Below are 288,358 nucleotides of genomic sequence, written 5' to 3' on the forward strand. Positions count from 1 at the left end.
CCAACTACTAGCCAGTCTTGTGTCTTACAAAGTTCTTAAATTGAAAGTGAAATTGAAACTGATTCATTCAATTTTGACCTGGGGCACATATGCAGTATCTGTAGTGTTTCTGGTGTTTCTTAAATCTGTTTCTCCGTCAACCAAGATAAAACCAGCCTGAAATGTGTGTGGTGGGAGCTTGCTATCAATAGATTAGCAGACTCTGGTTTTAGCTTGGTTGAGCAGCAGATATCAGGTTGATAACAGAGCAAAGAAACAGTAGAAACACCTGGGAGCCAGGACTTTGGAGAGAAATATGAAAACACTACAGATATGAGCAGGGGCGTAACTATAGGGGGTGCAGCAGTCGCGACCGCAACCGGGCCCTGTGCTGCAGGGGGCCCATGCAGCCCCCTCTACATATGGCCGGCAGCAGCATAGGCAGCTAGGGGTACCAATGCACCATGCACACGGGTGGCTGAAGGTGGAGGGTGGCTAGCAGAGCTCCAGGCTCGACTATGGCACTGGCTGCTCTTTAGTTGTGCATTCCCCGCATGACCTGTGTCCTTGGCCGGCTCCTCAGAGTACCCCTCTCCTGCTCCATGCATTGCCACTCAGTCCGATGTCTGTTCTCCCCAGCCAGATTAAAAAAAAAAAATTAATAAAAAACTACTGATGCCAGTGGTGGAACTACAGGGCTCACAAAGGTCATACCTGTGGCCACGCCCTGGAGTTCCACCGCCAGCCTCAGAGGGAAGGGCCCTGGCTGGGGTCAGGGGGCCCTTCATGGTTTCTTGCATCGGGGCCCTGAAGGTTCTAGTTACGCCACTGGATATGAGCCCAGGTCAAATTTGATAAATCAGTTTTACCTTTTGTATGAAGCAATTGAGCAAGAAGAATATATTCTCTTTGCTATACCTTTATCGTGGTACATATCTTGAAGCATATTTGTATTGCAGTGTGAGTGTTAATTACAAATGTTATTGAATGTTTGTAATAAAAGTGGCTAAAATATATTTTTCTTACCTGTCTTGTTTATTTATGTATACAGTTTATAGCGAATTTTCCAAATGTGAGCACAAAATCATATTCCAACCTTAAAAGAAAAAAAAACAACAATTATGCAAAAGGAATAAACCACTTGGTTAGTTTGTTTTGTACAGGAATACTTGACATCTGGAATTGCATGCTGCCATCAAAGATGGGATGTGCATGTGTACTTGTGATGTAACAGCATCATGGCGCTGCCCATACACATGTACCTGCCATCCAGTATGGCTGCCAGTGTAATGAAGACTGTGCCGTTCTTAACCACTTCAGCCCCGAACCATTTCGCTGGTCAAAGACCAGACCACATTTTGTTATTCGGCACTGTGTCAATTTAACTGACAATTGCGTGGTCGTGCGACGTGGCTCTCAAACAAAATTGACGTCCTATTTTTCCCACAAATAGAGCTTTCTTTTGGTGGTATTTGATCACCTCTGCGGTTTTAATTTTTTGCGCTATAAACAAAAAATAGAGCGACAATTTTGAAAAAAACGCATTATATTTTAGTTTTTGTTATAATAAATATCCCCCAAAAATATATAAAAAAAACACTTTTTCCCTCAGTTTAGGCTGATACATATTCTTCTACGTATTTTTGGTTAAAAAAAAAAGAAAAAAGGGGGCGCATGCGCGGAGCTCACCATGGCGGACGTTCTCCACTAGAGCTCCGTACTCACCGCCGCTATACCGGACACTAAAGAGCACTTGTCAGCCAGCAATCGGTTCCCTCGCTAACAGAAAGCCGCGGGCATCGGCACGCCAACCCTCCGGGATGGTTTTAACGGGCCAACAGGGAAAAAATAAGTCTAAACCCATCAAAGAAGCCCTAGAGCGCGCCACCACCAAAATGGCGGCGAAGGCCCTCGCTGCCTCGCAGCAGCGCGCCCATCCACAACACCAGGGGAGCAGTGAGGAAGATGAAAGCGAAATAGACCCTCCGGCTTCCCCAACCTTGCAAGCCCCAGGTATGTCACAGACTGACTTTCTAGCGCACATGGAGCTAATGCTCAAAAAAGCTCTTAAAACCACATCTGACCAGATCACTGAGCGACTGACCCGGGAGATACGAGATCTAGGTCAGCGAACAGCCGACCTGGAAACGAGGGCGGACGATACCGAACTTACTTTACGTGAACTAGCCCAAGAAAAAGCAGCCCTCAGAGAAGAGAATGCTACCTTGCTCTCCCGCCTTGAAGACACTGAAAACCGTTCGCGTAGATCGAACCTTCGTTTAAGAGGGATCCCTGAAAGTATTGATGACCTCCAATCCTTTACCACTGCTCTCTTTCAAGAATTGGCTCCCTCCATCCCGATCGAACGGTTGGAATTCGATCGTGTCCATAGGGCACTTTCTCGTCGTCAAGCCGACGGCCCTCCACGAGACATAATTATAAAAGTTCATTTCTTCCGAACGAAGGAACAGCTTATAACAGCAGCCCGAAATAAGGATACGCTCCAGTTTCAAGGCCACGCATACCAACTGTTCACGGATCTAGCCCCGCTGACCATAGCAAAACGGCGTGCCATGAAGCCTCAATTACAAATCCTCCAACACCACCAGATCAAGTACGCCTGGCGTTTTCCGTTCGCACTTCATTTTTCATACCAAGGCCAGCAACATACCTGTTCTACACCAGATATTCTCCAGGGCCTTCTTGAGAGCCTTAATCTAGCACCACCGCCTCCGATCATTCCCACTGAAACTTCGTTACCTCGCACCCCAGCCCGAGCTTCTTTACATCCTTACGTGACCACCCCGAGGAGAAGCCAGCAAGATCTCCTGGGCCCTCCAACACTCCGACGAGGCACTCCGAAGCACCCCTCCGGTTTGGGCTTTTCTAGCCCTAAGGTATTCGTACCCCGCTGATCAATTTAGGCCCCATGCTCTTTTTTCCTTTTTTACTATGCCCTGGTTGCCACCAGATACTGGTCTTTCTGCCGGCATACTCCAACTTCTGCGTCGGTCCCTATCGGACACCGCTCAGGTGAATTTCTTGTTAAACCTTTATGTCTTCGAAAATATGGGCCTTGCCTCGAGATTTTACTACCTAAAGTCCCGAACTGCGAGAAGAATAGATGGAGACTTTTGTTCCTGTTGTTATTTTTGTTTTTTGTTTATCTTTACTTTTTGTCAACATATGGCTTTCCCCTATGCTGATAAATGATCAACATTTTATGTTACTTTATTGCCAGGTTGAAACTTTACATAACATCTCTTGTATTTGCTACCGACCCTGAGCGACCATGTTCGCTACCTAACACCTGTTACCCACCTTAGAGGTTGTTTATCAGGGTTAGACTTACAGCAGTTATTGATTATGCTATTAGTAATTGAATATGTATTCCCACCCCTCCTCCCCCCCTTGGTTTTTCCTTCCCCTCTCCTCCCCCCCTTCCCCCTTTCCTCCCCTATCCCCACCCTGATCCTCACCCCCCTTTCCTTCCCAATACCCGAACGATCATCCTCCTCCCCCTCCGTTCCCATTATGGCTCTATACCCTTCTCTAACTGATCCCTCTAAGACCCTAATGACCTACACCCGTGGTTCTATACAAGCAGACTTATCCTAGAACCGTGTTATATTTCTGATGTTTTGTTGCTACAGCGAATGTTTATATTTATCTGTCTGGTTTGCGGCGGTGAGCTGTCACTGCTCCCCCCCATGATGGTGCAACCTCCTGTTTACTGGTTGGTTGGTGGACTGGCTGTTGCACCCACTGATTGGGCGGTCCAGAATTACCTGGTCCGCACAATGCCCTCTTCTCTTTCTCGCAATCATCCTTTACTCTTTTCTTCCTTCCCGATCTCTTCGGCTGTTTCTCCTCTTCACTCTTCCTCTTTTCTCTGCTGTGGTGGATCGGTTCGCATGGACCCGAGGCCAGTACTTTATGCTTTCTTTTTTTTTTGGTCCCCATGGCCCCCTTGAGTATATTGTCCCTGAATGTGAAAGGGCTCAACTCTCCCAACAAACGTGTTAAGGCTTTCAGGACCTTTATTTCACTGAAAGCTAGTGTAGTGGCTTTGCAAGAAACACACTTTGCTGCTAAGTCCACCCCCAAATTCTTTCATACCAAATTTCCCCAAGTTTATACTGCCTCCGCCTCTTCTAAACACAGGGGAGTCCTTTTGGCATTTCATCATTCTCTTTTGTTTTCCCCAACTTCTGAAATCAGGGACCCTGAGGGCCGCTACTTGATTGTCACAGGCCACATGCAGGACATGGAGGTCACTTTCGTATCTTACTATGCCCCCAACACAAACCCCAATCCTTTTTTTTCACACTTGTTACGGGTAATCAAGGACCACAGTAAAGGAGCTTTGTTCCTTTGCGGCGACACCAACCTGGTCCTACATCCTCACCTGGACAAAACCCCTTACACATCAGAACATTTCTCTCCATCGCAGCAACTGCGCACTCCGCTTAGACAAGCAACCCTTGTTGACACATGGAGGGAATGTAATCCTCTTAAGCGGAATTATACGTTCTATTCAAATCCCCACAAATCCTTTTCTAGAATTGATCACATTTTTATTAAGGTATCTTCTACACCCACCCTCTTACACTCTCATATCCAGCCAATCACATGGTCAGACCACTGTGCAGTGATCACGACCTTAACCTCAATGCTCCCTCGTAGCACTGACAAAAATTGGTCCTTGAATGAATCCCTTCTGTCCAATCAGTCCTACTGTCTTGATATCCAAATAGCGTTAAATGACTATGTATCCAATAACAACACACCGGGTATATCCCCTACCCTGCTTTGGGAAGCCCACAAACCAGTCATACGAGGCACCTGCATCTCAGTATCTTCCCACCTCAATAGAGATAGGCGAATTAGATTGCAACAATTAGAGGAAGAGCTTCAACGTCACTTTCTCCTATTCCAAACCACCTCATCAGAAGCCAATAAGCTAGTCCTGGAAAAGACGAAGCTCGCTTTAGATTTACTACTAGCTGAGGATGCAGATAAAGCGATACGCAAATCGGCCCACATGACTTACACTAAGGCAAACAAACCTGACACATTCCTAGCCATGCGATTACGACAACCTGAAAGAGCTTTTAAGCCCATTAGACTGAGACTAACTCAAGATGGCCTAACCAGTAACCCTATCAAAATTTTATCTGAATTCAAAACACGTCTATCTAAGTTATATGAACCCGGAACCTCTTTCTCTAGTTCCCGTGCTGACTCACTTCTTCAAGCGGTATCTCTCGCTCATTTATCAGCCACTAACCGTGAATCAATTGATACCCCCATTTCTACGACGGAGGTTCTTGCTGCCATTAAATCCCTGAAACCCCATAAAAGACTCAGCCCAGATGGGCTCCCGGCGACCTATTACAAGAAATTTGCGCATACGCTCTCCCCCCTTCTTGCTAACTCATTCAACTCTCTTCTTCAGCAACAATCCCTTGGCAGGGATACCTTAACGGCGATTATTTCAATGATTCATAAGCCGAACACTGACAATACCTTATGGTCTAATTTTAGGCCGATATCGTTACTTAACATCGACGTTAAGATTTTAGCCAAAATCCTTGCACTCCGCCTGAATCCTCTGATTGGAAAGCTGATACATAAAGACCAGGTGGGGTTTATCCCCCGGAGACAAGCTAGTGATAACATTAGAAGGATCATTCTTCTTCAACATCTTGCTAAATCCCGGAAAATCCCCATGCATTTGCTCTCACTAGACATACGCAAAGCGTTCGATACGGTATCATGGCCGTATCTACAATATATCCTACGTTACTGGGGTTTTGGTCCTCACTTTCTCAGCTGGATAACGGCCCTATATACCCAACCTCGAGCTTATGTGCAGTATGCGGGTTTCCGGTCTGAATTTTTTCCTATTCAACAGGGGACGAGGCAAGGTTGCCCCCTTTCCCCAATATTATTTGCACTAGCTATAGAGCCCTTGGCGGCGCTAATTAGAGCTGACCCAAACATTAAGGGGTTAGAGGTAGCATCTACCACCCATAAAATTTGTATGTTTGCTGATGATGCCCTTCTATTTATCACAACTCCCCACACTACCCTACCCAATTTATGTAAATTATTGGATAATTTTGCGGGGATATCAGGATTAGAAGTCAACCAAACCAAATCTAAAGCCCTTGATGTATCCCTGCCTGAAGGAGAGCTTGATCGGCTACGTAATAACTTTCCTTTTCAATGGTCCTCAACTTCAATTCCCTATTTAGGTATACACCTGACAGCTAATCCCTCACACCTATTCCATCACAACTATCTACCCCTGCTGCGTAAGTTGACAAATCTTTTGGCCGCCTGGCAACCGCTATGTGTTTCGTGGCTAGGTCGGGTCGTGGCAGTCAAAATGACGGTGCTACCCAAATTGCTCTATTTATCCTTCCAATCCCAATTCCACCCTATTACCATCGCCTTGTACAAAGCAACATTTTCAAATACATTTGGGGGTCTATTAGACCCAGAGTCTCTAAGTCTGTACTCTATCGCCACAAAGCGCAGGGCGGACTGGGTGTACCAAATTTCCGCTATTATTACTATGCAGCCCAGCTAGCCCAGATCACTTTATATCATGCCAAAACTGAAATACCGATTTGGGTCAGTCTTGAGGCCATAGATGCTCACCCTATTACTATATCCAATCTTCTATGGCTACCCTCCACGCATAGAGGTAAACTTACTAACCCGATAACCCAGCATTCCGTTAAAATATGGGACATGAACCACAAACTTTTTCACCTAAAATCCCAACACTCACTGTTGCTCTCTATCTTTGGACATCCCCTATTTGGCCCAGCCTTCTCCGAGCCGGGCTTATTTGAGGCTTGGTCTCAGGCAGGCCTGGACCGAGTTTGTGATCTTACAAAGTATGGCATGATCAAACCTTTCCCTAACTTACAAGCGCAATACCGACTCCCCAATAAGGAATGCTTTCGCTATTTACAAATTTCCCACTTTGTCAACTCACTACCTAAATTTGATAATGCACAAGAATACATGACATCCTACGAAAAAATATGCGACTCAGACCCACATGCGCCGGGCATTATCTCTTTACTGTACTCTTGTTTCTTGATCATACATCACGGGACACAGGAGCTTCATTACATAGTGGGTTATATAGGCACCTCTGGTGATTGGACACTGGTTGACCCAATTAAAGAGAATTCCTCCCCTATATAACCCCTCCCATTAGGGAGGCACCTCAGTTTTTTCGCCAGTGTCTGGTCGATGGTCACGTAAAACTTAGCGCTATGCGGGTCCCGGCGAGGGCCGAAGGGCTACAACAAACCGGATCCATACCTCGGGCCGATAATTGACTCCCAAGATGGTATGATACCCGGGCCTCGTCTGCCGAAGACACGAGGTTTTGCCTGTAAGTCCTCTCCATTGGAAGACTGGACTCTGGGACTTGGGGTACTGTTTACTCAGGGCGCCCGTAAGTTTCTGGCAGAGTTTTTTACAAGGCCCAGGTAGGAGGATCTTTTCGTAAGAACCCCAGATACGCCTGAAGGTTGGCTAACAATACCCGCCGTGATGGGTGAAGGCTGGAATTGGTCTGAAATCAGCAATTCCTGCGGCGGGGAACAGGTATGGGAAGTCATCCTGTATATTTAATATATGAATGGATTTCTTCATTGTGAGTAGTTGTATGTCTTACCTGGTTTCCACCACTTGAGGGAGTAAGAGCAAGCCTGATGCATACTTACATGCCTTTCAAACAAACACGCTCAGTGAAATGCCTGGTTCTCCCAGCTACTCACGTCTCCTTGCAGTCCCTGCCACAATAAAGGTAAAAGAGGGGTCCCACGCAGATCAGGGGGTCCCATGTCACTCCTTTTGTGTTCTTCTCCCCCCCGGATCCCGTGGTCCTCGTGCACGCGCGCCGGGCGCGCTCCCGGCCTAATGGGGAAGGGGGGGGGTGTGGTTGCCAGCTGTGCACAATCAGGTGCTCTATGCTGCAGTGCAGGCGCCAAAACGGCCGTTTTAAAAGCCCAGAGCGTCAGGGGACTGTAAGGTGAGACACAGGAGCTGTGGGCTGTAAGCATCCGTGGGATTGGATCCAGGCGAACCTTAAGACACCTACTCGGCATCATATTGTGCAGTTAAGCTTATATTGATTTATTGTGAGACTTTAAGCACAACAAAGTGATTGCATTTTACACTAGTAACTCTGCTTTGTAGCTCAGTACTATGTCTCCTCGTAAGAGGGTTTCAGGGGCAGGTAACAAAAGCACTGGCAGGTCACCGCCTAGGTCCAGGGGTTCCAAAAGTGCATGCAGATTACCATCCCCCTCTGCAAGAGTGGAGCCTGCATCTCAAGACGAGTCAGTGCCCCTTTCAGGCTTTGCAGCCTCTCCTAATGTCGCAGCCCCGGTATATGTCACTGAGGACTCCCTTAGGGCTTCATTGGAGAGTTTTGAAGGGAGGATAATGAATTTTATTTCTGCTTCCCTAAAAGATAGCAGAAAAAGGGGTAGATCCCCTCCCTCTGCTGAAATCCCTCTCTCAGACAGTTGCTCTGAAAACGAGGAGAGATCCCTATCTTTGGAAAGGGATCATGAGCAGTCGGATCAGTCAGAGGATGAGGAGTTAGTCCCCTCCTCCCAGGCACTCAGAAAGCAGGTGCAGTATTACACTGAATTGGTGCGTACCACATTCAGAATGCCGGCTGCTGAAGTCGCTACATCCTCTGTCTCTTCCCTGGGAGTCAGGAAAGCCCCACAGACTGCTTGTTCCTTCCCAATTCATCCTTTAATGGCTGACTTGATGTATGAGGACTGGGGACATCCCGATAAACTGTTTACTCCTCCCAAGAGGTTTTCTATGTATTATCCCGTGGAGGAAAGTTTCACCAAGAAATGGGGGGCCCCATCTGTCGATGCGGCTATCTCTTGTGTGAATAAAAACCTAACTTGTCCTTTGGATAATGCGCAGGTATTTAAGGATCCAGCTGACAAAAGGCTGGAAACCTTGTTAAAAGCCTCCTTTTCCATGGCCGGCGCTGTGGTGCAACCTACAGTCGCAGCCGTGGGGTTGTGTCAGTTCCTTAAGGAACAGGTTAAACAGATGTTTGAACTCCTTCCCAATGAGGAAGTAGAGAAATATGCAGAGATGCCTCACATCTTATGTTTCATAATTGATGCGATTTTGGATTCTGTCCAACAAGCATCACGTTTATCCCTCATGTTGGTACACATGCGTAGGGCTCTATGGCTAAAAAATTGGGCTGCTGAGATGTCATGCAAAAAGCATTTGGCTGGGTTCCCGTTTAAAGGGGAACGGTTGTTTGGAGAGGAATTAGATAAATTCGTCCAAAATATTTCGGGAGGTAAATCTACACTCCTTCCAGTCAAGAAGAGTAAACGTCCTTCATTCAGGCGTACTCTTTCTCCCGAAGCATCAAGCTCTAAACAGTGGCGACGGCCTTCCCAGCCCTCCTCGGCTGGAAAGCCTCAGGGCCGAGCCCAGGGACAGAAAAAGACTTGGGGGTGGAAGCCTGCCAAGCAGACCTCCAAGACCTCCTTGTGAAGGGGCGCCCCCGCTCGGCCGAGTGGGGGGAAGGCTCCTGCAGTTTGCAGGCGCCTGGCGGGAAGAGATTCAGGACAGATGGGTGATCTCTTCAGTGTCTCTGGGCTACAGGCTAGAGTTTCAGGAGATTCCACCTTCTCGTTTTCTAAGGTCAAGGATCCCCAGGGATCCGATAAAGCAGAAACCGCTATTTCTGGCCTTAGATCAATTACTATCCCAGGGTGTGATAGTAGAAGTGAGCCCGAAAGATCAGGGTTCAGGTTTTTATTCGAATCTCTTCACCGTTCCAAAACCAAACGGATGTGTCAGATCTATCTTGGATCTGAGAGACTTAAACCGGTTTCTACACATCCAGACCTTCCGGATGCAGTCAATACGCACTGTGCTCTCCTCCCTGCAAGGAGGAGAATTCATGGCATCAATAGATATCAGAGACGCATATCTCCATGTGCCAATATTTCCCGCACACCAGAAGTTTCTGAGGTTCGCGGTAGGGCAGCGCCATTTTCAATTTGTGGCCCTGCCGTTCGGCCTAGCCATGGCCCCCCGAGTCTTCACGAAGATTCTAGACCCTCTCTTAGCAATCTTAAGAGTTCAGGGCATAGCCGTCATGGCTTACCTAGACGACTTGCTTCTCGTAGAGAGAACTGCAACATGCCTAAGTCGCAGCGTCACCAAAACGCTAGAACATCTGGGCCGCCTAGGTTGGATTATAAACCTAGAAAAGTCATCTTTACAACCGACCACCAGGTTGGATTACCTGGGTCTGATTATCGACACCGCTCAAGGCAGGGTGTTCCTTCCAAAGCCAAAGGCCTTGGCCATTGGAGATCTGGTGCGCCTGATTCTGGGCAGAAGATCTTCCTCCATTCGGTTGTGCATGAGACTGTTGGGAAAAATGGTCGCCTCTTTCGAGGCCGTTCCATTCGCCCAGTTCCACTCAAGGCCCCTGCAAAGATGCATCCTTGCGATTTGGAACAGGAAGCCCCAATCCCTGGATCTTCCTATGCGTTTATCCCCTCGGGCACGCAAAAGTCTTGTCTGGTGGTTACAGACCAAAAATTTGCTGAAGGGCAAAACCTTTCTTCCCCTCTCATGGAAGATTGTCACCACGGATGCCAGCCTGACAGGCTGGGGAGCCGTGTTGCAGGGAACATGCTCGCAGGGAAAATGGTCTGCGACCGAAAGTCTGCTGCCCATAAATATCTTGGAGATTCGGGCAGTTTACATGGCACTCAGAGAGTGGTCTCACAGACTGCGAGGTTTCCCAGTTCGGATTCAGTCCGACAATGCCACCGCAGTGGCTTACATCAATCACCAGGGCGGTACCAGAAGTCTGGTGGCCCAGAAGGAGGTGAATCGCATACTTGTCTGGGCAGAAGAGCATGTTCCGTGCCTCTCTGCAGTCTTCATCCCAGGAGTGGAGAATTGGCAGGCGGATTATCTAAGCCGCCAGCAGTTGTGCCCAGGAGAATGGGCTCTGCACCCCGATGTGTTTCAAGACATATGTTACAAGTGGGGCACTCCAGACGTGGATCTGTTTGCGTCCAGATTCAACAGAAAACTGGACAACTTTGTATCAAGGACAAGAGATGCACTTGCTCAGGGGTCAGATGCTCTGACAGTTCCCTGGGATCAGTACAATCTGATCTATGCCTTCCCCCCGAGCCCGCTGCTATCGAGGTTCCTGGGAAGGGTCAAGAGGGAGACGAAGCCGGTCCTTCTAGTGGCCTTGGCTTGGCCCAGGCGACCATGGTTCACAGAAATCATGAAGTTGGCAGTGGGCAGGCCATGGACCCTCCCTCTCCGGCCAGATCTGCTCTCACAGGGTCCAATTTACCATCCTGCTTTACGCAGTCTGAATTTGACGGTCTGGCTGCTGAGACCCACATTTTGAGAGGCCGTGGTCTTTCGGGGCCAGTCCTTTCCACTCTGGTCAATGCCAGAAAAACGGCCTCCAGGCGTATCTATTACAAGATCTGGAGGACATATGTTTCCTGGTGTGAACCCAGGAGATGGCATCCTAGAAGGTATGTCATTAGCAGAATCTTGGCCTTTCTCCAGTCAGGCCTTGAAATGAATTTGGCCATAAGCACCATCAAGGTGCAGATTTCGGCCCTATCGGTCTTTTTTCAAAGATCGCTTGCATCACATTCCCTAGTACGGGCTTTTATCCAGGGGGCTATGCGGATGAGACCGCCAGACAAACCTCCGGTATGCCCTTGGGATCTGAAGTTGGTTCTCTCGGCCTTAGAAGCCCAACCATTTGAACCTCTGCATCTGGCTTCTTTAACTCTCCTGACAAAGAAGCTGGTGTTCCTGGTAGCCATATCCACGGCTAGAAGGGTATCAGAATTGGCAGCTCTTTCCTGTAAAGAGCCCTATTTAATTATCCATAAGGACCGAGTGGTCATGCGTCCCAACAGGTCCTTTCTACCTAAGGTAGTTTCAGGTTTCCACCTGAATCAGGATGTAATCCTACCATCCTTTTTTCCAAATCCTCAGTCCACAGAGGAAGAATCCTTACACACTTTAGATGTGGTTAGAGCAATCAGTCTTTATCTTCAAGCAACTGCTCAGATAAGGAAAACTGACTGTTTATTTATTCTGCCAGAAGGCCCTAAAAGGGGTCAGGCAGCGTCAAAGTCCACTCTCTCAAGGTGGATCAGACAGGTTATTTCTCAGGCCTATGACTTAAAGGGGAAGATTCCTCCTTTTCAGGTGAAAGCGCACTCTACTAGGGCTGTAAGTGCTTCTTGGGCAGTGCATCACCAGGCCTCCCTGGCTCAGATCTGTAAGGCTGCGACTTGGTCATCAGTCCACACATTCACCAGATTCTATCAGGTGGATGTCAGAGGGCAAGAGGATATCGCCTTCGGGCGCAGTGTACTGCAAGCTGCAGTTTAGGTCCTCAGGTCCCTGGCGGTCTAGAATTATGATCTGTGTCTCCCTCCCCTCAACCTGAGCATTGCTATGGGACATCCCACTATGTAATGAAGCTCCTGTGCCCCGTGATGTATGATCAAGAAAATAGGATTTTTATATACAGCTTACCTGTAAAATCCTTTTCTTGAGAGTACATCACGGGACACAGAGCTCCCGCCCCTCTTGGGTTTTACGTGGTTTCTTATTACTTTGCTACAAAACTGAGGTGCCTCCCTAATGGGAGGGGTTATATAGGGGAGGAATTCTCTTTAATTGGGTCAACCAGTGTCCAATCACCAGAGGTGCCTATATAACCCACTATGTAATGAAGCTCCTGTGTCCCGTGATGTACTCTCAAGAAAAGGATTTTACAGGTAAGCTGTATATAAAAATCCTATTTTCACCTCCCCGCCTGCTCCCCTCCCACCCTATACCTCAAAATGGTCTGCAGACCTCAATATAGATTATAATGATGCTACGTGGACGAAAATCTGGGCCAATACTTGTAAGGCTTCCCAAAATGTCGTTGCCTCAGAGGCAAATTTTAAAGTCCTATTGCGGTGGTATTTGGTCCCCATTAGAATTGCTAAGTTCGTCCCTGGTTACCCCGCCTCATGCTTTACAGGCTGTGTTGAAGCGGGCACTCATATGCATATCTGGTGGACTTGTCCTATTGTGCAAAGTTTCTGGACAACGATATTCCAGATAGCGTCATTACTTTTGGGATACCCTATACCACCCGATCCATCTCTAGCCTTACTTAATCTTACACCCCACAACTGCACTCGGTACCAATTGTCCCTATTTCTCCAACTTACAACGGCAGCAAAGCAAACGATTGCTAGAGCCTGGAAGACACCTACACTCCCCGTAGCTGAATTTAAAAATAGGGTCACGCAAGCTATGATCCACTCCAAAATAGACGCGAAAATTCTAGATCGCATGCCCCGGTTCCGTAAGATCTGGCAGCCATGGATAACACACTTTTTACCCCCTGACCTAGATTCTGACCTTTTAGAGATCTAAACTACACCCCATTAAGGAGACCCTCACTACAAATGGCCTGGGTCCGTGCGGACCTGTCGACTCACAGCCTTACTATCCCTCTCTTCTTCTCTCTCTCTTCTATTCCTTCCTCTACCCCTTTTCTTATCTCCACTCGTACGTCTATCACTATTCTATTTCCCTATCTCCGAAAACCACTGCACTCGCAGTACTTGTACGCTCCGCTAACGTATAGATTTTGTCCCGGGGAGCCACCTTCTTACCTCCCCCGGTGATCCCGGAATATATGACACTTGATTGTCTAATCAGATAATTATTCTCATTTATGTTCTGGCTTGCACAATCCATAGTTTTTCTTTTTTACGAGGTTTTATAGGGACTATGTCCCACTGTTACTGCTTACCTGATGTATACCAAATCTCTTCGCATGCTTTATGTCTGTATCGTACTGTGTAATTATTTTGTTAATTGCTAATAAAAAAATTTTGAAAGAGAATACAAGCAATACAATGTAAAGAAAAATCACCAATATGTACAAATAAATTGTAGAATATTGAGAGCAAAATCATCAAAGCATTTTCAGCGATATTTGTCAATAACCTTATTAAAAAGGTTTTGCAGAATTTTAATGCAAAGTAAGCAAAAAAATTCACAAAAATAATAAAAAAATGAACAGAAAAAACCTGGGGGTCACGAAACAACGAGTAACGTGACCACAAAATACAAAAATGAGGCCACATCGATCCTCAGCCCACCTAGTGGAGCGAGTGTTTCCAACCCCAAACCAAAAAAGAAATAAAAGGGGGGGTGAATGTGGCTCAGAGGGTGGGGAGGGGGACAATCTAGCAGTGGCGGATGACCCAAGCTATATTTTAACATATAGTAAAATCATAGAGAAAATTGATGTCGCGCTATTCTTACTCTATTATAGGAGAGGGGCTATTACACCTTCTCCTCACCAATTACTAGGTGAATCTAGAAAGATGTAAAGGGCAAATACAATATATGATGTACAATATGCTCTTAGTGCTTCTATATGACCTAAAAAAAAATGATTGCAATTACCATAAAGTGCCAACGTGAATGTAAAGTGCAACTCTATAAGGCTATAAACACAACTACAAAGGTGCTAGCACCTAGTGTGTTGTGTGTGTATGGACTCCCAGGGGTATATTAGTGTTGGATATTATCACATTGAACTCAGATATTGGGAAAAAAAAAGCAAAAAAAAATAAAAATAAAATAAACATAAGTAAACACACTACAGAGAAAGCCTATGCAGATACCACTTTAGGTGATAAATGATGTGTGTTTTCAATCTATATTGAAGTAATACCAATTCCCCGTGAATAAAAGTGCCAAGTGTTCAAACAGTGCAGCTGATTCAATACACTGAACAGGCAAAACAGGAAACGCTACTTAGAATCATATATCAACTGGTATAAGTTAATGTTCTAAACAATAGTGATATGAAACAGTATTAAATATAATGAAATATGTCAATAAAGTGCCAAAAATCCATATAAAGTGCACAGTGCAATAGTGACAATATAGTGACAATATTTGTTTTATTTTTATTTTGCCTTTTTTTTTACAATATCTGAGTTCAATGTTATAATATCCAACACTAATATACCCCTGGGAGTCCATACACACACACAACACACTAGGTGCTAGCACCTTTGTAGTTGTGTTTATAGCCTTATAGAGTTGCATTTTACATTCACGTTGGCACTTTATGGTAATTGCAATCAATTTTTTAGGTCATATAGAAGCACTAAGAGCATATTGTACATCATATATTGTATTTGCCCTTTACATCATCCTAGATTCTCCTAGTAATTGGTGAGGAGAAGGTGTAATCGCCCCTCTCCTATAATAGAGTAAGAATAGCACGACATCAATTTTCTCTATGATTCTCTCTATTGGATACGGTTTGGTCCATATCAGTGTATGCAGCTATTCATAAAGATAGTTTTCTACTAGGAGCAGCGCAGGAATAACTATTTACTATTGTTCCCCCAAATTCAATTACCAGGTCCTTCAGGTCTGGTGTGGATATTAAGGGGAACCCCGTGTCAAATTTAAAAAAAAATGACGTGGGGTTCCCCCTAAATATCCATACCAGACCCTTTATCCGAGCACGCAACCTGGCAGGCCGCAGGAAAAGAGGGGGGGCAAGAGAGCGCCCCCCCACTCCTGAACCGTACCAGGCCACATGCCCTCAACATTGGGAGGATGCTTTGGGGTTCTCCCCAAAGTTGATGGGGACAAGGGCCTCATCCCCACAACCCTGGCCGATGGTTGTTGGGGTCTGTGGGTGGGGGCTTATCAGAATCTGGAAGTCCCCTTTAACAAGGGGACCCCCAGATTCCAGCCCCCACCCTGTTTGAAATGGTAAGGGGGTACAAGAGTACCCCCGTACCATTTCACAAAGAAAGTGTAAAAGAATGTTAAAAAAAGACACACACACCGTCCAATACAGTCCTTTATTAACCACTTGGGATCCGCTCTATTGCCAAATGACGGCATTAGCGCGGATCTACTTTTCCGGGACTACGTCTATTGACGTCGTCCCGGGTACGAGCGGCCTGCGCGCGCCCTGAGGGGCGCGCGCGGCGCTCTGTGATCGGCGAGTCCGTGAGACTCGCCTGATCACCGATCCGTGCAAGGGATCGATCCCGACCCCTTATCACGTGATCAGCTGTCAGCCAATGACAGCTGATCATGTGATAGAACGGAGCCGGTAATCGGCTATTATTCCTCCTCGCGCTGACAGCGCGAGGAGAGAAAAAAAAAGCCGATCACCGGCGGCCGTGATCGGGACATCAGTCCCGATCACCGGCGGCCGTGATCGGGACATCAGTCCCGATCACGGCCAGCAATACAGCTGACCACCTGCCCCCTGCCAGTGCCCACCTGCTCACCGCAGTGCCATCCTGAATAAAAGTAAGTGCCCCCCATCAGTGCCACCCAGCAGTGCCCATAGTTCCCACAGTGCCACCCACAGTGCCACCCACAGTGCCACCCACAGTGCCATCCAGCAGTGCCACCAACAGTGCCACCCACAGTGCCCACAATGTGCCTCAAAGGTGCTGCACCCCAGTGCCGCCTATCAGTGCCCAGCAGTGCCGCCCATCAGTGCCCAGCAGTGCCGCCCATCAGTGCCCAGCAGTGCCACCTATCAGAGCCACCTATCAGTGCCACCTATCAGTGCCCATCAGTCCCATCTATCAGTGGTACCTATCAGTGCCCATCTGTGCCACCCATCCGTGCCACTTATCCGTGCCACCCATCCATGCCATCTTATCTGTGCCCATCTTTGCCCATCAGTGCCACCTTATCTGTGCCCATCGGTGCCACCTTATCTGTGCCTATTAGTGCCGCCTTAACTATGCCTATCAGTGCCCACCAGTGCAGCCTATCAGTGCCCACCAATGCAGCCTATCAGTGCCCACCAATGCAGCCCATCAGTGCCCACCAATGCAGCCATCAGTGCCGCCTAATCAGCGCACTTCAATGAAGGAGAAAAATGACCCGTTTGCAAAATTTTATAACAAACTATTAAAACATGATTTTTTTTTTTTTGCATTTTTTTTGTTTGTTTAGCAAAAAATAAAACTCCGAGCTGTAACTAAATACCACCAAAAGAAAGCTCTATTTGTGGGAAAAAAATGATAAAAATTTCATTTGGGTACAGTGTTGTATGCCCGCGCAATTGTCATTCAAAGTGCATCAGCGCTGAAAGCTGAAAATTGGTCTGGGACTGAGGGGGGTTTAAGTGGCCAGTAAGCAAGTGGTTAAAAAGAAAAAAAAGATTCCAGTGGTGGTAATCCACTCTTGCTATCCAGTGACGGATGATCATCTCTCCGGGGTCCAGCGATGGCTGATCCGATCCAGCGACGGGTGATCCCTCCCTCCAGCGCAGTCCATCCATCCATCCACTGTCTCCACCTGAGACACTGCTGGAATCCCGGCAGCCTGACATTTCTTATATGAGGAGGGCGGGGCCACCCGTCACCTGACCCCACCCCCTCTGATGCAAGTGGGGAAGCCTGGCTTCCCCAATGACATGTGGGTGACCCCGCCCCCCTCTGATGTAACGGAAACCTGCGTGATCTCTTCACCCATCGCTGGATCAGATCATGAAGGGTCTGGTATGGATATTTAGGGGAACCCCACGTATTTTTGTTTTTAAATTTGACGTGGGGTTCCCCTTAACATCCATACCAGACCTGAAGGGCCTGGTAATTGAATTTGGGGGAACCCCACGCTTTTTTTTTAATCAATGACTGTTCTCTGTATTACGGGGAGCCGAAAATTCATTATAGCCGCGAGTGATTTAAAAACATTTTTTTTCCTGCAGAAATGACACTTTGTGCAGGGACAGTTCTAAGCATGGGAAACATGCGCCCCTTCACAGGCATACTATAGACACCCCCCAGGTATGAAATTTATAGGAATATTACACTTTTATTGTTTCACTTTAATCATTATTAAAATCACTGCTCCCGAAAAAACGGCCGTTTTTAAAACTTTTTTTTGCATTGATTCATGTCCCCTGGGGCAGGACCCGGGTCCCCAAACACTTTATGACAGTAACTTGCATATTACCCTTTAAAATTAGCACTTTAGATTTTGAACGTTCGAGTCTCATAGACTTTAATAGGGTTCTAAAGTTCACACTAAGTTTATCTCTGTTCACAGGTTCTGGTGGGAACCGAACAGGGGGGTGTTCAGCTCATCCTTACTCTCCAGACACCAGGGGGCAGGTGAGTTCCAATCTTCCAACTTCCAATCCCAAATCACATCTTCCCCTGAAGACCTCGGCTCTGGCCCCAGAAAAGTGGCGTCTCCCCGGCTTTCAGACAGCGGGTCGCTGATTATTTATAGAGGATTAAGAAGGAGAGGAGAAGCTGGTGAGCCTGAAATCAGAGTACAGGGAGAAGAGAGCCGTACATGATAAAGCATGGAGCAAGAAGAGACAGAGCCTTACACCAGAGGGCCAAGTTTTGGAGGACGCCATGAAGTGCCGGCAGAATCCGGTGAAAGCATTGAAGGAGAAAAGTGGAGCTTTCCGGGAGAAGTTCCAGAATGAGGAAAGGTTCCGGAGAATGAGGGATGACACCAGTGTGGAAAGGCATCGGTGTGGGCAGTACGGGTGGGGAGCGAGGAGGGGGTCCTGGATGATGCCCCTGTTATCCCATCCCCCTCAGGATCTGTCTCACCGGAGGAAATGGCGGCCTCCCCCTCCCCCCTCCCCAGCAAGCTGGAGGAACAACAAAGGAGGCACATCAAGATGGCGGAGGTCTGCTGAACATTATTCATGAAATGGAGTCTCCCTTGAGTGGAAGAACCTTTCAGTTCTCAGCGGATGAGGATGACGGCGAGGACTCTGCACCTAGACCTGGAAGAATAAAACTTTCTGACAAGTCATGTTTGGTAAAAAGTGTCAGTATGGAGTCCAGCATGGAGAGCAGCATGGCAGAAAATGGAAAAGGACGGCGGCACTCCAAAATAATGTCTTTATTGGATAAAGCTTAATCCATACATCAATCAGAGACAGGTCCCGATGATAACCAACGTGTTTCGCACCATTAAAGATCACAATCTGTCTTTTATACACAAAATAATATATGATGGTCACCTGACTGATTGTATCCAATCCAGATAGAGATCAGCTGTGGTCCTGCAGAAACCTTTCACACATGTGGGGGAGGAGCGATCAAGGAGGCGATCAACCGATATATTAGATCATTTCATCCCATAAAAGATAAAGGAGATAAATAATAAAGATATATTGGATGACCTTATAAATTCCGGGTTAGATTAATGGGCTGCAGCAGGTCGTCTTGGCACTCCATCCATATAATATATTTCTATATCACATACATAACATACCATATTCATGTGTTTGACAAATACCCAATAAAACCCATAAGTGAGGTATAAACATTAATACATGTGCAAAACATGTCATATAAATGCGTTAGAAGATTCTAGAAATGTGCGCATACATGTCGTTCTGTGTATGTGGCTGGATATCCATATGTGATGTTCAAGATGAAAGCAGAACAAAGCGAGACGCTTCACCCATGAAATAAGGTGATAATAGACACACACACGGATGTATACACACATGTACATAGCGATAATAGACACACGCACACGAATGTATACACACATGTACATGGCGATAATAGACACTACACACCCAATCACAACCTCCGATCAACTAACCAAAACCTCCTCCTCATCCCCAAGTCCCGTTACCAATCAGAGGGAGAAGGAAGATTCGCAGTCCAAGGACCACGGCTATGGAACGCTCTACACACCAACATCCACATGGAGGAAAACCATCGGCCTTCAGGAAAAACTCAACACCCGACTCTTCTAAGAAGAAGAACAACACGGGATGATCAAGTGCCTGGAGGAGATTCACTTCACATTTCCAGCTCTATACAAGTCATTCATTCAGATATCACACACCATACAAAACTCACACATATCACACACAATACAAAACACACAAATATTACACACAATACAAAACTCACAAATATCACACACAATACAAAACTCACACAATGACAAAAGTGCCATAAAATGTAGAATAATAAAGGGCTCCATCTATAGGGGGGTCATCTCACCTAAATGACATGGGATTGTACACCCCAATAACACCCATCATACCATAAGAACACACCTAAAATATAAAATAAACACACAACAAGGATTGTGGAAAGTTTCGGCCGCGGCCCCTTTATTGGGTATAAAACAATTTTAATGATGAGATGACCTTTGACCTGTTCACCATTAACAGACTGACATGCTCCGTCACTAAGACTCGAGCAGCAATATCTTATATCCACCAAATAACAGTTTACCATCCACTGTCCACCCACAAAGTGGGCGACATCACCCAAAAGCCAGGATACCAACCCGGCCCCACCCCCACCACCGCCGCCTAAACAATCGTTCTTTACAATCCAGCATTGGAAATGTCCTCCTTACCAATGACTGAGAAAATGGACCAAAAACACACCTCTCATATGTGACATGATAAAGAGGGACTCCCTTCTACACAGGAAGTAGCACAGAACATGTCCCTGGTTACAGGGACCTCAGGGATGGAATGTGCAGAAATGATCGGCTGATCACCACAAGAGCTTCTCTCTCACCTCCCCTCCCCCTCCATAATGGCCTTTCACCATAACAAATGCCGTAATCTGGATAGAAAGTTTAGTGCAGCACAACACTCCTGGCAGGAAAATAATACATTTTATATAGAGATGAACCCCTCAGACCAAAACCAGGGACACCCAAAGCTGCATGAGGGACAGAGGGACTTGGTCCCAAAGGAGGGACAACTGGGCACTATGCCAAACACCGGCAGACCTCCGATGTGACCCTCCACATCACAATAGAGAAAATGACGTCACTAATAATGAGAATATCAGCAGATCAGTCACTTCACATTGTATGGTAACCGGACCATCAACTCCCCCCCAGGCCTAGAGAACCCCTTATCTGTAGACAGAAGAGCTGACATTTTATTTAGAAGGTGGAAGATTTCTAATCACCTAAATAATTCCCTTCCAGGAGAACAACAAGGAGATCCCATAGAGATCACACTTGTAAATAGGGAAATGATCAGCCAGATATTCCAAATACCTTCCCCGTATTCCCTGCAAGAGGAATGGGATTTTACCAGGAGAATAAAATCCTCCACACCAGAAAACATATCAATGTCCCCTATTCATACTATTATTATTATTATTATTATTATTATTATTATTATTATTATTATTATTATTATTATTATTCATACTATTATTATTATTATTATTATTATTATTCATACTATTATTATTATTATATTATTCATACTATTATTATTATTATTATATTATTATTATTATTATTATTATTCATACTATTATTATTATTATTATTATTATTATTATTATTATTATTATTATATTATATCATTATTATAGTATTTATATTATTATTATTATTATTATTATAAAAAGGCGGGACATATGTAATAAATGTAAAAATTACACCACACGCTGGATGCAATTTGTCACCCAATAGCAATATAAACAGCTTCTAAAAACCTTCTCAGAACTCTTTACCAAAAGTGAGAATTGTGTGGAAAGTCATTGGGGGGTTATTTACTAAAGGCGAATCCACCACAAGTGCAAAGCGCCCCGAAACCCCCCGAAACCACACCCAGAAGTGCCGTCACTGCAGATCCGAGGGGGACATGCCAGGAGAATAAAAAACAGCATTTTATCTTGAACGTGACTGGATAATAAAATCAGCAGAGCTTCCCCTCACTTCAGATCCACCCCTCAGATTTACCCCCAGCGCCCCCCAACGTGGATCCGCCCCTTGCAAACAACCCCCATTGTGTCTCAAACTCCTCCTAAGAGTTGTGATGAGATTGTGGAAAGAAGCACTTTGATAAATGTCATATAAAGAGAGAAGAGTTGTGCCGAGTCCTGCGAGGAGAAGCGACCAGTGACATGGACAATGCCGGTTGTGTTCAGCGAGGGAATGGAATAGAATATCGGACAGAACTACAAGACAAACACTGGATGTGAGGGCGCGATTAAAAAAAAAATGCATTAATATATAAATGTGAGTGGCAGTGAAGGGGTTAAGCACTAGGAGGCGCTGTAGGGTAAGGTGACCAGATTTTTAAAATGAAATCCGGGGACATATTTTTTTTTTTACTAGTAATGGCGGCAATCAGCAACTCGTAGCGGGACTGCGATATTGCGGTGGACAAATCGGACACAAATGCCGCGTACACGCGACCGGTTTTCTCGTCGGAATAAACTCTGAAGGTTTTTCCGAAGGAGTTCTGATGGACTTCCGCTGAAACTGTCTTGCCTACACACGATCACACCAAAGTCTGACCGTCTAGAACGCAGTGATGTACAACACGTATGACGGGACTAGAAAAAGAAAGTTCAATAGCCAGTAGCCAATAGCTTCAGAACATGCATCGTTTTTGGTCCATCAGAATAGCATACAGACTAGTGATGGACGGACTTCCGACGGGACGTTTCGCGAACGCGGACCGCGAACGAGGCCGACCGTTCGCGAAACCGAACGTTCGCCGCGGGCCCCATTGACTTCAATGGGAGGCGAACTTCGCAAACCTTTAGGTCAAATTTGCAGCCACAAGATAATTGTTAGCTGGGCAAACATAGTCCCACCACATGGCCAATGACATAACACATGTATGAGGTGAATTTGGGATCGATAACTACAAGTATTCTTTTTTTATATGGGAAATTGTTCTGACAATTCAGGACTGTGGAGTGCATGAAGGCAATGGAGGAGAGGGAAGGTCAGGGACCAGGGTAGGCAAAGAAGAGGGTGCAGGAGATGATCACCAGCAGCGTGACATACAGCAATGACACCTGCACCGTGATAGAGTCATCTGACAACAGCACCGTGATAGAGAGCACTGACATCAGCACCGTGATAGAGGGCACTGACATCAGCAGCGTGACATAAAGCATTAACACCAGCACCGTGATATACAGCACTGACAGCAGCACCGTGATAGAGAGCACTGACATCAGAAGCGTGACATACAGCAATGACACCTGCACCGTGATAGAGTCATCTGACAACAGCACCGCGATAGAGGGCACTGACATCAGCAGCGTGACATAAAGCACTCACACCAGCACCGTGATAGAGTCATCTGACATCAGCACCGTGATAGAGGGCACTGACATCAGCAGCGTGACATAAAGCATTAACACCAGCACCGTGATATACAGCACTGACAGCAGCACCGTGATAGAGAGCACTGACATCAGAAGCGTGACATACAGCAATGACACCTGCACCGTGATAGAGTCATCTGACAACAGCACCGCGATAGAGGGCACTGACATCAGCAGCGTGACATAAAGCACTCACACCAGCACCGTGATAGAGTCATCTGACAACAGCACCGCGATAGAGGGCACTGACATCAGCAGCGTGACATAAAGCACTCACACCTGCACCGTGATAGAGTCATCTGACAACAGCACCGCAATAGAGGGCACTGACATCAGCAGCGTGACATAAAGCATTAACACCAGCACTGTGACATACAGCATTGACAGCAACACCGTGATAGAGAGAACTGACATCAGCACCGTGATATACAGCACTGACAGCAGCACCGTGATAGAGAGCACTGACATCAGAAGTGTGACATACAGCACTGACATCAGCACCGTGATATACAGCACTGACAGCAGCACTGTGACAGAGAACACTGACATCAGCAGCATGACATTAAGCACTCACACCAGCACTGTAATATACAGCACTGACAGTAGCACCGTAAGCAGCCCCAGGAGGAAGTCAGCACAGCACAGGGATGGTGTGATCCCCTCATAATAAGAACCCCCAGGAGAAACTCAGCACAGTACAGGGATGGTGTGATCCCCTCATAATAAGAACCCCCAGGACGAAGTCAGCACAGCACAGGGATGGTGTGATCCCCTCATAATAAGCAGGCCCAGGAGTAAGTCAGCACAGCACAGGGATGGTGTGATCCCCTCATAATAAGAACCCTCAGGAGGAAGTCAGCACATCACAGGGATGGTGTGATCCCCTCATAATAAGCAGGCCCAGGAGTAAGTCAGCACAGCACAGGGATGGTGTGATCCCCTCATAATAAGCAGGCCCAGGAGAAACTCAGCACAGCACAGGCATGGTGTGATCCCCTCATAATAAGAACCCCCAGGAGGAAGTCAGCACAGCACAGGGATGGTGTGATCCCCTCATAATAAGAACCCCCAGGAGTAAGTCAGCACAGCACAGGGATGGTGTGATCCCCTCATAATAAGCAGGCCCAGGAGAAACTCAGCACAGGCATGGTGTGATCCCCTCATAATAAGAACCCCCAGGAGGAAGTCAGCACAGCACAGGGATGGTGTGATCCCCTCATAAGCAGCCCCAGTAGAAAAATGACACCGCTCAACCTCTTCAAAGAGGAGGGTAGGGGCATATAGTACGGTGTGCTTTTTTGGGACAAGGAAGTGAGCCAAATGAAGAAAGAAGGTCTGTGTGCTTGATTAAAAAAATTGTTTATAGACATATACATGGTCTACTGGTCACATGTGTTGAATTCCTTCGAGATCCATGCCTCATTCATTTTTAGAAATGTGAGGTAGTTAACACTGTCGTGAGCTAGGCGAGTACGCTTATCGGTCACGATCCCCCCTGCTGTGCTGAACGTCCTTTCGGACAGGACACTGGATGAGGGGCAAGCCAACAGTTCGATTGCAAATTGGGCAAGCTCTGGCCAGAGGTCAAGCCTGCCCACCTAGTAGTCCAGGGGTTCATCACTCCTCAGAGCGTCCACATCGGCCGTTAACCCAATGTAGTCAGACACCTGATGGTCTAGGCGTTCCCTGATGCTGGATCCGGATGACACCTGTCGATGGGTCGGCTGAAAGAATGACCTCATATCCGAAGTCACCAACACATCTTCAAACCGGCCTCTTCTTGCAGGCGCTGTTGGATTGGTACCCGCAACTCCTTCTCTGGGAGTGGGAATTGCTCCTCTGCCAGCGCACGCAAAAGCAGAATGCAGCATTTCTCGAAGCAAGGCCTGCAAGTGCTGCATTCTGACAGCCCTCTGTGACGACGGTAACATTTCCGCCATTTTGTGTTTGTACCGGGGGTCTAAGTACGTTGCCACCCAGTACTGGTCCTTGACCCTTATGCTTTTTATACGGGGGTCCCTATTAAAACACTGGAGCATGAAGGCCCCCATTTGCACTAAAGTGGAAGCGGTGTGGTGGCCTGGCTTCTGCTCATCATCCAGGATAATGTCGTCCTCTTCATTCTCCTCTCCCCATCCACGCACAACAACAGGGATCCTAGAAATGTTTAAAGCATGCTCTACTTGCTCCTCCTCATCCACCCCGGCACCATCCTCCTCTGACTCCTCATCAGACTCCTGTTGTTGACTTGTCTCAGATAGAGTAGCCCCCCCTGGGAATTCATCCAGCATTGCGACTTCCTCATCTTCCCGCTCCTGCTCCTCCACAGCTTGATCAATGACACGACGCAATGCACGCTCCATAAAGAAGGCATAAGGTACCATGTCACTGATGGCGCCATGGCTGCGACTGACCAGTTTAGTGATCTCCTCAAATGGCCGCAGAAGTCTGCATGCATCGCGCATGAGCAGCCACTGGCGCGGTGAAAAAAAACCCAGCTCCCCAGAACTGTTTCTTTCGCAGAGTTCATACAGGTAGATGTTAACTGCACGTTTCTGCTGGAGCAGCCTATCAAGCATATAGAAGGTTGAGTTCCATCGCGTCGGGCAATTGCAAATAAGACGTCTGACCGGCAGATGGTGTCGCCGCTGAATGTCAGCAAGGCGAGCCATGGCCGTGTAAGATCTTCTGAAATGGGCCGAGATTTACCTTGCATGCCGCAAGATGTCCTGGACCCCAGGGTATTTGACAAGGAATCGCTGCACGACCAAGTTTAAGACGTGTGCCATGCATGGCACTTGTGTGATTTTGCCCTGTTTCAACGCGCTAAGCAGATTGGCACCGTTGTCACACACCACTTTACCAACTTTCAAATTGAGCGGTGTTAACCACTGATCTGCCTGTGAACGCAAAGCTGAAAGGAGTGCCGGGCCAGTGTGGCTCTTGGCTTCCAGGCACAACAGACGCAGCACGGCATGGCAACGTTTCACCTGGCATGTGGAATAGGTTCTGGGGAGCTTGGGCGGTGCAGCGGAAGAGACGCTAGCAGCGGAAAAGGAGGAGGCAGCTGAGGAGGAGAGGGAGGAGGATGGAGTAGGAGGAGAAGAAGAGTCAGGCCTGCATGCAATCCGTGGCGGTAAAACCAAATCTACGTGGGTGCCACGGGTTACATGCTTGACGGCCGTCAGAAGGTTCACCCAGTGGGCAGTAAAAGTGATATACCTTCCCTGCCCGTGTTTGCTAGACCACGTGTCTGTGGTCAGATGTATCTTGGCACCGACACTGTGTACCAGAGATACATTCACTTGCCACTGAACATGGCCATATAGCTCTGGGATGCCCTTCTCTGAGAAATACTTCCTTCCTGGGACCTTCCATTGTGGAGTTCCAATGGCCACAAATTTGCGAAAGGCCTCCGAGTCCACCAGTTTATATGGCAGTAGTTGGCGGGCTATGAGTTCTGACAAGCCAGCCGTCAATCGTTGGGCAAGAGGGTTATCCGGCTTCATCATTTTTTTACGCTCGAACATTAGGCCCACAGAAGCCTGCCTTTTTGCAGGAAAATGTGAGCTTGGCGTGATGGAAGGTGGAGTGGAGGACAATTGTGAGGAGAGAGGAGAAGGAGAAGTAGAAGGCGAGGCTGGACGGTGAGAGCCTGCAGTGTGGCTTTGTGTGTTACGTTGCTCCCACTCGGCTCGGTGATGGCTGCCCATGTGCCTTCTTAAGGCGGTCGTCCCTAGGTGAGTGTTGGGCTTACCGCGACTAATGCGTTGACTGCAAAGATTGCAGATGGCAACGCTATTGTCAGCAGCGGACACGTTAAAAAAAGCCCACACTGCGGAGCCATGTGCCGGTGTCCTGGGAGTGCCAGATGTGACCGTACATGGTCGATGACTCGCTCCTGATACATTTGCAGTCAGCTTTGTCCCTCCTGTGCAATGTAAGTTAGTCCTGCTTCTCCTCCCTATCTGCTGGTCCATATCTCCGTCTGAACTCCCCTCCTCTTCCTCTCTTGTGGGCACCCACGTGACATCACTAGACACGTCATCATCAACGTCACCTTCCCCACCGCTATAAGTAGAGATCTCGGAGTAGGCAGCAACACCGGGGACCAACCTCCTCCTTGGGCTGATCTGGGTACTGTCGTCAGACTGCTGAGTAGCGGTTGTTGCTACCTCCTCTTCCTGATCCAATACCAAGAGTGGCTGCGCATCAGAAATGTCCTCTTGATATGGATTGGAAAATAATTCCTGTGACTCAAGCGGAAGGTATGTGGTGGTGGGGGTGTTGTTGGTGGTAGTGTCTTTGGGGGTGCACATAGCAGAGAGTGAAGAAGAGGGTGCAGATCGAGACGATGAGGAGGGTGCAGAAGAGTAAGGCTGACTGAGCCACTCAACCAAGTCTGGTGCGTCCTTTAAAGTAATTGAATGCACCTTCTGCAACTTCCCACTTTGGCTCAAGGCTGGTGCTCCTGCCCTACCCCTACCACCCCTGCGGAAGGGCCTGCCTCTTCCTCTGCCTGTCATTTTTTAAATCACCCTGTGACAAAACTCTTAGTCCCTATACCGATGAAGGACTGCTGCAGTATAGGGCAGCGGTCAGCAGTGGTGCACCTCAACCCTATCTATTGTGGACCGATACCGGTCCTTACAGAACAGCAGACTGTACCTCACTCAACCCTATGTACTGTAGCACCCTACACCAAGTTACCAGTCCTTTTAAGGACCTTTGTGGACCAAGTAGGTTGTGTGTGACTGATTAGCAGACTGTACGTCAGTCCCTATACTGCTGAAGGACTTCTGCAGTATAGGGCAGCGGTCAGCAGTGGTGCACCTCAACCCTATGTATTGTGGACCGATAGCGGTCCTTACAGAACAGCAGACTGTACCTCACTCAACCCTATGTACTGTAACACCCTACACCAAGTTACCAGTCCTTATAAGGACCTTTGTGGACCAAGTAGGTTGTGTGTGACTGATTAGCAGACTGTATGTCAGTCCCTATACTGCTGAAGGACTGCTGCAGTATAGGGCAGCGGTCAGCAGTGGTGCACCTCAACCCTATCTATTGTGGACCGATACCGGTCCTTACAGAACAGCAGACTGTACCTCACTCAACCCTATGTACTGTAGCACCCTGGACCTTACCAGTCCTTATAAGGACCTTTGTGGACCAAGTAGGTTGTGTGTGACTGATTAGCAGACTGTACGTCAGTCCCTATGCTGTTGAAGGACTGCTGCAGTATAGGGCAGCGGTTAGCAGTGGTGCACCTCAACCCTATGTATTGTGGACCGATAGCGGTCCTTACAGAATGGCAGACTGTACCTCACTCAACCCTATGTACTGTAGCACCCTACACAGACCAAGTTACCAGTCCTGATAAAGAGCTTTGTGGAACAAGTGAGTTGTGAATGATTAGCAGACTGCAGCAGAAGGGCAGCAGTCAAGTATAATATTCTTTCTATATTTGGAAGAAAGAATATTATACGTGTACAAGCCTATTACCATACCACTGATACCAGTCCTGAAAAGAACCTTTGTGGAACTAATAGTAACAGCTACTGTTTAAACTGACCCTCACTGCCTGACACACTGCTTCCTTCCTGTCCCTATACAAACTGGCAAAACAGAGGAGACTGGAACAATAACTGGTTACTCGAATAGCACTTTTGTGGACCTGATAGTAACAGCTAATAATGATGATGATGACTAATCTGGCTGTCCCTAAAATAGCAGCACACAGCGCTCTGTCCCTTTATCTAAACTGACAAAAGACACTCAGGCTGCTGCAACAATCAGTAGCACAGCAAACCTATATACACCTAACACCTATAGCAGTCCTGAAAAGAACTTTTGTGTACCAAATAGCTAGCGTTTTATCTCTCCCTGCTCCAAACAGCAACCTTTCCCTATAGTGACAGAAGAAAGAATGTAAAATGGCCGCCGGATCGGGTATATTTATAAGTTAGGGGGAATGTCCAAGTGTCCATGTGCTGTCATGTCTCAATTGGCTGTCCTGTACCCCATGAAGATTGTGTCATCAGGTCAAAGTTCCTTTACACAGTAAAAACACGGAAGTCTGCCGGGCGAACGACGCCAATAGTCCTCCGAACTGGCGGACCGCGAACAGCCGAAATTCGCCGCGAAACGACCGCCGGGCGAACTGTTCGGCCATCCCTAGTGGAGAGTGGATAGACCCCTTAACTCATTTAGGAGCCACGATGGTTAAAGTTGATTGTGGTCATATTGATTACTGGTGACAGGGGCAGTCAATGTCAGGAGGTTTTATTTTTTATTTTTAAACCCTTCACCCTATGGAGCCGTGGTAGTTGGAGCTGTGAGAAACTGGGTGTAGCAGGGTGTAGCAAGATGGCCACCAGGATCCAATATAGGCCGGAGCCAGGGTCTTGCCTGGAGAGGGCTGCCAGAGACTATTGACAAAAATCAAATAAGTGATGTTGCGCTCCCTTAAAATAGATAAAAACTCTAAAGTGCCTAATGCTTACTATTGGTTGCATACAAAATTGCATACATAATTGCATATACCAATACTAAAGACCCAACTATCGTGACAAAACGTAGTCCATAAATAAAGTGTCAAGTGCTAAAAATACAGTATTTACACAATATAAGAGTGTCCAGTGCTTGAGTGAAAATATGTCATGCAAGCGAACTTGTTCCTCAAAAAACAATTAATGCTGCAAACTGTATTGGTAATGACATATATGTGGATCACACAGTGCAATTAAAATATATAAAATAAAATAAGAAAACACACAGTCTCTTAAAACAGCATATATAAAGTGCCACGTGCTTCGTACAGTGCTTCTCCTGGTACAAGGTGCCAGACAAAACAGTGTGTACACACTCCTGTGCCTCTTCAGTGTTCCACACACATCAAGTGAAATGGCTCCTTACCTTACTGCTGTAAGGCAAACAGCAGAAAACAGGGATCTCAGGCTATCCAGGTGGTGTACCCCTACTCCCGGGTTATGGATATTGTCCCCACATCAGTTATTAAAATGACAGGATCTCCTCTGCCGCCAGATCCAGCAACATCTCCCCTTAGGCACTTTAGATTTATGCGATTTTTAGAGATGAGTTTACATTACTGTGCAGTCATATGCAACTTTGTATGTAATTAATAGTAAGCATTAGGCACTTTTGATTTATGTGATTTTTATCAAGCACTGGACACTCTTATATTGTGTAAATACTGTATTTTTAGCACTTGACACTTTATTTATGGACTACGTTTTGTCATGATAGTTGGGTCTATAGTATTGGTATATGCAATTTTGTATGCAATTTTGTATGCAACCAATAGTAAGCATTAGGCACTTTAGAGTTTTTATCTATTTTAAGGGAGCGCAACATCACTTATTTGATTTTTGTCATACGTTTTTCAGTGGTAGGGTTTATACCTCTGTCGGTGTTCTGCTGCAACCCACCCCTAGTATTTAGTGAGATTTGTATATGATAGCGCGGGGATATCCCAATTCTATCTGCCAGAGACTATTGTTGCCTGGTGCAGTGGGATAAGGGTATCAGTTCTCATAAACCCCCAGAGGTGTCCCAGTAAGGTGTCCTCCTGATGCTGTGGAGGGGGGAATTGGACGGGAGTAGGCAGAGGAGAGTTCAAATAGCCCCACAGGGGACTCACCAGGCCAGAGGGATGCAGAGCAGGGGATCCCAGAAGACTCTGGTGTGCAGAGGTGCAGCGGGTGCAGCGATTCGGTGGCTGAGTACGCCCCCTCCGGGCCGCCTGGATCTGCCATCGGAGCGGCCCTCGGGTAGCACCACAGGAAAGGCCGGGGATTATGGAGGCCTAGTAGGCCGCAAGATGGCGCCCGGCGAGGCGGCCTACAGCAGCCGGAACAGACCGAATCCTTTCATCCACGGACCTGTGGAGGAGCACCCGAGGAGCAGAATGGTGTAGTTTGTGGGAACCTAGGGCGATCTGGAATGGCGGATGGCACCAGATTGTCGGAGGTCCGGCAGAGCTCTGCAAGAAAGCATCCGTCCTTGGTTCCGGCCGGCCACGCCCCCCATATGTTAAAAGTTTAAACTCTATCATTAGGCATATCTTGTACCATTCTTATTTCATTTAATGGATTCAGGTCAACAGATTTTCCCTCCCTTCTAAATGACCACAAGGTGGCAGTACATGTAGAGTACACTTAGTGGAGGTGTGCTGATTATGTTAATGGGTCACTTCTGATGAATGACCACAAGGTGGCAGTACATGTAGAGTACACTCACTGGAGGTGTGCAGATTATGTTATTATGGAGCACTTCTGATAAATGACCACATGTAGAGTACGCTGAGTGGAGATGTGTGGATTATGTATTATTATGGTGCACTTCTGATAAATGACCACAAGGTGGCAGTACATGTAGAGAACACTGAGGGGAGGTGTGTGGATTATGTATTATTACGGGCACTTCTGATAAATGACCACAAGGTGGCAGTACATGTAGAGTACACTGAGGGGAGGTGTGTGGATTATGTATTATTTTGGTGCACTTCTGATAAATGACCACAAGGTGGAGGTACATGTAGAGTACACAGAGTGGCGGTGTGTGGATTATGTTATTATGGTGTACTTCTAATGAATGACCACAAGGTGGCAGTACATGTAGTGTATGCTGAGTGAAGGTGTGCAGATTATGTATTATTATGGGACACTTCTGATAAATGACCCACAAGGTGGCAGTACATGCAGAGTATAGTGACTGGAGTTGTGTGGATTATGTATTATTATGGGGCACTTCTGATAAATGACTACAAGGTGGCAGTACATGTAGGGTATACTGAGTGGAGGTGTGCGGATTGTGTGTTATTATGGTGCACTTTTGATAAATGGCCACAAGGTGGCAGTACATGCAGAGTACACTGAGTGGAGGTGTGTGGATTATGTGTTATTATCGAATACTTCTGATAAATGACCACAAGGTGGCAGTACATGTAGAGTACATTGAGAGGAGGTGTGCTGATTATGTTATTATGGAGCACTTCTGATAAATGACCACAAGGTGGCAGTACATGTAGAGTACAGTGAGTGGAGGTGTGCTGATTATGTTATTATTGAGCATTTCTGATAAATGACCACAAGGTGGCAGTACATGTAGAGTACACTGAGAGGAGGTGTGCTGATTATGTTATTATGGAGCACTTCTAATAAATGACCACAAGGTGGCAGTACATGTAGAGTACACTGAGTGGAGGTGTGCTGATTATGTTATTATTGAGCATTTCTGATAAATGACCACAAGGTGGCAGTACATGTAGAGTACACTGAGTGGAGGAGTGTGGATTATGTGTTATTATGGAGCACGTCTGATAAATGACCACAAGGTGGCAGTACATGTAGAGTACACTGAGGGGAGATGTGGATTATGTATTATTATGGTGCACTTCTGATAAATGACCACAAGGTGGCAGTACATGTAGACTACACTGAGGGGAGGTGTGTGGATTATGTATTATTATGGTGCACTTCTGATGAATGACCACAAGGAGGCAGTACATGTGGAGTACACTGAGTGGAGGTGTGTGGATTATGCTATTATGCTGCACTTCTGATAAATGACCACAGGGTGGCAGTACATGCCCAGTACACTGAGTGGAGGAGTGTATATTATGTTATTATGGCGCACATCTGATAAATGACCACAAGGTGGCAGTAAATGTAGAGTACACTGAGTGGAGGAGTGTATATTATGTTATTATGGCGCACATCTGATAAATGACCACAAGGTGGCAGTACATGTAGAGTACACTGAGGTGAGGTGTGCGGATTAAGTGTTACTATGGTGCACTTCTGCTAAATGACTACAAGGTGGCAGTACAAGTACTCTGCATGTACTGCCATCTTGTGGTCATTCATCAGAAGTGCACCATAATAACATAATCCACACTCCTGCACTCAGTGTACTCTACATGTACTGCCACCTTGTGGTCATTTATCAGAATTGCTCCATAATTACACATAATCCACACTCCTCCACTCAGCGTACTCTACATGTACTGCCACCTTGTGGCCATTTACCAGAAGTTCTCCATAATGCCACATAATCAGCACACCTCCACCCAGCATACCCTACATGTACTGCCACCTTGTGGCCATTTATCAGAAGTGCCCCATAATAATACATATTCCACACTCCTCCACTCAGCGTACTCTAAATGTCCTGCCACCTTGTGGTCATTTATTAGAATTGCACTATAATATCATAATCCAAACACCTCCACAGCAAATTCTACCTGTACTGCCACCGTGTGGTCATTTATCAGAAGTGCCCCATAATAACACATAATCCACACACCTCCACTCAGCGTACTTACTCTACATGTACTGCCACCTTGTGGCCATTTATCAGAAGTTCTCCATAATACCACATAATTGGCACACTTCCACCCAGCTTACACTATATGTACTGCCACCTTGTGGCCATTTATCAGAAGTGCCCCATAATAATACATAATCCACACACCTCCACTCAGTGTACTGTGCATGTACTGCCACCTTGTGGTCATTTATTAGAAGTGCACCATAATAACATAATCCATACACCTCCACTCAGCGTACTCTACATGTACTGCCACCTTGTGGCCATTTATCAGAAGTTCTCCATAATACCACATAATTGGCACACCTCCACCCAGCTTACCAATATTTACTGCCACCTTGTGGCCATTTATCAGTAGTGCCCCATAATAATACATAATCCTCACACCTCCACTCTGCGTACTCTACATGTACTGCCACCTTGTGGTCATTTATCAGACGTGCCCCATAATAACACTTAATCCACACACCTCCACTCAGCGTACTCTACATGTACTGCCACCTTGTGGTCATTTATCAGAAGTGCCCCATAATAATACATAATCCTCACACCTCCACTCAGCGTACTCTAAATGTACTGCCACCTTGTGGTCATTTATTAGAATTGCACTATAATAACATAATCCAAACACCTCCACAGCAAATTCTACATGTACTGCCACCTGGTGGTCATTTATCAGAAGTGCCCCATAATAACACATAATCCACACACCTCCACTCAGCGTACTTACTCTACATGTACTGCCACCTTGTGGCCATTTATCAGAAGTTCTCCATAATACCACATAATTGGCACACCTCCACTCAGTGTACTGTGCATGTACTGCCACCTTGTGGTCATTTATCAGAAGTGCTCCATAATAACATAATCCATACAGCTCCACTCAGTGTACTCTATATGTACCTCCACATTGTGGTCATTTATTAGAATTGCACCATAATAACATAATCCACACACCTCCACTCAGCGTACTCTACATGTACTGCCACCTTGTGGCCATTTATCAGAAGTTCTCCATAATACCACATAATTGGCACACCTCCACCCAGCTTACCAATATTTACTGCCACCTTGTGGCCATTTATCAGTAGTGCCCCATAATAATACATAATCCTCACACCTCCACTCTGCGTACTCTACATGTACTGCCACCTTGTGGCCATTTATCAGTAGTGCCCCATAATAATACATAATCCACACAACTCCACTCAGCATACTCTACACATACTGCCAACTTGTGGTCATTTATCAGAAGTGCCCCATAATACCAGATAATTCACACACCTCCACTCAGTGTACTCTACATGTACTGCCACCTTGTGGTCATTTATCAGAAGTGCACCATAATAACACTTAATCTGCACACCTCCACTCAGTGCACTCTGCATGTACTGCCACCTTGTGGTCATTTATTAGAATTGCACCATAATAAAATAATCCACACACCTCCACTCAGTGTACTGTGCTTGTACTGCCACCTTGTGGTCATTTATCAGAAGTGCCCCATAATAACCCTTAATTCGCACACCTCCACTCGGCGTACTATACATGTACTGCCACCTTGTGGTCATTTGTCAGAAGAGCCCTATAATACCACATAATCCACACACTTCCACTCAGCGTACTCTACACTTACTGCCACCTTGTGGTCATTTATCAGAAGTGCACCATAATACCAGATAATTCACACATCTCCTCTCAGCGTACTCTACATGTACTGCCACCTTGTGGTCATTTATTTGAATTGCACCATAATAACATAATCCACACACCTACACTCAGCGTACTCTACATGTACTGCCACCTTGTGGCCATTTATCAGTAGTGCCTTAAAATAATACATAATCCGCACACCTTCCCTCAGCGTATTCTACATGTACTGCCACCTTGTGGTCATTTATCAGAAGTGCCCCATATTAACATAATCCACACACCTCCCCTCAGCGTACTCTACATGTACTGCCACCTTGTGCTCATTTATCAGAAGTGCCCCATAATAACATAATCCACACACCTCTACTCAGTGTACTGTGCATGTACTGCCACCTTGTGGTCATTTATTAGAATAGCCCCATAATAACATAATCCGCACACCTCCACTCAGTGTACTCTGCATGTACTGCCACCTTGTGGTCATTTATCAGAAGAGCCCTATAATACCACATAATCCACACACTTCCACTCAGCGTACTCTACACTTACTGCCACCTTGTGGTAATTTATCAGAAGTGCACCATAATACCAGATAATTCACACATCTCCTCTCAGCGTACTCTACATGTACTGCCACCTTGTGGTCATTTATTTGAATTGCACCATAATAACATAATCCACACACCTACACTCAGCGTACTCTACATGTACTGCCACCTTGTGGTCATTTATCAGAAGTGCCCCATAATAACACTTAATTCGCACACCTCCACTTAGCGTACTCTAAATGTACTGCCACCTTGTGGTCATTTATCAGAAGTGCCCCATACTAATACATAATCCGCACAGCTCCACTCGGCGTACTCTACATGTACTGCCACCTTGTGGTCATTTATCAGAAGTGCCCCAATATACCAGATAATCCGCACACCTCCACTCAATGTACTGTACATGTACTGCCACCTTGTGGTCATTTATTAGAATTCCACCATAATAACATAATCCACACCCCTCCATGCAGCGTACTTACTCTACATGAACTGCCACCTTGTGGCCATTTACCAGAAGTTCTCCATAATACCACATAATTGGCACACCTCCACCCAGCATACCCTACATGTACTGCCACCTTGTGCCATTTATCAGAAGTGCCCCATAATAAGACATAATCCTCACATCTCCACTCAGCGTACTCTACATGTACTGCCACCTTGTGGTCATTTCTCAGAAGCGCCCCATAATAACATAATCCACACTCCTCCACTCAGTGTTCTCTACATGTACTGCCACCTTGTGGTCATTTATCAGAAGTCCTCCATAATAACATAATCCACACTCCTCCACTCAGTGTACTCTACATGTACTGCCACCTTGTGGTCATTTATCAGAAGTGCCCCATAATAATACATAATCCTCACACCTCCACTCAGCGTACTCCACATGTACTGCCACCTTGTGGTCATTTATCAGAAGTGCCCCATACTAATACATAATCCGCACAGCTCCACTCGGCGTACTCTACATGTACTGCCACCTTGTGGTCATTTATCAGAAGTCCTCCATAATAACATAATCCACACTTCTGCACTCAGTGTACTCTACATGTACTACCACCTTGTGGTCATTTATCAGAAGTGCCCCATAATAACACTTAATTCTCACACCTCCACTTAGCGTACTCTAAATGTACTGCCACCTTGTGGTCATTTATCAGAAGTGCCCCATACTAATACATAATCCGCACAGCTCCACTCGGCGTACTCTACATGTACTGCCACCTTGTGGTCATTTATCAGAAGTGCCCCAATATACCAGATAATCCGCACACCTCCACTCAATGTACTGTACATGTACTGCCACCTTGTGGTCATTTATTAGAATTCCACCATAATAACATAATCGACACCCCTCCATGCAGCGTACTTACTCTACATGAACTGCCACCTTGTGGCCATTTACCAGAAGTTCTCCATAATACCACATAATTGGCACACCTCCACCAAGCATACCCTACATGTACTGCCACCTTGTGCCATTTATCAGAAGTGCCCCATAATAATACATAATCCTCACATCTCCACTCAGCGTACTCTACATGTACTGCCACCTTGTGGTCATTTCTCAGAAGCGCCCCATAATAACATAATCCACACTTCTCCACTCAGTGTACTCTACATGTACTACCACCTTGTGGTCATTTATCAGAAGTGCCCCATAATACCACATAATCCACACACCTCCACTCAGCGTACTCTACATGTACTGCCACCTTGTGGTCATTTATTAGAATTGCACCATAAAAACATAATCCACACACCTCCACCCAGCATACCCTACATATACTGCCACCTTGTGGTTATTTATCAGAAGTGCTCCATAATAATATAATCCATACACCTCCACTCTGCGTACCCTGCATGTACTGCCACCTTGTGGCCATTTATCAGAAGTGCCCCATAATACCACATAATTGGCACACCTCCACCCAGCTTACCAATATTTACTGCCACCTTGTGGCCATTTATCAGTAGTGCACCATAAAAACATAATCCACACACCTCCACCCAGCATACCCTACATATACTGCCACCTTGTGGTCATTTATCAGAAGTGCTCCATAATAATATAATCCATACACCTCCACTCTGCGTACCCTGCGTGTACTGCCACCTTGTGGCCATTTATCAAAAGTGCCCCATAATACCACATAATTGGCACACCTCCACCCAGCTTACCAATATTTACTGCCACCTTGTGGCCATTTATCAGTAGTGCCCCATAATAATACATAATCCTCACACCTCCACTCTGCGTACTCTACATGTACTGTCATCTTGTGGTAATTTATCAGAAGCGCCCCATAATAACATAATCTACACTTCTCCACTCAGTGTACTCTACATGTACTGCCACCTTGTGGTCATTTATCAGAAGTGCTCCATAATAACATAATCCATTCACCTCCACTCAGTGTACTCTACATGTACTGCCACCTTGTGGTCATTTATCAGAAGTGCCCTAAAATACCACATAATCCACACACCTCCACTCAGCGTACTCTACATGTACTGCCACCTTGTGGCCATTTATCAGAAGTGCTCCATAATAACACATAATCCACATACCTCTACTAAGTGTACTCTACATGTACTGCCACCTTGTGGTCATTTATCAGAAGTGCCCCATAATACCACATAATCCACACAACTCCACTCAGCATACTCTACACATACTGCCAACTTGTGGTCATTTATCAGAAGTGCCCCATAATACCAGATAATTCACACACCTCCACTCAGCGTACTCTACATGTACTGCCACCTTGTGGTCATTTATTAGAATTGCACCATAATAACATAATCCACACACCTCCACTCAGTGTACTGTGCATGTACTGCCACCTTGAGGTCATTTATCAGAAGTGCCCCATAATAACCCTTAATTTGCACACCTCGACTCGGCGTACTATACATGTACTGCCACCTTGTGGTCATTTATCAGAAGAGCCCTATAATACCACATAATCCACACACTTCCACTCAGCGTACTCTACACTTACTGCCACCTTGTGGTCATTTATCAGAAGTGCACCATAATACCAGATAATTCACACATCTCCTCTCAGCGTACTCTACATGTACTGCCACCTTGTGGTCATTTATTTGAATTGCACCATAATAACATAATCCACACACCTACACTCAGCGTACTCTACATGTACTGCCACCTTGTGGTCATTTATCAGAAGTGCCCCATAATAACACTTAATTCGCACACCTCCACTTAGCGTACTCTAAATGTACTGCCACCTTGTGGTCATTTATCAGAAGTCCTCTTTAATAACATAATCCACACACCTCCATTCAGCGTAATCTACATGTACTGCCACCTTGTGGCCATTTATCAGAAGTGCCTTAAAATAATACATAATCCGCACACCTTCCCTCAGCGTACTCTACATGTACTGCCACCTTGTGGTCATTTATCAGAAGTGCCCCATATTAACATAATCCACACACCTCCCCTCAGCGTACTCTACATGTACTGCCACCTTGTGCTCATTTATCAGAAGTGCCCCATAATAACATAATCCACACACCTCCACTCAGTGTACTGTGCATGTACTGCCACCTTGTGGTCATTTATTAGAATAGCCCCATAATAACATAATCCGCACACCTCCACTCAGTGTACTCTGCATGTACTGCCACCTTGTGGTCATTTATTAGAATTTCTCCTTAATAACATAATCCACACACCTCCACTCAGCGTACTCTACATTTACTGCCAACTTGTGGTCATTTATCAGAAGTGCCCCATAATACCACATAATTGGCACACCTCCACCCAGCTTACCAATATTTACTGCCACCTTGTGGCCATTTATCAGTAGTGCCCCATAATAATACATAATCCTCACACCTCCACTCTGCGTACTCTACATGTACTGCCACCTTGTGGCCATTTATCAGTAGTGCCCCATAATAATACATAATCCACACAACTCCACTCAGCATACTCTACACATACTGCCAACTTGTGGTCATTTATCAGAAGTGCCCCATAATACCAGATAATTCACACACCTCCACTCAGTGTACTCTACATGTACTGCCACCTTGTGGTCATTTATCAGAAGTGCACCATAATAACACTTAATCTGCACACCTCCACTCAGTGCACTCTGCATGTACTGCCACCTTGTGGTCATTTATTAGAATTGCACCATAATAAAATAATCCACACACCTCCACTCAGTGTACTGTGCTTGTACTGCCACCTTGTGGTCATTTATCAGAAGTGCCCCATAATAACCCTTAATTCGCACACCTCCACTCGGCGTACTATACATGTACTGCCACCTTGTGGTCATTTGTCAGAAGAGCCCTATAATACCACATAATCCACACACTTCCACTCAGCGTACTCTACACTTACTGCCACCTTGTGGTCATTTATCAGAAGTGCACCATAATACCAGATAATTCACACATCTCCTCTCAGCGTACTCTACATGTACTGCCACCTTGTGGTCATTTATTTGAATTGCACCATAATAACATAATCCACACACCTACACTCAGCGTACTCTACATGTACTGCCACCTTGTGGCCATTTATCAGTAGTGCCTTAAAATAATACATAATCCGCACACCTTCCCTCAGCGTATTCTACATGTACTGCCACCTTGTGGTCATTTATCAGAAGTGCCCCATATTAACATAATCCACACACCTCCCCTCAGCGTACTCTACATGTACTGCCACCTTGTGCTCATTTATCAGAAGTGCCCCATAATAACATAATCCACACACCTCCACTCAGTGTACTGTGCATGTACTGCCACCTTGTGGTCATTTATTAGAATAGCCCCATAATAACATAATCCGCACACCTCCACTCAGTGTACTCTGCATGTACTGCCACCTTGTGGCCATTTATCAGAAGTGCCCCATAATACCACATAATCCACACACCTCCACTCAGTGTACTCTACATTTACTGCCAACTTGTTGTCATTTATCAGAAGTGCCCCATAATAACACTTAATACACACATCTCCACTTAGCGTACGCTAAGGGCCGGTTCACACAGCGAGGCGCGGCGAGGCGTCTCCGACTTACCTCGCCGCGACCTGCGGGGAGCTCAGCGGCGACTTGCAGAGGACTTCTGTATAGAAGTCAATGCAAGTCGCCCCCGAAGTCGCCCCGAAGTAGTACAGGAACCTTTTTTCTGAGTCGGAGCGACTCGAGTCGCTCCTCTCAGAACGGTTCCATTGTAAAGAACGGGGGCGACTTGCGGGAGTGAGGCGAGGCGAGCCGTGTCGCCTCGCCTCGCCTCGCTGTGTGAACCGGCCCTTAATGTACTGCCACCTTATGGTCATTTATTAGAATTGCACTATAATAACATAATCCACACACCTCCACGCAGCAAATTCTACATGTACTGCCACCTTGTTGTCATTTATCAGAAGCGCCCCATAATAACATAATCCATACACCTCCACTCAGCGTACTCTACATGTACTGCCACCTTGTGGTCATTTATCAAAAGTGCCCCATAATAACACTTAATCCACACACCTCCACTTAGTGTACTCTACATGTACTGCCACCTTGTGGTCATTTATTAGAATTGCACTATAATAACATAATCCAAACACCTCCACAGCAAATTCTACCTGTACTGCCACCGTGTTGTCATTTATCAGAAGTGCCCCATAATAACACATAATCCACACACCTCCACTCAGCGTACTTACTGTACATGTACTGCCACCTTGTGGCCATTTATCAGTTCTCCATAATACCACATAATTGGCACACTTCCACACAGCTTACCCTATATGTACTGCCACCTTGTGGCCATTTATCAGAAGTGCCCCATAGTAATAGATAATCCTCACACCTCCACTCCGCGTACTCTACATGTACTGCCACCTTGTGGTCATTTATCAGAAGCGCCCCATAATAACATAATCCACACTCCTCCACTCAGTGTACTCTACATGTACTGCCACCTTGTAGTCATTTATCAGAAGTGCTCCATAATAACATAATCCATACACCTCCACTCAGCGTACTGTACATGTACTGCCACCTTGTGGTCATTTATCAAAAGTGCCCCATAATAACACTTAATCCACACACCTCCACTTAGCGTACTCTACATGTACTGCCACCTTGTGGTAATTTATCAGAAGTGCCCCATAATAACATAATCCACACTCCTCCCCTCAGCGTACGCTACATGTACTGCCACCTTGTGCTCATTTTTCAGAAGTGCCCCATAATAACATAATCCACACACCTCCACTCAGTGTACTGTGCATGTACTGCCACCTTGTGGTCATTTATTAGAATAGCCCCATAATAACATAATCCGCACACCTCCACTTCGTGTACTCTGCATGTACTGCCACCTTGTGGTCATTTATCAGAAAATGCCCAATAATAACACTTAATCCGCACACCTCCATTCAGCGTTCTCTACATGTACTGCCACCTTGTGGTCATTTATCAGAAGTGCCCCATAATACCACATAATCCACACAACTCCACTCAGCATACTCTACACTTACTGCCACCTTGTGGTCATTTATCAGAAGTGCACCATAATACCAGATAATTCACACACCTCCACTCAGCGTACTCTACATGTACTGCCACCTTGTGGACATTTATTTGAATTGCACCATAATAACATAATCCACATACCTACACTCAGCGTACTCTACATGTACTGCCATCTTGTGGTCATTTATCAGAAGTGCCCCATAATAACACATAATCCACACACCTCCACTTAGCGTACTCTACATGTACTGCCACCTTGTGGTCATTTATCAGAAGTGCCCTAAAATACCACATAATCCACACACCTCCACTCAGCGTACTCTACATGTACTGCCACCTTGTGGTCATTTATCAGAAGTGCCCAATAATAACACTTAATCCACACACCTCCACTCAGCGTACTCTACATGTACTGCCACCTTGTGGTCATTTATCAGAAGTGCCCCATAATACCACATAATCCACACAACTCCACTAAGCATACTCTACACTTACAGCCAACTTGTGGTCATTTATCAGAAGTGCCCCATAATACCAGATAATTCACACACCTCCACTCAGCGTACTCTACATGTACTGCCACCTTGTGGTCATTTATTTGAATTGCACCATAATAACATAATCCAAACACCTACAATCAGCGTACTCTGCATGTACTGCCACCTTGTGGCCATTTATCAGAATTGCCCCATAATAACACTTAATCCACACACATCCACTTAGCATACTCTAAATGTCCTGCCACCTTGTGGTCATTTATTAGAATTGCACTATAATAACATAATCCACACACCTCCACAGCAAATTCTACATGTACTGCCACCTTGTGGTCATTTATCAGAAGTGCCCCATAATAACACATAATCCACACACCTCCACTCAGCGTACTTACTCTACATGTACTGCCACCTTGTGGCCATTTATCAGAAGTGCTCCATAATAACACATAATCCACACACCTCTACTAAGTGTACTCTACATGTACTGCCACCTTGTGGTCATTTATCAGAAGTGTCCCATAATACCACATAATCCACACAACTCCACTCAGCATACTCTACACATACTGCCAACTTGTGGTCATTTATCAGAAGTGCCCCATAATACCAGATAATTCACACACCTCCACTCAGCGTACTCTACATGTACTGCCACCTTGTGGTCATTTATTTTAATTGCACCATAATAACATAATCCACACACCTACAGTCTGCGTACTCTACATGTACTGCCACCTTGTGGTCATTTATCAGAAGTGCCCCATAATAACACTTAATCTGCACACCTCCACTCAGTGCACTCTGTATGTACTGCCACCTTGTGGTCATTTATTAGAATTGCACCATAATAACATAATCCACACACCTCCACTCAGTGTACTGTGCATGTACTGCCACCTTGTGGTCATTTATCAGAAGTGCCCCATAATAACCCTTAATTCGCACACCTCCACTCGGCGTACTATACATGTACTACCACCTTGTGGTCATTTATCAGAAGAGCCCTATAATACCACATAATCCACACACTTCCACTCAGCGTACTCTACACTTACTGCCACCTTGTGGTAATTTATCAGAAGTGCACCATAATACCAGATAATTCACACATCTCCTCTCAGCGTACTCTACATGTACTGCCACCTTGTGGTCATTTATTTGAATTGCACCATAATAACATAATCCACACACCTACACTCAGCGTACTCTACATGTACTGCCACCTTGTGGTCATTTATCAGAAGTGCCCCATAATAACACTTAATTCGCACACCTCCACTTAGCGTACTCTAAATGTACTGCCACCTTGTGGTCATTTATCAGAAGTGCCCCATACTAATACATAATCCGCACAGCTCCACTCGGCGTACTCTACATGTACTGCCACCTTGTGGTCATTAATCAGAAGTGCCCCAATATACCAGATAATCCGCACACCTCCACTCAATGTACTGTACATGTACTGCCACCTTGTGGTCATTTATTAGAATTCCACCATAATAACATAATCCACACCCCTCCATGCAGCGTACTTACTCTACATGAACTGCCACCTTGTGGCCATTTACCAGAAGTTCTCCATAATACCACATAATTGGCACACCTCCACCCAGCATACCCTACATGTACTGCCACCTTGTGCCATTTATCAGAAGTGCCCCATAATAAGACATAATCCTCACATCTCCACTCAGCGTACTCTACATGTACTGCCACCTTGTGGTCATTTCTCAGAAGCGCCCCATAATAACATAATCCACACTCCTCCACTCAGTGTTCTCTACATGTACTGCCACCTTGTGGTCATTTATCAGAAGTCCTCCATAATAACATAATCCACACTCCTCCACTCAGTGTACTCTACATGTACTGCCACCTTGTGGTCATTTATCAGAAGTGCCCCATAATAACATAATCCACACTTCTGCACTCAGTGTACTCTACATGTACTACCACCTTGTGGTCATTTATCAGAAGTGCCCCATAATAACACTTAATTCTCACACCTCCACTTAGCGTACTCTAAATGTACTGCCACCTTGTGGTCATTTATCAGAAGTGCCCCATACTAATACATAATCCGCACAGCTCCACTCGGCGTACTCTACATGTACTGCCACCTTGTGGTCATTTATCAGAAGTGCCCCAATATACCAGATAATCCGCACACCTCCACTCAATGTACTGTACATGTACTGCCACCTTGTGGTCATTTATTAGAATTCCACCATAATAACATAATCGACACCCCTCCATGCAGCGTACTTACTCTACATGAACTGCCACCTTGTGGCCATTTACCAGAAGTTCTCCATAATACCACATAATTGGCACACCTCCACCAAGCATACCCTACATGTACTGCCACCTTGTGCCATTTATCAGAAGTGCCCCATAATAATACATAATCCTCACATCTCCACTCAGCGTACTCTACATGTACTGCCACCTTGTGGTCATTTCTCAGAAGCGCCCCATAATAACATAATCCACACTCCTCCACTCAGTGTTCTCTACATGTACTGCCACCTTGTGGTCATTTATCAGAAGTCCTCCATAATAACATAATCCACACTTCTCCACTCAGTGTACTCTACATGTACTACCACCTTGTGGTCATTTATCAGAAGTGCCCCATAATACCACATAATCCACACACCTCCACTCAGCGTACTCTACATGTACTGCCACCTTGTGGTCATTTATTAGAATTGCACCATAAAAACATAATCCACACACCTCCACCCAGCATACCCTACATATACTGCCACCTTGTGGTCATTTATCAGAAGTGCTCCATAATAATATAATCCATACACCTCCACTCTGCGTACCCTGCATGTACTGCCACCTTGTGGCCATTTATCAGAAGTGCCCCATAATACCACATAATTGGCACACCTCCACCCAGCTTACCAATATTTACTGCCACCTTGTGGCCATTTATCAGTAGTGCACCATAAAAACATAATCCACACACCTCCACCCAGCATACCCTACATATACTGCCACCTTGTGGTCATTTATCAGAAGTGCTCCATAATAATATAATCCATACACCTCCACTCTGCGTACCCTGCGTGTACTGCCACCTTGTGGCCATTTATCAAAAGTGCCCCATAATACCACATAATTGGCACACCTCCACCCAGCTTACCAATATTTACTGCCACCTTGTGGCCATTTATCAGTAGTGCCCCATAATAATACATAATCCTCACACCTCCACTCTGCGTACTCTACATGTACTGTCATCTTGTGGTAATTTATCAGAAGCGCCCCATAATAACATAATCTACACTTCTCCACTCAGTGTACTCTACATGTACTGCCACCTTGTGGTCATTTATCAGAAGTGCTCCATAATAACATAATCCATTCACCTCCACTCAGTGTACTCTACATGTACTGCCACCTTGTGGTCATTTATCAGAAGTGCCCTAAAATACCACATAATCCACACACCTCCACTCAGCGTACTCTACATGTACTGCCACCTTGTGGCCATTTATCAGAAGTGCTCCATAATAACACATAATCCACATACCTCTACTAAGTGTACTCTACATGTACTGCCACCTTGTGGTCATTTATCAGAAGTGCCCCATAATACCACAAAATCCACACAACTCCACTCAGCATACTCTACACATACTGCCAACTTGTGGTCATTTATCAGAAGTGCCCCATAATACCAGATAATTCACACACCTCCACTCAGCGTACTCTACATGTACTGCCACCTTGTGGTCATTTATTAGAATTGCACCATAATAACATAATCCACACACCTCCACTCAGTGTACTGTGCATGTACTGCCACCTTGAGGTCATTTATCAGAAGTGCCCCATAATAACCCTTAATTTGCACACCTCGACTCGGCGTACTATACATGTACTGCCACCTTGTGGTCATTTATCAGAAGAGCCCTATAATACCACATAATCCACACACTTCCACTCAGCGTACTCTACACTTACTGCCACCTTGTGGTCATTTATCAGAAGTGCACCATAATACCAGATAATTCACACATCTCCTCTCAGCGTACTCTACATGTACTGCCACCTTGTGGTCATTTATTTGAATTGCACCATAATAACATAATCCACACACCTACACTCAGCGTACTCTACATGTACTGCCACCTTGTGGTCATTTATCAGAAGTGCCCCATAATAACACTTAATTCGCACACCTCCACTTAGCGTACTCTAAATGTACTGCCACCTTGTGGTCATTTATCAGAAGTCCTCTTTAATAACATAATCCACACACCTCCATTCAGCGTAATCTACATGTACTGCCACCTTGTGGCCATTTATCAGAAGTGCCTTAAAATAATACATAATCCGCACACCTTCCCTCAGCGTACTCTACATGTACTGCCACCTTGTGGTCATTTATCAGAAGTGCCCCATATTAACATAATCCACACACCTCCCCTCAGCGTACTCTACATGTACTGCCACCTTGTGCTCATTTATCAGAAGTGCCCCATAATAACATAATCCACACACCTCCACTCAGTGTACTGTGCATGTACTGCCACCTTGTGGTCATTTATTAGAATAGCCCCATAATAACATAATCCGCACACCTCCACTCAGTGTACTCTGCATGTACTGCCACCTTGTGGTCATTTATTAGAATTTCTCCTTAATAACATAATCCACACACCTCCACTCAGTGTACTCTACATTTACTGCCAACTTGTGGTCATTTATCAGAAGTGCCCCATAATACCAGATAATTCACACACCTCCACTCAGCGTACTCTACATGTACTGCCACCTTGTGGTCATTTGTTTGAATTGCACCATAATAACATTATCCACACACCTACAATCAACGTACTCTGCATGTACTGCCACCTTGTGGTCATTTATCAGAAGTACCCCATAATAACACTTAATCCACACACCTCCACTTAGCGTACGCTAAATGTACTGCCACCTTATGGTCATTTATTAGAATTGCACTATAATAACATAATCCACACACCTCCACGCAGCAAATTCTACATGTACTGCCACCTTGTGGTCATTTATCAGAAGTGCCCCATAATAACACATAATCCACACACCTCCACTCAGCGTACTTACTCTACATGTACTGCCACCTTGTGGCCATTTATCAGAAGTTCTCCATAATACCACATAATTGGCACACTTCCACACAGCTTACCCTATATGTACTGCCACCTTGTGGCCATTTATCAGAAGTGCCCCATAGTAATACATAATCCTCACACCTCCACTCAGCGTACTCTACATGTACTGTGACCTTGTAGTCATTTATCAGAAGTCCCCCATAATAACATAATCCATACACCTCCACTCAGCGTACTGAGTCAATGCGCCCCCCCCCAAACAAAAAGAGAGCACCAGCTGACGCTGAGTCCACCCTATGAGAAAGGAGCCTTATTGTTAAGCACAAAGTGTTTTTATTTTTTTTTTTATTTTTACTAGTGTAGTGAATTCTGTTGACATCTTAACCTCAAATTATTGGAAGCTGTTGCTTTGTACTCAGACCAGGTTCCTAGGCTGACTATGTGCCACAGGTCCCAATATGAGTAACTCACTATGAGGTAAGTGACGTGCACCTGTCCTCCCACTGAACAGGACTGCTGTCACCTGTCGAAGTCACCCACTTCCACTTCAAACTGGCCACTATCTCTTGAAGGTTCAAGTGTGCATGTATTCAGATGTACTGCCATCTTGTGGTCATTTATCAGAAGTGCCCCATAATACCACATAATCCACACACCTCTACTAAGTGTACTCTACATTTACTTCCACCTTGTGGTCATTTATCAGAAGTGAACCAGAATAACACTAAATCCGCACTCCTCCACTCAGTGTACGCTACATGTACTGCCACCTTGTGGTCATTTATCAGAAGTGCCCCATAATAACACTTAATCCGCACTCCTCCACTCAGTGTACTCTACATGTACTGCCACCTTGTGGTCATTTATCAGAAGTGCTCCATAATAACACATAATCCACACACCTCCACTCAGTGTACTCTACATGTACTGCCACCTTGTGGTCATTTATCAGAAGTGCCCCATAATAACACTTAATCCGCACACCTCCACTCAGCGTACTCTACATGTACTGCCACCTTGTGGTCATTTATCAGAAGTGCCCCATAATACCACATAAGCCACACACTTCCACTCAGCATACTCTACACTTACTGCCACCTTGTGGTCATTTATCAGAAGTGCACCATAATACCAGATAATTCACACACCTCCACTCAGCGTACTCTACATGTACTGCCACCTTGTGGACATTTATTTGAATTGCACCATAATAACATAATCCACATACCTACACTCAGCATACTCTACATGTACTGCCACCTTGTGGTCATTTATCAGAAGTGCCCCATAATAACACCTAATCCACACACCTTCACTTAGCGTACTCTAAATGTACTGCCACCTTGTAGTCATTTATCAGAAGTGCTCCATAATAACATAATCCACACACCTACACTCACCGTACTCTACGTGTACTGCCACCTTGTGGTCATTTATCAGCAGTGCCCCATAATAACACTTAATCCACACACCTCCACTTAGCGTACTCTAAATGTACTGCCACCTTGTGGTAATTTATCAGAAGTGCCCCATAATAACATAATCCACACTCCTCCCCTCAGCATACGCTACATGTACTGCCACCTTGTGGTCATTTATCAGAAGTGCCCCATAATAACACTTAATCCACACACCTCCACTTAGCGTAATTTACATGTACTGCCACCTTGTGCTCATTTATCAGAAGTGCCCCTTAATAACATAATCCACACACCTCCACTCAGTGTACTGTGCATGTACTGCCACCTTGTGGTCATTTATCAGAAGTGCCCAATAATAACACTTAATCCGCACACCTCCATTCAGCGTTCTCTACATGTACTGCCACCTTGTGGTCATTTATCAGAAGTGCCCCATAATAACACATAATCCACACACCTCCACTTAGCGTACTCTTAATGTACTGCCACCTTGTGGTCATTTATCACAAGTGCCCTAAAATACCACATAATCCACACACCTCCACTCAGCGTACTCTACATGTACTGCCACCTTCTGGTCATTTATCACAAGTGCCCAATAATAACACTTAATCCACACACCTCCACTCAGCGTACTCTACATGTACTGCCACCTTGTGGTCATTTATCAGAAGTGCCCCATAATACCACATAATCCACACAACTCCACTAAGCATACTCTACACTTACAGCCAACTTGTGGTCATTTATCAGAAGTGCCCCATAATACCAGATAATTCACACACCTCCACTCAGCGTACTCTACATGTACTGCCACCTTGTGGTCATTTATTTGAATTGCACCATAATAACATAATCCACACACCTACAATCAGCGTACTCTGCATGTACTGCCACCTTGTGGCCATTTATCAGAAGTGCCCCATAATAACACTTAATCCACACACATCCACTTAGCATACTCTAAATGTACTGCCACCTTGTGGTCATTTATTAGAATTGCACTATAATAACATAATCCACACACCTCCACAGCAAATTCTACATGTACTGCCACCTTGTGGTCATTTATCAGAAGTGCCCCATAATAACACATAATCCACACACCTCCACTCAGCGTACTTACTCTACATGTACTGCCACCTTGTGGCCATTTATCAGAAGTGCTCCATAATAACACATAATCCACACACCTCTAATAAGTGTACTCTACATGTACTGCCACCTTGAGGTCATTTATCAGAAGTGCCCCATAATACCACATAATCCACACAACTCCACTCAGCATACTCTACACATACTGCCAACTTGTGGTCATTTATCAGAAGTGCCCCATAATACCAGATAATTCACACACCTCAACTCAGCGTACTCTACATGTACTGCCACCTTGTGGTCATTTATTTTAATTGCACCATAATAACATAATCCACACACCTACAGTCTGCGTACTCTACATGTACTGCCACCTTGTGGTCATTTATCAGAAGTGCCCCATAATAACACTTAATCTGCACACCTCCACTCAGTGCACTCTGCATGTACTGCCACCTTGTGGTCATTTATTAGAATTGCACCATAATAACATAATCCACACACCTCCACTCAGTGTACTGTGCATGTACTGCCACCTTGTGGTCATTTTATCAGAAGTGCCCCATAATAACCCTTAATTCGCACACCTCGACTCGGCGTACTATACATGTACTGCCACCTTGTGGTCATTTATCAGAAGAGCCCTATAATACCACATAATCCACACACTTCCACTCAGCGTACTCTTCACTTACTGCCACCTTGTGGTCATTTATCAGAAGTGCACCATAATACCAGATAATTCACACATCTCCTCTCAGCGTACTCTACATGTACTGCCACCTTGTGGTCATTTATTTGAATTGCACCATAATAACATAATCCACACACCTACACTCAGCGTACTCTACATGTACTGCCACCTTGTGGTCATTTATCAGAAGTGCCCCATAATAACACTTAATTCGCACACCTCCACTTAGCGTACTCTAAATGTACTGCCACCTTGTGGTCATTTATCAGAAGTGCCCCATAGTAATACATAATCCTCACACCTCCACTCAGCGTACTCTACATGTACTGCCACCTTGTGGTCATTTATCAGAAGCGCCCCATAATAACATAATCCACACTCCTCCACTCAGTGTACTCTACATGTACTGCCACCTTGTAGTCATTTAACAGAAGTGCTCCATAATAACATAATCCATACACCTCCACTCAGCGTACTCTACATGTACTGCCATCTTGTGGTCATTTATCAGAAGTGCCCCATAATACCAGATAATTCACATACCTCCACTCAGCGTACTCTACATGTACTGCCACCTTGTGGTCATTTGTTTGAATTGCACCATAATAACATTATCTACACACCTACAATCAGCGTACTCTGCATGTACTGCCACCTTGTGGTCATTTATCAGAAGTACCCCATAATAACACTTAATCCACACACCTCCACTTAGCGTACTCTAAATATACTGCCACCTTATGGTCATTTATTAGAATTGCACTATAATAACATAATCCACACACCTCCACGCAGCAAATTCTACATGTACTGCCACCTTGTGGTCATTTTTCAGAAGCGCCCCATGATAACATAATCCACACTCCTCCACTCAGTGTACTCTACATGTACTGCCACCTTGTAGTCATTTATCAGAAGTCCCCCATAACAACATAATCCATACACCTCCACTCAGCGTACTGAGTCAATGCGCCCCCCCAAACAAAAAGAGAGCACCAGCTGACGCTGAGTCCACCCTATGGGAAAGGAGCCTTATTGTTAAGCACAAAGTGTTTTTTTTATTTTTATTTTTACTAGTGTACTGAATTCTGTTGACATCTTAACCTCAAATTATTGGAAGCTGTCGCTTTGTACTCAGACCAGGTTCCTAGGCTGACTATGTGCCACAGGTCCCAATATGAGTAACTCACTATGAGGTAAGTGACGTGCACCTGTCCTCCCACTGAACAGGACTGCTGTCACATGTCAAAGTCACCCACTTCCACTTCAAACTGGCCACTATCTCTTGAAGGTTCAAGTGTGCATGTATTCAGATGTACTGCCATCTTGTGGTCATTTATCAGAAGTGCCCCATAATACCACATAATCCACACACCTCTACTAAGTGTACTCTACATGTACTGCCACCTTGTGGTCATTTATCAGAAGTGCCCCAGAATAACACTTAATCCGCACTCCTCCACTCAGTGTACGCTACATGTACTGCCACCTTGTGGTCATTTATCAGAAGTGCCCCATAATAACACTTAATCCGCACTCCTCCACTCAGTGTACTCTACATGTACTGCCACCTTGTGGTCATTTATCAGAAGTGCTCCATAATAACAATCCATACAACTCCACTCAGTGTACTCTACATGTACTGCCACCTTGTGGTCATTTATCAGAAGTGCCCCATAATACCACATAATCCACACACCTCCACTCAGCGTACTCTACATGTACTGCCACCTTGTGGTCATTTATCAGAAGTGATCCATAATAACACTTAATCCGCACACCTCCACTCAGCGTACTCTACATGTACTGACACCGTGTGGTCATTTATCAGAAGTGCCCCATAATAACGCTTAATCCGCACACCTCCACTCAGCGTACTCTACATGTATTGCCACCTTGTGGTCATTTATCAGAAGTGCCCCATAATACCACATAAGCCACACACTTCCACTCAGCATACTCTACACTTACTGCCACCTTGTGGTCATTTATCAGAAGTGCACCATAATACCAGATAATTCACACACATCCACTCAGCGTACTCTACATGTACTGCCACCTTGTGGACATTTATTTGAATTGCACCATAATAACATAATCCACATACCTACACTCAGCGTACTCTACATGTACTGCCACCTTGTGGTCATTTATCAGAAGTACCCCATAATAACACTTAATCCACAAACCTCCACTTAGCGTACACTAAATGTACTGCCACCTTGTGGTCATTTATCACAAGTGCTCCATAATAACATAATCCACATACCTACACTCAGCGTACTCTACATGTACTGCCACCTTGTGGTCATTTATCAGAAGTGCCCCATAATAATACATAATACTCACACCTCCACTCAGTGTACTCTACATGTACTGCCACCTTGTGGCCATTTATCAGAAGTGCCCCATAATAATACATAATCCTCACACCTCCACTCAGCGTACTCTACATGTACTGCCACCTTGTGGTCATTTATCAGAAGCGCCCCATAATAACATAATCCACACTCCTCCACTCAGTGTACTCTACATGTACTGCCACTTTGTGGTCATTTATCAGAAGTGCTCCATAATAACACATAATCCACACACCTCTACTAAGTGTACTCTACATGTACTGCCACCTTGTGGTCATTTATCAGAAGTGCTCCATAATACCACATAATCCACACACCTCCACTCAGCGTACTCTACATGTACTGCCACCTTGTGCTCATTTATCAGAAGTGATCCATAATAACACTTAATCTGCACACTTCCACTCAGTGTACTCTACATGTACTGCCACCTTGTGGTCATTTATCAGAAGTGCCCCATAATAACACTTAATCCACACTCCTCCACTCAGTGTACTCTACATGTACTGCCACCTTGTGGTCATTTATCAGAAGTGCTCCATAATAACACATAATCCACACACCTCTACTAACTGTACTCTACATGTACTGCCATCTTGTGGTCATTTATCACAAGTGCCCCATAATACCACATAATCCACACACCTCCACTCAGCGTACTCTACATGTACTGCCACCTTGTGGTCATTTATCAGAAGTGATCCATAATAACACTTAATCCGCACACCTCCACTCAGTGTACTCTACATGTACTGCCACCTTGTGGTCATTTATCAGAGGTGCCCCATAATAACACTTAATCCGCACACCTCCACTCAGAGTACTCTACATGTACTGCCACCTTGTGGTCATTTATCAGAAGTGCCCCATAATAACACTTAATCCGCACACCTCCACTCAGCGTACTCTACATGTACTGCCACCTTGTGGTCATTTATCAGAAGTGCCCCATAATACCACATAAGCCACACACTTCCACTCAGCATACTCTACACTTACTGCCACCTTGTGGTCATTTATCAGAAGTGCACCATAATACCAGATAATCCACACACCTCCACGCAGCAAATTCTACATGTACTGCCACCTTGTGGTCATTTTTCAGAAGTGCCCCATAATAACACATAATCCACACACCTCCACTCAGCGTACTTACTCTACATGTACTGCCTCCTTGTGGCCATTTATCAGAAGTTCTCCATAATACCACATAATTGGCACACTTCCACACAGCTTACCCTATATGTACTGCCACCTTGTGGCCATTTATCAGAAGTGCCCCATAGTAATACATAATCCTCACACCTCCACTCAGCGTACTCTACATGTACTGCCACCTTGTGGTCATTTATCAGAAGTGCCCCATGATAACATAATCCACACTCCTCCACTCAGTGTACTCTACATGTACTGCGACCTTGTAGTCATTTATCAGAAGTCCCCCATAACAACATAATCCATACACCTCCACTCAGCGTACTGAGTCAATGCGCCCCCCCAAACAAAAAGAGAGCACCAGCTGACGCTGAGTCCACCCTATGGGAAAGGAGCCTTATTGTTAAGCACAAAGTGTTTTTTTTATTTTTATTTTTACTAGTGTACTGAATTCTGTTGACATCTTAACCTCAAATTATTGGAAGCTGTCGCTTTGTACTCAGACCAGGTTCCTAGGCTGACTATGTGCCACAGGTCCCAATATGAGTAACTCACTATGAGGTAAGTGACGTGCACCTGTCCTCCCACTGAACAGGACTGCTGTCACATGTCAAAGTCACCCACTTCCACTTCAAACTGGCCACTATCTCTTGAAGGTTCAAGTGTGCATGTATTCAGATGTACTGCCATCTTGTGGTCATTTATCAGAAGTGCCCCATAATACCACATAATTCACACACCTCTACTAAGTGTACTCTACATGTACTGCCACCTTGTGGTCATTTATCAGAAGTGCCCCAGAATAACACTTAATCCGCACTCCTCCACTCAGTGTACGCTACATGTACTGCCACCTTGTGGTCATTTATCAGAAGTGCCCCATAATAACACTTAATCCGCACTCCTCCACTCAGTGTACTCTACATGTACTGCCACCTTGTGGTCATTTATCAGAAGTGCTCCATAATAACAATCCATACAACTCCACTCAGTGTACTCTACATGTACTGTCACCTTGTGGTCATTTATCAGAAGTGCTCCATAATAACACATAATCCACACACCTCCACTCAGTGTACTCTACATGTACTGCCACCTTGTGGTCATTTATCAGAAGTGCCCCATAATACCACATAATCCACACACCTCCACTCAGCGTACTCTACATGTACTGACACCGTGTGGTCATTTTTCAGAAGTGCCCCATAATAACACTTAATCCGCACACCTCCACTCAGCGTACTCTACATGTACTGCCACCTTGTGGTCATTTATCAGAAGTGATCCATAATAACACTTAATCCGCACACCTCCACTCAGCGTACTCTACATGTACTGACACCGTGTGGTCATTTATCAGAAGTGCCCCATAATAACACTTAATCCGCACACCTCCACTCAGCGTACTCTACATGTACTGCCACCTTGTGGTCATTTATCAGAAGTGCCCCATAATACCACATAAGCCACACACTTCCACTCAGCATACTCTACACTTACTGCCACCTTGTGGTCATTTATCAGAAGTGCACCATAATACCAGATAATTCACACACATCCACTCAGCGTACTCTACATGTACTGCCACCTTGTGGACATTTATTTGAATTGCACCATAATAACATAATCCACATACCTACACTCAGCGTACTCTACATGTACTGCCACCTTGTGGTCATTTATCAGAAGTACCCCATAATAACACTTAATCCACACACCTCCACTTAGCGTACTCTAAATGTACTGCCACCTTGTGGTCATTTATCACAAGTGCTCCATAATAACATAATCCACATACCTTCACTCAGCGTACTCTACATGTACTGCCACCTTGTGGTCATTTATCAGAAGTGCCCCATAATAATACATAATACTCACACCTCCACTCAGTGTACTCTACATGTACTGCCACCTTGTGGCCATTTATCAGAAGTGCCCCATAATAATACATAATCCTCACACCTCCACTCAGCGTACTCTACATGTACTGCCACCTTGTGGTCATTTATCAGAACCGCCCCATAATAACATAATCCACACTCCTCCACTCAGTGTACTCTACATGTACTGCCACTTTGTGGTCATTTATCAGAAGTGCTCCATAATAACACATAATCCACACACCTCTACTAAGTGTACTCTACATGTACTGCCACCTTGTGGTCATTTATCAGAAGTGCTCCATAATACCACATAATCCACACACCTCCACTCAGCGTACTCTACATGTACTGCCACCTTGTGCTCATTTATCAGAAGTGATCCATAATAACACTTAATCTGCACACCTCCACTCAGTGTACTCTACATGTACTGCCACCTTGTGGTCATTTATCAGAAGTGCCCCATAATAACACTTAATCCACACTCCTCCACTCAGTGTACTCTACATGTACTGCCACCTTGTGGTCATTTATCAGAAGTGCTCCATAATAACACATAATCCACACACCTCTACTAACTGTACTCTACATGTACTGCCATCTTGTGGTCATTTATCACAAGTGCCCCATAATACCACATAATCCACACACCTCCACTCAGCGTACTCTACATGTACTGCCACCTTGTGGTCATTTATCAGAAGTGATCCATAATAACACTTAATCCGCACACCTCCACTCAGTGTACTCTACATGTACTGCCACCTTGTGGTCATTTATCAGAGGTGCCCCATAATAACACTTAATCCGCACACCTCCACTCAGAGTACTCTACATGTACTGCCACCTTGTGGTCATTTATCAGAAGTGCCCCATAATACCACATAAGCCACACACTTCCACTCAGCATACACTACACTTACTGCCACCTTGTGGTCATTTATCAGAAGTGCACCATAATACCAGATAATTCACACACCTCCACTCAGCGTACTCTACATGTACTGCCACCTTGTTGACATTTATTTGAATTGCACCATAATAACATAATCCACATACCTACACTCAGCGTACTCTACATGTACTGCCACCTTGTGGTCATTTATCAGAAGTGCCCCATAATAACACTTAATCCGCACACCTCCACTTAGCGTACTCTAAATGTACTGCCACCTTGTGGTCATTTATCAGAAGTGCTCCATTATAACATAATCCATACACCTCCACTCAGCGTACTCTACATGTACTGCCACCTTGTGGCCATTTATCAGAAGTGCCCCATAATAATACATAATCCGCACACCTCCATTCAGCGTACTCTACATGTACTGCTACCTTGTAGTCATTTATCAGAAGCGCCCCATAATAACATAATCCACACTCCTCCACTCAGCGTACTCTACATGTACTGCCACCTTGTGGCCATTTATCAGAAGTGCTCCATAATAACACGTAATCCACACAACTCCACTCAGTGTACTGTACAGGTACTGCCACCTTGTGGTCATTTATCAGAAGCGCCCCATAATAACATAATCCACACTCCTCCACTCAGTGTATTCTACATGTACTGCCACCTTGTGGTCATTTATCAGAAGTGGCCCATAATAACACATAATCCACACACCTCTACCAAGTGTACTCTACATGTACTGCCATCTTGTGGTCATTTATCAGAAGTGCCCCATAATACCACATAATCCACACACCTCCACTCAGCGTACTCTACATGTACTGCCACCTTGTGGTCATTTATCAGAAGTGATCCATAATAACATAATCCACACACCTCCACTCAGTGTACTCTACATGTACTGCCACCTTGTGGTCATTTCTCAGAAGTGCCCCATAATAACACTTGTTCCGCACACCTCCACTCAGCGTACTCTACATGTACTGCCACCTTGTGGCCATTTATCAGAAGTGCTCCATTAACATAATCCACACACCTCCACTCAGTGTACTCTACATGTACTGCCACCTTGTGGTCATTTATTAAAATTGCACCATAATAACATAATCCGCACACCTCCACTCAGCGTACTCTACATGTACTGCCACCTTGTGGTCATTTATCAGAAGCGCCCCTTCATAACATAATCCACACTCCTCCACTCAGTGTACTTAACATGTACTGCCACCTTGTGGTCATTTATCAGAAGTGCTCCATAATAACATTATCCATACACCTCCACTCAGCGTACTCTACATGTACTGCCACCTTGTGGTCATTTATCAGAAGTGCCACATAATACCACATAATCCACACACCTCCACTCAGTGTACTTTACATGAACTGCCAACTTGTGGTCATTTATCACACGTGCTCCATAATAACACATAATCCACGCACCTATACTCAGTTTACTCTACATGTACTGCCACCTTGTGGTCATTTATCAGAAGTGCCCCATAATAACACTGAATCCACACACCTCGACTCAGCGTACTCTACACCTACTGCCACCTTGTGGTCATTTATCAGAAGTGCCCCATAATACCAGATAATCCACACACCTCCACTCAGCGTACTCTACATGTACTGCCACCTTGTGGTCATTTATCAGAAGTAGGGATGAGCCGAACACCCCCCGGTTCGGTTCGCACCAGAACTTTTGAACGGACCCCAAATTCGAACGAACGTTAGAACCCCATTGAAGTCTATGGGACTCGAACGTTCGAAATGAAAAGTGCTAATTTTAACGGCTAATATGCAAGATACTGTCCTAAAAAAGTTTTGGGGACCTGGCTCCTGCCCCAGGGGACATGGGTCAATGCAAAAAAAGTTTTAAAAACGGCCGTTTTGGCGGAAGCACTGATTTTAATGACGATTAAAGTGGAAAAAAAGTGAAATATTCCTTTAAATATGGTGCCTGGGCGTTGTCTGTAGTATGCCTGTGAAGTGCCACGTGTTTCCCGTGTTTAGAACAGTCCCTGCACAAAATGACATTAAACGGAAATAACACCATTTAAAACTGCTTGCGGTTTTAATGTTATATCTGGTTCCTGCAATATGGTTGAAAATCATTGAGAAAAATGGCATGGGTAGCCCTCCCTGCCCATTACCAGCCCCTTTAGGTCTTGTACGCATATTAAGGGGAACCCCGTACCCATATTAAAAAAAGGAAATGCGTGTGGCCCCCAGGCCCTATATACTCAGAACAGCAGTATACAGGCGGTGCAAACAAGACAGGGACTGTGTAGGTTTGTTGTGTTAAGTTGAATCTGTTTGTAATTTTCAACTGGTACATTTTTAAAGTGTAGCTCCAGTCAAAAAAACTATTTTTAAGCTTTTTGGAAAACATAGGGAAGGGTTATCACCCCTGTATAATTTGGTTTGGCGTCCATCTTTTTTCATCTCACTTGCTGTTATCTCCTGCCGTTTGCAAGTAGGAGATGTTTGTAAATTGGATGTTTGAAAGTAGGGGCCTGCCCTATATGCTCTGCAGAAATGGCGGAACAAGGTGTTGGTTTTGCCACAACATTGTAAGCCCTCAAAGTGACTCTGGAGCGCCCTGCTGTGAATGATTATATCAAGAATTGTAATTACATGCCATTGTTGAACAGTGGTAGAAAAATTGACATTTGGTGGTTGTGGTGCTGGTGCCACAACACTATAAGTCCTCACCGTTACTCTGGGTGGGCACAGGAAGGGGCCCTCCTGTGAAATATTATATCAAGAATTGTAATTACATGTCCCTGTTAAACAGGGGCAGAAAAATTTGGCATTAGGCACTGCTGCTGGTGCCACCACACTGCAACCTCTGCCATATACTCTAGTTTTATTGCAGGAATTAGCCCTGCCGCAAAGCATTGCATCAAAAATTGTAATTAAACGCCCCTGTTAAACAGGGGCAGAAAAATTGGGCCTTAGGCACTGGTGCTGGAGCCACCACACTGCAACCTCTCCCATATACTCTTGTTTGATTGCAGGAATTAGCCCTGCTGCAAAGCATTGCATCAAAAATTGTACTTAAACGCCCCTGTTAAATAGGGGCAGAAAAATTGGGCTGATGGCATCACCCAGAACCAGAAATGTTCTTCCAACATATCAGCGGAGGAGGAAGAGGATAGACAATCAACATAACAGGACAGTCACTCAGCATCAGCATAGGCAGTCTTGAAGGGATGTGATATTTACCAAAAAATTATTCTGTTACATCCGCTTCAAGTGCTTGGTAGCTGTGGGTGACAATCAACATAACAGGACAGTCACTCAGCATCAGCATAGGCAGTTTTGAAGGGATGTGATATTTCCAAAAAAATTATTCTGTTACATCCGCTTCAAGTGCTTAGTAGCTGTGGGTGATCCAAAACTGATTCATCTTGATGAAGGTCAGTCGATCAACTGATTCGGTGGACAGACGCACCCTGTGATCGGTAACAAAGCCACCAGCAGCACTGAAGGTGCGTTCCGAAAGAACGCTGGATGCAGGACAGGCCAGTAGCTCAATTGCATACTGTGCAAGCTCTGGCCAGTGATCCATCCTCAAGACCCAGTAAGCCAGAGGATTTTCGGTGGGAAAGGTGTCCAAGTCTGACCTTGCCCCTAGGTATTCCTGCACCATGTAAATCAGATGCTGGCGATGGGTGCTGGAACCGATCATACCTTGGGGCTGCGGACTAAAAAAATTGTCTGAAAGCATCAGTCAGACGGCCACCTTCTCCACCGCTCCTTCTGACCGATGCCTCAGCAACACGTTGTCCAGGACCAGGAGTTTGTAACCTCCCAGTCTCTGGGAACGCGTTGCACAGATCTTTCTGCAAGGCCTCCCGGAGATGTCTCATCCTCTGCTCCCTCTGCGATGGCAAGATAAGGCAACCTTACCCTTGTACCGTGGATCAAGGAGAGTGGCCAGCCAGTAATGGTCCCTCTCCTTGATCCGAAGAATACGAGGATCCTTCCGCAGGCTTTGCAGGATCAGGGAGGCCATGCAGCGTAGGTTAGCTGAGGCATTCGGTCCGGAGTCCTCTGGGTCACTAAGGACAACATGATCCGCAGCTACCTCCTCCCAGCCACGTACAAGTCCACGTGTTTCTTGGGACTGTAAATCATCCCTACAAGACTGCTGCTGCTGATGCTGAGTGCCAGCCTCCACCTCCATGCTGACACAATCATCCTCCTTCTCCTCTTTCTCCTCCTCATCCTCCTCCTGTGTGATGGGTGGCACAGCAGGAACACTGTCTGGATAAAGGGGGCCTTGAGAGGCAAGGAAGTCCTCCTCTTCCTGACTCTGTTCTGCCTCAAGTGCCCTGTCCATTATTCCAGGCAGCGTATGCTCCAAGAGGTGGACAAGAGGTACAGTGTCACTGATGCATGCACTGTCACTGCTCACCATCCTTGTGGCCTCCTCAAATGGTGACAGGACAGTGCATGCATCCCTGATCATGCCCCACTGGCGTGGTGAGAAAAAACTGAGCTCCCCTGACCCTGTCCTGGTGCCGTAGTCGCACAGGTACTCATTGATGGCCCTCTGCTGCGTGTGCAGCCGCTGCAGCATGGCCAACATTGAGTTCCACCTGGTGGGCATGTCACATATAAGGCGGTTCTTGGGCAGGTTCAACTCCTTTTGGAGCTCAGTCAGCCGAGCACAGGCATTAAATGATCGGTGGAAATGCACACAGACTTTCCTGGCCTGCTTCAGGACATCCTGTAAGCCGGGGTACCTGCCCAAGAACCGCTGCACCACCAGGTTAAGGACGTGAGCTACACGGGACACATGGGTCAGTTGTCCCTGTCGGAGGGCGGAGAGGAGGTTGTTTGCCATTGTCCCAAACCACCATTCCTGGCTTAAGCTGGCGTGGCGTCAACCACCTCTCGGCCTGCCCCTGCAGAGCTGACAAAACATCCGCCCCAGTGTGGCTCCTGTCCCCCAAACAAACCAGCGCAAGCACGGCATGGCATCGTTTTGCCTCCGTACTTGCGTAGCCCCTGGAACGCCTACGAATCACCGTTGGTTCTGAGGACAGAGCACTGGAAGAGGCCATAGAGGAAGAAGAAGAGGAGGGGGTGGAGGAGAGAGATGTGTCACAACCAATAGTAGCATTTTGGAGGCGTGGTGGCGGAACAACCTCCAACACTACTGCACCTTGTCCTGCATCCTTCCCAGCTGCCAGAAGAGTGACCCAATGGGCCGTGAAAGACAGGTAACGTCTCTGTCCATGCCTGCTGGACCATGAGTCAGCGGTAATGTGCACCTTACCGCTGACCGCCCTGTCCAGCGAGGCAAGGACATTGCCTTCCACATGCCGGTAGAGAGCCGGAATCGCCTTCCATGAAAAAAAGTGGCGTTTGGGGATCTGCCACTGAGGAACTGCACATTGTACAAACTCACGGAAGGGGGCCGAGTCTACCAACTGAAAAGGCAGCAGTTGAAGTGCTAGCAATTTAACCAAGCTAGCATTCAACCGCTGGGCATGTGGATGGCTGGGAGTGAACTTCTTTCGCCGGTCCAGCAGCTGGGGCAGGGACATTTGCCTGCTATAATCGGACGTGGGTGTACCGCTAGCAGAGTTCCCAGAAGCACTTGGCTGTGACACACCTAATTCTACACCTTCATTCCTCTCAGAGCAGGTTTCAGAGAGGACTGAAGGTCTAGTGGGGTTGGAGATGCCAGCTGATGAGGAGCAAGGAGAGGTCCGCTTTGTTCTTTGGTGTGGGTCTTTGAGGTACACTTGCCAACGAGCTGCATGGCAAGTCAACATATGTCTGGTCAAGCATGTGGTGCCCAAGCGGCTGATGTTTTGGCCATGCGAGATACGCTTGAGACATATGTTACAAATAGCAGCGGTGCGATCTGATGCACTCATCTCAAAAAAGGCCCACACCAAAGAACTTTTAGAATAACGCGCAGAGGCAGCGCCCTGAATAACGCGCAGAGGCAGGGAGCTCTGTGGTGTAATTCAGTCGGTGTGCTGCCCCTAAGGTGGCCCCCGGAGGGCATCCTGCCTCGTTGGACATGTGCCTCCTCCTCCTCTCTCCTTCCAGGCACCCACGTGGAGTCAGTGCCCTCATCATCCCCTCCCTCTTCATCGCTGTAGCAAACCTGGCAGTATGCTGCAGCTTGTGGAACATGACTGCCAGATTGCTGTCCTTCTTGAGCATCCCCTCTCTCTGCGCTCACTCTACTGCCTTCCTCTAGCTGAGTGTCATCATCAGAGCCCACAAAACACTGGGCATCCTCCTGGAGCATGTACCCAACACTGTGCTCAAAGAGTTCAGGAGACTCCTCAGGAGGACGTGGTGGGTCTAGGGAAGGAGTCACCGATGATGACATTGAGAGGAGGGAAGACGATGCGTTGGCAGCTGCTTTGCTAGTACCCTGAGACTGGGTGAGAGAGGATGAGGAGGATGAAGAGGGCTTGGTCATCCACTCTACCAAGTCGTTGGCATGTTGCGGTTCAACATGTCCAGCTGCCGAAAAGAAGGACAAACGTGTCCCATGGCCACGTGCTGATGACAATGCACCGCGTCCACGACCAGCACTGTTGTCTCTAGACACAGAGCCTGCTTGCCCTCTTTTATCGGCTCGCGCCTGTCTGCCTCTCCTTGCTGGCTTTCCAGACATGGTAATGGCCTGAAGGGAGTAAAACAGCAGTGTAATGGAGTCACACAACACCCACTAAGCCCTGCAGATGGCTCTATTAGGGAACAGCAATAAACGGTAGATACAGGTGTATATTGTGCTGGAGTCACACAACACCCACTAACTCCAGCAGATGCCTTTTTTATAGAACACCAGAGATAAAGGGGTATATACAGATGTATACTGTGCTGTGCTGGAGGCACACACAACTTCCAATAACTCCTGCAGATGGCAAGTGGGCTCAAATAGAGAAGAGCTACAGTGGTGTGAAAAAGTGTTTGCCCCCTTCCTCATTTCCTGTTCCTTTGCATGTTTGTCACACTTAAGTGTTTCGGAACATCAAACCAATTTAAACAATAGTCAAGGACAACACAAGTAAACACAAAATGCAATTTGTAAATGAAGGTGTTTATTATTAAAGGTGAAAAAAAATCCAAACTATCATGGCCCTGTGTGAAAAAGTGATTGCCCCCCTTGTTAAAACATACTATAACTGTGGTTGTCCACACCTGAGTTCAATTTCTCTAGCCACACCCAGGCCTGATTATTGCCACACCTGTTCACAATCAAGGCATCACTTAAATAGGAGCTGCTTGACACAGTAAGGTCCACCAGAAGATCCTTAAAAGCTACACATCATGCCGAGACCCAAAGAAATTCAGGAACAATTGAGAAAGAAAGTAATTGAGATCTATCAGTCTGGAAAGGGTTATAAAGCCATTTCCAAAGCTTTGGGAATCCAGCGAACCACAGTGAGAGCCATTATCCACAAATGGCGAAGACATGGAACAGTGGTGAACCTTCCCAGGAGTGGCCGGCCACCCAAAATTACCCCAAGAGCGCAGCGACGTCTCATCCAAGAGGTCACAAAAGACCCCACAACAACGTCCAAGGAACTGCAGGCCTCACTTGCCTCAGTTAAGGTCAGCGTTCATGCCTCCACCATCAGGAAAAGACTGGGCAAAAATGGCCTGCATGGCAGAGTTCCAAGGAGAAAACCACTGCTGAGCAAAAAGAACATCAAAGCTCGTCTCAATTTCTCCACAACACATCTTGATGATCCCCAAGACTTTTGGGACAACATTCTGTGGACCGATGAGACAAAAGTGGAACTCTTTGGAAGGTGTGTGTCCAAGTATATCTGGCGTAGAAGGAACACTGCATTTCATAAAAAGAACATTATACCAACAGTAAAATATGGTGGTGGTAGTGTGATGGTCTGGGGCTGTTTTGCTGCTTCAGGACCTGGAAGACTTGCCGTGATAAAAGGAACTATGAATTCTGCTGTCTACCAAGAGATCCTGAAGGAGAATGTCCGACCATCTGTTCGTGTACTCAAGCTGAAACGAACTTGGATTCTGCAGCAGGACAATGATCCTAAACACACCAGCAAGTCCACCACCGAATGGCTGAAGAAAAACAAAATGAAGACTTTGGAGTGGCCTAGCCAAAGTCCTGACCTGAATCCTATTGAGATGTTGTGGTATGACCTTAAAAAGGCCGTTCATGCTCGAAAACCCTCTAATGTAACTGAATTAGGACAATTCTGCAAAGATGAGTGGGCCAAAATTCCTCCAGGACGCTGTAAAAGCCTCATTGCACGTTATCGCAAACGCTTGGTTGCAGTTGTTGCTGCTAAGGGTGGCCCAACCAGTTATTAGGTTTAGGGGGCAATCACTTTTTCACACAGGGCCATGATGGTTTGGATTTTTTTTCACCTTTAAAAATAAACACCTTCATTTACAAATTGCATTTTGTGTTTACTTGTGTTGTCCTTGACTATTGTTTAAATTGGTTTGATGTTCCGAAACACTTAAGTGTGACAAACATGCAAAGGAACAGGAAATGAGGAAGGGGGCAAACACCTTTTCACACCACTGTATGTAGGTGGATATAGCGGTGTGTACTGGGTACAGAGCACACAGACAGCACACACAAGCTCCTAACACTACTGACTGCAAGCTCTATTATAAAAGATAGATCACTAGCTATATAGGTGAGGTGAATAAAGCGGTGTATACTGCGGCCAGGGCACAGACAACAACCACTACACAACAGCAAGATCGAAAATCAGCCGAAAACGACCGGTGTGTACTGTGTTGAAGGTACACAGAACACCCACTAACTGCTTCAGACGCCAACACACTACACTAGGCCACCGCGCTGGCGGCCTTATATAGTGTGGGGCGTGTACTACACAGCCTGAGCTATGATTGGCCACAGGCATCCTGCCTGCGGCCAATCATGGCTCTCCTCGCTGCTGGCGCTGTGATTGGCCAAGCATGCGGGGTCACAGTGCATGCTTGGCCAATCATGAGCCAGCAATGCACTGCGATGACGCAGTGCATTGTGGGCCGTGAGCGCCACACGAATTTGGCGCGAACGCCCCATAACGTTCGGAATTCGCCGAAAGGGCGAACAGCCGATGTTCGAGTCGAACGTACGTTCGACTCGAACACAAAGCTCGTCCCTAATACCCAGCTAGAGGAAGGCAGTAGTGTGAGCGCAGAGAGAGGGGATGCCCAAGAAGGACAGCAATCTGGCAGTCATGTTCCACCAGCTGCAGCATACTGCCAGGTTTGCTCCAGTGATGAAGAGGGAGGGGATGATGAGGTCACTGACTCCATGTAGCTGCCTGATAGGAGAGAGGAGGAGGCACATCTCCAATGAGGCAGGATGCCGTCCGGGGCCAGCTTAAGGGCATCACACTGACTAAATTACACCACAGAGCTCCCTGCCTCTGCGCGTTATTCCAAAAGTTCTTTGGTGTGGGCCTTTTTTGAGGCGAGTGCATCAGATCGCACTGCTGCTATTTGCAACATATGTCTCAAGTGTATCTCACGTGGACAATTGGGCACCACATGCTTGACCAGACATATGTTTACCTGCCATGCAGCTCGTTGGCAAGCTTACCTCAAAGACCCACACCAAAGAACAAAGCAGACCTCTCCTTGCTCCTCATCAGCTGGGATCTCCAACTCCACTAGACCTTCAGTCCTCTCTGAAACCTGCACTGAGAGGAATGGATGTGTAAAATTAGGTGTGTCACAGCCAAGTACTTGTGGGCATTCTGCTAGCAGTACACTGACGTCCGATTGTACCAGGCAAATTTCCCTGCCCCAGCTGCTGGACCATCAAAAGAAGTTCACTCCCAGCCATCCACATGCTCAGCAGTTGAATGCTAGCTTGAATAAATTGCTAGCACTTCAGCTGCTGCCTTTTCAGTTGGTAGACTTGGCCCCCTTCCGTGAGTTTGTACAATGTGCGGTTCCTCAGTGGCAGGTCCCCAAACGCCATTCTCATGGAAGGCGATTTCGGCTCTCTACCAGCATGTGAAAGGTAATGTCCATACCTCGCTGGACAGCGGTAAGGTGCATATTACCGCTGACTCATGGTCCAGCAGGCATGCACTTGGACGTTACTTATCTTTCACGGCACATTTGATCACTCTTCTGGCAGTTGGGAAGGATGCAGGACAAGGTGCAGTAGTGTTGGAGGTTGTTCCGCCACCATGCCTCAAAAATGCTACTACTGGTTGTGACACACCTCTCTCCTCTACCCCCTCCTCTTCTTCTTCCTCCATGGCCTCTTCCTGTGCTTTGTCTTTGGAACCAGCGGTGCTCCGTAGGCGTTCAAGGGGCTACGCAAGTAAGCAGGCAAAGAGATGCCATGCCGTGCTTGAGCTGGTGTGTTTGGTGGACATAAGCCACACTGGGGCAGATATTTTGTCAGCTCTGCAGGGGCAGGCCAGGAGGTAGTTGATCCCATGACAGCTTAAGCCAGGAATGGTGGTTTGCGACATTGACACCAACCTCCTCTCTACCCTCCAACAGGGACAACTGACCAATGTGCCCTGTGTGGCTCATGTCCTTAATCTGGTGGTGTAGTGGTTTTTGGGCAGGTACCCATGCTTACAGAATGTCCTGAGGCAGGCCAGGAAATTCTGTGTGCATTTCCACTGATCATATAATGCCAGTGCTCAGCTGGCTGAACTCCAAAAGGAGTTGAACCTGCCCAAGAACCGCCTTATATGTGACATGCCCACCAGGTGGAACTCAACGTTGGCCATGCTGCAGCGGCTGCACATGCAGCAGAGGGCTATCAATGAGTACCTGTGCGATTACGGCACCAGGACAGGGTCAGGGGAGATCGTTTTTTTTTCACCATGCCAGTGGTTCATGATAAGGGATGCATGCACTGTCCTGTCACCATTTGAGGAGGCCACGAGGATGGTGAGCAGTGACCGTGCATGCATCAGTGACACTGTACCCCTTGTCCACCTGTTGGAGCATACGCTGCGTGGAGTAATGGACAGGGCACTTGAGGCAGAACAGAGGCAGGAAGAGGAAGACTTCCTTGCCTCTCAAGACCCCCTTTATCCAGACAATGTCCCTGCTGTCCCACCCATCACACAGGAAGAGGAGGAGGGATAGGAGGAGGATTGTGTCAGCATGGAGTTGGAGCCTGGCACTCAGCATCAGCAGTCTTTTAGGGATGATTTACAGTCCCAAGAAACCCCTGGACTTCTACGTGGCTGGGAGGAGGTGGCTGCGGATCATGTCATCCTTGGTGACCCAGAGGACTCCGGACCAAATGCTTCAGCTAACCTACGCTGCATGGCCTCCCTGATCCTGCAAAGCCTGCAGAAGGATCTTTGTATTCTTCGGATCAAGGAGTGGAATCATTAATGGCTGCCAGCTCTCCTTGATCCACGGTAGGTAAGGGTAAGGGTAAGGTTGTGGACCTTATCTTGCCGTTGCAGAGGATGAGACATCTCTGGGAGGCCTTGCAGAAAGGTCTGTGCAACGCGTTCCCAGACACTGTGAAGTTAAAAACTCCTGGTCCTGAACAACGTGTTGCTGAGGCTTCGGTCAGTCACAGAAAGAGTGGTGGAGAAGGTGGCCATCTGACCGATGCATTCAGACAATTTTTTAGTCCGTAGCCCCAAGGTATGATCGGTTCCAGCAACCATCACCAGCGTCTGATTTACATGGTGCAGTAATACCTAGGTGCAAAGTCAGACTTGGACACCTGTCCCACCGAAAATCCTCTGGCTTACTGGCTCTTGAGAATGGATCACTGGCCAGAGCTTGCACAGTATGCAATTGAGCTACTGGCCTGTCCTGCATCCAGTATTCTTTCGAAACGCACATTCAGTGCTGCTGGAGGCTTTGGAACCAATCACAAGGTGCACCTGTCCAACGACGATTTATCGACTGACCTTCATAAAGATGAATCGGTCTTGGATCATTACCAGCTACCAAGCACCTGAAGCTGATGTAACCAAATAATTGTTTTGAAATGTCACATCCCTTCAAGACTGCCTATTCTGATGCTGAGTGACTATGCTGTTATGTTGACTGACTATCCTCTTCCTCCTCAATTATCCTGCTGATAGCTTGGAAGAACATTTTTGGTTCTGGGGTCGCCACCAGTGGCTAAGGCCCAATTTTTCAGCCCCTGTTTAACAAGGGCATGTAATTACAATTTTTGATGCAATGCTTTGCAGCAGGGCTCGTTCCTGCTCTTCAACTAGAGTTTCTGTGAGGTGTTGCAGTGTTGTGGCACCAGCACCAGTGCCTAAGGCCCAATTTTTCAGCCCCTGTTTAACAGGTGCATGTAATTACAATTTATGATATATTTCACAGCAGGGCCCATTCCTGCGCCCACCAAGAGTAACTGTGAGGACTTGCAGTATTATGGCACAAGCACCACAACCACCATAGGCCCAATTTTTCTACCACTGTTCCACAATGGCATGTAATTACAATTCTTGATATAATAGTTCACAGCAGGGCGCTCCAGCGCCCACTAAGATTCACTTTGAGGGCTTACAGTGTTAACTTGTGGCAACACCAACACCTTAGGGCAGTGTTTCTCAAATCCAGTCCTCAGGCCCCCCCAACAGGTCATGTTTTCAGGTTTTCCATTATTTTTCACAGGTGATTTGATCAGTTTCACTGCCTTAGCAATTACCACAGCCGTTTCATCTGAGGGAAATCCTGAAAACATGACCTGTTGGGGGGGCCTGAGGACTGGATTTGAGAAACACTGCCTTAGGGCCACATTTCTGCAAGCATATAGGGCAGGCCCCTACTTACAAAGGTCTCCTACTTGCAAACAGAAGGAGACAACAGGAAGTGAGATTAAAAAAAGATGGACCGCCCAAAAAATTATAAAGGGGCGATAACCCTTCCCTATGTTTTCAAAAAAGCTAAAAAATGTACCAGTTCAAAATTACAAACAGATTCTACTTAACACAACAAACCTACACAATCCCTGTCTTGTTTGCACCGCCTGTATACTGCTGTTCTGAGTTTCTAGGGCCTCGGGGCCCCACGCCTTTCCTTTTTTTAATTTGGGTACGGGGTTCCCCTTAATATCCGTACAAGACCCAAAGGGGCTGGTAATGGGTGGGGGGGCTACCCATGCCATTTTTCCTCAATGATTTTCATCCGTATTGCCGGAACCAGATATTACATTAAAAACACAAGCAGTTTTAAATTACTTTTTTCCGTTAAATGTCATTTTGTGCAGGGACTGTTCTAAACACGGGAAACACGTGCCACTTCACAGGCATACACTAGACACCCCCCAGACACAATATTTAAGGGAATATTTATTTTTTTTTCACTTTAAGTGTCATTAAAATCAGTGCTCCTAAAAAAATGTCAGTTTAAAAAAAAAATTGCATTCATGTCCCCTGGGGCAGGACTCAGGTCCCCAAACCTTTTTAGGACAATAACTTGCATATTAGCCTTTAAAATTAGCACTTTTGATTTTGAATGTTTGCGTCCCATAGACTTTAATGGGGTTCTAAAGTTTGTACGAATTTTCGGTCCGTTCAAAGCATCTGGTGCGAACCGAACTGGAAGTATTCAGCTCATCCCTAGTTCTGACATTGTGTACAGGTAGAAATCTCAGGAGGACCGGCAATGAGGAATAGAAAAGGGTCTTCAGCAACCACAAGATTGGAGGAGCACAACTGTCTACAGTGTCTTTGCATTATGGCAGATTAGCACTGGGAACACCTGAGCTCATTTGGGGGGGCAGCACATACTTTTGCCTCCAACTGAGGAGATCACACCCCACCCCACCCATTCCTTACATGTGTAAGCCCTTGTACACTCGGTCGGAGAATCCATCGGTCGGATAATCCGACTGTGTGTGGTATGCATCGGACTGATTCCGTCGGAATATCCATCGGACCCAATTTTCCAACTTGTTGGAAATATTTTCCGACCAACTGGTTCGATCGGACATACTCCGATCATGTTTAGAGAATTTTGATCGGACCGAGTGCCACGCATGCTCAGATTAAATTCCTACATCAAAGCTATTGGCTACTAGCCTCAACGTAGTCCCATCGTAACGAAATTACGTCATCACGTTCTGAATGATCGGATTTTTCGACAACTTAGTCCGACCGTGTGTATGCAACAGTTTCGGACAAAATCCGACGGATTTGGTTGTCGAAATCTCCGACCGTGTGTACAGGGGCTTAAAGATCCCACCTCACCTAATATCGCTCCCTCAACCTGAGGAGATTCCCACCTCATCTAAAGCTGTTCCCTCAACCTGATTAGACCCCCTCATCTAATGCCATCCCCCCTGCCTGAGGAGACCTCGCATCACCTGAGGAGAACTCACCTCACCCAATACTGTCCCCTCCACCCGAGAAGACCCCACGTCACCCAATGCCATTCCCTTCACCTGAGGAGACCCCACTTCATCTGAAATACCACCCCCTCCACCTGAGGAGACCCCACCTCACCCGATACTGTCCTTCCTGCATGAGGAGACCTCACCTCACCCAATACCATCCCCTCCACCTGAGGAGACCCCACCTCACCAAATACTATCCCCACCACCTGAGGAGACTCCACCTCACCTAATATCATACACAAGGTGGAGGGGACCACAAGAAAAACAGAAATGGAAGGCACGCACACATAGCTCTGAGGAAGGGAGTGCACCCTCAAAACATGTTAGCTGTACCCCTTGTTCTGTGCATGTCCATGACCATTGAATTTTGTGAGTACCCACTTTTATATAAAACTTTTTTTATTAAATTATCTTTAGTAATGCACTAGGTGTGCGCACCTTCTATTTCTGTTTTTCTTGTAGTTGCTTTCAAATTACGCATCTGAGGAAGGTGTATCCACCCAGTTCTGGATACCATATATACCTTTCACACCACCTCATATTTCCATAGAAGGGGAAGGTGCTTCACCAGAGACCTCAGGAGATTCCTGCTTCTCCTGCCTGCACCTACCTTCTTACTACCAATAGCAAGGTGTGATTGGACTGTAATTTCTTCACCCACCACTAGTTGTCCTCAATGCTCCATCTGCAAACCCTGAATTCTGTGCATCTAACTTAAGGGTAATATATAGGAAACACTAATGTATTTCATGGTACAAATTTCATGTCATATTTACAAACCGTATATGGAAGGAACATATTATGTGGTAAATATAGAGCGAGGGCAGGGAGAATGCAAGGAAAGGACATAATGCAGAGAGGGGGAGGGAGAGGCGAGGGGGAAAGGGAGCGGAAAGAGAGGGGAAAGGGAGAGGTGAGAGGGGGAAAGGGAGAGGTGAGAGGGGGGAAGGGAGAGCTGAGAGGAAGGGGAAGGGAGAGGGGGGAAGTGAGAGGAGAGAGGGGGAAAGGGAGAGGAGAGAGGGGGAAAGGGAGAGGAGAGAGGGGGAAAGGGAGAGGTAAGAGGGGGAAGAGAGTGGTGAGAGGGGGAAGGGAGAGTTGAGAGGGTATCAGCTGTGGAGAACAAGATTAGAATTTGGAAAAAAAATCACAGAATCACAGAATACAATTAATAAAATATACAAAACTTTATTGATGAGTAAAAAACCTCAATGGGGTAAATCTATAGAGAATAACACCTTCCAATAACCAGGTAATAATATTGGTAGCCCAATAATCAATAGGGATAATCGCGTCCCTTTGGGTAATGATCCATGACATGAAATCCTCCGGGAATAATACATGATCCTCATATACAATATATCAGACATGAAATGTAATCAGAACAATCGGTGGATAAATCCATTTAGATGATATAATAAAAATTGCAGAAAGTTGTCAGTGAACGGCGAAGCGACTGAACGGACTCTGTTCTTATACAAGATAATGTCAGCAACACGGAGAAAGCAATTGCAGAGAGACACTGGGAGCCGGGAATGCCGTATATGTTAGATAGAACCGCATCACTTTATTACACCCAAGGAGAGGAGAGAGAGGAGTGTGGAGGACGGAGAGGAGTGTGGAGGACGGAGAGGAGTGTGGAGGAGGGAGAGGAGTGTGGAGAGGAGTGTGGAGAGGAGTGTGGAGAGGAGGATGGAGAGGAGTAGGACAGCAGTAAGAGGAAGATGTGGTCTCTTTCTCTGTATTAGTGATTGCTCCAGTCAGCTTTTATTAATGAGAAACTTTAGAAAATGTCTTTTTCCCGCCATGAACGAGTCCTAATAATGAGTCGAATCCTCATCACCATCATAGTAAGTATTGATAATATTGGAAAGTGCGGAATCCTACAGAAGGGAGAAGAGGGAATTCACAATGGGAGGCGACCATTATATCCATGAAGAGTAGAAGACTTTCCTTTAGAGGGTTGCAGAGAAGTCCGTGGTGTCGGTGAGGAGATCCTCTATACATGGAAGAGGTCCAGCAGACCCAACACCGGGACACAATCACCAGATAAATCTCCGGCCGTCTACAAGAGATAATTGTACAATTACACGGAGATATTACATTGTATACATTCCTTGAAATGTGTCATCAATACATATATATGTGAATGTGATGTGAATATCATTCCATGTTACACAGGGACTCGTCATATCAGTAATTTGGCTACTTTCCATCCACAGAAGAATTGGGATCATGTGACCTGAGGAAGATCTGCAGATCCCAATATCAGCAGCAGAGCCGACTGAGGAGGCGATTGTATTCAGAATATTGAAGGTCGGCCCCATTCCCATCCCTGGAACAGCCAGGACGGGTTTTATTATTTTCTGTTAGGAAGTGATCCAGATTTATAGAGAGGAGAAGCCGGAATCCAGGAACTGGACTGATCAGCACTAGAGATGGGCCAACAGTTCTATCCGAGCAAAAGTTCCCCCCGAACATCACCTGCTCACCCGCTCGGCAAACACCCAAATTAGCGGTTAGCTCGGCGGGATATTCACCCGCTGAGCACCCCACAATGCACTGTGTGCTTCGCAGTGCATTCTAGAGGACCTAATTGGATGAAGCCAGTGGTCAGGTGCAAGGCTTCACCAATTACCTGGACAAGACTGATAAACAGTAAGTGATGCCAGTCTGCCCGTCTGATTATGATTTACACCTGCATTTACACACAGCATGATGAGAGCGCCCAGGTAGTTCAGCATCACTCTTCAGTCTGTAAGAGACCACTGACCAGACCAAAGCACGCTCTCACCATGCCGTGTGTAAGACATTGTGTGAGAGAGGGGCAGTTCTTGGGCCCAAAAGGTGTCTTGAATTTAAAGCAGTGGTGGTGCGTCCATAAAGGAATTTGCCTTGCTAACACTGACCCACCTCTCAGCCAATCAGGTGCACCGGGTCTGTGTTACCTGTCACTTGATTGGCTAAAACAACAGGTGCAGTGATTGGATGCCTAACAGGTGTCCAATCACAGGAGAGGAGGAGTGGACGGGAGAACAGAAGAGATTGAGGAAGGAATGGAGGACACCGCTCACCGCCTGCCACGTCCCCTGCTGCCCACCCAAGACAAGATAAGGGCCGGGCAGACGGTGGGCTGGAGCACAGTGGCAGCACTTGGGGCACAATGGCAGCACTTGGGGCATAGTGGCAGCATTTCATGGGCACAGTGGCAGCATTTGGGGTACAGTGGCAGCGTTTGATGGGCATAGTGAGGCTACAATTAATGGGGGGCTTTCCAGAATTTTTTAGTTCGTTTGCGCCCCCCAAAAATGTTGAGTCACCACTGATTTAACCCCTTCCCGCCGAGCGTTTGCAGATATGTGGCCTTGGCTTTTGGGGGTTATACCAGGATGATGCCCGCAGCCTCAGGCATCATCCCAGTACAGTTTTTTAGAGCGGGTGATCAGTTTTCCAGGGATAACAACTGATGCAGCTAAATGCCGCTCGATTGTTATCCCCCCTCCCGCCGCCTCCCGACACTCTGACTGGTCCTCCCGTCTCCCCGGAAGACCTGATCCTCGATCCGCCACTTGCGGCGGCTAGAGAGAGATGGGCACAAAGCCGTAAATGGCTTAGTTCCAGTCTTCTGAATGTAAACACGGAAGCAACGTCACTTCCTGTTTACTTGGCTGCCAATGGTGCCGGATTTGAAAAAATATACAGTATTCAGAATCACAGTTTTTGGTGATCTGAATACTTTGAAGTGCAAAGGAGGTATTGGAGGTCTTTTAGACCCCCCGATCCCTCCATAAAGAGTACCTGTCACCACCTATCATTGTCACAAGGGATGTTTACATAAACACAATTGAATAATATAAAAATAAACAAAATAAATAAGAAAAACATTTTTAAAAGCCCCGTCGCCGCAAGCTCGCGCAGCAAAAAAAACGCATACGTAAGTCGCTCCCGCATATGTAAACGATGTTCAAATCACACATGTGAGGTATCACCGTGATTGTCAGAACGAGAGCGATAATTCTAGCACTAGACCTCCTCTGTAACTCTAACTTGGTAACCTTAAAAAAAATGAAAGCTTCGCCTATGGAGATTTTTAGGTACCGTAGTTTGTCGCCATTCCACGAGTGTGTGCAATTATAAATTGCGACATGTTTGGTATCTATTTACTCGGCGTAACATCATCTTTCACATTATACAAAAAAATTGGGCTAACTTTACTGTTTAATTTTTTTTAAATTCATGAAAATGTCCCTTTTCCCAAAAAGTTGAAATTAAAACACCGCTGCGCAAATACCGTGTGACATAAAATATTGCAACAATCACCATTTTATTCTCTGCTAATTATATATATATATATATATATATATATATATATATATATATATATTATATAATTTTTGGGGGTTCTAAGTAATTTTCTAGCAAAAAATATGGATTTTAACTTGTAAACACCAAATGTCAGAAATAGGCTTAGTCATGAAAGGGTTAAAGTGTATATATGATTTTCTTTTGTGTTTGTAATTGTGGTATATTTAGTACTGGCTGGCGAGAAGTGCAGTGTTAACAAAAAAAAAAAAAAAAAAAATATATATATATATATATATATATTAAATGCAGGACACCTTTTGGATTATATTATATATAATTGGGGGGAATATATTTTTAATGTGCCCTAAAATGAACTGTTATCTCTTTCCTGGGTTCACACTAGATGTGGTGCAAATTCACAGCAAATTTGCTGCGGTTTCAGCACTGCATCCAAATCGCAACCCGTCCATGTGAACCAATTGCAGAGTGTATGTTAAGGTAACGACTCCCCCCCCCCCCGCAATCAATTTGAAAAATGCAGCACAGTTTGCCAAATCGGATCGCATGGGTAAGATCACCTATGTAATCTGATTCTGGTGTGGACAATAAAGGGTCCTGCACCAGTTTGGTGTGAATACAGTGCGATTTTAGCCATACAAATCCATGGCTCAAATCGCATCCCAGAGACACCACATGTAATTCACACAGGAATGTGCTGCGATTGCTGTGCGTATTACACGTGGTGTCTCATGCTGAGGCATTAAAGCCAGCATTCCCCTTGGCAGAGGGGAGCTCAGGTGTGTTTGGATCCTAGTCTGAACTATCCTGAGCTTTCCCACAGCTGCACATACATACATATAATGTGTGTGTGTGTGTGTGTGTGTATATATGTATGTATATGTATATATATATATATATATATATATATATATATATATATATATATATATACTCCTCTTGTATATGTGCAATGGCAGACCATGAAATGACTCGGCTGATTCTGATTGGCAGCGAACTGTGACAGGAGGGGGCCCGAGGGGGCTTAAATAACAAATATGTCATGCTTCCCTGATCTGTATAAAAAGAAAATGGGCTGCTCAGCCTAAAATGCCCAGGCCTATTTTTTGTCCCAGTCCGGGCCTGAGTGTAAGGCCGCATACACACGGGCGGACTGTTCGCCCAACTTTGTCCGCTGAACAGTGTTTGGGCGGACAGTCCGCTCGTGTGTGGGCTTTCAGCGGACAGTTTCAGCGGACAGTTGGACGGACAAGGTTTTTCGGAATTTCCGAAAAACTGTCCGCTGAAACCTTGTTTCAGCGAACAGCCCGCTCGTGTGTAGGCTTGTTCGTCAAACAAAGTTGCGCGCATGCTCAGAAAGGATTTTCACGCCGAAAGCTATAATGCAGTGTATAGGACGTCATATTTTTCGTCCCGTCGTACGTGCCGTTCACGTCATCGCGCACGGTTTCAGCAAACTGTTCGTCCGTCGTGTGTGGCCATGTCCGTCCATGCTAAGTTTGAGCGGACTGTTTGCCGAAACTGTTGGACGGACAAAGTTGGGCGAACAGTCCGCGCGTGTGTACGCGGCCTGAGTATAGTGTAGTGTGTGTGTAGAGTGTTAGTATACTGTTAGTATAGTGTGTGAGTATAGTGTAGTGTCAGTGTAGAGTGTGAGTATAGTGTAGTGTGTGTGTGTAGAGTTTTAGTATACTGTTAGTATGGTGTGTGAGTATAGTGTAGTGTCTGTGTAGAGTGTGAGTGTAGTGTAGTGTCAGTGTAGAATGTGAGTATAGTGTAGTGTCAGTGTACAGTGTCAGTGTATTGCTAGTATAGTGTGTGAGTATTTTGTGTCAGTATAGTGTAGTGTGATTGTACAGTGTTAGTATACTGTTAGTATAATGTGTGAGTGTAGTGTAGTGTTAGTGTATTATTAGTAGAGTGTGTGAGTATTTTGTGTCAGTATAGTGTAGTATGAGTGTAGAGTGTTAGTATACTGTTAGTATAGTATGTGATTATAGTGTAGTGGGTGTGTGTAGAATATTAGTATACTGTTAGTAGAGTGTAGTGTGTATGTGTGTGTAGAATATTAGTATACTGTTAGTATAGTGTGTGAGTATAGTGTAGTGTGTGTGTGTAGAATATTAGTATACTGTTAGTAGAGTGTAGTGTGTGTGTGTGTGTGTAGAGTGTTAGTATAGTGTAGTGTGTGTAGAATATCAGTATACTGTTAGTATAGTGTGTGAGTATAGTGTAGTGTATGTGTGTAGAGTGTCAGTGTAGAGTGTTAGTGTATTATTAGTAGAGTGTGTGAGTATTTTGTGTAAGTATAGTGTAGTGTGTGTGTAGAATCTTAGTATACTGTTAGTAGAGTGTGTGAGTGTAGTGTGTGTGTGTGTGTGTAGAATATTAGTATACTGTTAGTATAGTGTGTGAGTATAGTGTAGTGTGTGTGTGTGGAATATTCGTATACTGTTAGTAGAGTGTAGTGTGTGTGTAGAGTGTTAGTATAGTGTAGTGTCAGTGTAGAGTGTTAGTGTATTATTAGTATAGTGTGTGAGTATTTTGTGTCAGTATAGTGTAGTGTGAGTGTAGAGTGTTAGCATAGTGTGTGAGTACAATGTAGTATGTGTGTGTGTAGAGTGTTAGTATACTGTTAGTATAGTGTGTGGGTATAGTGTAGTGCCAGTGTAGAGTGTGAGTATAGTGTAGTGTCAGTGTAGTGTGTGAGTATAGTGTAGTGTGTGTGTGTGTAGAATATTAGTATACTGTTAGTATAGTGTGTGAGTATAGTGTAGTGTGTCTGTGTGTAGAATATTAGTATACTGTAAGGCCGCGTACACACGGGCGGATTGTCTGCCCAACTTAGTCCGCTGAACCGTGTTTCAGCGGACAATCCGCTCGTGTGTGGGCTTCAGCGGACTTTTTCAGCGGACAGTCTGACGGACTAAGTCTTTCGGAATTTCCGTAATTTTGTCCGTCCAAACTTGGTTTTGTCCGTCCAAACTTGGTTTCAGTGGACAGTCCGCTCGTGTGTAGGCAAGTTGGATGGACTAAGTATGGCGCATGCTCAGAAAGGATTTACACGGCCGAAGGTTGCATTGCTGTGTATTGGACGTCGTTTTTCTAGTCCCGTCGTACGTGCTGTACACGTCATCGCGCAAGCTTTCAGCGGACTGTCTGTTCATCGTGTGTGGTCAAGTCCGTTCATTCAAATGTTGGACGGACTGTCTGTCGGATTGTCTGACGAACTTAGTTGGGCAGACAATCCATCCGCCCGTGTGTACGCGGCCTTAGTGTAGTGTGTGTGTGTGTGTGTAGAATATTAGTATACTGTTAGTATAGTGTGTGAGTATAGCGTAGTGCCAGTGTAGTGTGTGAGTATAGTGTAGTGTGTGTGTGTGGAATATTAGTATACTGTTAGTATAGTGTGTGTGTGTGTGTGTGTGTGTGTGTGTGTGTGGAATATGAGTATACTGTTAGTATAGTGTAGTGTGTGTGTGTGTGTGTGTGTGTGTGTAGAATATTAGTATACTGTTAGTATAGTGTGTGTGTGTGTGTGTGTGTGTGTGTGTAGAGTGTTAGTATACTGTGTGAGTATAGTGTAGTGTGTGTGTAGAGTGTTAGTATACTGTCAGTGTAGTGTAGTGTGTGTGTAGAGTCCCGTCGTACGTGCTGTACACGTCATCGCGCAAGCTTTCAGCGGACTGTCTGTTCATCGTGTGTGGTCAAGTCCGTTCATTCAAATGTTGGATGGACTGTCTGTCAGATTGTCTGAAGAACTTAGTTGGGCAGACAATCCGCCCGTGTGTACGCGGCCTTAGTGTAGTGTGTGTGCGTGTGTGTGTGTGTAGAATATTAGTATACTGTTAGTATAGTGTGTGAGTATAGCGTAGTGCCAGTGTAGTGTGTGAGTATAGTGTAGTGTGTGTGTGTGTGTGTGGAATATTAGTATACTGTTAGTATAGTGTGTGTGTGTGTAGAATATGAGTATACTGTTAGTATAGTGTAGTGTGTGTGTGTGTGTGTGTGTGTGTGTGTGTAGAATATTAGTATACTGTTAGTATAGTGTGTGTGTATGTAGAGTGTTAGTATACTGTGTGAGTACAGTGTAGTGTGTGTGTAGAGTGTTAGTATACTGTCAGTGTAGTGTGTGTGTAGAGTGTTAGTATACTATTAGTATAGTGTGTCAGTATAATGTAGTGTTAGTATACTATTAGTGTAGTGTGTGTGTAGAGTGTTAGTATACTATTAGTATAGTGTGTGAGCATAGTGTAGTGTGTGTGTGTAGAATATTAGTATACTGTTAGTATAGTGTGTGAGTATAGTGTAGTGTGTGTGTGTAGAATATTAGTATACTGTTAGTATAGTGTGTGTGTGTGTGTGTAGAGTGTTAGTATACTGTGTGAGTATAGTGTAGTGTGTGTGTAGAGTGTTAGTATACTGTCAGTGTAGTGTGTGTGTAGAGTGTTAGTATACTATTAGTATAGTGTGTCAGTATAATGTAGAGTGTTAGTATACTATTAGTGTAGTGTGTGTGTGTAGAGTGTTAGTATACTATTAGTATAGTGTGTGAGCATAGTGTAGTGTGTGTGTGTGTGTAGAATATTAGTATACTGTTAGTATAGTGTGTGAGTATAGTGTAGTGTGTGTGTGTAGAATATTAGTATACTGTTAGTATACTGTGTGAGTATAGTGTAGTGTGTGTGTGTGTGTGTGTGTGTAGAGTGTTAGTATACTGTGTGAGTATAGTGTAGTGTGTGTGTGTGTGTGTGTGTGTGTGTAGAGTGTTAGTATACTGTGTGAGTATAGTGTAGTGTGTGTGTGTAGAGTGTTAGTATACTATTAGTATAGTGTGTGAGCATAGTGTAGTGTGTGTGTAGAATATTAGTATACTGTTAGTATAGTGTGTGAGTGTAGTGTGTGTGTAGAGTGTTAGTATACTATTAGTATAGTGTGTGAGCATAGTGTAGTGTGTGTGTAGAATATTAGTATACTGTTAGTATAGTGTGTGAGTATAGTGTAGTGTGTGTGTAGAGTGTTAGTATACTATTAGTATAGTGTGTGAGCATAGTGTAGTGTGTGTGTAGAATATTAGTATACTGTTAGTATAGTGTGTGAGTAGAATATTAGTATACTGTTAGTATACTGTGTGAGTATAGAGTAGTGTGTGTGTGTGTGTGTGTGTAGAGTGTTAGTATATTGTGTGAGTATAGTGTAGTGTGTGTGTGTAGAGTGTTAGTATACTGTCAGTATAGTGTAGTGTGTGTGTAGAGTGTTGGTATACTATTAGTATAGTGTGTGAGTATAGTGTAGTGTGTGTAGAGTGTTAGTATACTATTAGTATAGTGTGTGTGTGTATAGTGTAGTGTGTGTGTGTAGAGTGTTAGTATAGAGTGTGAGTATAGTGTAGTGTGTGTGTGTAGAATATTAGTATACTGTTAGTATACTGTTAATATACTGTGTGAGTATAGTGTAGTGTGTGTGTAGAGTGTTAGTATACTATTAGTAGAGTGTGTGAGTATTGTGTAGTGTGTGTGTAGAGTGTTAGTATACTGTTAGTATAGTGTAGTGTGTGTGTAGAGTGTTAGTATACTATTAGTATAGTGTGTGAGTATAGTGTGTGTGTAGAGTGTTAGTATACTATTAGTATAGTGTGTGAGTATAGTGTGTGTGTAGAGTGTTAGTATACTATTAGTATAGTGTGTGAGTATAGTGTAGTGTGTGTGTAGAGTATTAGTATAGTGTGTGAGTATAGTGTGTGTGTAGAGTGTTAGTATACTATTAGTATAGTGTGTGAGTATAGTGTAGTGTGTGTGTAGAGTATTAGTATAGTGTGTGAGTATAGTGTAGTGTGTGTAGAGTGTTAGTATACTATTAGTATAGTGTGTGAGTATAGTGTAGTGTGTGTGTGTGTGTGTGTGTGTGTGTGTGTGTGTAGAATATTAGTATACTGTTAGTATAGTGTGTGAGTATAGTGTAGTGTGTGTGTAGAGTGTTAGTATAGTATTAGTATAGTGTAGTGTGTGTGTGTAGAGTGTTAGTATACTATTAGTATAGTGTGTGAGTAGAGTGTAGTGTGTGTAGAGTGTTAGTATACTATTAGTATAGTGTAGTGTGTGTAGAGTGTTAGTATACTATTAGTATAGTGAGTAGAGTGTAGTGTGTAGGTGTAGTGACGTGCTGTATATCCTTTTTCTTGGTTACTGTGTGTTTGGGGTTTTTTTTGTTTTTTTTCTGTCCACTTTTTTTAAATTGTCAGCTGCAGTTTTTTCTGAATGTGACATCGGTGTTCCCCTTTTTTTATTTTGATTTTTTCTTACATTTCTGTGAGCGTCAATCCTCAATTTAACCGCTTGTCACCTGCCCTCCATCAGATGGCGGCGAGGCGGTGCAGCTCTCGTTCTGGGGTGACGTCATATGGCGGCGTCCCACAAGGCCGCTCTCTGGCGCGCAGCAATTACCACCGCAACGTGTCACTAACAGAGAGTGAGGAGAGGAGAGTGCCAAACATCGCCCACCAATGTCAGCTATCAGTGCCCATAACTGCCCACAAGTGCCACCAATTAGTGCCCATTAGCCATGCTATTCAGTGCTGCCAATCAGCGCCACCTATCAGTGCTGCCCATGAATGCCCATCACTGCTGTCGATCAATGCCCATCAATGATGCCCATCCATGCGACCCGTCTGTGCCCACCAGTGCTGCCTATTAGTGCCCATCAGTGCCACATATCAGTGCCCATCAGTGCTGCTTATCAGTGCTCATCTCAGCTGTAAAAGTGTGGGGGCCGTTGTCACTCATAGAGAGGAGGCGGGGCAGAGGCGGGGCTCCAATCAGATGACAATGGAGGCGGAGCTGTATCGGTGATATGATGGGCGGTGCAGCCAGTGTGTCACCGCAGGCTTGTAGTACAATAGATGGGAGCGCGCATGCGCGGGTGCCCCTATCAGATCAGTGGTGTGAAGGGGGCACCGGTCACACAACAACACAGGAAGTGGGCAATACTGAGCAGAAATGACGCCATTTAGAAGAGGAAAAGAAGAGAAAGATTACTATTAGTGGAATTCTATATTTAAGGATCAGAAAGAGAAAATAAAAGCTGAGAGTTGATGTGACTTTACTCTGATATCATCCATTCCGGACATTCTCTTCATATCCGGATCCGTGTATTACCTGAGAGGGGGAGGGGCTCCCACACACCATCTTCTTATCTTCACCTCTTTATAGATACATCCCAGCCTCCTCCTCCATACCTTCATAGAAGAATAAAATGAGAGTGTTAGAGGAGGAAATGTTGCTGTGATGATGGAAGGGGGAGGGGCTCATACTGAGCTCTGTAAGAAATGATAGAAAAGTGAGGGGCCCTCACCATGGCAGGGGCCACACACTCATCTCCATCCAACCATTGGGATAGCAGACTGTGTGCCGGGTGTGCTGGGCTGTCATGTGTACAGGCTGAGAACACACATCTGATTGGCTCAGTTATACTGACACATTGGATGGACCTCGGGGGATGGGGGTATTTTTCTGTAAAGGTAAAACCTTGTGGAAGATTGTAGGACCTGACTAAGATTATTATTGGTGGATCTGATTCTCCCCATCCCCCATCTGTAATGATAAAACTTGGGATGAGCAATAAATTCTCCATCATCTGGGAAATCTGTGACTGGCACAGGAAATCTCAATCATCTCTCTCATTATCTGTATAACTACAGAGACCTCCAATGGGCTCTACAGAAATTGTATAGAATGTTTGTCACCCGTCCTTCCATCTTCATTACAGAGCAGCCCGGGTGTCAGAAGACCTCCCAACAACGTCCCACCTCCATCATCTCATCTCCCCATCATCTCATCTCCATCATCTCACCCCCATCATCTCACCTCCATCATCTCACCTCCATCATCTCATCCCCATCATCTCATCCCCATCATTTCATCTCCATCATCTCACCTCCATCATCTCATCTCCATCATCTCACCTCCATCATCTCATCACCATCATCTCATCACCATCATCTCATCCCCATCATCTCACCTCCGTCATCTCACCCCCGTCATCTCACCCCCGTCATCTCACCCCCGTCATCTCACCCCCGTCATCTCACCTCCGTCATCTCACCCCCGTCATCTCACCTCCATCATCTCACCTCCATCATCTCACCCCCATCATCTCACCCCCATCATCTCACCTCCATCATCTCACCTCCATCATCTCACCCCCATCATCTCACCCCCATCATCTCACCTCATCTCCATCCAATGTTGTCTACATTTTACTATTCACATTCTAAGACTTAGTATGTGTGTTACCTCCAATATAACAGATATTGCCGTCTATCCACAGAGAAGCCGGCATTCCGGAGGACCTCACAACGTCGTCTCACTTCTGACTCCGACATCATGTCATCACCATCATCTCATCCCCATCATCTCATCTCCGTCATCTCACCTCCGTCATCTCACCCCCGTCATCTCACCCCCGTCATCTCACCCCCGTCATCTCACCCCCGTCATCTCACCCCCGCCATCTCACCTTCGTCATCTCACCCCCGTCATCTCACCTCCATCATCTCACCCCCATCATCTCACCCCCATCATCTCACCCCCATCATCTCACCCCCATCATCTCACCTCATCTCCATCCAATGTTGTCTACATTTTACTATTCACATTCTAAGACTTAGTATGTGTGTTACCTCCAATATAACAGATATTGCCGTCTATCCACAGAGAAGCCGGCATTCCGGAGGACCTCACAACGTCGTCTCACTTCTGACTCCGACATCATGTCATCACCATCATCTCATCACCATCATCTCATCCCCATCATCTCATCTCCGTCATCTCACCTCCGTCATCTCACCCCCGTCATCTCACCCCGTCATCTCACCCCCGTCATCTCACCTCCGTCATCTCACCCCCGTCATCTCACCCCCGTCATCTCACCCCCGTCATCTCACCTTCGTCATCTCACCCCCGTCATCTCACCTCCATCATCTCACCTCCATCATCTCACCCCCATCATCTCACCCCCATCATCTCACCTCCATCATCTCACCTCCATCATCTCACCCCCATCATCTCACCCCCATCATCTCACCTCATCTCCATCCAATGTTGTCTACATTTTACTATTCACATTCTAAGACTTAGTATGTGTGTTACCTCCAATATAACAGATATTGCCGTCTATCCACAGAGAAGCCGGCATTCCGGAGGACCTCACAACGTCGTCTCACTTCTGACTCCGACATCATGTCATCACCATCATCTCATCACCATCATCTCATCCCCGTCATCTCATCTCCGTCATCTCACCTCCGTCATCTCACCCCCGTCATCTCACCCCCGTCATCTCACCCCCGTCATCTCACCCCCGTCATCTCACCTTCGTAATCTCAGGCCGCGTACACACGGGCGGACTGTTCGTCCAACTTTGTCCGCTGAACAGTGTTTGGGCGGACAGTCCGCTCGTGTGTGGGCTTTCAGCGGACAGTTTCAGCGGACAGTTGGACGGACAAGGTTTTTCGGAAATTCCGTAAAACTGTCCGCTGAAACCTTGTTTCAGCGAACAGTCCGCTCGTGTGTAGGCTTGTTCGTCAAACAAAGTTGTGTGCATGCTCAGAAAGGATTTTCACGCCGAAAGCTATAATGCAGTGTATAGGACGTCGTATTTTTCGTCCCGTCGTACGTGCCGTTCACGTCATCGCGCACGGTTTCAGCAAACTGTTCGTCCGTTGTGTGTGGCCATGTCCGTCCATGCTAAGTTTGAGCGGACTGTTTGCCGAAACTGTTGGATGGACAAAGTTGGGCGAACAGTCCGCGCGTGTGTACGCGGCCTCACCCCCGTCATCTCACCCCCATCATCTCACCTCCATCATCTCACCCCCATCATCTCACCCCCATCATCTCACCCCCATCATCTCACCCCTATCATCTCACCTCATCTCCATCCAATGTTGTCTACATTTTACTATTCACATTCTAAGACTTAGTATGTGTGTTACCTCCAATATAACAGATATTGCCGTCTATCCACAGAGAAGCCGGCATTCCGGAGGACCTCACAACGTCGTCTCACTTCTGACTCCGACATCATGTCATCACCATCATGTCATCACCATCATCTCATCCCCATCATCTCATCTCCGTCATCTCACCTCCGTCATCTCACCCCCGTCATCTCACCCCCGTCATCTCACCCCCGTCATCTCACCTCCGTCATCTCACCCCCGTCATCTCACCCCCGTCATCTCACCCCCGTCATCTCACCTTCGTCATCTCACCCCCGTCATCTCACCTCCATCATCTCACCTCCATCATCTCACCCCCATCATCTCACCCCCATCATCTCACCTCCATCATCTCACCTCCATCATCTCACCCCCATCATCTCACCCCCATCATCTCACCTCATCTCCATCCAATGTTGTCTACATTTTACTATTCACATTCTAAGACTTAGTATGTGTGTTACCTCCAATATAACAGATATTGCCGTCTATCCACAGAGAAGCCGGCATTCCGGAGGACCTCACAACGTCGTCTCACTTCTGACTCCGACATCTTCTCATCATCATCCAATGTTATAGACAGATCGGTCAGAGTTCGGTTTGTGGAGATAACGGAGCAAAGATCATCACAGCTCCATAATGTCCCTTTACATTTATAGACACTGGAGGGAGAATTAGGAAAGAGGTGAAATGTTCTTCCAGGGAGGGGCAGAAGTAGACACATCCAATGAATAATCAGTGGGCGGGGTCTTAGAGAATGAAATGTTGGGACATTTGGATGGAATATTGGTGGGACCTCCCCTGTGAAATGGAGGTAAGTTGTCACCCACCTGAAAACTCTTAGTGTGGAGTTACACTGTTGTGGGTACATTGTAGTGACGTGGTAACGCACACATTGGAGGTGTGAATGGCTCCATATAGATTCCCTTTCACACTAAACTGCGGCACATCGATGGGAACCGACCACATAGGAAATAATGGGATTTCTACTTCACATGCGTCTCTGTGCAGCAAAATCCATGAGGATCACTAAACACACTGACAAGTGATGATAATATGTCAGTAGATCAACCAATCATTGGACAGTCGGCCCTCGGGTGGAGCCAGGTGATGTCATTTTCTGCCTGGACCTGAAACAGGAAGTGGTGCTGGTGAGTGATATTATCTATTGCCCAATTGGTTGCTGGATATGTTGACATATTATTGGTTGTCAGTGCATTTATTGTAAATAAAGAGACAATTGTTTTGAAGGACGTACTTCACTATTGGTGGTATTTTTATTTTATTTGGAGTTCTATATCCAGCCAATCAGGAGGGACCAGATCACTTAAAGGGATCCCAAACTTGTGAAAGCTGATCTTGTGGGAAGTCCCCTGGGCCCATTGAGCCCCCCAGAGGGGGGACAAGCACATGACACCTATATTGTATATGGGGCCAATACCTGAGGGGGCATTTCATCAGCACGGAGGTGGAGGACTCTGAACACACTTCATTTTGTAGTGACACACTGGAGGGGGTGCCATCATTGAGGAAGATTGATCACAGATATATGGACTTTCCTCTTATATATCCAACTAGATACATTCATTTTACAGCACTGGAGTTGTGGTATCAATTACTTGTAACTAGTTATTGTTTTATTACATTCATCATTTCCATTAGTAATGTATTAGTTTTTAATATGTATTCACAGCACTGGGGTTGTGGTATCACCAGCCAATCACAGCACTGGGGTTGTGGTATCACCAGCCAATCACTGCACTGGGGTTGTGGTATCACCAGCCAATCACAGCACTGGGGTTGTGGTATCACCAGCCAATCACAGCACTGGGGTTGTGGTATCACCAGCCAATCACAGCACTGGGGTTGTGGTATCATCAGCCAATCACAGCATTGGGGTTGTGGTATCACCAGCCAATCACTGCACTGGGGTTGTGGTATCACCAGCCAATCACAGCACTGGGGTTGTGGTATCACCAGCCAATCACAGCACTGGGGTTGTGGTATCACCAGCCAATCACAGCACTGGGGTTGTGGTATCATCAGCCAATCACAGCATTGGGGTTATGGTATTACCAGCCAATCACAGCACTGGGGTTGTGGTATCACCAGCAGATCACAGCACTGGGGTTGTGGTATCACCAGCCAATCACAGCCCTGGGGTTGTGGTATCACCAGACAATCACAGCACTGGGGTTGTGGTATCACCAGCCAATCACAGCACTGGGGTTGTGGTATCACCAGCCAATCACTGCACTGGGGTTGTGGTATCACCAGCCAATCACAGCACTGGGGTTGTGGTATCACCAGCCAATCACAGCACTGGGGTTGTGGTATCATCAGCCAATCACAGCATTGGGGTTATGGTATCACCAGCCAATCATAGCACTGGGGTTGTGGTATCACCAGCCAATCACAGCACTGGTACTTTGGTATCTCTTAGGCCCCTTTCACACGGGACGGATCAGTAATGAGCTGCCCCGTGATGATCCGCTTGCTCAGTAGGGATCGCTCCGTTGTCCCCGCTGAGCAGGCGGTGGACAGGGCGGTCACACTGTGCAGGGACTGCCCTGTCAGCTCTCCGCTCTCCTCTATGGGGATTGGATGAGGACGGACCGTCTGTCCGTGTTCATCCGATCCGCTCTGCAGACGGATAGAAAATAGGATTTTCCTCCGTCTGCAGAATCAAACAATTGCGGGGCAATTTTTATTGAGTCAATTTCATGGGGAAATGTGATGGGGCAATTTTGATGGGGGGAATTTGATTTGGCAGTATAATGGGGCAATTTTGATGGGGGCAATAGGATGGGGCAGTTTTGATGGGAGCAGTACAATGGGGCAATTTAGATGGTGGCAGTATAATGGGGTAGTTTTGATGGTGGCAATAGGAGGGGGCAGTTTTGATGGGGCAATATGATGGGACAATTTTGATAGGGGCAATTTTATGGAGCAATAGGGTGAGGCAGTTTTGATGAGGCAATTTTGGTGGTGGCAGTATAATGGGGCAATTTTGATGGGGACAATAGGGTGGCACAATTTTTATGGGGGCAATTTGATGGGACAGTTTTGATGGGGGTAGTATAATGGGGCAATTGTGATGGGGCAATTGTGATGGGGCAATTGTGATGGGGCAATTTTGGTGGGGACAGTTTTGACTGGGCAATAGGATGTGTCAATTTTGATGGTGGCAGTATGATGGGACAGTTTTGATGGGGGCATTAGGATGGGGCAATTTTGATAGTGACAGTATGATGGGGCAGTTTTGATGGGGCAATATGATGAGGTAGTTTTGATGGGGCAATTTTGATGGGGACAATTTGATGGTGGTGGTATAATGGGGCAATTTTGATGGGGCAATTTCATGGGGAAATTTGATAGGGCAGTTTTGATGGGGCATTTTTGATGGGACAATTTTGATGGTGGCAGTATTATGGGGCAATTAAGATTGGGACAACAGGATGGTGCAGTTTTGATGGATGGTGGCAGTATGATGGGGAAATTTTGATGGGGCAGTATAATGGGGAAATTTTGATGGGGCAATAGGATGAGGAAGTTTTGATGGGGCAATTTTGATTGTGGCAATTTTGGTGGTGCCAGTATGATGGGGCAATACGATGGGGCAGTTTTGATTGTGGCTGTATGATGGGGCAATATTATGGGGTAATTTTGATGGTGGCAGTATGATGGGGCAGTTTTGATGGGGGTAATTTTGATGGGGCAATATGATGGGGCAGTTTTGATGGGGGTAATTTTGATGGGGCAATATGTTGGGGCAATTTTATAAAGGCAATATGATGGGGCAATTTTGATGGTGACAGTATGATGGGGCAATTTTGATGGTGGCATAATAATGGGGGAATTTTGATGGGACAATTTTGATGGTGGCAGCATTATGGGGCAATTTTAAAGGGGCAATAGGATGGGGCAGTTTTCATGGGGTAATGTGAGGCAATTTGGATGGGGGCAGTATAATGGGACAATATTGATGGGGCAGTTTTGATGAGGAAATTTTGATGGCGCCAGTATAAAGGGGCAATTTTGATAGGGGCAATATGATGGGGCAATTTTGATAGGGGCATTTTTGGTGGGGGGAATACGATGGGGCATTTTTGATGGGGGTAATATGATGGGGCAATTTTTATGGGGCAATAGGATGGGGCAATTTTGGTGGTGGCAGTATCATGGGGCAGCATCTGGAAAAGGTAATAACTTTTTTAAACAATGCTAAATGTAAATGATATCCCTCTTTCTGTGTAGATGTTATATATACACACACACATCTGCACATAAACAAGGGATATCATTTACAATTATCATCTTTTATGAAGTAATTTCCTTTTGCAGGAGATTTTTGTATTTCTAGATTTATAATCTTTGTAAATGTAGATAAACTTCCTGCTTCCTGGAGGGGGAGGGGAGGTTTCCATAGCTAAGGGGTGGGAACTTCCTCTAACACTGCTGTTGCTATGGAAACCTGACCTACAACCTATTACACGGCTCGTGCTGCTCTGAGCATGTGCGAGATCTGGAGGTGCATGCTGGGTAACCATGGAATACAGGAAGAGATACAGTCTGGCTTCAGATGCCCACACATGAGATGGCGGTGGCCTGCTGGGACTTCCAGAAGTAAGAAATCAATGCTGCAAAAATAGAAAGCGGCCCTTGGATTACAGCGTAACCTTTACTAGAATACATGAATCATGAGGATTATAGGGGGAGATTTATCTACAAAGTCACATTTCTCCGGAGCACCACTTTATATATACAAGTGCGATAAAAGCCCCCCTTAGGGGTATTTATTTTGCTTTTAACAAGTTTTTGGATGTGGCACTACTGAGAGGAAATCCTCACCGACTCCATTTCTACAATTACCGGGATAAAGTTGTTAGTTTTCTGTATAAAGTGTATTAATAGCAATTCATTATTGTGCAGCACATTGTTCCAGCACTGAGGTTGTGGTAGTAGCAGACATATATTCTATGTAGTATTTGCTTTGTATTATCATTTTTGTTGTGTAATTATTATTTGGAAGTATCAGGATCAGGTGGTTAGGTGGTTTGTTACATAGTTACACAGCCGTATAGTAACACTGGGGTTGTGGTAACACTTACCTCTGTCTGCAGGTAGGTTGTCTGTCTGTGTAATATAGAGCAGAGCTACACTAGTTTGTTATTTAGTATATAAAATATGTAGAAAGATAAAGAATGAGAGAAAATACAACAAAGACAAAAGGACAGACACATTCAGTGCTTGTCTGGTGTGATCAGACCCCATAGAACCATTCTGGGGGTTCTCCTGGATTCTATCCTCACTACACATACAATGTTATATGTACATGTACCCCAACATGTCTACAATCAGGGGCAATTATTTCCATCTCTCTGCAACTAATATTTTATTTTCTATGAGAGATAAAATAGATTCCTCTGATCTCTGATATAAATCAATGTCTGGCAGACAGTTCGGGGTCTTCTCCCTGTATCGGCCTCGTCCCCTGCTGGGCTTGTAGATGAAATGACTAGGACTTCTCTTTGAGGCTCAGTGAGGTGACAATTTTATATCTACAAGGATGGGGGATTTTATTGGCATCTAGGGGTCGCTTCTGGTCTAGAGACTCGCTCTGTCCTTCCAGATTCTAATTGAGGACCATCTGTCTATGATTGGTCACTGAATGAAGAGAATACGGAGTCCTGTGCGTCTTCTGGTCTGTTTCAGCTCCGAATTCTGCCCAAAATTCAGACAGAAATCGGACCTGAAATGGTGAATGGAGACGCACCGGACCCCCTGCTGTGACCCGCTGTGACCTCCAGTGTGACCCCAGCCAAAGTCTGATCTCTGATAGTCAGTGGAGGGGGAGGGGATGAAAGCCAATAATAGAGAGTGACCTGAAGGACTATGATGGAAACTCCCAGTGTAACCGGCCAAAGTCACACCACATTCATACAACCTGCAGAGACAAATCCAGACACATGATATTATATTATAAGATGAATATGAGGAATTATTCCCATTTAGTGAAAAGTAACATAACATCAGTAGAGCGGAATATCAGGATATACAGAATGTTATACAGAGGAAAGATCTTGTTATTAGGGAAGCTGATAAAGGTGAAGCTGTTGTAGTACTTATGTCTACACAGTATAAAGAGGGGGCGCTGTGACAGCTCAGTCACCCCCTTATGTACCCGGTTATTAAGCAGGACCTCACACAGTGTCTCAAAGGGGCTTCTGAAATTGATAGATAAAGGAAAGGATCTGGGGGGTTTATGAAATAAAACAGCAGAATTTCTGATGGTGTATACCCCAGTGACCCCAATATTCCATCACCTTCCTAAAGTCCACCAATCAGAAGTTTCCATTGAAGGTCACCGGATTGTGGCAGGAATAGGATCCCTTATAGAGAATGTAGAGGGGGAGGGGTGGATATACATTTCCAGCCTTTAGTGCTGAGACTTCTGGGATATATTAGAGATACAAGTACTATATTGGTGGATATTCCACATTTACAATGGGATTCTACATTCACATGGGGGACACTTCACATTAAAGCACTTTATTCTTCCATCCCCCATTCTTTAGTGTCTCCACCAATCAGATATCATCTCCATAGATATAGATCATATACTAGGATGTTACAGGAATTATTACAGAGAATGGAAAGGATGAAGGTTTTTTACCTTAACCACTTCAGCCCTGGAAGGTTTTACCCCCTTAATGACCAGATCACTTTTTACAATTTGGCACTGTGCTGCTTTATCTGGTAATTGTGCGGTCATGCAATGCTGTACACAAACAACATTTGTGTCCTTTTTTCCTACAAATAGAGATTTATTTTGGTGGTGTTTTATCAGCTCTGGGAATTACATTTTTTGCAATATAAATGAAAAAAAGACAAAGAAAATTGAAAAAAATATACATTCCAACTTTTTGTTATAAGAAAAATTCAATAAACTCAATTTTAGTCAATGTTGGAAAGTAAAGTAGATCACCTCCAGTCATATATCTGCCAAAATATGCTGATAGTATCACACTGACACTGAATGAGATAACAACTGATGCAGTGTCAGTGTGATACTATCAGCATAGAGACATAGTTGGTCAGGTTGAAAAAAGACACATGTCCATCCAGTTCAACTACAAAAAAATAATTATAATAATATCATACAATCCCATATACCCAATTCTATACCCACAGTTGATCCAGAGTAAGGCAAAAAACCCCAGCAGGGCATGATCCAATTTGCTAAAGCAGGGGAAAAAATTCCTTCCTGATCCCCCGGGAGGCAATCGGATTTTCCCTGGATCAACTTTATCTATAAATGTTAGTACCCCGTTATATTATGTACACTTAGGAAATAATCCAGGCCCTTCTTAAAGCAATCCACTGAGCTGGCCAAAACCACCTCTGCAGGGAGTCTATTCCACATTTTCACAGCTCTTACTGTGAAGAACCCTTTCCGTATTTGGAGATGAAATCTCTTTTCCTCTAGACGTAAAGAGTGTGTCAGGAAAGGTTCCCTCCGCTGGTAATATCAATCATTTGGCATGCAGTACTGTGATCCAGCAGCAGGTGTCTCCTGCTGGAATTATGTAATCTTTGGTCCGCAGTACTGGTGTCCATCAGCGGAGGGATCCTGGCAGTGTGAAGCAGGTATTGCCTTCTACAGTCAGGCGTCACATGACTGGCAGCAGCCATTATAAATACCCGGCAGGTGCACACACACCTCGCCTTGGTATTGTTCCTTGTGCCCTGACCTGCTGCTGGTGATCCTGATTCTGAACCTATTCCTGTGCCCTGAACCTGTGACCCGTGGTTCTGATCCTGTTTCCCTGTCCTGGTCCCTACCCTGTCCCACCTGTTACCATTATCCCTGTCCTGCAGTCTGATCCGTCCATCCTCTCCCTGTCCTGTGTTCCTTACCCCATTTGCTGATCTCCCCATGTATGACCTTGGCCTGGCTTGTGACTCTGATTCTGGACTGCCCTTGTTTATTTGCTGATCCTCTGTGTATGACCCTGGCCTGCCTACCGTTTACGGTCCTTGCATTTCCCATTTATTGTACATATCTGTTTGTTGTTGTTTGGGGGTCTTTGTTGGTTGGTTTATTGCACTGTGTGGTTGTATTTATATTATTCACTTTCTTTAATAAATCATATTTCACTTATACACGTTTGGGTTTCCTCTGTTGCAGTCCACACAGTTCTGGTCTTATCTGATACATGACAGAATACCAAGGCCATCCCTGACCAGAAGTGGCTACACAGAGGAACCATCTTGGTTCAGGTTACTTACTGAAATGAATTTAGAAGTGATTCGTTATTATGCTTTGTTGGCGTCTGAGAGTGGTGACTATCTCCGCCAGACACTGAAAGAATGGACCAGTGATCAGCTGTTGGAAACCATTCGTTTAGCTCACTCCTGGGTTGATCAGGGCTGTATGTTGTTTGGGGATGTTCAGCCGTTAATTCAAATCTGCACAGAGCTGGCCCTGCCCTGCATCCCAGGGGGCCAGGATGATTTTTCTCCCCCTTTCAGTATTAATCAAGTCACATCACTGGTACGGCTTCTGGAAGATGATTCCCCTTACTTTTTTGAGCATTACACAGCCTGTTCCCAACAGATGATAATAGAATGTGTTGATTCCGTACAATCCCTTGTTAGACAGGCAGTATGTAACCCGCAGTTTGTACAACCACAACTTTTAGCATGGTCTGGTATTTTGCAATCAGCCACAGCCAGCCCACAACAAACCATCTCTGCTTCCAGCCAGACGCCTTGCAGCCTGATGTCCCGGCCTTCCAGCCTGACGTCTTGCAGCCTGATGTCCCGGCCTTCCAGCCTGACATCTTGCAGCCTGATGTCCCGGCCTTCCAGTCTGACGTCCTGCAGTCTGATGTCCCGGCCTTCCAGTCTGATGTCTTGCAGTCTGATGTCCCGGCCTTTCAGTCTGATGCTTTCCAGTCTGATGCCCTGGCCTTCCAGTCTGATGCCCCGGCCTTCCAGTCTGATGCCCCAGCCTTCCAGTCTGATGCCTTCCAGTCTGATGTCCCGACCTTCCAGTCTGATGCCTTCCAGCCTGATGTCCCGGCCTTCCAGCCTGACGCCTTGCAGCCTGATGTCCCGGCCTTCCAGCCTGACGTCTTGCAGCCTGATGTCCCGGCCTTCCAGTCTGATGTCTTGCAGTCTGATGTCCCGGCCTTCCAGTCTGATGTCTTGCAGTCTGATGTCCCGGCCTTCCAGTCTGATGTCTTGCAGTCTGATGTCCCGGCCTTCCAGTCTGACGTCCTGCAGCCTGATGTCCCGGCCTTCCAGTCTGACGTCTTACAGTCTGATGTCCCGGCTTTTCAGTCTGACGTCTTGCAGTCTGATGTCCCGGCCTTTCAGTCTGATGCTTTCCAGTCTGATGCCCCGGCCTTCCAGTCTGATGCCCCGGCCTTTCAGTCTGATGCTTTCCAGTCTGATGCCCCGGCCTTCCAGTCTGATGCCCTGGCCTTCCAGTCTGATGCCTTCCAGTCTGATGTCCCGGCCTTCCAGTCTGATTCCTTCCAGTCTGATGCCTTCCAGTCTGATGCCCCAGCCTTCCAGTCTGATGCCTTCCAGTCTGATGCCCCAGCCTTGCAGCCCGATTCCTTCCAGTCTGATGTCCCGGCCTTGCAGTCCAACGCCTTCCAGTCTGATGTCCCGGCCTTGCAGTCCGACGCCTTCCAGTCTGATGTCCCGGCCTTGCAGTCCGACGCCTTCCAGTCTGATGTCCCGGCCTTGCAGTCCGATGCCTTCCAGTCTGATGTGCCTGCTGTCCAGCCTGATGTGCCTGACGTCCCAGTGCCTGCCTTCCAGCCTGACGTCCCAGTGCCTGCCTTCCAGCCTGACGTCCCAGTGCCTGCCTTCCAGCCTGACGTCCCAGTGCCTGCCTTCCAGCCTGACGTGCTGCTGCCCGCCTTCCAGCCTGACGTGCCGCAGCCCGCCTTCCAGGCTGACGTGCCGCTGCCCGCCTTCCAGCCCGTTGTGCCAGCTTCCCGGTCTGATGTGCTTCTGTCTGCTGCCCTGCTTGAAGTGCCCGTTACCCAACCTGATGTGACTTTGCTCATAGCCCAGCTTGACGCAATGGACTTTCCCCAGCAACTGCTAGTTGGAGCGTCCGGAGGTCGCTCCTTTGAGGGGGGGTACTGTCAGGAAAGGTTCCCTCCACTGGTAATATCAATCATTTGGCATGCAGTACTGTGATCCAGCAGCAGCTGTCTCCTGCTGGAATTATGTAATCTTTGGTCCGCAGTACTGGTGTCCACCAGCGGAGGGATCCTGGCAGTGTGGAGCAGGTATTGCCTTCTACAGTCAGGCGTCACATGACTGACAGCAGCCATTATAAATACCCGGCAGGTGCACACACACCTCGCCTTGGTATTGTTCCTTGTGCCCTGACCTGCTGCTGGTGATCCTGATTCTGAACCTATTCCTGTGCCCTGAACCTGTGACCCGTGGTTCTGATCCTGTTTCCCTGTCCTGGTCCCTACCCTGTCCCACCTGTTACCATTATCCCTGTCCTGCAGTCTGATCCGTCCATCCTCTCCCTGTCCTGTGTTCCTTACCCCATTTGCTGATCTCCCCGTGTATGACCTTGGCCTGGCTTGTGACTCTGATTCTGGACTGCCCTTGTTTATTTGCTGATCCTCTGTGTATGACCCTGGCCTGCCTACCGTTTACGGTCCTTGCATTTCCCATTTATTGTACATATCTGTTTGTTGTTGTTTGGGGGTCTTTGTTGGTTGGTTTATTGCACTGTGTGGTTGTATTTATATTATTCACTTTCTTTAATAAATCATATTTCACTTATACATGTTTGGGTTTCCTCTGTTGCAGTCCACACAGTTCTGGTCTTATCTGATATGTGACAGAGTGCCCCCTTGTTCTCTTTGTTGAATGTAAAGTGAATAACTCAACACCAAGTTCCCTATATGGACCCCTTATATATTTGTACATGTTGATCATATCCCCCTTAATCTCCTCTTCTCAAGAGTGAATAAATTCAGTTCCTCTAGTCTTTCCTCATAGCTGAGTTGCTCCATGCCTCATCAGTTTGGTTGTCCTTCTCTGCACTTTCTCCAGTTCCCTGATATCCTTTTTGAGAACTGGTGCCCAAAACTGATCAGCATATTCCAGATGAGGTCTTACTAATGAATTGAACAGGGGCAAAATGATATCTCTCTCTCTGGAGTCCATACCTCTCTTAATACAGGAAAGGACTTTGCTTGCTTTGGAAACCACAGCTTGGCATTGCATGCTATTATTGAGCCTATGATTTACCAAAACCCCCAGATCCTTCTCCACTATGGATTCCCCCAGTTGTACTCCCCCTAGCATGTATGATGCATATTCTTAGCCCCCAAGTGCATAACTTTACATTTCTCAACATTAAACCTCATCTGCCACATAGTCGCCCAATTAGACAGAGCATTGAGGTCGGCTTGTAAATTGGAGACATCCTGTAAGGACGTTATTCCACTGCATAGCTCAGTGTCATCTGCAAAGACGGAAATGTTACTTTTGATCCCAGACCCAATATCACTTATAAAGATATTAAAAAGTAAGGGTCCCAACACTGACCCTTGGGGTACACCACTGATAACCTTAGACCATTCAGAGTAAGAATCATTAACCATGACTCTCTGAATTCTGTCTTTTAGCCAGTTTTCTATCCATTTACAAGCTGATATTTCCAAACCTGTAGACTTTACCTTACACATGAGCCGTGTGTGCGGAACTGTATCCAACGCTTTTGCAAAACCCAAGTATACCACGTCCACCACCACCCCTTCTGTCCGAGTATACCACGTCCACCGCCAACCCTCTGTCCAACTATACCCCGTCCACCGCCACTGCTCTGTCCAAGGTTTTACTTACCTCTTCGTAAAAAGAAATCAGGTTTGTCTGACAACTTCTGTCTTTCATGAATCCATGCTGTCTGTTGCTTAAAATATTTTTTTCCTGCAAGAACTCGTCTATGTGGTCTTTTATTAATCTCTCCAGTATCTTCCCAACTATAGAAGTTAAGCTAACAGGTCTATAGTTACTTGGTAAAGACTTTGTTCCCTTTTTAAATATAGGCACCACATTGGCCTTGCACCAATCCAGTGGTACTATTCCTGTCATTAATGAGTCCCTAAAAATTAGATACAATGGCTTTGAAATTACAGAGCTCAATTCTTTTAGTATCCGTGGGTGGATGTCATCAGGTCCAGGTGCTTTATCCACCTTTATTCTGTCCAAATATTTCTGTACCATATCACTTTTGAGCCATTGTGGATTTGGGGCTGTGTCGCTACCACCCCCATTATGGACATGAGCTCCCCCATGCTCCTTTGTATACACAGAGCTGAAGAAAGTATTTAATAAGTTAGCCTTCTCTTTGTCCCCAGTCACCCACTCCAGATTATTTTGTAAAGGGGCTACATGCTCAGACTTGACCTTTTTACTATTAATATATTTGAAGAATTTTTGGGGGTTTGTCCTACTATCTTTGGCAGATATATGACTGGAGGCGATCTACTTTACTTTCCAACATACGGGATACCAGCTGAAAGGCAGCCAGGTGATTTACAGATGGATACTGCAGTGGATGCCGACACCATGATTCTTGGGTGACTGTGGTGCTGATATACATCTTAAAGCGGAGGCCTTCCGCTCATTGGAACCCCCCCTCTGGTGCCACAATTGGCACCTTTCAGGGTGGAGGGGGGTGCAGGTACCTGTACAGTACAGGTATCTGCACCCACTTCCGGCGTAGATTCTGCAGAAGGTATGCCCCTTTCCCCAGAATCTACGCCCCTTTCCGAAAGTCCCCCGCTGCCTGCTGGGAAACACACGGATCCCAGAGACAGCGGGGACTATCCTTTTTGTGCAGCGCGACTCGCGCAAGCGCAGTAGGGAACCGGAAAATGAAGCTGAAAGGCTCCACTTCCTGATTCCCATACCCAAGATGGCGGCGGCAGCACCCGTGAGACGATCGAGAGATCGGCTTCGGGTGCCAACATCGCGGGCGTGCTGGGCGGGTAAGTGTCACTATTTTAAAAGTCAGCAGCTGCAGTATTTGTAGCTGCTGGCTTTAAAAAAAAAAAAAATGCGGACTCCCGGCGGACTCCCGCTTTAACACTCGCTGACCAGCATCTGACTTGAGTTTCCTTTTGAAATAGCAGCTGATAATCTTATCTGTTTATTCACATCAGAGACTAGTAATGTCATTCTGCCTTGCTACTTTGTCTGCCTAAATAAACAAAAGAGATAACTTGTTGGCAGTTGTTGAAACATTATAAGTCTGCCAGCCGCTTTGGAATGTGCATTGGAATTGTGGTGAAGTGATTAAATAGAAGGCTGTTACAATTAAATGCCACGGATTGGACGGGATTTCCTACTGTGCATTGGCTTTTTCTATCGTTACACTATTGTACATTGTTTAACCTTTCCAGCACCAAGGGATGGAGACATGTGACTATCATAGCAATATTATTAGCACTAACTACAGATAGGATTTGTCTGAATTGAACACATAATTTTTCAGCTATCTACCTCATCCCCTCTCTCCCTTCCCCCACTCAATATTGATTTAGTTCATTGATTAACCGTTTAGTTATTGAAAGAAATAGGGAATTTTGTCCCTGTAATATTCATTAGGTAATCTAATACGTGGGTTGCAATGGACTAAAGCAATTTGTCCGGACCTGAGTAGTGTTTTGTGTTTTATGTATGTCCTGTTTGTCTTATCGTCTGTGGGTACACAATTAATTATATTAGATTGAGAACCATTACTTTTATGAACTGCACACGTTTTTTTCTATTTTTGATACTTTAATAAAATTGGTTGTTATTCAAACTGGAATCAATTCATTTAGATCTATTTATTGTTGCCATTAGGGATGAGCTGTTTGCCCGTTCCGCGAATTCCGAACGTTATGGGCCGTTCACGCCAAATTCCTGTTGCGCTCACGGCCACAATGCACTGCAATGGCGCAGTGCATTGCTGGCTCATGATTGGCCAAGCATGCACTGTGACCCCGCATGCTTGGCCAATCACAGCGCCGGCATCGAGGAGAGCCATGATTGGCCACAGGCAGCATGCCTGTGGCCAATCATAGCTCAGGCTGTGTAGTACACGCCCCACACTATATAAGGCTGCCAACGCGGCGGCCTTGTGTAGTGTGTTGGCGTCTGTAGGAGTTGGTGGGTGTTCTGTGTACCTTCAACACAGTATACACTGATCGTTATCGGCCGATTTTTCATTCTTGCTCTTCTGTAGTGGTTGTTGTCTGCGTGCCCTGACCGCAGTATACACCGCTATATTCACCTATATAGCTAGCGATATATCTATCTTTTATAATAGAGCTTGCAGTCAGTGTTAGGGGCTTGTGCGTGCTGTCTGCGTGCTCTGAACCCAGTATACACCGCTATATCCACCTATATAGCAAACTATCTTGCTTGTTTTAAATAGCTTGCAGTCAGCGGTAGGAGCTTGTGCGTGCTGTCTGCGTGCTCTGAACCCAGTACATACCGCTATATCCACCTATATAGCAAACTATCTTGCTCGTTTTAAATAGAGCTTGCAGTCAGCGGTAGGAGCTTGTGCGTGCTGTCTGCGTGCTCTGAACCCAGTACACACCACTATATCCACCTATATAGTAAACTATCTTGTTCGTTTTTAAATAGAGCTTTCAGTCAGCGGTAGGAGCTTGTGCGTGCTGTCTGCGTGCTCTGAACGCAGTACACACCTGGAGAGGCTTTCCAAGTGAGCAGACGTGCGTGGAGGAGCTCTGTGGAGAACCACGGCTGTCCTGGACATCCGGCCTCATGGCATCGGCCAGCCCAGGCCCGGGGCCTCTTTCCCGGCCTGGGTCTCAGACAACCCCCCCTGGGGTGAGGGACCTCTCCAGGGAGGAAAAGTTGTTCCTGGTCACACAGTCTGAGCTAATGGACTGGACCTGGGCCCAGCCGGGAGAGGGCCCAAGCAAGCTCCAGAAGAGGAGAGAGAGGGTAAAAACCCTAATACAGAAGGCCGCGGCAGCTTATGTACAGCGCTCGGGGCGACTGGCCGACCTACGAAATCGCAGGGACCGCTCAGCCAGCAGCAAGCGTGGTGAATATAGGGAGACCATAGATGGCCTGAAGCATGAATGCAGGGACCTCTGGCGGCTGCTGGGCAGTCTCTGCGAACGTGGAAAGGGAGAGAGAAGGTTTTTGACAGAGGTAAAGAAAGAACTTCTAAAGGCCAGCCAGGAAGGAACCCAGGCGGTGAGACGAGGAAATACCCCCCTGAAGTCCCCCCTGAAACTCTCACCTGATGCAACAGTGCCACAGACCCCAGTGGAAGCAGCGTTTTCCGGTGACAACCAATCCATGGCCTGTCAGGAAAGTATGACCCCCGGAGCTGTCAGTGCGGAGGGTCCCCGGATTCCTGTGTTAACACCTGCTATGCCTATGGCCGCAGTCCAGGAGGATCCGGGTAGGGTACCCGATGAAGCACGTAAAAGCTCTGGTGGAGATGCAAGTCACAGTCAGCGGAACAGGAAACTGTTGGTGGTCCTCACCAGAGAGCCGTCGGAGGGGCCAGTGAAGGCCAATAGTCAGAGGTCCCCAGCGGAGAGTGCAGTCCGACCCCCCTCCGGGGCCCCCCCGGTGACCCCGACGACTCCTGCCAGACCCATAGCGGTGCGGGGAAAACCGGCCATAATGGCGGCCCCCGCCGCGGCCGCATGGAGAGAGGGGGAGGTGCTGATGGGAACGGACACATGTGCAGTTTTGGATAGACATTGTGGACAAGCATCCTCTGCTGACACTGGGAGGAGTGGTGGGATGGGGGCGGGTGCATCACTTCCTGTTCCGGGTGACGAGACAGGAAGTGACCTCATCGACTTCCGGGAACCGGAAGTGATGTCAGTGGTGACCCCGGAAGTCCCAGGAGGGCCTAAAACGGAAGTGGGGACACCGGGAATTCAGCTAGGGGGGCCGTTGGTGTCGCTCGTTGGGGGAGAGGAGGCGTTGGTATCGGAGACCTCCCTGGAAAAAACAGCTTTAGCGTCCTCTGGGGATTTTCTTCCAGCAGGACAAGTATGCTGGGGTGAGTCCCCGATGGGGGATTTGAGGAGCGAGTGCTCGGCCCTGGATTTCATACGGAGTTTGGAGGGGTCACAGGAGCGGGGTCCTGAAGAAATGGAGGTGGCTCCCCCCAGGATCATATGGGTGTAGGGGGTACTGCTCCTTCCCCAGTGGTAAGGAGTGAGATGCCGGTTGGTGGGGATGCGGTGGGTAGAGGTACTGAGCCAGGGAGTCCGGTTCGTCAGGGGTCTGGCCCTTCCCCCACAGACCCAGTTTTCATCTTGGGCACACAGGAGGAGGCAAACCTCTTAGGTGCCCTGAAGGCTGGGCGCTCGTTTGCACAGGTGGCAGGTTCCTCTGTCCCCCTGGGTCCCCTGTACGGCCAGTTTGGCGCCCAGAATTTCCGGGCTCCCCCTGGGGATCAGCCCCAGGGTACGCAGGCCTGGACGAGGGGTACGGGGGGCCCTGAGAGGCGCAGACGGAATGTGGTGCAGCTCAGGTGGGAAGGGACGTCTGCATGTCCCAGCAGGGGTCAGGTCATTGACTATCTGCTGGGGCTGCGCTTTAAAGTTTCGGACTTATTTGCAGTCATACACCCCACAAACTCGAAGGAGTTTGATGTGAGTTTCGTCTCCTTGGTCTCCATGGAGCTTTTCCTGACACTGTACGAGCTCGTCAGGAAGTCAGATCCGTGGAAAAGTTTCCGGGTGATACCTCTTTCGAGGCAGGAGGAGATAAAGAATGTGACTGTACTGGTCAGGAACGAGTCCCTCCCACCTGAGGACATCGTGACCTGGCTGGCGCAGTACGGGCAGCTCCAGACAGGGCTGAGGAAAAGTTTGGATGAGCACGGGGTCTGGACAGGTGCGTGGTTGGTCAGGATCCGGCTCAAGCGCCACAATAATACCGTGGCGCATGTACCTGGCAGCGCCTTTATAGGTCGAGACCGGATCCTGGTCTTCTACCCTGGACAGCCCCGTCGCTGTTTCAAATGCGGCAGTCCCGCGCACCTCAGTGCGGACTGCACAATGCCCCGCTGTGTGAGGTGCAATGGTTTCGGCCATTCACCTGAGGGTTGCAGGCTTATTGTCTGCAACCTCTGTGGGGAAATGGGACACCCCTTTAGTCGGTGCCCCAAGGCGTTCAGGGGTGCCAGGCTGAGGGGGGTGCCCCAGGCCCGGAGGGTGAGGGGGTCCCTAGACGAAGTGGGGATCCCAACCCCTCAGGGTCACAGAGGGAGGGTTCCCCCCTCCCTCAAAGGGTCAGACCCCCCAGGCGCGGATCAAGGACAGGAACTGGCGTAGTGAGGGAGCCGGCGAGTTCTCCGGCCCCGTCTGACCCTGTGTCAGATGGGGCAACGGCAACAAAAACACCTGGGAAGCCGGCCAAGGCGAAAAAGCCCTCGCCCAAAAATCCCCCTCCCCTCCCCCTGTTTCCCCCCCGTCCTCCTCCCTTTCCCCTGCTCCCCCCCTTCCCCTCTCCCCCCCCTGGTCTCCCCCCTCCCAGCTTCCCCTTCTTCTCCTTTGCCCCCTTCCCCCCCCTCCCTTCAGTAATTAAATCTGCGGGTAAACCGCATCCACCCCTGGATCAGGCGGCTATACTAATGCCCCCTCCGGCCTCTTCGGTGGTCGTGAGTGGTCGGCAGGCTAGTGCAGGAGGGGTGACCCCGATGGACATCTCAGGGGCCGGTAAGGGGGTTAATAAGAGGATTAAGGAGATCTCCAGTGGGCGGTCCGATGAAGAGAGTGGGAGGGAACCTCCCAAAGTGGAATGGGAGAAGAAAACTAAAAAGAAGAGGAAGAGGAAGGTTTCGGGGAAGGAGTGTGGTGAGGACCCCCAGCCCAGTACGAGTTCAGGGGCAGGGGGGGGCTCCTCACTGGCCCTATGGAACAGATACGGGATCCTTTCCTCCTCGGACTCCGAGGAGGATTGATTTTTTTTAGAAATGTAAAATAGAGAGGAACGTAAAATTCAATCACTAAGGATGGCGGTACCCGCTCCAATACGCCTTGCGACCATTAATGTCGCAAGTGTGCGTTCTGCGGCGGCTAGATTTTCAGCCTTTGATTTTCTCGGCCGGGTTGAAGCCGACATTTTGTTTTTGCAAGAGACCTGGCTGGCATCTGTGGCAGAGATGCACCTAGCGAAGAGGGAGTGGAGACATGGGCCCTCCCTCTGGTCTCTTGCGGCTGAGCCCTGCAGTGATGTTGCGGTCCTTTTTAAGACTGGTTCGGTGGCTTGTCGACGAGTGATTGAATTGGAAATCGGTAGGTGTTTGATTGTGGACACAGTCGTGAGAGGGGAATCCCTCCGCCTTATCAATTTTTATGGACCTCAGTCCCAGAGGGGGAGGAAGGACCTTCTCACGCTGCTGAAACCATACCTGTTTACATCCCAGCAGGTGGTCTTTGGTGGTGACTTTAACATGGTCAAAGGACCGGGCAGGCACCTCAGGCCCTCTGGGATATGATAGTATCTTTTTGAATAGAATAGTGAGGGAAGCTGGGTTGGTGGATGTGCACGTTCGCCACTTCCCCAACCTCACTGGTTTCACATATTCCAGAGGTAGTTGTAGGAGTAGGTTAGATAGGTTTTTTTTGAAGGGGGACTCGTCCTTTGCAGCTCCTGCGCTGCATGCGGTTGAGTTCTCTGATCACCGTATGGTGTCGGTCACTCTGAATGTGGCGGACACCCCTCAGAAAGGGAGGGGCCTGTGGCGACTAAACGGGTCGTTACTTGAGGACCCTGAAATCAGATCGGCCTATGAGGACTTCTTTTTAGAACAAGCCTCGCTCCTTGAGAGCGGCTGCTCCCGCCAGGAATGGTGGGAAGTGGTGAAGAAGAGGTCGGAGGGCTTCTTCCGGGAAGTCTCAGGCCGTCGGGCGGCATCCCGGTATCAGGCCTACCAGAAGTTACGCAGGCAGCTAGATCGCTTGGTTTCTGATGGTGGCCCTCAGGACCAGATCTCGGATATGAAGCTCCAGATGAAGGAGTGTCAGTATGACCGTCTCGCCTCCCTGGTGCTGGAGAGGGATTACGGGAAGTTCACCAACCCAGATCCCTACAAAAGCTGTGGGGACGCGGTGAGTGGGAAGGTCATACATGGACTGAGAGATCCCTCCGGTTCCCTGGTAAGGTCCAAGCCAGGCATCCTGGGGATCATCAGAGCCCATTTTTCAGACATCCTTCGGAAGAAGCCGTTGGATCTGAGGAGAGCCAAGGAATTTCTTGATGGGACTCCACTTGAGGTGGGGTCTGACCCCCTAGACTCCTTGGTGGAAGAGATCTCAGTGGCCGAAATTGAGCAGGCTATTGACTCGTTGTCTCTAAAGAAGTCGCCGGGGCCTGATGGGTTCACGGCAGAATTTTATAAAGCCTTTAAGAGCCTTTTGGCTCCTCCTCTGAGGGAGGTGTTCAGTGAGTGTTTGGCATCTGGCCTGCTCCCTCCCTCGATGAGAAGGTCGGCCTTGATCCTTCTGTCCAAGGGGAAGGATCCATCCGTGGTTGAGAATTGGCGTCCTATCGCCCTTCTCTCCACGGATAGAAAGATTCTGGCAAAGATTTTGTTTACGCGTATGTCTGCTGTTGCGGGCAAGCTGCTGTCTGCCTCCCAGCACTGCACAGTTCCCGGCCGTAGCACCTTTAGTGCAGTCCTTAACGTCCGGGAGGCTGTGGAGAGGTGCAGGGCAACGGGTGATGGGCGGTATCTGCTGGCATTAGATCAGGCGAAAGCTTTTGATCGGGTAGACCACGAGTACCTCTGGCTTCTCCTGGGTAGATATGGCCTGCCTGATCGATTTATTGATTGGCTCAGGACTTTGTACAGAGGGGCCGAGAGCTTCCCCCTGGTCAATGGTTGGGTGGGTCCTACCTTTCCGGTGGACTCTGGTGTTAGGCAGGGCTGTCCGCTGAGTCCCCTGCTCTATGTCTTTGCAGTCGACCCCTTCGTAAGAAGGCTAGACTGTGGGCAGCTGAGGGGGGTCCTGATGGAGCCCGGCAGTGGCCCGGATAAGGCGGTGAAGGTGGTGGCCTACGCGGACGACGTCTCGGTGGTGGTGGCTAGCCGAGAGGAGGCCCATTTTGTGGAAACACAGATTGGAGGCTACTCCGAGGCGTCTGGTTCGTTGGTCAACTGGGACAAGAGTGAAGCTCTCTGGTTGGGAAGGGAGGGTGAGCAGTTTGCCCTCCCGGACGTTTTTCCCCCCGCCCCGACCAGAAGTTAAGATCTTAGGCATTTATTTCGGCCAGGGTGATTATCCCAAGCTAAATTGGGAGCGCAGGTTGGTAAGTGCCACCCAGAAAGTCAACGCCTGGAAAGGCTGGAAGCTGTCGTTGAGGGAAAGGGTGAGCCTGGTTAAAACCTATTTGCTTCCCGAGTTCCTCTATGTCAGCTACGCATGTCTGTTGCCAGAGTCACTCTATGCGCGGGTCTGCGGTCTGTTTTTTCTGCTTTTGTGGGGAAACAGACTGAACCTGATAAAAAGGGAGGTCACGTATCGACGGAGAGGGGAGGGCGGTTTGGACATGATCAACCCCACGGTTTTCTTTACTGTGGTGTTCCTGAAGTTCAATCTGCAATCCATTTTTGTGGACGAGCCCTCTCTGTGGGAACGTTCATGTAAGAATTGGTTCCTGGTGTTCCTGAGCAGGTGGGAGGGGGGCGGCCGCCCGGGTGACCTTCGGAGGTCCCATGGGTACCTCCCCGCCTATGTTCCAACCGCCCTGAAGGTACTAAGGCGGTGGAGGATAACGGCCTTAGAGGTAGGCTCCCTGGGCCGGCGAGAGCTGTACTAGAGGGTCATGGCCTCTGACGTTTTGAGACCACTGGCCTTAAGGGACTGTCCAGACAGGGTTCTCAGGGAGGGACTAGCCCTCCTGAATTCTAAGAGAATTCCTGCCAAGTTCTGGGATCTCGCATGGAGGGCGTTCCATGGACGACTCTATGTGAGATTGAACTTGAAGTACCGGAGCCCAGAGGACAGAGGCTGTCCTCGCCCTGAGTGTGGTGGGGTACTAGAGACCATGGACCACATTTTGGTCGAGTGCCCTTTCAACTTGGGGGTTCTGGGGGAGGTTGGAGATGCCATTGGCTATCCCCGTCTCCGGGCCCTTGCCTATTCTGAGAGGGTGTACGGTGACTTCAGAGCCCGGAGGGGTTTTGTGTTATCATCACTGTTTTTAGTTAGTGTCATATGCCTTTACTACACTTGGCACGCTCGGTGTTTAGTGTCCACTAGGGGCAAGTTCCTGCCCATGCATGAGGTGGCGGGTGATATCATTCGGGAATTGGGTAAGGTGAGGTTTCTTGAGGGGGAAAGAATGGGTAGGGAAAGGTGTGCTAGGTTGTGGAGAGGGTTCTCTTTCCGGCCACCTTGATGATCTCCCTCTTCTTTTCCTTAGGCGGGGGTGTGTCTGTCCTTTCACCCCTTTTTTTTAGCTTTTGGGCAACTTAATTTTAAAAACATGGTATGCACCGTCAGTTTCGTTACGTTCCTGCCTATAGGGGGGTATGTAATATAAATGTATATAGTTTGAATAATGATTAGGAATTTTTTTTTTTTTTTTTTCTCTTCCCAGATGATCATGGGATTAAGGATCGTCTGATATGGGCAGTTTGAATAGATCCGGTCTGTCCAAAAGCATTTATGCAAGTTGTTCTTTAGTTCTTTTTTTGCTCAAGTATGAGTTTTTCTTAAGTTCTTGATTATGTAAATCAGTAGCAGTTTTATTTTAATAAAAATTTCCACCTATATAGCAAACTATCTTGCTCGTTTTAAATAGAGCTTGCAGTCAGTGGTAGGAGCTTGTGTGTGCTGTCTGCATGCTCTCAACCCAGTATACACCGCTATATCCACCTACATAGCTCTTCTCTTTTTGAGCCATCTGCCATCTGCAGGAGTTAGTGGCAGTTGTGTGTGCCTCCAGCACAATACACTACCCAATTGCTGGTTTTCCCAACTCCCTTCAGGCCATTACCATGTCTGGTAGGCCAGCAAAGAGAGGCAGACAGGCGCGAGCCGATAAAAGAGGGCAAGCAGGCTCTGTGTCTAGACACTGCTGGTCATGGACGCGTTGCATCGTCATCATCAGCACGTAGCCATGGGACACGCTTGTCCTTCTTTTCGGCAGCTGAACATGTTGAGCTGCAACATGCCAACGACTTGGTAGAGTGGATGACCAAGCCCTCTTCATCCTCCTCCATCCACTCTCACCCAGTCTCAGGGTACTAGCAAAGCAGCTGCCAACGCATCGTCTTCCCTTCTCTCAATGTCATCATCAGTGACTCCTCTAGACCCACCATGTCCTCCTGAACTCTTTGAGCACAGTGTTGGGTACATGCCCTAGGAGGATTCCCAGTGTTTTGTGGGCTCTGATGATGATACTCAGCTAGAGGAAGGCAGTAGCGTGAATGCAGAGAGAGGGGATGCTCAAGAAGGACAGCAATCTGGCAGTCATGTTCCATAAGCTGCAGCATACTGCCAGGTTTTGCTCCAGCGATGAAGAGGGAGGGGATGATGAGGGCACTGACTCCACGTGGGTGCCTGGTAGGAGAGAGGAGGAGGAGGAGGCACATGTCCATTGAGGCAGGATGCCCTCCGGGGGCCAGCTTAGGGGCAGCACACCGACTGAATCACAGCGCAGAGCTCCGCCTGTGCAGGGCGCTGCCTCTGCGCATTATTCTAAAAGTTCTTTGGTGTGGGCCTTTTTTGAGATGAGTGCATCAGATCGCACCGCTGCTATTTACAACATATTTCTCAAGCGTATCTCGCGTGGCCAAAACATCAGCCGCTTGGGTACCACATGCTTGACCAGACATATGTTGACCTGCCATGCAGCTCGTTGGCAAGCGTACCTCAAAGACCCACACCAAAGAACAAAGCGGACCTCTCCTTGCTCCTCATCAGCTGGGATCTCCAACCCCACTAGTCCTTCAGTCCTCTCTGAAACCTGCTCTGAGAGGAATGAAGGTGTAGAATTAGGTGTGTCATAGCCAAGTGCTTCCGGGCACTCTGCTAGCAGTACACCCATGTCCGATTATAGCAGGCAAATGTCCCTGCCCCAGCTGCTGGACCAGCGAAAGAAGTTCACTCCCCGCCATCCACATGTCCAGTGGTTGAATGCTAGCTTTGCTAAATTGCTAGCACTTCAACTGCTGCCTTTTCAGCTGGTAGACTCTGCCCCCTTCCGTGAGTTTGTACAATGTGCGGTTCCTCAGTGGCAGGTCCCCAAACGCCACTTTCTCTCACGGAAGGCGATTCCGGCTCTCTACCGGCATGTGGAAGGCAATGTCCTTGCCTCGCTGGACAGGGCGGTCAGAGGTAAGGTGCATATTACCGCTGACTCATGGTCCAGCAGGCATGGACAGGGATGTTACCTGTCTTTCACGGCCCATTGGGTCACTCTTCTGGCAGCTGGGAAGGATGCAGGACAAGGTGCAGTAGTGTTGGAGGTTGTTCCGCCACCACGCCTCCAAAATGCTACTATTGGTTGTGACACACCTCTCTCCTCCACCCCCTCCTTTTCTTCTTCCTCCATGGCCTCTTTCAGTGCTCTGTCCTCAGAACCAGCGGTGCTCTGTAGGCGTTCCAGGGGCTACGCAAGTACGCAGGCAAAACTATGCCATGCCGTGCTTGTGCATGGTTTGTTTGGGGGACAGGAGCCACACTGGGGCGGATGTTTTGTCAGCTCTGCAGGGGCAGGCCGAGAGGTGGTTGACGCCACGCCAGCTTAAGACCAGGAATGGTGGTTTGCGACAATGGCACCAACCTCCTCTCCGCCCTCCAATAGGGACAACTGACCTGTGCCCTGTGCAGCTCACGTCCTTAACCTGGTGGTGCAGCGGTTCTTGGGCAGGTACCCGGGCTAACAGGATGTCCTGAAGCAGGCCAAGAAAGTCTGTGTGCATTTCCGCCGATCATTTAATGCCTGTGCTCGGCTGGCTGAGCTCCAAAAGGAGTTGAACCTGCCCAAGAACCGCCTTATATGTGACATGCCCACCAGGTGGAACTCAACGTTGGCCATGCTGCAGTGGCTGCACACGCAGCAGAGGGCCATCAATGAGTACCTGTGCGACTACGGCACCAGGACAGGGTCAGGGGAGCTGTTTTTTTTTCACCACGCCAGTGGAGCATGATCAGGGATGCATGCACTGTCCTGTCACCGTTTGAGGAGGGCACAAGGATGGTGACAGTGCATGCATCAGTGACACTGTACCTCTTGTCCACCTCTTGGAGCATACGCTGCGTGGAATAATGGACAGGGCACTTGAGGCAGAACAGAGGCAGGAAGAGGAGGACTTCCTTGCCTCTCAAGGTCCCCTTTATCCAGACAGTGTTCCTGCTGTGCCACCCATCACACAGGAAGAGGATGAGGAGGAGGAGGAGGAGGATGATTGTGTCAGCATGGAGGTGGAGACTGGCACTCAGCATCAGCAACAGCAGTCTTGTAGGGATGATTTACAGTCCCAATAAACCCGTGGACTTGTACGTGGCTGGGAGGAGGTAGCTGCGGATCATGATGTCCTTAGTGACCCAGAGGACTCCGGACCGAATGCCTCAGCTGATCCTGCAAAGCCTGCGGAAGGATCCTCGTATTCTTCGGATCAAGGAGAGGGACCATTACTGGCTGGCCACTCTCCTTGATCCACAGTACAAAGGTAAGGTTGCCGACCTTATCTTGCCATCACAGAGGGAGCAAAGGATGAGACATCTCCAGGAGGCCTTGCAGAAAGGTCTGTGCAACGCGTTCCCAGAGACTGGGAGGTTACAAACTCCTGGTCCTGGGCAACGTGTTGCTGAGGCATCGGTCAGAAGGAGCAGTGGAGAAGGTGGCCATCTGACCGATGCTTTCAGACAATTTTTTAGTCCGCAGCCCCAAGGTTTGATCGGTTCCAGCAACCATCGCCAGCGTCTGATTTATATGGTGCAGGAATACCTAGGGGCAAGGTCAGACTTGGACACCTTTCCCACCGAAAATCTTCTGGCTTACTGGGTCTTGAGGATGGATCACTGGCCAGAGCTTGCACAGTATGCAATTGAGCTACTGGCCTGTCCTGCATCCATCGTTCTTTCGGAACGCATCTTCAGTGCTGCTGGTGGCTTTGTTACCAATCACGGGGTGCACCTGTCCACCGAATCAGTTGATCGACTGACCTTCATCAAGATGAATCAGTCTTGGATCACCCACAGCTACCAAGCACCTGAAGCTGATGTAACCGAATAATTTCTTTTTGAAATATCACATCCCTTCAAGACTGCCTATGCTGATGCTGAGTGACTGTCCTGTTATGTTGATTGTTTAACAGGGGCGTTTAATTACAATTTTTGATGCAATGCTTTGCAGCAGGGCTAATTCCTGCACTACGACTAGAGTATATGGGAGAGGTTGCAGTGTGGTGGCACCAGCACCAGTGCCTAAGGCCCAATTTTTCTGCCCCTGTTTAACTGGGACATGTAATTACAATTCTTGATATAATATTTCACAGGAGAGCCCGTTCCTGTGCCCACCCAGAGTAACTGTGAAGACTTATAGTGTTGTGGCACCAGCACCACAGCCACCAAAGGTCAATTTTTCTACCACTGTTCAACAATGGCATGTAATTACAATTCTTGATATAATCGTTCACAGCAGGGTGCTCCAGCGCCCCCCAAGAGTCACTTTGAGGGCTTACAATGTTGTGGCAAAACCAACACCTTGTTCCGCCATTTCTGCAGAGCATATAGGGCAGGCCCCTACTTTCAAACATCCAACTTGCAAACATCTCCTACTTGCAAACGGAAGGAGACAACAGCAAGTGAGATGAAAAAAGATGGACGACAAAGCAAATTATACAGGGGTGATAACCCTTCCCTATGTTTTCCAAAAAGCTTAAAAAATAGTTTTTTTGACTGGAGCTACACTTTAAAAATGTACCAGTTGAAAATTACAAACAGATTCAACTTAACACAACAAACCTACACAGTCCCTGTCTTGTTTGCACCGCCTGTATACTGCTGTTCTGAGTGGCCTGGGGGCCACACGCATTTCCTTTTTTTAATGTGGGTATGGGGTTCCCCTTAATATGCGTATAAGACCCAAAGGGGCTGGTAATGGGCAGGGAGGGCTACCCATGCCATTTTTCTCAATGGTTTTCAACCATATTGCAGGAACCAGATATAACATTAAAACCACAAGCAGTTTTAAATGATGGTATTTCCGTTAAATGTCATTTTGTGCAGGGACTGTTCTAAACACGGGAAACACGTGGCACTTTACAGGCATACTACAGACACCCCCCAGGCATGATATTTAAAGGAATAATTCACTTTTTTCCCTTTAATTGTCATTAAAATCAGTGCTCCCGCCAAAATGGCCATTTTTAAAAACATTTTAGGCATTGACCCATGTCCCCTGGGGCAGGAGCCAGGTCCCCAAACCCTTTTTAGGACAGCATCTTGCATATTAGCTGTTAAAATTAGCACTTTTAATTTCGAACGTTCGAGTCCCATAGACTTCAATAGGGTTCTAAAGTTCGTACGAATTTGGGGTCCGTTCGAAAGTTCTGGTGCAAACCGAACCGGGGGGTGTTCGGCCCATCCCTAGTTGCCATTAGTAACCCCTTGTTAGCCTGCTCTTAGCGGGCTAAAGTTCTCTTTTTTTCTATATCTCCTGTACCATGCCCGCAGCCTCTACATCTCCTGTACCATGCCCGCAGCCTATGACATCTTATGTACCATGCCCACAGTCTCTGCCATATTGACATCTTCTGTACCATGCCCACAGCCTCTGCCATATTGACATCTTCTGTACCATGCCCACAGCCCCTACATCTCCTGTACTATGACCGTAGCCTATGACATCTTCTGTACCATGCCCACAGCCTCTCACATTTCCTGTATCATGCCCGCAGCCTCTGCCATCTTGACATCTCCTGTACCATCCCCACAGCCTATGACATCTCCTATACCATGCCCGCAGCCTATGACATCTCCTGTACCATGCCCACAGCCTCTGACATATGCTGTACCATGCCCACAGCCTCTGACATCTCCTGTACCATGCCCACAGCCACTGAAATCTCCTGTACCATGCCCACAGCCTCTGACATCTCCAGTACTATGCCCAAAGCCTCTCCCATCTTGACATCTTCTGTACTATGCCCACAGCTTCTGACATCTCCTGTACTATGCCCAAAGCCTCTGCTATCTTGACATCTTCTGTACCAGGCCGCTGCCTCTGACATCTCCTGTATCATGCCCACAGCCTCTGCCATACTGACATCTTCTGCACCATGCCCACAGCCTGCAACATCTCCTGTACCATGTCCGCAGCCTCTTACATCTTCTGTACCATGTCCATGGCCTCTGACATTTCCTGTACCATGCCCGCAAGCCTCTGCCATCTTAACATCTCCTGTACCATGCCCACAGCCTCTAACATCTCCTTTACCATGCCCACAGCCTCTGACATCTCATGTACCATACCCACAGCCTCTGACATCTCCACTACCATGCCCGCAGCCTCTGCCATCTTGACATCTTCTGTACCATGCCCACAGCCTTGACATGTCAGCCGACAGCTTTGGAATATGCATTGGAAGTGTGGTGAAGTGATTAAATAGAAGGCTGTTACAATTAAATGCCATGGGTTGGAGGGGATTTCCTACTGTGCATTGGCTTTTTCTATCGTTACACTATTGTACATTGTTTAACCTTTCCAGCACCAAGGGATGGAGACATGTGACTATCATAGCAATATTATTAGCACTAACTACAGATAGGATTTGTCTGAATTGAACACATCATTTTTCAGCTATCTACCTCATCCCCTCTCTCCCTTCCCCCACTCAATATTGATTTAGTTCATTGATTAACTGTTTAGTTATTGGACGAAATAGGGAATTTTGACCCTGTAATATTCAGTAGGTAATCTAATACGTGGGTTGCAATGGACTAAAGCAATTTGTGCGGACCTGAGTAGTGTTTTGTGTTGTTTTATGTATGTCCTGTTTGTCTTATTGTCTGTGGGTACACAATTAATTATATGAGATTGAGAACCATTATTTTTATGAACTGCACAGGTTTTTTCTATTTTTGATACTTTAATAAAATTGGTTAAGTTATTTAAACTGGAATCAATTAATTAAGTAAAGCCTTGTTATCCTGCTCTTAGCGGACTAATGTTCTATTTTTTCTATATCTCCTGTACCATGCCCACAGCCTCTGCCATCTCCTGTACCATGCCCACAGCCTCTGACATCCTGACATCTCCTGTATGATGCCCACAGCCTCTGACATCCTGACATCTCCTGTACCATGCCCACAGCCTCTGACATCTCCTGTACCATGCCCACAGCCTGTGACATCTCCTGTACCATGCCCACAGCTTCTGACATCTCCTGTACCATGCCCGCAGCCTCTTACATCTCCAGTACTATGCCCACAGCCTCTGCCAACTTGACATCTTCTGCACCATGCCCACAGCCTCTGACATCTCCATTACTATGCCCGCAGCCTCTGCCATCTTGACATCTTCTGCACCATGCTCACAGCCTCCGACATTTCCTGTAGCATGCCCACAGCCTCTCACATCTTCTGTACCATGCCCACAGCCTCTGACATTTCCTGTACCATGCCCACAGCCTCTGCCTTCTTGACATCTCCTGTACCATGACCACAGCCTTTGCTATCTTGACATAGTCTGTACCATGCCCACAGCCTCTGACATCTACTTTACCATACCCACAGCCTCTGACATCTTCTGTACCATGCCCACAGCCTCTGACATTTCCTGTACCATGCCCACAGCCTCTGACATCTTCTGTACCATGCCCACAGCCTCTGACATTTCCTGTACCATGCCCACAGCCTCTGACATCTGCTTTACCATGCCCACAGCCTCTGACAACTTCTGTACCATGCCCACAACCTCTGCCATCTTGACATCTTCTGTACCATTCCCACAGCCTTGACATCTCTTGTACAATGCCCACAGCCTCTGACATCTCCTGTACCATGACCACAGCCTCTGACATCTTGACATATTCTGTACCATGCCCAAAGGCCTCTGACATCTCCTTTACCATGCCCACAGCCTCTGACATCTCCTTTACCACGCCCACAGCCTCTGACATCTCATGTACCATGCCCACAGCCTCTGACATCTCCTGTACCATGCCCGCAGCCTCTGACATCTCCAGTACCATGCCCACAGCCTCTGACATCTTGACATCTTCTGCACCATGCCCACAGCCTCTGACATCTCCATTACTATGCCTGCAGCCTCTGCCACCTTGACATCTTCTGCACCATGCTCACAGCCTCCGACATTTCCTATAGCATGCCCACAGCCTCTGACATCTTCTCTACCATGCCCACAGCCTCTGACATCTTCTGTACCATGCCCACAGCCTCTGACATTTCCTGTACCATGCCCACAGCCTCTCACATCTTCTGTACCATGCCCACAGCCTCTGACATTTCCTGTACCATGCCCACAGCCTCTGCCTTCTTGACATCTCCTGTACCATCACCACAGCCTTTGCCATCTTGACATAGTCTGTACCATGCCCACAGCCTCTGACATCTCCTGTACCATGCCCACAGCCTTGACATCTCCTGTACCATGACCACAGCCTCTGACATCTTGACATATTCTGTACCATGCCCAAAGGCCTCTGACATCTCCTTTACCATGCCCACAGCCTCTGACATCTCCTTTACCATGCCCACAGCCTCTGACATCTCCTGTACCATGCCCACAGCCTCTGACGTCTCCAGTACCATGCCCACAGCCTCTGACATCTTGACATCTTCTGCACCATGCCCACAGCCTCTGACATCTCCTGTACCATGCCGACAGCCTCTGACATCTTGACATCTTCTGTACCATGCCCATAGCCTCTGACATTTTCTGTACCATGCCCGCAGCCTCTGCCATCTTGACATATTCTGTACCATGCCCACAGCCTTGACATCTCCTGTACCATGCCCACAGCCTCTGACATCTCCTGTACCATACCCGCATCCTCTGACATCTGTACCATGCCCGCAGCCTCTATCATCTCCTATACGATACCCACAGCCTCTGCCATCTTGACATCTTCTGTAGCATGCCCGCAGCCTCTGCATCTTGACATGTTCTGTACCATGCCCACAGCCTCTGACATCTCCAGTACCATGTCTGGAGGCTCTGCCATCTTGACATCTTTTGCACCATGCCCACAACCCCTACCTCTCCTGTACCATGCCCACAGCCTTTGACATTTCCTGTACCATGCCCGCAGCCTCTGCCATCTTGAAATCTTCTGTACCATGCCCACAGCCTTGACATCTCCTGTACCATGCTTGAAGCCTCAGACATCTCCTGTACAATACCCACAGCCTCTGCCATCTTGACATCTCCTGTACCATGCCCACAGCCTCTGACATCTCCTGTTCCATGTACTTAACCATGCCCACAGCCTCTCACATCTCCTGTACCATGACCACAGCCTCTAACTTCTTGACATCTTTTATTACATGCCCGCAGCCTCTGACATCTCCTGTACCATTCCGAAAAACCTCTGACATCTCATGTACCATGCCTGCAGCCTCTGACATCTCCTGTACCATGCACACAGCCTCTAACTTCTTGACATCTTTTATTACATGCCCGCAGCCTCTGACATCTCCTGTACCATTCCGAAAAACCTCTGACATCTCATGTACCATGCCTGCAGCCTCTGACATCTCCTGTACCATGCCTGAATCTGAATTAATTTGTGCCGTGAGTGCACCCTGCTTACTGGGTATTACAGTAAGTGAATCAGTGACTATATTTAAGAGTGTTGCATCCCCTGAATCAAAATGTGCGTCCCTCCCATCCTTAGAAAGGGTACTTGCAAATACTAGAATTTTTTTTTTTTTTAAGTATGTGAAAATGTAGTAGATAGTGATACGTATCTAAGATCAATATCTAATGACCAATTTGCAACCATAAACATCCATTATACATACATGCATACCTCTAATATACTGTATAATCAATAGATGATAAACAGTTGACTGTACAAGGATGCATACATATGGTAATGTGCATAAATAAAGCAAGTGAGGTGAAAAAAAAAATCTATATAAATAGTCCCAAAAAAGTTTTTTCAAAAAGTGACTTGTGCAGACTTTCTGGAGTTGTTCCAAAGGTGGAAAGAGCTCCTGGTGCGCTTTTCTGTGAAAATAAATGATATTGCGCTCACCAGATACCCTGCCCCTGGGGTAGATTCGCCCCTGTGCCGCTCTCTGGTGTTTCCCTGGGAGTTTAATTTCTCATCCACTGGTATAAATGCCTCATTCATATGTTCAACAAAAGAGAAGAATATCCATGATGTAGTATGTCTTCATAAACAATTTATTTAGAAAATAAAACGACTCACATGTAGCAAAGATTAAAAACCGCAATATAAGAAAATCACGCCGTCTGCTGTAGTTTGTTATGGAGAGGTTACGTCCTATGGCCACTCCCTACGCATTTCGTCATCAGGACGTCATCTGGAGGGGCCATATTGGTGCACCTCTCTGCTTATATAGGGTGCAGTGTTCCGCTCATGCGTGGGATCGATCCACGCCATCTTTGTTGGGGGAGACTGTCAGTTCTATGTACTCATCCGATCTCCTGTACCATGCCTACAGCCTGTGACATCCTGTTGTATATCATGTCTGGAGTCTGGATAGGAATCAACAGTGGAACACCGCCGGGATGGGGGTCATGGGAGAAGTCAGACTTGTGTGTGGACTTCGGAGAGGATAGTATAGGAAACCAGAACTTTGTGTATTCTTTCTGCGGAAGGTCGTCAGAGTCCCCCCACTTTCCCAGAGTCCCAGGTGTCCCCCTTAATGATTGCTCCACTTTTACCACTTATAACTGGAATTTTATATATATATATATATATATATATATATATATATATATATACAGAAAACTGAGTACCTGTGTGAGTATGGCACCAGGACAGGGTCAGGGCAGCTTGGCTTCTTTTCACCATCCAGTGGCTACTGATCAAGGATGCATGCACTGTCCTGTCAACATTTGAGGAGGCCACAAGGATGATGAGCAGCAACCATGCATGCATCAGTGACATTGTCCCTCTAGTCTAGCACACGCTTTCTGGAATCATGGACAGGGCACTTGAGGCAGAACAGCGGGAGGAAGAGGAAAACTTCCTTTCTTCTCAAGGCCCCCTTTTTTCCAGATAGCATTCCTGTGGGTACACCAAACACACAGGAAAAAGAGGAGGAGGATTGTGTCAGCATGGATGTTGAGTAGTGATGGCCGAACGGTTCGCCCGGCGGTCGTTTCGCGGCGAATTTCCGACATTCGCGGTCCGCACGTTCGAACGCCTTTTTCCGTCGTTCGCCGCGGCGGACTTACGTGTTTAATGTATACAAGAACTTTAACCTTTGGTGACACGTTTATCATGTGATACAGGACAGCCAATTGAGACATGACAGCACATGGACACTTGTACATTCCCCCTAACCTATAAATACACCCGATCCGGTGGCCATTTTACATTCTTTCTTCTGTTACGATAGGGACAGGTTCCTGTGTGGAGTAGGGAGAGATAAACCACTAGCTATTTGGTACACAAAAGTTCTTTTCAGGACTGGTATAGGTGTTAGGTGTTGATAGGTTTGCTGTGCTGCTGATTCTTGCAGCAGCCTGAGTGTCTTTTGTTAGTTTAGAGAAAGGGAAAGGACGGTGTATGCTACAGGGACAGCCAGATTAGTCTTTCATCATCATCATCATCATCATCATCATTAGCTGTTACTATCAAGGTCCACAAAAGAGCTGTTCCAGTAACCACTAATCGTTCTCTTTTTTTGCCAATTTGTATAGGGACAGGAAGGAAGCAGTGTTGTCAGGCAGTGAGGGTAATTTTAAAGACTTGCTGTTATTATTAGTTCCACAAAGGTTCTTTTCAGGACTGGTATCAGTGGTACAGTAATAGGCTTGTACATGTATAATATTCTTTCTTCCAAATATAGAAAGGATATTATACTTGACTGCTGCCCTTCTGCTGCAGTCTGCTAAACATTCACAACTCACTTGTTCCACAAAAGTTCTTATAAGGACTGGTAACTTGGTATAGGGTGCTACGGTACATAGGCTTGAGTGCGGTACAGTCTGCTGTTCTGTAAGGACCGCTATCGGTCCACAATAGATAGGGTTGACGTGCACCACTGCTGACCGCTGCCCTATACTGCAGCAGTCCTTCAGCGGTATAGGGACTGACGTACAGTCTGCTAATCACTAACACACAACCTGCTTGTTCCACAAAAGTTCTTATAAGGACTGGTAACTTGGTATAGGGTGCTACGGTACATAGGCTTGAGTGCGGTACAGTCTGCTGTTCTGTAAGGACCGCTATCGGTCCACAATAGATAGGGTTGACGTGCACCACTGCTGACCGCTGCCCTATACTGCAGCAGTCCTTCAGCGGTATAGGGACTGACGTACAGTCTGCTAAACACTAATACACAACCTGCTTGGTCCACAAAAGTTCTTATAAGGACTGGTAACTTGGTATAGGGTGCTACGGTACATAGGCTTGAGTGCGGTACAGTCTGCTGTTCTGTAAGGACCGCTATCGGTCCACAATAGATAGGGTTGACGTGCACCACTGCTGACCGCTGCCCTATACTGCAGCAGTCCTTCAGCGGTATAGGGACTGACGTACAGTCTGCTAAACACTAATACACAACCTGCTTGGTCCACAAAAGTTCTTATAAGGACTGGTAACTTGGTATAGGGTGCTACGGTACATAGGCTTGAGTGCGGTACAGTCTGCTGTTCTGTAAGGACCGCTATCGGTCCACAATAGATAGGGTTGACGTGCACCACTGCTGACCGCTGCCCTATACTGCAGCAGTCCTTCAGCGGTATAGGGACTGACGTACAGTCTGCTAAACACTAATACACAACCTGCTTGGTCCACAAAAGTTCTTATAAGGACTGGTAACTTGGTATAGGGTGCTACGGTACATAGGCTTGAGTGCGGTACAGTCTGCTGTTCTGTAAGGACCGCTATAGGTCCACAATAGATAGGGTTGACGTGCACCACTGCTGACCGCTCACCTATACTGCAGCAGTCCTTCAGCGGTATAGGGACTGACGTACAGTCTGCTAATCACTAACACACAACCTGCTTGTTCCACAAAAGTTCTTATAAGGACTGGTAACTTGGTATAGGGTGCTACGGTACATAGGCTTGAGTGCGGTACAGTCTGCTGTTCTGTAAGGACCGCTATCGGTCCACAATAGATAGGGTTGACGTGCACCACTGCTGACCGCTGCCCTATACTGCAGCAGTCCTTCAGCGGTATAGGGACTGACGTACAGTCTGCTAATCACTAACACACAACCTGCTTGTTCCACAAAAGTTCTTATAAGGACTGGTAACTTGGTATAGGGTGCTACGGTACATAGGCTTGAGTGCGGTACAGTCTGCTGTTCTGTAAGGACCGCTATCGGTCCACAATAGATAGGGTTGACGTGCACCACTGCTGACCGCTGCCCTATACTGCAGCAGTCCTTCAGCGGTATAGGGACTGACGTACAGTCTGCTAAACACTAATACACAACCTGCTTGGTCCACAAAAGTTCTTATAAGGACTGGTAACTTGGTATAGGGTGCTACGGTACATAGGCTTGAGTGCGGTACAGTCTGCTGTTCTGTAAGGACCGCTATAGGTCCACAATAGATAGGGTTGACGTGCACCACTGCTGACCGCTCACCTATACTGCAGCAGTCCTTCAGCGGTATAGGGACTGACGTACAGTCTGCTAATCACTAACACACAACCTGCTTGTTCCACAAAAGTTCTTATAAGGACTGGTAACTTGGTATAGGGTGCTACGGTACATAGGCTTGAGTGCGGTACAGTCTGCTGTTCTGTAAGGACCGCTATCGGTCCACAATAGATAGGGTTGACGTGCACCACTGCTGACCGCTGCCCTATACTGCAGCAGTCCTTCAGCGGTATAGGGACTGACGTACAGTCTGCTAATCACTAACACACAACCTGCTTGTTCCACAAAAGTTCTTATAAGGACTGGTAACTTGGTATAGGGTGCTACGGTACATAGGCTTGAGTGCGGTACAGTCTGCTGTTCTGTAAGGACCGCTATCGGTCCACAATAGATAGGGTTGACGTGCACCACTGCTGACCGCTGCCCTATACTGCAGCAGTCCTTCAGCGGTATAGGGACTGACGTACAGTCTGCTAATCACTAACACACAACCTGCTTGTTCCACAAAAGTTCTTATAAGGACTGGTAACTTGGTATAGGGTGCTACGGTACATAGGCTTGAGTGCGGTACAGTCTGCTGTTCTGTAAGGACCGCTATCGGTCCACAATAGATAGGGTTGACGTGCACCACTGCTGACCGCTGCCCTATACTGCAGCAGTCCTTCAGCGGTATAGGGACTGACGTACAGTCTGCTAAACACTAATACACAACCTGCTTGGTCCACAAAAGTTCTTATAAGGACTGGTAACTTGGTATAGGGTGCTACGGTACATAGGCTTGAGTGCGGTACAGTCTGCTGTTCTGTAAGGACCGCTATAGGTCCACAATAGATAGGGTTGACGTGCACCACTGCTGACCGCTCACCTATACTGCAGCAGTCCTTCAGCGGTATAGGGACTGACGTACAGTCTGCTAATCACTAACACACAACCTGCTTGTTCCACAAAAGTTCTTATAAGGACTGGTAACTTGGTATAGGGTGCTACGGTACATAGGCTTGAGTGCGGTACAGTCTGCTGTTCTGTAAGGACCGCTATCGGTCCACAATAGATAGGGTTGACGTGCACCACTGCTGACCGCTGCCCTATACTGCAGCAGTCCTTCAGCGGTATAGGGACTGACGTACAGTCTGCTAATCACTAACACACAACCTGCTTGTTCCACAAAAGTTCTTATAAGGACTGGTAACTTGGTATAGGGTGCTACGGTACATAGGCTTGAGTGCGGTACAGTCTGCTGTTCTGTAAGGACCGCTATAGGTCCACAATAGATAGGGTTGACGTGCACCACTGCTGACCGCTCACCTATACTGCAGCAGTCCTTCAGCGGTATAGGGACTAAGAGTTTTGTCACAGGGTCATTTAAAAAATGACATGCAGAGGAAGAGGCAGGCCCTTCCGCAGGGGTGGTAGGGGTAGGGCAGGAGCAACAGGCTTGAGCCAAAGTGGGAAGTTGCAGAAGGTGCGTTCAATTACTTTAAAGGATGCACCAGACTTGGTTGAGTGGCTCGCTCAGCCTTACTCTTCTGCACCCTCCTCATCCTCTCGATCTGCACCCTCTTCTTCACTCTCTGCTATGTGCACCCCCAAAGACACTACCACCAACAACACGACCACCACCACCACCACCACATACCTTCCGCTTGAGTCACTGGAATTATTTTCCGATCCATATCAAGAGGACATTTCTGATGCGCAGCCACTCTTGGTATTGGATCAGGAAGAGGAGGTAGCAACAAGCGCTACTCAGCAGTCTGACGCCAGTACCCAGATCAGCCCAAGGAGGAGGTTGGTCCCCGGTGTTGCTGCCTACTCCGAGATCTCTACTTATAGCGGTGGGGAAGGTGACGTTGATGATGACGTGTCTAGTGATGTCACGTGGGTGCCCACAAGAGAGGAAGAGGAGGGGAGTTCAGAGGGAGATATGGACCAGCAGATAGGGAGGAGAAGCAGCAATGACTTACATTGCACAGCAGGGACAAAGCAGACTGCAAATGTATCAGGAGCGAGTCATCGACCATGTACGGTCACATCTGGCGCTCCCAGGACACCGGCACATGGCTCCGCAGTGTGGGCTTTTTTTAACGTGTCCGCTGCTGACAATAGCGTTGCCATCTGCAATCTTTGCAGTCAACGCGTTAGTCGCGGTAAGCCCAATACTCACCTAGGGACGACCGCCTTAAGAAGGCACATGAGCAGCCATCACCGAGCCCAGTGGGAGCAACGGAACACACAAAGCCACACTGCAGGCTCTCACCGTCCAGCCTCGTCTTCTACTTCTCCTTCTCCTCTCTCCTCACAATTGTCCTCCACTCCACCTTCCATCACGCCAAGCTCACATTTTTCTGCAAAAAGGCAGGCTTCCGTGGGCCTAATGTTTGAGCGTAAAAAAATGATGATGCCGGATAACCCTCTTGCCCAACGGTTGGCGGCTGGCTTGTCAGAACTCATAGCCCGCCAACTACTGCCATATAAACTGGTGGACTCGGAGGCCTTTCGCAAATTTGTGGCCATTGGAACACCACAATGGAAGGTCCCAGGAAGGAAGTATTTCTCAGAGAAGGGCATCCCAGAGCTATATGGCCATGTTCAGCGGCAAGTGAATGTATCTCTGGCACACAGTGTCGGTGCCAAGATACATCTGACCACAGACACGTGGTCTAGCAAACACGGGCAGGGAAGGTATATCAGTTTTACTGCCCACTGGGTGAACCTTCTGACGGCCGTCAAGCATGTAACCCGTGGCACCCGTGTAGATTTGGTTTTACCGCCACGGATTGCATGCAGGCCTGACTCTTCTTCTCCTCCTCCTACTCCATCCTCCTCCCTCTCCTCCTCAGCTGCCTCCTCCTTTTCCGCTGCTAGCGTCTCTTCCACTGCACCGCCCAAGCTCCCCAGAACCTATTCCACATGCCAGGTGAGACGTTGCCATGCCGTGCTGCGTCTGTTGTGCCTGGAAGCAAAGAGCCACACTGGCCCGGCACTCCTTTCAGCTTTGCGTTCACAGGCAGATGAGTGGCTAACACCGCTCAATTTGACAGTTGGTAAAGTGGTGTGTGACAACGGTGCCAATCTGCTTAGCGCATTGAAACAGGGCAAAATCACGCACGTGCCGTGCATGGCACACGTCTTAAACTTGGTCGTGCAGCGATTCCTTGTCAAATACCCTGGGGTCCAGGACATCTTGCGGCAGGCAAGGAAAATCTCGGCCCATTTCAGAAGATCTTACACGGCCATGGCTCGCCTTGCTGACATTCAGCGGCGACACCATCTGCCGGTCAGACGTCTTATTTGCGATTGCCCGACGCGATGGAACTCAACCTTCTATATGCTTGATAGGCTGCTCCAGCAGAAACGTGCAGTTAACGTCTACCTGTATGAACTCTGCGAAAGAAACGGTTCTGGGGAGCTGGGTTTTTTTTCACCGCGCCAGTGGCTGCTCATGCGCGACACATGCAGACTTCTGCGGCCATTTGAGGAGATCACCAAACTGGTCAGTCGCAGCCATGGCGCCATCAGTGACATGGTACCTTATGCCTTCTTTCTGGAGCGTGCATTGCGTCGTGTCATTGATCAGGCTGTGGAGGAGCAGGAGCGGGAAGATGAGGAAGTCGCAATGCTGGATGAATTCCCAGGGGGGGCTACTCTATCTGAGACAAGTCAACAACAGGAGTCTGATGAGGAGTCAGAGGAGGATGGTGCCGGGGCGGATGAGCAGGAGCAAGAAGAGCATGCTTTAAACCTTTCTGGGATCCCTGTTGTGCGTGGATGGGGAGAGGAGAATGAAGAGGACGACATTATCCTGGATGATGAGCAGGAGCCAGGCCACCACACCGCTTCCACTTTAGTGCAAATGGGGGCCTTCATGCTCCAGTGTTTTAATAGGGACCCCCGTATAAAAAGCATGAGGGTCAAGGACCAGTACTGGGTGGCAATGTACTTAGACCCCCGGTACAAACACAAAATGGCGGAAATGTTACCGCCGTCGCAGAGGGCTGTCAGAATGCAGCACTTCCAGGCCTTGCTTCGAGAAATGCTGCATTCTGCTTTTGCGTGCGCTGGCAGAGGAGCAATTCCCACTCCCAGAGAAGGATTTGCGGGTACCAATCCAACAGCGCCTGCAAGAAGAGGCCGGTTTGAAGATGTGTTGGTGACTTCGGATATGAGGTCATTCTTTCAGCCGACCCATCGACAGGTGTCATCCGGATCCAGCATCAGGGAACGCCTAGACCGTCAGGTGTCCGACTACATTGGGTTAACGGCCGATGTGGACGCTCTGAGGAGTGATGAACCCCTAGACTACTGGGTGGGCAGGCTTGACCTCTGGCCAGAGCTTGCCCAATTTGCAATCGAACTGTTGGCTTGCCCCTCATCCAGTGTCCTGTCCGAAAGGACGTTCAGCGCAGCAGGGGGGATTGTGACCGATAAGCGTACTCGCCTAGCTCACCACAGTGTTAACTACCTCACATTTCTAAAAATGAATGAGGCATGGATCTCGGAGGAATTCAACACATGTGACCAGTAGACCATGTATATGTCTATAAACTATTTTTTTAATCAAGCACACAGACCTTCTTAATTCATTTGGCTCACTTCCTTGACCCAAAAAAGCACACCGTACTATATGCCCCTACCCTCCTCTTTGAAGAGGTTGAGCGGTGTCATATTTCTACTGGGGCTGCTTATGATATCCCTGTGCTGTGCTGACTTCCTCCTGGGGGTTCTTATTATGAAGGGATCACACTATCCCTGTGCTGTGCTGACTTCCTCCTAGGGGTTCTTATTATGAGGGGATCACACCATCCCTGTGCTGTGCTGACTTCCTCCTGGGGCTGCTTACGGTGCTGCTGTCAGCGCTGTATGTCACGGTGCTGCTGTCAGCGCTGTATGTCACGGTGCTGCTGTCAGCGCTGTATGTCACGGTGCTGCTGTCAGCGCTGTATGTCACGGTGCTGCTGTCAGCGCTGTATGTCACGGTGCTGCTGTCAGCGCTGTATGTCACGGTGCTGCTGTCAGTGCTCTGTATTACGGTGCTGCTGTCAGATGCCTCTATCACGGTGCATGTGTCATTCCGGTATGTCACGCTGCTGGTGATCATCTCCTGCACCCTCTTCTTTGCCTACCCTGGTCCCTGACCTTCCCTCTCCTCCATTGCCTTCATTAGCTCCATAGTCCTGAATTGTTAGAACAATTTCCCAAATAAAATAAAAATGCTTGTAGTTATCGATCCCAAATTCACCTCATACATGTATTATGTCATTGTCCAGATGGTGGGACTACGTTTTACCCCCTAATAATTACCACGTGGCCGCAAATTCGACATGAAGGTTTGCAAAGTTCGCCTCCCATTGAAGTCAATGGGGCCCGCGGCGAACGTTCTGTTTCGCGAACGTTTGGGTCCGTTCGCATTTCGCGTTCGCGAAACGTCCCGTCGGAAGTTCGTCCATCACTAATGTTGAGGATAACATGCAGCAGTCTTCAAGGGATGGTTTTCAGTCCCCAGAAACCCAAGGAGTTGTACATGGCTGGGAGGAGGTAGTTACTGATAATGTGATAATTAATGACCCAGAGGAATCGAATGCCTCTGCAAACTTATGTTGCATGGCCTCCCTGATTCTGCAAAGCTTGTGAAAGGACCCAAGGATTTGTGGTATTAAGGAGTGGGATCATTACTGGCTGGCAACCCTTCTTGATCCATGTTACAAGGGTAAGGTTGCAGAACTCATCCTGGCTTCGCAGAGGGAGCAGAGGATGAAACATCTTCAGGAGGCCTTAAATAAAAGTTTGTGTAACGAATTTCCAGACCCTGGGAGGTTTCCATCCTGGTGCTGGACAATCTGTTTCTGAGTCTTTGTTCGGTCAGAGGAAGAGCGGTGGAGAAGGTGGCCAGCTAACCGATGCCTTTAAACAATTTTTCAGTCCTCAGTGCCAAGTTCTAATAGGTTCCAGCAACTATCATCAGTGTCTGCATTATATGGGGCAGGAATATCTAGGGGCATGAGCAGACTTGGAGACCTTTCCGAGCATCCACTAGGTTAATGGGTCTTGAGGTTGGACCACTGGCCAGAACTTGCTCAATATGCAATCAAGCTACACAGACTCTATTGATAGGCTCACATTTATAAAAAAAAACTCAGTCCTGGATCAGCAGCTATCAAGCACCTGATGCTGATGTAACTGATGGAATTTTTTATTGTCAGGGCTTTGCTCGCGCTTTGCGGGTGAATCTGCGTGCGCGCATGCGCACGCACGTCATTATGAAACCCAAGAATCGGCGCATGTGTGCGCCAGTATGCACCTCAATTGCACTCGCATGCACAACGGATGTGTGTGCACGCTAGTGCGGTTTGGTGCCAGTGGCCCTATTTAAAGTTACAGCTGCATTTGTTCAGTTCTGTTTGTCTGCAGCTTGTACCTGAGACTCCTTTTACCTGTTCATCTGATTGCTATTACTGACCCGGGTTATGTCAGACTCTGCTGATCTCTTCTGCCCCGATCCCCGCCTGCCTGACCCTGTTTATGGACTGCCTATTTCATGCTGAACCTTTGCTAGCCTGTGACCTTGCCTTTGCCTGCCGTTACTGTCCGATTGCCTATCTGCTCTGACCGGCTTGTCTGACCAACCCTCTGCTTGTTCCAAGTGTGCTGAGTCTATCCAGGATCTGCTGCCACTGTTCCTTTGCCTTCTTATACCCGGCTTGCTGTTCATCCTCCTGCTCTGCCAACTTCTGCCAGTTTCTGCAGTTCCAGCCATCCGGAGGACCATCTCCACTGCCTGCATCAGCTGCTGCATCCAGCTCAGACACTCCTACCCCGCTGCACTCAAGGGACCACTGTCTTCACTCCAGTGGGCTCTGAACCAGAGTCGTAAGAGAAGTCTTCTTCCACCAAGTCAGGCTCACCATGGTAACAGTACAAACAGCCATGACTGAGCATGCGGAAGAAGCTTCTGCTATGAAGGAGATCTGTTCACTAGAGATGGACAAACTTCCGACGGGACGTTTTGCGAATGCGAACTGTGAACACGCATGAAAGTTTGCGAATGGCAAAGACACCAGCACTGTGATATAGAGCACTGAAACCAGCACCATGATATAGAGCACTGACACCAGCACCATGATATAGAGCACTGACACCAGCACCATGATATAGAGCACTGACACCAGCACCGAGATATAGAACACTGACACCAGAACCGTGATATAGAACAGTGACACCAGCACCGTGATAGAGAGCACTGACACCAACACGAGATAGAGAGCACTGACAGCAGCACTGATACAAGCAACTCACTGCTGGGCCCCAAAAATATGACACCGCTCAACCTCTTCAAAGAGGAGGGTACGGGCATATAGTATGGTGTGCTTTTTTTGTACAAGGAAGTGAGCCAAATGTAGAAAAAAGGTCTGTGTGCTCAATTAAATAAATCATTTTTAGAGATATACATGGTCTACTGGTCACGTCTGTTGAATTCCTCCGAGATCCATGCCTAGAGTGCACTGACACTAGCACCGTGATATAGAGCACTGACACCACACCAGCACCGAGATAGAGAGTAGGGATGGCCGAACGGTTCGCCCGGCGGTCGTTTCGCGGTGAATTTTGGCTGTTCGCCGTCCGTCCGATCGGCGGACTATTGCCACCGTTTGCCCGTCAGACTTCCGTGTTTACTGTGTAAAAGAAATTTGACCTATCATGACACATCCACCATGGGGTACAGGACAGCCAATTGAGACATTACAGCACATGGACACTTGGACATTCCCCCTAACTTATAAATAGACCCGATCCAGCAGCCATTTTACATTCTTTCTTCTGTCACTATAGGGAGAGATTGCTGTGTGGAGCAGGGAGAGACTGCAGTGACCCAAATCGCTAGCTATTTGGTCCACAAAAGTTCTTTTCAGGACTAGTATAGGTGTTAGGTGTAGTTCAGGATATAGGTTTGAGGCACTGCTGTGCTACTGATTTTTGCAGCAGCCTGTGTTTTGTCAGTGTAGAGAGAGGGACAGGATGCTGTGTGCTACAGGGACAGTCAGTTTAATCATTAGCTGTTACTATTAGGTCCACAAAAGTGCTATTCAAGTTATTGTATAATATTCTTTCTTCCAAATATAGAAAGAATATTATACTTGACTGCTGCCCTTCTGCTGCAGTCTGCTAATCATTCACAACCTACTTGTTCCACAAAGGTCCTTATATGGACTGGTAAGGTCTAGGGTACTACAGTGTGGACCTATACCAGTCCTTAAGGAATAGCAGACTGTACCTCAGTCAACCCTATGTACTGTAGTACCCTAGACCTTACCAGTCCTTATAAGGACCTTTGTGGAACATGTAGGTTGTGACTGATTAGCAGACTGTACCTCAGTCCCTATACTGATAATCAGTCACAACCTACGTGTTCCACAAAGGTCCTTATAAGGACTGGTAAGGTATAGGGTACTACAGTACATAGGGTTGAGTGAGGTACAGTATGCTATTCCTTAAGGACTGGTATAGGTCCACAATACATAGGGCTGAGGTGCACTACTGCTGACTGCTGCCCTACTGCTGCAGTAGTCCTTTATCAGTATAGGGACTGAGGTACAGTCTGCTAATCATTCACAACCTACTTGTTCCACAAAGGTCCTTAAAAGGACTGGTAAGGTCTAGGGTACTACAGTACATAGGGTTGAGTGAGGTACAGTCTGCTATTCCTTAAGGACTGGTATAGGTCCACAATATATAGGGTTGAGGTGCACTACTGCTGACTGCTGCCCTACTGCTGCAGTAGTCCTTTAGCAGACTGTACCTCAGTCCCTATACTGATAAAGGACTACTGCAGCAGTAGGGCAGCAGTAGTGCACCTCAACCCTATATGTTGTGGACCTATACCAGTCCTTAAGGAATAGCAGACTGTACCTCACTCAACCCTATGTACTGTAGTACCCTAGACCTTACCAATCCTTATAAGGACCTTTGTGGAATAAGTAGGTTGTGAATGATTAGCAGACTGTACCTCAGTCCCTATACTGATAAAGGACTACTGCAGCAGAAGGGCAACAGTCAGCAGTAGTGCACCTCAACCCTATGTATTGTGGACCTATACCAGTCCTAAAGGAATAGCAGACTGTACCTCACTCAACCCTATGTACTGTAGTACCCTAGACCTTACCAATCCTTATAAGGACCTTTGTGGAATAAGTAGGTTGTGAATGATTAGCAGACTGTACCTCAGTCCCTATACTGATAATCAGTCACAACCTTGAGTGAGGTACAGTCTGCTATTCCTTAAGGACTGGTATAGGTCCACAATATATAGGGTTGAGGTGCACTACTGCTGACTGCTGCCCTACTGCTGCAGTAGTCCTTTAGCAGACTGTACCTCAGTCCCTATACTGATAAAGGACTACTGCAGCAGTAGGGCAGCAGTAGTGCACCTCAACCCTATATGTTGTGGACCTATACCAGTCCTTAAGGAATAGCAGACTGTACCTCACTCAACCCTATGTACTGTAGTACCCTAGAACTTACCAATCCTTATAAGGACCTTTGTGGAATAAGTAGGTTGTGAATGATTAGCAGACTGTACCTCAGTCCCTATACTGATAAAGGACTACTGCAGCAGAAGGGCAACAGTCAGCAGTAGTGCACCTCAACCCTATGTATTGTGGACCTATACCAGTCCTAAAGGAATAGCAGACTGTACCTCACTCAACCCTATGTACTGTAGTACCCTAGACCTTACCAGTCCTTATAAGGACCTTTTTGGAACACGTAGGTTGTGACTGATTAGCAGACTGTACCTCAGTCCCTATACTGATAATCAGTCACAACCTACGTGTTCCTCAAAGGTCCTTATAAGGACTGGTAAGGTATAGGGTACTACAGTACATAGGGTTGAGTGAGGTACAGTCTGCTATTCCTTAAGGACTGGTATAGGTCCACAATACATAGGGTTGAGGTGCACTACTGCTGACTGCTGCCCTTCTGCTGCAGTAGTCCTTTATCAGTATAGGGACTGAGGTACAGTCTGCTAATCATTCACAACCTACTTGTTCCACAAAGGTCATTATAAGGACTGGTAAGGTATAGGGTACTACAGTACATAGGGTTGAGAGAGGTACAGTCTGCTATTCCTTAAGGACTGGTATAGGTCCACAATACATAGGGTTGAGGTGCACTACTGCTGACTGCTGCCCTTCTGCTGCAGTAGTCCTTTATCAGTATAGGGACTGAGAGTTTTGTCATAGGGTCATTTAAAAATGACAGGCAGAGGAAGAGGCAGGCCCTTCTGCAGGGGTGGTAGGGGTAGGGCAGGAGCAACAGTCTTGAGCCAAAGTGGGAAGTTGCAGAAGGTGTGTTCAATTACTTTAAAGGACGCACCAGACATGGTTGAGTGGCTCACTCAGCCTTACTCTTCTGCACCCTCCTCATCCTCTCGATCTGCACCCTCTTCTTCACTCTCTGCTATGTGCACCCCCAAAGACACTACCACCAACACCACCACCACCACCACATACCTTCCGCTTGAGTCACAGGAATTATTTTCCGATCCATATCAAGACATTTCTGATGCGCAGCCACTCTTGGTATTGGATCAGGAAGAGGAGGTAGCAACAACCGCCACTCAGCAGTCTGACGACAGTACCCAGATCAGCCCAAGGAGGAGGTTGGTCCCCGCTGTTACTGCCTACTCCGAGATCTCTACTTATAGCGGTGGGGAAGGTGACGTCGATGATGATGTGTCTACTGATGTCACGTGGGTGCCCACAAGAGAGGAAGAGGAGGGGAGTTCAGAGGGAGATATGGACCAGCAGATAGGGAGGAGAAGCAGGAATAACTTAAATTGCACAGGAGGGACAAAGCAGACTGTAAATGTATCAGGAGCAAGTCATCGACCATGTACGGTCACATCTGGTGCTTCCAGGACACCGGCACATGGCTCCGCAGTGGGGGCGTTTTTTAACGTGTCCGCTGCTGACAAGAGCGTTGCCATCTGCAATCTTTGCAGTCAACGCATTAGTCACGGTAAGCCCAACACTCACCTAGGGACGCCGGATAACCCTCTTGCCCAACGGTTGAGGGCTGGCTTGTCAGAACTGATAGCCCGCCAACTACTGCCATATAAACTGGTGGACTCGGAGGCCTTTCGAAAAGTTGTGGCCATTGGAACACCACAATGGAAGGTCCCAGGAAGGAAGTATTTCTCACAGAAGGGCATCCCAGAGCTATATGGCCATGTTCAGCGGCAAGTGAATGTATCTCTGGAACACAGTGTTGGTGCCAAGATACATCTGACCACAGACACGTGGTCTAGCAAACACGGGCAGGAAAGGTATATCACTTTTACTGCCCACTGGGTGAACCGTCAGACGGCCGTCAAGCATGTAACCCGTGGCACCCGTGTAGATTTGGTTTTACCGCCACGGATTGCATGCAGGCCTGGCTCTTCTTCTCCTCCTCCTCCATCCTCCTCCCTCTCCTCCTCGGCTGACTCCTCCTTTTCCACTGCTAGCGTCTCTTCCGCTGCGCCGCCCAAGCTCCCCAGAACCTATTCGACATGCCAGGTGAGACATTGCCATGCCGTGCTGCGTCTATTGTGCCTGGAAGCCAAGAGCCACACTGGCCCGGCACTCCTTTCAGCTTTGCGTTCACAGGCAGATCAGTGGCTAACACCGCTCAATTTGACAGTTGGTAAAGTGGTGTGTGACAACGGTGCCAATCTTCTTAGCGCATTGAAACAGGGCAAAATTACGCACGTGCCATGCATGGCACACGTCTTAAACTTGGTCGTGCAGCGATTCGTTGTCAAATACCCTGGGGTCCAGGACATCTTGCGGCAGGCAAGGAAAATCTCGGCCCATTTCAGAAGATCTTACATGGCCATGGCTCGCCTTGCTGACATTCAGCGGCGACACAATCTGCCGGTCAATCGTCTTATTTGCGATTGCCCGATGCAATGGAATTCAACCTTCTATATGCTTGATAGGCTGCTCCAGCAGAAACATGCAGTTAACGTCTACCTGTATGAACTCTGCGGCAGAACAGGTTCTGGGGAGCTGGGTTTTTTTACCGCGCCACTGGCTCATGCGCGACGCATGCAGACTTCTGCGGCCATTTGAGGAGATCACCAAACTGGTCATTCGCAGCCATGGGGCCATCAGTGACATGGTACTTTATGCCTTCTTTATGGAGCATGCATTGCGTCGTGTCATTGATCAAGCTGTGGAGGAGCAGGAGCGGGAAGATGAGGAAGTCGCAATGCTGGATGAATTCCCAGGGGGGCTACTCTATCTGAGACAAGTGAACAACAGGAGTCTGAAGAGGAGTCAGAGGAGGATGGTGCTGGGGCGGATGAGGAGGAGCAAGAAAAGCATGCTTTAAACCTTTCTGGGATCCCTGTTGTTGTGCGTGGATGGGGAGAGGAGAATGAAGAGGACGACATTATCCTGGATGATGAGCAGGAGCCTGGCCACCACACCGCTTCCAGTTTAGTGCAAATGGAGGGCTTTATGCTCCAGAGTTTTAATAGGGACCCCCGTATAAAAAGCATAAGGGTCAAGGACCAGTACTGGGTGGCAACGTACTTAGACCCCCGGTACAAACACAAAATGGCGGAAATGTTACTGCTGTCACAGAGGGCTGTCAGAATGGAGCACTTCCAGGCCTTGCTTCGAGAAATGCTGCATTCTGCTTTTGAGTGCGCTGGCAGAGGAGCAATTCCCACTCCCAGAGAAGGAGTTGCGGGTACCAATCCAACAGCGCCTGCAAGAAGAGGCCGGTTTGAAGATGTGTTGGTGACTTCGGATATGAGGTCATTCTTTCAGCCGACCCATCGACAGGTGTCATCCGGATCCAGCATCAGGGAATGCCTAGACCGACAGATGTCTGACTACATCGGGTTAACGGCCGATGTGGATGCTCTGAGGAGTGATGAACCCCTAGACTACTGGGTGGGCGGGCTTGACCTCTGGCCAGAGCTTGCCTAATTTGCAATGGAACTGTTGGCTTGCCCCTCGTCCAGTGTCCAGTCCAAAAGGATGTTCAGAGCAGCAGGGGGGATTGTGACCGATAAGCGCACTCGCCTAGCTCACGACAGTGTTGACTACCTCACATTTCTAAAAAAGGAATGAGGCATGGATCTCGGAGGAATTCAACACAGGTGACCAGTAGACCATGTACAGTGGTGTGAAAAAGTGTTTGCCCCCTTCCTCATTTCCTGTTCCTTTGCATGTTTGTCACACTTAAGTGTTTCGGAACATCAAACCAATTTAAACAATAGTCAAGGACAACACAAGTAAACACAAAATGCAATTTGTAAATGAAGGTGTTTATTATTAAAGGTGAAAAAAAATCCAAACCATCATGGCCCTGTGTGAAAAAGTGATTGCCCCCTAAACCTAATAACTGGTTGGGCCACCCTTAGCAGCAACAACTGCAACCAAGCGTTTGCGATAACGTGCAATGAGGCTTTTACAGCGTCCTGGAGGAATTTTGGCCCACTCATCTTTGCAGAATTGTCCTAATTCAGTTACATTAGAGGGTTTTCGAGCATGAACGGCCTTTTTAAGGTCATACCACAACATCTCAATAGGATTCAGGTCAGGACTTTGGCTAGGCCACTCCAAAGTCTTCATTTTGTTTTTCTTCAGCCATTCGGTGGTGGACTTGCTGGTGTGTTTAGGATCATTGTCCTGCTGCAGAACCCAAGTTCGTTTCAGCTTGAGTACACGAACAGATGGTCGGACATTCTCCTTCAGGATCTCTTGGTAGACAGCAGAATTCATAGTTCCTTTTATCACGGCAAGTCTTCCAGGTCCTGAAGCAGCAAAACAGCCCCAGACCATCACACTACCACCACCATATTTTACTGTTGGTATAATGTTCTTTTTATGAAATGCAGTGTTCCTTCTACGCCAGATATACTTGGACACACACCTTCCAAAGAGTTCCACTTTTGTCTCATCGGTCCACAGAATGTTGTCCCAAAAGTCTTGGGGATCATCAAGATGTGTTGTGGAGAAATTGAGACAAGCTTTGATGTTCTTTTTGCTCAGCAGTGGTTTTCTCCTTGGAACTCTGCCATGCAGGCCATTTTTGCCCAGTCTTTTCCTGATGGTGGAGGCATGAACGCTGACCTTAACTGAGGCAAGTGAGGCCTGCAGTTCCTTGGACGTTGTTGTGGGGTCTTTTGTGACCTCTTGGATGAGTCGTCGCTGCGCTCTTGGGGTAATTTTGGGCGGCCGGCCACTCCTGGGAAGGTTCACCACTGTTCCATGTCTTCGCCATTTGTGGATAATGGCTCTCACTGTGGTTCGCTGGATTCCCAAAGCTTTGGAAATGGCTTTATAACCCTTTCCAGACTGATAGATCTCAATTACTTTCTTTCTCAATTGTTCCTGAATTTCTTTGGGTCTCGGCATGATGTGTAGCTTTTAAGGATCTTCTGGTGGACCTTACTGTGTCAAGCAGCTCCTATTTAAGTGATGCCTTGATTGTGAACAGGTGTGGCAATAATCAGGCCTGGGTGTGGCTAGAGAAATTGAACTCAGGTGTGGACAACCACAGTTATAGTATGTTTTAACAAGGGGGGCAATCACTTTTTCACACAGGGCCATGATGGTTTGGATTTTTTTTCACCTTTAATAATAAACACCTTCATTTACAAATTGCATTTTGTGTTTACTTGTGTTGTCCTTGACTATTGTTTAAATTGGTTTGATGTTCTGAAACACTTAAGTGTGACAAACATGCAAAGGAACAGGAAATGAGGAAGGGGGCAAACACTTTTTCACACCACTGTATATCTCTATAAACAATTTTTTTTAATTGAGCACACAGACCTTCTTTCTTCATTTGGCTCACTTCCTTGTCCAAAAAAAGCACACCGTACTATATGCCCGTACCCTCCTGTTTGAAGAGGTTGAGCGGTGTCATATTTCTACTGGGGCTGCTTATTATGATGGGCTCCCACCATCCCTGTGCTGTGCTGACTTCCTCCTGGGGCTGCTTATTATGAGGGGCTCCCACCATCCCTGTGCTGTGCTGACTTCCTCCTGGGGCTGTACCTCTGCTGTGCATATTATGAGGGGCTCCCACCATCCCTGTGCTATGCTCATTATGAGGGGCTCCCACCATCCCTGTGCTGTGCTGACTTCGTCCTGGGGCTGCTTATTATGAGGGGCTCCCACCATCCCTGTGCTATGCTGACATCCTCCTGGGGCTGCTTATTATGAGGGGCTCCCATCATCCCTGTGCTGTGCTGACTTCCTCCTGGGGCTGTACCTTTGCTGTGCATATTATGAGGGGCTCCCACCATCCCTGTGCTATGCTCATTATGAGGGGCTCCCACCATCCCTGTGCTATGCTCATTATGAGGGGCTCTCACCATCCCTGTGCTATCCTGACTTCCTCCTGGGACTGCTTACGGTGCAAGTGTCAGTGCTGTATATCACGGTGCTGGTGTGAGTGCTTTATGTCACGCTGCTGATGTCAGTGCTCTTTATCACGGTGCTGGTGTCAGTGCTATATATCACAGTGCTGGTGTCAGTGCTTTATGTCACGTTGCTGATGTCAGTGCTCTCTATCACGGTGCTGGTGTCAGATCACTCTATCATGGTGCTGGTGTCAGATCACTCTATCACGGTGCTGGTGTCATTGCTGTATGTCACGCTGCTGATGTCAGTGCTGTATATCACGATGCTGCTGTCAGTGCTGTATATCACGATGCTGCTGTCAGTGCTGTATATCATGGTGCTGGTGTTAGTGCTTTATGTCATGCTGCTGATGTCAGTGCTCTCTATCACAGTGCTGGTGTCAGATCACTCTATCACGGTGCAGGTGTCATTGCTGTATGTCACGCTGCTGGTGATCATCTCCTGCACCCTCTTCTTTGCCTACCCTGACCTTGCCTCTCCTCCATTGCCTTCATGCGCTCCACAGTCCTGAATTGTCACAACAATTTCACATATAAAAAAAAGAATGCTTGTAGTTGTCGATCCCAGATTCACCTCATACATGTGTTATGTCATTGGCCATGTGGTGGGACTATGTTTGCACAGCTAGTAATTATTTTGTGGCTGCTAATTTGACCTGTAGGTTTGCAAAGTTCGCCTCCCATTGAAGTCAATGGGGCCCGCGGCGAACGTTACGGTTTGCGGTCCGCGTTCGCAAAAAAGTGCCTTCGGAAGTTCGTCCATCACTAATAGAGAGCACTGACACCACACCAGCACCATGATAGAGAGCACTGACACCAGCACCGAGATAGAGAACATTGACACCACACCAGCACCATGATAGAGAGCACTGACACGAGCACTGTGATAGAGAGCACTGAGACCACACCAGCACCAAGATAGAGAGCACCGACACCACACCAGCACAGTGATAGAGAGCACTGACACCACACCAGCAGCGAGATAGAGAGCACTGACAGCAGCACTGTGATAGAGAGCACTGAGACCAGCACCATGATAGAGTGCACTGACACCAGCACTGTGATATAGAGCACTGACAACAGCACCGTGATATAGAGCACTGACAGCAGCACTGATACAAGCAACTCACTGCTTGGCCCCAAAAATATGACACCGCTCAACCTCTTCAAACAGGAGGGTACGGGCATATAATATGGTGTGCTTTTTTTGTACAAGGAAGTGAGCCAAATGTAGAAAAAAGATCTGTGTGCTCAATTAAATAAATTGCTTATAGAGATATACATGGTCTACTGGTCATGTGTGTTGAATTCCTCCGAGATCCATGCCTCATTCATTTTTAGAAATGTGAGGTAGTCAACACTGTCGTGAGCTAGGCAAGTGCGCTTATCGGTCACGATCCCCCTGCTGCTCTGAACGTCCTTTTGGACTGGACACTGGACGAGGGGCAAGCCAACAGTTCCATTGAAAATTAGGCAAGCTCTGGCCAGAGGTCAAGCCCACCCACCCAGTAGTCTAGGGGTTCATCACTCCTCAGAGCGTCCACATCGGCCGGTAACCCAGTGTAGTCAGACACCTGTCGGTCTATGCATTCCCTGATGCTGGATCCGGATGACACCTCTCGATGGGTCGGCTGAAAGAATATCAGAAGTCACCAACACATCTTCAAACCACCCTCTTCTTGCAGGCGCTGTTGGATTGGACCCGCAACTCTTTCTCTGGGAGTGGGAATCGCTCCACTGCCAGCACACCCAAAGCAGAATGCAGCATTTCTCGAAGCAAGGCCTGGAAGTGCTCCATTCTGACAGCCCTCTGTGACGGCGGTAACATTTCCGCCATTTTGTGTTTGTACCGGGGGTCTAAGTACGTTGCCACCCAGTACTGGTCTTTGACCCTTATGATTTTTATATGGGGGTCCCTGTTAAAACACTGGAGCATGAAGGCCCCCATTTGCACTATACTGGAAGCGGTGTGGTGGCCAGGCTCCTGCTCATCATCCAGAATAATGTCGTCCTCCTCTTTCTCCTCTCCCCATCCACGCACAACAACAGGGATCCCAGAAAGGTTTAAAGCTCCTCCTCATCCTCCCCGGCACCATCCTCCTCTGACTCCTCTTCAGACTCCTGTTGTTGACTTGTCTCAGATAGAGTAGCCCCCCCGGAATTCATCCAGCATTGCGACTTCCTCATCTTGCCGCTCCTGCTCCTCCAGGGCTTGATCAATGGCACGACGCAACGCAAGCTCCATAAAGAAGGCATAAGGTACCATGTCACTGATGGGGCCATGGCTGTGACTGACCAGTTTTGGTGATCTCATCAAATGGCTGCAGAAGTCTGCATGCATCGCGCATGAGCAGCCACTGGTGCAGTGAAAAAAAAACCAAGCTCCCCAGAACCTGTTCTGCTGCAGAGTTCATACAGGTAGACATTAACTGCACGTTTCTGCTGGAGCAGCCTATTAAGCATATAGAAGGTTGAGTTCATTCGCATCGGGCAATCGCAAATAAGACGTCTGACTGGCAGATTGTGTCGCCGCTGAATGTCAGCAAGGCGAGCCATGGCCGTGTAAGATCTTCTGAAATGGGTCGAGATGTCCTGGACCCAAGGGCATTTGACAACGAATCGCTGCATGACCAAGTTTAAGACGTGTGCCATGCATGGCACGTGCAAATTTTTCCCTGTTTCAATGCGCTAAGCCGACTGGCACCGTTGTCACACACCACTTTACCAACTGTCAAATTGAGCAGTGTTAGTCACTGATCTGCCTGTGAACGCAAAGCTGAAAAGAGTGCCAGGCCAGTGTGGCTCTTGGCTTCCAGGCGCAACAGACGCAGCACGGCATGGCAACGTCTCACCTGGCATGTCAAATAGGTTCTGGGGAGCTTGGGCGGCGCAGCGGAAGAGACACTAGCAGCAGAAAAGGAGGAGTCAGCTGAGGATGAGAGGGAGGAGGATGGAGAAGGAGGAGGAGGAGAAGAAGAGCCAGGCCTGCATGCAATCCGTGGCAGTAAAACCAAATCTACACAGGTGTCACGGGTTACATGCTTGACGGCCATCAAAAGGTTCACCCAGTGGGCAGTAAAAGTGATATACCTTCCCTGCCCGTTTTTGCTAGACCACATGTCTGTGGTCAGATGTATCTTGGCACAGACACTGTGTGCCAGAGATAGATTCACTTGCCGCTGAACATGGCCATAGTGTTGGGCTTACCGCGACTTATGTGTTGACTGCAAAGATTGCAGATGGCAAAACTATTGTCAGCAGCGGACACGTTAAAAAAAGCCCACATTGTGGAGCCATGTGCCGGCGTCCTGGGAGCGCCAGATGTGACCGTACATGGTTGATGCCTCGCTCCTGATACATTCGCATTCTGCTTTGTCCCTCCTGTGCAACCTAAGTTCTTCCTGCTTCTCCTCCCTATCTGCTGGTCCATATCTTCCTCTGAACTCCCTTCCTCTTCCTCTCATGTTGGCACCCACATCACATGGCATCACTAGACAAGTCATCAAGTCCAGATGACGTCCAATGACGAAACGTGTAGGGCTTGGCCTAAGGTGTACACACTCTCTCATTACGGCGGCAGCGGCGGTGAATTCAAATGCTGTGACTGGTTTATACATTGAGGCACTTTTATCATCCTTCGTTTTGTGAGTAGCATTTCATGCACCTAATAAAATGTTGTTTTAAACTGGATTACACTATGTATGCTTCATTCTGTTTTTAATGAGGGAATCTACTGGATGATAACCGGAGCAGCTCTATATAGCGACACAGGGGCTTACACTGTGGAGGCGTATTAACCTCTAAAGGGGTAGGGGAGCTGGTGAGTGCGCAATATTGTCCTTATGCACGGAAATCGCACCGGTTGCAATCCAGGAAGCCACTAAGCACTGAAGCACACTGTCACTTTTGTTCCAGAAAGGACTTTCTGATATTAACTTTCTGCTGCTAGACTTGTGTATTAACTTATATTTGCATTCTTCTATTTAGCGACTTTTATTTAGCGACTTTACAAAATGTAAAGTACCGTATTTACATATTGCAGCACTTATAGAAGCACGTAACACTTTTTTCAGTATATATTGAAACTGTGGCACTTTCATAAGCACTTAGCACTTTTTATCATGCGATTTGTATAAACGCACATATGCACTTTTTTCTATAGAAAGTATATTGAATTTTGATATAGTAACTTAGTGATAATTTAAAACAGTATTTCTGTAACACTTTCATGCATGATTGGAATTTTTATTTGTATTTTTCATTTTTATATTTTAATTTCATTCATGTGTAGAATTATCAGCAAGTAATTTAACAACAAGGTACAATTATTAGCAGGTGAGTTCCCTGCAGATACTAGGTATAATTAACAGCAGGGGAGTACCATAGCTACCTCTTTAATATTTGTCTACATTTTTCAACCTTTTGGGTTGAATATTTAAGGTAGTGGCAGCCCTCCTCTCATCATCAATCGTTCTTTGTTTATAAGTGTTCACATTTTGTTTTTTTGATCTTAAATTTTTTTTTAGCGTCCATAGAGCACCTTAACCCCACCTTTTCTATTGTTTAAGTCATCATCAACGTCACCTTCCCCACCACTATAATTAGAGATCTTGGAGTAGGCAGCAACAGCGGGGACAAACCTCCTCCTTGGGCTGATCTGGGTACTGTCGTCAGACTGCTGAGTGGCGGTTGTTGCTACCTCCTCTTCCTGATACAGCGCCAAGAGTGGCTGTGCATCGGAAATGTCTTGAAATGGATCAGAAAATAATTCCTGTGACTCAAGCGGAAGGTATATGGTGGTGGTGGTGTTGGTGGTAGTGTCTTTGGGGGTGCACATAGCAGAGAGTGAAGAGGGTGAAGATCGAGAGGATGAGGAGGGTACATAAGAGTAAGGCTGAGTGAGCCACTCAACCAAGTCTGGTGCATCCTTTGACATAATCGCACACACCTTCTGCAATTTGCCACTTTGGCTCAAGTCTGTTGCTCCTGCCCTACCCCTACCACCCCTGCGGAAGGGCCTGCCTCTTCCTCTGCCTGTCATTTTTTAAATGACTCTGTGACAAAAGTCTCTAGAGAAGTGCAGTATGTATGTGGAAGAATGTATATAACACCCCGCTTCAATCTTTCGTTTTTGGGGGCCACTGGTCTATCACACCAGTTATAATACTTTTTTTAATTGCGTTTGTCACTCTTTGTAGTATGGCTGCAGAATCCCTCAGCAGTCACAATGCTGCACAGTGGAAATGCACTATACTATGCTTTCTATATGTGCGAGTATTTTATACGTGTATTACACACCTATATACTGCACACCAAATAGTACACCTATACCAGTCCTTAAAAGGACCTTAGTGGACCTAGTAGCTAGTGATTTTAAGACTGTACCTCAGTCCCTACACTGACAAAGGACTGCTGCAGAATAGGGCAGTAATCTGCAGCACAGCCCTGCACCCTATATATTGTACACCTATACCAGTCCTTACAAGGACCTTTGTGGACCTAGTAGCTAGTGATTTGCAGACTGTACCTCAGTCCCTACACTGATAAAGGATTGCTGCAGAATAGGGCAGCAGTCAAGTATAATATTATTTCTATATTTGGAAGAAAGTATATTATACATGTACAATCCTATATACTGTGCACCTATACCAGTCCTTAAAAGGACCTTTGTGGACCTAATAGTAATAGCTAGTGATTAAACTGACTGTCCCTGCTGCACACAGTGTCCTTTCCCTCCCTGCACTGACAAAAGACAGGCTGCTGCAATCACCAGCACAGCAGTGCATTAAACCCTATATACTGTACATCTATACCAGTTCTTAAAAGGACCTTTTTGGACCTAATAGTAATAGCTAGTGATTAAACTGACTGTCCCAGCTGCACACAGCGTCCTGTCCCTCCCTGCACTGACAAAAGACAGGCTGCTGCAATCCCCAGCGCAGCAGTGCACTCAATCCTATATAGTGTACTACACCTATACCATACCAGTCCTTAAAATGACTTTTATGGACCTAATAGCTAGCGATTTGTGTCACTACAGTCTCTCCCTGCTCCACACAGCAACCTCTCCCTATAATGACATAAGACAGAATGTAAAATGGCTGCCAGATCAGGTCTATTTATAAGGTAGGGGGAATGTCCAATTGTCCATGTGCTGAAATGTCTCAATTGGCTGTCCTGTACCCCATGATGGATGTGTCATCATGGGCCAAAGTTCTTTCACACTGTAAACATATATGTCCACTGGGCGAACAGCAGCAATAGTCCGCCAATCGGGCAAATCGTGAACATGCAAAATTTGCCACGAAACGACCACCGGGGGCGAACAGTTCGGCCATCCCTACTGTTCACATCTTGTGGCTCTCACTTAGGCCATGAAATCTCTCCAGGAAGGATACACCAGATTGGAAGAGCGGGCAGTGATGATGCTCCCACCTGAACCAAGGGTGCCTATCCCAACAGGATTCTCGGGGGCCATTCTAAGTTCCGGGCTTTCCAAAATGCCTGCCAGCTGTATTTTGCTCTCCAACCCAGGACTTTTTCTTAGGAAGATACCAAGGTGGGATTCATGATTTCTCTGCTGCAAGGGGAGGCTCAGAACTGGGCCCATCATCTCCTGGAAGGAGACAGTGCTCTGACTCAATCCCTTCCTTCCTTTTTTGAGGCCATGGCACAGCTGTATGAAGACCCCCAGAGAACTGCTACAGCTGAATGTGCCCTATCTGCGCTCCAGCAGGGCCGCAGAGAGGCCGAGGACTACATTACATTCACCCAGTGGAATGAGTCAGCTCTGAGACACCAGTTCCGCATGGACCTCTCAGAAGGACTTAAAGATGAACTTGCTCATGTTGGTACCCCAGATTCCCTGGAAAGTCTGATCACACTCGCCATCCAAATTGACCACTGGCTCCGGGAACGCTGATCTGAACATTCCTCACAACTCCATCACCCAGCTTGGATGACTGCAAGGGTCCCTACTCCTGCCACCCACTACCCACCTGCTCCACAAGGGGGTTCTGCCAGCCCTGCTCCTGTCACCGGTGAGCCAATGCAGCTTGGACTTATGCGACCCACCTTGTCTCCAGAAGAACGTGCTCGTGAACGTGAACTTGTGCCTCTACTGTGGTGGGTCCGGACATTATGTGAATAACTGCCCTGTTAAGATACGTAAGTGCCTCTCCTCTGTGTCTGCCAGCCCTGTATCCTTGCCAGTCAACACCACCCACATTGCTCTCCAGTGGCGGCCCATCCATAGGGGGCACCCAGGCGCCACCTCCCCCCCTCTGTGTAGTTAAAAAAAAAGCGCCGGACACAGTGCACTATGGGAAGCGCCATGTCAATGCAATCATGAGATTGCAGACGTGGCGCTTCATTTGTGGGAGTTTAGCCCGCCTTGGGGCACTTTCTGAAGCGCTGAGTAGTTTCCGCCCGACGCTGTAGTATGTATTACTACGGCCGGGCGGTTTGATTGATATCTGACTCAGATGTCACTTCCTGTCTTCTCTCTCCCATTGCACCGGAGAGAATACAGGAAGTATGAGGAGTGGAACACACCGCAGGAGAAGAGAGGATTACACAGTCATCAAGGTAAGTGCCGAGGCTGTGCTCCCATGGAGAAGGGGGGAGTATCTGTAACATTTTTTAAAGCTGCTGGATTTTTTGTGGTTTTATTTCTCTCTGAGCGATTGAGCCTGCCCCTGCCTGTCTGGAGAGAACACATAGAGAGAGCTCTGCTGTTCTGATCTGCAGCTTTCCTGGGCAGCTGTAACTTTGCTCTCCCTCCTGCATCAACTTCGGACATAATAGAAAATAGAAGAGCTCTGCCAGGGAGTACACTTGGTATCACATGGCTCCAGCCTGTCCCTGACAAAACTCTAGCCCTGCAGCTGCAAAGCAAATGCCTCTGATCCTTCCCATACACCCCCCTCCTCTCCTTGTGCTTGGTAATGGAGGTGAAGTCCTCTCCAGCCAGCTACTGTCTCTGATGTTCTTCCAACCACTGCATGGTGCCTCTCTGATCCTTCCCATGTGCCCCCCCTCCTCTCCCTGTGCTTGGTAATGGAGGTGAAGTCCTCTCCAGCCAGCTACTATCTCTGATGTTCTTCCATCCACTGCATGGTGCCTCTCTGATCCTTCCCATGCGCCCCCCTCCTCTCCCTGTGCTTGATGATAATGGAGGTGAAGTCCCCTCCATCCAGCTACTGTCTCTGATGTTCTTCCAACCACTGCACGGTGCCTCTCTGATCCTTCCTATGCGCCCCCCTCCTCTCCTTGTGCTTGGTAATGGAGGTGAAGTCCTCTCCAGCCAGCTACTGTCTCTGATGTTCTTCCATCCACTGCATGGTGCCTTTCTGATCCTTCCCATGCGCCCCCCCCCCCTCCTCTCCCTGTGCTTGATGATAATGGAGGTGAAGTCCTCTCCATCCAGCTACTGTCTCTGATGTTCTTCCAACCACTGCACGGTGCCTCTCTGATCCTCCCTTGTGCTCTCCCCTTCCCCTACTTGGGCTTGATAAGAGAGGTCACTATAATGGCTCTTTTCAGCCTCACAGACTGCACACCTCCTGTCCCTCCTTTCTCTGCATACCTGGTTGCTGTGAATCTCCCTGAGATCCCTCAAACACCACAGTAGAAGAGGGGCACATTTAGGGTCATTTCACAGTGCTGTGATGTCAGACATCACATGTGATTCGCACCGTACTGCTGTGCAAATCTCATGTGATGTCTGTGTGATGCAAATGGCTGAAATTGCATTCGGACCAAACTCACACAGGACCCATTTTTTGGTCCACACCAAAATCGCATCAGATGAGTGTTTACACCCATGTGATCCGATTCCTGTCCAAATTCACAGTTCACACTGCGAAATGCAAACTTTACTGGAGTTGTCATTAACATTGTATTGACACCCCCAGCAGTTTGCAAAGGGAAATGTGAACTGTATGTGATGCAGGAACCAATACTGGATTTGCAGGGTTCCCGCATTGCTGTAGTGTGAACCAAGCCTAAGAGTACCTGTCTTGCTCAGCAGCAGCCTGGCCTGTCATCACAAATTCTGGCCCTGCTACCGGCAATTTCTGCGGGGAAGCATGCTCCCTTGGCAGCCTGGCCAACCACAACTCACAAATGGTTGTCAGTAAAACACTTTGGGGAAAAAATGTCTGAAGCCCCAACAGGCCCTCTGGGTCCTGTTCTTTTCTCGATTCTGCTTTCACATCGTGTATCGCCCTGACTCAAAGAATGTGAAACCAGATGCGCTCTTGCGCATGTATGACTGCTCCAAAGACTCTACTGCCCCAGATACTATTCTACCTGTGAGCACCTTTCTACTTGTACAGCCGGACCTGCTGTCCCAGATCAGAGAGGCATCTTTGAACTCACCTTCTCCTCCAAGAATTACTTTGACAACCAGGGAGGGCCTTTTGTGGAAGGAAAGTCAAGTCTTTGTTCCTGAATGTATCCGAGTAAGTCCTTGCCCTTCTTCATGACCACCCATTAGCAGGGCATTTTTGGGGCTCGCAAGACTCTGGAGTTTGTGCAGCGCACTTTCTGGTGGCCTGGTTTAAAAGAATTCTGCAAGAAGTACGTTAATTCTTGTCCTGTATGCATCCGGAGTAAGGCAACTAGGAACTGAGCCTGGGGACTACTGAAACCTCTTCCTGCCCTGATCGGCCTTGGCGAATGATCACCATGGACTTCATAGTTGAGCTTTCACCCTCCGAGGGTTGCACAGCCATTTTTGTAGTCATGGATCGACTTTCCAAGATGGCTCATTTCCTACCATTAAAAGGGACTCCATCGGGATCAGAGACAGCCTGTATCTTCATCAAGGAAATCATTAGACTACATGGGGTACCTTCTAATATAGTGTCAGACGGGGGGGTCCAATTTACATCCCGCTGCTGGAGGGATCTGTGTGAGAGTTTGAAGATCGAGCAGGCCTTGTCATCTGCTTATCACCCCCAGACCAACGGGCAGACTGAACAAACAAACCAGACTCTTGAACAGTATATCAGATGTTTCATGTCCTTTGTACAGTCTGACTGAGTATCCCTACTGCCCCTAGCAGAATTTGCTTACAACAATGCCAGTCATTCAACCACAGGACAGTCTAAATTTTTTGCCAATTATGGGTTTCATTTATCATTTCTCCCTGATTTCCTTCCAGAATCTTCAGTGGCAGCAGTCCAGGACACAGTGACCTTCCTCAGCCATAACAACCAGGTTCTACAAGAAGCAATAACCAAGGCCCAGGCAGACAGTAAGAAAGCCTTCGATCGGAATAGAAGGGGAGAATTGGATATTTAAATCGGGGATCAAGTATTGCTTTCTACTTCTAATCTCAAGGTAGCCTGTCCTTCGAAAAAACTTGCACCCAAGTTTTTGGGCCCTTTCCCAGTGAAGAGAAGGATTAACAAAGTATCTTATGAATTGTCCTTACCTGAGTCAATGAAGGTGCACCCAGTTTTTCATGTGTCCCTATCAATACCAGAACTGGAAGGGCCTGGTATGGACTGGGGGGGGGGGAGCAATTTTAAATGAATTTTTTTCCTTTAGAAATGTTATTTTGCTGTGGTACTGTTATAAACATGGGAAAATGCGCTACTTTACAGGCAGACTAAGGGGACACCCCGGACACGATATTTAAAGGAATATTTAATTTTTATTGTTTCACTTTAAGCATTATAAAACCACTTCAGCCCTGGAAGAATTTACCCCCATCCTGACCAGAGCACTTTTTGCAATAAGGCACTGCGTCGATTTTACTGACAATTGCACGGTCATGAGATGTTGCACCCAAACAAAATTGACGTCCTTTTTTCCCACAAATAGAGCTTTCTTTTGGTGGTATTTGATCACCTCTGCTGTTTTTATTTTTTATAAACAAAAAAAGAGCGACAATTTTGAAAAAAAAATTTTTTTTTACTTTTTGCTATAATAAATATCCCCAAAAAATGTATATATAAATGTTTTTCCTCAGTTTAGGCCGATACGTATTCTTCTACATATTTTTGGTAAAAATAATTGCAATAAGCATATATTGATTGGTTTTCGCAAAAGTTATACAAAAGTTATAGCGTCTACAAAATAGGGGATAGATGGGGCGTGGCTAGCCAGCGGAGCGGATGGCTGCTTTCTAAAATAGCTCCTCTCCACTGAGGGCCAACGGAGGTCGATACAGCGACGTACAGCCTTGTTTCAGCGCACAGACTGCACTACAAGGTCCAACGAACCTAAGAAATGACAACCCGCAAAAGAAAGGGGTAAAACAACCGGGAAAGATGACCGAATTCTTTGCCATGCAGCGCCATTACACAGACTGAGATGGTGGCGACAGGCACTGGGGAGACACACGTGGCTCCTATACACAGCACAGTGCCCCCACAGGATCCCAACTCGGCCACAATCACAACAAGCAGGGATCAGAGAACTTTCCTTCACCCCCATCGGCATCATCCAATCCAGCTAAAAGTAAACAGAAGCTGAATGAAATGCCAGACCCGAATGGCTTGGAGATAAGCTTAGACTCCTCTTTATATGACACAAGAGAACTGCAGGAATCTATATCTGACTTCCCCACAGCAAACAAACCAGTAATGGACACCACACTAAAAGACATGTTAGTGTCCTTAAGATCCACTCTGCATGCTGACATAATGGCACTAACCAGCCAATTTAAATCAGAAATATCAGCAGTCAATAAGCGGGTCTCTCACGCTGAAACAAAAATGGGTGAATTCGCCTCCACTTTCAATGACTTGGCGGATGCCCACAATGATAGGGACGACTAGATATTGCAGATGCAACTGAAATTGGCAAATTTAGAGGATAGGTCCAGGAGGAATAACATGAAAATAAGGGGAATACCTGAAACAATAAAACCTCCTGACCTAAAAGAATACTTTACTACAGTGATGAAATCAGTTCTTCCTGATGCACCTATAGAAGACCTAATTGTGGACCGCATCCACAGGCTTCCCAGGCCTAAACACATTGCATCACACCTGCCCAGAGACACCATAGTCAGGATTCATTTTTTTTTTCATACGAAAGACAGATTCATGACCGCTGTTAGGCACCGCGACAATATACCCCCTGACTTACAAGACCTCTCCTTCTTCACAGACCTGTCGGCATACACTATGCAACAGCATACACAACTGGCAAGCATCACAAAACCTCTGAACAACAAGATAGTGTACAGATGTATATACCCAGCGAAGCTGCTAATAACTAAGGATGGACACAACCATATAATTGCTAGTGTCAAGGAAGGCATGTGCATCATGAGAGACTGGCATATCATTCCCACTGGCACCGCGGAAGGGGACGGGATGATCTAACAAAGAGGATTCAGACGCTGAAACTGTCTGACAATTGGGCTCGTAAGCCACTACCTTCATTAACTCTATTGGCCCAGGGGATGGCGATGTTGATTTATCCCCTTACCTAAACCCCTAAAGTTGAGTGGTTGTTTTACCGCACAGATTCTAACCAGAATCGCAAACCTGTTACTCTGGTGTGTTACAACCGATTAATCCAACTACGTTTTACCTCACTTAATTTTTACTTTTTTGTTCGTTTTTTTTTTCTTTCTTTTCCTTTTCTTTCTTACTAACCATCATCTAAGAAGTAATCCAGGAGACTTCCTAGAACTACCTTCTAGACATGTGCAGAGTAAAATATTTCGTTTCGGAATTTCGTTTTCGTCCGAAAACTTAATTTATTTAGTTACTCCCGAAATTCGTTTTTATTTATTTCGTTTTTCGTTCAAAAATTGAATTCGTCCGAAAATCCACATGAATTACGGTCGAATCTGTCTTTGAAGGCTTATGGTGTCTGTCGAATGTATAAAGAAGATTCGACGGAGCTAGTATATAGCATACTTTAGAACCCTATTAAAGTCTATGGGACTCCAACGTTCAAAATCTAAAGTGCTAATTTTAAAGGCTAATTTGCAAGTTACTATCCTAAAAAGTGTTTGGGGACCCGGGTCCTGCCCCAGGGGACATGTATCAATGCAAAAAAAGTTTTAAAAACGGCCGTTTTTTCAGGAGCAGTTATTTTAATAATGATTAAAGTGAAACAATAAAAGTGTAATATTCCTTTAAATTTCGTAGGGGGGGGGGGGGTTGTCTATAGTATGCCTGTGAAGGGGCGCATGTTTCTGGTGCTTAGAACTGTCCCTGCACAAAGTGTCATTTATGCAGGAAAAAAAGTCCTTTAAAATCACTCGCAGCTATTATGAATTGTCGGCTCCCGTAATACAGAGAACACTCATTGAAAGTCATTGATAAAAAAATAAATAAATAAATTTAAAAAAAAGTGTGGGGGTCCCCCAAATTCAATTACCAGGCCCTTCAGGTCTGGTATGGATATTAAGGGGAACCCTGCCTCAAATTTAAGAAAAAAATTGACGTGGGGTTCCCCCTAAATATCCATAACCAGACCCTTCAGGTCTGGTATGGATATTAAGGGGAACCCCGCGTCAAATTAAAAAAAAAATTGACGTGGGGTTCCACCTAAAAATCCTTACCAGACCCTTTATCCGAGCACGCAACCTGGCAGGCCGCAGGAAAAGAGGGGGGGACGAGAGAGCGCCCCCCCTCCCTCCTGAACCGTACCAGGCCACATGCCCTCAACATTGGGAGGATGCTTTGGGGGTCTGTGACCCCTCAAAGCACCTTGTCCCCATGTTGATGAAGACAAGGGCCTCATCCTCACAACCCTGGCCGTTGGTTGTGAGGGTCTGCGGGTGGGGGGCTTATCAGAATCTGGAAGCCCCCTTTAACAAGGGGACCCCCAGATCCCGCCCCCCCTGTTTGAAATGGTAAGGGGGTACAAAAGGGGAAACCCGGGGTTCCCCGTGACGTATGGGTGACCCCGCCCCCCTCTGATGTAACGGAAACCTGCCTGTGTTACATCAGAGGGGTGCGGGGTCACCCATACGTCACAGGGAACCCCGGGTTTCCCCTTGCGTCAGAGGGGGGCGGGGTCAGGTGACGGGTGGCCCCGCCCTCCGTATATAAGAAACGTCAGCCGCCGGAATGCCTGCAGTGTCTCCTCCACGGAGACAGAAGAAGGATGGATTTGCTGCACTGGATGAGATGAGCCATCGCTGGAGAGATGACCGTCCGTCGCTGGATAGCAAGAGTGGATTACCGCCGCTGGAATCTTTTTTTTATTTTTTTATTTTTAATAAAGGAATTTTTCAAAAGTGTGTTTGTCTTATTTAACCATTTTGACACTTTCTTTGTGAAATGGTAGGGGTACTTTTGTACCCCCTTACCATTTCAAACAGGGGGGGGCCGGGATCTGGGGGTCCCCTTGTTAAAGGGGGCTTCCAGATTCTGATAAGCCCCCCGCCCGCAGACCTCCACAACCACCGGCCAGGGTTGTGGGGATGAGGCCCTTGTCCTCATCAACATGGGGACAAGGTGCTTTGAGGGGTCACAGACCCCCAAAGCATCCTCCCAATGTTGAGGGCATGTGGCCTGGTACGGTTCAGGAGGGAGGGGGGCCGCTCTCTCGTCCCCCCCTCTTTTCCTGCGGCCTGCCAGGTTGCGTGCTCGGATAAAGGGTCTGGTATGGATTTTTAGGGGGAACCCCACGTCAATTTTTTTTAAAATTTGACGCAGGGTTCCCCTTAATATCCATAACAGACCTGAAGGGTCTGGTTATGGATATTTAGGGGGAACCCCACGTCAAATTTTTTCTTAAATTTGAGGCAGGGTTCCCCTTAATATCCATACTAGACCCGAAGGGCCTGGTAATTGAATTTGGGGGACCCCCACGCTTTTTTATTTATTTATTTATTTTTTTTTTTTTTTATCAATGACTTTCAATGAGTGTTCTCTGTATTACGGAGCCGACAATTCATAATAGCTGCGAGTGATTTTAAAGGACTTTTTTTCCTGCATAAATGACACTTTGTGCAGGGACAGTTCTAAGCACCAGAAACATGAGCCCCTTCACAGGCATACTATAGACAACCCCCCCCCTACGAAATTTAAAGGAATATTACACTTTTATTGTTTCACTTTAATCATTATTAAAATCACTGCTCCCGAAAAAACGGCCGTTTTTAAAACTTTTTTTTGCATTGATACATGTCCCCTGGGGCAGGACCCGGGTCCCCAAACACTTTTTAGGACAGTAACTTGCAGAATCTTTTCTCTCTGTCAAATCTTTTTTCTCTGTCGAATATTTTCTCTATATAATCTTGGACTAATAGAGGTAAGGTTAGGCACATTCGACCACAGGTTCTATAGACAGATTGTTATCGTCAGAGTCATGTCGAATCTCCTATTCTATATCGAACTGTTGTAACAATGAAAACTAAAAAAAAGCATTTATTTATGTCGGATCTTTCATTTTTCGGATTTTGTGCTTTCGTTATCGTTTGTCAAAACGAAAATGAAAATAGCTGAAATTCGGACGAAAATGCATTCGGACGAAAACGAATGCACATGTCTACTACCTTCTGGACTCAGCAGTCATTACTCCAACACCTACCAAAACCTTGCTTTCTGGGGAACCCAGCTACACGCCTGTGACGTAATACGCTAATATAAACATAACTGCAGTAAATCAGCCCCACTAATCACCATAGGATGCCTTTCAATATCTCTTCACTCAATGTTAAAGGACTGAATAGCCCTCAAAAAAGACCTATGATATGGAGAGAAGCTATTAAGCTTCACAGTGATATCTTTTGCATACAAGAGACCCATTTCTGTTCTCTCAAATCCCCAGTTTTTCAGCACCGTAAATACCCACATGTTTACACGGCCCCAAAAAAAGGGGGAGTAGACTCAGACTCAGTCCAATTTAAAGAACTTAGGGCAGCACAGTGGTGTAGTGGTTAGCACTCTCACCTAGCAGTAAAAAGGGTTGCTGGTTCAAATCTCAACCACGACACTACCTGCCTAGAGTTTGCATGTGTTTGCCTGCGTGGGTATCCTCCGGGTACTCCGGTTTCCTCCCACACTCCAAAGACATGCAGGCAGGTTAATTGGCTTCTGTCCAAAATTGGCCCTAGTAAAAGAATGGGGACCTTAGATTGTGGGCTCCTTGAGTGTAGGAACCAATGTGAGTGTGCAATGTACAGGGATAGGGGTAGACACTCACTTAGGTTGAACTGGATGGACTGGTGTCTTTATTCAACCTTACTAACTATGAAACTATGAAACTGGATGTTCATATGGATAGCTCGGGCAGATATATAATACTGGTATGTGAGATTGGCAATACTGTATATACTTTGGTTAACATATATCTACCTAACACAAAGCAGTTAAAGTTTTTGAATAAAATATGGAAGAAAGTATCTTCAATGAGACAAGGATCTACTATCCTATGCAGAGATTTCAATACTGTGAAAGCGAGAGAGAGATTGACGTTTCTGACTGATCTAAATCCCGACATAGAAGAGTTTCTTTGGACCGTTTCCTCTCTTTGTCGGATTTTTATGATGTATGGAGATGCCAGCACGCATCAGAGAAAGACTTTTCTTTTTTTTTCAAATGCTCATAATTCATATTCTCGCATAGATCTGTTCTTGGTAGACAAATTTATGTTGCAAAAAATTGACCTATGAGAAATACATTGTATTACGTGGTCTGATCATGCACCAATTTCCATTGGCATGGGGGATCACTGAGCCGAAACCAGAGCAAACAGATGATGTAATAATATTTACGTATTATCGCAACCTGCAAATTTAGAAGCTATACGCTCAGCACTTACGGAGTTTTTTGCCATTAACGCTCCCTCGGTTGGCGATCCCTTCACGCTGTGGAATGCACATAAAGTGAATATTAAAGGTTTGCTCATTCAGATGAGCGCTAAATTTAAAAAAAAAACAGCAATCACAAAAACTGGACGAGCTACTGACTAAGATAAAACACTTAGAAACTATTAATAAGCAAAACCCCTCCCTAAAACTTAGAGATGCACTATTCATCACTAGGCAAGAGTTGAGAACGCACCTGATAGCCCAACATAGCCACCAGCTTTGCTCTTTAAAAGCTCGTACTTACAGATGTGGCAATAAAGCTGGGAAAACATTAGCAAACCAACTAAAGGAAAAAATACCCACACAGAAAATATCTTATATTTGGAACCCTAAAACTAAAAGAAAAGTCACAAACCCAAAAGAAATTCCGAATGCCTTTAGTGATTATTACGAAGCATTGTATAATCGTAAAAATGACCAAGACACTCCCCAACCCAATGACGATATAATTGCGGACTTCCTGACATCAGTGAATCTACCTACTGTATCCCAAGCAGACTTAGATAAATTGAGCCAACAACGACCCAAGAAATATAATAAATGATAAAGACCCTTCCACATAATAAGTCACCAGGCCCAGACGGTTACTCTTCAGAATATTATCAGTTATTTAGTAACATCTTATCACCATACCTACAAATGGTATTTGACACTGCCACGGCTGTAGCTGGTTTTCCCTCAGAAATGCTCATGGCCACAATTATTACACTGCCCAAACCAGGTAAGGAACCTAACATGCAACAAAACTTCAGGCCCATCTAATTGTTAAATGCAGATGTGAAGTTATACGCCAAGCTATTAGCACACAGATTGACAAATATACTGCCGCAATTAATAAATTATGATCAGGTGGGTTTTGTGTTGGGCTGACAAACGACAGACGCTACTAGGAGAATGCTTAATCTTCTACATATAGCGGAAAAAGAAAGAAGGCCTTCTCTGCTCCTCACGTTGGATGCAGAGAAGGCCTTCGGTACAGTACACCGGGGGTACCTTCGAGGAGTATTGATGAAGTTTGGCTTCTCCGGCCTGATACGAGATGCTATACTGGCTCTATATTCCTCCCCGTCAGCATATGTGTATACGGAGGGAATGTTCTCCAAATAATTTCAAATCACGAACGGAACGAGGCAGGGTTGCCCCATGTCCCCATTAATTTTTGCACTAATAATGGAACCCTTGGCTGAGAAAATCAGATCTGACCACTCCGTACAAAGCATAGCATCACAATCGTACCAGCATAAAATGACATTATTTGCTGACGATGTAATATTATCACTCTCTAACCCAATCAAATCTCTACCTGCAGCCCACAGTATTCTCCAACAATTTGGCAGAATATCCTATTACAAAGTAAACATAATGAGATCAAACATACTAGGCATAAGAATAAACAAAAGAGTAGAAAATCATTTACAAGAGATTCTCCCATATCCATGGACCACACCGTCCATTACCTATTTGGGTATCAAACTCACATGTCCACTCTCTAAATTATACCAAGAAAACTACGTACCACTCATTGACAAATGCCAGAAAGAACTCTCAAGAATTCAAAAGTTTTACCTATCCTGGTCCGGACGGTTAGCAGCATATAAAATGCTAAAACTGCCAAAAATACTTTATGTCTTTAGAGCACTGCCAATTCAAATACCCGCTAATTTCTTTACAACAATACAAAAAACAACTGTTGGGTTTTGTGGGGGGTAAGCAGGGCGAGGTGCTCTCCTTTTATACAAAATACACATAAAAATGCAGGGGGTATGGGCCTGCCAATACTGAAGGATTATTGCACAGCACTTGTTATTGGCCAAATTAAAAATTGGTTCGTTAAACCAGTCGTCAAACCATGGTGCCAACTAGAACTTACTAGATTTCAATCACTTTCACCCCTTTCATTTCTCATGGCCTCTGTCATACCTACAGCTAACCAAACCACAGACCACCCCACAATTCAAGCAGCGTGTAGGGCATGACCTGAGATCAGCTTAGAAGGTTCAGCACATTACCCAATAGTCAAAGTCCCCATTCCTCTGGAATCTATCAAATGGTTAATCCCTAACATAGCATTGAATAAATGGCTTGAGAAAAAAATAAGTAATATAGGAGATCTCACCACAGGGGATAAAATAAGGCCTTTCACATACATTCAGCAAAAATTCCAAATACAGAAATCTTTACCTACACACAGAGAGCTTCTTTGGTTCAAAGCATAAAAGTGACACATATCCCCATCAAAGAAAAAATATGGAAATTCCTTCAGTCCTGGAACACCAAAGCTAAAGGTATAACATTAATGTATAATTCTCTTCATTCTAAAGATGTCTTTCAGTAATATAATCCAATAATAAAGTGGGAAACAGAGTTGGGAAAGACTTTCTAGGAAGCTCAATGTGAAAAAGCCATTAACTATAAGTACTCTAGATGCTCAAACTATGAAGAATTCAATCAGAAACTTATGCTGAGATGGTACTTTACTTCATACGTTGTAGCCAAATTCTCAAGGGACAATTCCAATCTGTGCTGGGGGGGGGGGGGGGGGGGGGCAGGTAGGTGTTCTTTTACATTTGGTCTGGGCCTGCCCTCTGCTCTGTAAGTTTTGGTCAGATGTATTTAACCTGATTTCAAAAGTGACAAAAGTAAGTGTTAAATCTAATGTGGAACAAGCCATTCTGAGTTTAAACACAGCGGATCATCCCTGCTCCATTAGATCCATATTTACACATATCCTATTATCCTATTATCCTATCCTAAGCAAATGGAAGTCCAGCGAAATTCCTAAACTGATTGAGGTTTCAATTAAAGTGAAGATGATTGCTGAATATGAAAATATAATAGCTTGCGGAGAGGGGACATACCAAGCATATCAGTCCAATTGGTCTTCTTGGAAGAATTTCTCCAAAGCCCGGGAGAGACTTGTTCAGAAATAGTCTTCACTGAGCGGACGCTACTTTTCATCTTATTTTTTTGTTTTTATCTTGTCTATTCTTTTCCTTATTCATACTTCACCTTGTTGTGTCGGTACTTTCAAGATCCAGTGATCCTGGCTCCATTTTCAGTACGTATTTAGTAGATGAGACTATATAAGTAAAATAGAGGGAGGAGTGTGCCCCCTGAAGACACAGTGTGCCCCCAAAAGGGGTGTCTGGGGGGTGCCCTTATCCCTGTGACCATGGGATAGATCCTGGTAATTCCTAAAGCAGCAGAATATATGTTGGAGCAAAAAAATCATGAAAGTAGATTACCCGCGACAATTAAGACCACCTCATACTGTTCATTGTTATAATTGTTGTACTACTTATTCTGTTAAGATTGTAAATGGAATTCTTCTGTAATCAGTAATTCTTCAATAAAAACCATGGAAATAAAATAGGGGATAGATTTATGACAATTATTATTATTTTATTAGTAATGGCAGCGATCGGCAAATTTTTATTATGACTGTAACATTATGGCACACACATCGGACACTTTTGACACTATTTTGGCACCATTGTCATTTATACAGCAATCAGTGCTCTAAAAATGCACTGATTACTGTATAAATGACACTGGCAGTGAAGAGGTTAAACACTAGGGGACGATCAAGGGGTTAAGTGTGTCCTAGGGAGTTATTCTAACTATGGGGGATGGGCTACCTAGGACAAGACAGCGATCACTGCTCCCAATGACAGGGAGCAGTAGATCTATGACATGTTACTAGGCAAAATGGGGAAATGCCTTATTTACATAGGCATTTACTCATTCTGCTGGTCCGTGACACGATCACTGGACACCATCGAACATCGAGTCCAGGGGTCCCGCGGGCACAGAGCACGTGGCAGATGTGCACACACCCACAATGCCGCATCTTAAAGTGGATGTACCTGTATGCCCATTTGCGCAGCCGTGCCATTGTGCCAATGTATATCATCGTGCACTGGTCGGCAAGTGATTAAAATCACTGCTCCTGAAAAAATGGCCATTTTAAAAATGCTTTTGCATTGATACATGTTCCCTGGGGCAGGACCCGGGTCTCCAAATACTTTTTATGGCAATAACTTGCATATAAGCCTTTAAAATTAGCAGTTTTTATTTTTCAGATTCATGTCCCAATGGTGTTTGCATGTTCACACAAACTTTTTGTGTGTTCGCAAATTCTGGGGAGAACCGAACTGGGGGGGTGTTCGGCTCATCCCTAGTCAAAGGTACTAAAATCTGCTGTTTCCACCTGAATTCTGGGCTGGCCAATGAATGGGGGAGGTACAGGCGCTGCAGAAGTGATGGGCTGCTAATCAGGATTAGCAAACACATCAGGAAGGGCACTCTGGGCTCTATGGGCCTTTCTTTGAATTCTTGGTGGCTGCGAGGCACTTCTTGTGCTAGCCACCTCACCAGTCAGGTACTCCTGACCTTAGCAGGGACCAGTACCCCATCATCAGAGCTATCTGTCAGGGTGATCTCTACCAGTTTGTATACTGAGCCTGAATCTGACAGTGTGGTCTCTTCAATGTTGTACATTTATAGGTACAGCTAGTGTGACTAACAGGTAAAAGAGCACCTGGTTGTCAGCGACTGCTTCAATCGCTACAAAAAATGAACTGTTAGTGCTAGAAGGGATCAGGCGTGACTCTGCTAACACTGCAGTTTTGTGTGCTGTGTTTTGTAAGTGACAGTGATCTAGTGATACTGCACTTGGGTGGGCTGGGCTGGGCAGAGGGGCTAAATGCAGGTGCTGGCAGGTATCTGGGCTGATTCTAATAACGCCACATTTTTGGGAACACTATACTATTGGGAACGCTAATATAGATCTGATCAGATCAAAGATATTGATCCGTTGAGATACTATACTAGTAATGGAGCTATATAGTGTGAGTGTGTGTTAGTGTATCTGGCAATAATCTGATGATGTCTGGGATTGACACTGACCCTAACGGACACTAAGTCTGATGTCACCCAACAAGAGATCTGTACATTATACTAGTGATACTGTGACAGGGAGTGAAAGGGTTAACTTGGGGGGAGGTGATCAGAGGGTTAAACCTTTATTAGGGGGTTAATGGGGAGTACCCTAAACCCACCTGGGCCTACCACTAACTGGCCTAACACTGATTAGGGACACCAATACAGTGACCAGTGAAAAATCTGAAAAATGCACTTGGTGACACTGTGACAGGGAGTGAAAGGGTTAACTGGGGGGTGATCAGGGGATGATCAAGGGGTTAAATGTGTACCTACATGTCCTGTTGTCAGTGTAGTGTTGGTGTACTCACAGTAGATGTCTTCTCATCGCTTGCTGGAAACTAAAAGGGCTTCACGAGGGGAGATGACATCACTTCCTCTGCCTGTGTTTACATTACACATGTAGAGGACAGTCTGCCATTCACCAGAACGGATCAGCAGGTCCAGACCAGAAATCATTGACCTAGGCCTGTAGACTGATCGGCTCTGAAATCAATCCAATCGTTGTGGGGACGGTGGAGAGGGGCGCGCATTCCCCATACCCACACATGTGACCGACATATGATGATGGCGATTCACGCAGGAGAGCCAACATGCCGCAGTACAACTGTGGCGGCTGGACGGGAACCGGTTAATGTATTTCCCCCAATACTTACCTGAGCCTGATCTCCATCCAGCAATGTACACAAGAGCAGAGGATCTCTTGGCTCTCTCCCTTCTCATTGACTCAGACACAGCAGGGGGAGCCATTGGCAGAGGAAAACTTGAGGCTTTTTATGGCAGACAAGGACTCATAAAGGGGATGGGAGTTGGGGATGTTCATCATTTCTTCTAGTGATGGGGGAGGGGTAACTTTCCAGGATTTATAACTCCTATCCTGCAGAAGGGAGACAATGACAGATGATATTTCGGGAGTATGAGTTGTATTGGTTATGATACGGCCTTTTGTACAGAAGTGAGAACTGTCTGAGGTCTTTGTCTTCAGAGGAATGGATCGTGTTTTCTGTCTTTATTATGGTCAGGACAAAACATTCCATTCATAGATTTGTAAATATGAAATATTGTATATAAATAATTAGCATTTTCATTTTCAGCCAGCAGGTGGAGCTGAAATCTCTTTTCCACATGTTTACCTGCCTGTCCTTCCTGGATCACTGTACAATCCATGTTATTTACAGAGCTCAGTAGCTCAAGCTGTAATTTCCCTTCATAACTGAATGACTCAGAGGAGGGGTAGGGGAGGGGGGAGCAGATTCTTGAAACCCACCGGAGGGACCTCACTGGACATTGTGTGAAAATTGAGGATGAATTGATCCGTGGTGTCTGTAGCTACAGAGGTCAGAGAGGTCTCGGTCACACGTGTGTCAGCACCATGTGATTATGTGACATTTATTCAGCATTTCTAAAGCCTGATAAGCGCCTTCCATGCCTGCCATGAATAGTACAATGGCGGCACACAGTGCTGGTCACACAGGAGCGGTAGCGTTGTGTCGTGTTATAAATGAAGCCGCATGTCGCTGTCATGAGACATCCACGATTGTCAGTCGCCTCCATTCATTTCATGGTGATGTCCAATAATCGCTGGGCATTGGAGGACAGACAGCGGAGGCTCCGGTATCCCAGAATGCACTGGGAAATAATAGAGAAGTAGGACAGAGCAGCTCCGGTCACTTCTGGTTGTACAGAACAGCCGTGTGGTAACTCTAATAGCTTCTGTGTGCCGGCAAAATCACCAACCAGCCGGCAATACTGACAGTGCCAGGCAGGGAATGTGTCACTGCACAGCCAAAAACCTCTTCCAATTATATATACTAATCAGCTGAACACAGAAGGATTCATCCACAAAATCCAACACCAAATACATAGAAAGACAACTGTGCAGCACTACAAGTGAGACTCCCCAAACCTAAAAATAGGATTTGTATTCCAAATGTTTAAACAATCCACACGTGTTTCAGCACAATTATACAGGGATATTACAATGTTAGAAAAAACAATATAAGTAAGATATTGTCAAAGTGCTCAATATTGCAGCATGATGAGTGAGACCACCCAAACTTTAGCATACTATGTACATGCAAAAAAACTACTTTGTGGTCCGCCACTTATGATTGGTGATGTGCAGTGACACTTCCCTTACAGGATAGATATAAAGATAGCTGTGCAGCACTAGAAGTGAGACTCCCTAAACCTAAAAGTGTTAATATTTACACATTTTAAACAAACAACACAAATATACATGATGAAGCCCCACCTAGGGCGTAACGTGTAAGGTGGAGACGTCATCACGCCTGTCAGATACACTAGGAGAGCCGCTGCTATACTGTTATGAAGGAGAGGAGGGTCGCCGGGCGCTCTGTGCATTCTTACATGGATATATTGTGATTCTATGTGAGGATATATTACATGTTATTATTAATAAACTATTAATGACCCGAGTATCCCAGCTATTGTGACACATAGAAATAAAACAGATGTGGTAACAAGTCACCAAGCGGGTATTATCCTCAGACCGGGAAATCTGTCCTCCAGGGGGCAGGAGAGTGATAGTGAGTATGATGACATGGCGGCTGGTTTTCATTCTATAGAATTATTGTAATATATCCGAAATCCACATATCAGAGGAGATCATTTTCTCTACATCACTTCCCCTTTAGGCCCCTCCCACTAGAAGAACAACCCCTCCCCCTGACATTTCTCCAGCATTCTTATAGTGTTTTCAGAGCTTCATAAACACAATGAAGACACATGATAAATGTCATAGAAGTGTTACTGAGCATTGTTTCCTTCTACATAATCATCAGACGTGTGAGCGAGTCCTAAGGGGGTCTATTCCATCCTATTTCCTGCTTGTTAGGAATATGGAGGGTCATTCCATATGTACAGAGCCTGGTCACTGTTATACTATAAGGGGAACCCCAAATCCCATGGATGAGATTACAAAGAGAAAGATTCCCTCAGAGAGAGGAGAAGACATGAGAAGAGGACAGGTGATGGAAGATTCTACATGGGTGAGGATGGAGTACACCCAGAGATAGAAGGAGACACTGAGAGACGGGAACAATCACAAGACGTCACATTTCCCCATCACGGCACATCACACATTTCTCTTACTGTAATTTCTGAATTTTACTCTCCGGGTTCATCAGAAAGGAAAGAGAGTCAGACTTCGTATTGTATCCTGAAGAGGAGGAATCTTCTTCTGCTTTGTCCTCTCCCGGACAATCTGTACTGGAAATATTACACCACACAAATCTAAAATCCAATAATGAGATAATAATTATCACCAAGAATGTATGACCTCTGACCCCAAGAATAACAATGTAACCCCCAACATTTCCCTTCCACACGGCTGCCTTCCCTCCGGCTCTACAGCCTCATACTGGACCTGATGAGGACTTCTCATTGGTGGCTATGAGTGGTCTTTGAAGTCACACTCCAGACAAAACTTAAAGGGAGGCCCCTGATATGTATACGGGGTCTCCGGCCTTCCTACACAGGGGTCTCCATTCAGCTTCTGGAAAATCCTGGAACACCACTTTGGTTCCAGATATAAAATGCAGTCCAGACATTCCCATCTCCGCCCACTTCTGCAGACAATTGGCCCCTCCAATGTTGGGATGATGATGTCACACCCCTGACATTATTTCCCTCCCCCACATCACTGAACACGAAGCTTTCCCTCCAAATGTTCTGTGTGATAAATGGTATAATTGGGGGCAGGGAAAGGGTTAATGTGATGTAAATGATGTGATTGTTCCCAGAAGTTGTGTAGAAGGTGATATGTGGGAACCACCATTTAGCTCTGGTTCACACAGCACAACATGAAAGTCGCAGCCACTTCCAGCTTGACTTTGCTCTACAACTTCCCGGCGACCAGGTGCGACTTGAATGTGACTTTACTGAGAAGCATTCCTATGTGACTTTGATGGATCCGTGTTTATAGCGTGTTTTATCACATGACAAAACATGCGTCTGATAACCGTGATTGGGGCGTCATTAACAATCAGGCTGCATTTACATCTGCATGATTCTGAATGCACATCAACCACCAGAAATTGTGTGCTTTGCCGCACGTTTCAGAAATGCGCTGCGACCGTGCGTCACGCTTGTACTGCAAAGATGGCAAGGTGAGCGTGATGCATGTTTCCAAAATGTGTGGCAAAGCATGCATTTTCCTGCAGGTTGCCGGGCATTCAGAAATGTTCAGACGCCAATGAATGGTATCACGAGTACAGCGTGTGTTGTCACACATTTTCAAAATGCACAGCAAAGCATGCGTTTTCTTACGGGTTGGCGTGTGTTCAGAAACATGAAGATGCAGATGAATGGTAACACAAGTGTGATGCACACTGCCACACAAAACACGCAGAAAAACATGTGTTTTCTTGCGGGTTGCCGTCAGTTGTAAATACGTTTCCATTCATTCACATCTGTACATTTCCAACTGCACAGCAACCTGCAAGAAAATCCATGTTTTGCTGCACGTTTCATAAATGTGTGACAATGTGCGTCACACTTGTGTTATTATTGATTTGCTTCTGCACGTTTTTGAATGCATGGCAGACCACAAGAATACATGCGCTTTGCTGTATGTTTCAAAAACACACAGCAGGCAGCATTGCTTTTCTGTTACCATTCATTTGCATCTGCCCATGCGTGGCGTCCGTTGCTGTGCATTTTTCAGACGTATAAAAAAGCGCACATTTTCTGTGTGGGTCGCCTCGTATTCGGAAACATGCAGATATGAATGCCGGCTGATTGTTAATGACACCCCAATCACAGTTATCAGACGCATGTTTTGCTGCCAAGATGCATGACGCTCCATGACTGAGAAGATTCTTGAGCTACTTTGGGGTGTTTGTTGCATGTCGGGCAGAACATTCCAGTGAATGGACTCCCTATACACAATGTGTGATTACACATGAAAAATACACAAATAATGGAAGTGGGAATGTGCGTTTCCGCTACGCTCAGGTGTGACTGGGATGTGATTGGAGGAAGATTTTAGGCAGCAAGGATGACCAGGGAGGAGAGGTGGGGGGTAAAGAAGCCTCAGAAGTCGCAGCAAAGTCTTAAAGATTCAGACAAATGTGCGACTTTCTGGTGATTTTACATTGAAGTCTATGGGAGTCGTGCAGCACAAGAATCACACAAAAGTAGTGCAGGAAGCATTTTCTTTTGTTGCAGTGACTCAAATCACAGGAATTTAAGATAACGCCCAATAAAATCTTTGTGTTTTCACCTGACCTTCGACTTTACATGTCATCAGAATGTCGCTGGAAAATTGCTGTAGTGTGAAGCAGGGCTTAGGGCTGAGGAAAGTGTGAGTTCCCAGGACTTCTAACAAGTGTGGTAGATGGAGAACATGTCTGATAATCACCGTTATACTGTATGCAGGTTCCTGCCCATTCCCTGAATTCAGTTAGGATATCCTCACACTCACTTACCTGACCGTCTGACTCCTGTGTAGGAATGGAGATAGAAGTTTCTGGCACTCTGGGCCCACAGTGAGATCTACAAAATGTAAAGACTGAAAACTTTCTCTCTTCAAAGTCTTCAAGCAATAGATCAGCTGCTTGGAATAATTCCTGTTCATCCACAAGTGATCAGTATATGAGCCGCAAAGATACAAATCTGTACAACCCGACATGACTCTCCTAATGAAGTCCTCATCCTGAGTCTCATACAGACAGAAGATGGTCTGAGTACAGAAAGTCTGATCATTGTCCTTCGTGGCCCATTTTCTCATTGCAGGTTTGGCTCGGAGTGAGATGGAGATTCCTGTGACCTCTGAGAATGTCTTCACCTGATTTTCATTTAAGAGACCAAACAGGAATTGTACAGATAATGATAAATGTGAGTAATGTGAACTGAGGTCATCGAGTGATTTCCCTTTACAGATCTCCGGGAGGAAAATACGTTTCCTAAATCCAAACCAACCATCATCCATCCCATAATAGAGAGCAGCAAGGAACTCCTGTACACTCAGGTGGATGAAGCTGTAGCAGGTCTGGTGACGGACGTCCCAATGAAAGATGTTCTCATTCAGAAATACAGACTCCACCTCATCCAGAGAAAGTCCATGTCTTTCTAGATCTTTCTTCTCAAATAAGATTTGTTGGTTCAGAACCCCCTGATTGGCCAGAGCACACAGCTTCTTCAGACAGGTTTGTTTCCGGTGTACAGACTGCTCCTTCTTGCTGTGATGGGTTAGTAAAACCTCCAGGAAGAGAAGATAAATTGAAGTCTTTGTCTTACACTGAATTACACCCAAATCTTTTCTTATTTCTTGTTTCATTACAGTGCAGACAATCCAGCATGTGATGGGGACGGCACACATGGTGTACACAACTTCATTGTCTTTTATTATACTGAGAACCTTGTCTGCATCTTCTTTATTTCCATAGAATTTATGGACATATTCCTCTCGATCGTCCCTTGTAAATCCCTGGATTTCCACATTGCGAGAATCATCGATGAATGTGTTAAGTTTCTCCATGGCCAGTGACCTTGTGGTGATGATCAGAGAAGATTCTGGGAGAACATGTCCCCTGAGCAAGCTTTGGAGAATTATTTCTTTGTGGGTTTCCATAGAAATGTCAGGACAACCCTCAGATTTCTCCTCCAGAGTCCACCTCAGTTCATCAAACCCATCAACTATGGTGAGAAGTTTTCTCTGACTTCCAGGATCCTTCAGAATAGACACCAGGTCATCTGAACTCAGTCTGCAGGTTCTGGATAAAAGTCCCACAAGACTTATGTTTCCAGGGATGGTGTTGAATTCTCTACAGCTCAGATAAAACACAAAATCAAACTTGTCTCGGTAGAGATCCCCAGAGGCCCAGTCCAGCATGATCTTCCTGGAGGTCATTGTTTTTCCAATCCCAGCAGGTCCTTGTAACACCACAATCTTAGGGATGAACCCACATTCATCAGGGTCAAAGAGGGTCTGGATTGTGGTTGGGGATCTTTTCTCCATGATCTGTAGATGTCTTCTGCCGGTACTCCTTATTTCTTCTTCTTTCCCCTCTTTATTCTGGGGTCCCTTTATCATCAATAAATTGGTGAATCTTTCCTTTAAATGAACACGGGAATTATATTCTAGAATCCTCTGGAACTTCTCTTTCATAGACTCGCTGTGTTCCTTACTGAGGTCTTTATGAGAGAGAAGAGAATATTTTATTCCTCATACACACATGAAATAATATTTATAAGACACAGTTGGAAATATTGTATTATAACCATAAACCCGAATAATGGAACCCTAAAAGGAGATATCCCATGAAATACAGGAGGACTATGGAAGCATTCAAACTATGGACACACCATCAAGACCAGAGGCATAAATAGAACCAACAGGGCTCCAGTGCAAGAAACCATGAAGAGCCAATATGACTGCTGTGGCCCTTTCCATCAGTCCCAGGCCCTTTTCTCCAAGGGTGGGGCTCTTCCCTCTGAAGCAGGGGCTCTTTCTCTAGCCTTTTCCACTTGTTCCTGTCATGGGCCCATTATAAGCCCTGGTTCAGACTGCTGAGACTCATCATGTGACTTGCAACATGAAGTTGCTGGACACGCCAAAACACATTCATTTCAATGGGTGCTGTCCTAATCAAGGTGACTCAAGTCGCAGCAACAAGAAAAAGGATCCTGCAATACCTTTCTGTGACTTTGGTGTGATTTGAGTGCCATAGCCCACAATGTTAAATCACAAAATCACAATCAAGCCACAAGGAAATTGCAAGCAAGTTGCAAAGCTTTGGGTTCACAGCAGTGTGAACTGAGCCCATATTCTGAAGTGGGCCCCTTTCCTGCCATCTTGGCCCCCCTACAGGCCTGGTCTCCAGTGCAATCTTTGTGACCCTGGTAGTACCACCACTGATTCAGACTACAACAGAACAAAATGTTCATCCAGAAGAGATTTCATATGAAACGTGGATGTCCTACTAACCTGAGAATCTGTTGTCATGTGTCGTCTTCTTCAGTTTGACTGGAAATAAGATTAGGGAAGTGATTAGTCCTGACAAACCTCTGAAATGTATAAAATAATAAAATAATAACTAAGAGAGTTATTAGTGTAGCAGATCCTCCCAGACACCATCATCCCACCAACCCTCTGTAGATTGGAGTCTCTCCTCCTCCAGGTGATGGGGAGAGTCTTTGTCTGGTAACATCTCAGCACATTGCAGTGACATGTGACCATGGTGGGGGGGCCAGAAAAGCCCCCAATTCTCTATGCAGGGATTACAGGCACACACCTAGCATCTGGAGCCTTGATGGAGGTTCAGGTGGATGCATGGGACATAAGGCTCAGAACCCCGAGCAACAATCTTGAGGGTCTCCTAGGAATACAGCTATAAATATGGAGGTTCTGTATAATAGACAAGTGGCTGTAATTGTATTGCTCTGCTTGGCATGCTGAGTGATGTCATTGTGTGACTGACTGCTGGTGTTCTGGCATATAGCGTCCGTCCATCGGATAGTGTCCGCCCGATACTGGGCAGGCACAGTGCTTGCGCAGTACGGAGCAGAAGGAGATTCGGAAAATCTCCGAAGATGAATGGTGCCTGCGCCGTGAGTCGAGGTGCTAGCCCCACCATCCAAGTGGACATAGGGCTGCAAATATTAGAGGGCCCCTCGCGGGCTCGTTTCGCTCGTCACGCTTCAGGCATGGCCTCGCTGTGCTTTGCTCTTTTTATTCCAACTCTATGTCCACTTGGATGGTGGGGCTAGGACCTGGACTCACGGCACAGGCACCGTTCATCTTCGGCTATTTTCGGAATGGGTGTGTCCTGTGTACTGCGCATGCGCAGTACACAGCGGACACTATCCAATGGGGGACACAATGTGATAGGACACCGGCATCCTGGAGAATTGTTACTCTGCTTCCCTTTTACATGTTATTTTCTTCTGTAAACTCCCTCAGTAAAGATTGTTTAACCCCTTAGTGTTAAATGTGAAGTACTTGTGCGCTGCTATGGACCTCACAGTCAACCAAAACTAATATACAAAATCTAAGTGCAGTGCTAATTAATGATAAATACAAAATATTTTAGTGAAAAAAATCTAAAGCAGTCACCAAACAATTGGTAAAAATCTGTGAAAAATGTGTATACATTAAACAGCGTGATCACTGAATAATACAAAACAGTGCATTAATAAAATCACATGCTGTTATGTGAACAAAATCCATAAGGGCCGGTTCACACTGCGACGCGAGGCGAGGCGACACGGCTCGCCTCGCCTCGCTCCCGCAAGTCGCCCCCATTCAGTGCTATGGAACCGTTCTGAGAGGAGCGACTCGAGTCGCTCCGACTCAGAAAAAAGGTTCCTGTACTACTTCGGGGCGACTTCGGGGGCGACTTGCATTGACTTCTATGCAGAAGTCCTCTGCAAGTCGCCGCTGAGGTCCGTGCAGGTCGCGGCGAGGCAAGTCAGAGACGCCTCGCCGCGAATCGCTGTGTGAACCGGCCCTTAAGTGCAATTAATGCTCCACACAAATATTAATATAAAACAGTGGCTTCATCAATTACCAAAATAATACATGAAAGAAAAGTCAATAAAGTGCAAATGCTCCAAACAGGTTGGCAGTGAAAAGATCCCAGATCCAAGGTGAATCCCACCAAAGTGAGTATCAAAGCCTCTTAGCAGCTGCAGATGACTACAATAAAGATAGTCTCACCAAGCATTAGGGAAAAGATTCAGGTCTCCCCTGCAACCTATAACGCCTTCCACAACTGAGGAAATAACTATGGTAGCGGGAAAAAGTTAATGACCCCTTAGGAGTTTTTTCAGGATTTCTACATAAATGGATCCAGCTCCGATAACCCCTATAGGGGTATCTGGCATAGCATATAGGAAATGCTGTGATTGGAAAGGTTGGAACCTGGCTGCATGATCTATCTTGGGAAACAGTATCGGTACATCAAGCCTATATGATATGCTAGATACCCCTGTAGGGGTTATTGGAGCTGGATCCATTTAAGTAGAAATTGCGTCATGGTACGTCGTTACCATAGAAGGCCACTAGGGGGCACATCCGTGCCCCCTGCTCGCACAATGTGAAGAGGTGTGTGCCTGGCAGTCGCGGTCACCGCTGGACTCTCGCAATCGCTTGGGGTACACAGAGAACCGGGATCTGTGTGTGTAAACACACATTTTCCGGTTCTCTGAGGGGAGAACGATCTGTCATCTCCCCTACACAGTCCTGTTAGAAAAGTTTTAAATGTTTATTGTGTGACTATTAGAAAAACAATATTCCTGAGACTGATTTTTAAAATGACTTCTGAGCATGTTGTTGTATTAACTTGCTGTATTGTTTTGTCTTAACTAACTCCATAGTAAGTTGTAGGATGATTATGCTTTACTATATATGGTAGCATAAGATTGTACAGGAAACACTGATAGCCAAAGTAAAGTACCATCAGGTACCATGACACGCTATCTATGTTTCCTCAGCCAATAGAAGCATAGAGGTGGTATCAGTAGGTATGAGGAGGGGGGGAGGACACATTCTTCGGAGGGACTCTTACTGCAGCTTTTGTTCTGTAAGCTTGTCTCCCTTTTTTGGGCCACATCAGAAATAAATTGTCTGCTTCTCAATACATCTGGAGTTTGACTGATCACGCGAGAAGATTCCTAACATTTTTGGTCCTTTGAAGCCGTAACCAACATGTTGGTTTTCAGATCAGACGCCCCCGACAAAACTTTGGTGAGTATTGGACTTTGGAGCTCACTGAACAATAACAGTCCCCCCACTCAATGTTGGTGGTAATACAGGGGCGGGGCCTAAGATCTGAATTCCACTGTCTGTTTCTGAACTTAGAGTGATCCAGTCCAGGTGTTTGAGAGGTAAGATAATTTAAATTATTCTCAATTCTTTCTAAGAGTCTTTTCTTCTCTTTCTCTTTGATTCTGGTTTAATGTGTTGTAATTGCCGACAATGGTATTGATCGTATAATATCTAGATGATCCAGTGCTCGTAGACAGAGACACTTGGGGACGTTGTCTAAGGTAAAAAATTCCGTCACACGCTGTCCGGACAGATAACAAAAATATTTGAGGTATACCGAACATCAGAGGTTGATTGCCTGACGCTGTCAGAGGTTGAATGCCCGACTATTTAAGCGCTGTTTAGTTAAGTGATCTAAAAGATCGCAAGGCTAACTTTCTTCTGTGTGTGTTTACTTTAACTTTGCTCATGTTTAACCTTTTTTGATTCTCTCTATATTGTGGGGAGTGCTGATATTTTTACTCTTGTATTCCTATTGTTACCGTGGATCGGGTACAACAGTCTTTGTTCTTTTACATGTTTTGTGCTGCGTATTCCTAATGTGCCATTAGAAGAACATAAGAAATCATTCTTCACGTTCTCATGATCTGTGTGTCTGTAAAAAAAGGAACGCACTGAACTCACTCTCCCACTCTCCCTCCCCTCATGTAAGGAATGAGAAATGCTCTTCAAATTCCTTTGTGAAAGGTTGTATGTGTAAAAGTTAACCATCTATGACAATACAGAAGGGTTATATTGTAAATATTGAAACTTAGCATAAAAGAAAAAAGGTACACTGATAACACCAGGTTTCTTTATTATTTTAGCATGCCATGGTGTTACATGAAGAAAGTGGCAGAAATTGTTTATAGTTTGGGTAGCTGGGAAAATGTGAAGGTGGATTGTACTGTGGAGTGAATAGAATGTTGTAGAATTATTATCAGGTGGCTTGATGAATGTGAGAAAAGAAAAGGCTGAGGATGTTTTCATTACTATGATGGTCAAGAAGCTGTTTCTCGGAAACAAGAAAATGCAGATTGCCTGACAGAGGTTAATTTGTGCATCTGTGAAAATATTAGGACTTTTGGTGGGAAAGAAAGTCTGAATAATAGTCTTAAAGTAAATATTTATATTGGATGAGTTATTTTTAGAATTCACAGACTTTCAACTGTGAAGTGTTAATGATACAATACTGTTTATATTTAGGTACATTTATAAAGTTAAAAGGCTAAGTTCTGAATCAGAATACTAAATATTAATTAAAAGGAAAGAAAGTTCTATTTTGGGACCCTGTGGATTTCACTTGGGACCAGAGAATAAGGGGAACAATACAAAAGGGGGATTCAAGTTTTCTTAAATTCTGCTAAAATATTGGGGTCTGAGGAAAAATATTCAGAGATGTGTGTGTAATATATGTATTTGAATAAATGAAAGAATATTGTTTTTAACAACTCCAAGGTAAGGAAGGCGTTTGTTAGTTTGATCTGTGATCCTGTGCTCATTCATGTTAGATAAAGAGTATCCATTTTCCCAGCCCCAATTCAAGTGCAGATATGACACCCCCAACCCCCCTCCTTCTACACAACTGAAGAATGAGGTGAGTTCCTTTCTATGGGGTGGGTGTGTACTGATTACATGAATGAGTACACAATTTAACCTTTAGAGGTATTTTAGAGTTTAGAGCATTAAATGAAGGTATGAAATAATGTAGACTACACAGTCCTTAGAAACAAAGACAAATGATGTCCTTCCTGGGTATGACAAATTTTTGTAGAGCCTGGATTCCTGGGCATCCCATGTTGACTGCCCCATTGGTACAGGCAATACACGGGAGCCCAATGGCCCCCCAGGATGCCATAAAATGGAGTGAGGAAACAGACGGCTTTTAATTTCAATAGTTTTTTATTGAATGTCACAAAGTCACAATATCATACAAAGTCAGACATTTATACATTCAGAATTTACAAGAACTCAGCGTGGGGTAGCAATCAGGAATGTACAATAACACAGAAATTTTGAAAAGAAAGTCAAGAAAATTTAAATAAAAGTAGAAAGAAAACCGGATGCATAGTAAATTTTGTTTTGTTCCACTTAAGTTGGATTTGTTGCCTCACAAGAAATATATACTATAATTGGAGTATGTATTTAAAGACATAGGATATCAGCAAAAGTATTATCACAAGAGTTATAAGAGAATAGTTCACCTAGAAATATGCAATGGTATTAGTAAGAAGCAGATTTGTGCCAATCTAACCAGGGCTTCCAAACGACTCGTTTGGCTTCTAGGTTGTTCTGAGATGCTGCGAACATTAATTCATATTGTATGTGTATGTCCACCTCTCTAATGATCTCCCCTATCTGAGGTGTGTCTACGGTCTTCCATCGCCTTAGTATCGCTAGTCTAGTGCTCGCCAATATATGAAAAACTATCAGTCTGTACTTTTTCGGAAATTTATCAATCCCTAGTGATAACACCGCCAGTCCAGGATCTCCGCTCGTGAGAGTACCGGTTATTGCGGAGATCAGGTGAAACACCTGACGCCACACCGTAATCAGTTTTGGGCACATCCAAAGTATGTGGCCCAACGACCCCCTACAACAGAGCGGTGAGGCCTGGGGATGGAAACCCGCCAGCCTCACCGGGGTTAGATACCATCTTAACAAGATTTTAATAGAAAGTTCCCACATATTTGCTGATTTAGTCGCCAGATACACGACCTTTATAGATTCCTCCCATTGTTCCTGTGAGTAGGAATGCCCCAACTCTAGTTCCCACGATCTCATAGATGGAGACCTCCGGAACTCCGACTTGCGGTTTAATAGGTTATAAAACAAAGATATGCCTTTAATGTTTGTCTGATCATTTCGGTAATATAAATATACTCTCACCGGGAGGGGGATTTCGGTTATAGGGATTGTATTAAGGAGATGTGCTATCTGCATGTAAGTGTATTGGTCCCTAGTCTCCAACCCAAACTCTAGTTGTAACGCTCTGAACGTTTTAATTGCTGGGCCTAACATAATATCTTGCATTGAAAGAATCCCCCTCTTCTGCCATCTCCCAACGGATAACTGCGGAATAAGGAGTCTTAAGCTTGATAGCGTTAAAGGAAGTGCCTTGGTGGGTTGATCGGAGGTGACATTATCTAGTAGTATTTTCCAGGCCATCAGCGTGGCCTTCATAGAAGGGGACAAGATTCCACCCACCCTCGGGGATAGTGGGCTTGTTAGTAACAAGTCCACTATGGGATGCTGTGGGCATTGAGCTTGTTCAATTTCTAACCATCTAGTACCTCTGCCTTGAACAAACCAGTACCTTGCCTGAGCCAAAATAGCTGCCAGATAGTAATCCCGCAGCAGGACGTGCCCTGCCCCTCCCGCTCTCTTCGTCTGAATCAGTTTCTTGAAGGCGCACCTAGCTTTTTTACCTTGCCATAGAAAGGAGTTAATCTTAGATTGTGCTTTAGCGAAAAAGTCGTTTGGAACCGGAATAGGAAGGGTCCTAAATATATATAATAATTGGGGTAATATCAGCATCTTAAAAGCAGCCAACCTACCTGACCAAGACAATTCCCTTTTGGAAATAGGCAACAGTTTGGAGTCCAGATCCTCCAGGAATGGCACATAGTTATCGTTATACAATTTACCTATTCTCTCAGAGAGCACTATACCTAAGTATTTGATGCCTGTAGAGCTCCAAGTATAAGGGAAGGATCTCTGCAGTCTGGATTTAGTTCCACCATCTATCCCCAGTCCTAGTATCTGAGATTTCCCTTCGTTTACCTTATAATATGAAACCTTATTGAACAGCGTTAAAGATTCATGTGCCTCAGCCAGGGAAGTCTCCACATTAGTTAGCATCAATATCACATCGTCAGCGAACAAGCTGATACTATGACTATCTGCCCCAACTCCGAAACCCGTTATACGTGGATGGGATCTAATATGGATTGCCAGAGGTTCCATCAGTAGATTAAATATCAATGGAGAGAGAGGGCACCCCTGCCGCGTTCCATTTGAAATAGAAAACGGGGAGGACATAACGCCTGATACAAAAACTCTCGCCGATGGTTTAGAGTATAATGCTTTAATAGCCGTGTCAATGCCGCCCACAAATCCAAAGGCCCTCAGAACCTCACCGAGATATTGCCAATGAATTCGGTCAAAGGCCTTCTCCGCGTCTAGAGACAGAAGCAGAGAAGGCCTCCCCTCCGCCTCGGCCAGATGAATTAAGTTAATAAGTCTACGGGTCGCATCTGAGGCCTGTCTATTTTTTGTAAAGCCCGTCTGGTCAGGATGAATGATCGAAGGTAGTATATCCACCATCCGAGCGGCGATTATTTTGGCATATAGCTTCAAATCGCTGTTGAGTAAGGAGATTGGTCTAAAATTTTGCGGAGATATCGGATCCTTCCCCGGCTTAGGCAAGGCTATGATCAAAGCTTCCAGCATCTCTGGCGGGAAAGAAGCAGAGGCAGCAGCTTTATTGAAAATTGTGGTAAGGTGTGGGGTAAGAGCGTTTTTAAACAGTTTATAGTATTCCCCGCTAAAGCCGTCCGGTCCAGGGGATTTATTAGGTGGTAGGGAATTAATTGCTGACTGAATTTCAGCATCAGTAAATGGGACATTGAGCACATCCACTTGCTCCTGGGTAAGACGTGGGATTGGGAGTCGGGCAAGAAAGTCCACAATGTGTTCTTGATTTGGCTGGTAGGTCGAGGGGTCGTCTTTAAGGTTATATAGTGCACTATAATAGGAACTAAAGGCGTCCGCTATTTTCTTAGGGTGAGTTTCTTTTGTGTTAGAGGTAGAGTGGAAGATAAATGGGATTTTAGATTTATACCTGTGGCCCTTGATTTTATGGGCCAGGAGTTTACCACCCTTATTGTCAGAGGTGTAAAATGTCATTGTCCTACGTTTGCTGTATTTCTCAAAGTTTTCGAGTAGCAGTACCCTCAGATCGTGTCTATGCTGAGCTAATTTTTGGGAAATAAGGACTGTCGGTTTAGCTTTATTAAGCGACTCCAGTTTCTCAATGGCTGACAATAAGCTTGTAATTTTGCTTTGCCTCTGCCTCTTTAGCCTCGCTCCCATTTGGATACAAATTCCCCTCATATACGCCTTATGGGCGTTCCATAACACAAAAGGATCTGTAACAGAATCAACATTATCAATGAAAAAATCAGTCAGATGTTTCCGGAGGACCCTCCTGGACTCCTCTCTCTGAAGCACATAGGTGTTGATTCTCCAGAGCGGGCTCGCATTAACTGTTGCCGAGCCCGCCATGGATAGCACCACCGGTGCATGATCAGACCAAGTTATTGGCTTGATGTCCACCGAAGAGGTCTGCAATAGAGACTGCTGATCAACTAAGAACAGGTCTATCCTGGAATACACCTGGTGTGGAGGGGAAAAGTAGGTATAGTCCCGCTCATTTGCGTGCAGGCATCTCCAAGCGTCATATAGGCCGTGTTGATGTATAGCGGGTTGCATAGCCTGACGCAGCCGCGTGGACTGAGATGTAGAATCCGAAGCCGGGTCCGGGGTTAAATTAAAGTCTCCACACATAAGCAGCCTTCCCCTTTGGAGTTTCCGTACTCTTCGCATCAAGCTGTTAAAAAACCTCACCTGGTGGTTGTTAGGGGAGTATACGTTTACAATCGTGTAGGTAGTTAAGTTCACATCACAGATTAGTATCAAGAATCTGCCATGGGGATCACTAATAGCTTTGTGCAATTGAAAAGCCACAGAGTCTCTGATAGCCGTTAGGACCCCTTTTCGTTTGGTATTCGCGTTAGCTGTGAATATGTGCGGAATTTTTTTGTGTAAGCATTTGGGAGCTTTAGCAGTCACGAAGTGAGTCTCCTGGGCACATACAATATCGCATTTGTGCGATTCCGCTTCTCTCCAGAGCGAGTGACGCTTCACGGGGTGGTTGAGCCCCTTAGTGTTGATAGATAATATATTTAGAGCCATAGAGGGGTTGGATGCAAGGGATGCTGAAAAGTGTGCTGAGCAGCCCCCCCGCAAAAGGGCTCTCCTCCCCATGAGGGGCCCAATTCCCCCTCAAGCAAGCCACCAGGGTTGTCAGGTAAACAGTACTCACTTTTGGGAGAAGGGCTGATCCGGTCCTGGAGCTGTGAAGGTTCTGTGATTCTGGCTATGAAGCAACCTAGGATGTCCATTTCGGCCCTCATCCTCCATTTGATAAGTAGGTAACGGTTGGCAATTGGTACAGCATCCAAAAAAAAGAAAAAAAACAACAAGAGAATGTAACAGAAGAAATGAAAAAAGATCATTAGTTAGTGAACGGGTTAGCAACGGCCGCTCTATAGATTCTAGAGCAGGTCAAACAAAAAATAGCCGTGAGCAGCGGGTGCTGAAAAGGTAACTGGGGAAAAAAGTTCAGCCTGAGGCTCCTCAAGAACAGAGAACATGGGGACCCAAATTTAGAGGGATACATCCGTCCCGTCTCACGAGTGCGATTTGGCGTTCTTTGAGGTGACGGTTTTCCAATCCTGAGCAACCATTTTTGGGGCAGAAGACATTGCTGCACTGATTTCCAAGTCTGAAAGTATACCCCACTCTCGTAAGAGGGTGATGCCAGCTTCCAACGAAGTAATGTGGTGTGTGCGATTATCCTTGGTCACAGTCAATTTCGTAGGGAATCCCCATTTGTATACTATCTTATGGTTTCTCAAAGCTTTGGTAATGGTATTTAGGTTCCTTCTCTTCTGAAGAGTGTATTGCGAAAGGTCTGTGAAAAACTGCAAGTGCTGAAGTTGTGGCGGAATACGTTCTTTTTGACGCATGGCTGCCATAAGGTCCTCTTTCACATGGAAGAAGTGTAGCCGTAAAAGTACATCTCTCGGTACCTGATCAGATAAGTGAGTCGGTTTGGGAAGACGATGAATCCGATCGATCGTCACGTCAAGATCCGACGCCTCTGGAAGTATTTGTTTAAACACCGTCACCACGTGCGTGTAAAGGTCGGCCTGTACGATCGTTTCGGGGATACCCCTGATTTTGATATTATTTCTTCGTGACCTATCTTCGAGGTCCGCTAATTTCTCCTTTAGCCTCTCCACCTCCCCTTCCCTCTCCTCATGGGCATCAACCAGATCGTTTATAGTCCCAGCATATTCTCCCATCTTAGTTTCTATGTGATCCACTCTAACTCCAATAGCATTAAGATCTTTATGAAACCCGTGCATACAGGCTGCCATATCCGACTGGATGGTGCTGCGGAGCGATAACAACATGTCTTTCAGGACAGTATCAACCACCGGTTGATTTTGAGTGGGATAGGATTCAATGGGTTCTGGTAGCTCCCGGGTGTCATCCCCTGAGTCTGCGGATGGGCTGCCCTCTTCGCTCAATCCGCTGCCATCCAGCTTGGGTTTTGATTTAACCGGGCTGCTAGTAGAAGGGGAGGAAGGGTAGGATTGCTGGCCATTGGTGGGGGACTGTTTATGTCGCCGATTACCTGCTGCTGTGTCCCTCGTGCGCGGCGATGCTCTCTGCGGAGAGTAGGCCCGGGCGCCATCTTGGGCCTCCCTGTCAGGGAGTCTAGTGTAAAAGTCCGTGAGCCGTTGCGGTTTTCCCGCACCTCGGCGCTTGCCGGGCATGGTCCCAGAGGGTAGGGAAGGTCTTCCGCCGTCGGGATATGCTTCCAAAGGGCACGGATGGAATCGATTTTAGCCGCTTAGATCCCCAGTCTCCGGAGCTCCGGGATTATGCGACCATCCGGAACTCGCGTCAGGCCACGCCCCCGAAACAGACGGCTTTTACTGACATAAAACAAGTCCTTTCTAGTTCATCAGTACTAGCCTTACCAACCAATGACAAACCTTTCCAACAAACAGTAGACTCAAGGGAAGGTCACATGACATCAGTACTTACACAGTCACATGGCGGGCACCAGAGGCCGATTGCTTACTACTCTAAAAAATTGTGGTGTAGTGGGTGGCACAGTGGTGTAGTGGGTAGAACTCTCACCTAGCAGTAAAAAGGGTCGCTGGTTCGAATCCCAACCACAACACTACCTGCCTGGAGTTTGCATGTTCTCCCAGTGCCTGCATGGGTTTCCTCCAGGTACTCTGGTTTCCTCCCACACTCCAAAGACATGCTGGGAGGTTAATTGGCTTCTGTCCAAAATTGGCCCTAGTATATGAATGGGGACCTTGGATTGTGGCTCCCTTAGGGTAGGGACCAATGTGAGTGTGCAATGTACAGGGGTAGGGGGTAGACACTCACTCAGGCTGAACTGGATGGACTGGTGTCTTTATTCAACCTTACTAACTATGAAGGTACCACATGCAGTGTCTGTTATCCTGTTACAACAAAAGATATCACATTTGAACCCAGTACGACACCTTTCCTGTATGACAATACTCTTGACACAACCTCACTTAACAATACAGAGGTGTACTACATTAAACCCATCCACACTACTACCACTTCCTACTGATGGTCATAAAACATGACTGCACTGCTGCCATCACTGAAAAGGTACTGCCACAAAGTGATCTGAAAGATGTACCATTATCTAACCCTGACATGACACTTTTTGTTGATGGTTCTAGTAAGAAAAATCCAGATGGCACAAATGCAGCTGGATATGTAGTAGTGACACAGGATGAGATTTTGGAAGCTGGGCCACTACCAAATATTATTTAACACAAGTTGTAGAACTTGTAGCACTGACAAGAGCATGCATACTATCAGAAGGAAAATCCGGAACCATGTACACTGACAGTCAATATGCCTTTTTAACAGTACATGTTTTTGCACAACAAAGGAAAAACAGGGGGATGGTCACCTCCAGTGGTAAACCAATTTCCCACACGGACTTCATTCTAGAATTCCTAGATGCAATACAGTTACCAAAAGAGCTTGTAATCTGCAAATGTCAAGCACACACAAAATATACAGACCCCATCATAAAGGGAAATAAAAGGGCAGGTGAGGCAGCCAAAATAACGGCACAAGAAACACAAATAATGACAGAACGAGAAATCCATAGAGATAGATCATACAGTCCTTACTGATATGCAGCAGTATTGACACATGGAGTAACTCATGTGTCAAACGGGGGGTGACTGAGATGTTTATTTAAGGTATGTACAGCCTATGGCTTCACTAACTACTAAAAAAAAAACTTTTTGCTCTCAATGCATTATATGTTCAAGATACAATGCTCAGGGAGACATAAGACCACAGAAAAGGAAGGAAATTGGTAGGAAATGGACATTATAGATGGCAACTCACCATGTTGTGCTCTCCTCTCCTGGAGGTCATCTGCAGGTCCCATCAGACTGATCAGTGTAAAGACATGAATGGTGACATCCAGAGCCTCTTCTTCTCCATATGTGTCTATCAGGAGGTTCTTGGTGGTGATCCAGTCTGCATTTTCTAGTCTTCCTCGGGGGATGGGCTGTGTATCCCCATAGGAGAAATCAGACAATTTGTTCCTAAATCTCTTAAAGTCACATTCTATTAGATCCTGAAGAGAATATATGAGAAGATCCCCGGGGGTATGTGGGGACTTTCCTGGGACACCAGGAGCCGACCCTGCAGAGAGAACAATCAGCAACCATAAACATTCATCCTGATTGGATGATTTCCGATAAATGACAGCAGATATAGTGCCTTGAAAATGTATTTATACCCCTTGAAATTTTCCACATTTTGTCATGTTACATCCAAAAATGTAAATGTGTTTTATTGGGATTTTATGTGATAGACCAACACAAAGTGGCACATAATTGTGAAGTGGAAGGAAAATGATAAATGATATAAATATGTGAAAAGTGTGGGGGCATTTGTATTACGCTGAGTCAATACTTTGTATAACCACTTTTCACTGCAATGACAGCTGCAAGTCTTGCCACAAATTTTCAATGTGATTTAGGTCTGGACTGTGACTGAACCATTCTAACACATGGATATGCTTTGATCTAAACCATTCCATTGTAGCCCTGGCTGTATATTTAGGGTCATTGTTCTGCTGGAAGGTGAACCTCCTCCCCGGTCTTAACTCTAAGCCCTTGTACACACGGAAGGAGATTCCGACGGAATGTGTCCGAGCAGACCGTTTTGTCGGATATTCCGACTGTGTGTGGTCTACATCGGGCTGCGATACTCCGACGGACCAAGTTTTCCAACTTGTTGGTAAAATTTTCAGACAAAATGCTCCGATCGGACATACTCCGATCATGTGTAGAGAATTCTGATCGGACAAAGTGCTACGCATGCTCAGATCAAATTCCTACACCAAAGCTATTGGCTACTAGCGTGAACGTAGTCCCGTCATAATGAAATAACGTCATCACGTCGGATTTTCCGACAACTTTGTCCGACCATGTGTATACAACAGTTTCGGACAAAATCCATCGGACAAAATCCGATGGATTTGGTTGTCGGAATCTCCGACCGTGTGTATAAGGGCTAACAGGTTTTCTTCTAAGATTGCCCTGTATTTGTCTCCATCCATCTTTCCATAAACTCTGACCAGTAGGGATGAGCCGAACACCCCCGGTTCGGTTCGCACCAGAACATTCGAACGGACCGAAAATTTGTGCGAACTTTAGAACCCCATTGAAGTCTATGGGACTCAAACATTCGAAATTAAAAGTGCTAATTATAATGGCTAATATGCAAGATATTGTCCTAAAAAGGGTTTGGGACCTGGCTCCTGCCCCAGGGGACATGGGTCAATGCCTAAAATTATTTTAAAAACTGATGTTTTTTCGGGAGCACTGATTTTAATGACGATTAAAGTGAAAAAAAGTGAAATATTCTTTTAAATATCGTGCCTGGGGGGTGTCTATAGTATGCCTGTGAAGTGCCACGTGTTTCCCGTGTTTAGAACAGTCCCTGCACAAAATGACATTTAACAGAAAAAAAGTCATTTAAAACTGCTTGCGGTTTTAATATAATATCTGGTTCCAGCAACATGGATGAAAATCATTGAGAAAAATTGCAGGGGTAGCCCCCCTGCCCATTACCAGCCCATTTGGGTCTTGTACGGATATTAAGGGTAACCCCGTACTCATATTAAAAAAAGGAAAGACGTGTGGCCCCCAGGCCCTATATACTCAGAACAGCAGTATACAGGCGGTGCAAACAAGACAGGGACTGTGTAGGTTTGTTGTGCTAAGTAGAATTTGTTTGTAATTTTGAACTGGTACATTTTTAAAGTGTAGCTCCAGTCAAAAAAACGATTTTTAAGCTTTTTGGAAAACATAGGGAAGGGTTATCACCCCTGTATAATTTGTTTTGCCGTCCGTCTTTTTTCATCTCACTTCCTGTTGTCTCCTTCCGTTTGAAAGTAGGAGATGTTTGTAAGTTGGATGTTTGAAAGTAGGGGCCTGCCCTATATGCTCTGCAGAAATGGCGGAACAAGGTGTTAAGCCCTCAAAGTGACTCTTGGTGGGTGCTGGAGCGCCCTGCTGTGAACAGTTATATCAAGAATTGTAATTACATGCCATTGTTGAACAGTGGTAGAAAAATTGACCTTTGGTGGTTGTGGTGCTGGTGCCACAACACTATAAGTCCTCACCGTTACTCTGGGTGGGCACAGGAAGGGGCCCTCCTGTGAAATATTATATCAAGAATTGTAATTACATGTCCCTGTTAAACAGGTGCTGAAAAATTGGGCTTTAGGCACTGCTTGCTGGTGCCACGACACTGCAACCTCTCCCAGATACTCTAGTTGGAGTGCAGGAGTGAGCCCTGCTGCAAAGCATTGCATCAAAAATTGTATTACATGCAACTGTGTCAGGGCTGGCTTAGCCCTTCCTCCTCTGGGCTGGCCGCTCAGCTGTCGGCTAATTGCCAGATCTCTTCTCTCTCCACTGTTACCAGCTGTTTCCGATGATGCTCGTCTGGCCTGCCTATTTAAAGTCTCCAAGCTCATTTCTCCATTGCCTTCACATTTGGTCACATCACTAGGAACCATCTCCTGCTGTTGTTTCAAGACTGGCTTGCTACATCCCTCCTGGCTTCCTTCCTGCTTGCAGTTGCTCACCTTGGATCCCTGACATCTGGACTGGCTGATTACCCGATCTGGTTAATGAACTTTGGACTGGCTGACTACCCGATCTGGCTACTGGACCCTGGCTTGCTTGACTACGCTTTTTCCTATTTACCTTTTTATTTTTATTAATAAACTAGTGCGATTTGATTTTACTTCTGTCTGTTTCATGGTTCCTGACAGTACGTGAAGGCCATGAATTCAGAAGATACAGTCAATCCACTTGTTGGTAATATTTTTTCCAGATCGGATGAGCAAGATCACTGCATGGATCAGTTTGCCATAGCTTAACAAACGCTCCTGAATCGCACGGCTCACCTGGAATCCCCCACGGTGGCTGCTCCGGTACAACCTGAGTCGCAGGCCGTCCCTGCTGCTGCGCCAGTCTCTGTGCAGGCACCCGCCTCGAGTATTACCTCTATAAGAGGTATGTCTGGTTCTACTCCGCTTCCCCAGGGATTTGGGGGCGATCCAGTTCAATGCAGAGGGTTTCTCAATCAGGTTGAGATATACTTCAAATGCTGCCCCAGGCATTTCCCACGGACAGAAGCAAAGTAGCTTTTGTGATATCTTTGCTTTCTGAGAGAGCCTTGGCCTGGGCTAACCCTCTATGGGAGACGCAAAAACCTGTTGTCTTAAATTACCCTCAGTTTGTGGTCTCCTTTAAAAGGGTTTTTGACGTTGCCGCACGCTCTGCTTCTGCCAAGTGCCTCATGTCCATCAAACAGAGTACGAGAACTGTTGCCGACTACGCTATTGAATTCCGTACTCTGGCAGCAGAGGTTGCTTAGAACAATGAGGCCCTCCTGGCTGCTTTTTCTCATGGTCTCTCGGATTCCATCAAGGATGAGATAGCAGCCCGAGATATACCCACTGAGCTAGAGAGCTTGATCTCGTTTGCCATCCTCATTGACTCCAGACTCAGGCCGCGTACACACGGGCGGACTGTTCGCCCAACCTTGTCCGCTGAACAGTGTTTGGGCGGACAGTCCGCCCGTGTGTGGGCTTTCAGCGGACAGTTTCAGCGGACAGTTGGACGGACAAAGTCTTTCGGAAATTCCGAAAAACTGTCCGCTGAAACTGTGTTTGAGCGAACAGTCCGCCCGTGTGTGGGCCTGTCCGCTGTACTTTCGAAATGAGCGGACTGTTCCCGCTCGGAAAGTCCGCCCATTTCGAGCGCGTGTACAGGTAGGCGGAGCCCGCGAAGGAGACGTCGCGGGCTCCGCCGCCTGGAATGGGCTTAAAGGGGAACCCCAACGCCGAAAAAAATCGGCGTGGGGGTTCCCCCCAAGTCCACACCAGACCCTTGTCCGAGCACGCTACCCGGCCGGCCAGGAAAGGGGGGCGAGCGAGCGCGCCCCCCCTCCTGAGCCGTACCAGGCCGCGTGCCCTCAACATGGGGGGGGTGCCTTGGGGAAGGGGGGGGCCGCGCGGCCCCCCCACCCCAAAGCACCTTGTCCCCATGTTGATGAGGACAAGGGCCTCTTCCCGACAACCCTGGCCGTTGGTTGTCGGGGTCTGCGGGCGGGGGGCTTATCGGAATCCGGGAGCCCCCTTTAAGAAGGGGGCCCCCGGATACCGGCCCCCCACCCTATGTGAATGAGTATGGGGTACAATGTACCCCTACCCATTCACCTGTGAAATAAAGTACAAATAAAAACACAACACAGGGGGAAAAAATATTTTATTGCACAGCCGGGGGTCTTCCGTCTTCGGGGGTCTTCTCGCCGGACTCCTCCGCTATGTGTGTGTAGCTCTTTTGCCAGCGGAGGAGTCCGGCTTTCTTCCTCCCCGCCGCCGGCCTCTTCTCCCGACTTCGGGGGTCTTGTCCCCCTCTTCGGTTCTTCTGCCGGGCCACCGCGCCTGGTCCGGTGGCCCGGTCTTCTGTCGCCGTCTTCCGTTCTTCTGTCGCCGCCTTCGGTTCTTCTGCCGGGCCACCGCGCCTTCTTGTAGCTCTTTTACAGGCGGTGGCCCGGTCTTCTGTCGCCGTCGCCGCCTTCCGTTCGTGTTCTTCTTCTTGTTCTTCTCCAGGCGATGTTGACACGTCGCTCCCTCCGGCCGGAATGCCAGAGCCGCCCTGCGCTGTGACTTATATAGTGACAATGGGGCGGGGTCACATGGTATATGTCACATGGGTTGATGTCACATGGTGACCCCGCCCCCTTACGATGTCATAGTCCCCATGTGACATCAACCCATGTGACCAACCCATGTGACATATACCATGTGACCCCGCCCCATTGTCACTATATAAGTCACAGCGCAGGGCGGCTCTGGCATTCCGGCCGGAGGGAGCGACGTGTCAACATCGCCTGGAGAAGAACAAGAAGAAGAACACGAACGGAAGGCGGCGACGGCGACAGAAGACCGGGCCACCGCCTGTAAAAGAGCTACAAGAAGGCGCGGTGGCCTGGCAGAAGAACCGAAGGCGGCGACAGAAGAACGGAAGACGGCGACAGAAGACCGGGCCACCGGACCAGGCGCGGTGGCCCGGCAGAAGAACCGAAGAGGGGGACAAGACCCCCGAAGTCGGGAGAAGAGGCCGGCGGCGGGGAGGAAGAAAGCCGGACTCCTCCGCTGGCAAAAGAGCTACACACACATAGCGGAGGAGTCCGGCGAGAAGACCCCCGAAGACGGAAGACCCCCGGCTGTGCAATAAAATATTTTTTCCCCCTGTGTTGTGTTTTTATTTGTACTTTATTTCACAGGTGAATGGGTAGGGGTACATTGTACCCCATACTCATTCACATAGGGTGGGGGGCCGGTATCCGGGGGCCCCCTTCTTAAAGGGGGCTCCCGGATTCCGATAAGCCCCCCGCCCGCAGACCCCGACAACCAACGGCCAGGGTTGTCGGGAAGAGGCCCTTGTCCTCATCAACATGGGGACAAGGTGCTTTGGGGTGGGGGGGCCGCGCGGCCCCCCCCTTCCCCAAGGCACCCCCCCATGTTGAGGGCACGCGGCCTGGTACGGCTCAGGAGGGGGGGCGCGCTCGCTCGCCCCCCTTTCCTGGCCGGCCGGGTAGCGTGCTCGGACAAGGGTCTGGTGTGGACTTGGGGGGAACCCCCACGCCGATTTTTTTCGGCGTTGGGGTTCCCCTTTAAGCCCATTCCAGGCGGCGGAGCCCGCGACGTCTCCTTCGCGGGCCCCGCCTACCTGTACACGCGCTCGAAATGGGCGGACTTGCCTCCGCCTTACGTGGGCGAGTCCGTTCATTTCAAAAGTTGAGCGAACTGTTTGCCCAACCTTGTTCGTCAAACAGTCCGCTCGTGTGTGGGCAAGTCCGCTCATGCAAATTTTGAGCGGACTGTTTGACAAACTGTTTGCCGAACAAGGTTGGGCGAACAGTCCGCGCGTGTGTACGCGGCCTCAGAGAAAGACTTTCTCTTAAGGAGCACTTGCGGAAGCCTCCTGTTCATTTGCCTTCGAGCTTTGTAGTCCCACCCATGCCTCCCTCACCTCCCATGCCTCCTGGTACCGAGTTGGTCAATGAAGATGAACCCATGCACCTGGGTTTCACGGGTCTCTCTGTCATGGACAGACCTTAGGTGGCGTTGTTTCGTCCCCAGTTAACCAGAAGGATAAGCCCCTAGTTTTGGTCACCCTTTGTTAGGCTGAGTCGTCCATCGAGATACAGACTCTAATCGACTCTGCGGCTGCAAGCCTGTTCATTGATGCCGCTTTTGTTTCGCAACACTCAATTCCGCTGAAGTTGCGTGACACTCCACTTGCCATTGAGGCTCTTGATGGGAGACCTTTACAGCCTGCCCATGTGACTCATGAGACGGTTCCGTTGTCCATGGCCGTAGGGGCTCTTCACCATGAGATAATCCAATTCCAAGTTATTTCCTCACCCAGATCTCCGCTGGTTATTGGCTATCCTTGGTTACAGAGGCACAACCCCTCTTTTGATTGGCTCCATGCTGAGGTTCTCTCCTGGTCACCACAATGCAGTAAGACATGCTTCCTGAAGGTATCCAAGGTCCTGTGCACTGCTTCACTCCCCTCCCTGCCGGAGGAGTACCGCGATTTTGGCCCTTATGATTGCGCAATTGACCTTCAACCTGGTGCCATACCTCCTCATGGCCGGGTTTACCCTTTGTCGGTCTTGGAGGATAAGGCCATGGAGGAGTATGTTGCTGACACACTTTCTAGAGGTTTCACCCGCAAATCCTCGTCTCCTGCTGGTGCTGGTTTCTTCTTTGTGAAAAAGAAGAGCGGTGAACTGAGACCTTGTATAGATTATAGGGGTCTCAATTGTATCACGATTAAGAATGCCTATCCAATTCCATTGATTGCTGAGTTATTTGACCACCTCAAGGGAGCAACGGTTTTCACGAAGCTTGACCTGAGAGGGGCATACAATCTTGTGCGCATTAAGGAGGGCGACGAGTGGAAGACTGTGTTTAATACCAGAACAGGCCATTATGAATACTTGGTAATGGCCTTTGTAATGCCCCAGCAGTTTTCCAGGAATTTATTAATGATGTCCTCTGAGATTTGTTGCAATTGTGTGTGGTGGTTTCTCTCTATGATATCCTCATATTTTCCAAGTCCCTGGAGAGCCCCCACACAGATGTCTGTTGTGTACTTCAGAAACTAAGAGAGAACAATCTCTATTGTAAACTGGAGAAGTGCGAGTTCCATTGTGAACAGGTTACATTCCTGGGCTATGTCATTTCCACTGCTGGTTTTTCAATGGACCCAGAGAAACTTTCTGCAGTCCTACAGTGGCCTCGACCCATGGGTTTACGTCCTCTGCAGCTTTTCCTGGGCTTTGCCAATTACTATCGGAAGTTTATTCGTAACTTCTCGTCTCTGGTCAAGCCTCTGACTGATATGACCAGAAAGGACGGTAACCCACAGAGTTGGTTTCGGAGTCCATTAAGGCCTTTGAGACTCTCAAGGCTGCCTTTGTTTCTGCTCCTGTGTTGGTACATCCTTTTATCCTAGAAGTTGATGCTTCTGAGACTGGAGTTTGCGCCCTTCTGTCCCAACGTCTTAACTCTGAGAGCTCTATGCATCCGTGTGGCTACTTTTCCAAGAAATTGTCACCCGCTGAGTGCAATTATGAGATTGGTGACAGAGAGCTGTTGGCGATCATTTTAGCCCTGAAAGAATGGAGACATCTCCTTGAAGGTACCACTGTGCCCATTCTTATTCTTACTGACCATAAGAATCTTACATTCTTGTCTGAGGCTAAGCGACTCTCTCCCAGAAGGGCACGATGGGCTCTTTTCTTGTTGAGCTTTAATTACATTGTCTCATTCTTCGGTACTAAGAATGTAAGGGCTGATGCCTTGTCACAACAATTTTCCTCCACTTCCAAGTCGGAGTCGGTTCCGGTTCCTATGATTCCTCCTGATCGTATCTTGGCTACGGTTCGCACCAGTCTTACTTCTCCTTTGGGTGACAAAATTCTTGCTGCTCAGGTCCATGCTCCTCCTGATAAACCTTGTGACCGCTGCTTTGTCCCAGAGAGTCTCCGTACTGCAGTGCTCCAGACTTATCATTCTCCCAAGGCAGCTGGCCATCCTGGGAAGAATCAACTCATTTGGGCCATCTCCCAACAATTCTGGTGGCCTAGTCTACGGGCTGATGTTACTGCTTTCGTAGCTGCCTGTCCCATGTGTGCTCAGAGTAAGACTCCATGACACCTTCCAGTGGGCCTCCTACAACCCATACCCAATGGAGAGAGGCCCTGGACTCACCTGTCTATGGATTTCATTGTGGAATTGCCCAACTCCCAAGGAAACACTGTTATCCTTATGGTGGTTGACCGGTTCTCAAAGATGTGTCATTGTATTCCACTTAAGAAGTTGCCCACCTCTAAGGAACTGGCTTCCATTTTTGCTCAGGAGATCTTTAGCTTAAATGGGCTACCCAAGGTGATTGTCTTGGATAGGGGCAGTCAGTTTGTCTCTTGGTTCTGGCGAGCCTTTTGTGCACAGTTGGGAATCCAGCTTGTGTTCTCTTCTGCGTATCACCCGCAGAATGAGCCATCAGTCCTTGGAGCAATTCCTACATTGCTATATCTCTGACCATCATAACAACTGGTCTGACCTATTACCTTGGGCAGAGTTTGCTCACAACAGTGCCTTGAATTCTGCCTCCCGATTGTCTCCATTTATGGCGAATTATGGTTTCCAACCTTCCATGTTGCCTGACTTGTTTGTTCCACAGAGTATTCCTGCAATAGAGGAGCATCTCTGTGGTCTTCATTCCACTTGGGTACAAGTCCAGGAGGCTTTGCGTCATCCTAATGATAGGTACAGACTCCATGCTGACCGCAGACGCCTGCCAGCGCCTTCCTACCAGGTTGGGGACAGGGTCTGGCTGTCATCTCACAACCTCCGGCTTTGTGTTCCCTCACTGAAGTTTGCACTTCGGTTTATTGGGCCATTCCGTATCCTTCGCAGGATTAACCCAGTAGCTTACGCGTTGGAACTTCCACCTAGTATGCGCATCTCAAATGTGTTTCAGGTCTCCTTATTGAAACCGTTAGTCTGTAACCAATTTACCACCTCGGTGCCACGTCCTCACCCTATTCAGGTTGAGAACCATGAGGAGTATGAGGTACAATCCATTGTTGACTCCCATAGGTTCTGTGGGCGCATACAGTACCTGGTGCATTGGAAGGGGTATGGTCCAGAGGAACGCTCATCCTCGGACATACATGCCCCTGTCCTCCTCCGTGAGTTCCATAGACTTTTTCCCCACAAGCCCAGTGGCCCTCTGAGGGAGAAGGGTCATTGGGGGGGGGGGGTACTGTCAGGGCTGCCTTAGCCCTTCCTCCTCTTGGCTGGCCACTCAGCTGTCGGCTAATTGCCAGATCTCTTCTCTCTCCACTGTTAAAAGCTCTTTCCGATGATGCTCGTCTGGCCTGCCTATTTAAAGTCTCCAAGCTCATTTCTCCATTGCCTTCATGTTTGGTCACATCACTAGGAACCATCTCCTGCTGTTGTTTCAAGACTGGCTTGCTACATCCCTCCTGGCTTCCTTCCTGCTTGCAGTTGCTCACCTTGGATCCCGACATCTGGATTGGCTGATTACCTGATCTGGTTTATGAACTGGCTGACTACCCGATCTGGCTACTGGACTCTGGCTTGCTTGTCTACGCTTTTTCTATTTACCTTTTTATTTTTATTAATAAACAGTGTGATTTGATTGTACTTCTGTCTCTGTCTGTTTCATGGTTCCTGACACCCTGTTAAACAGGGGCTGAAAAATTGGGCCTATACACTGCAACCTCTCTCATATACTCTAGTTGTAGTGCAGGAATGAGCCCTCCTGCGAAGCATTGCATCAAAAATTGTAATTACACGCCCCTGTTAAACAGGGGCTGAAAAATTGGGCTGGTGGCATCACCCAGAACCAAAAATGTTCTTCCAAGATATCAGCGGAGGAGGAAGAGGATAGACAGTCAACATAACAGGACAGTCACTCAGCATAGGCAGTCTTGAAGGGATGTGATATTTATAAAAAAATGATTCGGGGGGGCGTGGCCTGGCACCGTACCAAGATGGACGCGTAGTTCACTAGCTCCCGTCCACACGGCCCTGCAAATTGAACTACCAGCTTGGAAACCGTCCACGGGACCCTAAATTATGGAACGACAGGAGGATAAATCACCGGGGGCACGATCGCGCTCTCCGGCGGAGCTGGACACACACTCAGCCCGGCAAATCCCTGACATTTTCAGAGCGCGGCCCAGAGGCAGCTCGCAGGCCTCCACAGCAGCGCCCTCGCGTACTCACCGCTCGCACAGCAGAAGCCCGCACCGTGACAGAGGAGATCCGATGCCCCGAGAACCGCAGGCAATCAGCATCGAAGACCTCAGGTCAGTTGCAGCGGATATTAAATCCACCCTAGCTGCGGCGATAGCGGATCTCAAAGACGATATCCACTCCATATCTATTAGAGTGGAAGAAGTGGAGATTACACAGGCCCGCCATGATGTCTCTCTCTGCCAGGTCCAGCAGTTAACTGAGTCCCACGCCGTACATCTGCGGGAGATTAACCGCCACATGGAGGACCTGGACAACAGAGGGAGACGTCGGAACTTAAGGGTAAGAGGTATCCCGGAGTCCATAGATCCCAGTACTCTCTCCCAAACTGTGTCTACCATCTTTAATGATATTCTTGACAGACCTGCGGAAACACCAATTGTGTTTGAAAGATTGCACAGAGCTCTGAGACCAAGAAACAGAGAAGCAGACCCCCCACAAGATATTGTGTGCTGCCTTGTAGAGTTCCCGCTTAAAGAGGAGATACTCCGCAAAGCCAGAACCAGGAACCAAATATTATTTGAAGGAGCCAATATCAAAATCTTTCAAGATCTTTCGAGCATCACGCTGCAACGCAGAAGGGAACTCAGACCACTCCTAGACGTTCTGCGAGACAGATCAATACAATACAGATGGAAATTTCCCTTCTGTCTGTCGGTGACTCACCAAGGTCGCACGGCAAATTTACGGGTACCAGAGGATCTAGACCATTTCTGCACCGCCATCGACATACCCCTTGTAAGCTTACCTGATTGGTATAGCGATTTCAAGCTTCACTCATCCATCAGATCCTCATCGATGGAAGGCTTAGAGGAAGCGGGAAATTTCAGCATTGGTAGGCGCCGCCGACAAGTTCCAGCTCCCTCCTTACCACATCCACACCCAAGGGAAAGGGATATGCTGAGGAATGGCAGTCCAACAGCATCTCCGGCCCATCGAAGAGCACGGATCAACTGATTGCTCTGTTCGCATACCTGCCTGATGCCTTGTTACACCGAATCCGTATTGACCTCACAGTCCGAGCTAGTTCCTGTTAACTTAATGTTCCTCAGACTGTGCACCTGACTATGATCTCGCTTTATGTGAACAACACCTACATCCACCTGAGAAGCAAGCCGAAGATTGAGACTCAAATGTCATTTCTGCCTCTCTCCATCTCATACCACAGGTGTGAGACCCCTCTACACGCACTCTCTTGAAACTAGTTGAAAACCCCCAGATCGAGTGTCCCTTTTCTACGAACGCCCACGAGAGAAGAAGCTCAGCTAAACATAGAACATGTGGAGAAGATCGGCGGCGGTTGCATGTCTGACAGAATAGCTACACCTGACTCTTTGTGCGGGCAAGTATGAGAGACATTATGATAGAATCCTCTCCCTCTCAGTGGACTTTCATGTCTTTTTGGGGGGGAGGGAGATGGGAGCATTTATGCAAATTATTATTTATTTTTTTTTTGTTCTTTTTGCACTTTATCTGTTCCCCAATTCAGGAAGCTGATACTCTCCCACAGTACTAATGTTTTACTTCATGATGCATGATATGATGTATTTTACATCTGGTTCTACAATTTGGGCTCATTAGGAGGGAAGCTTCTCGCATTAGGACTAATATCCTCAGATCAAACCTAAGCCCAACTATATTGTGTCTTGGCCCACTACCGAGCAGAGATTAGTACCCCTTATCACAACAGATTTTTCCACAACAATGGGGAGGAATGAGGGGGAGATAGGTTACTTTTGTGCGAGAGACGGTTCCCCCTATGACCGGGGGAATACCGATGAGAAGCTTCCCTCTTCACCCTAACACACACTACATATGGGGAATAATAGGTCAGAGAGGGGGGGAGAGAATTATGTTATATATAATTTTTTTCTGTTGTATTGTTGCTCTCTATGATTTCCCGAGTCGCATACACAGGTGTACTTCGTTGAATTTCTTTTAACCATTTATATATGGTCTGGCATGTTGTTCGGGCCTGTGAGGTCCTAGTTCCTTTGTTTATTATGTACGTCCTTAGGATCTGATGCATAAACTATTGACTTCACCTAATGTTCCTCTTTAAGTCAACTTATTCATTTCTCTTTGCATAATACATGTTGTAATGAGACCTTTTACTGTTTACAACACCCAATGCCCGTTAACATTGACGGACTCTACCGCTCAGGTCTTTCCCAAACCCCTATTTACTTTATTTTATCCTTTGTACTCTCCACACGAGCCCGTGGGAATATGTCCCAATTGAAAATAGGCTCACCCTATCCTCTGTGCGCTAGTTGTCACAAACCTCCTGTCATAAGCCCAACCAATTCCAAGCCAAGCAGCTTTCTGGCCAATATTGGACAAAAGAGCAAGTTCACCTTGTGCTACCTTGCTTACCACCCCCACACGACTGACGCAGGTAGTCGCGGTCGACCGCTCCGGTTACCAAACCTGTGAAATAGAGGGACGACTGGCTCGCCCCTACATCCGGTACATTCCACAACCCCTATCACACCTATTACCCCCGCCTTCGAGACACTTCTCCCCCCTTTTTTCTCTTCCCCCTCTCTCTCTGCTCCCCTACACACTTATCCCTTGTCTGTTCTTTCCTCTACCTCCCGGGGTTTTTTACGGCCTCTAGTATCCCCACTTCTTTTTCTGTTTGTTCACTGGTTAACCATCTCGGCCACCATGCCTTTCCCGTACTCACCGAACAAAAACATCTCCCTGAAAATAATCTCATTGAACGCCAAAGGGCTAAATACCCCTGAAAAGCGATCTCATATATTGACTAATATGAAATCTATGAAAGCAGACGTCATTTTCCTTCAGGAAACTCACTTCCGGCAGAATTCCATTCCTAAATTACATAACCATGATTTCCCACACAGCTTTCATGCAACTTCCCCCATCTCCAAGACTAAAGGTGTTTCCATTCTAGTATCTAAAAAAGTATCTATCCAGATTTCAGACACTCTTGTAGACACAGAAGGAAGATTTCTCTTCCTGAAGGGGACCATCAATGGTAGGCGTGTAACTCTAGCAAATATTTATAGTCCCAATTCCTCTCAAGTGAAGTTCTTTCGGGAAACTATCAATCAATTGTCCTCCTTCCAAGAGGGTCTCCTGATTTTTGGAGGAGACATGAACATCCCTCTGGAACCAATTTTAGATACCTCCTCGGGTACATCTTCTCTCCCCTACAGGGCTATTAAACAGATTAGAAAGTGTCTCCACGAACTCTTGCTCCACGACACTTGGAGAGCACTTTACCCCCAAGACAAGGACTATACCTTTTATTCTATACCACATAAAAAATATTCACGCATCAACTGTATCTTTGTCCAACAACAATCTCTTAACTACCTACACTCGGCCACAATCGAACCTATGACCTGCTCTGACCACCATCCTGTGACAGCAACACTAGTGTTCCCTGACGAACATTTCAACAAACGCATATGGAGATTAGATGCTAGCATTTTATCGGACCAAACCAAAACCTCAGACATTAGGGAATGCCTGACAAATTACTTTCAAGAAAATGACACGCCTGATGTCTCTCATTTAACGCAATGGGAAGCCCACAAAAGCGTAATAAGGGGTAAGATTATCTCTATAGCTTCTGCGATCAGAAAGGAAAAAGCTGCCAGGTTAGCGACCTTATTCGCCAGGCTGAAATCTTTAGAAGCTACCCATAAACGTACACTAGCTCTAAATACACATGTAGAACTTTTAGAGATACGCGCCCTCATTAAGGAAGACTTAGACCTCAAACTGAAAAGGAAATTTATTCTCACGAAGAAACTTTTCTATGAATTTGGCAACAAAACTGGACACTTGTTAGCTCAGGCTCTCCGCACGAAAAAGGCAAAACACACAATCCACATGCTCCACTCCCCAACGGGCAAACCCATCGTGAAAACTCAAGACATTGCACGGGAATTTGAACAATATTACAAATCACTTTATAATCTTGACCTCACCAACCCTAATAACCCCCCCTCTCAATGGAAATCAGACAAACTGCGTTCACTTCTTGAAAACCCATCCCTGAAAAAGATTCGCCCAGATATTGCTGACACCTTAAACGCTCCACTCTCCCCTTCCGAATGGAAACAGGCAGTGCATCAGCTCAAGCCAGCAAAAAGCCCAGGCCCAGATGGCCTCACTGCAGTTTATTATAAAACTTTTGCGGACACTCTACAAAACCCCTTTCTAAAGGCCTTTAATTCAACCGCCACTTCTAGATCACTCCCCACAGGGCTCTTAGAAGCCCACATAGCAGTAATCCCGAAACCAGATAAAGATCCCACTAACCCGGGCAATTACAGACCAATTTCATTACTGAACGTGGACTTAAAGATCTTTTCCAAAATTCTGGCAAATAGACTGTTACCTCTGATTCAAGATCTCATCTCCGTAGACCAAGTAGGTTTTGTCCCTGGGCGCGAAGCCAGGGACAACACAATTAAAGCCCTCAATCTGCACCACCTCATGACTCAGTCAGGCCAAAAGGGATTCTTCTTGTCCCTCGACGCAGAAAAGGCGTTTGACAGAGTGTCATGGGAATATATGGAAGCTGTGCTCTGTACACTAGGCATAGGCCCTAACATGCTTAACTTCATCCTGGCATTGTACTCTAACCCAACGGCCAGAGTTAAAGTCAATGGCACTCTGTCAGACGCCTTTCCCATACGCAACGGCACACGACAAGGGTGCCCTTTATCCCCTATACTTTTTTTCTTAACACTAGAACCCTTCCTTGAACAACTGAAGAATAACCAAAACATCAGAGGAATCCATACACCACACAAAGAATTCAAATACGCCGCCTTCGCGGATGACATCTTACTTTTCTTGTCTGAACCCATAACCACTCTCCCAAACCTCCTAGCTGAATTCCAATCCTTTCAATCAATTTCAAACCTAAAGATTAACTTCTCAAAGTCTTATGCTCTCAACATCTCCCTAACGCAGGACACACTTCAGCAATGTGAGAGTAACTTTCCGTTCCATTGGCGATCCGATCATATAACATATCTCGGTATCCAAATCCCCTCCAAACTATCCGAACTGTATGCTAAGAACCATTTGCGCCTTTTAAGCAAGCTGATCCTGGATCTTCGAACGTGGAGCAAGCCGATATTCTCATGGTTCGGCAGGGCGGCCATCCTTAAAATGAACGCCCTGCCGAGACTTCTCTACATCTTACAAGCTGTCCCTATTCATCTTCCATCAACCTTCTTTAAGACTTATAAATCGGTATGCTCCAGATTTCTTTGGAACGGTCGGAGACCCAGGATTAGCTTCCAGTTTCTCACGCGCCCCAAAACTATGGGTGGAATCGGCCTACCGGACATATCCAACTACTGCTACGCAGTACACCTATCTCGTATCGCCGACTGGAACCTACACTCATCCTCTAAAGACTGGGTCGCCCTAGAATCATCCCTCTCACCCATCCCTCTAGCCTCCATCCCCTGGATTGATCCGAAAAGAATTCCCTTGCCTATAACACGTCATCCAATAATTGGTCCAACTCTACATTATTTTCAACACATTTGCAAACGGTCTCGTATATCGTCTATCCCCAGTCCACTAACAACAATTAAACTAAATCCAGATTTTCCCCCAGGCTTATCCACTTGCTTCTTAGCCCCAGACTGGACACCAGCTCAAACCAGGGCGGGTAACTTCTTCTTGGGAGGTAAATTACAAACTGCCATGGACATTGCAGCAAATCTTGAGAAGCCCCCCCTTCCCCAGTGGCCCTATATTCAAATTTCCCACTTCCTTCATGTGTTGAATAAAAACCAGGATTGCTCCCGGGATCAAACACCCTTTGAAAAACTTTGCTCCCAACAATCCCCACAATGACACTTGATAGCCTACACACATGCACTCCTCTTTGACCAAACGAACCCAAGGGACTATATTGCTTGTAGACGCTGGGAGGAGGACCTGAACCTTACGTTGACAGACGAACAATGGAGTAAAATCTTTCTAACTACCCATAAGGGCACTTTGAATGTTAGTTCTCAGGAGAACAATTATAAATTGCAAACCAGGTGGTACCACACACCAGCGAAACTGAGCAAAATATACCCAAACAAGCAAGATAGATGCTGGAGATGTCTCTCCGACACAGGATCATTCCTGCACATTTGGTGGTCCTGCCCGCTGTTGGTCCCCTTCTGGACAGAGGTCTGTAAAATCACTACTCAGGTTACTACTTACGCTATTGAACCTTCTCCCGCTCAATGCTTATTGCACCTTTCCCCAGGATCACATAGCACATACCACAAATCTTTAGCTATGTTTATGCTAAACGCAGCCAAACAATGTATCCCAACCAAATGGAATTCTAGCCAGGCTCCCACGATCAAAGAATGGTTCTACAGAGTCAATAATGCAGCAGCGATGGAAGAGCTAATACACATCGCTCGCGACACACCCTCGAAATTCAGTTCGAAGTGGGCCTGTTGGATCCACTTCAAATCTACCCCGACATACACTAACATCCTCAATGGACAATCTTGAACCCTGATTTGATAGAAGACACCAAAGATGCTTTGCATTATCTATGATACTAGAACACGTAACCACCCCCTCTAGACAATATGTACTACTTAATACAACCCCGGGAGGCATATTCAAGTCAACCTATCTCCCTTTCCTTTCTTTCCCCTAAATGTCCTCCCCCTCTCTCGCCTTCTCTAGCCCCCCTATCCATACTCTCCCACCCTCATTACTTTTATTTTTCATATTTCCTTTCTTTTTTATTTCTTCCTCTTTCTATTTTTTCTGTAGTTTTTCTGTCGACTGCACTCTTCCAAGCATTTGACACCTGGTTTCTCTACGTCCACCAGTCCCCCTAGTCATTGTCGTACATATGAACCAGGAGTTCCAGATAGGACATACAGTAATCTTGGTCCGGGCCCACACCAACCTTGGTGGAATCACTTTATTCTTTTCCGAAAGCTACAGATAACTTATCCCTCACAATAAGCCATGTTCGGATCAAGGGGTGTCTCGCATTTGTTTGTGAGCATATCTGAATACAAACTCATTGATTCAGCAATACATTGCTAAGTCAACACCATCTACCAAATTTTTCCCCACTACAGTTCCCTAGACCGAGCTTTATCTCTTAATAACTACATTTGCTCTTGGCCCTGGCTAAGCAAAACTCAACAGTTTGGGATGAATATGGCTCTGTGGAAACGGTTTTCTTTTTCTTTCTGTTGTTACATTGTCTTGTTTTCACTTCGTTCTTCTCTAACGATGTCCCATTGAAAACATTTGGAAGAGATAAATCTGTACTCATGTTTGTTCTACTGTACTTGCATAAACTTTAATAAAACTTTCTTTAAAAAAAAAAAAAAAAATGATTCGGTTACATCAGCTTCAGGTGCTTGGTAGCTGTGGGTGATCCAAGACTGATTCATCTTGATGAAGGTCAGTCGATCAACCGAGTCGGTGGACAGGCGCACCCTCTGATCGGTAACAAATCCACCAGCAGCACTGAAGGTGCGTTCCAAAAGAACGCTGGATGCAGGACAGGCCAGTAGCTCAATTGCATACTGTGCAAGCTCAGGCCAGTGATCCATCCTCAAGACCCAGTAAGCCAGAGGATTTTCGGTGAGAAAGGTGTCCAAGTCTGACCTTGCCCCTAGGTATTCCTGCACCGTGTAAATCAGACACTCGCGATGGTTGTTGGAACCGGTCATACCTTGGGGCTGCGGACTAAAAAATTGTCTGAACGCATCTGTCAGACGGCCACCTTCTCCACCGCTCCTTATGACCGATGCCTCAGCAACGTGTTGTCCAGGACCAGGAGTTTGTAACCTTCCAGTCTCTGGGAACGCGTTGCACAGACCTTTCTGCAAGGCCTCCTGGAGATGTCTCATCCTCTGCGATGGCAAGATAAGGTCAGCAACCTTACACATGTACTGTGGATCAAGGAGAATGGCCAGCCAGTAATGGTCCCTCTCCTTGATCCGAAGAATACAAGGATTCTTCCGCAGGCTTTGCAGAATCAGGGAGGCCATGCAGCGTAGGTTAGCTGAGGCATTCGGTCCGGAGTCCTCTGGGTCACTAAGGACAACATGATCCGCAGCTACCTCCTCCCAGCCACGTACAAGTCCACGGGTTTCTTGGGACTGTAAATCATCCCTACAAGACTGCCGCTGCTGATGCTGAGTGCCAGCCTCCACCTTCATGCTGACAGAATCCTCCTCCTCCTCTTCCTGTGTGATGGGTGGGACAACAGGAACACTGTCTGGATAAAGGGGACTTTGAGAGGCAAGGAAGTCCTCCTCTTCCTTCCTCTGTTTTGCCTCGAGTGCCCTGTCCATTATTCCACATTGCGTATGCTCCAACAGGTGGACAAGAGGTACAGTGTCACTGATGCATGCACTCTCATTGCTCACCATCCTTGTGGCCTACTCAAACGGTGACAGGACAGTGCATGCATCCCTGATCATGCCCCACTGGCGTGGTGAGAAAAAAACGAGCTCCACTGACCCTGTCCTGGTGCCGTAGTTGCACAGGTACTCATTGATGACCCTCTGCTGCATGTGCAGCCGCTGCAGCATGGCCAACGTTGAGTTCCACCTGGTGGGCATGTCACATATAAGGCGGTTCTTGGGCAGGTTCAACTCCTTTTGGAGCTCAGCCAGCCGAGCACAGGCATTAAATGATCGGCGGAAATGCACACAGACTTTCCTGGCCTGGTTCAGGACATCCTGTAAGCCCAGGTACCTGCCCAAGAACCGCTGCACCACCAGGTAAAAAACGTGAGCCACACAGGGTACATGGGTCAGTTGTCCCTGTCGGAGGGCCGAGAGGAGGTTGGTGCCATTGTCGCAAACCACCAATCCTGGCTTAAGCTGGCGTGGCGTCAACCACCTCTCGGCCTGCCCCTGCGGAGCTGACAAAATACCTGCCCCAGTGTGGCTCCTGTCCCCCAAACAAACCAGCGCAATCACGGCATGGCACTGTTTTACATGTATACTTGTGTAGCCCCTTGTACGCCTACGGAGCACCACTGGTTCCGAGGACAGAGCACTGGAAGAGGCCATGGAGGAAGAGGAGGGGGTGGAGGAGAAAGGTGTGTGACAACCAGTAGTAGCATTTTGGAGGCGTGGTGGCGGAACAACCTCCAACACTATTGCACCTTGTCCTGCATCCTTCCCAGCTGCCAGAAGAGTGACCCAATGGGCCGTGAAAGACAGGTAATGTCCCTATCCATGCCTGCTGGACCATGAGTCAGTGGTAATATGCACCTTACCACTATCCATCCTGTACAGCGAGGCAAGGACATTGCCTTCCACATGCCGGTAGAGAGCCGGAATCGCCTTCCATGAGAAAAAGTGGTGTTTGGGGACCTGCCACTGAGGAACCTCACATTGCACAAACTCACGGAAGGGGGCTGAGTCTACCAACTGAAAAGGTAGCAGTTGAAGTGCTAGCAATTTAGCCAAGCTAGTATTCAACTGCTGGGCATGTGTATGGCTGGGAGTGAACTTCTTTCTACGGTCCAGCAGCTGGGGCAGGGAAATTTGCCTGCTACAATCAGACGTGGGTGTACTACTAGCAGAGTGCCCGGAAGCACTTGGCTGTGACACACCTAATTCTACACCTTCATTCCTCTCAGCGCAGGTTTCAGAGAGGACTGAAGGTCTAGTGGGGTTGGAGATCCCAGCTGATGAGGAGCAAAGAGAGGTCCGCTTTGTTCTTTGGTGTGGGTCTTTGAGGTACGCTTGCCAACGAGCTGCATGGCAAGTCAACATATGTCTGGTCAAGCATGTGGTGCCCAAGCGGCTGATGTTTTGGCCACGCAAAATACGCTTGAGACATATGTTGCAAATAGCAGCGGTGCGATCTGATGCACTCGTCTCAAAAAAGGCCCACACCAAATAACGTTTAGAATAACGCGCAGAGGCAGCACCCTGCACAGGCGGAGCTCTGCGGTGTGATTTAGTCAGTGTGCTGCCCCTAAGCTGGCCCCCGGAGGGCATCCTGCCTCATTGGAGATGTGCCTCCTCCTCCTCCTCCTCCTCCCTCCTACCAGGCACCCACGTGGAGTCAGTGCCCTCATCATCCTCTACCTCTTCATCGCTGGAGCAAACCTGGCAGTATGCTGCAGCATGTGGAACATGACTGCTAGATTGCTGTCCTTCTTGAGCATCCCCTCTCTCTGCGCTCACGCTACTGCCTTCCTCTAGCTGAGTATCATCATCAGAGCCTACAAAACACTGGGTATCCTCCTGGAGCATGTCCCCAACACTGTTCTCAAAGTTGTGTTGTTGAGATATACTTTCTTATCTATTCTAACCCTTCTAATCTTCATTTTGTTTTCTCTTTGATTGGCCACCCAGCTGGTACTTCTGTGCAGGTGTGTCTCCCTGAGTGCTCAAAAAGATTTTTTTCAAAATACGAGCGTCCCCATTTCTTACAATTATCCAACCTATGTAAGTAATACATTTGAAATTAAAATATATCTTTGTACTACCTTTCTCAATTTCTATACTTTAGAGGGTTTTTCACCCCTAAAAGGCTGTTTTATTTTAGCAACCTTAAAATTAAGTCATGTATTAAAGAACTTTAAATTATCCCAAAATTTCAAATTTCGTTTCTTTTACTACATACCCTTTTTTTATCAGTTTCCTTGGGTTGGCTTTTTAGCCCCCTGCGATTCAGCACTGCTGCGGTTAACCCTCGAGGTGGACAATTCCCCTACTTTACCATCAACGTAGTGGTTGAAGGTGGGTTTGATGTGTGTCTGTGTTTGTTTTTTTTTTTTTTTTTTCCCTATTTCTGCACTTATGAATTTTGTGATATATTCTATTATTATTTTTTGTATTTTTTGGTCTAGATCTTGTTCAAACATTCACACATCCCCTGAAGAAGCAATCCAATGCGAAACATGTCTGGACTATGTGTGCTTGACGAGAACAACCACTGTATTGCATTACTCTGAATCTTTTAAGCATATATTGCTACTGATTTTAACCTCAAACTTAATACATTTTTGTACTACTAATTTTGTACTTTAATTAATTGTACTTTGTTAATTAGCACCGCGAAAATCCCTAATTTCCCTTCCTGTCCTTTGATCACTGTTCTCAAAGAGTTCAGGGGACTCCTCAGGAGGATGTGGTGGGTCTAGGGAAGGAGTGACTGATGATGACATTGAGACGAGGGAAGAGGCTGCGTTGGCAGCTGCTTTGCTAGTACCCTGAGCCTGGGTGAGAGAGGATGAGGAGGATAAAGAGGGCTTGGTCATCCACTCTACCAAGTCTTCGGCATGATGTGGCTCAACGTGTCCAGCTTCCGAAAATAAGGACAAGCATGTCCCACGGCCACGTGCTGATTATGATGCACCGTGTCCACGACCAGCACTGTTGTCTCTAGACACAGAGCCTGTTTGCCCTCTTTTATCAGCTCATGCCTGTCTGCCTCTCCTTGTTGGCCTTCCAGACATGGTAATGGCCTGAAGGGAGATGGGAAAACCAGAAATTGGGTAGTGTATATTGTGCTGGAGGCACACAACACCCACTAACTCCTGCAGATGCCTTTATTATAGAACAACAGGAATTAAAGGGTAGATACCAGTGTATACTGTGCTGGAGGCAAGGTGGATAATGGTGTATACTGCACTCAGGTCACACAGAAAACACCCAGAAATGCCTGCAGATGGCTGATAGCTCAATTACAGAAGAGCAATATAGCTATATAGGTGGATAAAGGTGTATACTGCACTCAGGGCACACAGACAACACCCAGAAACTCCTGCAGATGGCTGATAGCTCAATTAGGGAAGAGCAATAATGTTAAATAGGTAGATACAAGTGTGTACTGCGCTGAAGGTACACAGAGAACACCCACTAACTCCTGCAGACGCCAACACACTACATAAGGCCGCCGTGCTGGTGGCCTTATATAGTGTGGGGCATGTACTACACAGCCTGAGCTATGATTGGCCACAGGCATCCTGCTAATGTCATGAACTTCAGCCACCTGTCTGTTGTGTAAATGAGTCTAGTCTGAGTATTCACACATTGTTGTTTGTGCTAATTAACCCTGTGCTTATGTTTATGGTAATGTTTATTGCATTGTTAGTGAGCTAGGAGCCGAAAAGTCCTATCCCTCAGTCAACTAGTCTGAGTGTTGATTTAGATAATCAGCTCATGCTATTTAGGTTAGGTTTTAGTCTTCTACTGTATTATAAATACTTGGCATTTTGGTTCTAATAAATCAGTCCATGTTAGCACTAATCAAGTCTCGTCTTGTTTTGTGCTTGTGAACGGTTGGAATATCTGATCTCTATATTCAGACTTAGGAAGCGGTATACTGACAGAAGCACTCAATCGGAGTGTGGGATCGGTTCCTTCACAGTTCTCTTTTCACATATTTATTTGTAAAACATTTTGAAAACCATTTATCATTTTCCTTTAACTTTAAAATTAATGTCCACTTTGTGTTGGTCTATCACAGGGATATGCAATTATCAGACCTCCATCTGTTGCAAAATTACAAGTCCCATCATGCCTCTGCCTCTGGGTGTCATTCTTGTGGCTGTCAGAGTCTTTCTATGCTTCATGCGACTTGTAGTTCTGCAACAGCTGGAGGTCCGCTAATTGCAAATCCCTGGTCTATCATAATAAATCCCAATAAAATACATTTATGTTTTTGGTTGTAACATGACAAAATGTGGAAAGTTCAAGGGGTATGAATACTTTTTCAAGGCACTGCAAGTCTGTACTGGCAGCTGGCAATGCTATAAAGAGCATATAGGAGGGAAGGGAAATTAAATTATCCCCCAATATGTCTATATGTACATTATCCTATGGAGAGATTGGTTTCACTGTGGTAATCTAACATGATTGCTTCCATAGTGGTAAGTTACATCTCGGATGAATATTGGGAGCCATTTGTTAAAAAAATATATATATTAGGGGGCTATTTATTAAAATAATTACCTTCATGAATAATTCACATAATGTGTGTAATATGTTTATTTCCTATAATCTTCAGCTCCATCTAGTGGCCATAATGTCATATATTACTGGTTGAGGTATATCAAGAAAATACTGTATTATGGCCACTAGATGGAGCTGAAGATTATAGGAAGTAAACCTGACAAATTACAGGGATTATCAGTGATGGTTGTAGAAATGACACAAGCTCATAATATTTTTATGTATATATAGACCTCCTAATGTATATGTAGGGATTTTAAACATTATTGTTTCATAGTTAACTAAAATAAACTATAAATCCTTTAAGAAACCTCCCCCCCGAATAATGATGTATCTGATCAGTGTGAACTAAGAACTCTGATTACCCCCAAATCTCCCAGCAGTATGTGTCATGTGACACGGGGCTGTTTTCTCCTTAGGGTTATAGACAAAGGATTCCCCCAACCACTACACAAATAACCATAACATTTGGGGTCCTCCAGTCATTATGGATCACTGGACCATCTCAGAAGATCATTTCCATCAATGATAAATAAAATCTGAAGAGACGGGAATGTGATGGTGGAATTGATGAAAAGCTCGTGAACTCTTCTAATGGGTGGACTGACCAGATGTCTACAGGAAATGTCCAGACTATGGAGACATGAGATGTCCTATCATCTAATTCCAATCTCTGGAGATGTGAGATGGAGGAAAACATTGGAAAGGATGGTCAGGATCAGCAGTCATACCTTGTGGGGAGGAGGATGAGGAGGAAGAGGTTGCCATGACATCAAGAGATGACCCGAGATGACATCACCTGGAAAGAGACCAAACAATAATAAAATAATTTGTAGTGCAATGAACAGGAATTTGCTTCCTTATGTGAATAACGATTGGCTGTCTAGTTGTCCAATCTGGGAAGATCTGAAATGGACTTCTGTCATTTACAGCCCATAACTATGATGGTCAATAAATAACTTCATTCCAGCATTCATCTGATTGGTATCTCGGGGGTCACAAAGGAATTTCACCCTGTTTAAAGCCCCAATTTTTACATGCCCATATATTTAGGTGTCACCTCCACAAATCTGTGCCATTCATAGCCAAGACTGGTACTAACCAGCACCAAAGGATCAGCCAGTAAGATGTCTACAGAGAGGTCAGGTGATAAAAATGAGAATACGCCAAAATAGAAGCGATGTGTGATCAGCAGAGACCTCCATTCAATAATAAGATGCTTCCAAGTGGATTCTTCAGGAAGGTCGGTATTTATTGTTCATAAAAAGATTAAACACCATTAATGAATTTTGTGTCTCTTTAGTGGCCACTTTGTCAGGGAAAGGTGTACAGGACACTTTAATGGGTGGGATCTGTGTGCATTTCTTTAGCACAGACTATACTGTACAGTATACTGATATGTAAGTTTTTTTATATATAATTATAATTATTCATGACCTATTAATATTCCTGGCCAGGGACGAAACTAGGGGGCAGGGGGGAGGCTGCCTCGGGTGCGGCATTGAGAGGGGTGCTGCAGCTGGTACTGATTCTCCTGCAACAGCTGAAAGGCCGATTCTCCTCCTTTACCTCCCGCTAGCTTTCAACTGCTCCTGGAGGAAAATTCAGGGATCGGTACATACCCGTCAAAGCTGACCCAGCTGCCACTCCGGTTCCTGCCCCTTCTTCAGAACATGCCCCCCTCCACTCCTCTGTCCCCCTGCTCTGGTACCCCTGAATTGCTCACATCTTCTTCTTCCTGGCTAGTCATGTAGTGCAGGCTGAATAAAAACATGATCCTGATCACAGAGAAGCCCATAATATGATCAGGAAGACAGCCACACAAAGTTATAACACAACCTTCCTCGGCACTCACTTTCCTGGTCTTTCCTTCCCCCACCATCCCTCCCGTCTGCTGCTGTAGGTAATCTAGATGGAGAGCGGGGGAAGGAAAGACCAGGAGAATGGGTGCCAAGGAAGAATATGTTATAACTTTGTGTAGCTGCCTTCCAGATCATATTATGAGCTTCTCCATGATGAGGATCACATTTTTTATTCAGCCTGCACTGCACAACAAGGGGGAGGAGGTGAGCACTGTGGGGGTACCAGTGCAGGGGGGGTAAAGGAGGGGGAACAGAGGAGCACAGGGGAACCAGAGGAGCACGAGGGGAACCAGAGGAACACAGGGGGACCATAGGAGTAAGGAAGCCTGCTGGAAGCCCCCATGGCGTCAGAGTGGTGGGGTTACCTGTTTACATCACCAGGTGGCCCCGTCCTTAGCTATATAAGAAGTGTCACCCAGAAGAAGTGTCGCTTGGCAGGAGCCTACCATGGATGTGAAACGGTTGCAGATTTTTTTCTTCGGTTTGTCAGGCAGCATGGATTTACATTGTGGGACATTTTTTTTTTATTCTTTAACAACTTGACGACCGCCGCACGACGATGTACAACCTATTTTTGAAGAGGGATATCTCGGTAACGGCAGCAGCTGCTGCCACAACCGAGATATCCATCACTTCAGGCGGCGGTCGGCTGTACGATAACGGTGGTCTCCGCGGCGCATTCGCCACGAGATCACCGCTATCGGCGGCGGGAGAGGTGCCACCCCCCCTCCCGCCGCCTTCCCGCACCTTCCGGCGCTTACCGGAGCCGTCGGTAGCGGCGGAGGCGATTGGGTCCTTTCATCTGCTGGGCATAGAGACAAGTGAGGCTAAGATGGCCCCCCACTCGTCTCTATACCATAGGAGGGCGGAAGCGACGTCAAAACGTCACTTCCGCCCATACCTCTTAAAGGTATATTTTTTTTAAATGTCAGATTTTCTTTTATTTATTTATTTATTTATTTTTTTGTTGCATTTTAGCCCAAATATGAGATCTGAGGACTTTTTGACCCCAGATCTCATATTTAAGAGGACCTGTCATGCTTTTTTCTATTACAAGGGATGTTTACATTCCTTGTAATAGGAATAAAAGTGATCCATTTATTTTTTTTAAACAGTGTAAAAATAAATAAAATCAATTAAAATAAATAAGAAAAATAAATAAATTAAAAACACCCCGTCACGACGAGTTTGCGCACAGAAGCGAGCGCATACTTGAGTAGCGCCCGCATATGAAAACGGTGGTCAAACCACACATGTGAGGTATCGCCGCGATCGGTAGAGCGAGAGCAATAATTCTAGCCCTAGACCTCCTCTGTAACACAAAAAATGCAACCTGTAGAATTTTTTAAATGTCGCTTATGGAGATTTTTGAGGCTAAAAGTTTGACGCCATTCCATGAGGGGCACAATTTTGAAGCGTGACATGTTGGGTATCAATTTACTCGGCGTACCATTATCTTTCACAATATAAAAAAAAATTGGGCTAATTTTACTGCTGTCTTATTTTTTTATTTAAAAAAGTGAATTTTTTCCCAAAAAAGTGCGCTTGTAAGACCACTGCGCAAATAAGGTGTGAAAAAAAGTATTTCAATGACCGCCATTTTATTCTCTAGGGTGTTAGAAAAAAAACAATATAAAATGTTTGGGGGTTCTAAGTAATTTTCTAGCAAAAAAAACTGTTTTAAACATGTAAACACCAAGTCTGAAAAAGAGGCCTGGTCCTTAAGTGGTTAATAAAGGACTTGTCTTTTTTACAATTTACATTTTTTACAAATTACAATGTACCCTGTTACCAATTCACATAGGGGGGCTGGGATCTGGGGGTCCACCCGGCAAGGGTTGTGGGGATGAGGCCCTTGTCCGCATCAACATGGGGACAAGGTGCTTTGTGGGGCTACTCCAACGCACCCTCCCCATGTTGAGGGCATGTGGCCTGGTATGGTTCAGGGGGGTGCTCTCTTGTCCTCCCTCTTTTCCTACAGCCTTCCAGGTTGCGTGCTCAGATAAGGATCTGGTATGGATTTTGGGGGGACCCTACGTCATTTCTTTTTAATTTGGTGCAGGGTTCTCCTTAATTTCCATATCAGACCTGAAGAGCCTGGTATGGATTTTATGGGGACCCCACGCCATTTTGTTTTATGTTTTGCTTTGGGGTTCTCCTTAATATACATACCAGACCCAAAGAGCCTGGTAATGGACTGGGGCAACCCATGCCCTTTTTTTTAAATGAATTTTATCTATATTGCCGAGACCCGACAATTCATTACAGCCACGATCAGTTTCAAATGACAATTTTTATTTAGAAATGTAATTTTGCTGTGGGATTGTTCTAAACACGGGAAAACTGTGCTACTTTACAGGAATACTATAGACACCCCCCAGGCACGATATCTGAAGCAATATTTCATTTTTATTGTTTCACTTTAACCACTTCAGCCCCGGAGGATTTTACCCCCTTCCTTACCAGAGCACTTTTTGTGATTTGGCACTGCGCCTCTTTAACTGACAATTGCACGGTCATGTGACGTTGCACCCAAACAATTGATGTCCTTTTTTTCCCCACAAATAGAGCTTTATTTTGGTGGTATTTGATCACCTCTGCGGTTTTTATTTTTTGCGCTATAAACAAAAAAGTGCGACAATTTTGAAAAAAAAAACACAATATTTTCTCCTTTTTGCGATAATAAATATCACATTTTTAAAAATAAAAACATTTTTTTTCCTCAGTTTAGGCCGATATGTATTTTTCTACATATTTTTGGTAAAAAAAAAATCGCAATAAGCGCATATTGATTGGTTTGTGCAAAAGTTATAGCATCTACAAAATAGGGGACAGATTTATGGCATTTTTTTACTAGTAATGGTGGCAATCTGCATTTTTTTTCGTGACTGTGACATTATGGCGGACACATTGGACATCTTTGACAAATTTTTGGGACCATTCACATTTACACAGCGATTTGTGCTATAAAATTGCACTGATTACTGTGTAAATGTGACTGGCAGGGAAGGGGTTATCACCAGAGGGCGCTGCAGGGGTTAATATGTTCCCTATGGGAGTGATTCTAACTGTGGAGGGAGGGGACTCACAAGGGGAGGAGACCGATCAGTGTTCCTCTGTACTGAGAACACACCATTGGTCTCCTCTCCACTGACAGGATGTGGATCTGTGTGTTTACATACACAGATCCATGGTCCTGCTGTGTTCCCGGGCAATCACGGTTGTCCAGCGGACATCGCGGCCGCCGGGCATGCTCTCCGGGTCCCGAGCAATGACACGGGTGCTCGCGCCCGCCCAGGATGGGAGATCCCATCTGCGGGCGTCATATGACTATACGCCAGGGATGAAGTGGTTAAGCATTAATAGAATCACTTCTCCCAAAAAAACTGATGTTTTTAAAAAAAAGTTATATTGATACATGTAACTTGGGGCAGGACCCGGGTCCCCAAACACTTTTTATGACAATAACAGAATTTTTTGCCTGTTCGATATGTTCTGGTGTGAACCAAACCGGGGGGTGTACCGCTCATCCCTAGCTAGGAGGAATAAGGGTTACCAGTGGTTTCCCATATAATCTGACATAGGGGTGTCTGGACTTGAAATGTTACAAATTATCTGAGGAAACTAAATATGTCCATATTATGGCTGTGCTATTATTAATCTGGAAGTTATGAAACATGCTCAAATTTCAGAACTATCCCAACTGTTTAAGATTTATCTGTATTAAAGCGGGAGTCCACCGGGACTCCGCATTTTTTTTTTTTTTTAAAAAGCCAGCAGCTACAAATACTGCAGCTGCTGACTTTTAAAATAGTGACACTTACCTGTCCAGCGCGCCCGCAATGTCGGCACCCGAAGCCGATCTCTAGATTGACACTCGAGTGCTGCCGCCACCATCTTGGGTATGGGAATCAGGAAATGGAGCCTTTCGGCTTCATTTCCCGGTTCCCTACTGCGCATGCGCGAGCCGCGCTGCGCAATGAGGACGGTCCCCACTGCCTCTGGGATCTGTGTGTTTCCCAGCAGGCAGCGGGGCACTTGCGGGAAGGGGCGGGCACTTGCGGAAAGGGGCGTAAGTTACGCCCCTTTCCGCAGAGAGCTATCCCGGAAGTGGGTGCAGTTACCTGGATTATCCAGGTAACTGCACCCCCCTCCCCCCTGAAAGGTGCCGATTGTGGCACCGGAGGGAGGGAGGGTTCCGATGAGTGGAAGGTCCACTTTAGGGTGGACCTCCGCTTTAAGGTATTTATGACTAGACATGTGGACACTGAAATATTTTGTTTCAGAATTTAGTTTTTGTCCAAAAAATACATTTATTTAGTTACGCCCAAAATTTGTTTTTATTTATTTTGTTTCGTAAAAAATGCATTAGTCCGAAAATCCAAAATAATTAACCTCCTCGCGCCCGCCCTATGGCCGAATGACGGCCGTAGAGCAGGCGCATTCGTCCGGGCGGTCGTCCCTGGACGGCCCGATGTTTACTTCCGCAATGCGCGCCCCCGCGGGCGCGCATCGCGGAAGCTCTGTGTTCGCCGTGTCCCCCGGGGACAGGCAAACACAGATCGCTGTAAACGGCCAATCACAGCGGCCGTTTACAGCGTGATCGGCGTGTCCAATGGGAGATGATCTCATATGTAAACATATGAGATCATCTCTCGGCGCCGCTCTCCTTCCTCGCACTGTCTGTGCGAGGAGGGGAGAGGGGAGAGATGAACGGCTGCAGCGGCAGCCGTTCTGCCTGTGGGGGAAAAAAAAAAAGTAAAAAAAATAAAATAAAGTGCCATCCGCCCCCAGCAGTGCCATCCGCCCCAATGCCATCTGCCCCAATGCCATCTGCCCCAATGCCATCTGCCCCAGTTCCATCTGCCCCAATGCCATCTGCCCCAGTGCCATCTGCCCCAGTGCCATCCGCCCCAGTGCCATCCGCCCCAGTGCCATCCACCCCAGTGCTACCTGCCCCCAGTGCCATCCACCCCAGTGCTACCTGCCCCCAGTGCCATCCACCCCAGTGCTACCTGCCCCCAGTGCCATCCACCCCAGTGCTACCTGCCCCCAGTGCTACCTGCCCCCAGTGCCCCCTGCCCCCAGTGCCACCTGCCCCCAGTGCCACCTGCCCCCAGTGCCACGTGTCGTCAGTGCCACGTGTCGTCAGTGCCACATAGTGCCATCCATCATCAGTGCCACGTATCAGTGCCATTTGTCATCAGTGCCACGTATCAGTGCCATTTGTCATCAGTGCCACCTGTCAGTGTCACGTGCCATCTGTTGTCAGTGTCACGTGTCATCAATGCCACTTATCAGTGCCATCTGTCATCAGTGTCACGCGTCATCGGTGCCATGTATTAGTGCCATCTGTCATCGGTGGCACATATTAGTGCCACGTATTAGTGCCATCTGTCATCAGTGCCACGTTTCAGTGCCACGTATTAGTGCCACGTGTCATCAGTGCCACGTATAAGTGCCACCCGTCATCAGTGCCACATATTAGTGCCATCTGTCATCAGTGCCACATATTAGTGCCATCTGTCAGTGCCACCTGTCATCAGTGCCACGTATAAGTGCCATCATTGCCACGTATCAGTGCCATCTGTCATCAGTGTCACGTGTCATTGTCCTGGTGCTTCAAAAGTGTAATAAATAGTCAACAAGTTAGATGTGTAATTTATGTTCCTAGAACACATGATGGCGCTACCTGCATGTTGGGCCTCTCTATGTGGCCAGGCTGTGAAAAAGTCACACACATGTGGTATTGTAATACTCAGGAGGAGTAGCAGAATTTTTTGGGGGTGTCATTTGTGGTATACACATGCCACGTGAGAGAAATAACCTATTACAATGACAATTTTGTGGAGAAAAAAAAAAAAAAGAAAAATCTTAATTTTGCAAAGAATTGTGGGAAAAAAATGACAACATCAAAAAGCTCACTATGCCTCTTACTAAATACCTTGGAATGTCTACTTTCCAAAAAGGGGTCATTTGGGGGGTATTTGTACTTTCCTGACTTGTTCGGGTCACAAGAAGCGAGATAGGCCACCAGTACATCAGATGTGATCAATTTTGTGCGATTCGCACCACAGCTTGTAGACTCTCTAACTTTCACAAAGACCAAATAATATCCACTAATTTGGGTTATTTTTACCAAAGATATGTAGCAGTATAAATTGTGGCCAAAATTTATGAAGAAAAATTAATAATTTGCATAATTCTGTCACAGAAACAAAGAAATATGCGTTTTTTTTCCAAATTTTCGGTCTTTTTTCATTTATAGCGCAAAAAATAAAAACCCCAGAGGTGATAAAATACCACCAAAAGAAAGCTCTATTTGTGGGAAAAAAAGGACAAAAAATTCATTTGGGTACAGTGTTGCATGACTGAGTAATTGTCATTCAAAGTGTGAGAGCACCGAAAGCTGAAAATTGGTCTGGGCAGGAAGGTGTTTAAGTGCCCTGTAAGCAAGTGGTTAAGGTTGAATCTGTCATTGAAGGCTCATGGCGTCTGTTGAATGTTCTAAGATTTGATGGAGCAGCTAAACTGTACGACACCGAAATCGTACATTTCCAGTCAAATGTTCCTCCTACAAGCTATAGTAGAACTCTAATGTTCAATGACACGAGTAATAATTATATTTATTCATTATTAATACTAGTCAACCAACATTAGAATTTTTCTATAGCCTATGGGCAGAGCATTTGACCAAAAATGTCCATTTGCGGCGATTGCTTCGTCGAATCTTCATATCAAATCTTTTCTCTCTATGTAGAATAATCTTGAACTAATAGAGCTAAGGTTAGGCACATTCAATCACAGATTAGATGGACACAGATCGCTATTGTCAGGGTCATGTCGAATCTCCTATCTATATTGAACTGTTGCAACAAAATAATAAAGCATTTGTTTATGTTGGATCTTTTGGTTTTCAGATTCTGCACGTTCGTTATCGTTTTTGTTAAAACAATAACAAAAATACCTGAAATTCGGATGAAAACTAATGCACATGTCTATTTACGACCGGTATCTGTTGGTTCTCTGGATTGAGAGGGTGACAGTTTTATGATAGGCCTAGACATCCTGCCAGGCCAACATTAGTTGTTTTCACAGGCCTAATGATGGTTCTCTAGGGTGAGATAACAACTTCTTTGAAGTATAAAGCTATGAATTCCTGGAAATAAGGGAGGAGGGAGAGGGTTCAGATTTCTACTGCAAAGTTTAACTGTTAGCCAAGCTGTCATGGCTGCCCTCCGAGTTTCTCAAATAACATGGCCACTAGCTAGAGCTTTTCTTGTGTCCAGTATGTGATATTGTTACAATGATCACCATGTATTAATACATAAGGGGGATATGATCTCCATGTATAAATACATAAAGGGGGATATGATCTCCATGTATAAATACATAAGGGGGGATATGATCTCCATGTATAAATACATAAGGGGGATATGATCTCAATGTATAAATACATAAGGGGGATATGATCACCATGTATAAATACATAAGGGGGGGATATGATCTCAATGTATAAATACATAAAGGGGATATGATCTCCATGTATAAATACATAAGGGGGGATATGATCTCCATGTATAAATACATAAGGGGGATATGATCACCATGTATAAATACATAAGGGGGATATGATCTCAATGTGGTACAATATTCTCTGTGAGTTATTCCATTAACCACTTCAATACAGGACACCTTCCTTCCCAGCCCAATTTTCAGCTTTCATCGCTCTATCGCTTTCAGTGACAATTGTGCGGTCATGCTACACTGTACCCAAATGAAATTTTTATCATTTTGTTCGCACAAATAGAGCTTTATTTTGGTGGTATTTATTCACGACTCCGTTTTTTATTTTTTGCGATATAAGCGCAAAAAAGCAGAAATTTGGAAAAAAAAAACAATATTTTCTTTTTTAAAAGAAATCCAATAAAATCAAATGTTGTCATAAATTTAAGCCAAAATGTATTCTGCTACATGTTTTTGGTAAAAAAAATTCCGTTAAGTGTATAATAATTGGTTTGTGTGATCACGGACATATGTACGCAAATGATCATGTACATATGTGTGCAGGTGATCACATACATATGTGTGCAGATAATCATTGGGACATGTGATTTTAGTGGGACATATGTGAGGGACATGTTTTTATTATTAGGGACATGTGTTTTTATTATTTGGGGACATGTATGTTTTGGGGACATGTGTGGGGACATTGTGTTTATACTGTGTGGTGTGTTTACACTGTGTGGTGATTTGTGTTTACACTAGACTGGTGATCAGTGAGTAAAAAGCTGTAAAAAAAACCTAGCCTAGCAACCGGCTGTTTGTTTACATCACATGACGGCCATGATTGGACACGGCCGTCATGTGATCAGGTGGGCCAATCACAGAGCCCTCCTGCCGATATGAGATGCGCCGTGTCCCGGTGACACGGGCGCATCGGGATCGCGCCGCTGCATGGGCACATGCACGCGCGATCCAGCTCCTTCTGATGGACGTTCCTGAACGTCCTATCAGAAGTAGACGGCTCCCACCCGGCCGTATATGTGCATTGGCCGGGTGGGAAGTGGTTAAACGTTAATAGCATATAATACACTGAGTTGTTTGACTTATTACTTTAATGTGGTGCAAAGATGTCTGAACCCAGAGTGTCAGGTGGGTTGGAATGTTCACAAGGTCATGGAGGTGCAGATGAGCAGGTAAATCCAAGCAGTCCCCAAGGGGGTCGTGCTACATATACTTATAGATAGAGTATGAATGTTACAAAAAATGGTCACTGCTCCAATCTATAACTTATCTCTACAGCAAGGATCACTGGAAGGGCAATGCATTTCAAATAAACATATGCCGCACCACTAGATAAATAAATAAAATGCATAGTGCTGAAAACACTGGAGGTGATACCCAAACCTTAAAATAACTAAATATAATATAGTGCTGCGCTGTAAAATAAATACCAAGCACAGGGTGTGGGAGAATGTACACAATGCAATGCTGCATATCATACAGCCATATGTAGGCAAATCACAAATAAAGTGACAATGTGCATAAGTGCAAGTGATACACTAAAATATCATCATCTCCTGATGAAGTCACATTACCATGACAAACATGTGTCGAGACGTACCGGCACCGGAAGTGATGTCGGTGAGCTCGTTGCCCGTGTTTGTTTTGATGTTTTTTTACATAATGCAAATGTGAGTACTCTGATTGTTTTTTGCTGTTTTAAATAAATACTTTATACATACTACACTATCGAGCATCCCCCTGTGCTTCCTTCCATACTTCCTCACGCTAATTCATGAGGCTATGCTGAAGTAAGCCAGGCCTGGCAGAGGGCTTTGGCCATATAGAGGGATGTACATCAGTAGATCATAAAACGCCAGTTCCAGAGGTTGGCGGATGCCTAGATCCATAGTGAACACATCTGACACCCGATATATTTACACACTGTTACCTCACAGCAGTAATGTAAGGGGACATCCATACACCACGTTCTTCACTGAGGATAAGAAGTCACCATTCATCTGCACTCTATATAACAAGTCCCCATCACTCTATTTGCACCTTATATGGAGTTCTGTCTATTGCTCTGTATATAGAGTTTTCCTGGGAAGAGGACACTGCATGGATACAATCCACTTCTTTATTGTGATTATCATAAAGAAGATAAAGACATTATTTGATACTACATGTTTTATGTCACTGAATATCTATGAAGAATGAATGATGTTTGCTGTTGACTAGATCATTCACTCCTGAGCACACAATATTTTACTGTATCACTTGCACTTATGCACATTGTCACTTTATTTGTGATTTGCCTAGGTATGGCGGTATGCAGGCCCGGACTGGCCATAGGGCAGACCGGGCATTTGCCTGGTGGGCTAAGGGCCGCTGGGCTGCCAGGTCACATGTCTTAAAATGAGCTGGCAGGGCCCGCCATGGGACGATATACATGCATATTCCTGGTGATGGTGGGAGGATCAGAAAGCCTCTCCATTCAGTTCACGCATGTGCCCTGCAGCCCCCGGTCACCTGGAAACCAGGACGCAAGTAGAGGAGGAGGGACAGAGAAGCCGAGGCCACCATCTTCCCTTATATGCGGGCGCAGCACCCTGCTGGCTTTCAAGTGCGGGAGGCGGGTATGAGATCCCAATCCCACATATGAAAGCCAGCAGGGTGCTGCGCCCGCATATAGGGGAGGTGGTGGCCTCGGCTTCTCTGTCCCTCCTCCTCTCCTTGTGTCCTGGTTGCCAGGTGACCGGGGGCGGTACATGAAAGCCGATGAGGTGCTGCAGGGGAAGGGAAAGCAGTACACGCCCACTCCTCTTCCCGCCTGTGAAGGGGGTCAATCTGATGCTCCAGGGCAAGAGAGAGCTCCTTTCCCTAATGTTTCCTTTTTCCCTCTTTCTTTTTCTCCTTCCTTTTCCCGCATTGGCGGGGGTGTACTTGTATCCATTTTTTTTATTTAACTGATATCTGAGGTTATTATGGGTACCCGGAATGTTCAGGGCTTTAATAATCCAAAGAAGAGGTCCTAGATTTTGTATAATATACAGCAGCAAAAAATACATGTTCTTTTCTACAATAAACTCATTTAACCGTTTCCCGACCAGCGCACGACGATGTACGTCGACAGAATGGCACGGGCAGGCATATTGGCGTACATGTACGTCCAATATTCAATGGCACCCTGCCATCGGGAGCGCGCCGCCGCCGGCGTGCTCCTGCGCTGGTCGGGACCCCCGTGAGTCCGGTCGCGGGACCCGCGGACTCGATCGCCGCAGGAATCCCCGCGCTTGTCTCACGGGACGGCTGAATGGAGGAAATGCCGTGCTTCTCCATTCTGCCTAGCAACTAGTGACGCTGATCTCTGCTCCATGTGATTGGAGCAGAGATCAGTGTTCACTAAATGAAAGCCCAACCCCCCCACAGTTAGTAACACACCCCTAGGAACACTTAACCCCTACACTGCCACCCACTGGTTAACCCCTTCACTGCCAGTGTCATTTACACAGGAATCACTGCATTTATATAGCACTGATTGCTGTATAAATGACAATGGTCCCAAAAATGTGTCAAAAATGTCCGATGGGTCCCCCACAATGTCGCAGTCACAATAAAAATCGCTAACGCTATCCCTATTTTGTAAACGCTATAACTTTTGCGCAAACCAATCAATCGCTTATTGCGATTTTTTTTACCAAAAATATGTAGAAGAATATGTATTGGCCTAAACTGAGGGAAAAAAATGTTTTTTTATATATTTTTGGGGGATATTTATTATAACAAAAAGTAAAAAATAATGCGTTTTTTCAAAATTGTCGCTCTATTTTTGTTTATAGCGCTAAAAATAAAAACCGCAGAGGTGATCAAATACCACCAAAAGAAAGCTCTATTTGTGGGAAAAAAAGGACGTCAATTTTGTTTGGGAGCCACGTCGCACGACCGCGCAATTGTCAGTTAAAGCGATGCAGTGCCGAATCGTAAAAAGTGGTCTGGTCTTTGACCAGCAAAATGGTCCGGTCTGAAAGTGGTTAGGAGTCCTTTTCCCCCAAATATCCACCTGTTATTATACAGTAAACATTGGTTTACAAGGAATTGCCGGATAGTAAACCCAAAGGGGTCGTTATAGGACTTCATGTCTCTGTACTCTCCACTGTGATAGAAATAATTTCTGATTCTAAGGGCCGCTATCTTTTTCTTATATGTACGCTTTATAATTAACTTTTGTACATTTCTACCTTCCCAATACAGGTCAAACATCTTCTTTTCTCTCCATTGTAAGTAAATCAGAACAGTTTGCCTCGGGATGGATAATATTAGGTGGAAATTTTCATTATATATTTGATCCCCTTTCGGACTCCTCCTCTGGGAAAAGTAGAGCACCCTTTCCAGATCTCCATTCTATTCTCCATAGGCTTCAGATAGATATTTGGCGTATGCCGAATCCAACCATCAAGGACTATACTTATGAATCAGCAGCACATTCTTCCTAGTCGGATTGATTATATTTTTGCATCTCATCACACCTTGAGCTGGTCTCCTACAGCAACCATTGGTTCTCATATATGGTGGGATCATTTCGCAGTCAGCACCTCATTTCACCTTCTAATACTAATAAGCGGACTGCTCTCTGGCCCCTGAATGAGACGCTCTTAGGAGACTCGTTAATACAAACAGATATTGAAGCAGCTATTCAGAAGTTTCATATATGAGACCCAACCTCTAAACCAATTCAATGGGTACTGAGAGGAATATTAATTAAACATGGATCCAGGTTGAAAAGAGCAAAATTGTTTACAATAGAGACATTACTCCGTGAAATCTGTACCCTAGAGGCACTTCACAAATAGGCCCCTGACTCTGCCACCCTACAACCACTTCTATCTAAACATATAGAACTTAGGTGACTACTTAATCAATCATACACTGTATTTTCAAAAGTATTGAGACACCTGTCTTTACACACATAAACTTTAATGCCATCCCAGTCTTAGTCCGTAGGATTCAATATTGAGTTGGCCCACCATTTGCAGCTATAACAGCTTCAACTCTTCTGGGAAGGCCATCCACAAGGTTTAGGAGGGTGTCTATGGGAATGTTTGACTATTCTTCCAGAAGCCCTTCCAGAAGCCCATTTGTGAGGCCAGGCACTGATGTTGGACAAGAAGGCCTGGCTTACAATATTGCTCTAATTCATCCCAAAGGTGTTCTATCGTGTTGCAGGCCAGTCAAGTTCCTCCACCCCAAACATGCTCATCCATCTCTTTATGGACTTTGCTTTGTGCACTATTCCAAATCATTTTGTGGAAGGAGGATTATGGTGTATTGTTGTTTTTCAGGGTTTGGACTTGGCCCCTTAACTCTTAAGGTGTCAGCATACCAAGACATTTTCATGCTCCCAAATGTGTGGCAACAGTTTGGGGATGCCCCCTGTGATGGAACTGTCCAGCAGCCTGCTTTGGGGCTTCCACCAGTATACCACTTCCTCCAGTCTGGACATAGGAACCAGATATTATAGCTGACCATACAAGACTAGCCCACAAATAGCTTGTATGAGAACTGGCACACTTTATTGAACAGAAATGCAAGCTTTTTTATTCACTTGAAAAATAGGTCAGTCACCACATGAACAATAACCCAAATATTTACCCAAAACATCACACAATGGTTTAGATAATGAAGTAGAGCTGACTCCTTGCTAATCCAATCATAGACTATCCTCCAAGAGTTAGTCAAATTAGCCACCAGATAGAAACAATAGGTAACAGGAAATTCCCACCTAGACAATGCTTTGATTATTAAGGATTAAGGATGAGCCGAACACCCCTCTGTTCGGTTCGCACCAAAACCTGCGAACAGACCTAAACTTTGTGTGAACTTTAGAAACCTATTATAGTCTATGGGACTCGAACATTCAAAATCAAAAGTGCTAATTTTAAAGGCTAATATGCAAGCTACTGTCCTAAAAAGTGTTTGGGCACCCGGGTCCTGCCCCAGGGGACATGGATCAATGCAAAAAAAGTTTTAAAAACTTCTGTTTTTTGGGAGCAGTGATTTTAATAATGCTTAAAGTGAAACAATAAAAGTGTAATATTTCTTTAAATTTCGTACCTGGGGGGTGTCTATAGTATGCCTGTGAAGGGGCGCATGTTTCCCGTGCTTAGAACTGTCCCTGCACAAAGTGTAATTTCTGCAGGAAAAAAGTCATTTAAAATCACTTGCGGCTATAATGAATTGGTCGGATCCCCGTAATACAGAGAACACTCATTGAAAGTGATTGATAAAAAAAAAAAAGCATGGGGTTCCCCCATATTCAATTACCAGGCCCTTCATGTCCGGTATGGATATTAAGGGGAACCCCGTGTCAAATAAAAAAAAAAAATGATGTGGGGTTCTCCCCAAATATCCATACCAGACCCTTCAATTCTGGTATGGATTTTAAGGGGAACTCCATGCCAAATAAAAAAATAAAATGTCATGGAGCTCCCCCTAAAAATCCATACCAGACCCTTTATCTGAGCACACAACCTGGCAGACCACAGGAAAAGAGGGGGGGCAAAAGCGCCCCCCCCTCCTTAACCGTACCAGGCCACATGCTCTCAACATTGGGAGGATGCTTTGGGGTCCCCATGTTGATGAGGACAAGGGCCTCATCCCCACAACCCTGGCCGGTGGTTGTGGGGGTCTGCGGGCGGAGGGCTTATCAGCATCTGGAAGCCCCCTTTAACAAGGGGACCCCCAGATCCCACCACCCCTTTGACGTGGTAAGGGGGTACAAAAATACCCCTACAATTTCACAAAAAAAATTACATTTTTTTGAAAAAAAAAAAACACACACCATTGGGAAAAGTCCTTTATTAAAAATAAAAAAAAAGATTCCAGCGGGGGTAATCCACTCTTGCTATCCAGCGATGGATGATCATCTCTCTGGGGTCTAGCGATGGCTGATCTGATCCAGCAATGGGTGATCTCTCCCTCCAGTGCAGCGCATCCATCCTGTCTCCACCGGAGACACTGGGGAATCCTGGCAGCCTGACACTTATGTGAGGAGGGCAGGGGCCACCTGTCATCTGACCCCACCCCCCTCTGATGTAACACAAGTTTCCGTTACATCTGAGGGGGGCGGGGTCGCCCTCATATCTACCCGACCTGATCTCTCCCATCCTGGACCTGTCCCTCTTGTCTCCTGTTACCTGAAGATCCCTGCTCTGCAGCCCATCCATCCATCCTCTCTCTCTCCTGCTGGTTTCCCATCCTTACCCATCTACTGATTCCCCAGTGTATGACCTTGGCCTGGCTTTTGTTTACGACTCTGGTATTTCCCATTCATTGTATATATTAGGGCCGGTTCACACAGCGAGCCGCGGCGAGGCGTCTCCGACTTACCTCGCCGCGACTTGCGGGGAGCTCAGCGGCGACTTGCAGAGGACTTCTGCATAGAAGTCAATGCAAGTCGCCCCCGAAGTCGCCCCGAAGTAGTACAGGAACCTTTTTTCTGAGTCGGAGCGACTCGAGTCGCTCCTCTCAGAACGGTTCCATAGTACTGAATGGGGGCGACTTGCGGGAGCGAGGCGAGGCGAGCCGTGTCGCCTCGCCTCGCGCCGCAGTGTGAACCGGCCCTTACTTGTTGTTTGTGGTTGGTAGTGCACTGTTTGTTTTCACTTTCTTGTCACTTATAATAAACACTATTGTTATTTCACCTAAATGCGTTTTTGGCTTCCTCTGTGCAGTCCACACAGTCTGGTCTTATAATTCCCTGATAATTTGGGGGGAACCCCACATCATTTTTTTTTCATTTGACACAGGGTTCCCCTTAATATCCTGAAGGGCCTGGTAATTGAATTTGGGGGGAACCCCACACTTTTTTTTTTTATCAATGACTTTCAATGAGTGTTCTCTGTATTACGGGAGCCGACAATTCATTATAGCCGCGAGCAATTTTAAAAGACTTTTTTTCCTGCAGAAACTACACTTTGTGCAGGGACAGTTCTAAGTACGGGAAACATGCGCCCCTTCACAGGCATACTATAGACACCCCCCAGGTACGAAATTTAAAGGAATATTACACTTTTTTTGTCAAATAACTTTTTATTATTATAGGATGAAACATTACATATCATTCACTTCAATGCAGCAGTGGTGGAGCCAAAGGAGAGAAGGGAACATACAATAAGAGCTTATCGGCCTGCGGAATATAGCCACTTGGAGTAGGTACAAACCAAGCCAGGCAGAGCTATCCACAGGCAGTATGTTCTTCAACATATGTAAGTCAGGGATAAAGTCCAACCAATAGTAAACAAGTCCTCAAAACTCTACTTCCAGTAAAGAGTGGCATTCCGAGGATACAGGTATCGACTAAATGTGTGAGATACTTGTACTACAAATTAATCTATTCAAACACCCTCCCTTGGGGGAGTTTGGAAGAAAGATGGAAATAAGAGAGGAGAAAAAAGGGAAAAAAGAAGGGGGGAAGAGGGGGCGAAAAGAGGGGGATACCAAAAAGGATAGAAAGAAAGGTAGGGAGTTAAAGGAGGGAATAGAGGTGGGTAGTCATCCGAAATATTCCGCTTGCCTGTCAGGGTCGATCGCCCTTAAGATTCCAGGGGTTCCAAACCACGTCGTGCGCTTCCAGCCAGTCCTGTATCCTGGCGGTCATCCTCTCCATAAGCTCCACGTCCCTAATTCGAGCGTATAGTGCGTCTGGAGTAGGGGGGTGCGTCCTTTTCCAATGAAGTGCAACAAGACACCGCGCTGTGGTCAGGATATGTCGGGATAGTTTCTGTAGGGATCTGGACAGTTTGGGGAAAGGGACTCCCCGTAAAAAGGGCTTGGGGTTCAAGTCCAGGGGTTGGTCCAATATTACACTTTTATTGTTTCACTTTAACCACCTCAATACAGGACACTTAAACCCCCTTCCTTCCCAGACCAATTTTCAGCTTTCAGTGCTCTCTCAATTTGAATGACAATTACTCAGTCATGCTACACTGTAACCAAATGAATTTTTTATCATTTTGTTCACACAAATAGAGCTTTCTTTTGGTGGTATTTATTCACCACTTAATTTATTATTTTTTGTAATATAAGCAAAAAAAGAGCGAATATTTTGAAAAAAAACTAAATTTTCTACTTTCTCTTTTAAAAGAAACCAAAAAAATCTAATTTTGGCAAAAATTTAGGCCAAAATGTATTCTACTACATGTCTTTGGTAAAAAAAAAATCCTGATAAGTGTAAGATCATTGGTTTGTGTGAAAGTTATAGAGCCTACAAGCCATGCTATGCATTATTGAAAATGTATCAATCCTAATGCACTGATGGCCTATCTCAGTTCTTGAGGCCCTAAAATGTCAGGACAGTACAATAACCCTCCAAATGACCCCTTTTTGGAAAGAAGACAGTCTGCGGTATTTAGTAAGAGGCATAGTGAATTTTTTGAAGTTGCAATTTTCCCCCACAATGCTTTAGAAAATTAAGAAATATATATATATTTTTTTTCTTCACTAAATTATCATATTTACAAGTTATTTCTCACACATGGTGCAGGCATAATTGCAATTACACCCCAAAATACATTCTGCTATTCATCCTGAGTATGGAGATACCCCATGTGTCAGACTTTTCCACAGCCTGGCCACATACAGAGGCCCAACATCCATGTAGCACTATCAGGCATTCTAAAGGCATAAATTACACATTTCATTTCCTGAGTACCTATCACATTTTTGAAGGCCCTGGAGCACCAGGACAATGGAATTACCCACAAAGTGACCCCATTTTGGAAAGAAAACAACCCAATGTATATTCTGTGAGGCATAATGAGTCTTTTGAACATATAATTTCTTTCCACAAGTTTTTGGAAAATGTGGAAAGAAAATGAAAACCTATTTTTTTCTCACAAAGTTGTCAATTTAGAAGATCTTTCTAACACATAACATGTACATAGCCAAAATGACACCCCAAAATACATTCTGCTACACGTCCTGAGTATGGCGATACCCCATGTGTCAGACTTTTCCACAGCCTGGCCACATACAGAAGCCCAACATACAAGTACCACCTTCAGGCTTCTAACATATAGGATGTACACACCAAGAATTACACCCCAAAATACATTCTGCCGAGCAAAGGGTAAAAAAAGGCTCACCTGTGGTTTTAGCAGGCAGGGACACCGTTCCAGAGCAGTCAAAGCATTTTCTAGACAGCCAACGGAAATGTCCAGGAATTGTCCAGGCAGCAGACAGATATGGAAAATTATGAACATGGTTCAGTACAGTCCAAGGTTTAGCAGGCAGTTCAGGCATAGGCATGTCCATTTCAGGTGGCAGGCACAGGCATGTCCAGTTCAGGTGGCAGGCACAGGCATGCCCAGTTCAGATGGCAGCAGGCGGCACTTTGTACATTGGGCTTTGGTCAGGTAAGACCCGAGGACAGGGGTAGAGGCTTCTTCCCACCCAAATCTCTACAAAGCCTCCGAGTCTCCAGACCCTAATCCGAGAAAACAAAAAACCTGGAGAAAAATGTTTTCTCCACTCGGAAAACTTTTTCTGGAGCCCCTCACATGTGAGACCCCTGTGCTGTACAGTGGCAGGGCAAATGATCAGTTCAGGAGGCAGGCAAAAAGCATGGTCATTTAACAAGCCGAGGTCAATTCACGTTGAAGGCAGAAACATGTTTGGCAGAGGCATAGTCATTTAACAGTCCGGGTCATACACAGAAATGGCAGAAAGTGGAAACTGGAAAGAAATCATCTTCACTTTACTAATAGTGTAGTAAAGTATGATAGCTTCGATAGCAAGTTCCAATGCAGAGGCCTGGCTGGGAGGGACAGTCTGGACAGTAGTATCGGGTGTCGCGGCGAATTCCTCTACTTGTACACACACGACATTTTTTTGGGGGTTTGCGACCTGTTTGGGTAGGAGGGAGGATTTCGGGAAAGTGCCTTTTATGGAGTCTGGATACTGCATCAGAACGAATTAGTTGAGTGGGTTGGCCATGGGGATAGACAAGGGCTGTGATAACATCTTCTTGGAATCTTAGATAGGTCAGGGAACTTTGGGTGCTCTTAGAAAAAATAATATATGAATTGAAAATGGCCAGTTGCATCAAATAAACGGCAACTTTCTTGTACCAAAACAGTGATCTCCTGGTGGCCAAGTAGGGCTGCATCATCTGGTCATTCATATCCACCCCCCCCCCCCCCCATGTATAAGTTATACTCGTGGATACATTTTGGCTTCTGGATGGGGCCTTTTCTTCTCTGCAGTTCCACCAAGGTGTCATTGTGTATTGTGGAAAGGATGTAGACATCTCTTTTTTTATCTCTCCACTTCACCGCTAGTACCTCGTCAGGTGACCAATATCTGTGGGAAGCCTTTGCGGTTGGTCCGTGCTGTCCCACAGGCCACAGTCTGCTTTAGGTACAGATGGCGGAAAAGTGGGAGACTTGTGTAGAAATTGTCTACATATAGGTTGTAACCTTTCCCAAGCAATGGTTGGATCAGCTGCCAGAGAATTTTGCCACTTGTTCCCATGTAGGTAGAGCATCCAGGGGGGTTTAGCTGTCAGTCTTTTCCCTCATAAATTATAAAGTCATATGTGTAACCTGTGGCCCTGTCACACCCCTTATAAAATTTTACCCCACGTCTGGCTCTTTTACTGGGCATGTATTGTTGTATTCCAAGTCTTCCAGTGAAGTGTAATAGGGATTCATCCACACAAATATTTTTATCAGGGGTAAACATCTGCTTGAAACTGGCGGAAAAAAAATTGATTAGGGGCCCAATTTTGAATAATTTATCATAACTGGGATGATTTCGAGGGAGGCATTGGGCATTGTTATTGAAATGTAAAAATCTCATGATCATCTCATAACGGTTTCTGGGCATAATTGATGAATAGACCGGCATGTGGTGGATAGGTTGGGTAGACCAGTAGGAATGGACTTCATTTTTTTGTTAGCCCCATGTTGAGGGTTAGGCCAAGGAAAATTTTAAATTCTTCCACAGTGAGGGGTTTCCAAAAAAAAGGACGGGCATAGGAAGAACTTGGATTGTTGGCTATATGTTGGCTGGCATATAGATTACATTGCTCCACAATGTCGGTTAGGAGATCATTGGTAAAAAATAAATGAAAATAATAAAGTGGGGTTACATTTTCCATCTGTATCTGAGGGCCTGGCTGGGGTGTAAAAAGTGGAATTACAGGTTCTACTGACATACCGGGCAGCCATGTTGGATACAGTAGAACATCTGGAAGGCTAGTATGGGCACTGCCTCGTTGATGGGATGCTCCGTTGCTAGCATCTGGCCTATCTTCAAGGAAGGTTGCAGAACTGCTGGTGGATGCCTGCCTATCCCGGAGTGCTGCGCTGCTGGTGGATGCCTGCATATCATCCTGGAGTGGTGTGCTGCTGTTGAATGTCTGCGCCTGCTCATTTCTCCTGTTTCTCCTCGTTAGGATTCTATCTTCCATAGTTTCCATCTCGGAGCCACTGCTTTCCACTAGCTCATAATCGCTATCCGAGTCTGACGGAGAGAGTTCCCTGCTACTCTCGTCCGACATACTCTGGAGTATCTGGAAAGCCTCCTCTGCGCTGTACGACCTTTTAGTCATGTTGACGGGCAGATGTCAGATGGCGGGCGGGAGATGTCAGATGGCGGGCGGGAGATGTCAGATGGCGGGCGTCAGTTGTGCCTGATGGCGGGCATCAGATGTGCCTGATGGCGGGCGTCAGATGTGCCTGATGGTGGGCGTCAGATGTGCCTGATGGTGGACGGCAGATGTGCCAGATGTTGGCGGGAGGCAAATGTGTGATGGCAGGTGTCAGATGTGCCTTATGATGGTGGGCAGATGTGCCTGGTGATGGCGGGCAGATGCGTCTGGTGATGGCGGTCAGATGTGCCTGGTGATGGCGGTCAGATGCGGCTGGTGATGGTGGTCAGATGCGGCTGGTGATGGCGGTCAGATGCGGCTGGTGATGGCGGTCAGATGCGCCTGGTGATGGCGGTCAGATGCGCCTGGTGATGGCGGTCAGATGCGCCTGGTGATGGTGGTCAGATGCGGCAGGTGATGGCGGTCAGATGCGGCAGGTGATGGCGGTCAGATACGGCAGGTGAGGGCGGCAGATGCGCCTGGTGATGGCGGTCAGATGCGGCAGATGCGCCTGGTGATGGCGGGCAGATGCGCCTGGTGATGGCGGGCAGATGTGCCTGGTGATGGCGGGCGGCTGATGTGTCAGATGGCGGGCTGATGTGCCCGCTGTTGGTGGACAGATGTGACCGCTGTTCTGTATGACAGGTGTTTTTGGGGACACTATGTTTTTGGGGGACACTAGCTGGGTGATCAGTGGGTAAACAGCAGACAAACAGCTATAAACTCACTGATCTTCCCGGCTGAAGCACAGATCTCTCTTCCTCTCCTCACTGACAGATTCTGTGTGAGGAGAGGAAGAGATGAGAGCAGTTACAACTGCTCTCTATTTACAGTGGTGTGAAAAAGTGTTTGCCCCCTTCCTCATTTCCTGTTCCTTTGCATGTTTGTCACACTTAAGTGTTTCGGAACATCAAACCAATTTAAACAATAGTCAAGGACAACACAAGTAAACACAAAATGCAATTTGTAAATGAAGGTGTTTATTATTAAAGGTGAAAAAAAATCCAAACCATCATGGCCCTGTGTGAAAAAGTGATTGCCCCCCTTGTTAAAACATACTATAACTGTGGTTGTCCACACCTGAGTTCAATTTCTCTAGCCACACCCAGGCCTGATTATTGCCACACCTGTTCACAATCAAGGCATCACTTAAATAGGAGCTGCTTGACACAGTAAGGTCCACCAGAAGATCCTTAAAAGCTACACATCATGCTGAGACCCAAAGAAATTCAGGAACAATTGAGAAAGAAAGTAATTGAGATCTATCGGTCTGGAAAGGGTTATAAAGCCATTTCCAAAGCTTTGGGAATCCAGCGAACCACAGTGAGAGCCATTATCCACAAATGGCGAAGACATGTAACAGTGGTGAACCTTCCCAGGAGTGGCCGGCCGCCCAAAATTACCCCAAGAGCGCAGCGACAACTCATCCAAGAGGTCACAAAAGACCCCACAACAACGTCCAAGGAACTGCAGGCCTCACTTGCCTCAGTTAAGGTCAGCGTTCATGCCTCCACCATCAGGAAAAGACTGGGCAAAAATGGCCTGCATGGCAGAGTACCAAGGAGAAAACCACTGCTGAGCAAAAAGAACATCAAAGCTCGTCTCAATTTCTCCACAACACATCTTGATGATCCCCAAGACTTTTGGGACAACATTCTGTGGACCGATGAGACAAAAGTGGAACTCTTTGGAAGGTGTGTGTCCAAGTATATCTGGCGTAGAAGGAACACTGCATTTCATAAAAAGAACATTATACCAACAGTAAAATATGGTGGTGGTAGTGTGATGGTCTGGGGCTGTTTTGCTGCTTCAGGACCTGGAAGACTTGCCGTGATAAAAGGAACTATGAATTCTGCTGTCTACCAAGAGATCCTGAAGGAGAATGTCCGACCATCTGTTCGTGTACTCAAGCTGAAACGAACTTGGGTTCTGCAGCAGGACAATGATCCTAAACACACCAGCAAGTCCACCACCGAATGGCTGAAGAAAAACAAAATGAAGACTTTGGAGTGGCCTAGCCAAAGTCCTGACCTGAATCCTATTGAGATGTTGTGGTATGACCTTAAAAAGGCCGTTCATGCTCGAAAACCCTCTAATGTAACTGAATTAGGACAATTCTGCAAAGATGAGTGGGCCAAAATTCCTCCAGGACGCTGTAAAAGCCTCATTGCACGTTATCGCAAACGCTTGGTTGCAGTTGTTGCTGCTAAGGGTGGCCCAACCAGTTATTAGGTTTAGGGGGCAATCACTTTTTCACACAGGGCCATGATGGTTTGGATTTTTTTTCACCTTTAATAATAAACACCTTCATTTACAAATTGCATTTTGTGTTTACTTGTGTTGTCCTTGACTATTGTTTAAATTGGTTTGATGTTCCGAAACACTTAAGTGTGACAAACATGCAAAGGAACAGGAAATGAGGAAGGGGGCAAACACTTTTTCACACCACTGTACATTACATGACGACTGTGATTGGACACAGTCGTCATGTGATCAGGAGGGCCAATCACATGGCCCTCCTGATGTATACTGCTCTGCAGTCTCCGGGGGTCTCAGGCAGATCGGGATCGTGGCGCGATCACCTGTTATCTGCCACCCATCCCCCTTTGTTTACCTTACGATGGCTGTGATTAGACACAGCCATCATGCGGATCAGGAAGGCAAATTACATTGCCCTCCTGCCGATCTAAGATGTGGCGTGTGCGGAGGATACGCGCACATCGGGATCACGCAGCTGCGCGGGAGCGCGCCCGCGCAATCCCGCTTCTTTGACAGGACATTCAGGAACGTCCTGTCAGAAATAGAGAGCTCCCACCCGGCCGTTTATATGCAGTGGCCGGGTGGGAAGTGGTTAAGCATTATTAAACTCACTGCTCCTAAAAAAACGTCAGTTTTTAAAACTTTTTTTTGCATTGATCCATGTCCCTTGGGGCAGGATCCGGGTCCCCAAACACTTTTTATTTTTTATTTTTTTTCCAAAGAAATTTTTATTTTTATTTTTTATTTTTTTCTCAATGATACAGTGATAAAGTCATAACGTAATACACTTATGAGAACATACAAAGATTTTCACATAATATATGATCTAATTTAAGTAATATTTGTACTTTGGTAGATATACAAATACATATGACATTAAGTTGAATAGTTATATAACTAAAAGAAAAGGTAGGGGAAACAATACTCAACTACTAATGTGGAAAGGAGGAGGAAGTAGGGTGTGGGAGGGGGATGTTAGGGGGGAGCAATCTGAAGGATATGCTTAATGCAAAACATATGTATATTACTGGTTTGCTGTAATTGGTATGTGTGTGACCAGCACACCATACTTTAGTACGTTAAAACAGTTGTCACACATAGGATATGGAAGTGGGGATTGGGTGCGTGTATCTATTCGATAACAGTTTCAGTTTGTAAACAAGGCTACTAGAGACTTGCTGTGAATGGATGGTTTTTATTTGTGTAGTTAACTTTTGTGTTCATTTAATATTGGGTCGTGTATAAAAGAATTTCCTTAGTGATGAGATAACATATTATAATGTCATTATATGCTTCATCCGGGGGGGTATCTTGTGACTAGAGCGTGATCGTGTATTTTATGGACATTGGTTCGTTTGGGTCGTTGCTTTAGCTGTACATCTTCTGAGTGTATTCTGTAGTGGCTTTGAAATGGTTCCAGCAAGCCCAGCGTGTGGAGAATTTGTGTGGGGTGTTTCGTGAGATAGCTATGAGTTCTTCCATTTCTGCTATTTTGTTTATTCTTTTGAACCAGTCCATGATGGAGGGTGTTTTAGATGTTCCCCATAGAGGGGGTATGCACATTTTGGCTGCATTGACAAGCATCACAGCTAATGATTTGAGGTAGGAATTTTCGCTTGGGTTCTGAAGATGCAAAAGATATTGTGCAGGTGAGTATTCTAGCACATCTGTGGTAATATTCTTGATGTATGTATGGACTTGAGTCCAAAAGGTTTGGATGAGCGGACATGTCCACCAAATGTGTAGAAGGTCACCTGATGTCTCTTGACACCGCCAGCATGTGTTTGAATGAGCAGAATTGAATTTGTGGAGGGTGGCGGGGGTGCGGTACCACCGTGTGGTAATTTTGTAACAAGTTTCTTGGATGGAAACGTTTATGGAGCTTTTATGTGCATTTCTGTATATGTCTTCCCAATTGTTGCTGGTCATTTCTCTTGCGAGGTCTCTTTCCCACACTTTGCACATTGTTCCCTCGTCAGCTTGGGTGTTGTCCCACAACATGTTATAAATTTTAGAAATGGTGTGTCGCTGCTGGGATTGACTTAGGCATAGGTCTTCAAAATCAGATAGTGTGTTAGAGAAGTCTGGTTCATTTAGTATCTTGCTAACGAAGTGTCTGAGCTGCATATATTCCAATGGGTTTAGGTTTGGTGAGGCCCAATGTGTATTTACCAGTTCGTGGGTTTGTAACTTACCGTTCTGTAATATGTGGTGTATGCGTATGCCTATTTCTGGTTGCTTCCGTGTTAGTGAGTGATGTTCCATCCCGGGCGGGAATTGTGGGTTGAGTAGGATCGGTGAGAGGGGGCCTGGTACTTTAGAAAGTTTGAATTTTCGATTGGCTTGTGCGAAACATTCTAATGTGGGACCTATTGTTGGGTGTCTCATGAGGGTGTTTGGTATGGTCTTTTGTTTGAGCCAGGGTGTTCTATTAATGGAGCATGCGGAGAATGAGTTTCCAAGGGAGACCCAGTCTTTCGTCTGTAAATGTGTGTGCCAGTCTATTATTCTTTGGAGGTGACATGTCCAGTAATAGTATGTTATATCTGGTAAGCCTGTTCCCCCTTTGGCTTTGGGTTTTATTAATTGATTGTAATTGATTCTAGGGTGTTTTTGGTTCCAAATGTAGTTTCTACTTATTTTTGTGGCCGATTGGAGGAACGTTTTCGGAAGCTTAATGGGAATGGTTTGGAAGAGGTATAGCATACGTGGTAGAACATTCATCTTCATTATTGCTATTCTTCCAAACCAGGAAAAGTGTGTTTTGTTCCATTTTTTCAAATCCTCCGTAATGTTTTTGAGGAGTGGAAGATAGTTTTTAGCGAACAAGTCTGATAATTTAGCGGGAAGTTGTATTCCTAAATATGTGATTTTTATGACAGGGTGTTTCACGGCTTTTATAATTTGCTGCAAACACCCCAAATTGTTCACTGTTTGTGAACAGGCAATGTTCGATGAGTTCGATGAGGCATGAGTTTGACTCGAACTCGAAGCTCATCCCTATTCCGGATCTCTCTGTAGTAGACTGTACAGCTCCTACAACAGAGGCCAATGTGATCAGCTCTTTCAATTAACATGTATAGTTCAGAATCAAACGAACCAGAAAAAGTCTTCGGGGCAAATTCAAGAAAACAGTCTCTGAAAAATGTAACAGAAAGAGAAATATAGTAATAACAAATGACAGGGTGAATGTGATCAGAAAAAGGTACCTGCAGTGAGTGTCTGTGACAGTGCCTCCTCATCCCATAGTTTGGCAGACCCAGCTAGATCCACCACAGGTCAGCTTGGGGTTGTCAGGAGCATCTTATAGTTTCCTTTGCCAGGAAAGCCCATCGGTGTTCCCATTTGAAGTAATCCAAACCACGCTCTCAGCATCCATTAAGTAGTTGTCCATCATGTTCTCGGTCACCCTGTGCCACTAATAGACACAGTTTTACTTAAACATAAGAGGGACACGGGGAGATGAAAAAAGAGTTTCCAGACCTCTCTAAGGTAAGCTGGATTCCACGGGCCCCCCGCTGAAAGTCACTCTCATGACAGCCCCTTAATGTTCCAAAATGACTGCGCACCAGTGCACAAAGAAAGGTCCACAGAGACATGGATGAGCGAGTTTGGGGTGGAGGAACTTGAGTTCCCTGCACAGAGTCCTGACCTCAACCTGATAGAACACCTTTGGGATCAGTTAGAGTGGAGACTATGAGCCAGGCCTTCTCATCCAACATCAGTGCCTGACCTCACAAATATGCTTCTGGAAGAATTGTCAAACATTCCCATAGGCACACTCCTAAACCTTCTGGACAGCCTTCCCAGAAGAGTTGAAGCTGTTATAGCTAAAAAGGATGGGCCAACTCAGTATTGAACCCTACGGACTAAGATGCCATTAAAGTTCATGTGTGTAAAGGCAGGTGTCCCAATACTTTTGACAATATAGTCTATAGGCAACATAAAGAATTAGCTCTTTGTCACTTGCATAAATTTGGCAATAAGAATGGTCGACTCTTAGCTCAATCAATTAGGGTTCCCGCATGTATATATATATATATATATAAGATATCACGCTCATCTCAGGGCTTGCTGTATTCCTCTGAGGACATAGCCAAATCTTTTCAGTTATATTCCTCCTCCTCATATAACATTTCAGCCACGTCATTGGATACTGGTGATCATTCACCTACTACTTCATTATTACACTAAGGGGTTGATTTACTAAAGGGAAATCCACTCTGTAAGTGCAATCACTGTAGATCTGAGGGGAGGCTCTGAAATGAGGGGAAGCTCTGCTGATTTTATCATCCAATCATGTGCAAGCAAAAATTCAGTTTCTTATTTTCCTTGCATGTCCCCCTCAGATCTACAGCAACTGCACTTGAAAGCGCTCTTGCAGTGCAAAGTGTATTTGCGTTTCGTAAGAAGTAACCCCCCAATAGTCGCCTGATATCCCAACTTGATGATGCAGAGGAACTCTCAAAGCCACGCAAGGCCTCATTGTCTCTGCAATAAATCTTATCCTGTGAGGGAAAAGTCCGGGTCCGGGTGTCTTTACCTCACATTTCTATTCTCATGTATTAGACTATCTGTCTCCAGTTATGGAAGAAGCGTCCAATTCCATCTCACAGACGTGTCCTTTCCACGGCACTCTCAAGACACGCATACAACTCTTATTCCAAAAGCCAACAAAGATCCGACACTATGCTGTGCCTACAGACCCATTTATTTCATTCATTTGGATTAATCATTTTACGATCGTCCAATTGTAGCTTTACTGCTACAGGATGGACATTGTGCACAGGATCATATATATATATATATATACACACACACACACACGTGATCTTGCACTTTCGGGTCACCACTCGTATAATCACAGTGGGAACCAATCAGTGGATACCGCGGACTGGATGTCCTCCAGCACCCATAGATTACACCATTACTAGTAGTTACATGTAGGCTTCAGTCTTATATACCTTCCCTGACACATTTAGATCAGGTTGGGTTTGTCCCTGGTAGAGAGGTCGGGGACAACACCACCTAAACAATCACTCTCATTGATTATGTTAGTAAAAAACGTTTCCTTTCTGTGTCTTCTCACAATTGATGTGGAGAAGGCTTTTGATTGCATCTCGTGGGATTTTATCTCAGCCTCCTATACACAGATTGGTAGACCATCGGACTAAAATATTGTCTCTCTATGAAACCCTCATCGGCTGGAGTTAGGATTAATGGCATCCTCTCCGATTCCCTTCATATACATAATGGCACTCGCCCAGGGTGCCCGCTCTCACCCTTACTTATAGGGCTTCCAATAGGGCGATGTGAGATGAAGCTGAGTTTATATGCAGATTATCTGTTATTACAGATATCAAACCCCTCAGTGACATTTCCAGCACTCAGACATGAATTTACACACTTTGGACATCATAGTCATTGTAAGGTAAAGGTACATAAGACCGAGGTCTTCAATGTCTCTATATCAGATTCTTCCATTGTCAGTTTACCTAAATCCTTTCCTTTTATATGGAAACCAAAAGTCATCAAGTATTTAGGAATACAAATTCCATCCAAGCGAGACGATCTTCATGACCTCAACTATAAATCTCTTTTATCATTTGTAAACTTAAGGAATGGTGACTCTGAGACATTCCTGGGTCAGGCGGACGGCATTATTAAAAATATATATTTTACCACAAATTCTTTATGTTTTCCAAACAGTCCCCACAGACCCTCCACAGACCCCCCACAGACCCTCCATAGACCCCCCCACAGACCCCCCACAGACCCTCCACAGACCCTCCATAGACCCCCCCACAGACCCTCCACAGACCCCCCACAGACCCTCCACAGACCCTCCACAGGACTTTTATAGTCCATTAAGATCTTTATTTTGTGATATACATGGGCTGACTCCTCAGCCGGGCTCAGATACAATATCCTCACTAGGCTTAAATCTTTGGGAGGGGCAAATTTACCCCATTTGGGTTACTATCACAAGGCAATACACCTTACCAGTACTTTGGGTTGGTTTCATAATTCCTCTGGGAAACTATTGGTTCAAATAGAGGAAGAGTTGTCCTCTTCTCCTCTTATATCTCTATTGTGGACTTTGCCTTCTTTACAATCAGGAAGGGACTTTATATCTCTGGGTGTCCCATTAGCTCTTATGCCCCGTACACACGATCAGACTTTCCGACAACAAAACCGTGGAATTTTGTCTGAGGGGTGTTGGCTCAAACTTGTCTTTCATATACACGGTCACACAAATGTTGGCCAACAATTAGGAACATAATGATGTAGTAGACGTACAGGTGTCTTTTCAGCTCTTTAGCGCCATCCTTTGGGCTCCTTCTGCTAATTTCGTGTTGGCAGAAGTTTGGTGAGTGTTGATTTGCGCTTTTCTTTTTGCGTTTTTCATTTATCGCTTTTCAGTTCATTTCTGAACAGCCATTTGACAACCAGACATGTTGCGGAATCGGAGGAGGTAACATATTATTTATTTATTATTTAGTTATTGATTTGACATTCTTTTTTGAGTCAAATAATAATGATTTGATTTGTTATATTTTCCATATTTTTGGATGCATAGAATGCACTTTTTAGTTAGGTTCGCATGTTGTTAGCATGTCTATTTTTTTTTAATGCACAATAAAAAAATTGTGGAAAATAATACTTGGCTGTGTGTTTTATTTCAAATGACAGTTTGGGAGTCGGCAGTTACATTTTATAAAATACAATATAAAATTAACAAGGGACACCAACATAGTTGTATCTTTGATCTTAAAAACCACGGGATAATGGCGTTGTGGTAACTTGCCCAAAAAAATAAAAATAAATCATAATATTATTCTTGATATCACTAGAAAAATAAAAAGCCTTTTAAACTTTGTTTGCAAAAAACTCCATCAGGATCTCCAGCAAAGCAGCTTCATTATTATCCCATTAACCACTTGAGATCCGCGCTATAGTCAAATGACGGCTACAGCGCGGATCTCAAATTCTGGGACTACGTCTATTGACATCGTCCCCTTAAAGAGCTCCCCGCGCGCTCCCGGGAGTGCGCATCGGGGAAAATCTGTGTTGGCCGTATCCCCTGGACACAGCCAATCACAGATCGCTGTAAACGGCCAATCACAGCGGCCGTTTACAGCGCGATCGCCGCCTCCAATGGGTGATGATCTCAAATGTAAACAAATGAGATCATCACCCATTGCCGAATCTGTCTCCTCACACAGCGATAGCGTGTGAGGAGAGAGATACAGTGAGTGACGAAAAAAAAGTATTTTCTGCCATCTGTGCCCATATTTACCCTGCCAGTGCCCAGATCTACCCTGCCAGTGCCCATCTATACCCCACCTGTGCCCACCTGTGCACCTCCAGTGCCCCATCTGTGCACCGCCAGTGCCCATCTGTGCACCGCCAGTGCCCGCCAGTGCCCACCAGTGCCAATCGGTGCCCATCTGTACCAATCGGTGCCCATCTGTGCTGCCTCAGCAGTGCCCATCTGTGCCGCCTCAGCAGTGCCCATCTGTGCCGCCTCAGCTGTGCCCATCTGCTGCCTTATCAGTGCACATCTGCAATAAATCTGCACATCTGTGCAATAAATCAGTGCACATCTGTGCCGACCCATCAGTGCCCATCTGCCGACTCAGCAGTGCCCATCTGTGCCGACTCAGCAGTGCCCATTTGCCGCCTCAGCAGTGCCCATCTGCCGCCTCAGCAGTGCCCATCTGCCGACTCATCAGTGCACATCCGTGCAATAAATCTGCACATCTGTGCAATAAATCAGTGCACATCTGTGCCGACCCATCAGTGCCCATTTGTGCCACCTCAGAAGCACCCATCTGTGCCACCTCAAAAGCGCCCATCTGTGCCACCTCAAAAGCGCCCATCTGTGCCACCTCAAAAGCGCCCATCTGTATAATCAGTGCACATCTGTGCCGACTCATCAATGCACATCTGTGCCGACTCATCAGTGCCCATCTGTGCCACCTCTGTGCTGCTTCAACAGTACACATCTAAGCCACCTCATCAGTGCCCATCAGTGCTACCATGGCTAAACGAGTCTTTTCCGCTGAGGAGGCGTACCAAATCATTTCCACGGCCGACGAGAGCAACGGGGAGCTCTCCTCTTCAGATTCCTTTTCAGATTCGGATTCTGAAGCCGACATAAATTATGAGCCAGTCCTCAGCAGTGAAACACTGACTGAATCCGAGGAGGAAGATATCCGGCCCATCAAACAAAGGCGTTCTAGTGCCGTCCACCAGTACCGCAGTGCCCCGGCAAGAAAGGCCAAGTACCAGTGGGGTGTCATCTCAGCCCCAAAGGGTTAGGAGCCATGCTGGCCTTCCCTATGCCCTTCAGAACCCCTTGTGGCTTCCTCCTAATTCAGGAGAGGCCAATGTTTCCCCTTTCACTGCCCAGCCAGGAGTCCAGGTGGACACGGAGAATTTTACCCCAATAGATTTTTTTAATTTAATTTTTACGGAGGATATGTTGTCGTCAATTGTGGCCCAGTGCAACCTGTATGCACAACAATTTATTTAGCAAAATCCGACCTCTTATTATGCCCGTCCCTACGAATGGAGAGACCTAACGGTGGAGGAGTTCAAGGTTTTTTTAGGCCTCACATTTAATATGGGACTCAACAAAAAAAATCAATTACGTACCTATTGGTCAACCCACCCCCTCCACCACTCACCGCTCTTCTCCGCGGTAATGCCCAGAACCAGGTATCAGATGATCCTGAGGTTCTTAAATTTCAGCGAAAATTCCCAGTGCCTTCCATGAAATGATTCAAATTATGACCGGCTTTACAAAATTCGACCAATACTTAATTATTTTTCAGAAACATTCCCCAAATTGTTTACCCCGGACCAACACATATGTGTGGATGAGTCCCTTATTAAATTTAGCGGCAGGCTTAGAATGAAGCAATTTATGCCCAGCAAAAGGGCCCGCTATGGGGTGAAGGTCTACAAATTATGCGACCGAGCCACACGGTACACATATTCATTCAAGGTGTACGAAGGGAAAGACACCCAGCTGCAGCCCCCTAATTGTCCGGACTACTTGGGATCCAGCGGAAAAATTGTTTGGGACCTCATATACCCCCTATTGGATAAAGGCTACCACCTGTATGTAGATAACTTCTACACATCTCTGCCCCTGTTCCACAACCTTCACCGGAAGAAGACGCCAGCATGTGGCACCGTAAAAAGGAATCGGAAGGGCTTTCCTCAAAGTCTTGTGAATAAGAAGCTGCGAAAAGGAGAAACCGCAAGTCTGAGAAACAAGGAGGTTCTGGCAGTGAAGTGGAGGGACAGAAGGGATGTGTATATGTTGTCTTCTATCCACAACGATACCTTTGTGGAAATCCCCAGAAGGAATGGCCCCGTAAAGAAACCCAAATGCAATTACGAATACAATTTGTTCATGGGGGGGAGTCGACTTCAACGACCAAATGATGGAACCATATCTTGCCACAAGACGGACATACCATTGGTACAAAAAAGTAGCAATTTATTTTTTTCAATTGGCCATTTACAATTCCTATGTCATTAACCGCAACTCCACCCAAAACCCCAAACGTTTCTTTGGCTACCAGGAGGAAGTTTTCACTGCCCTTATTTTCCCAAACGGCCCACCAGAAAATATCCGATCAGACGTTGTTAGTCGACTCTCCGAGCGCCACTTTCCCGATAAAATCCCCCCCAAACAAACAGGCCGAAGACATCGAAAAAGATGTAAGGTGTGTACCAGAGCAGGAGTCAGAAGAGACGCATCTTATTATTGTGCACAATGTCCTTCCCAACCAGGCCTCTGCATAGGCGACTGTTTTCGGCGTTACCCTACTTCAATAAATTTTTAGTGAAGTATGGTAAACATAATCCTCAGTTCCTGCCTTCATACACCTTCACACCCCTTATGCCACTGCCTGCTCTGTAACTGACCCTGGCTTGTTATTTGACCACTCTTATGCCTGCCGATTCTGTACATACCGCTGCCTGATCTGGAACTGACCCTGGACTGTTATTCGACCATGCTTCTGCCTAATGATTCTGTACATACCTCTGCCTGATCTGGAACTGACCCTGGACTGTTATTCCACCATGCTTCTGCCTAACAATTCTGTACATACCTCTGCCTGATCTGGAACTGACCCTGGACTGTTATTCGACCATGCTTCTGCCTAACGATTCTGTACATACCTCTGCCTGATCTGGAACTGACCCTGGACTGTTATTCGACCTTTCTTCTGTCTAACGATTCTGTACATACCTCTGCCTGATCTGGAACTGACCCTGGACTGTTATTCGACCATGCTTCTGCCTAACGATTCTGTACATACCTCTGCCTGATCTGTAACTGACCCTGGACTGTTATTCGACCATGCTTCTGTCTAACGATTCTGTACATATCTCTGCCTGATCTGGAACTGACCTTGGACTGTTTGACCACGATATTTGCCTGCCTCTTGGACTGATCTTGTATTCTGCAACTGGACTAGTGGGATTCAACACGGGGTCTCACATATGTGAGGGGCTCCAGTATAGTTTTTCTGGAAGAAGAAAACAATTTTCTTTGTTTTCTTATTCCTAGATTCGGGTCTGGAGACTCGGAGGCTTCAAAGAGATTTGGGAGGGAGAAGCCTCTACCCCTATCCCCATTCTGTCCTGAACGAGGCTCTACTTCTGTCTGCTGCCTGTAGGACTTACTGCCATCATGCCGCACTGACCACACCACAAGGACCTGCCTACTACCAGGGCCAATATTTTTGGCACTGCTGACATCTCTGCACTGACCCTGGACTGTAATACGGACAGTATCCCTGCCTGAAAAACTGTGTTCGCTGTTGCTGACCAAGTCCCTGCCTGCTGCCTGGACCAGTGATATCCTCCTGTGGACAACTGCGCTTCTAAAACTACAGGTAATCTTTTCTTTACCCTTTGCTCAGCATAATGTATTTGGGGGTGTAATTCTTGATATGTGCAGGCTATGTGTCCCTGGAACGCCGACGGTGTTTCTTGCATGTTGCGCCTCTGTATGTGGCCAGGCTGTGTTAACATCTCACACATGTGGTATTGCCATACTCAGGAGGAGTAGTAGAATGTATTTTGGGGTGTTATTTTTGCTATGTAAATGCTATGCGTTGGAAATATCTTATAAATGGACAACTTTGTGTAAAAAAAAAAAATGCGTTTTAATTTTTTTCCACATTTTCCAAAAACTTCTGGAAAAAAATGAACCATTGAAGAGACTCATTATGCCTCATAGATTATACGTTGGGGTGTTAGCTTTCCAAAATGGGGTCATTTTCTGGACGTTTCCATTGCTCTGGTGTTCCAGGGCCTTCAAAACTGTAATAGGTGGTTGAGAAATGAAATGTGTAATTTATGCTCCTAGAATGCCTGAAGATGCTACTTCAAAATTAGGCCTCTGTATGTGGTCAGGCTGTGTAAAAATCTCACACATGTGGTATCGTTATACTCAGGAGGAGTAGGAGAATGTATTTTGGGGTGCTATTTTTGCTATGTAAATGCTATGTGTTGGAAATATCTTATAAACGGACAACTTTGTGTAAAAAAAAAAATGCGTTTTCATTTTTTTCCACATTTTCCGAAAACTTCTGGAAAAAAATGAACCAGAGGGGTTTTAAGTGCCCAGTAGGCAAGTGGTTAAAGAAGAAGAGAAAAGAGCCCCCCCATCAAATCATCCTCTGCAGCTATTACCTTTTATACCTCCACCCCGTCCCTTTAGAATGTAAGCTCTACGAGCCGGGCCCTCCTGTACCTTTTGTATTGTACTGTAATTGTGTTGCCCCCCCTATACATTGTAAAGTGCTGCGTAAACTGTTGTCGCTATATAAATCATGTATAATAATAATAATAATAATAATAATAATAATAATAAAGAGAATTGTGCGCTGTGAGATTTCATAATTTGCCACGTCACAAATGTTAATTCTCCATTACGAAGGCAAGTTTACAAGACTGACTGCTTCTGCTTCTGAGCATGCCTGGACTTTTGTCTGAAAGACTGATCGTGTGTACGGGGCATTCGAGTTTGGGACCATTTACTTCTAATCTTTCCGCTGTCCTCTTATGTGAGTGCTGAATTCTATTTCATACACTTTTGAGTTCTGCACCAGATTGGTATTGTTATATGATTGGTGGGGGGAGGTATCCCCCCCATACTGCCCCCTATTGATTTAGGATTTTATTTTTGTAGCGGTTCTTTCACTCTGTTTCTTTGTAATTATTGCTATACTCTAATAAAAATATAATGTTAATATATTGTAAAAAAAATAAGAATGTTTGGTGTCTCACCTTGTTAGATCTGTCCATACATCCTCAGATTGTTGGTTCTCTTCTGATAATGAAGAGATCTGAAAATAGTTCTAGTGAGCAAAAGATGTTTTTTGCCTCGGGGGTGGAGAGGTGGGGGAGGGGGATTTCTAGTAACATAACACCCCTCCACCCATATAGATTATTCAGACTTCCTTATTCTCTATCATCATACAACACTAGGTGTGTCCACATTCCTCATTCTGTATAATGAGCTGAACACGTCCCATCCAGAGCCTTGCCATATATTTTACAATTTTCTTATTTAATTTCCTTTAGATTTACCTTCAACTATGTAGTACAAGGGTCAGCCTGATTGCATGCAAATTGAAAGTGTTTAGGTTTGACCTTATATCATATGGTTTTGGTAAATCTAAAGGGAAATTGTACAATGTATGGCCAGCCTAAGCCCTTGTACCTGCGGATTTTGTCTGAAACTGGTGTTGCATACACACAGTCGGACAAAGTTGTCAAAACATCCAATCGTTCAGAACATGATGACGTTAGTTCATAATGACAGGACTACGTTCAGTCTAGTAGCCAATAGCTTTGGTCTCGTAAGTTAAACTGAGTGCATGCGTGGCACTTTGTCCGATCATTTGTAGAGAATTCTGGACAAAGTCCGATCGGATCATGTTGTCGGAACTTTGTTGGTTGGACAGTCCGACGGAAAAGGTCCGATGGAGCCCACACATATCCAACAACACGGTCCGATCTGACATTTTCTGTCGGAACGTCTGACCGCATGTATGAGGGCTAAGGGTTTCTATTCATAAAAGGATCTGCAGAGCTATTCAACCAGCAAACTGCATGTCTATCTGCCATGGATGGGGGACTGAGGGTGGAGGGATGGGAAAGCTTGGCATCTCCATCTGTTGAATGTCCTCAGAAATCAACCAACATTCTTGTAGATTTCTTTATATATTGCTGAACAACTTGGATAGGATACAGGGAGCAGAGGGACACTAAACAGTACTAGGAAGACCCTCTTCACTCTGCAGATACTTCTTGGAAGAGTCCCTTCAATGGTAGCTCAGGGAATGGACAACACTGGGACACCATAAACAATGTTCCAAGACAGGCAAGTCTTAGTATTAGTGCACCGGGATTAACAACAGCAATAGTCAACCAGATCCTGCCCTCAGGTCTGTACTCACAAGTCCTCGGGTACTTGGATGCCTCCTTCCATTGTCACACAGAAATTTCCTTAGTGGACTCCCCAGACCGCATCCTAGGTGAAATCCCCCTTCTTTAGCTTCAGAGGTTCTTACCAAGTAGCCCCCCACCCAGCTTTAGAATAGCCGGGACCTTGATGAGCTCAAGTAAATCTCAGCTGGGCTGCCTGGGTGGGAACTTCTCCTCCTGGGCAAGAACAAGAATTTCTGTAGACCTCAGACTATTTATGTGCTGTGCAGTCACCTACTGGGCACACCTCCCCAGGGATTGGCTGAGACCTCATAAATATTCTGGATACTCATTTGGCCTATTCCACTACTATGAGTTTTCCAGAAGTCTGGGTGGACCAATCAATCCTGCAGCCTGTGAGACCTTGATCAGTCCAAAGCAATCAATCACCGCTCCACTGATTACAGAACAGACCAAAAAAAAAACTAAATATACCTGACATCCCAGCACCTAACTAGGAGGGTGCTACACATAGATGGAGGGGATTTCTGGCCATGTAAACAAAGGGACCCTGATGTAAAAGGGAGGCTCTCTGGGGACCCTGATCTAAGTGGGGGGCTCTCTGGGGACTCTGAAGTAATGATGATATATGTAATTAACAGTAATATATATATATATATATATATATATATATATATATATATATATATATATATATATATATATATTGTATATACACACACACACACACGCGTTATATACATGTGTATGCCCACCCAAGCGTATGACTTCCTTTACTTTACTGCTATGGGCTCTAGCCCCAGATCTTTTGTAGACCCAGCAATGCCCCTGTCCAGTACAATCTTCTCATCCACACATAGAAAAGCATCAACTGTCTTGAAGAATAGCCGAACTGACCTAAGAAAAAAATTCAAAGAAATGGATAAAAACCTCAATGGTCATTTCATCAAACAAATCCTTTTAGTTATATAGTTTTCATGAACAACGTCTTTCCATTGATGAAGACTGGACTAAAAACAAATAAAAGGGAAGCTTTGATGACTAAATCTTCAGTATTGACATTTTCATTAACTGACTAAATCTAGACTTAATTGTTAGGCCGGGAAGAACAAATCTATTTGGACCCAAATCTGTGCATGTATTGCGTGTTTAACCACTTGATGACCGTGGAGGTACAGCTACATTCTAACCTTCAAGGTATCAGTCCAAGACAATGGCGGCATCTGCAGATCTTATCTTAGTACCGCTGTTTAGAGCTGGTGGCCCTACCCATCCCCTCCCTGATTGGCTTAGTATATATTCTCCACCTCCAGGAGGGATGGGTTAGCCTGAAGAAGGGGGCAGGGCCCTGGAAACACATTGTAAACCAACCCCTCCCCCGCTTGTGTGCCCTGTCTTGTTGCAGCTCGTAGTGGTGTGTGAAAGCCTGTGATGCCGCCGTTCTCCTGCGCTCTTATGTGGTGGGTCTGGGCCTGTGTGAGCGGCTGTCCCTCCATCTGCCCGTTTACCTTCAATCACTCAGTGGTGGGAGTCTTGGAGTTTTCTTATGACGTTAGCCCCAGTTGTCATTTCCAACAGGTCCCGACATTCCCAGCAGCCCTCCAGTCTACCATCTTGGATTACCATGCATGATACTACAGCAGCTCTACATGAAGTCTGTAAGATTTCTAGATATAAGTGGATATCAGAACAAAGTGTTGTTTTTATTAACACTGACATGTTTTCTCCTTTCATTTCAGTGCTAAAACAAATGCACTGTCACTGTACTACTGACACTGGCAGGGAAGGGGTTAACATCAGGGGTGATAAAAAGATTAAATTTGCTCTTAGGGAGTGCTTGTTAACTGTGGGGGAGGTGCTTTGACTATAGGAAGACAGAGATCCGTGTTCCTGCTTAGCACAAACACAGGATGTCTGTCTTCCCTTGTCACAGAACAGCGATCTGCCTTGTTTACATAGCCATTCTGTCTCTCACTCCCACTCTGTCCAATCACAGTGGGGATCTGGCTGTTGGCACAAACCCGGAAGAGGCAATGATATACAGGTAGGTGATTTTCCCTGTAGGAGCTCCTCCCCGCAGGAAATGTAAGGGGGGCGGCTGGCAAATGGTTAAAGGGTAACTCCACTTTTGTGGGAAATTACGTAGCAAAAAAAAACAAAAAAAAACATCTAGCGTATACAATTGCTACACAAGTCATATTGTAATTGGATGTTATTAAAAACTCCCTTTCCATTTCAATCTGCAGCCGTTGTCATTCTCTGTAAAATGCAATATGGCCACCTGGAGGCACTATGTACACAGAATGTATACAGAGCGCCCCCCACAATCATCATTTCCTGTGTTCTGTGATTGGCTCACTGATTTCCCAGAAGTCGGTAAGAACTAAGATAAATAAAAGCAGATTTCCTGCGCTCAGAGCGATATACCATCGAGGTTCTTTAGGGAATGCAGCCGGCAAAACTTTGCTGGAGACAAATAATAAAAAATAATAATTTGCAGCAATTTCACACAATGAATAAAAAGTCTATTGCAGTCCCATAATAAAATCCAGGGATTGGTAGAGGCATCACAAGGGCACTATTATCACAAAGGATGATAAGAAGATGTCCTCCATCCATATCCCAGCACTCCAAGCCTCTTACCCTCCATTGTGGCCACCTAAATAAAGTGGTCAGCAGCGCTCCATTACCCATCAACCCCAAACGGGGCATCTAGATTGTCCTCCTAGTCCTCGGGACCCGACCATTCCACCAGAAGCAATGTTATACCATGCAGCCTAGAGGGAGGAGACAGAACCTCATTCCACACTATTTCAAAACAGCTCTGTTTATTGAAATCTGTCAAAATACTCACAAAATACATGTCTGAGTTTCCAACCAACAAAATGGCCGACTTCAGTGCATGGCAATGTCACGTGACCAGGCTCTACACTAAGATAAAAGTCAGATTTTGGGCATCCCCTGCAACTAAAATCTCATTTTTGGTGAGATCCTCTCAATAGGAAATCACTTCTAAAGGGATGCAGACCCTGCCACTTTCCTCATTAGAGCCCTGCAGGTGCAGCACCTGATTGATTATAATCATGAAACCATACAGTTTCACAGATGGACACAGACAAACACACAGGGATTTCTTCAGAAGAACAAAAGGTCAGAATCTGCAACAAGGTTTGTTCCAATTTCTGCAATGCACAGAGATCACCCCGAGGGGAATGTTTTTTCATCAACAAAAGTGGAGTTACACTTTAACATATTTTTACTGTTAAAATTACCAGTTGTGATTGGTTCAGAATTTTTCAATTGTATTTTTAGTATTTACAGAATATTTGTGTAAATGTAACACAATTTTGTTGCATTTCCATTCACAACATTTTGATGCTGATATTTTATTTAATTTTACAGGAAATTTCACAGACATTTGTGACAGTGTAGGGTGAATGTTAGTGTTAGGGGTTATGGTTAGTGTTAAATGTTAGGGTTAGGCCACTTTCACACTGAGGTATCTTACAGGAATTCTTGCGCTAAAAATATCTCCTGAATAGTGCCTGTAAACTGTCTCTTCTGCAGCCCCAGTATGAAGGTCCCGGAGCTTTCACACCGGGGCAGAGCGCTTGCAGGACAGGAAAAAAACTCCTCCAAGCAGCAAGTTTGGGGGCGGTGCCGGAGCGGTGACTACAATCAATGGCCAGCGCTGTCGAAGCAGTTGCAAATCACTTCAGCAGCGGCCCTTTGCAGGCATTTTAAACCTTTTTCCACTGCTAGTGGGGTTAAAAACGGACCTAAAACTAGCAGGGCTTTCCCGTCGATGCCCGCACCACCCCAGTGTGGAAGGAGCCTTATGCCACGTACACATGGTCGGAATTCCGGCCAGAAAAAGACAGATGAGAGCTTTTCATCTGAAAATGTGACCGTGTGTACGCTCCATCAGAATTTAGCTGTCCGAATTTCCGCCAGCCAAAAATTGATAGCATGTTCTCAATTTTCCCAACGGAAAAAATTTCTATTGGAAATTCCGATCATGTGTATGCAATTCCGATATGCCAAAAATCACACATGCTCAGATTGAACTACGAGACCGAAGCTATTGGCTACTGGCTATTGAACTTCCCTTTTCTAGTCCCGCAGTACATGGTGGACGTTTGGAATTTGGTGTGACCGTGTGTAGGCAAGACATCTTGAGTGGAATTCTGTCAGGAAAACCATCAGAGCTTCTTCCGATGAGAATTCCGATCATGTGTACACGGCATTAGAGTTAGTGGGAAATTGTTTGGGTTAGAATTTCAACCCTAACAATTACCACTAACACTAACTATCTCTGCCCTTAACCCTAACTTTATCTCTAATGCTGCATTCACACGATCAAACAATCCGATGGAAAGGTCTGCCCGTGTGTAGGCTCCGGCTGACTTTTTGTACCCAATAGTCCGGCAGACTAAGAAAGTAGTTTTGCACATCAATCTGTCCGCCGGAGTCGCATTTCGGCGGACAGTACGGCCGTGTGTGTGCCAGTCTGCCGTACTTGCGAAATGAACGGACTTTTCCCACCCGGAGAAAAGTCCGCTCATTTTGAGTGCGGCTCCAGGTAGCTGGGACCAGCGTAGGAGGCATCGCTGGCCCCGTCACCTGGTATGGACTTAAAGGGGAATCCCTACGCCGAAAAATAGGCGTGGGGGTCCCCCCTAGGTCCATATCAGACCCTTATCCGAGTACGCTACCCGACTGGCCAGGAAAGGGGGTGGGGACGAGCAAGCGCCCCCCTCCTGATCCGTACCAGGCCGCGTGCCCTCAACATGGGGGGTGCCTTGGGGAAGGGGGGGCCGCGCAGCCCCCCCCCCACCCCAAAGCACCTTGTCCCCATGTTGAACAGGACAAGGGCCTCTTCCTGACAGCCCTGGCCATTGGTTGTCGAGGTCTGCCAGTGGGAGGCTTATCGGAATCCATGAGCCCCCTTTAATAAGGGGGCCCCCAGATCCCGGCCCCCCACCCTATGTGAATGAGTATGGGGTACAATGTACCCCTACCCATTCACTTGTGAAAAAAACAAAAAAAAACACAACACACAAGGGTTAAAATCGTTTATTGCACAGCTCCGGGGGTTTTATTCCGTCTTCGGGGGTCTTCTCAGCGGACTCCTCCGCTATCTTCTGCTCTTTTGCTAGCTCTTTCACTAGCGGAGGAGCCCGGCTTTCTTCTTCACCGCCGCCCTCTTCTTCTGACTTCGGGGGTCTTGTCCCCCTCTTCGGGGGTCTTGTCCCCCTCTTCGGTTCTTCTTGCCGGGCCACCGCGCCTTCTTCTAGCTCTTTTACAGGCAGTGGCCCGGTCTTCTGTCGCCGCTGTCCCATCTTCTGTTCTTCTCTACTTCTCTTCAGATGTTGCCTCGTCGCTGCCTCCGCTCACAATGGCAGGGACGCGGCGCGCGGCGACTTATATAGGGACATCGCCGGATGATGTCCCCGCCCATTATGAGGTCACAGTCCCAGCATCCTCTGGGACTGTGACATCATAATGGGCGGGGACATCATCCAGCGTTGTCCCTATATAAGTCGCCGTGCGTCGTGTCCCTGCCATTGTCAGTGGAGGCAACATCTGAAGAGAAGAAGAGAAGAACAGAAGATGGCGACAGCGGCAACAGAAGACCGGGCCATCGCCTGTAAAAGAGCTACCCCATACTCATTTACATAGGGTGGGGGGCCGGTATCCGGGGGCCCCCTTATTTAAGGGGGCTCCCGGATTCCGATAAGCCCCCCGCCCGCAGACCCCAACAACCAATGGCCAGGGTTGTCAGGAAGAGGCCCTTGTCCTCATCAACATGGGGACAAGGTGCTTTGGGGTGGGGGGGCCGCACGGCACCCCCCATGTTGAGGACACGCTGCCTGGTACGGCTCAGGAGGGGGGGACGCTCGATCATCCCCCCCTTTCCTGGCCGGCCGGGTAGCGCGCTTGCATAAGGGTCTGATATGGACCTAGGGGGGACCCCCACGCTGATTTTTCAGCATAGGGATTCCCCTTTAAGTCCATACCAGGTGACGGGGCCAGCGACACCTCCTTCGCTGGCCCCGGCTACCTGGAGACGTGCTCAAAATTAGCGGACTTTTCTCCAGGCGGGAAAAGTCCGTTCATTTCAAAAGTACGGTGGACTGGCACACACACGGCCGGATTGTCCGCCGAAGTGCGAGTCCGACGGACAGATTGGAGTGCAAAACGACTTTCTAGGTCCGCTGGAGCCTACACACGGGGGATTGACTTGAGTCTGCCGGACTTTTCCACCGGATTGTTTGATCGTGTGTACGAGGCATAACCCTAGTCCTTAACCCCAATCCTAAGATGCAACTTTGGACACATAAATGTTCCTTCACTGCTTTTATGCAACTTTAATACTACTTAAATGCCAGAGAATGTAAATTACATCAAAGCCAAACTAAAATTAACAGACCTGTCATACTTTCCTATTAGGAAAAAAAAACTGCATTCTTTCCAAAAATGCAGCAGCTGAAAAACGCATAAATGTGAACGTGTTCCATAGGAAACCATGTTAAATGGACTGTAGTGCATTTCTGCAAAACACACTAAAAATGCATAGGTGTAAACCAGACCTTATTGTTAAAAAGGGGCTTCCAGATTCTGATAAGCCCTCACCCCCCAAAAACACCAGCCACGGTTGTAGGGAAGAGGCCCTTTTCTTCACCAACACTGGGACAAGGTGTATTGTCCCTGGATAGTTACACTCCATATTGAAGGGATGTGGCCTGGTATGGTCAAGGAGGCGTGTGACATACCACAGTACTCGAGAAGAGTGTGTACATTGTATAAGATTCCCTTGCCCAGTACCAGAACGATCTAAGACCCCTTAGCTCACCCATTCACTTGTCGGGACACAGCGTAGGGTGGCATGAAATATCAACTGTTTATTGGAACACAGGCACTATGGGGACAATTTGTCTTTGTATGATGACACAGGGTGGGGTAAACTGTACATCCAGTAACATGAGACACAGGTACATTCAACCTTTTCAACAAATAATTCAGTCAATAGCTGGGCATGTAGATGGCCTTATCAGCAGGAAGGGCTGTTGGAGAAATCCCCCGTATAGCAACTAATAGCTGACAGTGATATAATTAACTAGCCGTGGAATCCACATCTAAGCAATGCTTTGATTAATCGGGACTCACAGACTACATGGCAATGGTCTACACGAGGCTTAAGAGGCAAATATCATACAATGTCCCAGCAGAAAGGATGAGTCGAACACCCCCTTGTTCGGTTCACACCAGAACCTGTGAACAGACCTAAAATTTGCGTGAACTTTAGAACCCTATTAAAGTCTATGGGACTCGAATGTTCAAAATCTAAAGTGCAAATTTTAAAGGCTAATATGCAAGATATTGTCATAAAAAGTGTTTGGGGGCAGGCGCATGCGCGAGGGATCCAAGATGGCCGCCAGTGCCTGATCCTCTGCGCCACGCCGGACCAGGGGAGCTTACAGGACGGTGAATTCCTCGCCAGGAAGGGGACACTACGAAGCCCTTGTCCCCCGATAACCCAGGGATCCCCACCGTATGTCCGCTGCAGCGACCAGGCGAGATCTCGGGCCGCAATTTGAAGCGGCCTCCAGAGCGGGGTGTACCAAGATGGCCGCCGCGGCCGAAGCACACAGACAACGTGCAGCACACAGCGCGGAACACGGCGCTGAACACAGGCAAGTGCTAGCCCCGGCCATCCTGAATTATACTCCCACAAACCAGGGGAACTTTCCCACGCACGGAGCCCCATCTCCGGCCTCCACAGAGTCCTTGATAGGCATGTCTATGGCAGACCAGGCCTTGTCTCCTGCGGAGGATTGCAGGCCTTCATTTCAAGGCCCCTTCTTAGCAGAACAGTTCCCTCAGGAACAAGACTTGTCCACAACAGACCTTTTTATCAAACTCTCATTGTTACTTGAAAGGGGATTGGCCTCCACGGCAGCGAAAATTACTGGGGAGATTAAATCTGACCTACAAAACATTGGTCAAAGAATAGAAGCTATAGAATCTAAGCTTGATGTTACGGCCGAAGTTGCCAATCAGAACTCTGACTTGATACACTCCATGCAGGACCAGTTGGACACAGCGCTATCGCGAATTGACGACCTTGAGAACAGGTCGAGACGTTATAACTTCAGAATCAGAGGGCTGCCGGAATCCATCACAGACGTGACTGCTGCCACCCAAGACCTGATCAAATCGTTATTGCCCAATATTGATCCTCAGCGACTGGAGCTGGATAGAGCCCACAGGGCCCTGGGCCCTCCCAGGAAAGATGGCCTGCCCAGAGATGTAATAGTTAAGCCGCATCACTATGCAGTAAAGGAGGAAGTAATGAAGCAAGCCCGTATGGCCCCACAGGTGACATGTCAAGGTCATGTGATTCAAGTGTTCGCAGATCTGGCGCCGTCGACCATCCAACGCAGACGTGCTCTGAAACCACTACTGAATGTCCTTATTCAGAAGGACATTAAATATAAATGGGCATTCCCCTTCGCAGTTAAGTTCGCACATATGGGAGCAAACTACTCCTTCGCCAACTTTGCCTCTGGTGAACAAATCCTTCTACGTCTGAAGCTTATCTCCCAAGATGCCGGCATGGACACATCGGCTCCTCCACCTCCGTCGGCAAAAAGACCCCCCCCGATCAGCCCATCAGTTCCGCTCTGGTCCAAATCCAAGTCTCGACGCTCCGGTGACAATGGTCACACCTGAAATTCTTTGATCAAGTTCATTTTCTACTTCTCCCGTGACCAGAGTTGGTCGCGCAACTCGTCTCTCATCTGGTTGACTGTTCCTGGGTATCCGTACCACTGAAACCTCCCATGTTTGGGAAAAAACTTGTTTCTCCTACCATACCACCGGAACTCCTCTGTCTCCCTATTTCCCACCTTTTTGTGGCTTTTGTTTTGAGTTTGTTGGATACTAGTTTTTTTCTTCCTCATGGTACAAGAGGTTTGTCTTCATGGTACATGAACGTAAGCTGAACATGACTGTTCGAATCAGATACGAGGGGAAGGGGAGGGAAAAGGAAAGGAGAAATAGAGGAAAGAAAAAAGTGTGGGAAAAGAGAAGGGAAGAGGAAGGGGGAAAAATTTCTGTTGTGGGTTTTTTCTCTTTTTTTTTTTTTTTTCTGTATTTTTGATATACTATTTGCTCCTTTATGGGACTACTCCCATGAGTGGTCCTCATGTTTGCAACACAAGTTAATGTTTTATCCTTTGTCTCATGTATGTTCCCGGTGGTATTTTCACATTTTATTTCTTCAAGCCGTCTTAGTGTTATGCTATTTACATTTTTCAGAAACCCCCTGGTCCGGGGCGGTACACATGTGCCTCTGCCTACCCCCTGCAACCCTTCGGGATTTCAGGGGCTAGGACTCCCGAGAGCATGCTCTCGGCGATTTTTCTTTTCTCTTTGGAGATTTCTGACTCTGGAGCTTCTCTCTCCCCTCCGGAGTCAGGTGCTTTTCTTGGGAGACTACTTTCTACTCTTTTCCCTCCCCCCCCCCCTCAGGTAGAATGATTTGTGTTTGCTATTCTACCCTCACTGTTTGTTTTTCGATTAGCAGGTTCTTTGTTATCAGAGATGGTGCTAGCATGACTCGCTACGAAAATGGAAATCTCCTCTTAGGTCCCAGAAATTTTCTACTACTGGTAGGTGAAGATGTGTGTGCCCGAGTTCCGATCCTATGCTCCCATGGCTGATACCATTCCTAAGTTGCTGAAGCTAGCTTCTCATAATGTGCAAGGGCTAAATTCTCCCCTTAAACGCAAGAAACTATTCAGCCTATACAAATCCCTTAGACTGGATATTTTATTTCTACAGGAGACGCATTTCCCGAGCCGGTACAGCCCACCTTTCCTGCATGCCAACTATCCCCAATTTTTTCTTGCGAATGCCGAGAACAAGACAAGAGGGGTTGCAGTTCTCCTGGCGAGAAACTGTAACTTCACTCTGACCTCTGTTTTCAAGGACCCAGATGGCAGGTTTATCTTAGTGAAAGGCCTTGTGGAAGGGCAACTATATTCTCTGATTTCATACTATGCCCCTAATAAGGGGCAAGACAAGTTTTTTGTGAAACTCTTCCACACCCTTAACCCTATGCTCGAAGGTAAAGTGATTCTTGGGGGGGACTCTAACGTAACTTTTGAACAGGAACTAGACAGAACTAGACCCTTAGGGCAACAGCTTATTCGTCCACGCAAAGTCAGCCACAGAATAGCAAAATTATTACACTCTCAGGGCTTAACTGATGCATGGAGGGAACTAAATCCGTCCACTAGAGATTACACGCATTACTCTGCTCCCCATAACACATATGCTAGGATTGACCATCTTTTTGTTCAAAGTCATGCGCTCCCCGCTGCTGAGCGCTCTTTGATAATAGACACGGTCCTTTCAGATCACGCGATAGTAGCGCTGTATCAACGCCTCACCTCCCAATCCACGGGCTTTAAAACTTGGAGACTTAACGAATCCCTCCTGACAGACCCTAGCAGAATCCCCGAGTTAGAATTAGCCCTACAAGATTACTTCAAACGCAACACTACTAAAGATACTTCTATGGAGACAGTATGGGCGGCGCATAAGACAGTGATTAGGGGTGAATTCATAAAGCTGGCCACTCACCTAAAAAGGGAAAGAACCTCTGCAATCACCAGATTGGAACTGGAATACGCAAATCTCAGAGCGGAACATAAAAAAAAAACCCCTAAAAGAGAACATCCCACAATTGGACAAAATAAAGCTAGAACTGAACCTTGCCCTCACGACCCGTGCGGAGAAAAGTATCAGATGGAGTGGGAATAAATTTTACACTCAAAAGGATAAAATAGGTTCTATGCTTGCCTCTAAACTATCCCCCAAACAGAGAGCGCACAGTATGCCCCACATCAGATTACCAGGGGAGGGTCTTTCGTCTAATCCAACGAAAGTCCTGAAAGCTTTCCAAATTTTCTACTCCGATCTCTACTCCGCTCCTAAGACTGACCCCTTAGATGACATCAACTCCTTTTTAGACACGTTACCGATTCCTCGTATCTCTAATGCACACCGGGAAGTCCTCGAAGCCCCCTTTACAGAAGAGGAGGTTCTTGCAACTGTGAAAGAACTGAAAAATAACTCAGCCCCTGGACCGGATGGGCTATCTAACGCCTATTACAAAAAGTTAGCAAATATTTTAGCACCACACTTGGCCAAATTTTGTAACCATAAAACCAAAGGAGACCCGCTTGATCCTCTTCTTAACTTAGCTTTTATCTCTGTAATTCCCAAGCCGGACAAGAATCCTGAAATTGTAGACAATTACCGCCCAATCTCACTCATTAATTGCGACCTTAAGATCCTAACTAAAATGTTAGCAAACAGACTAGCTTCCTTCATATCCATATACGTCAATAAAAATCAGGTGGGGTTCATCCCCGGACGACAAGGGCCAGACCAAATCCGAAGGGCTATTGATATCATTTCAATATTACAATCGAACTGGGACGGTGGCCCTAAACAGGAAGGTATGCTCCTTTCGCTAGACCTAAAAAAAGCTTTCGACTCGGTCTCCTGGAACTACCTCCATTTGCTCCTGGACAGATGGGGATTTGGGGATAGGTTCATGGGGCTGATCAAATCCTTATATTCCACTCCTCAAGCCAGAATACGGCTTCAGGGCCACTATTCAGAACCTATTCAGATAGCACGAGGGACCAGGCAGGGGTGTCCTCTCTCCCCGCTGATTTTCGCCTTAGCAATTGAAACTCTGGCTATAGCACTGAGGGAGAATCATAACATAAAAGGAGTAGACTGCGGATCACAAACGCACAAATGTGGCTTATATGCAGATGATATTCTTCTGTTTATTACTTCCCCTATCACCTCCCTTCCAAATCTACTGCAAACCCTGGGAGAGTTCTCTAAAATCTCTGGCCTACAGGTGAATTATAAAAAATCCCTGGCGATGAATATTTCGCTGAAACAACAACTGGTTATTCAACTGCGTCAGTCCTTTCCTTTCGAATGGAATGACACAGCCATCAAATATCTGGGAGTCTACTTAACACCTAAAATCGAATCCTTATATAACGCTAATTATCCCCCGATGATAGCTAAGTTAACCTCAGATCTTAAAACTTGGGTCGGATACAACTTATCACTGTTAGGAAAAATTAATTCTATCAAAATGACCCTCTTGCCTAGACTTTTATATTTATTTCGTTCCCTGCCCATTCCTATCATCAGAAAGCATCTGAAGGTATTCCAGAGTAAGCTACTTAAGTTTGTATGGGGTAAAAAGGGGTATAGGATACCCCAAAGTGTATTGTTTCATCACAGGAAGAAAGGAGGACTCGGTCTTCCCAACCTCCATTTCTACTTTATAGCCGCTAGACTATCACAGATTTCGATTATTTACTCCAAGTTTGAAAAGCCAGATTGGGTTGGGATTGAGAGACATGCTGCCCCACGTCACACTTTAGACTTTTTATTGTGGACCTCTCCTAAGGAGAGACCCCCGATATTAGCACCCACTCTATCACACTCTCTAGCCCTTTGGGATAAGATTCGCAATTGGGACTCCATCTCATCTTCGTCCACTCCGTTAGCACATCTGTTTAATAACCCGGCTTTCCCCCCAGGTCAAAATATAGCTGCATTTAAATGGTGGCTGAACAAAGGGCTGTACCGGATCGGGCACTTCTTTTCTGGGTCTGGACCTCTCCCTCTGAAACACTACATTAAAAAGCTAGAATTGCCACAGTCGGAGCGGTTCAGATTCCATCAAATCTCCCACTTCCTACATTCGATCTGGCCCGAAAAACCTTTTCCTCCTAGTTTCACAGAATATGAGACATGGTGTGGTCAGGGCCCGGAGCAGAGGGGAGGTATCTCTTGCATATACTCTTCACTGACGCAGCCCAAATCTAAGACATCGGTTATGACCAAATGGGAAGAGGATCTCCAGTTTAACTGGGAACTGGAATCATGGCACACGGCGATCTCGGTGGCCTACAAAGGGATACTAAACACGTCTTTAGTAGAAGCTAGTCTAAAAGTTATTCTACGCTGGTACTACACCCCGGCTAGGTTGGCCAGCATATACCCTTCTGCTGATCCGCTGTGCTTCAGGGGTTGTCACCTCAGGGGTACTCTGGTCCACGTGTGGTGGGAATGTCCCCGGTTAAGATCATTTTGGGTGAGAATTTTTAAAATTATAGACGGGATCGCTGGGTGCCGGGTCCCCCGGTCCCCTACCATTGCTCTTCTTAACGCTCCAATCATCAAGATCCCCAAGCATTCCATGAGTCTGATCAGATTTATTCTAATAGGAGCCAAACTCACCATCGCAAAAGCTTGGAAACAACCCTCAGTTTCGGTCAAGGCAGCTAAAAGGAAAGTCTCCTGGATCATGGCTCAAGAGAAAATTGCTAGCATCATATCTGATAAACGTGATAAATTTGACATTGTTTGGGAACCTTGGGCTAGGCTCATGGGCATCCCCCTATTCCACGTCCCATTGGGGCTATGATCATCAACTATTACTCATAAAGCATCAGATCTTGGGTAGATAGCAAAGTCCTCTGGTTTATTTATGACTCATTCTACTGGATCCCCCTCCCCCTTACCTTTCCCCCTCTTTTCCTTTTCTTCTCCCTTCTTTACTTCTCTTTGTGGTTATGTTTGGCTTGTATGGCCGACATTTGAGCTTAAATGTTCTCTTTTTGTTTTTGTTTGGTTTTTTTCACATGTCTTTATTATGATGTCAGATATGATCCGTTGGGTGGGTTTAGGGGTGGGGGGATTGGCCTCCTACTAGGGGGGGCCCTCTGGCTAGGTCCCTCACTTGGTACAGCATGATCCCGCAAGGGGTACCGAGTGGCCCGGGGACCGCTAGGGTGTTCTCCTTACCCCAGGTCATGGAATTTGTAGGGGACTTCTGTAGAATGTTTTTTTTCCCTGAACGGTGCTCTACCTTCAAGAGTGCTGGTATATGTCAGGTTCCAGGACCTTGATAACCCTAAGTTGGTTAGATCAGTCTTGAAAAGACATTGTTTTACTATGTTCAAATATTTGATGGTGCATGGTTCAAATGCTTTGTTAAATAATCTGCTGGCCATGTGGGCCTTTCTTTTGTAACATAAGCTGTTTTCAAAAATAAAATATTTTGAAAGTAAAAAGTGTTTGGGGGCCCGGCTCCTGTCCCAGGGGACATGTATCAATGCAAAAAAAGTTTTAAAAGCAGAGTTTTTTTCAGGAGCAGTGATTTTAATAATGCTTAAAGTGAAACAATAAAAGTATAATATTCCTTAAAATTTCGTACCGGGGGTGTGTATAGTATACCTGTAAAGGGGCGCATGTTTCCCGTGCTTAGAACTGTCCCTGCACAAAGTGTAATTTCTGCATGGAAAAAAGTAATTTAGAAGCACTCACGGATATAATGCATTGTCAGCTCTCCGTAATACAGAGAACACTCATTGAAAGTCATTGATAAAAAAAAAAATGCGTAGGGTTCCCCTCAAATTCAATTACCAGGCCCTTCAGTTCTGATATGGATATTAAAGGGAACCCCATGTCAAATTTAAAAAAAAATGACGTGGGGTTCCCCCCAAATATCCATACCACACCCTTCAGGTATGGTATGGATTTTAAGGGGAACTCCACGCCAAATGTAAAAAAAAAAAAATACATACCAGATCCTTTAATCGACCACACAACCTGGCAGGCCTCAGGAAAATGGGGGAACGAGAGGTCGCCCACCTCCTGAACGGTACCAGGCCAGATGCCCTCAACATTGGGAGAATGCTTTGGGGGTCTGTGACCCCTCAAAGCACCATGTCCCCATGTTGATGGGGACAAGGGCCTCATCCCCACAACCCTGGCCAGTGGTTGTGGGGGTCTGTGGGCGGGGGGCTTGCCACTGGCCAGGGTTGTGGGGATGAGGCCCTTGTCCCCATCAACATGGGTACATGGTGCTTTGGGGGGTCACAGACCCCCACAGCATCCTCCCAATGTTGAGGGCATGTGGTCTGGTATGGTACCTAAAGGATAAATGGTCTGGTATGGATTTTTGGGGGGAACTCCACACCATTTTTTTATTTGACGTGGGGTTCCCCTTAATATCCATACCAGACCTGAAGGGCCTGGTAATTGAATTTGGGGGAACCCCATGCATTTTTTTTATCAATGACTTTCAATGAGTGTTCTCTGTTTTACGGGGAGCTGACAATTCATTATAGCCGCGAGTGATTTTAACCACTACAGATCCGCGCTATTGCCAAATGACGGCAACAGCGCGGACCTACATTTCCGGGACTACGTCTATTGACGTCGTCCCGGATACGAGCGGCCTGCGCGCCCCCTGAGGGGCGCGCGCGGCGCGCTCTGTGATCGGCGAGTCCGTGAGACTCGCCTGATCACCGATCCGTGCAAGGGGTCGATCCCGACCCCTTATCACGTGATCAGCTGTCAGCCAATGACAGCTGATCATGTGATAGAACGGAGCCGGTAATCGGCTATTATTCCTCCTCGCGCTGACAGCGCGAGGAGAGAAAAAAAAAGCCGATCACCGGCGGCCGTGATCGGGACATCAGTCCCGATCACGGCCAGCAATACAGCTGACCACCTGCCCCCTGCCAGTGCCCACCTGCCCACCGCCGTGCCATCCTGAATAAAAGTAAGTGCCCCCCATCAGTGCCCCCCATCAGTGCCCATAGTGCCCACAGTGCCACCTACAGTGCCACCCACAATGCCACCCACAGTGCCATCCAGCAGTGCCACCAACAGTGCCACCCACAGTGCCCACAATCTGCCTCAAAGGTGCTGCGACCCAGTGCCGCCCATCAGTGCCCAGCAGTGCCGCCCATCAGTGCCCAGCAGTGCCGCCCATCAGTGCCCAGCAGTGCCACCTATCAGAGCCACCTATCAGTGCCACCTATCAGTGCCCATCAGTCCCATCTATCAGTGGTACCTATCAGTGCCCATCCGTGCCACCCATCCGTGCCACTTATCCGTGCCACCCATCCATGCCATCTTATCTGTGCCCATCAGTGCCGCCTTATCTGTGCCCATCGGTGCCGCCTTATCTGTGCCTATTAGTGCCGCCTTAACTATGCCTATCAGTGCCCACCAGTGCAGCCCATCAGTGCCCACCAATGCAGCCCATCAGTGCCCACCAATGCAGCCCATCAGTGCCCACCAATGCAGCCATCAGTGCCGCCTAATCAGCGCACTTCAATGAAGGAGAAAAATGACCCGTTTGCAAAATTTTATAACAAACTATTAAAACATGATTTATTTATTTTTATTTTTTTGCATCTTTTTTTGTTTGTTTAGCAAAAAATAAAACTCTGAGCTGTAACTAAATACCACCAAAAGAAAGCTCTATTTGTGGGAAAAAAAATGATAAAAATTTCATTTGGGTACAGTGTTGTATGCCCGCGCAATTGTCATTCAAAGTGCATCAGCGCTGAAAGCTGAAAATTGGTCTGGGACTGAGGGGGGTTTAAGTGCCCAGTAAGCAAGTGGTTAAATGACTTTTTTTCCTGCAGAAATGATACTTTGTGCAGGGACAGTTCTAAGCACGGGAAACATGCGCCCCTTCACAGGCATACTATACACACCCCCCAGGTACGAAATTTAAAGGAATATTACACTTTTATTGTTTCACTTTAAGCATTATTAATATCACTGCTCCCGAAAAAACTGGAGTTTTTAAAACTTTTTTTTGCATTGATACATGTCCACTGGGGCAGGACCCAGGTCCCCAAACACTTTTTAGGACAATAACTTGCATATTAGCATTTAAAATTAGCACTTTAGATTTTGAACGTTGGAGTCCCATAGACTTTAATAGTGTTCTAAAGTTCACATGAAGTATGCTATATACTAGCTCCGTCGAATCTTCTTTATACATTCGACAGACACCATAAGCCTTCAAAGACAGATTCAACCGTAATTCATGTGGATTTTTGGACGAATGCAATCTTTGAACAAAAAACTAAATAAATAGAAAAGAATTTCAGGAGTAACTAAATACATTTCTTTTTTGGACGAAAACAAAATTCTGAAACAAATTATTTCACTCTGCACATGTCTACTCGGCCATGCCTGCACCCGCTGGATCCTTAGCAACCAATGACAGTGGGAAGCCATCATGTGTAATAGTGTAATACTGAGATTATGTATGATGTTCAACCCCCACCAAACCGATAAATGTTCGGGGATTTGGACCCATTTGTGTTCAGACCGAACCTTAAGCTCCTCCCTCCTCTTCTCTTCTACATGAGAGATGGAGGTGTAATGGGCGCTGCTAATATCAGCCTCCCCACAGTATAGGGAGGCATAATGACTGTGCATTTATTTCATAGAAACCAAATCAACTTCACATTCCTGTTACAGAAAACAGTTGTGCCCTTTTCACCGAAAACTATCATTATCTCCCCCTCCCCCTCCACACAACAATCATATTTCCCCAATGAATGTTTCCTCATATTTCTGTACAAACCCCCGAGAGGAAAATCTCTGACACATAAATCTTCACTACAAAATATTTATCAACAAAGATATTTCTACTAAAGACAAGAGAGAACCAGAAATACAACATTTCACAGATTTATATATAGCTTACAGTGTTATATCTCTGACATATACTGTAGTGCTGTACAGAGGTCGAGTATATGTTTACTCCTGCACTACCATGTGTGGGAGGATCAGAAAATAACTGTTGTAAGCAGCTAATAGGGGGTCAGTCCATACCCATGCCAAGAATATGTTAAATGGGGGTTGGTGCTGCGCAGTTCACATCAATGGAAAATGCTGCTAAAGGTAGCAGTACAATGCACATAAGAAAAAATAAATAAATAATACAAACAATAACCACAGTAATGGATAAAGTGACTGGTTTCAAAGTGCAGAGTGCATAAATCAATGCTAATGACACTATAATATTTCTTCTGTGTATCAAATACGTGCAGAAAATATAAATAAACTGTGCAAAAATTGCAAAATCAACTGTGCAAATCCAGCAACAATCTTCCTGTGCAAAGTGATAATGACGTGTGCAAGAATACAATACGAGTGTGCACAGGGGCGGACTGACAACTAATGGGGCCCCCGGGCAACAGAAGCTCATGGGGCCCCTTGGGCGCCACACCTGCACAGGCAGACACGGGGGTGAGCACACAGGGGGAAACTGGAGAGAGAACGCACACACACACACACAGGGGGACACACACACAGGGGGACACATACACACACAGGGGGACACACACACACAGGGGGACACACTTGCACACACACACAGGGGGACACACTCGCGCACACACACAGGGGGACACACTCGCGCACACACACAGGGGGACACACTCGCGCACACACACACGGGGACACACTCACACACACACAGGGACACACACACACAGGGGGACACACACACACACAGGGGGAGACACACACAGGGGGAAACACAGGGGAAGAAACACACACACAGGAGGACACACTCGCACACAGGGGGAGAGACACACACACACACAGGGGGAGAGACACACAGGGGAAGAAACACACACACACAGGGGGAGACACACACAGGGGGATACACACACACAGGGGGAGACACACACATAGGGACACACTCGCACACAGGGGGCACACACACAGGGGGACACACACACAGGGGGAGAGACACACACACAGGGGAAGAAACACACACAGGGGGACACACTCGCACACAGGGGGACACACTCGCACACAGAGGGAGAGACACACACACAGGGACACACACACACACACACAGGGGGACACACACACACAGGGGGACACACAGGGGAAGAAACACACTTGCACACAGGGGGAGAGACACACATACAGGGGGAGACACTCGCGCACACACACAGGGGGACACACTCGCGCACACACACACGGGGACACACTCACACACACACAGGGACACACACACACAGGGGGACACACACACACACAGGGGGAGACACACACAGGGGGAAACACAGGGGAAGAAACACACACACAGGAGGACACACTCGCACACAGGGGGAGAGACACACACACACACAGGGGGAGAGACACACAGGGGAAGAAACACACACACACAGGGGGAGACACACACAGGGGGATACACACACACAGGGGGAGACACACACATAGGGACACACTCGCACACAGGGGGCACACACACAGGGGGACACACACACAGGGGGAGAGACACACACACAGGGGAAGAAACACACACAGGGGGACACACTCGCACACAGGGGGACACACTCGCACACAGAGGGAGAGACACACACACAGGGACACACACACACACACACACACAGGGGGACACACACACACAGGGGGACACACAGGGGAAGAAACACACTTGCACACAGGGGGAGAGACACACATACAGGGGGAGACACACACACACACAGGGACACATACACAGGGACACACACACACACACTCACACAGGGGGACACACACACACCACACACAGGGGGACACACACACTCACACGGGGGGGACACACACAGGGACACACACACAAACCACACAGGGGGACACACTCACACCACACAGGGGGACACACTCATACCACACAGGGGGACACTCTCACTCACACACACACTCACACAGGGGGACTCTCACTCACACACACACAGGGGGAGACTCTCTCTCTCTCACACACACACACACACACAGGGGGACACACTCTCTCAAACAGGGGGGCACACTCACACACAGGGACACACACACACAGGGGGATACACTCTCACACGGGGGGATACACACACACACAGGGGGACACACACTCACACCACACAGGGGGACACTCTCACACACACACATACGGGGACACTCACACAAGGGGAGACACACACAGGGGGACACTCACACACACACACACACGAGGACACACTCACACGGGGGAACTCACACACGGGGGCACAGGGGGACACACACACAGGGGGACACTCACACACGGGGGGCACTCACACACGGGGGCACTCACAGAGGGGGACACTGTGGGTTAGGGTGATCCTGGGCCCATGCATTCTGTACCGCTGCCCCCATCACTTGTGGTAGGCCCAGGCTTCACTTACCGGATGCCGATAATAACAGCGCAGCTCCCCGCCGGCCCCTCCGCTCTTCTGCTGTGCCCGTATCACATGCCGTGATCATGCCAATTACAATACTGCTAATGGCGCGCTGCTCCCCGCCGGCCCCTCCTTCCCTCCCGTCCCAGGTGCTTGTACTGTATGCGTTGCGACATCAAATAGGACAGACGGAAGGGAAGGAGGGGGGCCAGCGGGGAGCAGCGTGCCGTTAGCAGTATTGTAATTGGCATGATCGCGGCATGTGATACAGGCACAGCCGCTTCAAGTGGCCTCTCATGTGGCCAAGACCGGGCCCCTAATGACCTCAGGCCCTCGGGCGGTGCCCAAGTGACCAACTGGTCAGTCCGCCCCTGAGTGTGCAGTAATAGAGTCCAAAAGTGTGCAAAGTGCAATAAATCCCTTTCTTCTTTGTGCGACTGACATTCAATGTGCAGAAGGTGCTGAGGAATGAATGTCTCCTCTTGGTGCCGAGACACACACTGGTGAAAGTGGCCTTTTACCTTGTGGTAATGAGATAACCGCATATATGTATAGATCTGTAGTAAATGCTTCTCCCTTCTAATCCTGGGTCAGTATGGATGAACACTTGTCTTTGTCTCAAGGAAAGTAATAAGAGAAGAAAAGGGGGTTCCGAATAGTCTAGTAGTTTTCAAACCAAATAGCTTTTATTAATAAAAAGTGAGAATACAGCATAGACATTGCTCCACGAGCCACCAGCTTGTTTGCCGACATCGATCTGAGTACTACAGATCTATACATATATGCGGTTATCTCATTACCACAAGGTAAGAGGCCACTTTCACTTTGGGACAATCCCAATTTGTGGACTCTCACCCCGACCTGAGCTTGTCACGAGTGGCAAAGAGTGACGGCTACAAAAAGATGGTTGCTGCCGCAGCGAGGTGTCTTTCCTCGTGTGTTCAATGGAGAGAGGAGGGGCAGCCAATTGGCTTCTCTCTTCAGTGTACAAGTATAAAATTCTCTAGTACGCTGAAGCCGATTGGCTGCATGGATCGGAGGCCCCTGCCCTCTCCACGCAGGGAAAGAAGGAAATGGAGCTGCCGCCAACCCATTTCCCCACGATGAGAGGAGACACTGATGTAAGGAATGACTGGGGCTCCACTGGGGACATAAATGTATGGACTGGGGGTCTGCTGGGGACACTGAAGTATGGACTGGGGACACTGATGTAAGGACTGGGCTCCACTGGGGACACTGATGTAAGGACTGGGATCCACTGGGGACACTGATGTAAGGACTGGGCTCCACTGGGGACACTGATGTAAGGACTGGGCTCTGCTGGGGTTACTGATGTAAGGACTGGGGATCCACTGGGGACACTGATGTAAGGACTGGGCTCCACTGGGAACACTGATGTAAGGACTGGGCTCCACTGGGGATACTGATGTAGCGACTCGGCTCCACTGGGGACACTGATGTAAGGATGGGCTCCACTGGGGATACTGATGTATGGACTGGGCTCCGCTGGGGACACTGATGTATGAACTGGGCTCCGCTGGGGACACTGATGTAAGGACTGAACTCTGCTGGGGACACTGATGTAAGGACTGGGGCTCCGCTGGAGACACTGATGTAAGGTAGGGTGACCAGACATCCCTGGTTTCTGGGGAAAGTCCCCGGATTGAGGACACTGTCCCCGGAGCCAGTCTGTCCCCGGATTGCAGTGGTATGGAGGGGGGCATCTATTACTTTCGCCCTGGGTGAAATATTTGGGGGGTGCACAATCATTACTGTGCCACCAAGTGTGCTGTGTTGCCCCCCCCTGCCCAGGGACTCCTGTAGTCTAGCCTGTCCCCATGATCCTTCTGGTGAGGGCGGCCCGTGTGTGTGTGAGAACAGCGGAGGGGAGGGGCAGTGCAGAGCATATGGCGGCTATTGGAGAAGCTCTTGGCAGGGGATACTGAGGAGCAGCTGGGCGTTGGGAACAGTACCTGGTTCTGGGGATAGCCCTGCGCTGATCGATTATCATGGAGGCCATGGAGAGGTGAGCAAAATCAACCAATCTGTGCTGTTCATGTAGGGGGGGTTTGAGTAGTGCAAGAATCAGGTAGGTCAGTGTAGTGGTCAGTATAGAACTCAGGTAGGTAAGTGTAGTAGTCAGTATAGGAATTGGGTAGGTCAGTGTAGGAATCAGGTAGTTTAGTGTAGTGGTCAGTGTAGGAAACCAGGTAGGTTAGTTCAGTGGGCAGGTAGGTCAGTGTAGGAATCAAGTTGGTCAGTACTACTGTACTAGTGGAATGAAAGGGAGCGCTAAAAGTCTGGCAGGGGTGCACATTTCTTGCCTTGTCCCGGGCGCTTACAACCAATGCTACACTTCTGACTGCATATATAATTTGCGGAAAATATGCATATAAAATAGCTTACCATATGCCAATAAAAAATATATGTCCCCGGATTTCATTTTAAAAATCTGTTCACCTTAATGTAAGGACTGAGCTCTGCTGGAGACACTGATGTAAGGACTGGGCTCCGCTGGGGACACTGATGTAAGGACTGGGCTTCGCTGGGGACACTGATATAAGGACTGGGATCTGCTGGGGACACTGATATAAGGACTGGGCTCTGCTGGGGACACTGATGTAAGGACTGGGCTCTGCTGGGGACACTGATGTAAGATGTAACTACCGTCAACGCCCGCACCACCCCAGTGTGAAAGTAGCCTTATGATTAGTGGGAAAATGTTGGGGTTGGCATTTCAACCCTAACAATTACTGCTAAATCTAACCCTAACAATTACCATTAACCCTAACTATACCTGCCTTTAACTATAACTCTGTCTCTGACCCTAACCCTATCCCTAGCCCCCTAAATTGTAATCCTAACCTTAAAATGTAAGACTTACCCTAGCCCTGAACCCTAATCCTAACATGCAACTTTGGACACATAAAGGTTCCTTCACTGCTTTGATGCAACTTTAATGCTACCTGAGTGCCAGAGAGTGTAAAGTTACATCAAAGCCGCATCAAAATCAAACTAAAATGAACAGAGCTGTCATACTTTCCTATTAGCAAAAAAATGAAAATAACACACTTGCATTTTCTTGGTCTGGGTCTATTGAAGTATATTACACACAAAATACAACCTGTTGTTGGAAAAAAAAAGAGTCCCTGATCCTTTCCAAAAATTCAGCAGCTGAAAAACGCATGAATGTGAACGTGTTCCATAGGAAACCATGTTAAATGGACTGTAGTGCATTTCTGCAAAACACACTAAAAATGCATAGGTGTGAACCAGACCTTATTGTTAAAAGGGGCTTCCAGATTCTGATAAGCCCTCACCCCCCACAAACACCAGCCAGGGTTGTAGGGAAGAGGCCCTTTTCTTCACCAACACTGGGACAAGGTGTATTGCATGGGGGTCTTCCCTGGATAGTTACACTCCATGTTGAAGGGATGTGGCCTGGTATGGTTAAGGAGGGGTGTGACGGACCCCAGTACTCAAGAAGAGTGTGTACATTGTATAAGATTCCCCTTGCCCCGTACCAGAACGATCTAAGACGCCTTAGCTCACCCATTCACTTGTCGGGACACAGAGTAGGGTGGCGAGAAACATCAACTGTTTATTGGAACACAGGCACTATGGGGACAATCCCCCTTTCTCTGTATGATGACACAGGGCGGGGTAAATGTAAAAATATTTGCAAATGTCTTATATATCTCTTATATATATCTGGTGAGATCGATTGAGGTTGTGAGACGAATTTCCTTAATTAGTTCTGAGTCAGCGTAAATCAAAAAGTGTGATTTTATTGTACACACTTAAAATAGAAAAGAATACTTACAAAAATAGTACAATGATAATCATTAGTATCTTTAAAAATGTTTCTTCAAATTAATGTGTGCTCTATTGTACTTATCTAAAATGGTGGAATAACCCTTTGTATGCTGAATGTAGCTGAGATGTGTATGTTTGCTGAGATGTTTCTTCCAGAGCAGTAGGAATTTCAAGAGACTGTCCGATCTTCCGTCTTTTGATTATATCAACCAAAACTTCTAATTTTGCGCCAAAAAGAAAAACCCTTCTTCACAAAAGTATGGGCTAAAGAGTGGTTACTATAGTAATCGAACATATGTTAACACTCATGAGTTGGGGGAAGTGAAACCTTAAACAACATCTCAGTTACATAGAGATAGATTTCTAAAAACATATATATATATATATAATGAGGTGGGGAAGTAAAAACTAAACAATGTATCAATTACATAGAATTAGATCTCTTAAAAGCATATATAAAATATACAATATTCATCAAAATCCTGACAGGTTTTAAATGTTTACTTTTTCAATCATCGCACGTCATAACATAGGATTAACTGATTCAAAGTTTTCTTTCACACAGTATGGAGAGGAGAATTCATATTCTAAATAAAGTATAATAAAGCCAATTCAAATTTAGATATTAAGAATATAACAGTAAACTGTACATCCAGTAACATGAGACACAGGTACATTCAAACTTTTCAACAAATAATTCAGTCAGTAGCTGGGCATGTAGACGGCCCTATCAGCAGGAATGGCTTATGGAGAAATCCCCCGTATAGCAATTAATAGCTGACAGTGATATAATTAACATCAGCTAATTAACTAGTCACTTAAATCAGCCTAGGTGACCAGACTATACGGCACCTACACCCTGGATACAAAGTACTGTACAATACACATTTTCACAAGTATAAACACATAGATGAGATGACAGACAGAAACAATAGGGGATCTAATTAGCTGTGGAACCTACATCTAAGCAATGCTTTGATTAATCAGGTCTCACCGACTGAATGGCAATGGTCTACAACAGGCTACAAGACAAATATCATACAATGTCCCAGCAGTCTGATACAAAAGTCTTCATTTATTTCTTGCAGTATATTGTTGAGTCCGGTGTGGTTGTACGGTGAGTCTGGTTAGGGCAGACACAGGGTGACTTGCACATAAGAGGATCGGGGGAACTGAAAAAATAGTTTCCCAGCCTCTGTAAGCCCTTGTACACACGGTCGGAGATTCAGACAACCAAATCCATCAGAGTAATTCCAACGGATTAATTCCGGAAGAGGTCCGGAAGTGATGTTGCATACACACGGTCGGACTAAGTTGTCGGAAAATCTGATTGTACATAACGTGATGACGTTATTTCGTTACGACGGGACTATGTTCAGGCTAGTAGCCAATAGCTTTGGTCTAGGAATTTGATCTGAGCATGTGTGGCACTTTGTCCGTCGGAGTAGGCTACACATGATCGGAGTATGTCCGATCGGAGCATTTTGTAGGAAAATTTTACCGGCAAGTTGGAAAACTTGGTCCATCAGATATTCCGACGGAAACAGTCCGATGCAGACCACACACAGTCTGAATATCCGACAAAATGGTCCGATAGGAAACATTCCATCGGAATCTCCGACCGTGTGTACAAGGGCTAAGGGAAGCTGCATTCCATGGGCCCCATGCCCAAAGTGAGTGCCGTAACAAGGGGGAAGCTGCATGCTCATCATCTTCCCCATTCCTGGCCAGTGAGGCTTGGAAAAAAGATCTGGTATGATTTTTAGGGGGACATCAAACTTTTCTTTTCTTGATTTTTGTGTGGAGTTTCCCTTGAATACAAATCATATAAGAAAATAAAGGGCCAGGTTTGAGGTCGGGAACCCTTTTGTCATTTCTTTGCCTATCCTGGCTCCTTTGTTTCCATGGCTGGGGGTTCCCACCATGTATGTGAATGGGACCAGTGACATTACTGGTTGGTAGGGACTCGGCAGTGCCTGCACCCGCTGGATCCTTAGCAACCAATGACAGTGGGAAGCCGTCATGTGTAATAGTGGAAGTAATACTGAGATTATGTATGATGTTCAACCCCCACCAAACCGGTAAATGTTCTGGGATTTGGACCCATTTGTGTTCAGACCGAACCTTAAGCTCCTCCCTCCTCTTCTCTTCTACATGAGAGATGGAGGTGTAATGGGCGCTGCTAATATCAGCCTCCCCACAGTATAGGGAGGCATAATGACTGTGCATTTATTTCATAGAAACCAAATCAACTTCACTTTCCTGTTACAGAAAACAGTTGTGCCCTTTTCACCGAAAACTATCATTATCTCCCCCTCCCCCTCCACACACCAATCATATTTCCCCAATGAATGTTTCCTCATATTTCTGTACAAACCCCCGAGAGGAAAATCTCTGACACATAAATCTTCACTACAAAATATTTATCAACAAAGATATTTCTACTAAAGACAGAGAACCAGAAATACAACATTTCACAGATTTATATATAGCTTACAGTGTTATATCTCTGACATATACTGTAGTGCTGTACAGAGGTCGAGTATATGTTTATTCCTGCACTACCATGTGTGGGAGGATCAGAAAAGAACCGTTGCAAGCACCTAATAGGGGGTCAGTCCATACCCATGCCAAGAATACTTTAAATGGGGGTTAGTGCTGCGCTGTTCACATCAATGAAAAATGCTGCTAAAGGTAGCAGTACAATGCACATAAGAAAAAATAAATAAATAATACAAACAATAACCACAGTAATGGATAAAGTGATTGGTTTCAAAGTGCAGAGTGCATAAATCAATGCTAATGACACTATAATATTTCTTCTGTGTATCAAATATGTGCAGAAAATATAAATAAACTGCAAATCCAGCAACAAACTTCCTGTGCAAAGTGATAATGACCTGTGCAAGAATGCATGACCCATGCATCCGGTAATACACCCCTTTCTAGAAACCTTCCTTTTACCCCACCCCTTCACCCTTAACCTTTTCCCTTAACCTTACACCCCCAATAAATGGACCACACCGGAGTTTGGAGTATAAAATGGCCATAGCAGCCTTTATTTTAACAAATCTTCAACCAAAATAAAATAAATAACTTTTATTACTCTAATAGAAAAATACTTATATTGCAACAGCAATTACAACTCCCAGTCGTTTGGTCTTTGACGGTACCTCGGTTTTCCTTTTAACATTACCCTTTCCACCAATACACTGCGGGACCAAATTTTTACCATACCAGGCCTCCGGCAGTTTATCAGCCCGGAGACAACCCACTTTCCTGCAGTGCCACCAAACCTGTATCCCAGCCTACCCTTCCACTGGGATACACCAAAAGGGGGCACATACCACCTATGAGCCCCCCCACATCAGTTTCTTTACCCCGTCAAAGACCAAAGACACTGCCTTTTGCTGCTCTGACGACCCGCATCACCGAAACCTGCAAGAAAAAGGAAACACCGACAACAGCCAGAAATACAATAAAATACAATATAAACCTAGCCTAAGGGCGGGTGGGTGGGCAACTTCCTGCACGTTGTGACCCACGCTTGCCGCTCAACTCCTCCCCTCATTTAAATAATATTCCGCCCCCTTCCCTCCTGACTCTCAGCTCCTCCCTCCTTCTCCTCATCTATCTTTTAATTCAACCCTGCAGGGGTTTACCCTAGCATCAGTCATGCCAGCCCTGCACCTCCATCTTTGCCTGTGTTTCCATGCCTCCCTATACAAGTATGTAGTAATAGAGTCCAAAAGTGTGCAAAATGTAATAAATCCCTTTCTTCTTTGTGTGACTGACATTCAATGTGCAGAAGGTGCTGAGGAATGGATGTCTCCTCATGGTGCCGAGACACACACTGGTGAAAGTGGCCTCTTACCTTGTGGTAATGAGATAACCGCATATATGTATAGATCCAGGGGTCAAGTCCTGGGGAAAAAAAGTGTGGGAACTCTCACCCAAGATCCACTCCCCCACCAAAAAAATTAAAATAAATAAAGGTACGCTCATATGCATATATTTGTCACAGAAAATACAGTACATTATTGTAAAGTGCCAGTTTACAAATACAAAATAAGTTAACTTGTCAAAATAAGTTAACTTGTCAAACAGAATAATCAACACAATGGGTGATGATCTTTCCCTCGCAGGGAATTTCTAACACAAATACACCCTGTTCCAAATTCAAATACAGCAAATTAGAAAATATCACACAAACTGGAATAACGTTGCCCTTGCCGTGCAAGATTATCGGCAACGGATCAAAAAACTCACGGATCGGATCATTCCTTGGATCTGAGTCACAGATCGGATCTTTTTTCGGATCAGCAAATAATAATTGAATTTGCAAAAACCTGTGAAAAATTTCACCACCATATAGTCCCCACTGCAATATACATCTCCCCTACTGTAATATCCATGTCATCTCCCCCAATAATATTTTGGCTGAGCATGGATGGGTATGGCTGGGTATTAGCAGAATATGTATTGGCAGGGTAAGTATTGGCAGGGTATTGCAGAATATTGGCAGGATAAGTATTGGCAGGGTATTGCAGAGTATTGGCAGGGTATGGCAGATTATTGCTGGGTATTGCAGATTATTGGCAGGGCATTGCTGGGTATTGCAGGGTAAGTATTGCAGAGTCTTGGCAGGGTAAGTATTGCAGAGTAAGTATCGGCAGGGTATGTATTGCAGAGTATTGGCAGGGTATTGCAGAGTATCGGCGGGGTATGTATTGCAGAGTATTGGCAGGGTATTGCAGAGTATTGGCAGGGTAAGTATTGCAGAGTAAGTATCGGCAGGGTATGTAATGCAGAGTATTGGCAGGGTATTGCAGAGTATTGGCAGGGTAAGTATTGCAGAGTAAGTATCGGCAGGGTATGTATTGCAGAGTATTGGCAGGGTATGTATTGCAGAGTATTGGCAGGGTATATATTGCAGAGTATTGGCGGGGTATTGCAGAGTATTGGCAGGGTATTGCAGAGTATTGGCAGGGTATGTATTGCAGAGTATTGGCAGGGTATTGCAGAGTAATGGCAGGGTATTGCAGAGTAATGGCAGGGTATGTATTGCAGAGTATTGGCATGGTATTTCAGCGTATTGGGTAATGCAGAGTATTGGGTATTGCGGAGTATTGGCAGGGTGTTGCAGAGTATTGGGTAATGCAGAGTATTGGGTAATGCAGAGTATTGGCAGGGTATTGCAGAGTATTGGCTGAGTATTGCAGAGTATTGGCTGGGTATTGCAGAGTATTGGGTAATGCAGAGTATTGGCAGGGTATTGCAGAGTATTGGGTAATGCAGAGTATTGGCAGGGTACTGCAGAGTATTGGCAGGGTATTGCAGAGTATTGGGTAATGCAGAGTATTGGTGGGGTATTGCAGAGTATTGGGTAATGCAGAGTATTGGCGGGGTATTGCAGAGTATTGGTGGAGTAATTCAGAGTATTGGCAGGGTATAGCAGAGTATTGGTGGAGTAATGCAGAGTATTGCTGGAGTAATGCAGAGTATTGGCTGGGTATTGCAGAGTATTGGGTAATGCAGAGTATTGGTGGAGTAATGCAGAGTATTGGCGGAGTATTGGTGGAGTAATGCAGAGTATTGGTGGAGTATTGGTGGAGTAATGCAGAGTATTGGCGGAGTATTGGTGGAGTAATGCAGAGTATTGGTGGAGTAATGCAGAGTATTGGTGGAGTATTGGTGGAGTAATGCAGAGTATTGGTGGAGTATTGGTGGAGTAATGCAGAGTATTGACGGAGTAATGCAGAGTATTGGCGGAGTAATGCAGAGTATTGGCAGAGTAATGCAGAGTATTAGCGGGGTATTGCAGAGTATTGGGGGAGTAATTCAGAGTATTGGCGGGGTATTGCAGAGTATTGAGTAATGCAGAGTATTGGTGGGGTAATGCAGAGTATTGGCGGGGTATTGCAGAGTATTGAGTAATGCAGAGTATTGGTGGGGTATTGCAGAGTATTGGGTAATGCAGAGTATTGGCGGAGTAATGCAGAGTGCTAGTGACTAACCTGGTTTACTTCTCAGGAGAGCACTGGGTAGAGGGGAGGGAGGAGACAGTCCGTATCCCAGCGGCGTGTGTCTGTTGCAGGCTGTGCTGGAGGCCGTATGCGCACTGCCCACTGATTCCAGTGCGTGCCCACGTGTATGGCCGACGTCATGTGACCGGTTGCTAGATGCGGAGCGGCCCTAGCCTAGCAACCAGTCACTCGGGCGGCAGAGGAGCGGCGGGCTACTCAGGCGGCTAATGGGAACGGCGTTCCCGTTGTGGAAATAGTACGGGAACGTCATTCCCATGCGTTCCCGCAGGACTCGAGCCCTGTATAGATCTGTAGTAAATGCTTCTCCCTTCTAATCCTGGATCAGTACGGATGAACACTTGTCTGTGTCTCTCGGTGGATACAAGGAAAGTAATAAGAGAATAAAAGGGGGTTCCGGATAGTCTAGTAGTTTTCAAACCAAATAGCTTTTATTAATAAAAAGTGAGAATACAGCATAGACATGAGCCACCAGCTTGTTTGCCGGCATCGATCTGAGTACTACAGATCTATACATATATGCGGTTATCTCATTACTACAAGGTAAGAGGCCACTTTCACTTTGGGACAATCCCAATTTGTGGACTCTCACCCCGACCTGAGCTTGTCACGAGTGGCAAAGAGTGACGGCTACAAAAAGATGGTTGCTGCCGCGGCGAGGTGTCTTTCCTCGTGTGTTCACTGGAGAGAGGAGGGGCAGCCAATTGGCTTCTCTCTTCAGTGTACAAGTATAAAATTCTCTTGTACGCTGAAGCCGATTGGCTGCATGGATCCGAGGCCCCTGCCCTCTCCACGCAGGGAAAGAAGGAAATGGAGCTGCCGCCAACCCTTTTCCCCATGATGAGAGGGGACACTGATGCAAGGAATGACTGGGGCTCCACTGGGGACACAAATGTATGGACTGGGGGTCTGCTGGGGACACTGAAGTATGGACTGGGGATCCACTGGGGACACTGATGTAAGGACTGGGCTCCACTGGGGACACTGATGTAGGGACTGGGCTCCACTGGGAACACTGATGTAAGAACTGGGGCTCTGCTGGTGTTACTGATGTATGGACTGGGCTCCACTGGGGACACTGATGTAAGGACTAGGCTCCACTGGGGATACTGATGTAAGGACTGGGCTCCACTGGGGACACTGATGTAAGGACTGAGCTCTGCTGGGGACACTGATGTAAGGACTGGGCTCCGCTGGGGATACTGATGTAAGGACTGGGCTCCGCTGGTAACACTGATGTAAGGACTGAACTCTGCTGGGGACACTGATGTAATGACTGGGGCTCCGCTGGAGACACTGATGTAAGGTAGGGTGACAAGACATCCCTGGTTTCTGGGGAAAGTCCCCGGATTGAGGACACTGTCTCCGGAGACAGTCTGTCCCTGGATTGCAGTGGTATGGAGGGGGGCATCTATTACTCTCGCCCTGGGTGAAATATTTGGGGGGTGCACAATCATTACTGTGCCACCAAGTGTGCTGCGTTTCCCCCCCTGCCCAGGGACTCCTGTAGTCTAGCCTGTCCCCCATGATCCTTCTGGTGAGGGCGGCCCGTGTGTGTGTGAGAACAGCAGAGGGGAGGGGCAGTGCAGAGCATATGGCGGCTATTGGAGAAGCTGGGCGTTGGGAACAGTACCTGGTGCTGGGGAGAGCCCTGCGCTGATCGATTATCATGGAGGCCATGGAGAAGTGAGCAAAATCAACCAATCTGTGCTGTTCATGTAGGGGGGTTTGAGTAGTGCAAGAATCAGGTAGGTCAGTGTAGTGGTCAGTATAGAACTCAGGTAGGTAAGTGTAGATGTCAGTATAGGAATTGGTTAGGTCAGTGTAGGAATCAGGTAGTTTAGTGTAGTGGTCAGTGTAGGAAACCAGGTAGGTTAGTTCAGTGGGCAGGTAGGTCAAGTTGGTCAGTACTACTGTACTAGTGGAAGGGACTCAGGGAGCGCTAAAAGTCTGGCAGGGGTGCACATTTCTTGCCTTGTCCCGGGCGCTTACAACCAATGCTACACTTCTGACTGCATATATAATTTGAGGAAAATATGCATATAAAATTGTTTACCATTTGCCAATAAAAAAAAATATGTCCCCGGATTTCATTTTAAAAATATGTTCACCTTAATGTAAGGACTGAGCTCTGCTGGGGACACTGATAAGGACTGGGCTCCGCTGGGAACACTGATGTAAGGACTGGGCTCTGCTGGGGACACTGATATAAGGACTGGGCTCTGCTGGGGACATTGATAAGAACTGGGCTCTGCTGGGGACACTGATATAAGGACTGGGCTCTGCTGGGGACACTGATATAAGGACTGGGCTCTGCTGGGGACACTGATATAAGGACTGGGCTCTGCTGGGGACACTGATGTAAGGACTGGGCTCTGCTGGGGACACTGATATAAGGACTGGGCTCTGCTGGGGACACTGATATAAGGACTGGGCTCTGCTGGGGACACTGATATAAGGACTGGGCTCTGCTGGGGACACTGATAAGGACTGGGCTCTGCTGGGGACACTGATATAAGGACTGGGCTCTGCTGGGGACACTGATAAGGACTGGGCTCTGCTGGGGACACTGATATAAGGACTGGGCTCTGCTGGGGACACTGATATAAGGACTGGGCTCGGCTGGGGAAACTGATATAAGGACTGGGCTCTGCTGGGGACACTGATGTAAGATGTAACTAGCGGCGCTTTACCGTCAACGCCCGCACCACCCCAGTGTGAAAGTAGCCTTAGGATTAGTGGGAAAATGTTGGGGTTGGCATTTCAACCTTAACAATTACTACTAAATCTAACCCTAACAATTACCATTAACCCTAACTATACCTGCCCTTAACTCTAACTCTGTCTCTGACCCTAACCCTAACTCTATCCATAGCCCTTAACCCTAAATTGTAATCCTAACCTTAAAATGTAACATTTACTCTAGCCCTGAACCCTAATCCTAACATGCAACTTTGGACACATAAAGGTTCCTTCACTGCTTTGATGTAACTTTAATGCTACCTGAGTGCCAGAGAGTGTAAATTTACATCAAAGCCGCATCAAAGTCAAAATAAATGAACAGAGCTGTCACACTTTCCTATTAGCAAAAAAAATGAAAATAACACACTTGCATTTTGTTGGTGCGGGTCTATTGAAGTATATTACACACAAAATGCAACCTGCTGCTGGAAAAAAGTGTCCTTGATCCTTTCCAAAAATGCAGCAGCTGAAAAATGCATAAATGTGAACGTGTTCCATAGGAAACCATGTTAAATAGACTGTAGTGCGTTTCTGCAAAACACACTAAAAAATACACAGGTGTGAACTAGACCTTGTTGTTAAAAAGGGGCTTCCAGATTCTGATAAGCCCTCACCCCCCAAAAACACCAGCCAGGGTTGTAGGGAAGAGGCCCTTTTCTTAACCAACACTGGGACAAGGTGTATTGTATTGGGGTCTTCCCTGGATAGTTACACTCCATGTTGAAGGGATGTACCAGAACGATCTAAGACCCCTTAGCTCACCCATTCACTTGTCGGGACACAGCGCAGGGTGGTGAGAAACATCCACTGTTTATTGGAACACAGGCACTATGGGGACAATCCCCCCTACTTTGTATGATGATACAGGGTGGGGTAAACTGTACATCCAGTAACATGAGACACAGGTACATTCAACCTTTTCAACAAATAATTCAGTCAGTAGCTGGGCAAGTAGACGGCCTTATCAGCAGGAATCACTGTTGGAGAAATCCCCCGTATAGCAACTAATAGCTGGCAGTGATATAATTAACATCAGCTAATTAACTAGTCACTTAAACCAGCCTAGGTGACCAGACTATACGGCACCTACACCCTGTATACAAAGTACTGTACAATACACATTTTCACAAGTATAAACACATAGATGAGAAGACAGACAGAAACAATAGGGGATCTAATTAGCTGTGGAATCCACATCCTGTCCACTTTTTTCCAGACCTTTCCAAATATGGCTGTTCTCTCTATTCATAGGTTACCATCATGGTCTTGCTCCTGATGAGTGATAAAAAGGTCTCGGAACGCGTAGAGCTGTCAACCTCCGTGTTGTGTACACATTTTTTAACAAAGAATGAACGTTCCGTTTTTGATTTATCCCCTTTTTTTGTTTTTATTTATTCTTATGTGACACTTCAGTGTATCACATACCCATAGATAACTGGTGCTTATTGAATGTGAAGATTCTCATGTATTTACTATTAAGTCCTCGCTGGAATGTATATTTTGATGAAATTGAAAATATTAATGTATGGTTATGTGCAATAATATGTGAATATATCACTATTCGAACTTATTAAAACCTGTTTTTTATCTAAATGGATTTTCTTGCTTCTGTGTGCCTCATACAAAGTCCCGCCCGTTGCTCCCCCCTTTTTCAAATATTGAACCCGGGATGGAGGACAAGTGAGGCCTGCAGTTCCTTGGACGTTGTTGTGGGGTCTTTTGTGACCTCTTGGATGAGTCGACGCTGCGCTCTTGGGGTAATTTTGGGCGGCCGGCCACTCCTGGGAAGGTTCACCACTGTTCCATGTCTTCGCCATTTGTGGATAATGGCTCTCACTGTGGTTCGCTGGATTCCCAAAGCTTTGGAAATAGCTTTATAACCCTTTCCAGACTGATAGATCTCAATTACTTTCTTTCTCAATTGTTCCTGAATTTCTTTGGGTCTCGGAATGATGTGTAGCTTTTAAGGATCTTCTGGTGGACCTTACTGTGTCAAGCAGCTCCTATTTAAGTGATGCCTTGATTGTGAACAGGTGTGGCAATAATCAGGCCTGGGTGTGGCTAGAGAAATTGAACTCAGGTGTGGACAACCACAGTTATAGTATGTTTTAACAAGGGGGGCAATCACTTTTTCACACAGGGCCATGATGGTTTGGATTTTTTTTCACCTTTAATAATAAACACCTTCATTTACAAATTGCATTTTGTGTTTACTTGTGTTGTCCTTGACTATTGTTTAAATTGGTTTGATGTTCCGAAACACTTAAGTGTGACAAACATGCAAAGGAACAGGAAATGAGGAAGGGGGCAAACACTTTTTCACACCACTGTATCATGGGGAGAGATCACCCATCACTGGACCCCGGAGAAGAGATCACCAATCGCTGGACTCGAGAAGATCACCCATCGCTGGATACCATGAATGGATTACCACCTCTGGAATCTTTTTTTTATATTTAAATTTTTTTAATAAAGGACTTATCCCAACGGTGTGTGTGTTTTTTTTTCTTTCAAAAGATTTTTATTTTTACGATAAAGGCACTTACATACATATACCAGAATATAAACAATCTGCAGCAGGGAGGGCCCGCTGACACAATGTAAGTAATGAAAACAGGAGACATTAGTGAAGGACAGACAATATCAAAAGGGTACAGTCGGCATGCCCCTCCTCAGCGAGGGGCTAAACAAAAGAGAGGTAAACAAAGGGTGACCCCCCGGGGAGAGCCCACCCAATAGAACCGTTAGGGGTAGCACCCAGGAGCCCCCATCCCGACACCCCTAATAGGGAACTTGCTGTGCCAGGATGGGGGAGTATCCTCCCAGGCCCCCCCCCTCTCAGAGGGATAAAGAAGTTGATGGACCGTCCGCAGTGGGCCCCGTAACATTAAATTGGACTGTACGGTGAACCTGTCAATTGCAGCTCTGTTGAGCAAACCAAAAACTTAGAACGTCTAGAAGGACAGAGGAAAGAAGAGAGGAGGAGAAGAGGAGGACAGAGGGGTAAGGGGATGTAAGCTAAGTCCTTAATGGGTGGAAGGTTATAGCGGGAGAATGTTTAGCATTCAATGTGAGAGGGGGCGCTTTAGGGGTGAGGTCTGGTCACTAGAGGAGAGCCTGGGGGTACCCCAGGCAGCAGAGAGATTCCCATGTAACGGGCCCAAGGGTCCCACACCTTTCGGAATTTAGGTGTGGTATCTGACAGAATACCTGACAGTTTTTCTTGGGAAATTATCCACGATATCTTCCTCTTAACTGCGAGGAAGGAGGGTCTGGGTTGCTTCCATGCGGAGGCAATCGCAATTTTGGCTCCTAATAGGATAAAATAAGTTCGTTTCTGAGTGATACCAGACAGCAAAGGAACAGGGGCATTGAGTAACGCAACCTCTGGAGTTCTCGGAACCCGGCAGCCTGTGACTAAGTAAATCAAGTTAAAGATTTTAGTCCAGAACGATCGAAGCCTAGGGCATTCCCACCAGATGTGGATCATGGAGCCACGAAGTTGGCACCCCCTAAAACATAAGGGGTTAGCCGTGGGGTATATTTTGGCTAGCCTGACTGGAGTGAGGTACCACCTGGTTATCAATTTGATGCTAGCCTCCATTAGTGAGGTGTTTTGGATCCCACGAAAGGATCTGGCTAGGGCCAGCTGCCAGGTTTTGAGACTGCCAGAGGTCTGGAGATCAGATTCCCATGCCGTCATATAGGGGGATTTGCCCGTTGGGGAAGTGAGAGCCGCATAGATCACTGAAATACCACCCCTCTGCGCCCCGATCCTACCACACCAGGCTTCATATTCAGTAAAGGGAGGAGGAAGGGGTTTGTTTTTCCAAAGTGAGTTCAAGAAGTGAGATATTTGTTGGAAGCGGAACCTCTCTGAGTCTGGTAGCTCTAAGTGTTCAATACAATAAGCCAGAGAAATCGGACCCCTTGAATTGAAAAAGTGACCTATCCGGTATAGTCCCTTGTCCAACCACCATCTGAAGGCCTCAATGTCCAGACCAGGGGGGAAGTCGTGATTACGGAACATGTGAGCAAGGGGTCTTAAAGTGGAGACTAGGGAAGGCTCTTTGCGAAGACCGTCCCATAGGGCGCAGGAGTGAGATAGGGATGGGGACATGATGGGCGGCCTGGCTTTGGGCGGGCACCACAATAGAAAATTTAGTGTAAAAGAGGGTACGGAACAGCGTTCTATGGACTGCCAATCCGGTTTCTCGTATTTGGAGTAGATCGAGGAGAGTTGGGCTAGGCGAGCTGCAAGGTAGTATTTGTGAAGGTTAGGTAAGCCCATCCCCCCCCTGCGTCTGTGCAGGAAGAGCGTGTTTTGCGGTAGACGGTACCCCTTATTACCCCAAATATATTTCAGTATTTTGCTTTGCAGAGAGCAAAGGTGGTCCTTCCGAACTGGTGTTGGAAGGGCTCGAAAATAGTAGAGGATTTTGGGGAGAAGGGTCATTTTTATGGAGTTAATCCGGCCAAGCCAGGATAGTTCATGTTTAGACCATGAGGAGAGATCAGTTTCCAGCTGTCTGTATAATTTGGGGTAATTGTGGGCATACAACATCTCTATTTTAGGTGTAAGGGAGATACCCAAGTATTGGATGGCAGTGTCACTCCATTGGAACGGAAAGGATTGTTTGAGTGAGAGGACTTGGTGGGTGGGGAGAGAAACATTCAAAGCCACAGACTTGGAGTAATTAACCCGCAAGCCTGAGACCTTGGCAAAGTCGTCTAGTACCCGGGATAAGTTGGGCAGGGTTGTGAGGGGGGAAGTGAGGAATAACAGTATGTCGTCCGCGAAGAGTCCGCATTTGTGCGTTTGACTACCGCACTGGACACCTCCAATGTCCATGTTGTGGCGGATTGCGATCGCCAGTGTTTCAATGGCTATTGCAAATATGAGGGGGGATAGGGGGCACCCCTGTCTGGTCCCCCTGGTGATGGGAATTGGAGCGGAGAGGTATCCCTGCATTCGAATTTGGGCCCTCGGCTGGGAGTATAAGGCCCGTAATAAGCCCAGGAAACGAGACCCAAATCCCCACCTGTCAAAGAGCTGGAAGATGTACTGCCATGAGACCGAGTCGAAAGCCTTCTGAATATCTAAGGAAAGGAGGAAGCCAGATTGTTTGGGTCCCCCTTCCCAATTAGACTGTAAAATAGAGATAATATCGATCGCCCTCCGAATTTGATCAGGTCCCTGTCTGCCGGGGATAAAACCAACTTGGTCCTTGTGGACGTAGCGTCCGATGAAGGAGGCTAGCCTATTAGCCATAATTTTCGTGAGAATTTTGAGATCATTATTAATAAGGGAAATCGGTCTGTAGTTGCTGACATCTTCCAAGTTCTTGCCAGGTTTGGGGATGACCGTGATATATGCCGTGTTAAGGTGGGGATCCAGGGGGCCTCCATTAGCTTTATGATTACCGAGATTGGCCAGGTGAGGGGCTAGCGTGTTGGCAAAGGCTTTATAGTAAGGGATCGAAAGACCGTCGGGTCCAGGGGCGGAGCTTTTTTTAAGATCCTTTATGACTCCCAGTATCTCCTCTACCTGGAAGGGGGCTTCCATGACTTGTTTGTGAACGTCCGATAAGGCAGGGATGGGGAGTCCCTCCAAAAACTTTGGAAGGAGGTTATCTTTGGGAGATGGGGGGCTACTGTAGAGAGAGGTGTAAAAGTTCTGAAAGGCATTCAGAACTGTGACCGGATTAGACGTGGGCGGGTGTCCTGCGCTTCTGATCCGAGGGAGGGTGCTTAGCTTGGTTCTAGGGGAGAGTCTATTAGCCAGGAGTGTGCCTATTTTGTCCGCCTGTGAGTAAAACTTGTGGCCAGACCACCTAACCGATTTTTCTGCTTTCGTGGTGAGGGCGAGATTAAGTTCTAAGCGAGTCTTGTCTAGTATGGAGGTGGGGGTGCGGAGGGGGGTCCTTTTTGTGAAGAGCTCTGAGTTTAGAGTATTCCTCTTCTAGCTTCAGGATGGTTGATTGCCTTTCCCGTTTTATTTGAGAACCTAATTGCATGAGTTTTCCCCTAATAAACGCTTTGTGCGCCGCCCACAGGGTTTCGGGGAGACATCAGGAGTCGCATTAATAGAGAAATATTCCTGCAGTGCTTTGTCGAGATCCATAACTCGTGATGGCTCCGAAAGGAGAGATTCATTTAACCTCCAATGCCTGGGGTGTCTCCCACTCGAACCCCCCAGGGCCATCACAATTACCAGCGAGTGATCCGAGATCACTGTGTCAGTGATGGAGGCTTTGAGCATCCTGGGAAGGAGCGAGGAGGGGACAAGTATGTGGTCTATCCGTGCATATGATTGGTGTGGCGCTGAGAAGTGAGTGTAGTCTCTCTTTGTGGGGTTTAATTCCCGCCAGACATCGGATAACCCATGAGCGTGAAGCAATTTGGCGATCCGTAGGCTTGCCTTCGTGGGCCTGGTTAAGCGGGAATGTGAGGGGGAGGATTTATCAAGTCCTTGATCAAAGGCGACGTTAGAGTCCCCTCCGACAATAACCGTTCCCTCTAACAGAGGTGCTAAGGTGCGCAGCAGGGATTCGAAGAATTTGGCCTGACCCGTGTTCGGGGCGTAGTAGGAGACCAAGGAGTAAAGTTGGTCCCCCACAGTGCCCTTTACCAGTAAATACCTGCCCTCCGGATCCGCTTTTTCAAAACTTTTATTGAATTTGCATGTTTTGGCAATCAAAATGGCCACCCCCCTGGTCTTGGATTCCGCGTTGGCTAAGTAGAACTGAGGAAAGTGGGCATGTAGGAACTTGGGACTATACCGGATAGGAAGGTGCGTTTCCTGAAGTAGAATTATATCTAGTTTCAGGGATTTGTAGTAATCAAGGGCTTTTCTCCGTTTGATGGGGGAATTAAGACCCTGAATGTTATGGGTGGCTATCTTAAGCCTAGCAGTCTGTGGATCAGCCATGGAGCAGAGGGGGAGCCCAGCTTCTGAAAGCGACCTCACTTACCCAATCCATAGCGGGGTTCTCGGTAAGAGCATTGGGATCGGTGGCCCGTGGTTGTCTCCCAGGATACCATGCCGACTGGGTTGGCTCAGACAGACCTGAGGAGAAAAAAAGTAGTGTCATGTAAACATTCAACGGGGGTAGCTTACCATCAAGGGGGGAGAGAGGAGGAGAAAGGGCAAGGAAAGAAAGCGTTCCTGAGAAGAGAAAGAGGAGATCAGGGCAGGAGACACCCCCCGAAATCCCAAGAAAGAACAATGTAGACAACCGACCCATAAGGTCAGAAGTCCCGACCCTCAGACGCCTGGGAAAGGCCGAGGGAGGGAGAGTTACACATGTGGTCCCTCGCGGAACTGGGGACCCCTAGTCGGGTAACTACCCGAACTGTGAAATCAACATTAAATAACAATAGAAGATAAGCAGCAATAAGAAAAAAAAAACTTAAGGCACGGCTAAACATAATGATTAGAAGACACTGGGGCTAAACAATGAATGCTGGTCTTTAGGCAAAAGGTAGGATGGTATATCCAGGGAGGGTGCTGGGGAATGCAGCCCCCTGAAGAGTCCTCAAAGCAGCCTTAGGGCCCATTTCGAGGGGACGCAAATAATATGAGGGGTTACGGGCAGTCCAGTAGATGGACGAAGTACTGCATAGCGTCCCGGGATATTGAAGGCAATGGGGAAAAGGGTAGCACAAGTCCTAGGCAAGGGGAGGGCAAAAAGGGTGGAGGGCCAAACTTTCAATGTTTGGGGAGCAGTCCTCCGGCCCTCTCCAGGACCTCGGACGGTCAGTCACAGAATGGAGAGTCTGAAAAGGGGTCTGAATGTTGCTCAGGTGGGTGCATTATCCTTGACCTTCTTGGCTCTTCCGGAGGTCCACAACGGGGATTGTGGGCTGTTAGGAGTGGGCCGTTTGTTGGAGCCTTGGCTAGGGTTAGAAGTGTCCATATCAGCTTCTTGAGAAATGATTTTCAGCCTGGTGAGGAGCTTTTCCCCCTCGGGGAAAGTGGAGAAAGCAAAAGACTTCCTTTTGTCCGTGAACCTGACCGCAAATGGGAATGCCCATTTGTATTTTATGTCTTTTTGCGACATTGCAAGCAAGAGGGGTTTCAGAGCTCTCCGTCTCTGTATAGTGGAGGGGGAGAGGTCCGCAAAGATCTGAACCTGGTGGCCCTGGTATGTGACGTGTTGCAGGGATCTGGCTCTCTTCATAACTTCTTCTTTCACCGAAAAGTGATGTGGCTTGGCCAGAACATTGCGCGGGGTGCCATCCTTCCTAGGGGGGCCGAGGGTTCTATGGACCCGGTCAAGTTCAAGCTTAGTAGCTGGGATGTCAGGGATTAGCTGTTGAATGAGGTCTTGCACCGCCCTGGACACATCAGTTATTGATTCTGGAAGCCCGCGAATTCTGATGTTATATCTGCGTGACCTATTTTCGAGGTCATCGATACGGGCCATGGCTATGTCTAATTGCTCCTGTACTGAATAAATGTGCCTGGAGTTTTGGATGGATCTGGCTATGGTATCCTCCATTTTATGTTCGATCGTTTCAATCCGGGAGCCTAGGTTAATAAAGTCAGCTTTCAATTCCCCCGTGATTTGCAAGGCAGTTTGGGAGAGGCCCCTTTCTAATAGTTCAGAAAATTTGCCAAACAGGGCATCCATGTGGGAGACCGGGTCTGCATGAGCAGCCTCATGGGAGGCCATGGCGGCCTGGGTAGCCCTGTAAGTCCCCGCTGGGGAGGGGGAGAACTCCTGGATGGTGCGTTCCAGCAGAGAGACCGTGGAGGCCGGGGACGGTGTGGCTTCCTTGGGGAGACCCCTGGGGTTGCCTGGGGTGGCGTGGAGAGGAGGAAAGTCTGTATCTGACCTGAAATCCACTGTGCCTGCGGATCTGTGATCCTGAGATAGGAGCTGTGCTGCGGTGGCCATCTTGGAATTCTCCCACACGTCCAATGAAGCAAACAGCGGGCCCAGATTGCGTTTAGCCAGTCCACCGGTCATTCGGTAATGTGCCCCAACACTTCGGGAGTCCGTCCCTATAGCTCGGGAAGCGGAAGGGTAGCCTTGTCGTGCGGTAGGGGTTCCGTCGTTCCGCGAGGCAGCGGAGCTTTAGATGATCGCGGCCATCTTGGAAGCCTCGCGCATGCGCACTCTCGGTGTGTGTGTTTTTTTAAACATTTTTTTACACTTTCTTTGTGAAATGGTAGGGATAAAATGTATCTGTTACCATTTCAAATGGGGGGGGGCAGGATCTGGCGGTCCTCTTGTTAAAGGGGGCTTCCAGATTCTGATAAGCCCCCCACCCGCAGACCCCCACAACCACTGGCCAGGGTTGTGGGGATGAGGCCCTTGTCCCCATCAACATGGGACATGGTGCTTTGGGGGGTCACAGACCCCCAAAGCATCCTCCCAATGTTGAGGGCATGTGGCCTAGTATGGTTCAGGAGGGGGGTGCTCTCTTGTCCCCTCTTTTCCTGCGGCCTAAAGGTTAAAGTATAAAGGGTCTGGTATGGATTTTTGGGGGGAACTCCACGCCATTTTTTTAAAATTTGCCGTGGAGTTCCCCTTAAAACCCATACCAGACACTGGTCTGGTATGGGTATTTGGGGGGAACCCTGCATCATTTTTTTTTTAATTTGATGTGGGGTTCCCCTTAATATCCATACCAGACCTGAAGGGCATGGTTATTGAATTTGTAGGAACCCCACACATTTTTTTATCAATTACTTTCAATGACTGTTCTCTGTATTCAATTCATACAATTGATTATAGCCGCGAGTGCTTTTAAATGACTTTTTTCCTGCAGAAATTACACTTTGTGCAGGGACAGTTCTAAGCACGGGAAACATGCGCCCCTTTACAGGCATACTATAGACACTCCACAGGTATGAAATTTAAAGGAATATTACACTTTTATTGTTTCACTTTAAGCATTATTAAAATCACTGTTCCCCAAAAAACAGGAGTTTTAAAACTTTTTTTTGCATTGATACATGTCCCCTGGGGCAGGACCCGGGTCCCCAAACACTTTTTATGACAATAACTTGCATATAAGACTTTAAAATTAGCACTTTAGATTTCTCCCATAGACTTTTACAGGCTGTTCAGTGGCTTTTCAAATTTGCTGCATACACCCTAAATTGTTCACTGTTCAGTGAAGGGGCGAACAGGCAATGTTCGAGTCGAACTTGAGGTCGACTCAAACTCGAAGCTCATCCCTACCCAGCAGTCTGATACAGTGGAATTAGTTTATCTTCATATATTTCTTGCAGAATATTGTTGAGTCTGGTGTGGTTGTACGGTGAGTCTGGTTACGGCAGACCCAACTGGGGTTCTCCATCACCCTGGGCCCCTAATAAACACAGGGTAACTTGCACATAAGATAAGGGGTCAGTTAACTGAAAAAAGGAGTTTCCCGACCTCTCTAAGGGAAGCTGGATTCCGTGGGCCCCCCAGCCTAAGTGAGTTCATCACAAGGGGGAAGCAGTATGCTCATCATCTTCCCCCATTCCTGGCCAGCGAGGCTTGAAAAAGGTCTGGTATGATTTTTAGGGGGACTTCAAACTTCTTTTCTTGATTTTTTTATTGTGGAGTTTCCCTTGCATACAAATCAGACTAGGAAGGTCTGGTACAAAATATGGTGAGACCTCATAAAATTATTTACTTATTTTTTATGGGGTTTCCCTTAAAGTTAATATCAGAACTAAAGGGCCAGGTATGAGGTCAGGGAACCCTTTTGGCATTTCTTTACCTATCCTGGCTCCTTTGTTTCCATGGCTGGGGGTTCCCACCAGGTATGTGAATAGGGCCAGTGACATTACTGGTTGTTAAGGACTCTGCAGTGCCTGCACCTGCTGGATCCTTAGCAACCAGTGACAGTGGGAAGCCGTTATGTGTAATAGTGGAAGAAATGCCAAGATTATGTATGACGTTCAACCCCCACCAAACCGGTAAATGTTCGGGGATTTGGACCAATTTGTGTTCAGACCGAACCTTAAGCCCTTCCCTCTTCTTCTCTTCTACATGAGAGATGGAGGTGTAATAGACGCTGCTTATATCAGCCTCTCCACAGTATAGGGAGGCATAATGGCTGTGCATTTATTTAATCAAAACCAAATCAACTTCACTTTCCTGTTACAGAAAACAGCCGAGCCCTTTTCACCGAGAACAATCATTATCTATACCGTGACCCCCTCCCCTCCACAGAAAAAATCCTATTTCCCGAATGGATGTTTCCTCATGTTTCTGTACAAAAATAGGGAAAGGGAAATATTTGGCACAGAATTCTGATGGAAGTAAATCTCAAAAGGTTTTTTAGCCTGGATTGTGTTGAAATTGAGGTTCAGGGTTTTGTAGCCTTTGTTTTGTTGTTTTTATTAATGAGCTGTATGTTTGTATGATTTTTTTAATTAAAAAAAATACATTCTAATGTCGCCTCACCCACAGTCACACACTATTATTATTGTACATTTATATAGCTCTGACATATACCGCAGTGCTGTACATACCTTGTAGATCACTGAGCCAGTCCCATCAGTCTTTGCACCAGAGGAGCTTCTCCACCAGGTGGTGCTTTTCTGCTCTCATAAAGGCTTTTCCCAGGCAAGCATGGGAAAGGCAAGCATGGACTATATTGAGGAAGACAAAAGTGGAGGCTCTCCAGAGGCATTGAGGCCTACTCCATGTGCTCAAGCTGCAATGGATCCTGGGCCTGTTCCTATGCAAGATGAGTCCTTACCAGTCTTCCAGGATAAAGTGGTGAACAAACTATGCCGCATTGCTTAGGAGGAACAGAAACTGTCTGTCATGAAAGAAGATCTCAGGCAAAAGAAATAACTGCATAGTAAGTCTGGAAACAATAAAAAGGAAATCTCCAAGCTGAAGTCTCTGGAAGAGGCATTGAAAAAATTAAGGCGAAGTTGGTCATCTCACTGAAGGAGAGCAGCGGTGTGTTCAGAGAAAAATGTGCTAGATTCCAACAGATGAAGGAGAATGCCTGTGCCAGTCCAGCCAGAGGGTGGATGCTATAGCAACGGCAACAGTATGGATGGGGGTAAGAAAGATGCTTCACGTGGTGGCCCCAGTACTACCCCTGTCTCAGGTGATGTTGCACCTGAGTCAGCATATGACCCCCTCCCTCCCCAGCGTCCTGGGTCATCTCAGGATGAGGTTAAGGAAAATGGTGAATTGCTGCAGGCCATTACAAAAATGGAATCTCCCTTGAGTGGCACTGACTCATCAGATGAAGATCATGGAAATGCAGGAAGAGATGGCATGTATCCAGACAGATTAGTTTCTGCTGGCTGTGAGGACTCCCACATGGACACTAACAGTGCAGAGCAGGAATGTCACATGAACATTGAAACTGCAGAGCAGGAGGGCCGTATGAACGCTGAAACAGCTGGTGTTTTTTCTAAACAGAAGACTTTACTTGATGATGGGACTGCTGGTAACTGTGGTACTTCTGGGACTATGAAGAGCGGGACTGTTGTGCTGGAGGGAAGGAGGGAGGAAAGTGGTGGGTAGTTTACAAAAACAGATTTCAGAGGTTCCTATGCAACCAGTTAATGTGTCATCTGTCTCAGTTAGGAGTAATGCTAAGGCTGTGTTGGGACAAAGTCATGCTACTGGTGGTGGAAGTTGTGCTACTTTCACCTAACGCACCTTCTTTCATTAAACTCAGGAATGTGGTACAGCTCAGGTGGGAAGGAGGAGGTATTCCACATATCAGGAGGATGTTGTGGATAAGATTCTAACCATGGGTTTTAAGGGGGAGGATATTTATGCTCTCATCAGTCCGACTGGTTCCTATAAATATGATTTATCAATTTATCATTTGTGCATCCAGAATCGCTGGATCTGTTTTGGAAGTGGTATGAGTGTGTATATGGGGGCCAGCTGGACTAGAAGGGGATTGACCCTAAATTTGTCTCAAAAAATGTGACTATTCTGACAAGGAATGAGTCTATACCCCCTGAGGATTTATGTGTCTGGTTTAGAAGGTTTGGTTAAACATTGTGTCCCCTAAAAAAAGATTGTGGATGATAGAAGAATCCGGACTGGTGGGTGGTCAGTATCAATGAGGTTGAGTGTTTGTGGGAATCAGGTCCAGCATTTGCCCTCCTCTGCCTTTTTTCGGTAGAGATAGAATTACCATCTTCTACCCTGGTCAACCTAAGCTGTGCCATAAATGTGGAGTCAAGGGACATTTCTCCTCTAAATGTCCAGAACAGAAGTGTTCTTTGTATCAGGAACTGGGGCATCTGGCAAGGGACTGTAACATCATTAAATGTAACTTGTGTTATAAGGTTGGTCACTTTTATAGCCGGGGCCCTGAGGCTGCACCTATTGTATCTCCTGGTATAGTGAAGGCAGCGGAGGGTGCTGGACCAGAATTTATGGTGGTGCCAACCCCTCCACCTCAGCATGGCAGAAGTGCAGCTGGAGGTCGGCAGACACCGAGGGGTGGAGTGAGGGATGGATTGGATGAAGGGGGAGGTGGGAAGGGAATGAGAGTGGCTGGTGCAGAATTCAAGGTGAATGATATGGAAGTCAGGGTGAATGATGTGGGGGAGGGGTTAAGGGGGGTTTGCAATTGTATCCTGATGGCAATTAAATCTCAAAAGGTTTCTTAGCCTGGATTGTGTTAAAACTGAAAATTTATATCAAATACTTACCGTAATTTTCCTTTCCTGATGACTCCATGGCAGTCTATGTATGGGTTAATCCCGCCTCTCATACCTCATAGGACCCCACTCCCATAAATCTTTGCTTCTGAACAGAGACTATGTTCCGTAACTTAGCCTACTCCAGCAAATGGGAGGGAACTCCTGCTGCCATGGAGTCCATCAGGAAAGGAAAATTACGGTAAGTATGTGATATAAATTTTCTGTTTTCCTGACAGACGCCATGGCAGCCTACGTATGGGAAATAACTAGCCATACACACCTGGGTGGGAAAATTGCTGGTTAACAGAAAAAAAGGTTTAATTGGCATCGTCAACAGATAAGACATGTTAACCAAAATTAACTGAAGATAAAGAAGGCGGCTCAACACAATAATGTGTCATAAAGATATTAATTGATGACCATGAGGCCGCTTTACAGATCACTTCTGGAGAAACATGACGAGCAGCCGCCCATGATGCTGAAACGCTCCTGGTAAAATGAGCTGTCACCGCCTCTTGAGGAGCCGAATCCTTAGCTTTATAAGCCCCTTGAATAGCCTGAACAGTCCAAGCTGCAATGGTTCTTGAAGAAGCACGCAATCCCTTATTCTTTCCATGGAAGTAAACAAAAAGATGGTCAGAAGTCCGAAAGGGAGCTGTGGTTTCTAAGTACTGTTTTAGAACTTCTCCAACATCTAAAGGATGAATGTTAGAATCTCCGGAAGTCCGAAAAGTAGGAAGAACAATCTCCTGGTTCTCGTGAAATACAGATGTGACCTTAGGATTTGACCCTAACATGGGAACCAAGACCACACGATCCGGAAAGAATGCAGAAAGGGTTCTTTGCAACCCAGAGAGCTGATCTCGGAGACCCTCTTGGCCAATGTTATGGCCACCAGGAAGACAGCTTTGAGAGAAAGAGCCTTGATAGATGATTGAACCATATGCTCAGGCCTTTCCTCTGAAAAGAAATCCAGGACAAAAGGAAGATCCCATTTGGAGAATCTTGTTTTTTTCTGGGGTCTGAGTCTTATTGCTCCCCTGAAAAACTGTCTGACAAGACGGTGTTTGGCCCAGGAAACGCCAGTAAATGCAGAAATTGCTAAAATTTGAACTCGTAAGGAACTCACTGATAGTGACAGGTCTAGTCCTGTCTGTAGGAAACCCAAAATGTCTTGAATCTTTGGATCACTACAGGAACTGCCAACGGAAGAAATATAGTCAGCAAACTTCGCCCAGATTCCTTGATAGACTTTATTAGTACCTGGCCTTCTAGCATTCAGTAGAGTAGCAATAGCAGTACTTGGACATCCTAATGCTTCCAACCTTCCCCTTTCAAGAACCAGACCATCAGATGAAGATGGGCCGGGCATGGGTGAAGAGATGTTCCCTGTAGCAGGAGATCTGCCCTGGAAGGGAGAGGAACTGGATCCCGAAAACTCAGCTGCATTAGGAGCGGAAACCACTGCCTGTTGGGCCAAAATGGAGCAACTGTCACCACCTTGACTTTCTCCCACCTGAGTCTTGAAAAGAATCGCAGGATGACCGGAACTGGGGGAAAGGCATAAGCCGTGCGAAACCTCCACTGATCCGTCAGTGCATCCATACCGAAGGCCTGGGGACAATGACACCTCGTATAATATTTCTCCAGCTTGAAATTGCATGGGGAGGCAAACAGGTCCACTTCTGGCAGGATCCCCAGAGACAGAATCCATGTGAATATCTCGGGATGGAGAGATCACTCGTTGTTGTCCAGGGGGAACCTTGATAGGAAGTCCGCCTGGACATTCTGAATTCCGGGGAGATAAACCGCCGTCAGATTTGACAAGTTCATCTGAGCCCAAGACATGATCGAGCTTACTTCCTTCAGCAGAAAGAGACTGCGGGTGCCTCCTTGTCTCTTGAAATAAGATACTGCTGTCGTGTTGTCCATCCTTAGGAGAACCGAGGTCCCCGAAATCAGGTGAGAAAAGGCTTGAAGAGCACGGAGAACATTGGATACTACATCTTGGGCTGGAAATTCCCATACGCCCTGGGCTATTTCTGACAGACAAAGCGCGCCCCAGGCACTGTTGCTGGCATCCGTCATTACTGTGATCCAAGAGACGGGAGCTATGGAATGGCAATTGAGGAGGTTCTTTCGTTGGAGCCACCAGAAGAGACTCTCCCGCATGGAGGGGGTTATCCTGACCAGATGGTCTCAAGACCCCTGGTCCCATTGTAGAAGAAAACCCTTCTGAAAAGGACACATCCTCCATTGTGCCCACTTTATCATGGGGGCTGTGGATACCATAGTGCCAATTATCTTGAGGCACTGCAAGGCTCTGAGAAGAGGAGAATGCAATGCAGGCTGAATCCTGTCTCGGATCACTGGAATTTTCTCCACCGGAAGGGAAATAGTACTTTCGACCGTGTTGAACTGGGCTCCGAGAAAAATCAAAGACTGAGTTGGTCCAGATGACTTTTTTCCCGGTTCAACAACCAACCGAATTCCGTGAGTGTCGAGATGACTTGAGTTCAATGTAACAGTAGCTGTTCTCTGTCTTGGGAAAGCAACAGTAGATCGTCTA

General features: G+C 46.4%; 1 protein-coding gene across 4 annotated transcripts; it reads right to left on the minus strand.

The window, feature by feature from the left end:
- Positions 1-72,965: 72,965 nt before the first annotated feature.
- On the minus strand, positions 72,966-238,375 carry LOC143963525 (NACHT, LRR and PYD domains-containing protein 3-like). 4 transcript variants are annotated; one of them, XM_077473199.1, is made up of 8 exons: positions 238,277-238,375; positions 202,408-202,475; positions 178,157-178,459; positions 166,067-166,105; positions 163,566-165,273; positions 161,230-161,370; positions 83,271-83,350; positions 72,966-73,858 (listed from the first exon to the last, which is right to left on the minus strand). In XM_077473199.1, the coding sequence occupies exons 2-7, from the start codon at positions 202,442-202,444 to the stop codon at positions 83,311-83,313; spliced, it is 2,268 nt and encodes a 755-aa protein (XP_077329325.1). In that variant the 5' UTR covers positions 202,445-202,475; positions 238,277-238,375; the 3' UTR covers positions 72,966-73,858; positions 83,271-83,310. The 4 variants fall into 4 exon arrangements, with proteins under 4 accessions (XP_077329325.1, XP_077329326.1, XP_077329323.1 ...); XM_077473200.1 differs by lacking the exon at positions 72,966-73,858 and adding an exon at positions 82,875-83,101; XM_077473198.1 differs by lacking the exons at positions 72,966-73,858; positions 83,271-83,350 and adding exons at positions 86,625-86,772; positions 153,126-153,171.
- Positions 238,376-288,358: the final 49,983 nt, after the last annotated feature.

Source organism: Lithobates pipiens, unplaced genomic scaffold, assembly GCF_037356315.1.
Source record: "Lithobates pipiens isolate NorthernLeopardFrog02 unplaced genomic scaffold, aLitPip1_a1.2 Scaffold_8, whole genome shotgun sequence".
Taxonomy (NCBI): Eukaryota; Metazoa; Chordata; class Amphibia; order Anura; family Ranidae; genus Lithobates; species Lithobates pipiens.

Excerpts from the sequence above, each read along its gene's own strand:
- LOC143963525 (XM_077473197.1), bottom strand. The coding sequence starts at position 202,444 with ATGGCAACCTCTTCCTCCTCATCCTCCTCCCCACAAG. Across the intron at positions 165,274-166,066 it reads ACATGACAACAGATTCTCAG|ACCTCAGTAAGGAACACAGC; the intron begins GTTAGTAGGACA and ends TCTCTCATAAAG. Across the intron at positions 86,773-161,229 it reads AGTAAAATTCAGAAATTACA|TGTCTATAAATGTAAAGGGA; the intron begins GTAAGAGAAATG and ends TTCTCCCTCCAG.